The sequence below is a fragment of the Marmota monax genome, unplaced genomic scaffold (genome assembly GCF_021218885.2).
Source record: "Marmota monax isolate L192 unplaced genomic scaffold, Marmota_monax_Labrador192_F-V1.1 WCK01_AAM20220418_F8-fsc00041, whole genome shotgun sequence".
NCBI classification, from domain to species: domain Eukaryota; kingdom Metazoa; phylum Chordata; class Mammalia; order Rodentia; family Sciuridae; genus Marmota; species Marmota monax.
Window position 1 is genome coordinate 15,353,891 of NW_026695238.1, and position 251,600 is coordinate 15,605,490.

At 42.8% G+C, this 251,600-nt stretch overlaps 4 protein-coding genes and 2 pseudogenes across 27 annotated transcripts in view; 5 read left to right on the forward strand and 1 right to left on the reverse strand.

The window, feature by feature from the left end:
* Positions 1-292: 292 nt before the first annotated feature.
* Sag (S-antigen visual arrestin) lies at positions 293-33,865 on the forward strand. 3 transcript variants are annotated; one of them, XM_046439694.2, is made up of 15 exons: positions 293-2,976; positions 7,049-7,109; positions 9,505-9,549; positions 10,993-11,186; positions 13,236-13,295; positions 16,490-16,566; positions 18,192-18,327; positions 19,114-19,198; positions 20,187-20,259; positions 22,953-23,090; positions 26,101-26,178; positions 28,117-28,140; positions 30,203-30,258; positions 33,058-33,067; positions 33,633-33,865. In XM_046439694.2, the coding sequence occupies exons 1-15, from the start codon at positions 2,812-2,814 to the stop codon at positions 33,733-33,735; spliced, it is 1,305 nt and encodes a 434-aa protein (XP_046295650.1). In that variant the 5' UTR covers positions 293-2,811; the 3' UTR covers positions 33,736-33,865. The 3 variants fall into 3 exon arrangements, with proteins under 3 accessions (XP_046295650.1, XP_046295652.1, XP_046295653.1); XM_046439696.2 differs by lacking the exon at positions 33,058-33,067; XM_046439697.2 differs by lacking the exons at positions 28,117-28,140; positions 33,058-33,067.
* A 7,117-nt stretch (positions 33,866-40,982) lies between these two features.
* On the forward strand, positions 40,983-138,768 carry Dgkd (diacylglycerol kinase delta). Of its 6 annotated transcripts, none has more exons than XM_046439691.1 (30): positions 40,983-41,151; positions 68,917-69,027; positions 70,515-70,595; positions 105,016-105,120; positions 105,417-105,549; positions 106,394-106,500; positions 106,863-106,988; positions 107,836-107,938; positions 108,599-108,761; positions 111,727-111,835; positions 116,551-116,690; positions 117,582-117,666; positions 119,010-119,104; positions 119,181-119,280; positions 119,358-119,631; positions 120,203-120,364; positions 121,106-121,234; positions 121,767-121,863; positions 124,368-124,478; positions 125,406-125,502; positions 125,685-125,792; positions 126,628-126,741; positions 127,883-128,017; positions 128,318-128,469; positions 130,024-130,135; positions 130,218-130,310; positions 131,032-131,151; positions 134,431-134,548; positions 135,555-135,685; positions 136,501-138,768. In XM_046439691.1, exons 1-30 carry the CDS (start codon positions 40,996-40,998, stop codon positions 136,588-136,590), a joined length of 3,657 nt encoding a protein of 1,218 aa, XP_046295647.1. In that variant the 5' UTR covers positions 40,983-40,995; the 3' UTR covers positions 136,591-138,768. The 6 variants fall into 6 exon arrangements, with proteins under 6 accessions (XP_046295647.1, XP_058433532.1, XP_058433531.1 ...); XM_058577549.1 differs by lacking the exon at positions 40,983-41,151 and adding an exon at positions 41,667-41,763; XM_058577547.1 differs by lacking the exon at positions 40,983-41,151 and adding an exon at positions 41,838-41,859.
* On the reverse strand, positions 134,065-206,419 carry Usp40 (ubiquitin specific peptidase 40). 17 transcript variants are annotated; one of them, XR_006850786.2, is made up of 33 exons: positions 206,173-206,419; positions 204,977-205,194; positions 202,333-202,400; positions 201,049-201,162; positions 198,884-199,048; positions 196,986-197,132; positions 193,504-193,647; positions 191,250-191,378; positions 185,871-185,966; positions 184,851-184,958; positions 183,051-183,351; positions 180,171-180,252; positions 178,483-178,654; positions 175,505-175,589; positions 174,303-174,373; positions 173,307-173,629; positions 170,808-170,931; positions 169,210-169,267; positions 166,641-166,694; positions 165,647-165,735; positions 162,790-162,876; positions 157,504-157,540; positions 155,641-155,705; positions 153,869-153,943; positions 151,301-151,421; positions 149,149-149,243; positions 147,657-147,775; positions 146,904-146,969; positions 145,688-145,898; positions 145,448-145,543; positions 144,075-144,222; positions 134,785-141,199; positions 134,065-134,478 (listed from the first exon to the last, which is right to left on the reverse strand). XR_006850786.2 is itself a non-coding variant. In XM_046439685.2 (33 exons), the coding sequence occupies exons 1-33, from the start codon at positions 205,362-205,364 to the stop codon at positions 141,170-141,172; spliced, it is 3,888 nt and encodes a 1,295-aa protein (XP_046295641.1). In that variant the 5' UTR covers positions 205,365-205,938; the 3' UTR covers positions 141,023-141,169. The 17 variants fall into 17 exon arrangements, 8 of the variants coding, with proteins under 8 accessions (XP_046295642.1, XP_046295641.1, XP_058433529.1 ...); XR_006850784.2 differs by having other exon boundaries at positions 205,945-206,419; XR_006850787.1 differs by lacking the exon at positions 206,173-206,419 and adding an exon at positions 205,287-205,938.
* An 11,058-nt stretch (positions 206,420-217,477) lies between these two features.
* On the forward strand, positions 217,478-218,545 carry LOC124089750 (UDP-glucuronosyltransferase 1A8-like; annotated as a pseudogene).
* A 13,019-nt stretch (positions 218,546-231,564) lies between these two features.
* LOC124089676 (UDP-glucuronosyltransferase 1A8-like) lies at positions 231,565-232,835 on the forward strand (annotated as a pseudogene).
* A 4,898-nt stretch (positions 232,836-237,733) lies between these two features.
* LOC124089677 (UDP-glucuronosyltransferase 1A7) overlaps positions 237,734-251,600 on the forward strand; it is a 69,510-nt gene continuing 55,643 nt past the window's right edge. The window contains exon 1 of the mRNA XM_058577551.1: positions 237,734-238,370. Within this exon, the coding sequence (XP_058433534.1) occupies positions 237,735-238,370 (636 nt within the window). The 5' untranslated portion in view covers position 237,734. The remainder of the gene's footprint in view (positions 238,371-251,600) is intronic.

A 251,600-nucleotide genomic window follows, 5' to 3' on the forward strand; every position in this document is an offset into this window, starting at 1 on the left:
ATTTCCATTCTTGGGGTTGTACATGATGTGGAGTTTCACTGGTTGTGTATTCATATATGAACATAGGAAAGTTATGTCTGATTCATTCCACTGTCTTTCCTATTTTTAGTATGTATTTATATGTGTGTGTATGTATACTTATACATACACACATATATAAATATATATAAATAAATAAATAAATATATATATAAATAAATATATATTTTAATTTTTTTTTTTTTTACTGGGGATTGAACTCAGGGGTACTTGACCATTGAACCACATACCCAGCCCTGTTTATTATATTTTATTTAGAGACAATGTCTCACTGAGTTGCTTAGCACCTCACTTTTGCTGAAGCTGGCTTTGAACTCACAATCCTTCTGTCTCAGCCTCCTGAGCCTCTGGGATTACAGGTGTGCGCCACTGCGCCCAGCTGTTCAAAGTATATTGAAGTCCCTGTTCTACATGCAGGAGACAGAATGGGTACAAAATAATCAGAAATCTCTCTGCATTCCTGGAACTTACATTCCAGTAAGGAGGGGCAATGAACAATAAGCCAGGTAAACCAGAAAACCACCTTGTATGTTGGATGATAATAAATGCTATCCAGTAGCATAGTAAAGTGTAGTAAAAGAGAAATTTGGGGTGAATTGAGTTGGTTTGCAATGGGATATATAATAAACAGGGCAAAGTGCAAGTAAAGACAAAGGAATGAAGGGAGTAAGTCATGTGCCTGTCTGTGGAAAGAGGAAACTGGAAGTGCAAAGGCCCTGAAGGTTTAAACTTCAGGTTTAAAGAAAAGCAGAGAGGCCAGTGTACTAGAACAAGGGGGAGGAGAGAGTGGTGAGGAATGAGATCAGAGGTGCTGGAGAGGGGTGGGGAATTCATGTAGGATTTAGATGGCATTTAGATTTAAATGGGAAGCCACCAGAGTGTTTGGATTGATGCTAATACTCCAAAGTCACAATAGGCCTCTGCTTATACTTGCTTCATTCCTGGACACCAGGTCACATCTACTACATAAGTATGTGTTTTGGTTTGGATGTGAGGTGTCCCCAAAACCTTCTGTATTAATGCAGGAATGTTTAGAGGTGAATGATTGGACTTTGAGAGCTGGAACCTAATCACTCCATCCTAGTTTGGATGATCTGGGCAGTAACTATTGGCGGGAGGAGGTGTCATGCCCTGGAAGGGGACATCTTCCCTGTGGCCTCTAGCCGAGTCCTGGAGGTCGGGAGGGCTTCCCTGAGTAAGTGATTCCTGGTCAAAATCTGAAGGGTAGAGAAGAGAGAATTGTCTTGGGAAAAAAGGGCAGTGGGCTGGAGCAGTGGGGGGCAACCCTGTTGGACCAGGCGGAGGCTGGGGCTGCTCTAAGAACTTTGCCTGAGAGCAGTGGGACATCCTCAGTGGCAGGTGACAGGTCAGGGCTGGGAAGGCCCCTTGCTCCATGTGGAGAAGGCCTGAATGGTAGGAATGGATGTCATCAGATGGCATAGTCATTAAGGTCCCTGGAAGCCAAAGCGGCAGTGAGGACCCCCTGCAGGTGCTGGGCTGGGAAGATGTGGGCAGAGATGCAGGGGAAGACAAACTGGACCCCTGGTATAATCAGCAGGACCCCGGCTGGAGGAGAGGGCCCTAGTCAGTGTGGCCAGCACAACACCAGGTTCACCTTGACCTTTCCCCTTGACCTTTCCGATTACATAATGCCTGCTGAGTTAATCATATTTGTCATTGCACTTGAAAATCTTGTCTTGATGATGCTAAGGAGCAAAGGGATAAGCAGTCTATTTTCAGAACCCAAAGAGGTTTAGGATAAAAAGTAGCTTTCAGTTTGCTGCTGTTCTTCCCCCATGTGAGCTGGACAGCGATGCAGCCGCAGGACCCCCTGTGAGGAGATGGGGCCTCAGCTAATGCTTAGAATTGCTGATGCTGCGGTTTGCCATCTCAACCTAATCCAATTTCCACTCTGCTCCTTAGATGGGATTTGGCTTTTAGACACTGAGACCTGGGTGCTGGGCATCCTCACCAGATCCCCTACAAATTCCCCACACACATCAGCCAGGGGCTGGCCTGTGACTTGCAGGGTCATCTGGTAGGACAGCACCAGCTGGCTCAAGCAGGGGCTGGCTGCCCATCGTCCCAGGACATAGGGACCCTCTCCTGACTCCTTCAGGCATCCCATCTTGTTGGTGATAAATCGCAAGGTATGTGACCACCACAACCCAAGCCTTCTCAGAACCCCTGGGCAGGCACAGGGAGAAGCAAGGAAGGGCATTTTTACCTAGATTGTCCCAGTGTGGTTTCCATAGGCTTTTGCTTGTGAAGGAGACTTGGAGAGCATTGAACTCCAGACCACTATGATGGCCTCTGGAACAGGTGGCAGACTGTGGGAAGGCAAGCCCTGCCTGCTAGCAACCACTGGGTGGGACTTTGGGGATTTTTTCATATGTCCTTGAAAACTGCTTTTATGAAGTGGTTTTGTGGTGGATTTCAAGAACCTTTTCTATTTATTTGCTATAAGACACAGTCATGATAGAATTTTAGATTCAACCTGGCTAAGTGTAACGACACCAAAGATCAATCCGAAAAGCAAAACTTTCTCACTGGAATCTAGCTGCACTTCCCAGTAAGCTACCAAGAAATGTTTAAGGCTTACCAAGAAAAGTAAAACCCACTTAAAACACACACACACACACACACACACATGCATCCTGCAATGAAATATAAACTAAGCAAAGACCTTATTTTGCCAGGCCTAGGTGTGGGAGCAGGTAGAGGAAATGTCCAGTGGATATGAGCATCTCATGAGTAGGTTGTTCAATCAGGATGTTCCTGAGTGTCTGGTCAGGAGTGTTTTACCTTTTCCCAGCCCTCCAGCACCTGACGCACAGCCCAAGGTGGAAGGAGTTGCCAGCAATATACAACATGGCAGCCAGTGCTAAGACCAGTAAGTCCCATGTCATCTTCAAGAAGGTCTCCCGGGATAAATCGGTAAGTGGCACAGAAGTGAGTGACTTCATGGAAATTACTGTAAAGTAATAATAAATGGAGATTTTCTGAGTGTAGATACGATCAACAGCAAAACTCTGTGCGGTGCGGGGAAGCTCCATGGCTATTTTCCATCTCTGTCCAGGATGGTCAGTCGAGGGGACTCACAGGAAGGAGTGAAGTGCAGAAACACAGCTTCTCTCCAGCCTCACTGGGACTTCAGGCCTGCCACCTCCGTGTTCTAATCTCACTCTCCACAGCATCACCCCAACTTCACTGCTTTTCCTGGCCATCCTTGAACCCATGACTTACCATCTCAAACACTGTTTAGTCGATACCTGTGACTCCCATGGCCCGTGATCAGTCATGTCACCTGCCTGGGAGAGTCCAGACTGTGGATGAATGTGAAGTGTTCCTTATTTGCATCTGTTCCACAACCACGAATCACATCCCAGCTGGATCTTAAGAGCCACTGATGTGGAAAAGGCCCCTTTTGCTCCCATTCCACCATTCTCCACTGTGGCTGACAGCCACCAATAACCTGGCCTACTTAGCAGAGATGATGCCCTTCAGGGACCCATTGGATGGTCTAGGTGTTCCCATGAACTTCCTGTCATGGGGACCTGATGGAGGGCCCCGACCCAGCCTCTGAATGGGCTCCTTCTGGGTCAGCAGCCTAACTCAGCAATGTTCAATGCAAGTAATATATGTAATTATAATACTCTAGTAGCCACATTAAAAAATTAAGAGGAACTGGGTGTGGTGGTACATGCCTGTAATCCCAGCAGCTTGGGAGGCTGAGGCAGGAGGATTGTGACCCTGTGTCAAAATAAAAAATAAAATAAAAAGGACTGGGGATGTGGCTCAGTGGTTAAGCACCCATGGGTTCAATTTTGTGGTACCAAAAAAAAAGGAAGGAAAAGAAAAACCTAAGAGAAATTAAGAATTTAATACTTTTTTTGCAGGGGTGGGGGTGGTACCAGGGATTGAGCTCAGGAGCATTCAATCACTGAACCACATCTGCAGCCCTATTTTGTATTTTATTTAGAAACAGGATCTCACTGAGTTGCTTAGTGCCTCATTTTGCTCAGGCTAGCTTTGAACTCGTGATTCTCCTGCCTCAGCCTCCTGGGCTACTGGGATTACAGGCTTGTACCACTGCGCCCGGCTGAATTTAATACTTTTAATACTCTTCATTTCACCCAATATATCCAAAGAACTATCATTTCAACACATAAACAATATAAAATTACCAACAATGTATTTTATATTCTTTGCTAAGATGTTGAAATGTGTCATGTGTCTTACATTTGCAGCAAAGGTCAATTGCAATGGCTGTATCACAGATGACCAGAAGCCACCTGGATCTACTGGCTGCTGAACTGGACACTGTGAATCTAGCTCCTTCTATCTGATTTCTGCCACCCACACTGGGCTTGACAGAAACTCTTCAGTGCTTATTGTGCCCACAGCCTTGTCCTGCCTTCTCCTCTCCCAGTTCATTGCCTTCATTAAGTACTCCAATTCTTAGGAGTGATCACTTGGGTGCCCTTCAAATTTTGATCCGCCAAACTCTTTCCCTGTTTGTGTCCATCTGTGATCTCAGCTTCTGGCAGGACAGGAAAGAAACCACGTCTCTAGTTTTCCTTGTCATTTTCCCACTTTCCCCTCCTCATACTTACGTAAAATCCTTTGGATCAAGAAATTTATTTTTCTATATTGGTAGCCACAGGGGGAAAAAAGAGAATTGTTAAATTAATATTGCACATGTTAGGATCATTTTATTGAGACCCAGGGGGCAAGTAGCAGTGACCTCAAAAGGAAGCACTGAAGGGAAGGGGAGGGACGAGAGCAGGTAGAGGAGTGGGGTGACATGATGTGAGACTGTAGCAATCTGCTGGGTGCCCACACTATGGTCATGTGCCTCTTCTTCCTGGGTAAAAATTGCCAATGGTCTTCAGGGTCTACCAGACCTTGTGAAGCAGTGGCTAGAGGCGGTCCCAGGGAATGAATCTTGATTATTCTGATCTAATTCTAACCATCTCATTCCTTAGCTCCTTGTTGGTTTAGAGTAGTCAGGTGACTGAGTTTCAACCAATGAAGATGAGAGGGGAGTCTGCTGAAGAGACCCTGGGAAAGATTTCCTGGCTCTTTTTAAGAGACTCCAAGAAGGGCTGGGGACCCAGCTCCCTCCCCTGTGCTCTCCAACCCTCCCTCCTCCCAGCCACAAACAGGCTTCCTCCCCAGCTGCCCTTGATCAATCACTCACTGTCCTGCCAATATGATCTCGGTCTAGGACACCCCCTGTAAGACAGGCTCATTCTCACAGAGTTGCGAGAATGAAACCAAAGAGCACCTTCAGGGTGGACACCTGATTTTTTTTGGGGGGGTGGGTACTGGGAATTGAACCCATAGGGCTTCACCACCGAGTCACATCCCCAGCCGTTTTTATTTATTTATTTGTTTATTTTGAGAAAGGGTCTCACTAGGTTGTTCAGGGTGTGGCTGAGTTGCTGAGGCTGGCTTTGAACTTGTCCTCTTGCCTCAGCCTTCCCAGTTGTTGGGATTACAGGCATGCACTACTGGGCTAGACTCTTTATAGAGTCTTTAGGCTCAGATCTTTTTTTTGAGTTGTAGTTGGACACAATACCTTTATTCAACTTATTTATTTATTTATTTTTTATGTGGTGCTGAGGATCAAACCCAGGGCCTCCCAGGTGCTGGGTGAGCTCTCTACCGCTGAGCCTCAGCCCCAGCCCCAAGGCTCAGATCTCAACAGCCTTTTCTGGCATTACCCCCATTTGGTGGCCATTTACCACAGAGGAAGGCCTGGCAGTTCCAGAAGCAACCTCTCCTCTGGGCCTTGCAATGTTGGTCTATTTTGCCGAGATAGCCACACTCAGCATCACTATCACTGGGCGGTGCTGTCTGTCCTTCAGCGTCCCAGCAGGTAGAGCCTCCTCTGAAAGGAAGAGCTTCACTCTCTTCTTCCCTCCTCTCCCCTCCCCACCCCCTACCTCTGCACTGGCACTTGGCCCAAACAGAAGGACAGGGACCTGGAGGGTCTTTATCTCCAGTGCCAGCAGCACAGGTAGGATTTCCATAACCAAGCATGTGGGAAGAGTGAAAGAAGAGCTCACCTCATTCATGGAGCTTAAAGTGCTTCACACTGGAGCTGGGGGGTTCCTACTGAATCTTCTCTGCAAACAATAGTGCTTTCAACGTCAGTCATGCTAGTAACCTCAAAGGCATAGGGACCCACTTCTGATACACTGCAGAGGAAAAGTACAGCACAAGACTTAATGCCAAGGAAAATGATCTAGATGTTCTTGGAAGTGAAAATTTGCATTGGAGAGGCTCGGGGAGGGGGATGTGCGCTCACTCCCTGATGCGCTGGCATCGCTCACCAGCCCTCTGTGCATCAGAGGCTGAAGTAGGTCTGTTGAGGGAACACAGCCCCTGCTCTCACACAGATCTGTCAAAAAGACCTTGGCTGTCAGGGGCATGCGATGGGCAGGACCAGGGAAGAGACCACGGCTGTCTTCTCCCACCCAGCTCCACCCCTTCCTTCCTCAGAGTGTGGGTTTAGGTTTCCCTGTCCAGAAGTTTTCCTAGTAGGATTTCAGGGACTCCTCTGGAGCTCCTACCTCTCTGCACAGTCCATAAATTCTTTGAACACAGAAGTGAGATGTTTCAGTCCACAGCTAGAAATAGAAGCCTTCCCATGCAAACAGGTGGCAGGAGACCCATTGACATAGGTATAACTTTCTACTAAAGTATGAATTGACAAGTTACCTGGTTGATATCAGACCTGGTTTTGATGGGGAAAAGGAGGTGAGGAAAGGAGTGGGAAGAATTCCCACCATCCAAAAGGGCAAGAAAAATGCTTGGAGCTGGTGCAGGAGACTGGATGGAGCACACCTTGCCTGAAACCCCGTTTTTGCCCACAGCCCAGCCAGTGGTGAAGAAGGCCTTGAGGAGCTGCAGAGCCAAGTGGCTCATCTTTTCAAGACTAATGAAAAGATTTGATGGTTGTCAATTTGCCATTTAGAATGTACACTTGTTCTTCTTGCAGGTGACCATCTACCTGGGAAAGAGAGACTATATAGACCATGTCAGTCAAGTAGAGCCTGTAGGTAAGTGGAAAGGTATTGTGTGTGTGTGTGTGTGTGTGTGGTGCTGGGGATTGGAACCCAGGGCCTTGTTCATGCAAGATAAGCACTCTACCAATTGAGCTATAACCCCAGCAAGTTGGAATAAAATTTAAAATTTGTTTTCCTTTATGTCATCAGATAACTTCCTGTTTTGTATTTTTAATAATCTAAGTAAAGAATTAATAATTAAAATATCAGGGAAGTGCCACTGGCTGACTGGAAACAATGTTTCCAGTGTGCAAGGAGATGAAGGGACTCATTTCTACAATATACAAGGAATGCTCAGAACTCAACAGTAAACAAAAAGCATCCAATTAAAAAATGAGCAGGAGATAGACATTTAAAAAACAAAGATATTGATAGTAAGCATTTGAAAACTCAGCATCATTAGTCATGGGGGAAATACAAATTAAAGCCACACTGAGATGTCATTGCATGCCTATCAAAATGGCTAAGATGGCAACCCATACTTGAAATACCAGCAACTCAGGAGACTGAGACAGAAAGATCCAAGCTTGAGGCCAGCCTGGACAACTTAGTGAGATCCTATCTCAAAAATAAAATAAAAAGGGCTGAGGATGTAGCTCAGAGGTAGAATGCAGAATGCTTTTGGGTTTTATCCCCAGTACCATAAAGAGGAGGGGGGAATACCAAATGCTAATGAGGGCACAGCGAAACCTGATCGCTTCTAGAGGTTGGTGGTGGGAATGTAAAGTAGTCCAGCCTCTCTGGCAGCAGTTGGATAGTTTCTTTAAAAACCAAACATAAAGCTGAGCACGGTGGTACACACCTATAATCCAGTAGCTCAGGAGGCTGAGGCAAGAGGGTCTTGAGTTCAAAAGCCAGCCTCAGCAACTTAGCAAGGCCCTAAGCAACTTAGTGGGAGGCTCTCTCTAAATGAAAAAAAATTAAAAGGGCTGGTGATGTGGCTCAGTGGTTAAGCACGTCTGGGTTCCATCTCCAGTACCAAAAGAAAGCAAAATATAAAAAAATAAACATGTACTTCCCATCTGACCCAACGGTTGCATTCCTAGGCATTTATCCCACAGAAATGAAAACTTAGGGTGCTGGGATTGTGGCTCAGTGGTAGAGCACTCACCTAGCACGTGCAAGGCTCTGGGTTCGATCCTTAGCACCACATAACAATAAATAAAATAAAGGCATTGTGTCCAACTATAACTTAAAAAATATTTAAAAAAAAAGAAATGAAAACTTAGGTTCACATAAAATTTTTTAGGGCATGATTGTTCCTAGCAGGTTTTAAATCTCCAAACTGAAAGAACCAAAATCTCTCAGTAAATGAGGTTCAATAAAGTGAGATCCATTTGTGCCACGGAGTACACAGTAAAAAGAATGAGCTATTGAATAATGGTGGAATGAGTTAAACATCATTACCCTAAGTACATGTATAAGGCACAAATGGTGTGAAAATACTTTGTGTACAATCAGTGTTTTGAAAAATTGTGCTCTATATGTGTAATATGAAATGAATTGCATTCTGCCATCATGTATAACAAATCAGAATTTTTAAAAAAATGAGCTATTGATACCCTTGAAACTCAGAAGCCTTGAGGATGATTCAGTGAGTGGAAGAGGCCAGTCCCAAAGGACCACATGCTGTAGATTCCATTTATACAATGTTCTCAAGATGATAAAATTATAGTGAAGGTAGCTGCCAGGGGCTGAGGATGGTGCGGGTAGGGGATGGTGGGACCACAAGGGTAGCCAAGGGGGTCTTTACGGTGATGGGACAGTTCTCCATTTGGACTCTGTGGTGGTTAGACAAAGCTCCGCAAGTGTTAACATAACATAGATCTATGTACACACCTGGTATCCTGGTGGGCTTCCTGCTACTGTGCTGTAATCATATAAGGTTTAACACCATTGGGGGATGTAGGATAAAGGATACTGGGCATCTCTCTGTGAATCTGTAATTATTTCAACATAAAAAGTTGAAAAAGATGGGCTGGGGATGTGGCTCAAGTGGTAGCGCGCTCACCTGGCATGCGTGCGGCCCGGGTTCGATCCTCAGCACCACATACAAAACAGAGATGTTGTGTCCGCTGATAACTAAAAAATAAATATTAAAAAAATTTAAAAAAAATATATAAAAAAAAAAAAAAGTTGAAAAAGAATCCAGGCACAGTAGTCATGACTGTAATCCAGCAACTCACAAGGCTGAGACAGGAGGATTATAAGTCCAGGCCAGCCTGGGCAATTTAACAAGACCCTACCTCAACAAATAAAAAGGACTTGGGATGTAGCTCAGTGGTAGAGAACCCTGGGTTCAATCCCCAGTACCAAAAAAAAAAAAAAAAAAAAGAAAGTATCTTCTGCTCTCCTCATCTAACCCTTGCTGTTCTCTCTCTTGGTCTAGATGGTGTGATATTGGTAGATCCGGAGCTTGTGAAGGGAAAGAAAGGTGAGCAGAGACCTTGTCCTCTGGGCTGTAAAGGTCAAGGCTCCCAGCTGGCTCTGGGAAAGAGGCATTTGTGTGGGGAAACCACGCCTGCTAGAGGCAGGAATAAAACCCAAAATTTATTTTTATGCGTTCTTGCAATGATTCTGAACCACAGTGTCATGGTGCCCTTGAGATTTCTGTAGTTGAGATGTGTGTGGCAAGCCATTTATTACTAATGACTGTTGCATAAACTGAATCAGAACAGATTCAGCTTATGCTGTGAGAAAGTCGCTGACTCAGTTCCATTCTAAATATGTGGTTGCTACTGGCAAACGCAAGGCCTTATTGTAAACCTGGGATGTGCCCACAAGCATGACAGGTATGGGCCATTAGCAGCGATGGGGATATGGCAAGAATGGAGCAGAAAAATGTCCTGCTCTGCCATCTCTACCTTCCTGCCATGTGGAGCCTTGCCAGCCCATGCCCTTGGCCACAGAAGGTTGCCTTATGTCAAGGAAAGCCACTGCCTGGCGACAGCAGGCATAAAACTAGGTCCTCTGGGCATTTTGCTTGATTACTAACTTTGAAGGTGGACTGGGCAGGTGGTCAGTAGATTCTCTGAGCCAGCAACTAGGGCAGTTGCCCTTATTGCTGACACAGACGAATCCTTAAGCAACAGCTTCTGAGGGCCTAGAGGGGCCACTTCTGTTATGCCTTACACTCAACAACTGTGGGCTTTGTGTCTTTTTCAAAAAATGCCTCCTGAACTTCCACATGATTCTTTTGGTCCACTGGGATCACAACTTTAATCAAATGGAATTTTCTAAAGGGGTGATTTAGAGAATGCTTTATAAGTTTCAGAGCGATGTGCAAAGAAGGCTCTAACTGGAGACTTTTGAGGTTGGTTTCATCTTCCTGCTTGGCCAAAGGCCCCTCCGGCCCCTCCGGTCCCTCCCTCAGCCCTGTCTGGTGGCAGCTCACATCCTTTCACTTTCCCTCTGCCTTTTACCTTCACCCTTAACTCTGTCCAGCATCCTGAACCTCCAGGCCCAAGCAAGTAGCACTGTCTTAAAGTTCCCCAAGTAGCTTGAGCTGGCGGGCACAGTGGCGAGGGGTGGGATGGAGAGACAGCGGGCTCAGGTGGACAGTGCCAGGTCCTTGGTCCACAGATATCTACCATCCTGGCAAAATAATGGGGTTGCCAGAGAGATGTTTCCCAATCCTCTGACAGTCCCCTTAGGGTCATGAAATTTAACTCCCAGGAAGGTACTGATTCTCTCCAAATATGTGCACCAGCTGGGAAGTACATTTTTCTCAGATCCATTCCTTTCCAGACATGAAAGTCTGGGGCCAATGGTGTGGTGTGGTCACCCTGCTGCCCACTTATCCCAGTAAGGATGGCATCAGGCTGTTGGGGGCACGTCCAATGAACCAAGCTCATCCCTATCTGTCTCTTCTTCCTAGTGTTTGTCTCTCTGACCTGCGCCTTCCGCTATGGCCAGGATGACATCGATGTGATAGGCCTGACCTTCCGCAGGGACCTGTACTTCTCTCGGGTCCAGGTGTACCCTCCAGTGGGGGCTGCAAGTGCCCCTACGCAGCTACAGGAGAGCCTGCTCAAGAAGCTGGGGGGCAACACTTACCCCTTCCTGCTCACGGTGAGTGCTCCTGACCCCTGGCTGGCCGCCTTTATCTATGGCTCCTCATAATGGGAATGAGCAACAGGAAGGGAACAAAAGAAGGGCTTTGTGTCTTCAGGCCTGTAAATTGCACCCTTGAAAGAAATTCTAGATTGCATGGTCTTTGATAGTCTTTTTTTTTTTTTTTCCAAATTCTTGAAAATAGCCTCCTGCCTTTGAAGGCACCATTTCAACCTGCCCTTTAGATATTTCCTTTGTCTGACTGCCCAATTAGATGAGTTCATGCTCTTGCTCCGCTTATTCAGCTATAACAACAAATCTGCAGAAGTTTCCCTGGGCTGGCCTGGGGTGTTCTTTGCAGGAAAGTTTCCCAAAGGACAGGTGAGCCTAGTGGAATAAGAAACCATCTTTAGCCTTGCCCATATCTTGGTGGCTTATGTAACTTTAACCTGTCACCTCTCTTGAGGCCCATATCTCACCAGTGACCCTGCCTCTCAGGGTGCCAGTGCCCGGCAATGCAGGCAGTGTGGATGGGAGCTCTGTGAGGGAAAGCTTCTGCCAACCTTCTTCCTTGATGCTTGTCTGTTGTGATCATAGTCTCCTCCAGAGTGATATGGCTCAGCCTGATATGGCCCTGCCTCAAGCTCCAGTGTGGACAGCCTCGAGCCACTCTCAGAAAGAAGCCAGACACGGAAGCTTCTTTCATGTTATCATGTGGTTCCATTTACGTGAGGCAACAGGAATAGTCATTTAGACAGAAAATAGGAGAATGGCCCTGGAGGTGGAGTGGGGGACCAGGGGAGGGGAGAAATGGGCAATTAGTGTCCAGTGAGTAAGGAGCTTCTGGTTGAGATGATGAGAAAGTTCTAGAGAAGGATGGTGGTTGTTATGTGAATGTGTTTAATGCCAGTGAACTGTTACTTTTTTTTTTTTTTTTTTAGTTGTAGTTGGAAATAATACCTTTATTTATTTATCATGTGGTGCTGAGGATCGAACCCAGGGCCTTGCACATGCTAGGCGAGTGCTCTACTGCTGAGCCACAACCCCAGCCTAAACTGTTCATTTAAAATCGTTAAAATGGTAACTTTTATATTCTTCTATTTAACCACAATTGTTTTACAAAATCTCTATTAAGCCAGGCATAATGGCACACACCTGTAATCCCAGTGGCTTCAGAGGCTGAGACAGGAGGATCCTGAGTTCAAAGCCAGCCTTAGCAAAGGCGAGGTGCTAAGCAACTCAGAGAGACCCTGTCTCTAAATAAAATACAAAATAGGGCTGAGGATGTGGCTCAGTGGTCAAGTGCCTCTGAGTTCAATCCTTAGTACAAAAAAAAAAAGTGATTTCAGATTGATACTTCCCTTTCTTACAATGCAACATATGGAATTAATTGGCTCAAATGGTGTTGAAATGTACAAAGAAGAATATTTATTGCAGCATTGTTTATAATGGCAAAAAAGTAAACACCATTTTCCAGGCGCAGTGGTGCATGCCTATAACCCCAGCAGCTCGGGAGGCTGAGGCAGAAGGATCTGGAGTTCAAAGCCAGCCTCAGCAACAAGGAGGCACTAAGCAACTCAATGAGACCTAGTCTCTAAATAAAATACAAAATAGTGATCAGGATGTGGCTCAGTGGTCAGTGTCCCTGAGTTCAATCCCTGGTACCCCCAAACAAAACAGTAGAGACCATTTAGGTATCCAGTGAAGTGGGTTGGCTGCATTAAGTGCACGTTATAGAAACTCTAAAATGGTGGTGCCAGACAGGGTTTCACCACACGGGAATGGTCTGAAAGCTTTCTGATTCCGGGGGTGGTAACGAAGTGAGGGAGCAGAAGCGTGTTCAACATTGCGCCATTTCCACGAACACTTACACCTGAGCACACACTTGCGCATGTGTCTGCCCCAGAGCTTCTGGATCGACGCTAACCTGGATGCCAGGTGTGTGGTGGAACAGGCTCTCTTATTTCTTGCTCATCTTCTTCCTTTTCCCACTTCATGTGATGATTCTGTGTCACACCTTAAATACCCCCTTGGAAAGAAGTGATTTTTTTGTTTGTTTCTTTCCAGTTTCCTGACTCCTTGCCCTGCTCAGTGATGTTGCAGCCAGCTCCACAAGATGCAGGGAAGGTGAGTTAACCAAAACACGCCGTGGGTCCTTCCTTCCCTCAATGCACTGTGTGTGTGTGTGTGTGTGCGCACGCGTGCATGCCCACCTGCGCTTGGATATTTAAACAGTGGAAGTTTGTGTGCTGGACACCCAGAATCAAGGGGTACCCAGGGCCATGCTCCCTCTGAAGCCTGTTGAGGAACCCTTCCCTGTCTCCTCCCGGCTCTGTGGCTAGCTGGCCTTCCCTGGCTGCTGATCATCACTACAGTCCTTGCCTCCATGTGACATTCTCTCTTTGCATCCTTTTCTCTCTGAGTCCCTTCAATAGGCTTTTAAATGTAGCTTTTTATCATGGAAAATTTCAAACATACTCCAAAGAAGAGAGGCCAGGATAAGACCCCTGTGAACCTGTCACTCTCCTCAGCAACTGTTAGCCAGGGACATCCTGGTGAACAGGAGACCTGGCCCTCCTGGATTCACTTGTTAATGCAGAGTAACAGACAACAGTACCCACAGGGCACATCAAGGCCACAGGCACTGTGGGAGCCCCATGCTGGTGAAAGGCGAGGGAGGATGCCATGGGAGGTTTGTTCAGCAGGCTTAGGGAGGTCCTCTGGTAAGGTAAGGAGCAAGCCACACTCCCAGGCAGAGGGGCACCACGTGCTAAGTGAGAAGGGCTGGAGCCGGGAAGAAAGCCAAGATCAGAATGGAAAAAAAAAGTGTGGCCAGATCTCCTCAAAGGGCCTGGTGGATGATCTAGGGACTTGGGACGGCAGGCTCTGGACGGCAGGTCTGGCTTAGGTTTCCAAAGTGTCACTGTGGCTACTACGTTGAGAATGAGGCTGGGCTTGGCATGTGTCATGAAGAGAAAAAGAAGCAAAGCCGGGGTGGTGATGGGGGTGACCAGGGATTACAGGCACAGAGGAGGGGCAAAGACCCCTGGATGCTGAGTTCTCAGTGTCCTAAGATGTGACGGTGACTGCAGGTCTGTACCTGCACAGTGGAGGAGGACACGCTGGACAGTGTTTATCAATATGGGATTCTTATGGTTGATGGTTCCAAAATGGAATCCAGTTTTAAAGAATGGATGGAACAGAACAGAGGAGAATGGAGGAAGGGGAAATCCCAGTGCATCACACAGCAAGACTGAATTATCACATACTAAGAGTTACAAGTCTTGCTTCTGAAACATCTATATGCCATGGCCCAGGAAAATGAGGGGGGAGGATGGCTGAGATTGGGGATGACAAGCCCACTCAAGAAGAGGGGGACCAAGAACTGAAGTCCAGTCTAGTCAGATCTTACGGTGCTCTTTTGAGAGACCTAAAATTCAGATTCTTGGGCAACCTTTCTGGATCTCTGTACAGGCTACATCAGGCCCTGCCTATTTTCTCTGTTCTATGAGATGAAAGAGTGTCAGTGGGTGGGGAGAGCTGCAGGCAAGATGCTGCATTGTACAGAGCCTGGAGATCTGCCTGCAGGCTCCAGGGAGGTCTGGGACACGTAGGAGATTGTCAAATGAAGAAATAAATAGATGTAATAATATATATATATATATGCATTGCATGAATGATAAGTTACATGTTATGACCTTAAAATATTATGCAATATAGGGCTGGGGATATCAGTTGGTAGAGTGCTTGCCTTGCATGCACAAGGCCCTGGGTTCAATCCCCAGCACCACCCACACACACAAAAAAATTATGCAATATATTATATAATATTCTATTATGCTATATAATATTAACATATAACATGTAACATTAATTATATTGATAATATAATAATATACTATTAATATATGATACATTATTATATTAAATGATATATTAATCATTAATATAAAGATGTGTAATATATAAGTTATATAATTATTATGTTATTATTCATATATATATATATATATATATATATATATAGAGAGAGAGAGAGAGAGAGAGAGAGAGTTTTTGCTGGAAGAAGCATGTAGATGGGAGAGGCTGTAGAGGTGCATGCTCTGTTTGTGCAATAGCACAGAGTGGGGCTGTGAGGCAGGGACAGGGTGGCTTCACGATGCCTGGTGTGGCTTGCAGTGATATGTATGTATTTTTAACCTGGAGTTTACAGTGGCCCTGAATGCACCCTGGCAGGACCTGTAAGTCTGAGGCTTGACACAGCAGGTGTCAAATGCCTTTGCTGACACCCACCCCCTCCCCTGGCAGCTGGGGAAGCCTGCAGAGCCAGCTGTGGGTGGGAGCCCAGTGCAGAGGGAGGGTTGGAGCAGGGGCTGAAGGAATCACACCCGGGGCTGAGCACTGAAGGTCACTGGCAGATGCATTTGTCTGACCCACAAATTCTTAAAAGTTTTTTGTATTTAAAAATGAGGTTTTACACCAAATTCCATTTCTACTTTCTGTTTAAAATTTTGAGGTATAGGAAAAGGGACCTGGGCACAGTGGCACACACCTGTAATCCCAGCGACTGGGAGGGCTGAGGCAGGAGGAATGCAAGTTCAAAGCCAGCCTCAGCAACTTCATGAGAACCTTTCTTAAAAAGGGGGTGCAGAGCTGGGAATGTGGCTCAGTGGTTAAGTGCCCCTGGGTTCAATCCCTGGTGCCAAAGGAAAAAAACATTTTAGTTGTAGATGGATGCAAAATGTTTATTCTATTTATTTATTTTCATGTGGTGCTGAGGATCAAACCCAGTACCTCACACATGCTAGGCAAGTGCTCCACCACTGAGCCACAACCCAGCCCCAAGAAGAAAATTTTGATGAGCTGTTGACATCATGGGCCATTGCTGGCTGGCCAACTGGGGTCAGGGTGTTCTCACCTCAGCAGGGCATTCACAGATCTCACCCCCAGCCCCTGTGATCACCTACATCTGTCCCCTGCTATAAGGATCAGGAAGTCATAACACAACACAGCGTCACATGGAAAAGGACAGCTACGAGTGCAGGGACCTGCCAGGCCTTGTGCGATAGTCTCCACACCACCAGAGGGCCTCATCGGGCGGCCCACTTCCCGTCCACTGGGGACTCACTCCTCATGCTAATGTCAGGGTTTTATTATAAGTACACCTCTAAATTGAATCTTCATAGGGCAACACTAAAAGGGATGTGGCTAAGACAAACAGTTATGGCCACAACCTGTACCTGTGGGAGGTGGGACCCTGCATCCCAGCTCTTAGGAGGGAGGGTGCTGGCAGCTGCCCTGTCTCCTCTTGTCTCCAACAGAGCTGTGGGGTCGACTTTGAGGTCAAAGCATTTGCCACAGAGAGCCCAGATGGTGAAGAGGACAAAGTCTCAAAGAAGTAAGAGCCTATTTGGAATAGGTGAGGAGTGGGTGGGGGGTGGCCATAGTACAGCACCCATTTTATCTCTATGTGACAGAACTGTTCCCCTGGGGCTGTGTGGCAGGGGTGATGGCGCCTCCCCAGCTCTGGGCAGCTGAGGATGGAACTATCTACCATCTACCTGTGGGCATTGGTGGGTGGTCATCTCAGGGGACAAAGGGAAGAAAGTGACAGTAGCGCACAACATCAAGTGCCACAGAAGCACCTATGAGCTCTCAGATCCTTCTTTTGTTTTCTTCTCCCCCAGAGTCCCCCACCTGGATATTGAACCTGGGTCCCTGACCTATATCCCTAGCCCTTTCCATTTTTTTTACTTTGAGACCTATCTCCTTAAGTTGCCCAAGATGGCCTCAAATTTGAGATCCTTCTGCCTTAGCCTCTCAAGTCTCTGGGATTACAGGCATGCACCACTGTACCCAGCTCTCCTTTTTTATTTCTATTTATTTACTTATTTTGGTACTGGGGAATGAATCCAGGGGCACATTACCTCTATGCTAGATCTCCAGCTCTTTTTATTTTTGAGACAGAGTTTTGTTAAGTTGCTTAGGGCCTCACTATGTTGCTGAGGCTGGCCTTAAACTTATAATCCTCCTCAGCCTCCCAGTTGCCAGGATTACAGTACCACTATGCCCAACATTCTTCCTCCTTAAACAAATTTTTTATGGTGTTAAAATACACATAATATGACATGTGTCATTTAACCACTTCTCAGTATACAACTCAGTAGCATTAACTCCATTCCCAATGTTGTGTAATCATCACCAACATCTATACCCAGAAGTAAAAATTTCATCCCATCACCCCAAACAGAGCTCTATAACCAATAAGCAGTAACCTCTATTCCTCCCACCCTCCAAAACTCAAGATCATTTTTCTTTTCTTTTTTTTTTTTTTGAAATAATTTCTTTTTTATTTGTAGATGGACTAATACCTTTATTTTATTTGTTTATTTTTTTATGTGGTGCTAAGGATCAAACCCAGCACCTGACACATAGTAGGCGAGCATTGAGCTACAACCCCAGCACCCTCATGCTCATTTTTCTAAGGAGTTGAACCCAAGGATGCTTAACCACTGAGCTATATCCCTATCCCTTTTTAGTTTTTGAGACAGGATTTCACTAAGTTGCTGGAGCTAGCCTCAAACTTGTGGTCCTCTTGCCTCAGCCTCCTGGGCTATTGGGATTATACGCATGTGCATTTCACCCAGCTGGCTCACTTTTCTTGTTATACCCAGCCAGACTTCTCACTGAGCCCTTCCCATTTCCCCACATACTCATGGTACACATCTCTTGGTGTTTACAACAGTTACTAGCTGCAATTTGTTACTGCTCTGGGGCCTGGCCACACGAGGCCCCTGACACCATCACACAGCCTCGCCTAACCAGAGCCTGACAGCATGAAAGAGACCTACAGAGACATTTCTGGCCCTGACACCCAGCCTGTGGAGTGGGAAAGTCCCCGGGGCTGTCCCAGGCACAGGCCTGTCCCATCCCACCTCTGTCAGGACTCTGGGGAGGGGAGAGGAGAGGCCGAGCTGAAGTGGCTGATCTAATCCCAGGGATCCTCTGGCCTTTTCTCCACAGGAGCTCTGTGCGATTGCTCATCCGCAAAGTCCAGCACGCGCCATCTGAGATGGGGCCACAGCCCCAGGCCGAGGCCTCCTGGCAGTTCTTCATGTCTGACAAGCCATTGCACCTTGCAGTCTCCCTCAGCAAAGAGGTAACCCGCGTCCCTCTAGGGTAGTGTCCTGGGGCCCCAGCTATGTGGGTGCCTTGCAAGCCATTCTGCCTCAGGAGTCGTGGAAGGCCAGGGACTGTAAATGGCTCTTTCCATAACTGAGCCTCAGAACAGGGCTAACCAGTGGCACTGCCCTCGCTGGGCCCCACAGACTGGGGAGCCCTTTTTCTCACTGGCCTTTCTCTGCTCAACTCTCTAATGTCATGTCATAGGTGTGCCACCCTAAATTATTTACTCCCAGGAAAGTTAGCCACACAGGGCGGCTGTGTGCGATACCATCCCTCAGGTGTGTCATGGTGGAAAAGGTGAAGCCCTGCTGGCTAAGGCTCTCTCTGATCCTTCTGGGAGATGAGGCAGTTTCACACATGTGTTGGCAAGAGCCCATGCAGAGTGTGCACATGTGTGAGTGTACGTGTGCACACGTGCCCACTGGGGCTGGGTTCCACGTGATTGCTGGGGGAAGAGCTTCATCACCCAGTGTCCCCGTGGCTTCCTTTCACCTCACTCTTCCTGCTCCCAGAACCTCACAGTCCTACTCAGGACCTCCAGCTTCCTCTTATGTGACTCTCAGAGCCCCATTACCCTCCTCAGCCTCCTGTAGACAGGGCAGAACATGTTCCAGACCCTTCTCTGGAGGAAAGCATCATCTTCCTTAAAAGTAGGGAGTTCACCAAGCTTGTTCTAGTTAAAGGAATTGAACCTAGAATGACCTAATAAAGATGTCCCCACACTCAGTTCTCCTTTCTGACTTATCTCTAACTTTTTCAGATATATTTCCATGGGGAACCCATTCCTGTGACTGTGACAGTGACCAATAACACGGAGAAGACAGTGAAGAAGATTAAAGTCTTAGGTAGGACCTTCTTAAAACTAGAAGGCAAAACCTTTGAGAATTTCTCAGCCTTATCCTGTTTCACCAGGATCACTCTCTGGTCCAAGTAAAACCCTCTGGGTCTTGGGAACTACCTGCTTATCTTTGTTGGGCCATAGGCAATGGGTCTTTAGGGGGACAGCAACCTTACAGGTCATCTCATTAGCCCGTATGCCCACTAGGGCTGTCTTTTGTCTTGGTGACATCCCTGACAGATGCTGTTTCCAACCTCCCATGCTGTCCCTTCCCACAGGCCTCACTGTGCCTGAGCTCAGGGAAGCCAAGGAAGGAGTGTTCCTTTTTGGTCAGTGACAATTTTTTGTTGATCAGTGCAGCAAGTATAGTGGGAAGGGCTCTGGATAGAAGACATAGGGTTAAATTGTGGGTTCATGCTAAGTCTCCTGAAGCCCGACCGGCTTCCATAGCAGCAGCTCTTTGTTCATCTTCCCAGGCTGGATTAGGCTGTCAGGAGAGGTCCCCTTGAGAGTGTTCTGTAAAGTGTGAGGTGTGGCTATCTCAGCTTGAGTGGCCACCTTGTGATGGCCATCTCTGGATGCGTACTGCAGGGAGGTGAGACCTTTGGGAGATGATCAGGGCTAGATGAGGTCATGGGGGCAGGACCCCATGATGACATCAGTGGCTTTATAAGAGGAAGAGGAACTTGAACTAGCAATTCATGCTCTGCCTCAATGTGCAACACCCTCCACCATGTTGTGATGCAGAAGAAAGCCCTCACCAGATGCTAGTGTCATCTTAATGGGCGGGAGTTGACATAAAGCAGGTTATCGGTGAAGAGAAATGACTTGAAGACAGAATTGGGAATCACAAGAGTTTTCTGAGAAAGCCAGAAATGGACCAACATGACCCTCAGAGAGAAAAGTCCTGCTGTGTCTCCAGGAAGGCCAGGAGTCACCATGTACATACATGAGGGGCCCAGCGTTGATCACTGCCTCTTATCCTCCCTCTGCAGTGGAGCAAGTGGCCAATGTGGTTCTCTACTCGAGTGATTATTACGTCAAGCCTGTGGCCATGGAGGAAACACAGTAAGTAACAGTTGCATTTCTACTTCCGGGGTGGCCAACCTTCTCTGTCAAGTTCCTTTTTCTTTCATGCTGAGAACTAGAATGCCCAGCCATCCCCCCAGCTTTTTGCTTCCTTCCCCTTTTCTCACTTCAGGGGATGCCAAGAAAGTTAGCATCTTAGCTCTGTTTACCTCGCCCCATGCGCCTTCCATGTCACAGGAGGTTGGAGAGAACAATGCAATGACTTCAAACAAACAAGGGGAGAAATCAAGGTGGACGTGTCACCCACCGGGAACAGCTGGGCGCCTGCCTATTTATCCTTGACATGAGTCCTTGGTAATGTGGACTCTTTCTGCTCACCCCACCCTGCCCCAGCAGATGGCCAAATGAGCTGTCAGACCAGGCTAGGACTTTCTTTTGCTCCTTTATTCAGTTTGAAAATTCCATACCAATGATAACTTGATTAGGAAGATGCATTCATTTTTAGCCTGTCATTGTGAATGACTTTTCTCTCTTTGATAGAATCAAAAACAAATGAGAATCCTGCAGTGGCTCCTTCATTCATGAGAGACAAAGCAGGCTGCACTTTGTGCTAGGAAGTCAGATACATTTTTTTTTAATGTGTGTGTGTGTGTGTGTGTGGTGTGGGAGATTATACTCAAGAGCTCACATGTGCTAGGCAAGGGCTCTACCACTGAGTTACATCTCTAGACCTTTTTATTTTTCATTTTGAGACAGGGCCTCACTAAGTTACCCATGCTGACCTAAATTTGCAATCCTCCTATTTTAGCCTCCCTAGTGGCTAGGATTATAGGTATGCACCATTGAGCCCAGAAACATTTAATACACATGTTGCAGGGGTATTTCTCACCCCAGAAGGTCTTTTCCACTTTATCTAGTTGGCATGTTCTAAACATCACTGAATGTAGAAAACATTACCAGGGTCAAAGGAAGGTTGGGGTGGAGAGGAGGGGTTGTTGGTGAGGAAAGATAAACTGATTCACTAAGATAATATTGCACAATATTTAAAAGGCAACTTTAGGATAAACTATTACTCAAAACAAATTCATCCTTAAGTTTAAATATAGGCCTTCAGTGGAGGGAAGCAGGAAAGAACCACAACTCCTTAGCTGACTTCTTAATGCCAGGCCTAGGGTCTGTCCCACATTTTGGGCATATCCTTGCCATCCTTGGGGTCTGGGGAGTCTTAGCCCCAGCTGGCCTTTTGGCAGATGCTCAGAAAAAAACCAGGCAAATAGTCCTGACTGAGTTTTTAACTATATACCCTGTTATCTAGCCTACTTTTAAGTCTTTTCGTCAAATGAATCTCAGGAGACTGAAAACCATTCTAAGATCCTCCCAAGGGTGGGGGAGGGAGATTGGAAGCTGGGTCAGATCGTGTTAGTGGGTCTTAGGCTAGAGGCCACTCAGAAGGCTGTAGAGCATGAGCCACTGTGCCAGACCCTGGGACTCCAGTGGGAAGGTTTCCTCAAGCCAGGTCGTACCTGATTTTCAATCTGTTGCCTGCCATTGAGTACCAGGTCCTGAAGGCCCTGGAAGTCGCCTTAAGGTCTTGCCACAGTCCTTTGGCAAGCTGTGATTCAGGAAAGGCCATCATGCAGCCCAGTCTCAGGGCCCCCTTTCTATTTCTGTCACTTTTACAATAATGCAAAGTCCATTTTTATCAATGCCACTGCCCAAATCTAATTCATTTGATAGATTGCCCCAAGACCTAGGTGGGAGGACATGGGCCATCCTGGGCTCATACAAAATTCTATGAAGAGCTTCCTATATCCACCAGAGGCAGGATCCATCACAGTTGCTTTAAACTCCCCAGTGAGCTCAAATAGGGGAACCCTTCTGTGGGAGGCATTTCGGGCTCCAGCTGTCTTGGAACACTCTTGGGAAGTAGTCCTGATGCCAGCTCCCAGGCAGTGTTTTCAGGTCACACCCTGCCTTCCTCTGGCTGGTACCAGGATGCAGGGCGTGTTGCTGGCACGCAGGGCTCTGCAGCCTAAGGCTGCGACTGTGTGGCTGTTGAGTACAGGGTTGGCAGAGCACAAGATAAGAGGTGTACAGACAGCCCTCACCAAGGCCTGGTGCCCAGCACGTGAACAGCAGAGTTGGTTCTGCAGCCTCAGATGCTGCTTTGTGATCTTGGTGATGCTGTGTCCCAAGCACAACCCCAGATCGGCCTCTTGGCACAGGGTTCCTGCCATCTGTCAGATGCTGGGGAACTCAGAGCTCAGTTGATGACCCAGAAGACCAAGTAGAGGAAAAGTGTGTGCTGCTTTGGACCTGAATCAGCTTGGTCTGTGTGGCCACTGATGGAGGCCCCTTCCTTACCCTGCTCACCATCCCACCATCAGTCTCCTGGTGACAGATTTTGGCAACAAGGACCTTTCCCACCTGGGCTTATTGACACTGCTCTGATGGCTCTGCTGCATACTGTGGGGTTCATAGAGCCTTAGGAGACTGGCTGGGGTCTCTGACCTGGGACCCGTTTGTCTTATTTAGAAATTCAGCAATTCAGAGCAGGTTGGGAGGTCTGAGGCAATGTCCTGATATTGCTGCCAACCCACTTTGCAATTTCACTAACAATATGCTCCTCTTCCCAGTAAGTGGATAGGGAATTTGGATCCTGGAAATGCTGGATGACAAATAGGGTCTGGTCGGGTTGATGGTGACTCTCCTCTATGTTGTTCTTCTTCCAGAGAAAAAGTGTTACCTAATAACACTTTTACCAAGACCCTGACATTGGTGCCCTTGTTGGCTAACAATCGAGAAAGAAGAGGCATTGCTCTGGATGGGAAGATCAAGCATGAGGACACAAACCTCGCCTCCAGCACCATGTGAGTCCTTGCTACTGCATGAAAGTCGTGTTGGTGCCAGCTGGTGCAGGTCTGTCCCCCGGGCTCAAGGTGTGCATGACAGGCTAGCTGGCATTAATGGTAGAGAGTGCAGGTCTCATAGGCCCAAATGAGGCTCCTTCTCCTATCTGGAACAAGGCGGTGATCATATTGGTGGACCCTGGACACAGCCTTGGGTACCCCCAGCTCCACTGCATACTCTGGGTGGCTCTGGGCAAATGACTTGAGCTCTCTGAGAACCTGTTTTCTTGTCTCTCAGTGGAGGGGGGAGGGTGATAAGAGTCCCAATCTCACAGAGTGGTGATAAGGACTGACACAAGCTGCATGCAGCATGGAGCCCAGCACTCAGAAGGCGCCTGAGCAATGTCAGCTGCTAGTTTCCTAAAGCGTCATTAGCTGGTGCACTGTCCTAAGCATACAACTGAGCCATGCAGCTGGCTGTGCTCATCCACTTATTTCCTCTGGGAAAGGTGAAAAGTGGGATCCCGAGGGCTGCAGAAGTCAATGAGCTTTATAGGAAAATAAGCACTGTTTACAGGCATGGTGGCGCCTGCCCGTAATCCCAGCTGCTCTAAGCCTGAGGCAGGAAGGTCTAAATCTGGGCCAGCCTGGGCAACTTAGCAAGACCTTGTCTCAAAATAAAAAATAAAAAAAGGACTGGTATGTAACTCAATGGTAGAGTGTCCCTGAGTTCATTTCTAGCACTAAAAGAAAGGGGGGAGGGAAGGGAGGAAGGAAGATCCACTCGCTGGATTTAGGCAACAGATCTAGAAAAAACTGTACAGTGAAGGCTCAGAAGTCAACACTGCTGCTCTCCTAGCCACCCTTTTGGGCTTCTGTTTCTGGGAGTCTCTCTGTTGGAGGGCTCTGAGGGCTTGTGGTCAGAGCCATGCGCCAGCTCAAGACCCACTTCCTGCCCTCTCCCTGGGTGATGTGCTGGAGGGTCCCTCCATGGCCCCAGTAGGCTACTGACCAGAGAGTTGGTAAGGAGTGGACTTTGCTCTCCAGTTAACTGAGCTGCTGACCCTGGACAGGTCTCTCATTCTGGCTAATCTTATGGATAATTTCCTTATCCATAAAATGAGAATAAATACACCTTGCTCACAAGGCATGGAGAAATGTACATGTTTTAAATGACTCTGCAAACTATAAAACATGTTTATGATATGGCGTGCCATTGTCCATAACATGACTGTCGTGCCCTTGAGGAAGCAGATCTGTGGTGTCAGTTTCTCTGTTATTCTTGCCTTGTGAACATGCTCCAGAATCTAATTCAGTAATTTGGCAACTCACTCACAGAAAATCCTTTGACAGTGAGAATACTCACTGACCCCACTGTTGGCCTTACAGAATGTGAGTCTACCAAGCCATGGGTTCATGCAAGTCAGATAGGTCAACTTCTGGTCTGTTGGCATCACCTTGGAGGCGGCAGGGCGAGAGCTTGCAGGGTATTCTCGGGCCTGTGACAAAGTACGTTCTCTTCCTTGGGTGTTTGGCCTTATTTAACATGAGGTCAAGAGCCAATCCCAGCAGAAGTGTGGAGTTTCAAGCTTACACCCTCTTTTATACCCTTTGGTGGCAACCCCTCTCTGCTGAGTAGGTGACCCTCTCCACAATTCCAGGTAAAGAGGCTTCTCTGGGGATCAGTGTGGTCGTGGGTGCACATGTTCCTGGGCCAGATTTTGGTCTCTGGGCTAGAACTTTCAGGGCCATATCCCAGATCCCAGAGCTGTCAACGCAATCTCCCCTGCCCTCAATCCCCTGCCTTCAGGGTCCTCCATCATGATCTCTATCATTATTCACATTATTTTAGTTAGTATTTCATGATAAATTTTTTTATACTGGAAATTTAACCCAAGGGCACATAACCTCTTAGCCACATCCTCTGTCGTTTTTAAATATTTTATTTTGAGACAGGTTCTCACTAAATTGCTTAGGGACTTGCTAAATTGCTGAGGCTGGCTTTGAACTCAAGACTTCTGCTGCAGCCTCCTGAGCCGCTGGGATCACAGGTCTGCACCACTGAGTCCAGCTCATGATAATTTGCATGCCTTAATTCCTGTTATTGGACATCCTGAAATACTTAAGTCTTCTTCATTGGGTCGTGTGAGATAAAAACCTGTGATAAAATTTCCACTGTGGTGTGTATCAGATAACAGGAATTCCACGCATGTTAGGAGATTTGGAGTGAAGTTTCTGTCAAGGAAAGTCACACCTCACCCTCTTTGGGGCACATCTCATGCACCTCATTCACTCACTTAAACATTCACTGCTAGGCACATACTGGGTGCCGGTGGGGCAGGGTCCAGATCAGTCACAATTCCTGTGATCAGGGCTACAATAGAGTATCCACGTGTCTTTCCCATGAGCAGAGCACAGAGGAGCGAGTCCCAATGCTCCCTGGCAGTGTCTGGGAAGGCTTCCCAAAGGAGGGGAACTATAACTTGGGGTCTTAGGGGACAAGAGAGGAGAAGGAAGGCATTCTGGGGCAGGCTTGTAGTTGGCAAGGCTGGCGCAAGGCAGGATCAGGCAGTGGGGCAGTGGGTAGGAGACGGCAGAGGCATCTCCCCGAAAAACTGAACCTGAAAGATTTCTCAGGCTACAGAGAAGCTGGAAAGCTCAGTTAAGGAGCCTGGCATGTGGGAGACCATTACAGAGACAGATACCCAGGCAGGGAAAGCCCATGGGAGGACTCTATGCCTGCCCTGCTGAGATGGTGGAGCAGGCTGGGGAGAGGCTGGATGACCAGGGTACAGAGGAGGGGAGGAAGTACGCTCCTCCCTCTGTGGACTGCAGGAGTAGGAGACGCAGGCATCCCTGCACCCCTTCACGTGTATGTGCAGTCCTTGGACTCAGGCTGGCCTGGGCCAGTTCACCAGTTCCCGAGAAGCAGCCTCCAGATGAGTGGCCCTGGTTGGAGGAGCAAGAATCCCCTCACAGGCTGTGCCTCCTGCTGCCTCCTCACCCTCCGCTCTTCCTTTCTATTGGGCAGCCTTAAAGAGGGCATGGACCGCACCATCATGGGCATCCTGGTGTCTTACCAGATCAAGGTGAAGCTCACCGTGTCAGGGTAAGTGCCGGCACTTGGCCTGCTCCCTCTTGGCCTGGGACTGCTCTTTCCTGAAGGACTAACAGGCAGACAGCGGCCGGAGGCAGAGCCTAATGGCTCCTGTGCTGGCCTGGGTTGCATTCTATTTGTCCCTGGAAAAGAAGGTTGTGAAATACTGCACTGTTCGTACCCTGGGCCAAAACAGCTTGCACCTGCACACCACCTAGGTAGAGCGCTGTAGAGTGCTAGAGAGCGGAAAGAGAATCAGTTTCATGTTACATTGTACTTCAGAAAGAACAATGGCTGCCCAGTGGACTCCCAGTGACCTTCATCTGTTTGCATCTTGGGAGGCATCTGCCCACCAAGGAGGGACTGCATCTTCCCTCCCCTAACATGGAATCACAGAATTGGGAGGCTCCTTTTCATACAAGAGTGCTGACATCTCTAAAGAAACTATTCATTCTATTTTAATGAAACTGATTTTTCCTTGTCTTTAATCTCACCAAAAGGAAACAAAAACAAAAACACCTTGGCTTCTCATTTCCCTTTCAAATTCCACAGCCAAAGTCTCTATTCTGATCACAGGCAGATCCTGAATATGTCCCAGGGTCCTGGGTAGGTAAAGAGTTCTCCAAATTTTGCTTGGGGCCACAAAGAACACAGGTCTATTTTAGGTATTTTGTTAGCACAAAGTTTCCATTTGTTGTGTTTTTTTGAAGTGGATAGTGCTTTCTTTTCTTTTTCTTTAATATTTTTTAAGTTGTTGATAGACCTTTATTTATTTATATGTGGTGCTGAGAATTGAACCCAGTGCCTCACACATGCCAGGCAAGTACGCCACTGCTGAGCCCCAGCCCCAGCCCTGGATAGTGCTTTCTTTTCTTTCCTTTGTGAGGATCTAGAACCAGGTGGAGTTTCCCTTAGCAGTCCAGAAAAGCAAATTCAGGTAGTCCTCCTATCCTCAAGTTTCATATTGGTGACTTCAACCATCTGCAGATTGAAAATATTTTTTAAAAACTGCATATGTGGGGGCTAGAGCTGTGGCTCAGCAGTGGAGTGCTTGCCTTGCACGTGCAAGGCCCTGGGTTCGATCCTCAGCACCACATAAAAATAAATAAACAATATAAAGGTATTGTGTTCATCTACAACTAAAAAAGGTACTAAAAAAAAAAAAAGAACTGCACATGTGGGGCTGGGATTGTGGCTTAGAAGTAGAGTGCTTGAATTGTAATGCAAAATAAAAATATATATATTTGTAAATGAAAAAAAAAAAAGAAGTAGAGTGCTTGCCTGGCACGTGCAAGGCCCTGGGTTCGATCCTCAGCACCACATAAAAATAAATAAATAAAATAAAGGTATTGTGTCCAACTACAACTAAAAAATAATTATTAAAAAAAAAAAGAGTTCTTAAAAAAACCCTGCATATGTGCTGACTGTATAGACGTTCCCCTTGTTATCCCCTAAATGATAAAGTCTAATAACTATTTATACAGCATTTACATTGTATTGGTGATTTAAGTCATCTCTAGATGATTTTGAACGTATGGGCGAATGGGTGAAGGTGCTATGCAAACACCACGTCATTTTAAATAAGAGACTTGAACATTGAAGTTTCAGTATCCCCAGTGGGTCCTGAAACCAGTCATGCCCACTATCCCACCTTGCAGATATAAAAGGCTAGAGCAACTCTAAGGTGTTCTCATAGAGACCTCTATGATTCTGTGGCTTATTCTTGACCCTAAGTTATTCTTCTTGACCCTAAATGATCCTCTTGAGAAAAAGAGTCACAGTAGGGAGGAGGACGCTGAATATTAAGGAATGAAAGACCCTGGAAGTGGGGAATGTGGGCAAGGAACCTGAGAACCGAGTCAGGTCTTGCCTCTGAATAATGGGATGTGAAGTCATATTGCCACTGGGGACAGTCACCACAGCCATTTGTTTTTGTTTTGTGTTTCCTAGCTTTCTGGGAGAACTCACCTCCAGGTAAGTCTCTTCTCCTCCCTTTCCACTTGATTCGCAGGACGCCAAGGACAATAAGCCTTTTTTTTTTTTGGTACCAGAGATTGAACCCAGGGGTACTTAACCACTGAACCTCATCCTCAGCCCTTTTTCTATTTTGAGACAGGGTCTCACTGAGTTGCTTAGGGCCTCACTAAGTTGCTGAGGCTGGCTTTGAACTCATGATCCTCCTGCCTCAGTCTCCCAAATTGCTGGGATTACAGGGTACACCACTGTGTCCAGTAAGCCCTTCCTCTTAAGAGGAACTGAAGAAGCTGGTCTCTGGGCAGCTCTACTCATATGTTAGAAGTGATGCTGCTGCCTCTGGAGCATCATGCAGTGCTTAGCTCACTAGTGTGTGTCTGGGGTGACAAGTAGGTCTACACCTCACAAAGAGACTCCTCCAGAAAGTCCACATACTCCGCATAGCTATCTAGCTGTCTTCTGCACCTGTATGCAGTGCAAGACATGAATTATACCATTTTAACCACTTTAAAGTGCACAATTCAGCAGCATTAAGTAGTTTTACAATGTTATAAAACCACCACCACTATCTAGGTCCAGAATATTTTTGCTATCTGAAAGGGAAACCTAGTACAAATTAAGTAATCACTCCTGTTTCCCCTCCCACAGCCTCTGGCAGCTACTAATCTGCTTGCCAGTGTTAACTATCCTGGATATTGCCTATAAATGGCATTGTATAATAAGGAGCCTTTTTGATTGACTTTTATCATTGGCGTAATGTTTTCAAGGATCATCTGTGTTGTAGCATGAACTAATACAGTACTTTATTCCTTTTTATGGCTGAGTAATATTCCACTGTATGGATATACCACATTATGCATATTTTGGGGGGATTGTTTCTACCTTTTGATAATTGTGAATGGTGACAGCTTCCTTTTAAGTCATGCACAAAGAAGGAACAAATTTGAGTCAGGTGTGGTGGTGCACTCCTGTAATCCCAGTGATTTCCTCCCCCTGAGTCAGGAGGTTTGCAGGTTCAAGATCAGCCTCAGCAACTTAGACCCTGTCTTAAAAAAGGCAGTGGGGGTGGGGGGATGGGGAGATGGGGACCTAGCTCATTGGTAAAGCATTCCTGAGTTCAATTCCCAGTACCAAAAAGAAAAAAAATTAGAAATATTTGAGTCAGCATTGACTTGACATGGTTTTTTACCCCAATTCTTATCATCTTCATCTCTTATCTAGAACCCAGGTCACACCCGTTTCTTTTAGATCCTATCTGTACCTGTGTTATTTAAACAAATGTGCTTGGCCCAGAGGTCAGCCCTGGGCAGGAAGCAGGGGGCCCTAGAATGCAAGGAGGAGCCTGTTTTCTCACCTCTCTCCTCATCTTTCTGTTCTCCCTTTCTCTGAATCTCTCTTTCGTCCTCCTTCCTGACTCCTTTCCTTCCTTCTTTTTGGTATAAATTCCAAGTCGCCCCAAAGTCCTCTAACTTTTGGAGTTCAGCAGACTGTTGTGCTCTCTGTGCCCACCCTTGACACACCAGCCTCACACAGGTTTTAACACATTCAGGATGTTGCACCTTGTTGCAAAGACTATTTTAAAATCCATCCTCCCTCAGAATTGCGAGTTCAAGGCCAGCCTCAACAACTTAGCAAGGCCTGAGCAACTTAGTGAGACCTTGTCTCAAAATAAAAATTATAAAGGGTTGGGATGTGGCTCGGTGGTTAAGCACCCCTGGGTTCAGTCCCGACTACCAAAACCCCAAAACAACAACGACAAAATCTACTCTGTCCTTCCTGTCGGATTTTGCCTCTTCTCCTCCCATAACATATGTCACTACATCTAGTAAGCAGCACAGGGAACTTGGAACACTGGTTGCCCAGCCATGCCTGAGTGAAGTTCCTGGACCACATTCCAGGGAATGCATTGCAAAATCTCACTTGACTATATTCTGATTTCTGTTTTGCTTTGAGTTCTGCTAAATTATCTTTCAGCTTGGGCCTGGGGATATTTTATGAAGCCACTAACCTTGTGTGTGTGTGTGTGTGTATCTACTAACCAGCCTACATTCTTTTTTTCTAGCGAAGTGGCCACTGAGGTACCATTCCGTCTCATGCACCCCCAGCCTGAGGACCCAGGTTAGTTGCGCCATTGTCCAGGCTGTCTCGAGCTCTTCTCCCCTGGTAGACTTATTGGTACTCATTCCTTGTCTTTCTTGACTGCACCTCTGAGTAGGGGGGTTACCAGGTGACATCCACAAGGTGACTGGGCTAGCCCAGAAGAAAGCACTCACCTGTTTACCCCCTGGAGCCTGTGTGAAGGATGTAATGGAAAACCCCAGAATCTCTGCTGTCAATAGACCTAGATTTAGATTTTAGGATGATTTAGTTTGAGAGCCCAAGGCTTTTGCATTTCATTTGGAAACAAAAGGCCTAATGTATCATTTGGAAGCATTCATAGGCATCATGATGAGAATACAGAAAAGACTAGAAAAGAGGGTCAGGCTGGGATCCTCACATCTTGGCTCATTTGACTTATAAATCCATTGGCTCTTGATGGATGTCAAGTGAAGGATAGTGTACAACTCTGTGTTTAACATCAGCCTTGTTGAACTGTCACTGTAAAGAGAACTGGATGATATGGAGTTAGATCTCAAGGAAGTTCTTTTAAGAAAAGCTCAATGAGCTGGGCGCAGTGGCACATTCCTGTGATCCTAGTGGCTTGGGAGGCTGAGGCAGGAAGATGGTGAGTTCAGAGCTAGCCTCAGCAACTTTGCAAGATCCTAAGCAAGTCAGCAAGACCCTGTCTCTAATAAAATACAAAAAAGGGCAGGTGATGTGGTTCAGTGGTTAAGTACCCCTGGGTTCAATTCCTGGTACCAAAAAAAAAAAAAAAAGCTCAATGAGGGGTCAGTGGTAGAGCATGTACTTAGCAAGCATGGGGCCCAGGGTTTTGTTCCAAGTGTTGGGAAAAAAAAGTAAATGAGGCAGCAGAATTAATCCAGGTGCATCTTAGAAACTCCAAGGAAAAATTCTCCCCTATATAATTAGGCAGGTTGATAGAAAAATCAACCAGTTTGAGAATTCTCCATAGTTATAATAATAAAGACTTTTAAGTAAAAGTGGTATAAACCAGCAGGGTTTCTTTTCCTCGTATTTGACAAATAGTTTTTCTATGTTGAAAATGAGGGGTATTTACCCATTAAAATGAGTTCTCATATTCATTTTAGGTTTTGGCTCAAAATATTTTGTCTCAAAATATCTTTTCCAAATATTTTAGATTCAAACTCTCTATGCACATTGGCAAAAGCTTCTGGTTAAATAGTTAATCTTACATTTTTGATTCACTTATGCTTGTATCATAAAAATGGTCTTTATTTTTTACATTTATTTGGGAGTAATTAGGACTTTAAGCCGGGAAAACACAGATTCAGTCTTGAAAATGTGGTCCCAATCTTCAATTGTTCTTTTAAGGACATTCAAATGATAACCACCCAAAGAGCTTTAGGCAGACTTTGTGAGTTAATTTTTTGTTAAAGAACTTTTAAGCAAAAAAAACAGGAGCAAATGGCATGGGCCCCTTTTCCATCTTGGGGAAAGCCTTGATCGATTCCTTTGCTGCTGAAGAGTTACTCTTCCTTCCCATGTATCATTTTGATGTTTCTGTTGCTATGGCCCTTACATTGGACATCTCACAGTGTCAGGACAAAACAATAAAATCTTTTGTCCTCTGAGATTTTGGAGGCAAGAATTAGGACAAATCATCCTGTGGTTACAAAACTCTGATTTCCTGAGACCTAAGAGTGACCAAATCTCATGGCTCTCATTTTCTGCCTAGTTCCTGACTCCCTGAGTAGAGGTGGTAGAGTCTAAGCAGAGAAAGCATGATTTATAGATAGGCCTTGCCAGAGCCAGGGGCCAAGCAATTTGTACCTAGCAAGTGCTGAAGAAGTAAAAGTGTTTTTATTGTCTGCTGCCAAGAGCATCCACCAAACCCCAGAGTGTTGATTGGATCCGTCCTGTTGACTGCCTTTTCAGGGATGAGGGTCCCAGTTAGTGGGTTTTACTGCTCAGCACTGTAGGGCTCCAGGGTATTCTTGTCAGGGAAAAGTTTGATGAGTTAAGCTCTCTTTGGGTCTCTGTGCTCAGTGGTTCTCACAGATATTCCCTCCTGTACTGGCTTCTAGGTAGGCCTGAGACACAAAAGCATAAGTTCACCATCAAACCACTGCTTCCCAGTTTCTGAAGCTCTTTAACTGCACCAGAACTTTATTAGGTGACCAGAAAACTAAAAAAGAACAAAGCATACTCAAATGGTTAGCAACTCATCTGGGGATATGAAACACATGGAAACCTAACCTGACCCCAGAAGATCAAACTGAGGCATGAGGGGGTGGTCCTCAGGTGTTAGTGCACACCCTTACCCAGGGTGCTGGTATACATCATCCCCGAGAGCCCGATGGGCTGGTGCCTGGAGCTGCATGGTCAGTCTCCATGTGACTCTGACCTCAATGGGGTCCAAAGGACACTTAAGGAGAAATACTTTGAAAAGAGGAGTGACATACAAAGGGTGGGGACAATCAGGGAAGAGGTCCAAAGGTGAGATTATGGCAGTTTCAGGCACCCTGTAAAAAAAGTGATGGTGGGCTGGGGCGTGGCTTAGAGGAAGAGCTCTTATCTAGCTTGTATGAGGCCCTTGGTTCCATCAGTGCCCTCAAAAATCAAAGGCAAAACCAAAAGAGAGTGATGGCTAAAGATGCAGACAGAAAGGCTAAGAACAGAAGTCACACCCAGCCACCAAGAAAGACGCCTTCAGAACTTACTACCCCTCAAACTGCTCAGCTGAAAGGGGAGACAGTCCAGGCGCTTGATGTGGAATTGATTTTAACCTCTTCTTCTCTCTGCTCTCTCCCTCTCTCCTTCCTTCTGGGCTCACAGCAAAGGAAAGGTAAGCCACCAATCTCTGCTCTGTTTCTCTGACCTGTGACTCCTCCTCCTGCATAGACCCCTCTTGGGGTCTCTGTGCCCTTCCCTTGTGTCCTCTAGCTCCCAAGGGCTATGCTTGTGGGCTCTCTTCTTTTCTCCTTTTTGTTAAAGAACTTTTAAACAGGCTGGGTGCCTTGGCACACGCCTATAATCCCAGCAGCTCAGGAGGCGGAAGCAGGAAGGTCCAGAGTTCAAAGCCAGCCTCAGCAATTTAGCAAGGCGCTAAGTAACTCAGTAAGACCCTGTTACTAATAAAATACAAAATAGGGCTGGGGATGTGGCTCAGTGGTCAAGTATCCCCTGAGTTCAATCCCTGGTACCCCCCACCAAAAAAAAAAAATCTTTTAAACAAACAACAACAACAAAAAAAAAAAATGAGGAAAATGGCATGGGCCCCTGTTCCATCCTGGGGAAAGCCTTGATTCATTCCTTTGCTGCCAAAAGAAGATCAAGGGTCTTGGTTCTCTTAAGATTTCATTCTCAGCTCTGAGAGGGCACTGAACAAGGTGTCTCTGTTTTCTTTTTAGTTTTCAGGATGCAAATTTGGTTTTTGAAGAGTTTGCTCGCCAAAATCTGAAAGATGGGGGAGACACTGAGGAAGGGAAGAAGGAGGCTGTCAATGATGAGTGAAAATATCGGCTCAGACTCCCGCGAGCGGCTGTAGTTCCTGGTGCCAGGAGCAAAGCCCCACAGTCAGCCCTTCAGTTGTGCTAGATAGGAAAGTCCGAGTTTCCTCCTGGAAATAAAGTGTGTCATGTGATCCCTGGTTGCAAGTGGGGTTGATTGACTGGGACTTTGAGCTTCTGACCCTGATGCAGAAGTTGCCGCCTTTAGCGCCCTGGCTCCTGAGGGGAAAGGGGCATCATCTAGAAGAAAGGCCAGCCACCACAGAATGGCTCAGCAGTGGCCACTGAGGGGAGAAGGTGTCTGGAAGTCAGTGTGCCACCCAGTGGGACCTGGGGTGTCCAGGAGGCTTTGGGTCCTGGTCTCTCTAACTTGTTTCTCTGGAAACATATGGTGAGAGATTTCTAATTGACCAATCCTAGCCCCAGGGTTCTTCTTAAAGAGGTTCCTGAAATTAATGGGGCAGAGAACAAGTTGGGCAAAAATACCCTTTGTTGCTGATTCCACTTTGGGGGTCAAGTCCCTGATCGAGCCCTGGATAGTTGGTTAAGTTTCTATTGAGTGTGAGCAACAAAATCAGATTTGTTTAGCTTTAGGGGCAAATGGAATGTAGTAGAAGGACCCTGGAGTGGCCAGGGAACTCAACTGAAGGAAGATCCTGAGCTCCCATTGCTGGGGTGGGCAGAGACCTGCCAAGCTCTGGGCGTTCATCCCAGGAGCTTGGGGACCTGCCATTTGCATGACAATTTATGTGACTCAGCACCACGAATTGAGCTCTGTGGTCCAGGTCCTGCTTTGTAGTTCCTGGGAAGGAGAATCTGATTGGCTCAAGGAGGCTGATCAAATCCCAATGCCAGTGACAGCAGAGCTTGGCCATGAGGATAGCTTTCTCCAGACAAATGGGTCCACTGTGAGCCACGTGGGCTTCCTGGGTGGACTGTGCTTCATTGAGGTGGGGCATAAAGAAGGAGGGGATGCTCTGAGTCAGGGAGGGAGATGGCCCTAAGGAGAGGAACATAATGGGGGTGCTTCTAGGGCACTTTCTGTGAAGGTTTGGCCCATGGCACCCACCAGCCTGGAGCCTAATGTGATGCCAGGGGGGATGAGCAGCTCTCCGGGCAGCCATGGGAAGACTTGGGGATGTGTAGCTCTGGGCTGTGCTTCTAGGGAGCAGGTAAAAGGGTTCTGGAGACTTCTCCACTGCTCAGCCCACTTGCTGAAGGCAAGGGTTGAGGGGAGAGTGTTATGTGTGAGGTGTACCATTGGGTTGGGTTTGGGGATCTAGTGCCACAGCAGAGGGTTGGATAGGGCCTGGGCTCCTGAGTGTGAAGACTTCCAATGCCTGAGGCTGTCCAATGGATTCCTGGCTGCTCTGTGTCTTGGGGCTTGGGATGGAGACGTGGAGGGCCTCTGGGGAACCTTTCATGGGTTCAAAGACAAAGCAAGGTTTGGACCTGCGTGCGACTTTGAGGCATCCTGGTATTGGCAGAGATGAGGATTCGTTTCTGGAACTATGCTACTATTGCTGTAGAAGACGAACGCTGTGGGTCAGGAGATCAGACAGTTTTCTTGTTTTTTTCTCCCAAACCGAGGGAACAGTGCATCATCAGACCAGCCCATGCTGCTCTCTCAGGTAACCAGACAAAGAGGCAATTACGATGGTATGCTCCTGTTCACCCCCCCCACCAAGTCCTCCCTTGCCTTTTGCCGCAAGCACACAGGTCTGTGTGCTTAGCTCCTGCTGGAGTTCTGGGCCAGCCAAGGGCTTTGGACTCCGCCCTGCACTGCCTGGTGAGGACCAGCCTGTTGGTTCCTGCATTGCTTGACCCCAGGACATCCTAAGTCAGGGTGGACGTTAATAGTCCTGACCTTTGGAACTGTGTGGGTGGAAAAGCCAGAGGGAGGGTTGGGTGGCCAATCCCTGGATACCAGAGGTCAGAACAGCCCTTGCCCTCCGAGTTGTTTTGGTGCCAAGATGTCCTGATATAGCCCTCCAGGTGCTGGTTTGCTATGACTCGCAGCTGGCCACCCTGGGGGAGTGGGGCAGGAAGTGAGCAGCTGGCTGACCTAGTAAGCCAGCACTCGGGATGTGGAACATTGGCTCTGCTCAGCCTCCACATTTGTGTTTGTGGAGTTGTCTCCACTGGCATGGAGGTTCCCCTGACTCCACCCCCAAGAGACAGGAAGTCTGTAGGCAGGTTGAGTATGTGGCCCAGGGACTGCAGGGAGGTGCAGTGCCAGAAACATATTCTGAAGGAGTTGAGGGTACTGCACAGAGAAAAGTTGGGGCTGAGAAATTGAGGCAAAAGTCTGGAGAACAGGCATTCCTGAATTTATTGAGTGCCTGGCTCGTGCCAGGCACTTTATGTAGGACATCTGATTGTAAAGCAGAAAAGGGTCATGAGGCCAGGAACCACAGAACAAGAATAAGGCACCAAAAGGAGTTTTATTGAGTGGGGGGGGGGCAGTGGCGCTCCAGACATGCAAAGTTCACCGATCCAGAAAGGGTAAGCAAGGCGAAACAATACCTATACAGGTCACTAGAGGTAGGAGGACCCTATATAGGTCACTAGGGGTAGGAGGCTCAGCGGAGTTTAGGGGCCCGGTTTAAGGGCTGGGTCTCTTTAGCGAGGTGGTGAAAAGTTCTGGCCCTTGGCCACCATGGGATGGGGAGGAGAAAGGGGAAGGGAGGGGAAAGGGAAGGGAAAGCTGCCTGCCAGACACTGATCATTCCAACATGCAGTTGGTCCTGCCACTGCCCCTTGTCAGATGAGGGGAAACTGAATTCAGGAGGTTAAGTACTTTACTCAAGGTTCCACAGTTAGAGAATCCAAGCTAAGACTTGAATTCTATTTCCCTGAGTCTATACCAGACCTTTGCCCACTGGGTGGTACTGAATGGGAGTAGGAGAGTTCAGAGGGTCAGAGAGAGAGAATTAGCATTTATGATTAAGCGATGACTGCCCTTGAATTCTTTGTTATCAACTGAATTTATGTGTGATAACAATTGCACTTTAGCCAGGTAGTGGTGGGGTGTGCCTATAATCCCAACTACTTGGGAGGCTGAGGCAGGAACATCTCAAGTTGAGGTCAGGCTTGGCAAGTTCAAGGCCAACCTGGGCAACTTACCAAAAACCATCTCAAAAAAAAAAAAAAAAAAAATGGCTGGGGAAGTAGCTCAGTGGTAAAGCATCCCTGGATTCAACCTCCAGTACTGAAAAAAAATTGTACATTCATGCAGTTAGGAATAATACAGAGAACTCTCACGAACCCCTATCCAATAGTGACATTTTGTAAAACTGTAGTAGTACAATATCACAACCACGGTTCTGACATTGGTACAACCCCCCTATCTGTTCAGATTGCCCCACATTTTTTTTTTTTTTTTAATGTGTACCGGGGATTGAACCCAGGGCACTTATGCCCCTTAAGCCAAGTCCACAGCCCTTTTATTTTTTGAGACAGGGATTCACAGAGTTGCTTAGGCCCTTGTTCAGTTGCTGAGGGTGGCTCTGAACCTGCAATCCTTTTGCCTCAGCCTCCAAGCCACTGGGATTATAGGCACGTGCTACCCATTTGGTTCAGATCTCCCCAATCTTATACTCCTGAGTGTATCAAGTTTTCTGTGGTTTTATCACATGTAGTTAACTTCTTTTTAGTATGTTTGTTTTCCTATTTCTTTAACATTTTTGGTTGTTTTCATCTTAGTTTAATTTCACAGTTTACTGATTTTAGGAGGCAGAATAGGTGGGAGATAGGTTTGGGCATGTTTGGAAATGGGTGGTGTGGTTTTAGGTTGTCACAATGTCTGGGGTCCCAGAGAAGCTATATGTCACATGCAGTGAAAAAATATTCCCCTGCAAGCATCAACCAGAACACTAACTAGTTCAGGGCAACAAGTTAACTCTTGCCAGGGAAGTATTGGACCTGAGCAGGGTTTGGGACGTTATCCCCACGTTTGCAGGTGGATGTGGGAACATTTTAACGTGAAGTGGTTCTTTCTGACAGGGTTGTACCTCTCTGCCAACATGTCACAAAGAAGGATTAGGCTGGATGTGAAGTGTGTTATTATTGCCACCTTGACATGCCCTCAAGGAAGGGTGAACCCAGGGCGCAGCATAATATTAGACATGATTCACAGCCTGACTCATTCAGTAAAGAGGCACCCAGGGGAGATGTGCTCGTCCCCTCTGGGGGAGGCGATGCAAAGCCCTTCCTGAGATCCCCAAGGGAACTGAACTGTGCATCCACCAGGGGAAACAAAAGGATTCTTCATGTGTCAAAGAAAATTCTCACCTTAGTTGGGTGGTGTGTTTTTAGGTTGTCACAATGTCTGGGGGCTTTTAGAACACAACATACTTCTTACCAAGACCAGTATTCTAAAATACACTTTTTATTTCAAATAGTTTTAGATACACAGAAAAGACAGTACAGAGATGCCACGTCCAGCTTTCCATATCATAACATCTTATATACTTTTGCCACACTGAATGATTCAACATTGATACACTATTAAACTAAAGCCCATACTTTGTTTAGATTTCTTAAGTTTTTACCTAATTTCCGTTTCCTGTTTCAGGATCCGGTCTAGGACCCTGCGTGATGTTTAGTTGTTACATCTTCTTGATCTCCTCTCAGCTGTGCCAATCTCCAACACTTCTTAGTTGCAGATAACTTCCTCCCTCCCTGGTCACTCACACTCACACTCATGCCCATGGCTTTTGCCTCTAAAATCGGAGAATTGTGGAACCCAGATGTCCCGAGCTTATTCTTCCTCATCCTAGGCTACTCTCTTCCAGTGACATTATATCCCCGAGAAAGCCCCACAGGGGAGGCACCCCAATTCCTCCTGCTCCCCCTTTTAACTGGATCAGTTGGTCCCTCCTCTTCTTCTGCTGTGTCTCTCCTGTCAGTTCAATCTCCATGACCACCACCTTGGTCCTGGCCACTCATCACTGACCTTTTAAATGCCCTTCCTGTTTCTAGTCTTTTCTCCTTTGCATCATTCTCTGCCCAGACATCTGTTTTCCAAAGTCCTTTGGTGGCTCCTGGCTCTGGTGCCCATGGGATGACATCCTAGTTACACAGCCTGGCAGAAGATGCAGGGGACCTTGCTGCCTTCGCCTGTCCCTCACCCTTTATCCAAGGTGCAACCCTGCTCAGGTCTGATGCTCCCCTGGCAAGAGTTAACTCTTTCTGTGTACATGTTGCACTTAATCTATATCTACTTTATGGTGCTGGGGATGGAAACCAGGGCTGGGAGAGAGCTCCATCCTTGAGCCCCAACCCTCTCACGATATTGTAGTCAGCTAACACAAAAGACCCAATCTGTGGGGAGGCCGAATTAGATCCAAGGCTACCTTAATATCACAGCCAATGTGGCTTCAGCAGCAGGAATCTGGAAGCTGTGAGGCTGCGCAGTCTAGGGCCTCGGGCCTCTTCCTTGGAGGCCTCTCCCCGTGTTTTTGCATGGTTGTCCTCATCTGTGTCAAAATTTCCTTTCCTTTTTTTTAATTTTTGGAATTGGAAGTCACATTCTGAGGGTCTGGGAGTTAGGACTTTCCCACATAAATTATAGAAGTATAAGACTCAGCCCATACTGTACCCCCTCTCCACTTTCTACCTATGAGATCCTGTAGGCTTCAGCTTCCTGAGGGAGCTACCATGCAGCTCTGTGGGTCTGGAAATCACTTGTTCTGGGTTCAAATCCTGCCTCTCTAGTACACCCTGGGAGAGAGATCTGAGCCTTCCACGTCTGGGTCGTCATCCCCAGAATGAGGCTGTCCCACTGGCTCTGTGGGGAACAGGGGAAGACAAGCAGCACTAGTCATGTCCTGTGTGTACCCAGGACTCAGGACTTGAGTGGTCACTATCCTTTTGAGCACAGAATTTTCTGGTGATAGAAGTGTTTTATATTTGTGCTGTCCTTTGTGATAGATATCACGTCACACATGGCTACTGAGCACTTAAAATGTGGCTAACGTGACTGAAGAACCAAAAGTTTAATTTTAATGAATTCTGACTACACACATGAGGCTGTAGTACAGGGTAGTGCAGCCTGGTGCAGCCTGGAACACCCAGGGTTCCTAGGCCTGTTCAGAGAATTTCTGTATCAAGCCCTGTCCTCGTTTTCTGGCTATGAGATCAATCTTGGCCTCCTCCCTGTGCCAGATGCTACCCTATGGCCTCTGGGATGCTAGGCTTGCTTGCCTCTGGAAGGCACTATCCAGTGACCCTTTGAAATGGTTAAGGGAACTCTTGGCAGACCCCTCTCCAAATGCCCTCTAGCAAGACACACAAATAGACAGCATTTCCTCCCAGGTGGTACCAAGTCCTTTCCACCTGGATGTCCCAATAGGCACCCAAACTTGTATGGTTTCATCTCCAACTGCACTTCCTCCTCTTCTTCCCCACTGAAGGGCAGTCCCAGAGGGCTCTTTCAGGGCTCCTCTGTTCCCTCCAGAGTCTGAGTCCACTTCTCTATTACACAGTCCCTCCCAATAGTCCAGGAGGCCACTTTACCCCCCATCACTACAAAGCCTGGATCTGAGGCCCCAGCTTTGTGATCCAGCCCCGCCCAGGTTTAAATCCCTCAGCGGCTTTCGGCTGCCCTCAGGCCTCAGCAAAAAGGCCAACCCCATTACCTGGTTTATAAAGACTTGTTTGTCCTGCCCACCCCAGGGGCTCTTAATGCCATTTTGTACCTCTAAGCTCAAGTTTTCTTTTTCAGGAAGATTCGTTCTTTCTGGCCTCTGGGCTTTTGCATAGATATGTTCTTTCTTTCTAGAATACGGTTACCTGTTTGGGATTCCTGCTCATTTTCTGTCTCTATCTCCTTAAACTTCTTTTTAACCAGAAAGCCTTCCAGATGGTAGTGAGCGTCCAGGAAGCGCCCTGTCGCAGCATCGCGGAGCCCGTCCGCACCTCTTCTCGGTGCAGGCAGGCGAGCATCCTCTCTCGGAACTGTCTAGCCGACACAGTGCGGGAGATCACTTAGAATTAAGGTGAAAGACGGGAAAGATTAAAAAGGAAGCGAACACAGAAGCAAAGACACACAAATTGTGTCCCTAGAAGAAAACCGACAGCAGCCGGGATGACAGGGGGTCCCAGCAGGGCCACCCAGCCGGGACTGGCAGGGGCCCGGGCGCGCCGCCGTCTGCGGCTGCGCGCGGGGGGGCGGGGCGGGGCTGAGGGCCGCCGGCCCCGCCCCTGCAGACCCCGCCCCGCCCCGCCCCGCCCCCCGCGGCGCGCGCGCTGGCCCGGCAGCATGGCGGCGGCGGCGGGTGCCCCTCCGCTGGGTCCGCCGCAGCCGCCTCCGCCGCCGGCGCCCGAGGAATCGTCAGACAGTGAGCCCGAGGCAGAGCCCGGCTCCCCACAGAAGCTCATCCGCAAGGTGTCCACGTCGGGTCAGATCCGTCAGAAGGTGAGCCCGTGGTGCGGTGACCGGGCGCGCGCCCCTCACGCTGCGGCTCCCCGCCGAGGCCCGGGGCCCTGCGGAGCGGCCGCCCAGGCCCCCGCCGGCCCGGGGTCCCGCGGGCGCCGCTGCTGGACCAAGCGGGGGCCGCTGCGGTAACGGGCCGGCGTCGCGGCCGAGCCCCGTCTCTGGCGGGCTGGGGGTCGGGGGACGCAGTGGGCGCCGCGCTGGGGGGCGCGTGCCGCGGAGGGCCGGGAGCGAGCCCCGTGCGGCGCTGCGAGACCCGAGGAAACTGAGGCCCAGAGGCGGGGGTTGCGCTGGTCTAGCCGCGCGGGCCCGGAGTGGGGGCGCCTGGCTGCGCCCCGCAGGCACGCACGCTCCGCGAGGCCCGGGGCCGCAAGACTCTGGGCGCTGGGCAGGCTCTCTCCCTCAGGGCGTTGTGCACAGTATCTTATGGTACCCCCAGAAGTCCCCTGGGACCCGGTCCTGGGGTCTAACCTTCACCCCTTCCTCCCAAAAAGGGAGGGATGCGCGTCCAGCGACCTGCTCTCCCCACTCGGGAAAGTGCGCATCCGCTGGGCACCGAACTCTCCGTGGAGAAGTCCACACGCTGCGTATGAGGTGTGTAGAAGACGCATGTCCCTTTGCAAGAACAAAGTTGCACCCTTTGTTTACCCGTTGTGGTTCCTGTTGGAAACTGCTTATGGTTTTGCTACGGTGAGCCTTCCCTGTTGGACCAGGGTTTTCTCTGGCAGGTGGCTGGACAGGTGGCTGAGAGAGGTTGAATCCGTGAGGCAGCCCTGGCAGTTCTGGCTGGCACAGGCTTTCTCATCCTGCTGCAGTGCGCTTTCCCTCCAGGGCCAGTTAGTCCCTTTACCGTGGGAGCCATTTCTTGCCTTATTTTTGTCAGCCTCCAATGCCTGGAATTGGGGAACCTTGGGTTCTAACATGTTGAAAACAGGTTTGTTGTGAAGTGCTCCAGTTATTTAACAAGTGGGTTTCAAAGACCTATGCTTCCAGGTATAGCTGTAATAGTTGTAATGATAACAGCGGGAACAATAGCAGATAACAATTTTCGGATCCCAGGCACTCTTCTTGGGTTAGCTTTAGGCACTTTACATGGATTAATTCATTTAATGATAACCCACTGAGTTGGGTGGTATCCATATCATTCTGGTCTTATGCAGTTGGAAATTGCAGAGGTTAAATGACTTTTCCAGGATATCACCTGTAATAAAGATGGATCTGTATTTGAACCATGGTTAGGATCCCCAAGATGAAAGGCATTTTCTCTATTTAAGGGCACCCAGTGTAACAGGGAGATGGACACCTCCACACACAACCTAGTAAGTGCTATGGAATCTCAGAGGACAGACTCCAACTTCCCCAAGAGGTAGGGATAAAGGTGTCCTTCTCAAAGTGGGGTGTTTGAGGAATAGAGTTTGCCAGACTGGGCAGGGAGGGATGAGGTTCCTCACATTAGAATATCATGTGTAAAAGTTTAAGCACACCTAGGAACAGTCAGAAGTTGAATCAGCAGCTGGAAACAGGTCAAGTGGAATTTGGAAGATCAGGGCCTAATTTGAAGGGTTGAATTTTTGGCCTTGGGCAAGAGGGAATCACAGAGTTATTCTAGGCATGGGAGTGGTTATCAGATGGGCTTTCAGGAAGATCTCCAAGAAGTTCTGGTTGGTACTGATAGGAGTTGCTGTCTCTTGTTGCCTGCTTCTTGAAGCAAGGTGCTGTCCAGTGCATGGTAGATCCTGTGACTTTGAAGTATGATTCAGATCAAGATCATGGAGAGGTTTGATTCCTCTGAGATTCCAGTGTGAGTCCCCAATTTTTGTTCATCAGGAGGTATTTTTTTCTTTCTTTCTTTTTTTCCCCCTTAAAACAATAGTTGTCATACCAGCTGTTCTGGTTGAGGGGGAGTGATGGGTACAGTGTTAAAAATACACCCGAGGACTTGCCTTTTGGAATTCAGTCACATCTGCTGTACAGACAGATAGCTTAGGGCTGATTTTTCTTCTGGGTTGTTAGAGATTGTCAGAATGTGGGAAATGTGAAGTATACTGTGTGTGCAGTAGCTCTCTTCTGTAGTAGAGAAACCATTCACAAAATTCCTCTGCTATGTGTGATACATTATAGAATTCTCCAGATGATATGGAGTGTCATTCATTCTGGGTCCAAAAAAGGAACAAACCACTTTAAGTATTTAAACCAGAGGGAATTTAATGCAGGGAATGGTTGCAAAGATCCTAGAGAAATGAGAATGCAATCTGCAGGTAGTGAAGCAACCCAAAGATGAAGCAATCAACAGGAAACCATTGCCACCCATAAGATGAAGGGAGATGAGGGACAAAGAGAGGGGCGCCAGTCAGACTGCAGGGGCAACTGGCTCTGCCAGACAGGGACCACAGAGGTCCTCTGGCAGAGTCTTGGGAAGGCACAGTGGCTGCAGCAGACTTCTCTACCCTTCCTGCTTGGGAACCCTGACCTGCAGAGACCATCCCCCTCTGCAGTGGGATAGAGCAGGAGAGCAAGGAATGGCTCTGAGGCCAAGCTGGGCCAGCACCAGAACTGTATGTATGTCAGGTTTTCAGAGTATTAGTCAAATGAAAACTCAAGTTGTCTTACTTTGGTGGGGGGAAATCTTCTGATAGCGTTCCTCCAATTTTAATGTGGATCCTGGGGATCTTGTTAAAATGCTAATGCTGGGTGGGGTTGAGGAAGTCAGGAATGTACATTTCTAACAATTTTGGAAGAGCTGCCCATGGTCCATGGAACACACTTTGAGAAACACACTTGAGGCATTTTTGTAAAGAGAAGCTTTACCAACCTTCAAATAAATCTTTGCATTATAAAGGCGTCTAAAAAACTTTCCTCCAGGTCTTGAGTGAAAATTCAGTGTGTATTGGTTTGGGATGGCCATTTATTGGTTTAGTATTTCATGCATGTCTGATGTTTTAGTGTTTGAATCTTTAGAGTTGAAGTTGTCCCTGCAAGCACATGGCATTATTTGTATTTTTTAAGAAAATTTTTTTAGTTGTAAATGGACACAATACCTTTATTTTATTTATTTATTTTTATGTGGTGCTGAGGATCAAACCCAGTGCCTCATAGGTATGAGGCAAACGCTCTCAACTGAGCCACAACCTCAGCCCCTTTATTTGTATTTCTTAACCATAATACACAGTAATGATTCTAGGACCACGTAGCTGGAATGGAAAAAAGAAAATGGAGCTAATACACTGACTGGTAAATACATCAGCACATTATATAGTATTTTAAAATTTGAGTAAATGACAGTGTAATTCTGTGAAGCTATCAGTTGAGTTTTTAAAAAAAAGTTTCTAAAACTTTGTTTTTGAATATATGTGGAAGTGCTTGTATTCCTGATTTCAAATTTAAACAAGCATTTTTTTTTCTGTTAAATGAATACTAGTAGCAAATAGGTAAAAGGTTTAAGTTTTAAAAGACTTGAAAACCCCAACTTTATGAGATGCAATTCGCATACCATATAATTCACTTATTTAAACCATACAGTTCAGTGGTTTTTAGTATACTCACAGTTGTGCAACTGTCACCACAAACAATTTTAGAACACTTTTATTTCCATTTCCTCCTGGCTCCCTTAACCCTAATCTATTTTCTGTTTCTATGTATTTGCCTATTCTGGTCATTATACAAATACAGTCATATAGTGTCAGTTCTTTTCTTTGATTTCTTTCAGCATATTTTCAAGGTTCCTTCATGTTTAGCAAGTATTGGTACTTTCTTCTGTTTTTGGTACTGAGGATTGAACTCAGGTGCACTTAATCACTGAAGCAAATCCCCAGCCTTTTTTCGTTTTGTTTGTTTGTATTGGTGGTGCTGGAGATTGAACTCAGAGCCTTATGCATGCTAGATAAACACTCTGCTAACTGATCCATATCCCCAGTCCTGTCTTTTTGTATTTTATTTAGAGACAGAGTCTCACTGAGTTTCTTAGGGCCTCAATAAGTTGTGGAGGCTGGCTTTGAACTCTCGATCCTCCTGCCTCAGCCTCCCAAGCCACTGGGATTACAGGTGTGTGCAACTGCACCTGGCACTTTATTCCTTTTTATTACATTATTCTATTGTAAGGATATACTGCATTTTATTCATTCATCAGTTGATGGATTTTTTTTTTTTTTTTTGCATATTGGCTATTTAGATAATGCTTCTTTGAATGTTCATGTACAAGTTTTCATGTGGACATGTTTTTATTTTTCTTGAGTACACCTAGGAGTAGAAAAACTTTTGAAGAACTGTTGGTCTATTTTATGAACTTGCAGTACCATTTTATTTTCCCACCAGCAGTATATGAGAAGGGCTGCAGTTTCTCCACATCCTGGGCAACACTTGATACTTTTTGATTATAGCCATACTAGTAGGGATAAAGTGGTGTTAAAAAAAAAAAATTTTTTTCCCCCCTGTGTTGGGGATTGAACCCAGGGCCTTGTGCATGTGAGGCAAGCATTTTACCACTGAGCTATACCCCAGTCCTATAAAAGGTCTTAAATGCTTGTTTATTTTAGGATTTCAAAGCCTGAACTTTGTATCAGATGAAGCTTATTTAGACTTGCTCTCCAACTTATGAAGCTTGTGATTGATCATGGACAAATTTCTGAACCTCACTTGAAACTAGGTTTCTTCATCTGTAGACAGAGAAAATATTAGTTCTTTGGTCAGTTATAATGACAGTGTTAGGTGTATGTTCTTGAGCATCAGTTTCTGTACTGTAGAAAAGAAATAATAATCCCAATTCTTACATCCACAGAATAGAAATGGTAATGGAAACTCATAGACTCAAGTGGGACAATCTGTTAAAAATAAACACTTAGCACCTTACTGTTGTATAGTAAGTAATCATCTGGTGGTTGTTTTGATTATTGCTGTTTTTCTGATTGTTCACTTTTTTAAAAAATATTTATTTTTTAGTTATAGGTGGACACAATGTCTTTATTTTACTTTATGTGGTGCTGAGTATCGAACCCAGTGCCTCAAGCGTGCTAGGCGTGCACCCTACCTCTGAGCCACAACCCCAGCCCTGATTATTCACTTTTTAATTTCCCCATAAGTAGTCGTCTTGCCTGACCACCTCCTCCTTCTGCTCAAGTGGGTTCTGGTGAGTCTCCATCTCTGGTAGTCAGAACAGTTAATAAGAGCAAATCTGAAAACTAGCATTGAACATCTTCTTCTTCTTTTTTTTTTTGTACCAGGGATTGAACCCCTGGCACTTAACCTTTGAGCCACATCCCCAGTCCTTTTATTTTTTATTTTGAGATAGGGTCTCACTAAGAGGGCCTTGCTAAGTAGCTGAGGCTAATCTCAGATTTGCAATCCTCCTGCCTCAGACTTCCAAGTTTCTGGGATTACTGGCATGCGCCATCATGCTTGGTCATTGAACATCTTTAAACTGAGTACCAGTGGAAATACCAAGGATGAGGTGTTACTTTCCTTATTTCACGGAGTCAGTTGGTTTCAGCAAGCACTTGACATCTTGACATGATTCAGTGCTATGCCAGGCACTGTGATATCTAATTGAATAGTAGTGACTCCTAGGGCTACAAGCAGGCAGACTTTAATAAGCCAGCTACACAGGGAATGTGAGTGTTGGTGGTGCAGAGTGTTTAGAGAGGACATGGGGTGAATGTGACCTGATCCTTGGGCAGTGGGCGCGCGGGGGGTGGGGGGTGCTTCCAAGGATTTCTTGAGGAAGTGACTGTTAGGCCCAGAGCTGATTATTTTTTTAATTTTATCTTGAGACAGGCTTGCTTGGAAAGAACAGCGGTGGGGCTGTGCTATGGCGCACGCATGCCAGTAATCCCAGAGACTTTGGAGGCTGAGGCAGGAGGATTGCAAGTTTGAGGCCAGCCTCAGCCCCTTAGTGAGATCTGTCTCAGTAAAAACTAAAAAGGACTAAGGATGATGGTGGAGTGATGGACAGGACTATGGGGGGTGGGCAAGGTGTGTGGGGGCAGTGGGATTACAGGTATGCTCCAGTTAAAAAACAGATTATGAGACCTTTGGAGTTGAAGTTAAAGACATTTTCAAATACACAAATACAATGTTTCTGCCAGTAGACCCGTACTAGGGGAGACATTAAAGGTTTTTTTTGTTTGTTTGTTTTGGCTTAAGAGAATGACCTTAGGTGAAAGGTTAAGTTGTTGAAAGGAAGAAGAGCAACTGAAAGGTGATCTACAAGGAGATAAAAAATGGAAAAAATTGAAGAGTGGGTGTTTGTCACAAGAGGAGAGGTGAGAGAAAAATTGAGCAGAAGTGACAGAAGTGAGCCTGGCATATGGGGCTGCATTTGACCTTGGAATCAAGAGTGGGGTCTTTACTGATATAGTGTCTCCCTACTATCCAGTCTACCCAGGTCCTCAAATGTGACCATATACTCTTCTCAGATATAACCAGTGAAGCTTCTTGAGATGAAATTATTCTGAATTCAGGGGAAACTCTGAATGTCTTGGTGTCCTTATAAGAGAGAAAGGGAGGAGATGTGGACGCAGAGAAACAGATCATATGAAAGGAGTGCGAGGAAATTCAGCTGTGCTGCCAGAAACCAAGAAATCCCGAGGACACCAGTGTGCGGAGGCCATGGGCTTAGTCTCCCCTTGAGCCCTTAGAGGGAGTATGGTCCTCTTGATCATGTTTTTTCCTTTTATACAATATTGGGGATTGACCCTAGGGCTTCCCATACACTGGGCAAGTGCCCTATCAATGAGCTATACTCCAGTTAATTTTTTTTTTTTTTTTAATTTTGAGACAGGCTTGCTTTGAGTTTGCAATCCTCCTTGCTCAGTCTCCTGTGTAGCTGGGATTTCAGGTGTGTGCCACTATGTCCGGCCCTGCTGACTGCTTGATTTCAGACTTTAAGCTTCCAGAACTGTGAAACAATCAGTTTCCATTGTTTTATTTTTAAATATTTTTTAGCTGTAGATGGACACAATATCTTTCTTTATACTTGTGTGGTGCTGAGGATCGAACCCAGTGCCTCACACATGTGAGGCAGGCATTCTACCACTGAGCTGCAGCCCCAGCCCCAGTTTCCCTTATTTTAAATCTCCCAATTTGTGGTACCTGGTCAAGGCAGCCCAAGGAAACTAACAGTGCTCACCTGGCCCTGTGCTGATGCTGGAGGAGGAAGCTGCGAGGATGAGCTCGGTGGGACTGTGGGATACCTCTGAGGGCCGAGGGCTCAGGTTCTGAAAAAGAAAAGCAGTTCTGCGTGTGGGGACCCCCCCCCCCCCATTTGGGGTGAAATCCCTAAAAACCACAACCAAGGATGGTGATGAACCAGAGGTAGAACTTTGGGAAGACTGCCATTCTGTTTCAGATCATTTAAGCCCCCTGAAATAAAAGTCATCCCAGAGTGCTAATTAAGCAAACTTCAATTCTCCTTAGAGGGAGAGGAGTTTCCGTCATTTACAATTCACTGTTCTGCACACAATGAAAAATAGTCTCCTGAGTTAAGATGAGAAGAAACAATCTCCTATAAAGCACAGATGGACAAGGGTTGCCAACTTCAGACATAGGCTTTAAAACAGCTGTACTCAACTATGTTCAAGGAGATGATAGACCAGATTGAGAATTTTGGTAGAGAACTAGAAACTATCAAAAAGAACTAACTGAAGATTCTAAAACAGAAAATGTAATATTCAAAATTAAATAATCAAAGGAAGGTCAGATTAGACACAGCTGAAAACGCTTAGTGATTGGGGGGGGGGTAGCTCAAAAGAAAATACCACAAGGAAGCCCAGAGATAAAAAATGGAAAAAATTGAAGAGTGGGTGTTTGTCACAAGAGGAGAGGTGAGAGAAAATTGAGCAGAAGCAGTACTTGAAAAGAAAATGCCTGAGGATTTCCCACAGCTGATAAAAGGCTCCGTCCACAGATGCACTCACACTGTAAACACAAGAAAACCACACGTTGGTCATGTTGTAATGAACTGGGAAAACCAGCAATGAACAGAAAGAGATGCAGGGCAGCCAGAGGCCGGTTCCCCTCCCAGGAACAAGAGTTGGGTTGACAGCTGTGTTCTTAACAGAAACCATGAAAGCCAGAAGTCAGTTGAAGTTGTAAGTGCTCAAAGAAACTGACAGAACCCAGGGTTCTTTCTGCGGTAAAAAGACCTTTGGAGTTGAAGTTAAAGACATTTTCAAATACACAAATACAGTGTTTCTGCCAGTAGACCCGTACTAGGGGAGACATTAAAGGTTTTTTTTTGTTTGTTTGTTTTGGCTTAAGAGAATGACCTTAGGTGAAAGGTTAAGTTGTTGAAAGGAAGAAGAGCAACTGAAAGGTGATCTACAAGGAGAAGACCAAGTGATTTTTTAAAAAATATTTATTTTTTAGTTGTGGATGGACACAGTATCTTTATATCATTTTTATGTGGTGCTGAGGATCGAACCCAGTGCCTCACGTATGCTAGGCAAGCGCTCTACCACTGAGCCACCACTCCAGCCCCAAAACCAAGTGATTTCTGTGTTTGGATTTAATCTATGTGTAGAGTTAAAATATATCTGTAACAGCAACATTATATGAGTCAGAAAGGAGGAGATGGGGTAAACTGTTCTAGGGTCCTTGCATTTCCAGGAGGAAGAAAATAGAACCAGTTACTGTGAGACAAATGGGGGATGTGTGCTATGATCTCTGTGGTGGCCACTAAAGTGATAGACTATTCGATAACTAAGCCAAACTGGGAAAATCAGACTAGTAGTACTGAATCTGAAAGAAGGCAGGAGAGGAACACTGAACAAGTGGGCCAAATAGAGAGGAAACAGTAAGTCAGTAGACTCGAATCCCAGCATGTTAGAAATCATGTTGCATGTAAGTGGACTTTTTTATTAATTTATTTTGGTTCTGGGGATTGAACCCAGGGGTGCCTTACCACTGAGTTTATCCCCAGTCCTTTTTTTGTTTTTTATTTTGAGACAGGATCTTGCTAAGTTGCCTAGGCTGACCCTGATTTTACAATCCTCCTGTCTCATTCTCCCAAATTACTGGGATTACAGGTATGCTCCAGTTAAAAAACAGATTATGAGAAGCAACATGAAAATGAAACCTGATTGGATTATTTATTTATTTATTTATTGCCCTTTTCAATGCTTTATTCACTCAAATCACTCAATACAATTTTACTCTATAGGTTCTTAATTAAGAAAATGACAATCCTTAATGCTGGGCACTGCAACAGACATCATCAATTCACAGCAAACAATTCTAGTTTAATTCTAAGCACTGCAAGCACACTTAATCATGACAGGCTCATGACAGACATTCCCTCTGCAGGCTAAGTTCAGGTGTCAGATCAAAAGTTTCAAGCCTTAGGCTCTGAGTCCAGCAGATGCCCACTCACTCAGACAGGGTGACCAGGTCAGGAACCAAGGCAGGCTTCTCCTGGGGTGGAGCTGATGGCTGGTTGAGGAGAGTGTGGTAGGGAGAAGTCGTGGCTCTCACCAGAGTCAAGATGTGGCTGTAGAGTTTGAGAGAGGTGAGGAAGATGCAGAGGATCAGGCAAATGATAAGAAGAGTTGGAATGTCAGTCCAGGTCCTCATCAGGCTCTCCAGCATGAGGGCTCAGTGTCAGCTGGCTCTGATGGGACTATTTAAAAGAGACACATTGCTGAGTGAGGTGGCACATGCCTGTAACCCCAGTGACAGGGGTGGGGTAAGGGTGGGACTAAATCAGGAGAGTTGCAAGTTTGAGGCCAGCCTGGGAAATTTAGTGAAACCTTGCCTCAAAATAAAAAAATAAAAAAGAGTTGGGGTATAATTCGGTGCTAGATGGCTCCTGGATTCAATTCCAGAAGGGAAAAAAAAAATGTAGAAGAATATAACAACGTTAGGTACTGAATTTTACCTGATGGACATACTTAGAACACTGTCCCTGATGAGTGTAGAATTTAATTCTTTTCTGATGCAGAAGTATATTTATCAAAATTCACTATGTGCTAAGCCACAAGGCAAGTCTCAGCAACTTTCACAGGATTGAAATAGCATATGTTCTCTGATAACAATTGAATTAAGCCAGAAATTAAAAAAAAAGAAAATCCCAATGCATTTGCAAATTTAGACAACTATTTCTAAATAACTTATGAGTCAGAAAAAAGATAAGGTTAGAAAATATTTTGAGTTGAATAATAGCAAAAAGATATGACTGATGGGATATAGATGAAGTCATGTCTAGAGGGAAATTTAAATGCATATAATAGAAAAGATGTGCAGAAAATCAAGTGGTTAGAAGAAAAGCAACACATTAAGCTGAAAAAAGATAGAATGGGGGAAATATTTAAAATTTTTTTTTAGATGAACACATACCTTTTATTTTATTTATTTTATGCAGTGCTAAGGCTAGAACCCAGTGCCTCACATGTGCTAGGCAAGTGCTCTACCACTGAGCTACAACCCCAGCTCTCCCCTTTTAAAAAATTTTTGTTTTTATGGTACTTGGGATTGAACCCAGGGCCTTTACCCAGAGCTGCATCTCCATCCCTTTTTGTTTTTTATTTTGAGACAGGGTCTTGGTAAGTTGCCCGGATTGTCCTCCAACTTGTGATCCTCCTGCCTCAGCTTCCCAAGTTGTTGGCATTATAGGCATGTGCCACTACACCCAGTGGGAAATATCTTTTTTTAAATGTTAGTAAAAGAACTGAGGAGGAGCAGCAGGAGGAGTGGGTAGCTGATCAAAGGGGTTATGCAGAGGCCCTGTGGCAGGAGAAAGCCTGGGGGAATGAAGGGGCTGAAAGGAAGCGGGTGTGATTAAAGCTGGGAAGGGTCAAGGAGCCCCCTCATGGTGACACACGTCTGGAGAGCTGGGTTGGAGGCTATGCTAATGGAATACTGTTGCTTTAAGATTTCAGGAAAGAGCCTGATGATAGGATATGGGTTGAAAAGATGGCTCTGGCTGTGTCTGGGTTGCCTGAGTGGATGCTGCTGACCCTGGCTGGCTAGGAGAGATGGTGGCAGGCTGGGCCAAGGTTGTGACAGGAATTCTGGCAGAATTAGTTGGACTTGAGGGAGAACTAGAGGGGACATTGTGTGAACTCTGTCATGGTTTGGTGTGGGCACTGGGGAAGAGAAGCTTTGTGGTCAGGGCTGGTCAGATGGGCTGTGGGCTTTGGGAAGTGGATACAGGAGGAAGGACTGGGAGGTGAGGAAAGGGCGGAGGGGAAGAAGGCCAGTCCCCAGAGAGAGATCAGCAGCATATTTACCCCTGATTACCTCAGCATGTATCTCATAATTTTCCTATATAGCAGTACCATTATTATTTTTTTTTTCAAATATTTATTTATTTATTTTTCGGTGGACACAACATCTTTGTTTGTATGTGGTGCTGAGGATCGAACCTGGGCTGCACGCATGCCAGGCGAGCGCGCTACCACTTGAGCCACATCCCCAGCCCGCAGTACCATTATTATACCTAAAAAATAATTGTAATTTCCAAGCCCCTAATATCTAAAAACATTTTCAAATTTCCCCAGTTGAACCAAAGTGTCTTTTATGGGCTTCCTTTTGGGAACCAGGTACTTGTCAAATTTGTGCATTGAATTTGGTTGTCCTAGATCTTTATTTTCTTTCTTCACTGAGCCACATCCCCAGCCCTTTTTATGTTTTATTTTGAGACTGGGTCTTGCTGAGTTGCTTAGGGCCCTGCTAAGTTGCTGAGGCTGGCTTTAAACTTGTGATCCTCCTGCCTCAGCCTCCTGAGCTGCTGGGATTACAGATGAGCACCACTGTGCCCTGGTACTCTTTACTTTCTTAACTGAGAATGGCTTCCTCAGCAGTCTTCTCCCCCATGACATCAACTTTGTAAAGAGACGAGGGCAATTGTCTTGTAAAATCTCTAGATTTGCCTGATGGTTTCCTCTGGTTCCTTTTACATTGTTCTTTTATCTTTCATATTTCCTATAAACTGGATGTGAGAGGTCTCAGAGACTCTTAGTCACGCCAACCTTCTGGGCAGTCTGAATATAGGGTACTCTGTGCTCTGTCTTGCATCCTGCAGGAAGTGTGTCCTGTCGGCTTGTCCCTCTGCACATCATCTCCTGACTTATGTGAGATGATTGATCTTTTCATGCAGATGAGGATTCTTCCTTTGCAGTTAGGAAGTAATATGTGAGGTGATTCTTTAAATCAAACAACAACAACAACAATACACACACACACATACATACACACACACACATGTTGTAGATGGACACATACCTTTATTTATTTTTATGTGGTGCTGAGGATTGAACCTAGTTCCTCACACATGCTAGGCAAGTGCCGCACCACTGAGCCACAACCCCAGCCCCATGAGGTGATTCTTTGACACTGTGCAAATACTATATATATATATATATATATATATATATATATATATTAAGTTGTTCATATTTCTTTCTTTATTTGTGGTGCTAAGGATCGAACCCAGGGCCTCACATGTGTGAGGCGAGTGTTCTACCACAATCCCAGTTCCACAAATACCATTTTTTACCAATTTTTTTAAAGCTTTTCTACATAGTATTTGCCTGAATCAATTTTTTGCCTCTCTCTCTTTTTTTTTCAGTACTTGGGATTGAACCCAAGGTCTTGTGCATGCCAGGTAAGCATTGTACCACTGAGCCACATTTCCAGGCCTTTTTTACTTTTATTTTTTTGAGATACAGTCTCACTCAGTTGCTGAGGTTGGCCTCAATCTTGTTATTCTCCTGCCGTAGCCTCTTTATAGGTAGGATTACAGGTATGCTCCATTGCACCTGGACTGAATCGTTTTATTATAAGTGTTTGCAAAATAGAGATCCCTCCCCTTTTCTATAATTTATTCCATATTTATCTGTTGGTATTTTTTTCTTTCTTTTTCTTTTTTAATAGTGCTGCGATCAAGTCCCAGGCCTTTTGCTTGCTAGTTGATGATCTGCTGCAGAGCTGTACCTCCAGCCCTCTGCTAGTATTTTTTTTAAGAAGAAAGTGGTTGATACATTTTTTTTAAGAGAGAGAGAGAGAGAGAGAGAGAGAGAGAGAGAGAGAGAGAGAATTTTTTAATATTTATTTTTTAGTTTTCGGCAGACACAACATCTTTGTTTATATGTGATGCTGATAAATACTGCACTCATGCCAGGCGAGTGTGCTACCGCTTGAGCCACATCCCCAGCCCGGTTAGTATTTTTCTGTAAAGATGTTTTCCCACTTGGTCTGGGGGAGGGCTACAGTTCCTCCTAAAAAAGGCAGGATGATTGTGGGATTCTCTCTTTAATTGTCTTTCATCAGAGTAAGGATTTGGCTCAGGGATGTTACCTCCAAAGGAGGTGAATGTTTCCTCCTTTTCTTTATTTTGAGTATTATTGTGGACTCATGACTTCTTTCCTTTAGTGTTTTACAGTCAGGGGCAGTAATTCTTTCTGATGCTCACATTATCCCTATTTTCCCAGAAGAGCCCCTTTGTCCTGGCTTTCTGGTATTTAAGGACTTGTTTGCTGTGTTGCCATCTGTCTTCGCCTTTGAGCTGGGGCTGTGGGGCAGATGGGCAGGTGCATCCTGTGACTGAAGTGGCCATTCCCTCCTACGTCTCCTGTGTTGCCTTCTCCCTCCTGTGCTTGGCACAGGAGTGCCCAGTGATTTCAGTGCATCAGGCTGGCAGGTCTTTGCTTTCACTCTTTGGACTGGATTAGGTTTAGGGTTGTACCGGCCCCTTAAATGAGTTGGTAGCATTCTGTGTATTGGGAAAGCTTGGGTCTCCTCTGCCTCTCATTTTCATCTGATAATTTTGTTTTGGGAAGTTCTTGCTGTTTGCAGGTTGGAAGATCTGTCCTCTCACCACTTTGCCCATGAGCTTTCTCTTGGTCATTTCTCTTCATCCATTTCATCCTACGGTATTCTGGAACCTTTCTATTTTTTTCTTTTTCTTTTTTGCTTCCAATGATGCTTTCTGTATTCTAGATTTCCCCCATTAGTTCTTTGTAGTTGGCTTTTAATTTGGCTGTTGGATGATGACTTTTGTTTCTTTTTCTAATCTTGGTCTGAATCTTAGTTGTCATCTTCTAATTTCATCCTGTTCTCATTTGGTGCTCCATGTCCTTTAGAAAATGTTTAAATTTTTAAATTTAAAAGGAAGTGTCTTCTTGGATTTCATTAATGACAGGAAGTATACATTTTCTAAAATGGTCTTCCATTTTCTGTAGTCCATTTTGAATGTATGCACATGTTTTATGGATAGTTTGTCTTTAGTCTCCCACCATCTCTTTTTTGTTTTTATTTATTGGTCCTTCAGAGGTTTTTGCAAGTCAGTGGGTCTGAACGGCTGTCAGTCTGTGCATGGCTGCTGGAAAAAGCACCCAGTTCCCTTGGAATGGGCCACTGTGTTTGGCTACAGGCCTGTGGCCTCTCACCGGTTTGCCTCCTGTGCAGTGGGGATGGGGGGTGGTGCAGTAGTCTTATTTTCCTGTGTCCTTCCATGTAGGCTGTGTCCTTGAGTAGCGGGCATTTCGAGGTCATGTGCCACCCACTTTTGTCTGGCTGTGCTCCTCTGCTCCTGAGAGTTGAGGGTATCTGGGATGTCACGATGGTGAGTTGTCTCCTTCCCCTAGTTTTGGCTTGACTCTTGTTCCCTGATAAACAGTGCTTTGTACTTATGGAGAGAAGGAAGAAAGCTACTCTTTCTTTTTTGGTACTAGGGGTTTGAACCCAGGGGTGCTCTACCACTAAGCTATATTCTTAGCCCTTTTTAAAGTTTTTTATTTTGAGACAGGGTCTGCTAAGTTGCTTACAGCCTTGCTAAGTTGCTGAGACTGGCTTTGAACTTGTAATCCTTCTGCCTCAGCCTCCTGAGCTGCTGGGATTACAGCATATATTCGCCCAGCTGGTGACTGACTGACTTCTTAGTATTATAAATGTTTGCAAGGTTCATCCATGTTGTACTTTTTTTAGGACTTTGTTCTTTTTTTATGGCTGAATAATATCAACCACACACATACACACACACACACACACACACACACACCACATTTTGTTTATCAGTTCATCTGTGGATGGACATTTGATTTGCTTCTACCTTTTGATTATCATGAGTAGAGCTGCTTTAAGTGTGCATGTACGAATAATTGAATACCTCTTTTCAGTTCTTTGGGGTATAGACCATGAGTGGAATTGCTAGGTACTTCTGCGTTTGCCAGAGTGAGGAAATGCCAGATTATTTCCCACGATGGGTGCCTTATTTTATATTCCCACAAGCAGCTAGGAGGGTTACAGTTATTCCACATTTGCCAATACTTGTTACTTTCCATTTGTTTTGATTATGGCCATCTTGTGGAAATGTGCATTTGCTTAATGACTAGTGATGTTGAGCATCTTTTCATGGACTCAACCATTTGTATATCTTATGTAGACAAATGTCTATTCAGTTCTATCACCCATTGTAAGATGGATTGTCTTTTTGTTGTTGAGTTGTAAGAATTCTTCATATATTCCAGATATTAGACCTTTATCAGATATATGATTTGCAAATATTTTCTCTGGGTTGTTGTCTTTTCACTCTCTTGATAATGTTCCTTGAGGTACAAAAGTTTTTAATTTTAACGAAGTTCAACTTACCTGTTTTTTTTTTGATTGCTTGTGATTTGGGTGCCATATTTAAGAAATCATTGCCAAATCTAACCCAAGGTCGGAAAGATTACTCTTATGTTCTTGTAAGAGTTTTATATTTTTAGCTCTTTTATGTAGTCTCATCTGTTTTGGGTCATTTTTGTATGTGGTGCGAGGTAAAGGGCCAACTTAATTCTCCCATACGTGGTAGTGGTGTCACAGCAGTGTGAGGAGGGCCATCTTTTCAGGTGGAGTTGCCTCTCCAGGATACAGATGGCACTGCAGTATGTAGAGCCAGAAGTGTCTCTCAGGAGTAGCTGCTCATCTTGACCATTTTGGATGGGTTTCAGAGGAGAGTTTTTTTTTTTTTTTTTTTGTACTAGGGATTGAACGCAGGGGCATTCAACCCCTAAGCCACTTCCCCAGCCCTATTTTGTGTTCTATTTAGAGACAGGGTCTCTCTAAATTGCTTAGCATCTTGCCATTGCTGAGACTGGCTTTGAACTCTCAATCCTCCTGTCAGCCTCCAAAGCCACTAGGATTATAGGTGTGCGCCATTGCGCCCTGCTCATTGGAGTTTTCTCAGTAGAAGACATTTATGCATTTAAATCATTTAGAAGGAAATCTACACTTCAGAGCACCCCCCCCCACCACCACCACTGAGCTGCATCCCCAACCCTTTTATTTTATTTTTTAAAATTTTGAGGCAGGATCTTGTTAAGTTGTTCTGTCTGGCCTTAAACTTGGAATCTTCCCTCCTGAGTCATTGGGATTACAGTTGTGTGCCACCACTCACTGCTGCATTTTAGAATTTTTGTCATAAAACTGTTCTACGTTTCATGTTTAAGCATGGAAACTTGCTTCAGTTCTTTTTACAGTTTGGTAAAATTTGAAATAACACAGATCTCATTAGATACAGTCCCATTTGCTTGGGTCTCTGAGCATTTTGATAAAGGTGAACTGCAGTACTGAGAGTCTGGTTGATGGAAGTCTGGGAAGTGTCTTCTGTCTCCTTTTTCTCTGTATGGCTGAAAGTTGTTTTTTTTTTTTTGGGGGGGGGGTACCAGGGATTGAACTCGGAGGAACTCGACCACTGAGCCATATCCCCAGCCCTATTTTGTAGTTTATTTATATAGAGACAGGGTCTCACTTAGTTGCTTACTGCCTTGCAGTTGCTGAGGCTGGCTTTGACCTCTGTCCATTCTCCTATCTCGGCTTCCTAAGCTACTGGGATTACAGGCATGCGCCACGTCGCCCAGCTAGATTTAAAAAAAAAAACCCAAAACCATACATATATGTGTGTGTGTGTGTGTGTGTGTGTATGTGTATTTAATTGTAGTTGGACACAATACCTTTATTTTATTTATTTATTTGTATGTGGTGCTGAGGATTGAACCCAGGGCCTTGCATGTGCTAGGCAGGCGCTGTACTGCTGAGCCACAATCCCAGCCTGGCTGAAAGTGTTTGTGTGCTTCCTTAGGGCAAGTAAAACGCAGGGTTGTCAGGACTGTGAGGTGTGTGTGTGTCTGATTGAGTGTATATTTTTATGTTTAGCAGTCAGAATTGCCTAAGTATATTTTTTTTCCTAACTAGTATTTTGTATGAACTAGATTTATTTATTTATTTTTGGTACTGGGGATTGAACTCAGTGGTGCTTTACCAGTGAGCTACATTTCCACCCCTTTTTATTTTTGAGGCAAGGTCTTGCTAAGTTATTAAAGCTGGCTTTGAACGTGTGATCATACTGCCTCAGCCTCCTGAGTCTCTGCACCCAGCTGCTCAGCCACTGCATCTGGCTGTTGTGTATAGAAACTCCTTAGTGTATGAATAACTCCAAGAATAACTCCCTTTGGTAGGACCCTGTCCTCAGAAATAGTCCTAAAGACATCATGCACAACATGTATATTGTACTATTACATATGAAATGTTGCAAATGGGGGTTGGGATGTAGTTCAGTGGTAGAGCTTAGTGTGGTTCTAGCCCCAGGACCAGAAAACAAGACAAGATAAAAGTTACCAACAACTTCCTTGTCCAAGCCCAGGTGAAGAAACTGCACCAGACCTCTCCATGAACTGAGTCCGGGGTCTTATGGTAACAACAGCTGGTTGGTGCCAAGTGCTGGCCTGTGCTGTACACGTGCATGGGTTATCACATTTCACCTTCACAACTGTCTGAAGGTTGCTGTGAGGAGACCACAGTCCCTGGGCCTCAGGTCACACAGCTGGAAAGTGGTAGGGTGTGCTGACAGGGAGCACAAGTCACCTGGTGCAGCCGCCCACCCTGATGGTTGAGGAAGGCAGCATGTGGACAGTGCCGACAGTGCTTCATGCTGTTGGGGAAACAAAGAGGCAAAACTGTTTACAGGAGTCATTCAGCTGTGTGCAAACACCACATGGAGGAAAGATGAAGTTTCCAAAATGATACCAGGAGTCATGTTGGGTGGTGGGTTTGGATTATTATTTTGCATTTACTTTCCTACATTTTCTAAAATAAGCTTGTATTGTTTTATATTAAAGATGACAGAAGCACAAGCATAACACTGTCCCCATCAGTGAGGATTCCGTAGAGAGAGTGCTGTGTCTGTACATGGATGCCTAGGATGCTGTGCTCCAGTGTGAAAGGTGAAGTCTGTGCTCAGCCTCTTCTCTGGAACATTGTGAAGCACAGCTGGAGCTGTCAGGACTGTTGGATCAAACAGATTGAATTTAAGTAGGCAAATATACACAAGAACATGATTTATTAAAACATAGGGTTTAAATTTCCCAGTAAATATGTACATTGTATGGGGCAACTTATTTATGTTGCCCTTTGTTTAAACTTTTAACTTCTGTGTTGAAAATAAATTTAAACTTATCTAAGCAGAGAGTTGAAAGTCTTGATATAAATAGGACATATTTTAACCAGCTATTCAAACCATTTGATGTGTGAGCACTTCAGTTTTCTCTTGGGTAAGTTCATAGTTTATGTGACACCTTTGGCATCTGAGTGAGTGTCGTAGCATCTGTGATAGAACTGAGTGAAGCACAAGGAAAAGTAGGTTATTAAATAATTTGTATATTATATATGCTCATTTTCCTGTCTTATGTACACACTTGAAGACAGACTGGAAGGATGTTACTTGCGAATGAGATTAGTAGGTGTCAGCAGTAGTTGGACCTGGGTGTTGGTGAGGAAATGAGAAGCAATGTCTCTGACAGGCCTGTGGTAAGAACTGAGCACAGGACTTCTTTCCAGATACAGCCTGCGCGGGCTGGGAAGCTGGCAACTTGTGAAGACCTCTTTCTTTCTTTCTTTTTTTTTAGGTGTAGATGGACGCAATACAATGCCTTTATTTTTATGTGGTGCTGAGGATGGAACCCGGGTCCTGCCCATGCTAGGCGAGCGCTCTATCCCCTGAGCCACAATCCCAGCCCAAGACCTCTTTCTTGATGCTTTTGTAGTTGTGCACTACCTCATCTTAGGAATGCACCATGGTTTTTTCAACCCCTACCTGTTGGTGGACCTAAGGGTTATTTTCAGTGTTTTGCTGTAGTAATTTGCAGCAGATAGCCTTGTGCAAATCTTGTTTTTTATTTTGCCAGGACATCTTTGAGGGTAGCTTGCTGGATGGAAGGGTAGGCATGTTTGTGGCATTTCCAGGTGCTCTGCTCAGGGCAAGTTGTGTTGTAGTCCTGGCAGCATGTCGAGAACCACTTTGCTCACATCTTATCAACACCTAATCAACAGAGTGCTGCCTTCTCAAAGGACTGAGTGAGTAGCTCAGTGGTAGACCTTCACTGGGTTCAACTCCCAGTATTCAAACAAAACAAAACAAAACAACAAAAACAAAGAAAGCCAGGGCAGGTCTGTGAATGGGTGGTGTGGGTTCTTGGGCCTGATGCTCATTTGGAACTACAGGGGAGGGTTAAACATTATATTATGACTCCTTGTCTGTTTCTCCCCCATCAGTGCCCACTTCACTGGTGGTGTGGGGCCTGGAGTCAGTGTTTCCCAGAGATGGCCAGGTGATTTAGTTGGAGGCAGTTGGAGTTCAGAGCCACCAATTGGAAGGAAGAGAACTGTTGTAGAAGGATGGTAGGAGGATGGGTAGGGCTCATAAGAACAGGATCCTTAAATGTCAAGTGCAAAGGAACCACCTGGGTACTTATCAGAATTGCGTATTCCCAGGATTTTGGCTGTTGGGAAGTGGAGTAGTGATGTGCATTTTTAACATGTGCTCTTGGGTTCTGATACAGGTGGTCTGGGTCACAACCGGGCTCAGAGACGAGACAGTGGTTTAAGCCTAAAGTGGGAATTTGAAGTCAGGAAGAGAATCTTGAATATTTTAACAAGGAATATCTATAATCCTGGGTAGCCAGTTAAAATGGGGAATGGAGAAAAGAGTTGAGAGTGCCTGATGGTTCTTTTAAATTTGATGATGCTGTTAGTATTAACTAAAGAGGAAATACTGGGTGATGAAAACTGGATTGTGGGGTCAGTAAGAGAGGTTTGAGATGGGTTATGGGTGTGCAAACTTGGACTCTGGAGACACCAGCTTTCAGTGCTAGATGACAGTGACCTATCAGACAGGAATGCGCTGGGCTGCTCCTCGATGTCATCAGGATCCAGGCTTTCTTTCTCCTGGCCTCAGTATGGCTGTTGCAGAATGAGGCATAACTTGTTCTAGGTAGAAAGGAAAAAAGGGGAGTTGAAGCTGTCAGTATTGCCTTACACTAGTAAAGCAACTTGCCCACCTCCCCACCCCCAGCAGGACTTCTGCTTCGGTCTTTTTGACCAGGACTGAGAAAGTGGTGGTTAGGACTGTAGACTCCACTGCCTTGTTCAGAGTAGAGGTCCTGTTAGTGTGGGGAAGGAGTCCTTGTGTGGCGGCTGTGGCTGTTGCAATGTCTGGCCCTACCACTGGAGAAATGCCCCTGAATTTAGGGAATGTGGCTGTGATCTCCAGATGAAGCCAGATCTAGGATCTCCTCTTGGGGATTTGGACATTATGTTTTGGAGCCACTCTTTGCCTTTTCTAGTTCAGACTTTCCTGAAGCACTTCCCCTCCTCTTAGTGGAATCTTGAATAGTATACAGGCTTTTAATTTTGGTGGCATTGGAGGAGAAAAATGCATAGTGGTAAAGGGGAAATTGGGTTCTACTGGCTGGTAAGAATGGCTGTCCTGCCAGCTGTCTTGGTACACTCCTGTAGTTGGGAGGTAAGGCAGGAAGATGACTTGAGCTCCGGAATTCGAGACCAGCCTGAGCAACAAAGTGAGATCCCATCTCAAAGTGGAGAGAGCGGGGAGAATGGCCATCTTTCCTTGGACTTTTGGGGGTCTTTAGAAAAAAGTGCATATAGAGTTGCTCTCTGATTGGCAGTGCCAAATGTGGGGTCTGGCTCTGCAGAGTTGAGAAGAGTTCTCCAGCATAGCAGTTGCCTGGGTGTGCCCTCCACAGAGATGCTCATGTGTAGAATGTTTCACGTGGCTTACTTGTATACGCTTGCTCAGCTTGTATAAATGGAGGAATGCTTGTATCCACCACACATGGGAGTCTTTCATTCTGCAGGTCTCACACCAGCTTTGGAAGCAGGTACGTGTTCAAAATCACTAACCTAAAAACCCAAGATCTGAGATGCTCCCAGATCCCCAACTTTTTGCACATTGACATGATGCCCCAAAAGTTTTGAATTTTGGAGCATGTTGGATTTCATATTTTCAGATTAAGTATGCTCAACTAGGGAAGTCTAGGCAAATGTTCCAAAATCTGAAAAACTTGAAAACCTGAAACATTTCTGGTCCCATTTATTTTGGAAAAGGGATACACAACCTTTAGCAATACTACATTTTACAGATTAGGAAACTGAAGGGCAGAAAGATTAAGTAACTCACTGAAAGCCATGTGGCTAGTAAATGGCAGAACTAAGATGCCAATCTGGCCCTAAATTCAGGCCAAAAATATTCGTAGGCAAAAATTAAACTTCAGCACACATCTATTGACAACTCTCGATTTAGATCAAACAGACAAAGGTAAATTCCTTCATTTATACAAGCTGAGCATTTTAGAATAATGCCTTTTTAAATGAACATGTTATTTTGTTTCCTGTTCATGAATTAGTGTATTCATGAATTATGAACCCTAGAAGTTTTGAGGTAGGAATAAGGAGGTTTCCTTTGTGAACTGTTAATAGCTGTTTAACCTTGACACGTTGTTCAGTCTCTCTATTGACCAGTTTTGCTATTTGTTAATTGGATATAGTGTTAGTGTCAGACTCACAGACCATATGTATTTGTCATAAAAAATGCTCATGAAATTTTAAGGTGATGTGCTTGTTTATAGCACTAGGTTTTACTACCTTCTTTTCACTGAAGCATTGCTGTAGTCCTTTTATGTATTAATTTCTTATGCTAATATTCTCACTCTTTCTGGACTTTGTGAATTCGGATGCTGTTGCCTAACACAGTTAGGTTTATGTAATTTTTTTGTTGAAGGGCAACACAAGTTTTGGGACAAATTGATAGTTAAAATGAATATTTGTGGGGCTTTGGTGTTATCTCAGTGCTAGAAGACTTGCCTGGCATGTATGAGGCACAGGGTTTGATTCTCAACACCACATAAAAGTAAATAAATAAAATAAAGGTATTGTGCCCATCTACAACTACAAAAAAAAAAAAAGAACATTTGTCTTTTTTTTTTCACTCCTTTCTCCCCCCATCCCCATTTCCTGGCTTTCAAGGGTAAACCTTGGAAGGGTACCTTGATTCTCTTACTGGTTGACTACTTTGCAGCTGTTTTTTCTCTTTCCTTTACTAGGTAAAATGGAATTTTAAACATACCCATGAGACACGGTTAGCCTGAGATTATACTTCTAGCCCTTTTTTGATTAGCGCTGTTTCTCCCTTTCCATTTTTCACACAGAACACTGCCTGCACACCTGTGAAGGCTGTGGCAGGCGAGTGGCCCCACCCCACCAGAGCCCCGGTGCGCAGGCTGCTTGCTTCTTATGTGGTTGAGTTCCAGCCTGGGCTTGGCCCCCCCCATCATGTGCAGTCAGCAGTACACTTACTCTTGTGGGGAATGCCTGTTTCTTTTTGTTTTTTTTTTGTTGTTTTGTGGGAGTTCCTTGTGTATTCTGTTTTTTGGCAGTTTTTCTTTCTTTTTGAGATGTCTTTGGTGAACAGAAGTTTTCAGTTGCAATTTAATTGAGTTGAGCAACCTATCTTTGGTTTAGGATGTTCATATTTGAGAATCTTTTCCTAGTTTCACAGTATATTGTCTGTTGAAAGTTTAAAAATTTTGCCTTTTATATCATATCTAGAATCTGCCTGGGACTCACTGTGACTGCGGGGGCAAGGGGAGGAGCCTGTTGTCTTATCCCCTGTTTCTGAGTAGTGTGTCTTCCCTGTCTGTAGTGCCACCTCTGTTCCAAAGCTGGCTTTAGTCTTCAGAGGCCTGTTTCTGGGGGATCTTTGATCCCCAAACTCCACCTCTAGCAATTTGCTATAAGGAGTAGTTGAGGACATATGTAGATATTTAGCAATGGAAATCTGCACTGAAACCTTTTGTTGTTGTTTTGTGGTGCTGGGGTGGAACTCAGGGCTTTGGTCTTGACAAACAAGAACTCTACCATAGCCAGGTGCTTTGATGCATGCCTATAATTCCAGTGATTTGGGAGGCTGAGGCAGAAGGATTGTGAGTTTGAGGCCAGCTGTGGCAATTTAGCAAGAATCGGTAGATCAGATAGATAGGGCTGGGGATATAGCTCAGTGGTAGAACACCCCTGGGTTCAATCCCCAGTATTGGGGAGAGGTGGGGAAAGAGCTCTGCCACTGATTTTGCCCCATTGAAGCTTTGTTGATAGTATTGAGTGAGCGGGAGCATTCTGAGTGTTGTAGCTATGGGAATTAGTTATGGCTTAGAGCATGTTGGGACAGGGAAACCCTCTGTGACCAATAGAAATGTATCATATCACAACAATAGTGAGTCAGAGTAAAAAGTCAAGAAACAAGCAAGTTTAAAAAACCCGTCCTCCTGGCTTCTTTTGCTTTCAGGTACCTTTTGGAGTAGCTTTGCCCTCTGGCTGGCCACCGGTCTGCTTTACCTGGTGACTTTCCCCCAGGCCTTTACCACTGTGCTGTTGGGCTCGCATCACTGATGCTGACTTCTCAATGAACTCCTGATTTCTGACCACTTTGTCACTGTCCTTTTGATCTCCCCTCCTCCTTTCTATCCCCTGAATCATTGGGCCCCCTGATCCTGTTTCCCTGGGCCTCCTGAAATCTCATACCTTCTCCCTGGGGACCTCATAGACTGTGAGAGCTGGCTGCCAGCTTCACACCAAACTCCCTGGCTGTTTTGGGGCCATTTACTCCACATGTCCAAAATGAAACCTGCACCCTTCCCCACAGCTGGATGCTTTGGAGTCATCTGAGATTTCTGTCCTGTCTCCTCATCTTTTTTAAAGTGGGCTTCTGAGCCACCACTCCCTCATTCAGGGCTTGATGACCTATAAAAAACAGTCAGGCAGTGATCTGGGGGCTGTCTAGCCTTCCTGCCCTGTTGGTCTTTGTCCTCTAGCCTGAGGAGCAGCATGGTGGCCTCTGAGGCCCCAGGCCCTGCTCTCCTACCTATTCAGGTACTTGCTAAGGTTTGTGGTGTGTAGCCTTTCCTTGGAGGGCATTATATATGTCCCCTGTCCCTGAGCACCCACCTTATGCAGCTGTCTGTCCTCCTCTGGTCTGAACTTCTGTTCACAGCACTGCTCTGTGTTTGAGAAAGGGAGGCAGGAAAGGAGATATCCTCACCCTGTGATGGAACCCTCATGGTGCCTTTCAGAGGATACCTGGCAGTGTGTATTTGACCAGGGCTTGTGGAGCCTACTGTGGACCTTCTCTGCTCACTGTTTTGACTCTCTTTTCAGAGTTATTCCCAGAGCTGTCTCTGGGAGGAGAAACCACTAGAGACTTCTGCTCCCCTGTCCCCCACAGAAGGGCCTTGTGGTCTTGGACCTGGGGGTGGATGTGTCTGTGTGGTCTGTGGGTGGCTTTGGCTCTCAGGGCCACACTTAGGCTCAGGCTTCCTACTCTGTTGGCTTTATCACTCTGGTTCTGCCTTGGGGTCCCACTGCTTACTCTTGGTTGGAGGTGGATGGAGTACTGGCTTGTCCACTTGCCGTTCTTTATCTGACTGGTGACTGAACATTTTCTTGGTATGTGTTGTATATTTGTCTCTGATTATGATAAGGCTACCCTGGAATGACAGAGCTGTCCCTTCTGTTTGTGCACTGATTGAGAACTGAGCTAGCACGTAGGTCTGACGCTGACTTCTGCTTCTCTCTGGGGTAGGGAGGGTTGCCAGCACAGCAATGTTTCCTGTGGGAGCCTCTCATAGGCTGCCCACTGCAAAGCACATTTCTGGGGTGTGATTTTCTTGACTGCTTTTAGTTCATTGCTTTTGACTGAGTGTTTAAAAATATTCTGCAGCATATCTATAGTATTCAGGAGCAGCGAATCAGGAGAAGAAATGCAGTTTCTGAGAAAGCTTCAAAGAAATACTGGTCTTTATCTTTTCCCCAGCCTTTTCCGCTGAAACCCACCAGAGTCTTTTTCTGAGCATGCTTGTTCTATAAATAGAACGGCAGGTCTCCTTGGGCTGCCCGAGATCGCAGGCTCTCATCCGCTTTCTGAAAGACGCGTGTGTGTGTGTGTGTGTGTGTGTGTGTGTGTATGGGATTTTAATTTTGCTTTTCTTTTCTGTATGAGATGGGTGGTGAAAGATGTAAGAAAAATGACCTGAGCATCTGTCCTTTAACGATAATTTATACATTTTTTGGGTTTTGGCTTGTTGGTTTTGTTAACTTTTTCTTTTTTAAAAAACTGCATTTATGAAAGAGATGGAAGTGATTTCTTCTTTCCCTGCAGAGGTAAGGAAGATGAATGAGGGGTGAGAAGGCATCTTCAGAGTGAGTCCTTTGAAGTCCACAAAGAGAGGATCTCACGGAGTATGCCCCATGGTCTGAGGACTGGTGTTGTGTACAGTTGTATTTAACATGAACTTTACGATCTGTAAAGGATGCTGGGAAGGAAACTCCAGCTACCAGAACTTCCATACTGTAGACTGGTTTATGTCCTGGCTTCTGGGTGGTTCTGTTTTGGCACATGATCTGCATGATAGTGACTGTAGCTGATGTGTCTTTTCTGGCTCATGGGGTAATGTTGGGCTCCTCTTTTCTTTCTTCTTGGCAATCGATAGTTAACTGAAAGGAGGTGAAGGTAGAAACCGCTGTATAAGTAAATTTGTCAGCACTTCTCCCCCTGGGCACTGGAGCACAGACTCCATCTATGGGGTTCATGGGGGTGAATGGGGAGCGTGGTGGAAGTGGTGGTGAATGCTGACATGTGTGGCCCACCCTGCCCAGAAGTGGCCCAGGGAGGATGTCCTGCAGTCAATGAGGAGAGGAGACCCCAGGTGCTGTGCACTGGCTCTTGAGTGCTCAGCCAAGGGCCTGGGGCCTGGCCCTATGTGTTTGGTTGGTGGGGTTGGGCTCCATGTCCTGCTCCCTCTCCTGTGATGAGCAGGCTGATGGACTCTTGCCATTCTTTTGCCTTTCTGTAACTCAAACTTCTTTGGAAGTTTTTTTTTGTTGTTGTTGTTGTTGTTGTTGTTGCTAGGGGTTCAGGGGTTGAACACTGAACCAGTGAGCCATATCTCCAGCCCCCCCCACTTTTTTTCTTTGGATTTTAGTGAGAGACAGGGTCTCATTGAGTTGCTTAGGCCCTCACTGAATTGCTGAGGCTGGCTTTGAACTTGAGAGCCTCCTGACCTCAGCCTACCGAGCCGAGCCGCTGGGATTACAAGCATGCGTCACCATACCCAGCTTGTTTTAGGAAGTTTTTTTTTTTTTTTTTAAAGAGAGAGTGATAGAGACAGGGAGAGAGAGAGAATTTTTTAATATTTATTTTTTTAGTTCTTGGTGGACACAACATCTTTGTTTGTATGTGGTGCTGAGAACCGAACCCGGGCCGCACGCATGCCAGGCGAGCGTGCTACCGCTTGAGCCACATCCCCAGCCCCCGTTTTAGGAAGTTTTAAGTGGGCTTAGATGCCTAGATATTTCCTACATACATTGCTTTTAAAAGTTACTTTAAGTATGCATGTCCTTAACAGAATTTTTGTAGATTCTCTCACTGTCTGCAGGTTAGACTCATTGTGGAATGGAGATTTCTGTTAGGTGTGGTATAAGAAAGTATCAAATGCTGAGAGCCTGTTTCTTGTTTTCCTGTGTGGTGTGTTTATTAGTTTTTTCCCCCCTGTGGTGCTGGGGATTGAACTCAGAGTTCCACATATGTGAGGCTAGCACCCTGCCACTGATTTTCACCTCTAGCTCCTGTTCATTGGTGTTGACTGTGTTCAGCTCTGAGTGGCTTGAGACATCTTTCAACTGTGTAGGTCCTTGAACATTTAATTCTCAAGTGGGGTGCAGGGTCAGTCCATTAGGAGTCTAACTCATGGGATGCATAGGGGAAGACAGCTCCAGAGAAGCTGTATCCCTCTGTTCTTGCTTTTCCTGAGCCTGGGTATATTACAGATTCTCTGAGACATGAACTCTGTGTGGTAGGCTCTTCAGGGCCCTGGGATGGGATGGGTGCAGGGCCTCTAGTTGTGGCACTTATCTCTTATTGTGCACGAATGCCTGTGCTGAGGGTGAGTAGAGCACAGGCCTGGAGCTATGCTGAACCCCAGAGAAATGGACATAGGCAGAATTGGCAGCAGGATCCTGAGAAATGGCAGGAGGCCAGAGAACACAGAGATAGGGCCAAGAATAGCTGAAATGTACCAAATGCTAAAGCTAGAGAATGTGCTGGCCTTGTGTTCCATTTGTCCTCCCAGCTGTTGCTTACTGCAGTCTGCAAGCCTCAGTTTCCCCTCTGCTAGTCTGCTGGGCATATCTAGGGCACAACTGGGCCTCTGACACTCTGCCTGACACAGGCATGCCATTGCCCCTTAGAGAATGGATGTGCCAGGGCCTCCCCAGCAGCACACTGCTGTGTTCAGGGCATGGTCTGAGAGTGTGAGGAGCACTTCTTTGGTAGGCTGCTTGGCCCCACAGAGACACAAATGCACATCAGCCACCCTGGGGTGTGTGTCAGCTGGATGCCCCTTAGAAATGCAAGTTCATGAATATGTTTTTGTCTTTCAGACTGTCATCAAGGAGGGGATGCTGACGAAGCAGAACAATTCATTCCAGCGATCAAAAAGGAGATACTTTAAGCTTCGTGGGCGAACACTGTACTATGCCAAAACTGCAAAGGTGAGGCGCAGTGACAGGAACACTCAGGGAGCTCAGCTTGGAGGGGACTGAGTTCTTGTGGGATGATGGGGAGCTCCAATTCGCAGACCTGTTCTTTCCAGCTAGTTTCTTACCCTCTAGAGGCATACACAGAGGTTTACTTAGGAAAGTAGATATGTATTCAAGGGAGAATGAGAGCCATCTCAAGAAACCCCTGTGGGGTAAAACAAGGAGCTTGCACTCAGGGCAGAGTGCAGGCCCTTTTTAGAGGGAGAGACACTCCAGCTGGCTTTGCAGCAATCTGGTGTGTCAGGTTTTGTTTGTCTCAAGGCATATTTTATTTCTTACAAAATTTATTCATTTTTCTTTTTCTTTGATGTCACTCATCACTAATGGGAAAAGCAGAAGAGGGTCACAGAGTTACCACAATGGAACATTGTCCCTTCAGGAAGATGGGGACCACAGGCTTACCCATTTCTTATTATGAGCTAAGAGTGGTTTTGAAGCATACTGGGCTTCTTGGGGTGTGACCAGAAATGTGAAATTCTTTATTTGTATGCTTTCCAGCAATTAGCTTTATTTGTGGGTGCTCCTTAGAGTTGAGGGAACAGTAAACAGGAGGTAGAGTCTATGGTGGATGGCTTAGGAGAGAGAAGAAAAAAGGGAATCTTCAGGCCTCATCCCTAGCCCTTGCTTAGAGACTGACAGTTGCTTTCCAGGACTCAATTCCTTTTTGCTTGGCTCCCTGGTTTTCTTTATAGTCAGATCCCTGCTATTAGGGTCTGTTTCTTTCCCTGGATTAGTTTATTGCAACTAGGACCTTTCTCCTAAATGTGCTGGATGGAAAAACAAACCAGAAGGATGGAGGATGTTCAGTACAACACAGGCTTTCTGTCAGGTGGACCATTGCATGAGGACATACTTCACATTTCAAAGTGAAACCCTGGCTGGGCGTGGTGGTGCCTACCTGTAATCCCAGCGACTTAGAAGGCTGAGGCAGGAGGATTGCGAGTTCAAAGCTAGCCTCAGCAATTTAGCAAGACCCTGTCTCTAAATAAAATATAAAAAAAGGCTGGGGGATGTGGTTCAATGGTAAAGCACCCCTAGGTTCAGTTCCTGGTTCCCTCTCTCCCCTAAAAAAGTGAAACCTTCATATTAATAGTAGTGTTTGATTTAAAAAAATAAATATAGAAGTATTGGTATTGTTTTTGTAATTTTAAAATTTTTTTTATCTATTTATTTATTTATTTGTAAATTTTTGTTTCCACTAATGCAATCACTGATGAGCTGTCTGGATTAAAAACAAAAATCACAGCACTATCCCTGTGAGTTCCATGCATGCTCTTTGTTAGAAGCGGTCAGGGTGGCTGCATTAATTTGTCAGCTTATTGATCATGTGCCATTTTCAAACAACCTGGTTTGTGGGGGTCGGGAAAATGGTGGGTATGCTAGTGCTTCAGACACACTTGTCTTGGCATGTCTGAATCCTGGTGTTTGTTTCTTTCCAGTCAATCATATTTGACGAGGTTGACCTGACGGATGCCAGTGTAGCTGAATCCAGCACCAAAAATGTCAACAATAGTTTTACGGTAAGACTCAGTCATACCTTTCTGATTCTTTACTACATTTGGCTTTCCTTTTTAATTTAAACAAATGCATGCAGACTCTTCAGCCTCTTGCATGCTTTTCTTCCTGATTGGAATGATTTATGGTAAATTTTGAATCTAATGCTGGAAATAATACTACGGTTGGAGAGTAATTGAGAATTTGGCACATATAAGCACAAAAGAAATTTTTAAGGAAAGTGTAGTTTACATTTAACAATTTGGTTGAAAGGTTTTTTTAAAAAAATGTTTTTGTGAATTTGTGGGAAATTTGGAAAATGGAAAAAAAATGTGTTAAAGCAATTGAAAAGCAGCCATAATTCAGCCACATAAGAATGTTAATGTTTTGGTGTATTTCTCTTCTTTATTACATTTAAACTGTTTCCCTTCCAAATTTGTGAAAGTTATGTGGTGCTTTCTGCAGAAGTTCTGAATGCACAAGCTCAAGTGCTCCTCTCACTCTTCAGAGATAAACAGCTTCTTACTGCGAAGCATTTGCCACTATTTCTTTCTTTCTTTCTTTCTTTTTTTTGAGAGAGCGAGAATTTTTTAATATTTATTTTTTAGTTTTCGGCGGACACAACATCTTCGTTTGTATGTGGTGCTGAGGATCGAACCCGGGCCGCACGCATGCCAGGCGAGCGCGCTACCGCTTGAGCCACATCCCCAGCCTTTGCCACTATTTCTGTACATCTGTATTTTTACTTACATGTGCTCTGAGATAGACTGATTTTTTTTTTTTTTGGTGCCCTTTTTTTCCCTCTTGACGTTTTTGATGGCTATTTTCCCATGTCAGTTGATCAAAATGTGTAACATATTATTGTTTTTTTAAAATAAAAATTTTTAAATACCTGTATTTTATTTATTTTTATGTGGTGCTGAGGATCAAACCAGTGCCTTGCATGTGCTAGGTAAGCAGTCTACCTCTGAGCCACAACCCCAGCCCCAAAATGTGTATCATATTATTAATGGCTATATAGTTTCCCCTTCCCTGCCCTCTTTTCTTTCACTGGGGATTGAACCCAGGGCCTTGTATTTGCCAGCCAAGCACTTTAACACTAAGCCAAAGCATTCTTTCTTCTCCTTTCCTTTGCTTTCACCTTCAAAGTGAACCCCGAGGTGCTTTACTACTGAACTACACCCTGAGACCTTTTCATTTTTTATCTTGAGACAGGGTCTTGCTCAGTTGCTTGAGGTCTTGCTAAGTTGCCCAGACTGGCTTTGAACTTGTGATCTTCCTGCCTCGGTTGCTGGAATTATAGGCATGTATACGTTGACCAGCCATAGCATTTTCTTGTATGGCTTGATAATCTTGGCTTCATAAGCTGACTTTTGTCATCCTGTGTAAGGGATGACTCTGATTTCAGCATTAGAACTCTAAAATATTTTTATTAAGCTCTCTCATCTAGACATAAAGTGTCCCCTAATTTCCTAATTTGAAAGTTTTTTTTTTTTTTTTTTTAATAACAATCAAGGTGGGTAATTTCTCTCCTGTTTAGGATCTGACATTTTGGATTAATGTATTTTCAGGTAATTTTAGGTTATGCTTTATCTATTCTTTTGTAAATTGATTACGGACATTGCTGATAGGAATGGAGTTCTCCCTCCTCCACTTAAACTTCTTCTCATTTCATGTTGATGTAGCTGCTCTCTGGGTTTTACTTTGTGGCTTATCAAGTTGGTCAAGCTTTCTGTTTATTCCTTATTTTACTTGGAGTATTTGTACTTTTTCTCTGTTAATTTTATCATTTACTTACTGGTTGGGGAGAGGCAATTTAAGCCATGTAAAATGGATTATTCTTTGATTTGTGTTTTTCAGAGTTTTTAATAGGAACAGGTGTTGCATTTCATTGTAGTCTGCAGGGCATTAATTTAGATGTTAATTTAGTTTTAGCCATTTGAACATTTTCTAATAATAAATTGTTCTTGGTAATGTTAAATGTTAACTTCCTAATTTTGTAGAATATTCCCATCAGTACATATGCTATCCTTTGAGGTAGGAGATGGGTTTTGTTGAGTTTTGATTTAAACTTGCCCCACAAAATTGATGGGGCAAGTTTAAATCAAAATTTACGTGCATTTATGTGTTCTGGAACATTTTAATAGCTTTGGGATTGGTTGTTTCTTGAAAGTGAGAGGGAAGTCAGGAAGACTTGTCAAGGAGGTAAGGCTGTGACTTGATTACTTTATCTATGTCTTTGGTTAGATCCTTTTTTCATTATGAATTTTATTTGGTTAGCTTGCTTTTCTTGTCAGATTTCTTAAAATCTAGCATTTTTGTTTTATTTTTAAACAATTCAGTTCTTGAATTATTGATCAATTTCATTTTTCTATTTTCTCATTTGGTTTCTGCATTTACGAGTTGGTTTTTCAGCTTAATTTTCTTTTTTGCAATTTATTGATTGGCTTATTTTCATTTTTTTATCACATGAATACATACATAAATGAAAACCTGAAGGGCTCTCAATTTAACTGAGTGCCTTTCTATTCACATTCCAGAAATTGTATTTTTCTCTCAATTATTAAGGGCAAATAATTTTTCTGATAATTTTAAAGTATATAATTATAAAATGTAAAATCACCTCTTATTATCCAAAGATAATCAGCAATATATTTGGGTTTATAGCATTTCCACAAAAGACATTTTATGAAATATAGTTTTTAGTTTTCTTTCTTCACTTCGATTAGTTTATTATTATATCCTTCAAAATTCTATTCATATTGAATATTATTTTATCAGAAATCTATGCTTATTTTTTAAAATATATCTTTTTAATTGTAGTTGGACACAATATCTTTTATTTTATTTTTATGTGGTGCTGAGGATTGAACCCAGGGCCTGGCACATGCTAGGTGAGCGCTCTACTTCTGAGCCACAACCCCAGCCCCTATATGCTTATTTTTACCTCTTTATTATTGGAATATTCCTGTTTTTCCCATCATACACTGTACTGTGTTCCACACTTGGACACAGTTTCTTTTATGCCTTTCCGATAATTTCTATAGTAAGCTTTCTTAGAATAGAATTCCATTTAAGGTAAGCATGAACTAAGGGAATTCATGATAACTAGACCAGCATTTCAGAAGACACTTAAAGGGAATCCTAGACCCAGAAGAGAAACAACTATAAGAGCATATGAAAGAAGAAATTCCACTAGAAGAGTAGTAATGCAAATGACAAATAATAAACAATCAATATTATTATCAATAGAGTAAACCATCAAACTTCTAAGATTAATGACAGGAAGAAATGAATATATAATATTCAGAACAATCAGTAGAAAAACAACAAAATGACAGGAATGAGTACATACCTTTCAATAATAACCTTTCCATAATAACATACCTTTTATTTCACCCACCTCCTTTTCTTTTTGTGGTACTGGGGATTGAACCCAGTGTAGGGAAGTGTTCTACCGCTGAGCATATCCCAGCCCTAATAACATAACTTTTAATAATAAGTAAATGATATTGGGTTGGAGATATAGTTCAGTTGGTAGAGTGCTTGCCTCGCATGCACAAGACTCTGGGTTTAGTCCTCAGCATCCTAAAAATAAATAAGTAAATAAATAAATGAAGGAATTTTTCTATATTCTGCTGGAGTGACACATAAATAGTCCTTTTTTTTTTTAAAGAGAGAGAGAGAGAGAGAGAGAAAGAGAATTTTTAATATTTATTTTGAGTTTTTCGGTGGACACAACATCTTTTATTTTATTTTTATGTGGTGCTGAGGATCGAACCCAGGGCCCCGCGTATGCCAGGCGAGCGCCTTACCTCTTGAGCACATCCCCAGCCCAGTGGTCTTAATTCTCTAATGAAAAGATGTGGACTGGTTGAATGGATTAAAAAACAAGACCCAATAACATTCCGCTTGTAAGAAGCTCACTTCACCTACAAAAGTGAAGGATGGAAAATGATATTGTAAGCAGTTAGAATCCAGAAGCAAGCAGAAGTAGCTATACATAAACAGAATAGACTTTAAAACAAAATCAGAAGAGACAAAGAAGGTAACTGTGTGGATCAAAGGAATAGTCATAAACATGTACGCACCAAACATCAGAGCATGTAATTTTATGGAAGAAACACTACTAGACATAAAGGGAGAGGTAGGCTCCAAACAATATTAGTGATTTCATTTCCCCATTCTCTGTAGATAGTTGTTTTTGTTAGCTTTTCATTGCTGGGACAAAACACCTGGGAAAAACACCTTAAAGGAGGAAGGATTTATTTTGGCTCAACTGTTTCAGAGGTTTCAGTCCATTGTTGTCTGGCTCCATTTCTTTGGACCTGAGGTGAGGCAGAGAATCATGACAGAGGAAAGCTGCTTAGTTAATGATAGCTGGGAAGCAGAGAGGCAAGAAGGGGCTGGGGATAAGATATAGTCCCCAAGGGCGTATCTTTAGTGATTTATTTCCTCCAACCTGGTCCTACTTCCCAAAGCTTTTACCATCTTCAAGTAGTTCATTCTGTTATCAATGGATTAATCCACTGATAAGGTTAGAGACCTGGTAATCCAATTCCTTCCCCCAAAGCCCCACTTCTGCATCGGAGACCAAACCCTCAACACATTAGACTTTGAGGGACGTTTCAGATTCAAACCACAACAGTGGGTCATTCAGACCCCCCCCCCCAAAAAAAAAATTAATCAAGATACATCAGAGTTAAGTTACACTATTGATCAAATGGACGTAACAGATATCTACAGAATATTCCATCTAACAGGTGGAGAATACACATTCTTTTCATCAGTATGTGGATTTTTTTTCGGAATAGGCCACATATTAATTTAAAAGCATGACTTAAATAATTTAAAACAATTGAAATAATTTCTTGCATCTTACTTAATCACAGAGAAATTGCAGAGTAAAAACATGGAGATTGAATGACGCTATTGAATGAATAGAGGGTCACTGAAGAAATAAGAAGAGAAGTTAAAAAATTCCTGAGTCAAATCAAAATAGAAACACAACAGCAGATTCTGTGAAATACAGAGAAAGTAGTGCCAAGAGAGCATTTTATAGCTATGGGTATGCACATCAAAAAAATAGATCTTAAGTAAGTAACTTAATGATGCCTCTCATGGTCTTGGAAAGATAAGAGCAAACCAGTCTCAAAATCAGTAGAAGAAAAAAATAAATCAACATCAGAGCAGAAATAAGTGAAATAGAGACTAAAAGATTAATACAAATACAAAGCAATAATGAAAGGATTCAATGTTTGAAAAGATAAATAAAATTGATAAATTTGCTAAACTAACCAAAAGAAAGGAAAGTTCTAATGAATAAAATAAGAGATGAAAGAGGAGGTATGACCACAGAAATTCAAAGGATCATTAGAGTATATTTTGAAAAATTCTATGCCAGTAAACTGGAAAACCTGTGAAAATGGACAAATTTCTAGACACATATGACCTTCCAAAATTGAACCAACAGGGCTGGGGATGTGGCATGCGTGCGGCCCGGGTTCGATCCTCAGCACCACATACAAACAAAGATGTTGTGTCTGCTGAAAGCTAAAATAAATAAATAAATATTTTAAAAAAATAACTGATAAAAAATATGAGTATATTAAAAAAAATGGAACCAACAAAATATAAAAACCCTTCAGTAAAAAACTAATGAGTAAAATCTAATGAGGTTGAAGTAGTAATAAGAAGTCTCCAGTCAAAGAAGAACTCAGGAATGGATGGATTCACTGCTGAATTTTGACAGAATTATAAAGATCTAATTCCAGTGATTCTCACTCAAACTATCCCATAAAATAGAAGGGGAAGGAACTCTTTAAAATTCTACCAAGCCAATATTACCCTGCTATCAAAACCTGAAGGACACTTACACAAAAAGGAGAATTATGAAGCTATACCCTGATGAAATAGATGCAAAATTTCCTAATAAAATAACTTGCACATCAAATTTAGCAGCATATTAGAAAGATCACAGAGGGCTGGATTGTGACTCAGTTGTAGATTGCTTGCCTGGCATCCACAAGACCATGGGTTCAGTTCCTAGCACTGTGACAGGGATCTCATTTTTTGCTGAGTGTGATGGCATATGCCTGTAATCCCAGTAACTCATGAGGCTGAGGCAGGAGGACTGCAAATTATAGGTTAACCTCAGCAACTTTAGCAATACCTGTCTCAAAATATAAAAATCAAACAAAATAAACAAAATACTCCAAAGGTCTGGGGGTATGACTCAGTGGTAGAGTGTCCCTGGTACAAAAAAAAAGTACACCACAATCAAGTTGGTTTCATTCCAGAGTTGCAAGGATTGTTTGCATAAGCAAATCAATAAACTTTTAATACAACACATACATAAATCAAGGATAAACATCACTTGATCATCTCGATAGGTATAGACAAAAAGCCTTTGATAAAATTCAACATGCCCTCATGACAAAAGGTGTGAAAAAAAACTGTTGCTCACCTGCAACCCCAGCTACTTGAGAGACTGGTGGACTTGCTTCTCTTCCTGTTTGTCAAGAATGAAGTGCAGCTGTGATGAAGCTGGATGCCGATGTCACCTTCAAGCTCTAAGCTGGGTGGCGGGGGTGAGGGTGGGAGGGAGTGTGGTGTGGGAGCTTGTCTGCATTCTCTTCTTCAAGTGCAGCTGTACCTCACAAGGCCAACAACACAGTAGATGAGGGCGTTTGTGAGCTTTGTGCCTCAGCCTCTGCAATAACATGACACAGCCCATTGCCCTGATCAATGAAAAGAAGGCTGGTATGTAATTGCTGGGTTGGACTTAGAATGTACACTAGTTCATATTCCTAAAGGAAAGCACATTGTCCTCTAAACCTTAGAAACATTGTGCATTACAGTTTTAGAATGTATCTGTCACTTTGATAGTATCAAAATGGTAATTTGTTTTAGTTCAGAACATAAGAGTAGCTGGGGTTACAGGTTTGTGCCACTGCACCTGGCTAAACCTAAGTATTGAGTTTTATTTATTTATTAAAAATATTTTTTTCCTGAATATTGAGTTTCAAATTTAAGTTATTTTATCTTTTCATTTCAGGATTTTCTTTTCTCTATCTTTTTTAAGGTTTCAAGTTCCTTTCCAAAGTCCTCAGGCTTGTTATTTTCTTGAATTTATTTAGTGTATTTATTTTAAAATCTGTCTGAAAACTCAAATATATTATACAGCTCTTTGTGTTGTTTTTTTTTTTTTTTGTGGCTTTTTTTCCTTTGGTCTTTATTCCTGATATGCCTGGTATTGTTGGTGGACAGAAATAAATATATGTGTGTGTGTGTGTGTGTGTGTATGTATATATATGTGTGTGTGTGTGTGTGTGTGTATATATATATATATATATTTTTTTTTTTTTTTTGTAGTACAGGGGATTGAACCCAGGGCATTGTGCATGCAAGGCAAGCACTCTACCAAACTGAGCTATGTCCCCGGCCCCAGAATTTTTTTATGAAAAATTGTTTGGATGATTTTAGGCTCAGATTGATGGTATCTTCCCTCAGAGATTTCCTCTTGTATCTGGGAAGACAGGGTAACATAGCAGCAGGTTACCTTAAGTCCACTCTGAAGTAGAGGTAATTTGAAGTCACTTTTTTCAGCTGACTTCAAGTTCCTCTGCTTCTGTGGTACACTCCCTCTGGGCTTGCTTTCTGTTGGGCTTCAAGTTCCGGTGCTGTGATATTACACAAGCTCTGCCTAGCTTCTTAGCCTCTTTGGTTTCTACTTAAGAATCATGATTGTCCTAGTTTAATTTTCTCTGTGTCTTGTCACTCCATGGTATTTAAGCACCTGACATTTAAGGTTAGTCATGAAATGTGAGAAATGTTAGCTCCCATTTACTTGAATGGTGATGTTTTTACAATAGAGAATGGCACTTGGCTTTCATCTGTCATAACTCCTAAGATTTACTGCTTAGTCCTCTGAAGGTCTTATTTTTTTGTTGACTTAGTCACGGGCTTTGTCTTGTTGTTTGGGAACTCTCCTTGGTTTTCATTCATTGATTCAGCAAGTAAATTTTGAGGGCCTTTCTGGGCTAACACACTGTGCCCCATGCTCAAGGTCCAGAGGTGAGCAGATGTGGAGTGGAGTTCTTTTCCTCAAACTTGTGTCCTTTTAGGGGATCAGAGAGGCAAAAGTAGGTAGTAGAGGGACCAAAGACTCTTTCTTTGAATATCCAGAGTCTGTATTTCCTTTTCTAGATACAAGTTCCTAGAGAGCAGGACTAGTGTTTGTGTATATATATGTGTGTGTGTGTGTGTGTGTGTATATATATATTTTAAATATATAATTATATGTATATACACACCATTGATATAAGAAATATATATATATATAACACCCTGGAAGTACAGAACCTTGCAAGGTAACAGGGCTTAATGGCAAAGACTCTGAAAGACAGGGTGACTCCCAACGCCTCTTACTAGCTGATGATGTTGGGCAAGTTGCCCAAGGAGTCTGAACCTCAGTTTCCTCATCTGAGAAATGGGGTAAATAATAGCACCTGCCTTTAGGATTGTTTTAAGTATTCATTTGAATCATGATAGTGTTTGCTATTACCATGTGATGATAGGCACTCTGATGTTCAATACCAAAATAATAAGCCAAATTAATTTTATGACATTTGTTATTAGTTGGAAAAATTACTTTTAGTTTGGTATTCCTACATTGTACAACTTTGTGTTTGTTGCATAATACTTTCTCACTGGACAAAATCACTACAATTGCTTCAGATTTTTCTGGACCTAAAGCAGTTGGCTGTATTATTACCCCATGGAGCTCAGAAGCAATTGCAGTTTAGTTAAACCTTAAAGACAAGTTTTATTGGAATGTGCTTGAAGCGTAAAATCATTTCAAAGAGTCTCATTCTGCCCACTTCAAATAGGGCCATAGAGATTGAGTGGCTCCTCCTTTCTTCCTTGATCAAGGGTGTCTGGTTTTCATGTGCCCCCAGCATTGCCCACCCTGACCCAGGCCTGCTGGAGCCCAGCCTCTTTCTTTCTGGAGAATGCCTTGTGTGCATATGCCTCGTTCTTTGTCGGGCTCTCTCCCCAGTATCTCCCTGAGGACCCTGCCCATTCCTCAGCAGTAGTGAGACCACCCACATAGACCTCTGTCCCGTGTCATCAGGAAGTGGTTGCTTGCCCCTGCATGGCAGTGCTTCTCAGATCTGGCTGTGCCTGAGCATGCTCTGGAACCCAGGGAGGTTTCTGAATTTCCCCCACTGACTCTGAAGATTTGTAAATTATAAGTCTTTCAAAGCTTTTTGGGATTTGGGGTGCTTCCAGATTGGGGCCCCTCTGAGGGTACTTGAAACCAGTGATGGGATGTTCAGTTAGCATAAGCTCTTGGTGACTTATGCTCTTGGCCACATCTTCTCCTGATGTCTTGAACTGGAGGCCAGGGATTCTCTTTGCAGCTTGGAGTCCCCAGTGCTCTGCCATTTGGAATGACTATATGCCTCAGTGAGGCTAGCTGTAGGTCCTGTTGCCCCTTTCTGTTCAGTGTTGTGGAGAGAATGTGGGATTGCCCTTTCCGTGGGGAGCCCCACTGAAGAGATGCTTGTTTATCCCTCAGGAATTTAGGAACCATTTACTGACTGGGCTACCTCATTTCTGAAATGAAACAAATCAATTGGAAAAGGTGAAAGTTCTAGAAACATTTGTTTTCTGTTTTTCTACAATCCTGTGTTATGGCAGATTCTGTACTGGGTACCTGAAGGGTATACAGGGTGGAGAAATGTGCCCTATGCTCTGGGAGACTTCTTAGATGGGAAAGAAATAGTTGTAGTGGCTCTAAGGAGCAGGACAGCAGGAGGTGCAAACAAGCAGGAGAGGTGAGAAGGAAGCTTCTGGAGGCCGAGCGAGGCTTCCGACAATAGGGGCCCAGAGCACTCCTTCACTCGGGAACCCACAATGCTGGCTTTCCCAACCTGTGTGTGTCAAATTATGACTTTAAAGGAAATTTAAAATGGGAGGAGATGTGCCCCATCTCCTCTGTAGCTCAGTGGAGGTTTTATGTTCTCTTCTTCAGATTTTTTCATTGGGAAACATTACATTACATTTTGTGTTGTATTCACATTGGTGTATGTATGCTTTTGCATTCTTTATTTGCTGTTTATTATAAGCTTTACTATTATGAGTCTCTGTGAATCATTATAGCAAGAGATGCTTCACTGGGTGAAGTGTCGTACTTTACCAGTTCAATTGTATTGACTCTGTTTAGTTGAAGATATGTCTGAAAAGCATCTTGGATCAAGGGAGGGATACTTGGGCTGCAAGTGTGGCCTCCCTACCAAGGAGGGGCTTGGCCCTCTGCCCAAGTAGGGGCAGCTGGCCCTATGAGCAGCCTCCACTTGTACTGTGCTCTTCATTCCGTCACCTGTCCTGCAGGCTGGGGAGATGAACTTCTTACTGCTTCAGGTAGTACTGGTGTGTACCTCCATTTCCAGGAAGGAATACTTTCGTATTCAGCATCTGCTTACTTTACATTATTTTAGATCATCATAAATAGAACTTTCTTGTGTCCTAACTCTGGGAATCTCTGGTTAGTATGTTACAGGCCTTTAAAAAAGGAGTTGAAGGATCAGACTGGGTTTAGTGATGGGCATGGACAGACCAGGGGGTGGTGGAACACGAGAGTGGAAAATTGGGTGGAACTTCTGTCATTAGGTGGCTTGGCCTGGAGAAGGTAGAGGGCAGTCCTCAGGTGAAAGGGCAAAGGAGGCCTGAGTGCACGCACATGTGAGTTGAGCGGCTGGATTGAGGGAACAAGAGGCTGTCGAAAGAGGACAGAAAATGAGGTTTCAAGCTGGGCGCAGTGGTGCACGCCTGTAATCCCAGTGGCTCAGGAGTCTGACAGGAGGATTGCAAGTTCAAAGCCAGCCTCAGCAAAAGCGAGGCACTAAGCAACTTAATGAGAACCTGTCTCTAAATAAAATACAAAATAGGGCTAGGGAATGTGGCTCAGTGTCCAAGTACCCCTGAGTTTAATTCCCAGGACACCCTACCGCACCCCCCCCAAAAAAAGAAAAAAGAAAGAAAATGATGTTTCAGTTCTTGTTGGTGTTGTATAATAACAAAAAGAATGAAAGGACCTGTCCTTGGTTTGCTTTTAATTCTAGGAAAATGAACTGGACAAAAGATGTTGTCTGAAAATGAGGGTGTTTACACTCTGAGTTTAATGAAAATTAAGTTTAGGATGTATATGTCTAGAGGGTGTGGTGCAAGTGGGTTCTTGTGTCTGGGTTAGGACTCCTTCTCCCCAGGTAACACCGTTGACATTGTGCATGGCACTCCGACGCTTTCATGTGGTCTGTTGTGAAGAATGTCTTCCTTGTCAGTGCTGTGACTTCATCTAAGTCCTGGTTTCCTCATCTGTGCAGTGGGGTAAAGACAGGGTCTGACTCAGGCTTTGGGCTTGCACAGCAGTGCCTGCTGTATGTTCCTAGTTTTCATCTCCGCTGCTCCTTGTCTCTGCTGGCAGGAAAGCAACAGGGTTTAACTTGTTGACACTTAGTACTTATTCTGATTTATAGGTATTTCAAAGAATTTCAAATGAGACCAACTAGTAGGTAGTATTAAAATGTAGCATCTGTGGCTGAAGAGTGGTTATCATTAGTTATTCTCCTTAAGAGTTGTATTGGCAGGGTCCTCCAAAGGGACAGCACCAATAGAGTGTATGTAATCATGAGAGGGGATTTATTAGATTGGCTCTCATGATTGGCGGCTGTCCACAATGGCTGTCTGCAGACTGGAGAGCTGGAAACTGGTAGCTGCTCAGTTCAAGAAGCTGGAAGCCTCGAACAAGAGGGGCTAATGATGCAGCCCCAGTCCCAGACTAAAGGCCTGGAAGCCCCTGGAGTGACACCAGAGCAAGTTTGCATTCAAAGACTGAAGAATCTGGTGCCTGATGTCCTGGGCAATGGGAGCAGCAAAAACACAATCACTCAAGAAGAATCCAGCTTGTGCATGTGTGGGCTTCCCTCTTTTTCTGCTTTTCATTCTACCTGGGCCCCCAGCCTGCTGAATGATCTTCTCCACATTCAGACCAGGCCTTCCCCCTCAGCTCACTGATCCACACGCCAGATCCTCTCTGCAAGCACCCTTGTAGACACACCCAGAATTGTGCTTTACTAATTTTCTAGGCATCTCTCAATTCAGTTAAGTTGACAGCCAAGATTAGCCATCACAAGTTACTAGGCTTTAACCAATAAAAACAGTAAAAATAAAATTTAAAGGAAACCAAATGTAATTGAGCCTAGAAGATGCCTTTGTTTAATTGCTAGCTGAATAGCAAGCTCTCTAATGGATTGTTTTTAGTTGTTTTAAATCATATCAATTTGGCTTCCATACTTGTGGAATGAATGAGAGTTCTCTGGTTGGGCAAGTCTGTGGCCCTGAGTTTCTCAGCTGTTTCCCGCAGACGTCAGCCTGTTGTATGATCAGGGGTGCTCTGTTGGTGAGGAACTGTGACCTTTATCCAGATTTTATTGTTGGTTTTCCTTCTCAGCTTGTTTGGCTCTCACGTATTTCCTTAGCAAAACCCCTAAGCAGTCACTTTGGCTTGAAGAGAGGAAAAACTATAATTGGCAGATTTCCCTGCACAAAAGACTCCCCAGTTCCTGTGACTCCAGCCTTGGTCTGGGATGGAGAGAGCTGCATTTGTGGGTGCCCAGAGTCCTCTTGAGTGCAGAGCATTTTGGCTCTGCTGGTCTGCAAGGCCCCCTACCCACTAGGATAGCAGCTCTGTCTCTTGGCTCTTTGTTACAAGTGAGCCCTCCCTGTTCTACCTAGTACAGGATTCCAGGGGACCTGACATCATGTCCAGTGTGTCAGCTCTCAGCTGTGGGATCATGGGCACCTTCTTTTTATGTCTTTATCTTCTCGCCTATGCACTGGAACAACACCACCCAGCACAGTGGTGAGGCAAGTAGAATGTGCCAGCAAGTACCTGGCACAAGGTAGATGCAGAGCGAATGAAATGCTATGAATGTACTGACCTGCTATGGACAGTGGCAGGAGCCTGGTAGAGCCCCGCAGTAGGACTTTACTCAGCGCATTCCATGCTTTATAATCGGCTCTGTGCTTGCCCTTTCAAGAAGCAAGAAGAAATGGGAACTGGGCCAGATTGGTGCCGTGTGTTTATTAAGTGTGGGGTTTAGTGGAAGGCAGCACTACTATCTGTGGAATAGCTAGTTGGAAAGCCAGGTCCTCCACGTGGAGTGAGGGTCTTTCTTAAAGTCATTTCAGACAAAGAAGATGCTGGCCTGTCCAGGCATCAGGACTGGTAAGCGGTAGAGCCCACTGTGGTGATCTTGAGTCTGGGGTGAGACTACCTGTTTGGACTGTGTGTTTAAATTAATTATTGGTGGGGGTTGGCATTGGTGAAAGCTAAGCTGTTTCACGAAACTGTTGTGTGTGCATGTGTGTGCAAATTGTGTGTGGGTGTGTTTAACACTTGTTATACTTATTTATTTATCAATGGCAAAGAAAACAAGAAGTGGACAGTTGAAATCATCATTTGATTCTAGAACTTCTATAAATAAAAGAGTTTTTTTGAGAGAAGACATGGTGGAGAAGGTTCATGGATCTGAATTAATGCCTAGGGAATTAATAATCATAGTCACTTTTTACCAGTGTTCTTTGATAAGTGTGTCAGTGGTGACTGAGCCAACTCCTGTCTTTTTTACCTTGGAAGTTAGAAATATGGCATCATTCTTTAGAAAATGATGTGAAAAAATTCCCTACATTTCCTGTCCCAGAATAAACTGAGATTTCAGAGTAGATACAGTGTTAGATCTTTTTATTTTCTTGAAACAACTTGTTAACAAATTCTGATACTTCATTGCTCTGTGGTAGGGGGTGGTGCTGTTTATTGACTCAGCATTTTTCCCCTCCACAACTGAAGGACTGGTTTGAAATACAAACTAAAAAGTGAAACATGTGACCATCCTTGCCCCCCCCCCCTTTTTTTTTTGTAGATAGGCTAGGACTGTGGTCACTAGATCTCTGTGTGATGTGGGGGTTTGCCCTTCAGATAGCATGGGGCAAAATGTGCTTGGTGCAGGGCCACTCCCATGGCTGGGCTGGTCTACCTCCAACCCTGCTGGACTTTGTCTTAGTTGGCACCACTTTCTCTGAGGGTAATTGTTCATTGGCCACAAAGATCTGAAGAGGTTGGGTCACAATAACCAGATGTTTGGAAAATAGGAATGGGGATGTCCCACACTCTGTCCTTCGGTTTCTTTTGTCAAAAAGAGAGGGCTGAAGGGACGCTGACCTTGGGGGTAGGGCTTTGGTGTTTGTGCTGTACCTGGAACTCACTGGGTGCTGGACTGCTTCCTGTGTGTAAAGCAAGGGCCCAGGTGCAGCTGATCACTCAGGCTGCTGCCAGCTGGACTCTGACTGTTCAAGGAGTGAACTTTATGGCTTGCTTTATTTGTAGAAGTGTCTAATCTCATAAGAATAGACTGTGTATTTGTTGTACCCAAGGCCTACGTGCTGATTTGTCCAGGGCAGTGCCAGCTCATACAGATGCTTTAGCACTTAACTGATTTTTAGTTCCCACTTTCACTTGCATACATTTCCTGGCTTGGATGGTGAACTATATGGTCATGTTGGTCATTAAGAGAAAAGGTTTATACTGTTCGTTAACAAATGTTCCTGTGCACTACATCATATTGACACTAATAATATTTTTGCAGCTTAATTGAGGTTTAAATGCTATACAATAAACTGCAATATTTGAGGTATCTGATTTGATAGGTTTTCTCACATACACATACTGTCAGCACAATCAGGATAACAAACATTTTCTTCATTCTGAAACTTTCCTTGTAATCTGTCTTTTCTACATTCTTCCTGTGCAGATATGGATTGGTTTTCTGTCATTGTAGGTAATTTGACTTTTTAAAGAATACTAAATAAGTTGAATAATACAGTATGTATTTTTCTTCTTCATTGTTTTTTATTTTTTGGTCCCTGGGGATTGAACCCAGGAACACTTAACTACTGAACCACAGTCCCAGTCCTTTTTTTTTTTTTTTTTTTTTTAATACTTTTATTTAGAGACAGGGTTTTCTGGAGTTGCTTAGGGCCTCACTAAGTTGCTGAGGCTGACTTTTGAACTCACGATCCTCCTGCCTCAGCCTTTCGAGCTGTTGGGATTAGAGGCATATGCCGCTGTGCCTGGCTCTGTCTGATTTCTTTGGCTCAATATAATGGTTTTAAAGGTTTTCACATTGGGTATATCAATAATTTGTTCCTTTTTATTACTGAGTGGTAGTCCTTTGTATGACTACTCCAGTTCATTTACCCTGTTCATGGGCCTTTGGGTAGTTTCCAGTTTTAAGCCATTATAAATAAATCTTCCTTTTATATATTTGTATACAGCTCTTTTTTTTGAAATTTTTTAATATTTATTTTTCAGTTTTTGGTGGACACCACATCTTTATTTTATTTTTTTATGTGGTGCTGAGGATTGAACCCAGCACCCCGCGCATGCCAGGCGAGCGCGTTACCGCTTGAGTCACATCCCAGCCCCTGTATACAGCTCTTTATGTGCACATATGTTTTAATTTTTCTTGGGTAAAATACCTAGTAGCAGAATTCCTGTGATATATAGTAGGTGTGTGGTTAGCTATTTAAGAGACTACCAAACTGTGGTTGTTCCATTTCCTCCAGCAGTGTGTGAGAGTTCCAGTTGTTCTATGTCCTTGTCAACACTTGGCATAATCAGTATTTTTAATTTTAGATATCCTAATAAATATGTGGTGGTATCTCACTGTAGTTTTAATTTCCATTTTCTTGACTAATAACATCATATGCTTTTTGGCCATTTGTTTATCTTCTCTTATGAAATGTATGCTTGAATTATTTGTCAGTTTTTATATTGGATTTGCTTTTTTTACATATTCTGAATGTAATTTTTTGTTTGCTATCTGTGTCATGAATGTTCTCCCTAGTCTGTGGCTCGACCTCTCTTGTTTTCTTTTTTTTACAGTACTGGAGATTGAACGCAGGGCCTTGTGTCTGCTAAGAGAGCTTTTTCCCAGTGAGCTACATGCCCAGCCTTTGACTTTTCTTAATGACATTTTTAGGTGAATAGGTGTCTTTTGATGAAATTGAATTTGTCAGTTTTTCTTTATGGTTAGTTCTTGTGTTTTAGGAAACTTTGTTTAACTTGACATTGCAAAAATTTTCTTTTAGAAGTCTTGTAGTTTTAGGTTTTACAGTTAGGATTATGATTGATGCACAGTTAATTTTTGTGTGTGGTGTGAGTGAGGCATTGGTGTTCATGTTTCCACATGGATGTTCAGTTTTTCTAGTAGCACTTATTGAAGAGACATTTCATTCTCCATTGACTTACCTTGTCTCTTTGGTCAAAAGTCATTGGATCTTATATTTGCAAGTCTATAGACTTGCTATCCTGCTCCACTGATTCTTACTTTAACTGTACTTTCTTTAATATATTTTTTTTAATTGTCAGCGGACCTTTATTTTATTTACTTATTTAACTACACACACACACACACACACACATTAGTTGTAGGTGGACACAGTACCTTTATTTTTTATTTTTATGTGGTGCTGATGCATGCTAGTGCCTCATGCATGGTAGGTGAGCCCTCTATCACTGAGCCAGAACCCCAGCCCCTATTTTATTTATTTATATGTGGTGCTGATAATGGAATCCAGTACCTCACACGTGCTAGGCAAGTGCTCTACCACTGAGCCACAACCCTAGCCCCACACTTTCTTGATTATTATAGTTTATAGATGAAATTATTGTTTAAATCAGATAGGATAAGCCTTAGTTTTGTTGTTCTTTCTTAAATTGCTTTGGTTATTCTAAATCCTTGGCATTTTCATATGAAATTTAAAATTAGCTTATCAGTTTCTATAAATCAGAACTGGTGCAGTTTTTTTTTAATATTATTTTTTTTAGTTGTATTTGGACGTAATACTTTCATTTATTCATTTTTATGTGGTGCTGAGGATCGAACCCAGGGCCCTGCACTTTCTAGGCAAGAGCTCTACCACTGAGCCACAACCTCAGCCCAAGCCACAACCCCAGCCCCTGGTGCAATTTTGATTGAGATTACATTGAATCTATAGACCAATATGGGGAAAATTGATATTAATAATTGAGTTCTCCAGTCTATGAATATATTTTTCTATTTAGATCTTCTTTAATTTCTCTCAGCAGTGTTTTATAGTCTTTCATTGTAGATGTCCTTTGTTATATTTGTTCCTATGTAGTGTATGTTTTGTGCTCCTGTGAGCTAAATGGAATTTATAACAATTTTATTTCTAATTGCTGCTAATATGTAAGAATAAAATGGATTTTATGACCTTGTAAAATAATCTTTATTAGTTGTAGTGGTTGTGTAGATTCCTCAGAAATTTCTATATGAATAGTTATATCATCTGCAATTAGGGACCATTTTACTTCTTTCTTTCTTTTTAAATATCTTTTATTTCTTTTTCTTGCCATATTGCAAAGGAGAGGACTGCCAGTGCAATGTAGAACAGAAATGGTGAAAGCAGTAATCCTTTCATTTTTTTTTAAAAAACATGGGTGTTTTTTTTTTAAAATTTATTTTTTAGTTTTTTAGGTGGACACAATATCTTTACTTTTTATTTTTATGTGTTGTTGAGGATTGAACACAGGGCCCCGTGCATGCCAAGCGAGCGTGCTACCTCTTGAGCCACATCCCCAGCCCTTTTTTTAAAATCTTAACAGAAAACCGTTCAATCTCTCAATTTCAAATATGTTAATTGTAGATTTTTTTTGTATATATCTTTTATCAACTGTGAATGTTCTTTTTGTTAAGAATTTTTATTATGAATGGGTGTTGAATTTTGTCAAGTGCTTTTTTTGTCAAAATTCAAATTTTGAAGCGATTGGTCTTTCTCCTTTATTTTATTAAAATTGCAAATTAAATGGGTTGATTTTCAAATTTAAGCTAACCTTGTATTCCTTGGGTAAACCCTTTTTACTCTTGATGCTATATCTTTTTATTTATTGATTGATTCAATTTGCTATTATTTTGTTAAAATTTTTGCATGTAGGGCTGGGGTTGTGGCTCAGTGGTAGAGGACTTGCTTAGTATATGTGAGGCACTGGGTTTGATCCTCAGCACCACATACAATGAATGAATGGATGGATGGATGGATGGATGGATGGTATTGTAGTGGGGCGCGGTGGTGCACGCCCATAATCCCAGCAGCTCAGGAGGCTGAGGCAGGGGGATCGCAAGTTCACAGCCAGCCTCAGCAATGGCACGACACTAAGCAACTCAGTGAGACTCTGTCTCTAAATAAAATAAAAAATTGGGCTGGGGATGTGGTTCAGTGGTTAAGTGCCCTGAGTTCAATCCCTGGTACCAAATTTTTTTTTTTTTTGCATCTATAGCCATGAGGGATAATGATTTGTAATTCCTCTCCCCCACCTTTTTTTTTTTTTCTTTCTGTCTCCTCTCTTTTTGTCTTTTCACCTTTTCAGGTTTTCGTACTTATTTTAAGCTGGCTTCACAAAATACGTAAAAATTGAGGGTAAGCGTTCACCCTGCTCTTTTCTGACAAAGTTTGTATAAGTTTGGTGTTATTTCCTTCTTAAATGTTTGCTAGAACTTACTAGTGAAACTATACTTACGGAGTTCTCTTTTGGGGAAAGTTTTTGATAATACCTTTGGATGTTTTTGATAATTAATATCTTAAGCGGGTCTAGTCTGTTGATGTTTCCTGTCTACACTGACACTTTCTGCACCCTCTTCCTCTTCCCATTGTCTTGTGCTTGTTAGAGGTGTGAACTTTATGAGAGCAAGGATGTCCTGGGACTTGGTCTGTTTTTATCCTAGCACCCCGGGGCGATACCTAGTGCAGAGAAGCCATTCTGTAAATGTTTGTTGAGTTAATTGGTTTGTTGTTGCTGTGTATCTGTTCCTTGGCATCTCTGGGAAGATGTTCTCTCTTCTCCACCCACAGGGAACTGTGCTGTAGCTGTATCATGTCAAAGAGAGATAGTTCCAGAGTCAGGCTGGACACTCTCAGCTGCCTGCAGGCCAGGCCCTCCCATTATGGCTCTTTAGACTCCTGTTTATGTGTCCATAGCCCTGGTAGGCAGGCCTTTGCCAATGGGAAAAAATATTTTAAAATATTTTTTTCTTTCTTTTTAAAATGTTAAGTTTTATCGTTGACGAGGCTGGGGTTTTGGCTTAGCGGTATAGTGCTTGCCTAGCAAGTGCAAGGCCGTGGGTTCAATCCTCAGCACCACATAAAAATAAATAAATAAAATAAAGGTATTGTATCCAACTACAACTAAAAAAAAATATAAAAAAGTTTTATAGTTGGAATGACTCTTTATCTTTTTACAAAGTTGTTGAAATACCAGGGAAGCTGGGAAGCCAGGATCCATGGCGCATGCTGGGATCCTTGGCGCATACCTATAATCCTAGAGGTTCTGGAGGCTGAAGCAGGACGATTTTAAGTTCAAAGCCAGCCTCAGCAAGTTAGTGAGGCCCTAAGCAACTTAGTGAGAACCTGCCTTACCATGAAAAATAAAAATAAAAAGGGCAGGGCAGCCAAGTGTGGTGGCACACACCTATAATCCCACGGGCTCAGGAGGTTGAGACAGGTGGATTGCGAGTTCAAAGCCAGCCTCAGCAATGGTGAGGCACTAAGCAATTCAGTGAGACCCTGTCTCTAAATAAAATATAAAATAGGCTGGGGATGTGGCTCAGTGGTTTAGCACCCCTGGGTTCAATCCCAGGAAGCCCCCCAACCTCCCTGCAAACAAAGAAGAATAAAGAAAGAAATACCAGAGGAATAAGGAAGCCACTGTAAGCTTGGTTAGAAGAGAAGGATAAACTGTCTCTGATCATCTAACTAGCAGGAGAAAGGTGGGTGGTTATAGATGAGGGAAGATTTTCCTGTAGGCACTTGACCTTGTGTATGGTTACCTGCCTTCCTGGGAATATGGTCTGAAATGCCCCTTTCTGGATAGTTTAAAAATGATAGTGGCTGGGGCTTGGGCAAGTGGTAGAGCACTTGCGTGGCATGTGGGAGGCACTGGGTTTGGTCCTCAGCGCCACATAAAAGTAAACAAAATAAAGGCATTGTGTCCATCTATAACAAACAAACAAATAAATAAATGGAAAATGACAGTCCCTGAACTGAGTGCATGAATTAATTAGGGAGTTAAAGAGGACAGGGTGGTTTGGGTTCCATCTCTCTCTCCAAGTATACTGTTGTAGGTATGTATTCTACCTAGGTCCCTAGATCTAGAAGGGGTCTCTCTACCTACTTACCTTTCTACCTCTTAACTGGGGGCTGGATCTGTGTGCACCTATAGCAGCTGCAGAGAGGCCCAGGAATTGGGATCTTCCTCATCAGAGGCTAGGAGGGACAACTCTGCTTCTCACATACCTGTTCCCTTCCTGGTCGAGTCAAAAGGACAGTCTCTGTGTTAGTTTGAGTGCTGAGTTTATGTGCCAGCACACATAGTTCCTTGACCATATGGTCATCAGGCAGTTGGCACAGCCAGCCATAGTATGCTCTGGACAAGACCACTTGACCAACTGTATTCTGGTCTAGTTTTGCCTCCTACAGGCAGTAACCTTGACAAGTCACCTGTTGTTTCAATCAGGTTTTTGTGGCCATGACCAAAAGACCTGAGAAGAACAATGTAAAAGAGGAAAAGTTCATTTTGGCTTATGGTTTCAGAGGCTTGGTCCATGGTCATCCAAGTCCATAGCTTTGGGTCCAGCTCAGGATGTGGCATCCAGAAAGGAGAGAAAGAGAGGGAAGGAGGGAGGGAGGAATTGAGGGATCTCTACTTATCAGGGACAAAATGTAAGCCCCAAAGGCATGCCCACCACTGACCTATGTCCTCTAGCCACCCTGTCTGCCTAGAGTTACCACCCAGTTAATACACATTAGTGGATTAATCCACTGCTTAGGCTGAAGCTCTCATAATTTAATCATTTCACCATTGTCTTACACATGAACTTTTGGGCGATACCTTATACCTAAACTGTAACACTTGTTCTTTCTGGGGCATCCATATTCCTCATGTGAAAGGAGGTTAGAACAGATGGACTTCAGTGACTGGCACTTGCCATGATTCTGTGACCCTTAGACGGATCTTGAGCAGGACCATCAGATGACTGTGAAATTTTGAAGATCAGTGCCTTGCTTAGATGGTCCCTGCCTTTTATTTTCAGTCCTTTAGCTTGGCCTTGAAACTTTTATGTTTTAATATGTTTTTCAAAGAAGACATTAGCAGTATGTTTGAAGATTCTTTCTTTAGAAGTGGTTGAGGGTTGGGATGAGGCACCTCACTGCAGCATGTCTCTACGCTGACCTGGGGCTGCCCAGCACCCTGGCTCTCCTGGCTAGGGAGGTGGTGAGGGGCTGGAAGGACTCCCACTTTGGATTCTGCCCCTGCCGTTCTAATAGTTTTTCAGGAGCACCGAGAGCACCTCACCTGGGTAGTAGCATGATCTCAGAGACATGGTTGGTTTCCTAGGTAGTTGGACTTCCAGAATGGAACACAGTGAGGTTGGGGAACATGGCAGTCCTCAGTTGGCAGTATAGATTGTTGTAGCTTTGCATGTGGAAAAGGGTTAGGGTGTGTTAGGGAAGTTGTGTTGAAGTATATATTATTGTATTTTTAATATTTGTAAGGTTTTTCATCTTAAATTACTTATTAAACATGCATACACACTCAGTTTTGAGGTGTGACCCTTTGAGGTAATAGGAAGGTTACATTTTGTGTTTATGGAGAATGTGCTAACTCTGTACAAGGCATTAAAGGGTTTATCTGGGAGCAGAACAGAGACTCACCTTTACAGAGCCAGAAGGAGAGAAGGGACAAGGTGGACATTTCTTCTTTATTTAACTTCTCCAGATCAAATTCTCTGTATACCCTTCCCAAGATGTGTACTAACAATAATCTAAATAAGAGGTTAGCAGCAGGTTTTTTTTTCTAAAAGGGTCAGATGTTTTAGGCTTGTGGATTGTGGGGTCTCTGTAGAGAGCTCTTTTGCTCTGCATTTGTAGTACAGCTGTATGTAGTGGCATGGACAGGATTTAAATGAGCAGTGTGACTGTGTTCCAGTGAAACCTTGTTTGAAAAGCAGGTGGCAGCCTGTGATTTGCCATTGCTGACTGCTGTCCTCAGCTAGCTCTTCTCAGTGTTGTAATCTTGGTTGTCCTGCTACTCTGTTAAATCAGAGTCTCTGGTGTTGCTGCCTGTGTGAGTTTAGAGATTTCCATGCTGGCCTAAGGAATTAAATTTAGTCATTTTACTCTGGACACTTGGGGGATTAAGACTCCATTTCTGTGCCTTGGTTTTCTGTATGATGAGGAGAATGGTGCCTCAACTCAAGATTATGTTTGGGGTGTTTAGCAGAAAACCCAAGTATCAGTGGCTTAAATAAAGTAGAGGTTTATTTTATTTTTTTCCACAGAAGAGATCATAGGCCAGCAGGCTGGGGCGGGGCTGGTGTGGCAGTCATGGTGGGCCAAGACCCAGGCTCCTGCCTTCTTTCTGCTCAGCTGTTCTTAGGAGTGAAGGTCCCCTCTCAAGGTCACCAGGTGGCTACTGTAGGAGCCAGGCAAAGATCAGTCAGGGCTGTGCTGAGTTGCCCTTTGGAGAACTCTCTTGGAAGCCCCTAGCCTGGCCACATCAGCTTCTGACCGCCTCTGTGGTGGCCATGCCTGGCGAAGGGCAATTGAGAGCAAGATCAGCTGGTGAAGAGGGCGGGTAGGCACAGGGAGTAGTTCTCCCAGATGTTGATATTTTCTGGGGAAAAGAAAAAGGCATAGATACATTTGAAAATACCTTTTACTCTAGGCAATTTGGAAAATACAGAAAATCAGAAGAAAATCTTGCAGTCCCATCACATGGGATGTGAACTAGCAGTCGTCTAGATTATGTGTGTTCTGCCTTAAAAAAAGTGTTTTTAGACACAATTATGTAATATAAATATGCCCCCTCCATTTCCCCCCATTTTTTTTGTTGTGGTAAAATATGTATAACATAAATGTTACCATCTTGGCCATTTTTAAGAGTACAGTATAAATATGCCCTTTCATAAATTCTTAATAAACCTTGTTTGGTAGCTATTCCATGGTTTACTGAATCACTGAAAGTATTGAGTCTAAAAATAGCCTATTTTCCCAAGGGTGGACAGTCAGCAGATGCAGTTGTTCTTCCCGCTGTGCTCTGGGAAATGCCATTGCTTATAGATTGACCTCTAGTGGCCAGAAAAGTGGGTGGTGGGCCCTGGGCTGCAGAAGTTGCCTAGGGGACCCCCCCATTTGTTAATTATAAGTAACCGTTGATGCACTCAAGGTATGAAAATTCACCATCAGATAATCCAAGGAAGAATGGATGAAATGTGAAAGTATGGTGGCTGTCACACTTAAGGCCAGAGCACCCCTCTCCGTCAGGGCCCTTCAAGCCCCACTGTAGGGAACTTTGCTTACAGTTCATTATCACTGGCTGTTAATAATTTAGCTATGAGGTGTCTCTCCAAAGCTCATGTGTGAGACAATTCAAGAAAGCTTAAAGGCCTTAACTAAGGCCAAGAAAGTTATGAAAGCCTAACAGAAGCAGTACATCAATCTTCTGATAGGGATTAACTGGGTGGTATTTGTAGGCAGGTAGGTTGTGACTGGAGGAGATGGGTCATTGAGGGCATGCTTTTGAGACATATATTTTGTCCTTGGTGAGAGAGCTCACTCTCTCTCTCTCTCTTTGCATCCTGATGCCATGTCCTAAACTGCCTTCTATCACACATCTCCACCATGATGCCTCATTTTGGGGCCAGAACAATGCAGTTGGCCATCTGTGGATTGAGATCTCTGAAACCACGAGTCCCTAATAAACTTTTCCTCCTTTAAAATTGTTCTTGTCAGGTCTGGTTACAGCAGCAAAAAAGCTGACTGAAACAGTGGCACTCCTAGGTGTTTCAGCTTCTTGGTCCTCTGTGTAGTGAATACATGACTTTCTGCTACTGTTTTTCTTTTCTCTTTTGAGTGCTGGGGATTGAACCCAGGGGTGCTTTACCCATGAGCTGTATCTCCAGCCCTTTTTATTTTTTATTTTAAGACAGGGTCTCACTAAGTTGTCTAGGGCCTCACTAAGTTACTGAGGCTGGCCTTGAACTTGCTGTCCTCCTGTCTCAGCCTCCCCAGTCACTGGGATTACAGGTGCGTGCCATTATACCTGGCTGCTGTGTGTTTTTCTTCTGGGGAGGACACTGCCTACCTGCTGAAAACTGAGGCCACTAGCCACAGGATGGGGCCAGTCAGGTTCAGAAACTCACCCTTGGATTTGAGACCTTCCATCTCACTTTTTCCTCCTCCCAGCTCAATGTTTCTGCAAGCTCTGCCTTGGAATTGCTTATTCTGTCTTTACTATTCATGCACTTTGCCCCTTATCTTTACAACTCAGTGGCAGGGATTTCCATCCATCAAACTCCTTTACTTTGTGTGTGTGGGTGGGGGGAGGGTATTGGGGATGAACCCAGGGTACTCTATTGCTGAGCTATATCCCTGGTCCTTTTCATATTTTATTTTGAGGTAGGGTCTCAATAGGTTGACAGGTTGCCCTTAAACTTGATCCTTTTGCCTCAGCTTCTGGAATAGCTGGGATTCTAGGTGTGCACCATGGCGCCTGATTGCTTCTACACTTTTTTAAGCAGCAGAGTTCTGAATTACTGTAGTATTTCCTTATATAGTCTTAAGAATTTTACTTTTTAAGCCAGGTGCAGTGGTGCATGCCTGTAATCCCAGCAACTCGGGAGACTGAGGCAGGAGGATCACAAATTAAAAGCCAGCCTCAGCAATTTAGGGGAGGCTCTAAGCAACTTAGCGAGACCCTGTCTCAAAACATTAAAAGGGCTAGGGATGTGGCTCAGTGGTTAAGCACCCCTGGGTTCAATCTCTGCTCCCACCCACCTCCACAAAAAAGAATTTTACTTTTTTTTTTAAATTAGGATTGCCGTTGTTTTCTTAGTGCTTGATTATGGTATAGGGGTTTGACTGGCTGCTCCACTTCTTGTTATTTTTATTGAATTCTTTTGTAAAATGTAAGGGTTTTCAAGCATTTAGATATTGTTATACAAAAACACTTGTAATGTTTTACTGATGCTAAGCTTCTTTTAAATTCCCTTTTTTATACAAATAACATGCTTACTACAAATAGTTAAGTGCATATAACCCAAACAAACAAAAATTATTAGCAAGTCTTACCACTGATATTTTGGAAATAAGCCCTGATATATAGACCTGTAGGGCTGAGAGGTGGGGAAGGTGAGACAGGGCTGAGGAGGACATTTGGAGGCACATTGGTTTGCCAGGGGCAGGGGTGGGGCACATGCTGCTGGTTGTGTGTGGTGGAGTTCAGGATGCGGCCTCCCCTCTTAGTCCCCCGGGGTCCTGGGGTACCCCACGATGTAACAGTGCCAAGCTTGAGCAACCCTGATATAAACGAATTGTTTCCTAGGTCTTCTCCTGTGCTTATCAATAAATACGCTGTAGTTTTATAAAACATATCAATTATACACATTCATTTGTGACTGATTTTTACATTTACTATGTCATCAATTTCTTTCTGTACCCATAAATATGCCTCCTGCTCGCCCTTCTTAAGCCCGGCTTGCCTTGTTCTGTGGCGTGGACCTGTCCTCAGCTCTTTGACTGGTTTTCGTTTTTGGAGATCTCTGCCATTCCTCCTGTCTCGCTCGTGAGGCTGTGTCTTGCCTTTTGTGGGCTGGTCTGCTGCCACCAGCACCCTGGCAGGGATGTCACCTTCCGCGGGGGTGACTGTCCTCACAGAGGCTCTCCCCATGCCCTTGCACAGCAAAGCCATCTGCTGTTTTCCCTCAGGAACGTTTCAGAACTGGGCCATGAAGTCCTGAGTTTTCACTTCTCGTACGGATTTCATTGAGTTGACCTAGGTGCATCAAAATAGGTTGAGGGCTGGGGCTGGGGCTGGGGCTCCGTGGTAGAGCGTTCTTCGCCTAGCACATAGGAGGCCCTGGGTTCCATCCTCAGCACCACATAACAAACAAGCAAATAAATAAATAAAGGTATTGTGTCCAACTACAGCTAAAAAATAAATATTTTTAAAAAGGATGAAATCATAATTGCGCGTATGTTATTTTGAACTTATATGATTATAATATCACAGTTATATTCTTATTGTATAATTATATATTATATGGTTGTTATATACAATGTTTTTAGTTTTATACATGTTCTACATCTGGAATGATGAGACAAAATGGGTTAAGGAAGCAGAGTTGAAATATGGCATAGAGGCTAGGCGCGGTGTCGCATGCCTGTAATCCCAGTAGCTCGGGAGGCTGAGGCAGGGGGATCATGAGGTCAAAGCCAGTCTCAGCAAAAGAAAGACACTAAGTAACTCAGGGAGACCCTGTCTCTAAAAAATACGAAAAATAGAGCTGTGGATGTGGCTCAGTGGTTAAATGCCCCTGAGTTCAATCCCTGGTTACGCATCCCCCAAAATGGAATAGATAAGTAACACTGAATATTTTTGTCATGTTTCATTTTTAGGTAAAACTTTCACTATTTGCTTCATGTTACTTTTTGTTCCTTTTTTTAAAAAAAAATTTTCTGGTAGGGTACATACAGCTTTACATTCTCGCCAGGCAGGCGTTGCTCCCTGCCTGACCTTCCTGAGCTCTGGGGAGGCGGAGTGGTGGGCCAGCCAGGTGTGCTACTCTAGCTGTGCGGTGGGAGACGCCTGTTGGCTGCAAGGGTGGCCTGCTTTGCCCAGGCTATCCTGAGTATGGAGGAAGTGTGTGATAGCCATGGGGCCTGGGTTCCCTTTTGGGGACATGGGCACAGGCACAGACAGAGTCTGGGACTGAAAGAGGGCCTAGGACACACCCCTGGGGCTCCTTCCACTCAGCCACTTCCAGGAATGTGTTGGCATAGTGGTATCTGTGTCTGCATTTTGCGGTGTTCTGTGAAGAAGTTGCTGTCTGCACCTGTCCTAGCTGATGTGAATAGCCAGTCTCAGTGTCTTCCAGGTAGGGAGCAATGTACTGGGGACCCAGGGGCTGGAGCTACACTGGAACAGCAGGATGTGAGTAACAGGAAGTGACAGGAATCACCAAGGGCGCCAGACCTTTTCTTGGCCACCTTCCTGAGCCAGGAGCTATATTTAGCAGAGAGCTTCCCAGCCCTGTCTTGTCTGGATGCTGCCCTCTGCCTCTTCGTGTCAATTGCGTGGTGCTTGTTTGTTACTCTGTCTCTGGTCTACTGGGTGACCACTGGTTGCTGTCTGCTGATGTAAAAACTTGCTTTTTTGTTTTTGCTGAGTCACTTCGATTCTGATACACTTGGAGCAGCTGGAAAGTGGGGAGAGTAGCTGTGGACCTTGGGAGGCTTGGGGTCCAAGTTGAAGGGTAAGGCTCTGAAGTGAAGTAAGCTAAGAGGGAGGTACAGCCAGTTCTTGGCTGGTTTTCTTAGAGTGAAGACTAAGTATAAAGCCATGAGCTTGGTGGTGTGACTTCACCCAATGCTGGAAATACTGTCTGGCTTCACCTGGTCAGTCTCCTTGGGAGAAGTCCTACGGCTCCCATCAGGCACTGAAGAGCCTGGACCTCACCTGCCCTGTTGCCTCCTGTTCCAGTTCTGTCCACAGCCCGTCAGTACATGTGTACCATGATCCTTGGAGAGGATCTGTCCAGGGTGGCATGCTAGTTTGTGGTGGTGGATCCTCATGATCTGGACTGGGGTGTTGGGAGAAAGTCTTTTGTTAGTCTCTGAAAGCTTCCTCCAGAGAGGTCTCCACTGCCCCCCTGCCCGCAGTAAAGCGTTAGCCTTGTTTCCCTGCATTCAGTCCCTACTTAGAGTTCAGGAACCCATGAAGGGAAATGCAAATTAAAACCACAATAACTTGCCACCTCATGCCCACTAAGATGGCAGTAACCAAAAGGAGAGAGAAAAACAAATGCTGGTGTCTGAGGATGCAAGCATGCTTGAGGAGCGCCAGGTAGAGGGGCAGAGGCAGTATGTGAGTGAGCTCTGAGGCCAGGCCTCAGAACACCCCTGTCCATTTGGTCACTGGAATCTGCCCACTGGTATGGCTGCAGGCTGACCTGGTAGCTTCTCTGTGCCTGAGCTTACAAGTCAGGCACAATTATATCTTGTGTCTGGACTTCTGGCGAGGATGTTGTATACTGAAAATTCATTCCCACAGTGAACCACTAGGTACTTCCCAGCTTGAGAAATAAACACCGTGGGTGTGGTCAGAGCCTTGGTATCCTTTTTCCCTCCTGCCCTTCCTCCCTGTGCTACCACCATTCTGAGTTTGGTGCTTAGCTTTTGTCTGTGTGCAGCCACGCTTTCTACTCTTGTGTGCCAGTTTTAACATTTGAATACATGGTCTCATACTGGACGTGTCCTATAGCCTTATGTGTCTGAGATTTATCCTTCTACTTTGGTTAAGTGGTTGAGCGTAAAATGACTGCTTCCTGACTCTTGGAGTTCAGTCACAATTTCTGGGGAGTAGGGTGTGAACTTGAGGAGGAACAGTGTTAACATAACATTTCTCTAGTGTCTACTTTTTTTAGGGTACCAAACTGATGACAAGATGAGGGCCTTGTGGGTGAAATAAGATGTTGAATATGAATATGACTGAGATTTTAATAGAAACCTCCACTTAAGCATGTCCAGAATGGAACTACTGATTCCCATCCCCCAGCTTCAAGCCTGCTTCATCCACAATGGCTGGGTCTCAGCATGACAAACTGCCTCTCACCACTGTCTGAGGTGCCCTGTTGATTGTATACCCTGTTATGGTTTAGATCTAGAATGTCTCCCAAGACCTGTGTGTTAAAGGCTTGTTCCTCAGTGCAGTTCAGAGGTGGGGATTTGGGGCAGTGACTGGATCATGAGGGCTCCGACCTCATCAGTGGATAGATCCATTGAGGGACTCACAGCTGACTAGATTTTTGGGAAGTGGCAACTGTTGCAGGTAGAACCTAGTAGGAGGAAGTGAGTCCTTGGGGGCGTCCTCTTAGGGACTATATCTTGTCCCCATCCCCTTTTTCTCTGACTGCCACCAGGTGAGCAGCTTTCCTCACCCATGCCTTTCTGCTGTGATTGTCCGCCTTGCCTCAGGCCTAAGGCAATGGAGCTGGCCAACCATGAAGTGAAACCCCTAAAACCATGAACCAAAATAAATCTTTCTTCTCTTAAGTAATTTTCTTAGGTATTTGGTCCCAGCAACAAAAAACTGACAGATACACATCCTATCTCAGCTGTTGGCAGCTCCTATGAACCTCAGAACACACTGGAGTCCAGCTCTCTCCTTGCCTGAATTTTATGACGGTTCACTGAGGCTCCCTCCAAAAGGCTTCCTGACTTCTACCCTGCTCCACTGTCAGTTTTCAGTGCAGCCACTAGAGTGGTGCTTTTTAGACCTGAGTCAGATGTCATCCTTTTGTGCAGAAACTGACAAGATCCCTTATTCCACCTAGAGTAGAAGCCAAAGCTCTCACAGTTTGGTGGCCCTTGGTGGCCCAGCCTCTGCCCGCTTCCCTCGACCCACCCACCAGCTTCCCTCATTGCCGTGTCTTTGGCTGCAGGCAGACTGCTGGATGCTCCGACCCACTGCTTTGCGGGTCTCCTTTCCCATCACCCGCAGCAACAGCTGCAGCAGCAGCAGCTCCCCTCCACGCTGTAAGACTCACTTCTGTACTGCAGTGTTCGTTTGCAGTCCCATCGCATGTAACCTCTGTGGGAGCAGACATCATTATTAACCTATTTGTTCAAATGAGTACTGCCTGAATTTATTTTGAAGAAGAAAGGATGGATGAATTTGGACCTCAGATTAAGGAAGAGCATGGGAGAGGAGGTGTTCCTCACTTGGGAAATTGGGAGGTTACTGGCAGTCACTGGCCTGCGAGACAGAAGGACCTTAAGGCTCCCTGGGTATATAAGTAGGTTTGGGGCTGGGGAGGCAGCCCCTGTAAGAGCCCTTGTCCTGTTTGTGTGTGGCCACTCCCAGTGTGCACTGGTATTGAAGTAGGTGGGCCTGGGCTAGCATCAGTGTGAGGCTCGGAGCATACACTCTGACTTCCGCCTCTCGTTCCTGGCTGACCCCCTGAGTTTCATAGCTCCACTGATTCTTCAGCTCTGTGTATTTAGAAAGGAGCCTACCCTTTCCCAGTCTCTGCTTGTGCAGGCTGAATTTCCTGGCCGCATGTCACAACCTGATAGCAAAGGTGGCACCCCAGCCGGAGGGCACAGGTCCTGCTGTGCTCTCCTCCCATGCTTACCACAGAGCTGCCTGGCCTGGTCCATAGAGGACCCACCTGTGCGTGAGGTTGTGTACTAAAGGCGTGTCCACTCACTGCTTTCTTGGCAAGTCAGAAGTCCCCTGGATTGGCATTGCTTACAAATATAGGACTTCATTCCTCTAACCTGAGCTCAGTGAGGCCACACATGTCTTTAAGAAGCATGGCTTGTTCTGCAGTTGCTCTCTGGTGTTCCCAGTTCAAACTTAAATATTGTTGATGGTGGTGATGTACTTTTTTTTTTTTTTAAATACCTTTATTTTATTTATTTTTATGTGGTGCTGAGGATCAAACTCAGTGCCTCACACATGCTAGGCAAGTGCTCTACCTCTGAGCCACAACCCCAGCCCCGGTGACGAACTTTAAATGAACTTTTTTATTTTGAGTTCCTGTGTACTCTTCGCCATTTTCCCGGTGGTGAGCTTGGGCACAGCCTCAGCATGGTATCTCACCCAGGATGCTGGCACTGTTCCTAATCAGTGTCACAGCATTGCTGGCTCTGGTGTCTTTGTGGATCACGCCGATTCCTCTGTGACCCTTGTAGTTACCACCATTCTGTTCTCCATGTCTACATCGGCCTCATTTCAAGAATGTTAATAAATGGAATCAATGGAAGCCCTTTCCTTTGGGAAGGGCTTTTTCCACACAGCATAGTTTCCTGGAGGTTGAAACTATGGTTTAGATCTAGAATGTCTCCCAAGACCTGTGTGTTAAAGGCTTGTTGTGTGTGTCAGAAGTTGTTTCTGGTTATTGCATCCTGGTGTGGGTGTGCCATAGCATTAGTCCTTTACCCATGGATGGCATCTGAGTTGTTTCCTCTGTAAACGTCATGGACAGGTGTTTGTATGAACATAACTCTTAATTCCTCTGGAATAAAAGCTGGAGAGTGACTGTTAGGTGATATGGTTATTGTCTATTTTCTTTTCTTTTTTTTAAGAGAGAGTGTGTGTGTGAGAGAGAGAATTTTTTAATGTTTATTTTTTAGTTTTCGGCGGACACAACATCTTTGTTTTGTATGTGGTGCTGAGGATCGAACCCGGGCCATACGCATGCCAGGCGAGCGTGCTACCACTTGAGCCACATCCCCAGCCCCTGTGTATTTTCTTAAGAGACTGACAAACTCTTCTTCAGTGTGATTGTCATTTTAAACATGACAGCCAACAACATGGTCCAACTTCTCCCTACCTCTTAATGATCTCCCATGGATAGTACGTAGCCTCAGAGGACCCCAGGCCTACACAGTGCTGACAGAGGCCTGGGGAGGCTTGTGTGTGAGGTGCTCTTCCAGGACCTGCGAGTCGCTGACCTGCGCCTCACAGTGATGCCACTGTGTGACTACGCTGTTCGTAGGCTCAGTTTTCAGATGAGGAAATGGAGGCGCAAGACAGAGAAGCACCTGCTGCAAGTTTAGCAGCCAGTGAGGGCTTCAGACCAGGGACCTGAATGTGGTGCTGCCATTCCCTTGCTAGGTGGCTTTTTTCATCCCCTTTTTAGAAGAGGAACGAACAGTCTTCCCATGTGTCAGCCAGCGAACAGGTGGGATTCAGATCATGGTCTGGCTCAGGCTTCTTCGGTACAGGACAGGCACAACCGAGAGTGAGGGAATGGCAGCAGCTACCATCTGTTTCATTAAGCCATGGCCTTTAAACATAACGGTGTCTGCAGTCTGTTGCCCAGGCCTGCCCAGGAAGCTGCTCTAGCAATGATCTCCTTCAGCACATGGAGAACAGTGGGCCAAAGATCCATTTCTCCTTCCAGGTGCTGAGCTTGGAGTGATGCAAGAGGGATGAAAGCTGTCACTGGGCAGTGGTAGATGTAGATCTGACGTACAAGGGGATACAGATCTCATTCTTCTCCTGTTGCATAACTCCTAATATAATCTGAGTTATGCAAAATGAAGTCTTTTTTTTCTTTCTTTTACTGTATTAATTTTGCTGATACAAATGTCCAAATGTTCAACTTGCCTGGGAGTGAATCAGTAAAGAGGTGTTTTCTCACCTTTATGGTCAGTTAGGATGCAGGACTTCAGTACTGGCTCAGAACCTTTGGTTCTCAGTTCTCCTTGGCTTTCCCCAGCAAGGTCTGAAGCACCAACACCACTTCGGTGCTCAGCCTTGCTTGCTGTCCTCATAGCCCAATAGGTGTCTGAGACAGTTGTCTTTTTCTCCCAGCATAAATTCTGTCTGGGTAGAAACTTGTCTGTCCTGTCCTTTGAACCCCAAGCTTAGAGTAGATACTCACCAGGTAGTTGCAGAGCCCATAGTGTTAGTAGTGGTGGGATTGAGGCTGCCACTTCTCCCCACCCCTGACAGCCTCAGGAAAGCAGTGCCCCTCAGCTTGCTTCCTGTCTTCCCTTCCCACACTCCTGACTCTTCCACTATCTGCTCAGTCTGGCCTCCAGGTTTCCTTTCTTGGGGAATCCTGCATATGCGAGAGTAAGCTAACTGCATTGGAGATCCAGTTATGTTTATCCCCCTGTAATGAAGTTTAATTGGTGGAGCAAGAATCAGCTACAAAGCATTGCTTCCACATGATCTGAGCCTGAAACTTATCTAATAATTTAAATTGGGTCTTCTTAATATAAGTTTGAGTTATAAGATGGCAGAAATCCAAAAATTTGATAATGTTTTATTGGTGAATCCCTAGGGAAGGAGGTGTTCTCCTGACACTGCTGGTGAGAATGCACAATGGTAAACCCCTGTGGAGGGGGTTTTGGTGATGGCTAGCTTTGTCAGAGAAGTTCTAGAAATATATCCCAAAGATGCAATGGTAAAAATAGGAAAAGATCCATTCACTGGGACACTATTTGAAATAGCAAAGGATTCAAAACAATGCAGATAAGTAGGGCACTGGTTGCATGGCTGGTACAGTGCTACTGCAGGAAGGGTCAAGGGGACTTCTGCAAGAAGTGATGGCCAGGATGTATAATTAAGTGAAGGGTGAAGATGGGGAGCAGTGTCTGTGGTGTGCTGCTGTTTAAAAAGGGGGAGTGTGGATATACACTGAAGGGTAAACTGCTTTTTTCCCCCAAAGCTACCCATGGGAACTGAGGGGGTGGGTGGGGAAGAGCCAGAATTCTGACCAGACCAGACCTTATTTTGTTGGATTGACTTAGAACCCTTTAGATATTTTATATCATCAAAAGACAGAATTAAGTAAGAGATTATGTATGACCTCTGAAAATTTTCATAAACTGTCAAAAGGTTTTTTCTGAAGTAGTTTGTACCTTATTTAGCTCTGTAACTTTTTCCTTCTGTACCTTTGCCAACCAGCATTAAGATCTGAGAACTGTGCCAGCCTGAGAGGTGAAAAGTAGGCTGCTGTTTCTACTCCATTTTGTGTTTTCTGTGAAATTCAAGTTCGTCACATTGTTTTTCTGTCAGGGTTTTTTTGTTGGTTTATAAAAACTTTATATTTTGTGGGTTTCATTTTTATTCTTTTTTTGGTGGTACTGGGGATTGAACCCAGGGGTGCTCCACCACTGAGCTGTGTCCCCATCCCCTTTTATTTTTTGAGACAGGATCTCACTAATTGCCCAAGCTGGCCTTGAACTTTCGTCCTCCTGCCTCAACCGCCCAATCACTGAGATTACAACATTTTTTATTACCATGTTTTTGACCTCATTTCCAGTTAAGTTGTTCAGGACCTGATTGTACTGGTGGCAGTTAGTTTATCAAGTTATATGTGCTGCCTGCTTATGTTATCCTAGAGTCAGAGGATCAGACTTCCCTATACCACTCAAGTGCTAGGCATCAATTTGTTTGCTTCCCTAACCCCCCGCTTTTTTTTTAATTTAAGGAAAAAAAGAAGAGTTTCCTAGGGTTTATTATGTATGTCTAAATAGTTGATTTCTGGTGAATATATAACCTAGATCTGATTGTCTTTTTGGTTTGAAATTGTTCTTCATTTTTAGTGACCTGTGATAACTATAATTGTGTTCAATGTGGATACCTGAATGAAATAGTTATTTTTCATTTTATATGTTATCTATCTATACACACACATATATGTACATCATGTTTGTGTATTTGCAGGTAGATTTCTGCAGCCCTTGTGCTTGTTCGTGGGATTATTGAACATGTTCTCTCTCTAGGTCATCACTCCCTGTAGGAAGCTCATCTTGTGTGCTGATAACAGAAAAGAAATGGAAGACTGGATTGCGGCGCTCAAGACTGTCCAGAACAGGGAGCATTTCGAGGTTAAAAGAGAAAAACATCCTTCCCTGTGGGCCTCTTGATGACTCTGCCCTACCTTAATTTCCTGCCCTCCACCTGTCTCTTACACATGACTGGCAGTTCTGGAATTTCCAGACTCAGCTCAGGCCTTGAAATTAAGACCTTTGCTTGTCTTTGGGCAGACCTGTTAGATTATGACCCTGTCCTTTACAGACCTCCCTCCTCCTCTCTTAGATATTTGACTTAATTACACTTAAGTTGCTGAACTAAAGAGTTTCAGAGGGCTGTCTTACCTGCCATCTTTATTTTGCTCTTGCAGCCTACCCAGTATAGCATGGACCATTTCTCAGGGATGCACAACTGGTATGCATGTTCCCACGCGCGGCCAACCTACTGCAACGTGTGTCGTGAGGCGCTGTCTGGGGTCACGTCCCATGGGCTGTCTTGTGAAGGTACAGAACTGCATTTGCCAGTCAGTTGCAGAAGGTGACTGAGGTTTTGTTTGATAAAGTTTTGGAAATCCAAACACAGTCACCATTCAGTAAGCCATCACTTCCCACTGCAGCCAGTTGAGAGTAAAATTATTTCTGCCACTCCATTTCTCTTTATTTTACCTATGAGGAGTCCTTGATAAGTCTTTTTTTTTTTTTTTTTTAAATAGTACTCAAACAAAGCGAAAGGAAGGGAAGTGGTAGTGAGGAGAAGCAAGGAAGGAGCATTGGGTCTGCAGGGCCCTGTTGCCCAGGGTCGCTGATCTTCTCTTGGGTCGCTGTGTTGTGGATGTAGGGGTTGGAAACATCTCAGAGCTGGAGCCTGGGGCTGAATGTTGAGCCAGGGCGTCAGGCCAACTGTTCGTCAGGCAGTGGCTGAGCAGGGAGCAGGTGTTGCTGCTCATCACCAGGTCTTGCCTGCTGCCTGTTTTTTGCAGCTCACAAGCTTGACTAGTTTTTGCATTTCAAAAAAGTTGAAAATTAAAAAGATTAATATTTTGTGATACATGAAAGTTATGTGAAATTTGATTTTGGTGTCTTTAGAGTGCCTGTGCTGGCTGCTTGCCATCGTACTCTGATGGCAGAGCCGAGCAGTTGTGATGTTGGTACACAACTGAAACCTCAGCTGCTTGCTCTGGCTCTCCCTGCTGTCTGTTTCTTCCCCCTTCTGGGCTCTGAGGTATCTCAGTGGTGCTGTGGCAACATGGGAAAATTTCCTGTTTTCTTTTCCATGTTTCCTAATCAGTCCACCCCATGTAGAAGGCACCTGTCATGGATGAAGCCTGTGGGTTCTTTTCTCTCATAGTGTGCAAATTTAAAGCCCACAAACGGTGTGCTGTGCGTGCAACCAATAATTGCAAGTGGACCACACTGGCCTCGATTGGGAAGGACATCATTGAGGACGAGGATGGGGTATGCCTGAGGGGATCTTGCCCCGGTTGCCAACTTTGCACAGTCCCCTCACTCCCTCCCCTCTCCTTCATCTGAGATGGTCACTCTGGGGTCAAGTGTCCCAGCTGACAGTATCCAGGGCTCTGTGGGGTTGCTGCACATCCAGTTTTGTCCTGAACCCTCTGAGTCTTAGTGCGCCCTCACTGGTAGTACAGTGGTGTGGATGGCACTGTATGCCCTTGACCCCTCACTGGCTGCCAGGAAAAGTCGTATGTGGGGAGCAGTGTCTTGGCTGAGCTCACCAAAAGCATTCCTTCCCCAAGGCTCCTGGCATTGGGGTAGAGCTCTGGGATGTCCCTATCCTGTCTTTGCTTGGTCCACAGATTGCCATGCCTCACCAGTGGCTGGAAGGTAACTTACCCGTGAGCGCCAAGTGCACAGTATGCGACAAGACCTGCGGCAGTGTGCTGCGCCTACAGGACTGGCGCTGCCTCTGGTGCAAGGCCATGGTGAGTGGGGCTGATGATGTGGCCCGCCCTTCTGCCAGGCTTGCAGGTTGTGGAGACAGGTCTGGGGCAGTGGCTTCCTCTTTCTCTTCTGAATCTGAGAATCCATCCTGGAGGCCCCCAACTCTGAGAGCCTGTGTTTTGGCCTATTGAGTGACTTTTCCCTTTTGGGTTATTATTCTTGATATTTTTAAGTGTTTTTCTCCCTTGACTTTAGTCCTGTCTTTTAGACACAAAATGTGATACCCACCTCAAGTAGCACCTCAGGCAGGTTGTAGAGAGGTCATTTGGGACAGGCTTGCTGCTGTTTTCCTGGGATGAGCCTAGGGAAGCTGTCAAAGGCCTTCTGAGAGAGGTTTGCTCTGGGATGATAGTGGTAGGAAGAGGGAGGAGGAGCCATGATGTGGCCATGTGGCTTCTTGTGGGTCCTGGAAACAGTTGTTGCCTTGTGGGGTGATGCCTTTCAGGGAGAGGTGAGGGGAGCCTTGTGTTCACTGTGGGCTGGGTTGCTCATTAAAGGTCTTTATGTAGTTACTTGATCAGAGCCCTGGCTGGCTTGTACAGGTTGGCACATAAAGGCTTTTCCCCAGGAGCCTGGCATCTGATTCCTGGATTTAAAATGAGCTGTGGGAAAGCGGCCAGGACGTTAGTCTACATGTTGTGAACATGATAGGCTCCCACTGCGAGCTCTGCATCACAGCTCCTTGGGGCAGAGCAGGGACATAGAGTGCCCTCCCTGAAGTGCCTGTCTGCCCACTGCTGGTTCATCAGATGTGGGGCCAGGCAGTATTCCTGTGTGTGTGTGTGAAGGATGCTGGGGACCCTGATGATATGTGAGTTCTTGTTTCAGGTTCATACTTCGTGTAAAGAATCCTTGCTGACCAAATGCCCGCTCGGTCTATGTAAGGTGTCAGTCATCCCTCCCACGGCGCTCAACAGCATTGACTCTGACGGTGGGTGCCCATGTGTGGTCCTTACCTGTTGGCACATGTCCTTTCTCCATGCCCACCAAGATGGGCATCTTGGCAATTGTGATGTGGTCAGTAGCAGGCAAGACACAGCCCCAGGGTTGGGAGCAGGTGTGTGGAGTTGACAAATGGCATCCTGGTTGTTGCTGTTAGACTCACTAAAGATTTGTTACCAGCACTTTCCTTGAAGGTGATGGATCCAGGGAGCTTTTGAGCGGATCTGGGTCTCCAGGCCTCCTCCATCTGCCACAAGCTGCAGGGACTGTCTGTCCCTGTCCCTGAATGTGACAGATGCTGGCATGCTGGCTCAGAGCCTCTCCCGTAGGTCCAGCTGGTATATGGTGACACTTGTTGACAAGTCCCACTGAGGGAGGTCATTGAGGTACATGGCTCGGAGGAAATAGTTCAGATGGGGGCAAAGACAGTGAGGTAAAGACAGTGCAGCAAGGTGAACTTTGGAAGTCTCAAATGTGAAGTCAAGACTGGGTGGGCTTACCTCATGCCAGGCAGCAAGGTCTCTCGAAGGCTTGCTGGTGCTGCATGTGAGTTCTGTCCCCTGCACTGTCTGCTGAGGCTTGTTGGTCAATGGTGCCTCAGTGCCTTCGAGACTTATAAAGGTTCTTCCTGTTCCACTCTTTCATTCAGGGTTCTGGAAGGCCACCTGTCCTCCGTCTTGCACAAGTCCCCTGCTGGTCTTCGTCAATTCCAAGAGTGGGGACAACCAGGGTGTGAAATTCCTCAGAAGGTTCAAGCAGCTGCTGAACCCTGCCCAGGTCTTTGACCTCATGAATGGAGGACCACACCTCGGGTAGGAAGCTTGAGAAATCTTTCTTTCCTGGACCTTTTAATATTTTTAGATAAGGACTTTTAAATATGTTTATCTAAAATAGATAAATAGATCAAAGATACAGTAAATTTTAAATGGGAAAGAAATTGTCATTTTTGAATCACTCGTCCCCAAACTCCACTTGCAAAGGTTTCTGCTCTTAATAGTTGATGGGGGCTTGGCCCTTCCAGATTCCAGTGCACATATATGCATGCACACAGGCACCGTCTAAACCAAACGGCACCCCGTGCCAGCTGTCGGTGCACAGCATGCTGTCTATGCGCATCAGCTGTAGATTGGGGGCCTGTTTCTGTGTCAATGCTTACAGACCTGCTGGCTCAATCCCCAGGAAGAAGCTTTACTCCAGTGAGGCCAAGGGGTTCCTTCATCTTGGGAGCACAGGAAGTATCGAGAAGTATCACAGGAAGTATTGCACAGGTGCAACGAGGCATGAACTGTGCAGGGGCCCAGGGAGTTGTGCAGAATAATTATGCATTTCATCTTTTAGCTAGAGTCAAGTCACGTTCCTTTTGGTTTTGTGCTTTGCACTGTTGTAGAAACATTTGCTTCTGTCAGTTTTGCCATATGAACTAATTCCTTCTTCATTTGGAAGCACTGGTTCAAGGTAAGGCTCTAAGAGGACGTGCTAGCATTTCAGGAAGATTGTGCAGGATAAGTGGAGTGTGAGGTGCCTGCTCACCCTGCTGTCTGGTGTATGTTCTCCTGGGAAGGCAGTGTTTTTGGAATCAGGTGTTGCTGTAACGTGAGCCTGGGCTGACTCACTGTGTGTCCCTGGCTGACCCGTTGCAGTGTGGGGTGGGGGCACATGCTGCTTGCCGTTCCTCGAACACAGTCCTTTGGGTGTCCTCAGTGTTGTTCTTCCCCATGCTCAGCAGTGCCACAGATGGTGACATTGCAGCTTGTTTTCTCCAAGGCACAACTTCTTTTGAATGATGCAGGATCCCATTCACCTGACGTTGATAAAGACATGATTTCAGTTAAGCAGGGAAAGTGGAGGTATCATATATCCCTTGTCACTTAACACTGAGCAGATTCAATGGTTGTTAAATGTGCTGCCAGGGATGTTGAATGAATGCTTGGTAGTATCTCTGGGCACGACTGCACATTGAATTTGAGGATGAAATATTCATTTTGGCATACACGTAGAACTCTGATTTATAGTTAGTTAAGTATGAGATGACTAGGGGACTCCCCCCACCCCCCACCAGTGGCATGAGTTCGCTCTTTTCTTGTTTCTGGGAATTGGAAAACATCTTACTTCACCCAGCTTCTTGTAGGACCAAGTCCTGGCCTTGGTTTATCCCCCCTTCTCTAGAAAGCAGGGCCTCATAGGAGTGAATGCTCTCCAAGGATACACATGGTTACTTCTGGTTCCCACCGTCAGGTGCAGCTTAGTGGCTTAGAGTTTGGCTCTGTTCAGGCCTGAGTCTAGTTGCTGTTCCAACATCCCTGTTTGTTTTTGAGCACTTCCTCTGAGACTGGCTCTGCTAGAGGCAGGGTCCACAACGTCCCCCAGTGGGGAGGGAGCACATGTGGACAGTCAGGGTCACTTCAGTGGGGCAGTGCAACCCAGGAAGGGAGCACAGAAGTCAAGCCAGTGTCTCTGCTGTGCTAGTGTTTGAGGAGGGCTGGTGTGCCCACAGTGTGCTCTTGACTTTGTCTCCTCCCGCAGGCACAGTGTGGGGACTGGGACAATTCCTGGGGAGCAGTGGGCACCAAGGCCGAAAAGCAGGAAGCTGCTGGTCATTAAGGGCTATAGGTGCTGGCTGAGAAGTTTGACCCTTTCCTGAAAATGAGGGGCATCCTCTTAAAATGAGACTTCATTACTGTGTTTTAGAAAGATCTTGCTGTGAACACCTGGGAGGCCCCTGGAGAGCTCAGAGCAGAATGGTGGCTGAGCCATGTGGGCTTCGTGGGAGTGGAGGGAGGTGTAAGGCAGGCTGACCTGATGGTGGTGCTGGTCCTTGTTGAGGGACGTGTCCTGCCAGATGTGCTGTAGAAAACCAAGTTGGTGCCTCCTGGTGGACAGGTACAAACACATGGCCGGGGGTGTCATTCAGGGTCATCAGCACCTGTATGTCTTTTGAAGCCAAACATGGATGAGATCATTCAGGAAGAGGATTGGGAGTGAGGAGAACATGTCCATGAAGCCCGAAGTGGGAACCCTGCATGGGGGTGGGGGCATGGTGACCAGCAGGAGCCCAGGAAGAATACTGAGAAGAAGTTAAAAGGGAAGGAAGTGGGCTGGGGTTGTGGCTCAGAGGTAGAGCACTTGCCTGGCATGTGTGAGGCACTGGGTTTGATTCTCAGCATCTCATATAAATAAATGAATAAAATAAAGGTCCATCAACAACTAAAAATATATATTAAAAAAAGAGAAAAAAAAGGAAGCCTGGGCCACTTCTCCCAAGGACCAAAGGCCTGAGGCCTAAGTGCTGTGGGGAGACAGGCCAGAGCTGGGCAGAGATCTGACTGCAGTGCCTGGGGATGAGTGGTGTCGAGACTTGGCGGCCAAGAGGGCATGATGGAGAGGGTTGACAGTGACAGCATCTGGATGGGGCAGGTGAGAGACAGTGCTGAAGGGTGGGGACCATTGGCCCCAGCGTTTGTTTGGGGCTGAGGCAGTCTGTGCTCATGAATCCTGCAAGAAACCCGTGCCTGAGCAAGATGAGGTGGCGTGCATCCACCAGCCGTCCATGGTCTCATGCCTGGCTGGTCCCTGTCCCTGGCTGGAAGGTCTGTCAAGGCCCCAGTCCCACTGTCATTCATTCTGAAACAGCAGAGCCTGAGTGAGGGGCCATGCAGATAGTCTTGTCACCACAGGGTCAGCTGGGAGGAATGGGCAGCTCCCCTCAGCTGGGACAGACAAGCCCATTGTTTGTCCTTTGGAACGCATGGCATTTCATTGCCTTTCTTTTCTCCACAGCTTACGGTTATTCCAGAAGTTTGACACCTTCCGGATTCTGGTTTGTGGTGGGGATGGCAGTGTTGGCTGGGTCCTCTCTGAAATTGACAGCCTCAACCTTCACAAACAGGTACCTGGACTCTAGGGAGCTCAGCTCCAGCAGAGGGCTGCCAAGGTCAGAGTGGCCTGCTGTTTCAGCTCTGTGCATTAGAGGCACCTGCTCTCTGGCAGGGAATAGCAGAGGTTTGGAAGGTCATGCAGATTGTGGCCAGAGAGAGGAGAAGGGAGAGCAAGTCAGAGCCTGGGGCATGAAGAACTGTCCCAGTTGGGGGAGGGTCTGGAGGCTGTTGTCCCCTGTCCCCCCAGGCTCTTCACTGGGTGCTGGTATGATTTGATGCCTCTGGCTCTGGAGGTGGGGAGGAAGTATACATTCAACCTCTCAACTGAACTTAGGTTTTTGTATAGAGATGAAAATACACTTTTCTGATTGCACATTAAGAAAATGGTGACTGTGTTGTTGGATTTTCACTCCCAGCCACGCCTCTCCCCTGGTAGTTAGTCACTGCTAACATTGCTGTCACTGCCTTTTTGACTTGTATCAATACGTAGAGCAAGATGTGAACACAGTTGCAGTTGTAAATGGATGCTGCTATTTTCCCACTAGCTTCTCACTGCACGCCTAGAGTCATTGTAGCAGGCATTTCAGGCTCAGCTCTAGCCAGCAGCTCTGTGTAGCTTCCCCTGGATGGAGCTGGAGCCCGAGCTTAGCTCATGGCTTGCATCAGTGGAGCTGAGATTTCTTAGCAACAAGGCTGGCGAAGCCGTGTGTGCTTCCCAAGTGCTTCCTCTGAGTTTAAAAATTGGTATGTACTAACTGACTCCACTCCACTAGGACTGTGCCTGCTCACCTTCCTGGTATGGCATGAGTCTGTACTTTCTCATGGTGTGCCCAAATGGCTTCTTTTCAAGTTTTGCCCATCAGAGTAAAATAAGAATCTTATTTTTATTTCTTCGAGTCAAGCCTTGTCTCAATTGACTGTGAAGTTTTAAATGAATCACCTGTTTGTGATTCAAATTATGCTTTTCCTCATTTTCTCTTGAGGTGTTCATTTTATTTTTTAAAATTGATGTCTAAGGGTAATTGTTTTATTAACTCTTATGTCTGTCTTTGTAGATTCCCCCCCCCCCCATTGGTCATTTGTAATTTTATTAAAATATTGTTTTGGTCTTCATGATTTTTGTCATTTGTCATATTGAGACACTTGTCCATACTCCAAGGTTATGCAAACAGTCATTGATATTGTCTTATACCATGTTTATATTGCCCTTTAAAATCGGCATGGTGGTGCGAAAATCCCAAGAGACTTGTGAGGCTGAGGCAGTAGGATTGCAAGTTCAAGGCCAGCCCCAGAAACTTAGCAAGAAACCTGTCTCAAAATTATAAATAAAAATAAACTTAAAATTTTTAAATCTTCCATGTGAGTTTATTGCATTTTCTAGTGATTTTTGCATTCTCCACCCAGCTCCACTGGCTCAGTGGTACTTATGGGTGGGTGTTGTTAGTACTTAACTCCACGATGGAGTGAGTAGGGTCTTTTTTTGTCTTTAATTTTTATTGGTGCATTATAGATGTACATAATTGTGATATTTGTTACTACATATTCATATATGCACACAATGTAATAATATGATTTGGCTAATATTATTCCTCGGCACTTCCCTCCTTCTTCCCCTCCTCCTACCCATGGTCCCTTTCCTCTTCTGTACTGATCTCCCTTGCCCTCACCTTTCTTTCCTCCTTCCTTTCTAGCTTTTACATGAGAGAGAAAAACGTGACCCTTGTCCTTCTGAGTTTGACTTATTTTGCTTAACACAATGTTCCCAAATCCATTTTCCTGCAAACGACATAATTTCATTTTTCTTTATGGCTGAATAAAACTCCATTGTGTATATTTACCACATTTTCTTTATCCATTTTTATCTGTTGGTGGACACTTAGACTGGTTCCATAGTTTGGCCATTGTGAGCTGTGCTGCTGTAAACATGGATATGCATGTGTCACTCTTGTAAGATGACTTTAATTCTTTAGGATAAATACTGCAGAGTGACATGGCTGGATCATATGGTGGTTCCCTGATTCGTCTTTTGAGGAACCTCCATACTGATTTCCATAGCAGTTGTACTGATTTATTTTTTATTATTTTTTTTAAATTTTAATATTTATTTTTCAGTTTTCGGTGGACACAACATCTTTATTTTATTTTTATGTGGTGCTGAGGGTCGAACCCAGCGCCCCACGCATGCCAGGCAAGCGCGTTACCACTTGAGCCACATCCCCAGCCCCTGTACTGATTTATTGTCTCAGTGTAAAGTGTTTCTTTTTCTCCATGTCCTCTCCAGCATTTATTATTATTTGAATTCTTGATGACTGCCATTGTGACTGGTATGACATGAAATCTTAGCATAATTTTGATTTGCACTTTCCTAATTGCTGATGATGTTGAACAGTTTTTTCATACATTTGTTGGTCATTTTATTTTTTCTTTTGAAAAGTATTGGAGTTCATTTGTCTATTTATTAGTTGCATTTTCTTTCTTTTTTTTTTTTAAGTTCTTTATATATTCTGGACATTAATACTCTGTCAGAAGAGTAGTTAGCAGTGATTTTCTCCTCTGGGCTCTCTCTTTACTTCCTAATTGTTTCCTTTGCTGTGCAGAGGCTTTAACTTGATACCATGTCACTTATTAACTCTGCGCATAATTTGTTGAGCTTTAGGGGTCCTGTTGAGAAAGTCATTGCATGTGTCCATATGCTGGAGTGTTGACCCTACGATTTCTTCTAGAAGTGCAGTTTCTGTTCTAATTCTGAGGACTTGGAACCATTTTGAGTTGTTTTTGTGCAGGGTGAGAAATAAGGGTCAAGTGTCATTCTTTTACACAAGGATGACAAGTTTTCCCAGCACCACTTGTTAAGAGAGGCTGTCTTTGCCTGTATGTTTTTGGCAGTGATGAGGGTCTTAACCATGCAGTGCACCACCAAGCAGGACTGTTGCTCAGGAAAGAGACACAGCTCCTCCTAGTGGCAAGACTGGAGTAGTCCACTTAGTTTTGTGGATTTGTGGATTATGGATGAATTTTCTGTTGCTAGTTAGGAAGAGTGAAACCTTGAGGGTTATTTTCATCTCTTCAGCCCAGTTCTGTGAACACTCACTTCCTCTGATTTCTCTGTGGCCTTTGATGTTCTCTTGCTGTGGTTTCTTTGGACCCCACACCCTGGCTTTCTTCACACCCTTTCTTCTCCTCCTGGCACCCTTTATATGCTGTGTCTCCAGAGCCCTGTGGGACTTCTCCTTATTCTCCACAGTCTTCTTCAGAGAAAGACTCAGTCGCTTGAAGGAGTTTTGTCTACCCTTGAGATGCTCTGGGCCCCTCTGGATGTCTTGGTGCTGTAGGTTTCCAGTCCCAAGTTATTGCTTGGCCCCCACCCTACCCATGTACCTTTCCTTGGAGTCTGAAAACACTGTCCATCTGGGTGTTCAAGCAGAAGTTTGAGAGTCTTTCCTTATTCTTTGGTCCCTTTCCCTCCCTGTTTTCTAGACACCCGATGGGTGTAGTCCTGCCACCTCACCATTCCCAGCCCTGCTGTCTTCCCCCTGGTCTAGGCCACTTGTATATGCAGCTGGGTCCCTGCTGAGCCCTTGCCTCCATCTGGGGATAGCTCATCTGGGCCACCCTCTCTGGGTGGTTGTATGCATGTGTCCCTCATCAGCTTCGGTGATGGGCAGGGTCCAGCACAATAGCAGAGTTCACCCAGGCCCTTGATTGGATCTGCCTAGCTTTTCTACCCCTCTTCCCTCACCATCTTCTCTGTGTTGTGCTCTGACTTGCACTTCTCAGGAGTGTCACCTCATCTCCTGGAACACTGCCTGTGTTCCTGCTGCCTGTCTTTTCCTGTGGGGCTCCAGGAGGCCTCACTGAGGCACCAGCCCCTCTTAGACTCCTTCAGCACCCAGTTCTTTCCACCTGTGTGTCCTCACGTGTTCTTTCCCACCTCCTGCATATCCACACTGTGCTCTTGGTGCTCTTTTCTGCTGCTGTCCCTGCATGCCAGCAGGGCCCCATGCACAGACACTGGGTGTCAGGAGAACAGGGACTGTGCAGTGCTTTGGGGAGCAGGCTGTGTTCCTGGCTTTAGGATTTGTACCCCAGGCTCTGATGACTCTGGCTGGTCACTGTGTTGACAGAGAAGTGTGGGGCAGCCAGCATTTTGGGGGCCTTTTAAGTACTGACTTGGCACAGAGGGGCTTTGGTGAGGCTCTGGGAGGGGAATGCCAGGTGTGGGCCAGAGCTTTGGGGGATGGCATGTACAGTCTTAGGCTGGGTCCGGAGTGTCCACTTTGGGTGGTTCTGGACTTAAAAGCCACTGGAGATGGTTTTAGGGCTGAGGGAATGATATTAGCGATGTTTTAGAAAGTAAGTTTGGTGAGTAAAGTGCTGTAGTAGTTGGAGTGACTGGTGGGGACCTACCAGCCCCTGGGATGCAGTCCCAGCAGTGCAACTGGGAATGAAGGGACTGTGCAAACTGAGGCCTTGTAGGGTTTATTGTCAAGATATGGCAATGGCCAGAGTCGACACTGGCACCTGCTCTTGGATCCTAATGACCATCTGTCTTCTCCAAGTGGCCTCTGCTGAGAAGGTGCAGGCCTCACGCTTCAGTCAGATCTTTCCCATACTTCATGTGGCCAAAACTGTAGGGCTCAGGGAGGGCAGTAGATTTTGTTGAGAGGAGATGCATGAGAGGAAGATGGATTTTGTTAATAAGTTTCTCTCTTCTGTTTCCGGTCAGTGTCAGCTGGGAGTGTTACCCCTGGGGACAGGAAATGATCTGGCCCGAGTGCTTGGTTGGGGCTCAGCCTGTGACGATGATACCCAGCTTCCGCAGATCTTGGCGAAGCTGGAGAGGGCCAGCACTAAGATGTTGGACAGGTGAGTGGAGTGCACCAGTGCTGTGTGGGCTGAAGCTATTCTGAGAAGCAGGCACTTGAGCATGAATCCTGTCCTGGGGTCTGTGCACCTCTGATGTTATTTGTATGTTTGACTTGAGCATATATTCTTTTCCTGATAGTTTTGGTTAGATATTATTCAAAGGATAGAAACAAACAACACAGGTTAAGAAGCACGTCCCAAATGGTGAGTTCTCCTTAAGAGGCCATATTTAGGTCTGTCATGGTGTCCGAGAAGCTGCCTCTAGTCTTCAGCTGTCTTGGCTGAGGGTCTGTGACCACTGGCAAAGTACTGCTAGGCGTGTATTTGAGCAGTTCCATTTTCCTATGTTCGTTTCCCAGAAGAGCACATTTTGGGCAAGTGTCCTGTAGGGCTTAAAAGATATTCTGGCTTCTTTGGGTGGGTTGCTTCTAGTTAGATGGATGGTACCCCACTGCCCACATGCCGTGGTCTTTGGTGTCAATGAAAATGTTCCAGGACCCTAGAGATCTGGACGGCCTTCCTGGTAGGAAGTACTCATCCTCATTGGGCAGGCTGGCTGCTAGCTGAGCAGTTTGTAGCTATCTGAAGGAGGGAAAGTCCATTTCTCCCAGCAGCAGCACCTTATCTCAAGGGCGGCTTTTATGGAAGACCTTTCATTTCTTTCTGTGGAGCTGTAGTGCCCTGTTGGTTGGGGAGAGGAGATGTTTGTTCTCAGGCAGATGAAGTTACAGATGTGGAGTCAAGATAGAGGGCTTAAAAGTGAGGTCAGAAATAGGACGGAGATCAAGGGACAGGCTGTGGAATTGGGGGGAGCACAGGGTCTGTCATGGGCAGTTGCATGTCTCTGGGTGCTGGCAGGTGCCTGGTTGAGCTGAACTTGTGCCTGTACAGGTGGAGCGTCATGGCGCACGAGACCAAACTCCCTCGGCAGGCCTCTTCCTCCACTGTCACCGAAGACTTCAGTGAGGATTCCGAGGTATTGCCACCAGCTCTTTTTTGGGGGGCAGGGTAGGGATAGAACCTAGGTCCCCATACATGCTAGGTAAGTGCTTTACCGTTGAGCTCCACCCAGCCTGCCATCACTCTTTAAACCCCACCTCACGGTCTTAACATACGGTCAGCATTTTGAAATGTCTCCTTTGCCCCTCTCATGCTGGGTCTGTCACAGCTGAACAGCAGGCTGGCTGGGTTCTAACTCTTGGGCTTCATGACTGTGTAAAGGTTTCCTGGGTTATCCCAGTGACCTTGTCCTGTGCCTTCCTGCTCTCTGGTGCATTCTGTCAGCTCCTTAGCACCCCATGCACCATCTATACTGGTTCCCTCTCTTGTCACAGCTGTCCCCCAGCCTGGACTGCCCAGTTCCCTTTGCTGCCTTGTTCCTAGCAGCCACGGGGCCTCTGCCCCTGTCCCACTCCTCCTCTCTCTGGGTGTCTGTAGCCGCCCTTAGTTTGTCTACCTTGGTTCAGCACGGAGTTCTTTTTGCTCGGTGGATGTTATAGTTGTGATTTAGCTTTAAGTTGCCTGAGGACATAGACTTTGACTTCTTTGGTTTATGTCCTGCACTGATGCAGTGCTGGGCACACAGCTGTGCTTATCCCACAGGGCAAGCTCTGCCAGCTGAGTGTGAGAAGGACTCTGCCTGGTAGTGTGCCAGCCGAGAGTGCCAAGGGCTGTAGAAAGAGATGATCTCCAGGCGGTCAGGGCACAGTTGACGAACAGTGCTGCCGGCCAGAGTATCCGGGCCTGCTTGGCACGTCTTCACACTCACAGAGTGATTTTGATTTGCCTGGCTAGCAGTGAAGCTTGCTGGCTCGGGGGCAGGGCCAGGGGAGCAGCCACAATACAGGGTGGCATTCCTGTGTCACTGGCAAACGCTAGTGGTGAAGAGGATGGAATTCACACCACATAGAAAACATGGCATCTGCTCTGAATGGAACCCAAACCAGGGGCCACTATCAGTGGGGTCACCGCAGACAGAGCGGGTGACAGACGAAGGACCCTGCACAGGCCAGGTTTAGATTTCAGACTAAAGTAGCAGGAGAGCCTGCCTATTTGGGCAGATTCGTTTTTGTTTGGAACTGGATTTCAGTCTGTCTACTGCTTGATGAATTTTCTGAAGTCTCTTACAGAATACTGGTCAGCTCAGACTAGCATTTGAAGTGAGTTGAGGCTGTAGCAGGCTGAGGCAGGTAGAGGGCATCTCCTTTCCAGACTTTGCTACCGGGGAAGTAGAAGATCCCTGTGACCCAGAGTCATAGATAGAGTGCCCAGTCAGTCGATCATGGAGACTGACAGATCCCTGTTTTGGGGTGATTGCAGGTACAGCAGATTCTCTTCTATGAAGACTCAGTTGCAGCCCATCTTTCTAAAATCCTGACCTCAGATCAGCACTCGGTGGTCATCTCATCAGCCAAGTGAGTACTTGGCCTTGGGGAGGCAGGGCCTCAACCAAGGTGGCACCCAGAGTTTCAACCTCCCCTTGTCCCCCAGAGTGCTTTGCGAGACAGTGAAGGACTTTGTGGCCCGGGTGGGCAGGGCCTACGAGAAGACAACTGAGAGCTCAGAGGAGTCAGAGGTCATGGCCAAGAAGGTCTGTTCCTGGGTGCAGGGTGGGAGGGGCATCCAGACATGAGGAGCATGCATTCCATGCCAGTCCATCCTGTCTAGTGCTCTGTCCTGAAGGAGAAGTTGGACTCTCTCCTGAAGACCTTGGATGATGAGTCCCAGGCCTCGTCCTCTTTGCCCAACCCACCCCCTACCATTGCTGAGGAGGCTGAAGATGGGGATGGATCGGGCAGTGTCTGTGGCTCCACTGGGGACCGCCTGGTGGGCTCGGCATGTCCTGCCCGGCCACAGATCTTCCGGCCTCGAGAGCAGCTCATGCTGAGAGCCAACAGCCTGAAGAAAGCGATTCGCCAGATCATAGAACACACAGAGAAAGGTATTGGGCCTCTTGGTGGCCGGATGGCTGTCTTCAGACACACACTGGGTGTACCTGAGTTCCTTGAGTGGGTGATGACCAGGATGGACACATTGGGATAAACACTGGCCCATACACTCGTCTACCCTCATCTACACCAACGCCCCTTCAGCAGGCTAGCTTGCCCTTGCCTGCCTCAGCACTCTCAGAAGCCAGTCCACACTGTCGCCCCTCGCTTCACCCCCCTTCCTGGCCCTCCCCGTGTCCATTCTGAGCAGACCATAGTCATGGATTGGTGTGCCTATGCCTGCCTGCCCTCCTGGATGACATCCAGGGGGTTCCTCTGCTAGGTCACTTTCCCCTCTGTGGTCTCCAGCCTCAGGGTCCTTCTCCCCAGCCAGTCAGCACAATGTCCAGGTGCCGCTGAACTGACTGTGCTTGGGACCAGGCAAAAGGTGAGGTGTGGTGGGGTGCCAGGGTCTGACTGTCAGAGGACATCTGAGAGGGGAAGCTTGGACCCTGCACCTGGAGCTATCTTGGCACAGCTGCTGCTGTCATATGTGCTCAGTGGCAGTGCTGTCTCCCTGCCTAGCTGTTGATGAACAGAATGCCCAGACCCAGGAGCAGGAGGGCTTCATGCTGGGCCTCCCGGAGGCAGAAGAGAAGAAGGACTCAAGGACAGATGGCAGAGTATGCCCACCGCTATCCCACAGTGAGAGCTGCGGGGTCCTCAAAGGGAGAAGCCACCGCAAAGGTATGTCTCTGCTGCAGGCAGGCTTTGGTTTTGGTTGCATTCACAAGCTTGCTGAAGGGAGCTCTAGGGGCCTTTCTCCTAATTGCTTTAGCCATTTGACTCTCATGACCATGGCCCATGTGTGCACCGTCTGTGTGTGTGATCCTGACATGTGGCTTTTCTGGAGGATACTGGTAGAACCTGCAGGGCCTGGGGAGGTTCCCTACACAAGGAAAGGCCCTGCCCTCCTTGGGAGTGGCTGGTATCTGCCCAGCCTTCCTGACACTTCCTGACAGTGTCCCACAGCGATACTCAGACAGGACTGTGTCTGGCAAGGATGGATCCTTGCCCCTCGTGGAACAGACCCTGGCACAGGCTCCTCCTGTTGGGGAGCCCCTCTGCCCCTCAGCTGGCCAGGCACTGAGGGGCCTGCCCAGAGTCAGTGCCGAGAGCATTGGTCGTTAATACTCCACTCTGCCTGGGTGCGGACTGTGCCTTCAGACCATGGCTGGGCCAGCCCATCCCTGCGTTGCCATCCACCACCTCTGCTGCCTTCAAGACAACCCAGGCCCTTGGCATGCTGTGCGAGTCTTCACTCAGGGACTTCTTTCTTTGTCTTGTACTTTTCCTGCTGGCCCAACTGGTGATTTGTAGCTCTCTTTCCTCCCACAGCCCTCACACCGGTCCTTCCACCCATGCCCCCTAGGATTTCAGCTGCATTCCATTTCGGACAGTCTGAGGGTGTTCTGTATTATTTTACAGCATCCAGATCCCCATGTGAGAAGCTAATGAGCAAAGGAGGTCTGTCCTTGGGCAACTCTGCCTCTCTTCCTCCCCAGGCAGGAAGCCGAGATGGCCTGCCTGCACTGAACACCAAGATCCTGTTCCCAAGTGAGTGCTGTCACCTCCACCTACCTGGGCTGGTGTGCTGGGGGCAACTAGCTAGGAGGTGTTTGCTACCAATGGCTTGGACTCGTCACTTTGCTGGGTACTGGGTCTGTCAGAAGGAATAAGATGGCATCACTGGCCACAGAGAGCTTGTAGGTCCATGAAAAGATAGGCACAGAACTTTAAAATTTATATGACTATGAAAAATGCCCTTTTTAATAAAGGGCAGGCTGAACCCAAATAACTGCCCAAGTAGCTCCTACTACTGAGCTGCCTCCAACCCCCAGGAAGACATTCTTTAGGGGTCTCATAGATGTTGGTGTCTGTGGCCCTACAGGTCCATTTTTGCATGATAAACATTGGATGATGATGGTGATTTTTGACCTGTGAATTGTCAAGGTTTGGATGTCCTTTCATTGTTTCGACTTGTTTAATTATATTAATGTTCTGCAGAACTTGTATCTGCGATGCAGCAAAGACCTACGTTGCTCTTGTCTGCAGCTTCTGGCCAGCACTCTTTCTCTCTCCCTTGTAGGTGTTCGGGCTGGGATGTCTGGTTCCTTGCCTGGGGGCTCTGTCATCAGTCGCTTATTAATTAACGCTGACCCCTTTAATGCTGAACCTGAAAACCTGTGAGTATGAGGTGCACCACAGCATCTTGTTAACGCGTTGGAACATGATTTCAGAATTAACTAGAGAAATTAATAGTTGACTGGCTGGGCCTTCGGTTGCTGTAGCTAATGAGGATAACCTAGAAACTGATAGCTGAGGGTGGCGGAGGGCAGGGCCTCCCCTGGTTCTTTCTCAGCCCTTTGATAGAAGGGACCAGGCACTCCACTACTCGCTGGTGGCCTTCCAGGGCTTTTGCTGGCCCACCCAGTCCTGCTGGAGGCTGACTCAGTGCTCGTCCCCCTGGTTGCCTCAGTTGTCACGCTTGGGTATCTACTGCCCCACTGTCACGTCTTTTCTCCCACATGCTTCTCCCTCCTGTCCTGCTGCCCCACCTGCCTGCTTTCCTGCTCAGTGACACAGACTGAGGAGACGAATATTGAAGAATATTGGGCTGCTGCCCTGTGGGGACGTGGCCTTCTTGCTGTGCCCAGGTTCTGAGGCAGAGAGCACATCTGCAGAGCAGCAGAATGGAGCCTTTTGTTCAGTAGAGACCAGTGAAGAGATGGATGGTGTTTTACAAACTGATGAAGACTTCCAGCTTATCTTTCTTGTTGCTGATGGCAGGCTCTGGGTGGCTGGGTGCTGGTGATGTTTGGTCACAGGTTGTCAACTGATAGTGTCTGGCATGTTTTAGAAGCTCTGTGGGTTTGGGAGGGCAGCCTTTAGACTCCAGGCATTAGCGGTAGCCTTGTGCTCCATTCCTGCTGCTGCTCTGTGCCTTCAGGCCGCCACTGAAGGCTCAGACTACATTTCCTCTGGGAGCCGTGCCCTCAGTGCCTTGAACCTCGTCTGGTATCATGGAATCCTGGCTCTGTGTATAAGGGTGCTTTCTTCTTCACCTGGGGACACACAGCTGTGCTGTCTGCCTTCCCCCCACCCCAAACTGTGGAGGCCACCAGCTTGGCCACCACAGTTCTGCCTACAACAGGAGCCCATCATCTCCCTTTATCGGCAGCTGCCAACTGGGACCCTCCTTCTCTTGTCCACATGCCTTTTTTCTGGATTAGTTCTCTTTTTTTCCCAGGACCTATGGATACTGTTAGCCACGTGGTCTTCAACTTAGAAGATGGTTTTGTTCCTGAGCTTTGCTCTCAGCCAGCTGTTAGGCACTTGAATTAGATGTATCCTCAAAATACTTATAGGTCGTGACTAGTTTTCAGATCAGGCTACAAAAAGTGTTAAGCTAAACTATCAGAATTTTGGTCCACGCAGTGTTCCCAGGTGTCCTCTCCACAGTGAGTTATGTGGGGTCTCCTGCCATGCTCCCCGCACTGCGTCCTCCATGCTGTCTTTTCATTGTGGAGGGACAGGTGTTCCTCTTTTCACCTCCTGTCCTGGAGGGGAACCCTAGGTGACCACGGCTGTAGAGGAGCTCAGCCATGCCAGCAGTCGGGTGAGCACAGACCAGGGTCTCCGGCTGGTTGGGTGAGAGGCTAAAGGAGATGAGTCTCACAGCAGGACTCTGGGAGGAGGCTTTATGGCTCTGGGCTGGCACAGACATTTTGAAGTTGAGTTCCTTTTTGATTTGGAAACTGCTTTAACAGGTCTAAGGGTGTTGGGAAAGCATTTTGAGCCTGGGATTCAGAGGTGTGAGTTTAGGTGCCATGGAAGATCTCCGTGATGCCTCCATCACGGAGGCAGAGAGCCTTATAGTAGAAAAGGTGGGCAGCTCCTCAGAAGGGTGAACTGAGTCGCCAGATGACTAGCAGCTCTGCCGTTGAGCATATACCCAGGGAACTGGCATATGCCCATGCCTAGCTCGTATACAAATATCCACAAATAATAACCAGAAAGTGGAATGACTCAGATGTGCATCAGCTAATGAAGAAGTAAACTAGAATATCCACACAGTGGAATATTATTTTTCAGTAGATGTTTTGTTTTGGGTGCTGGGGATTGAACTCACTGAACCACTGAGCCACACCCCCGGCCTTATTTTGTATTTAGAGACAGGGCCTCACTGAGTTGCTTAGCGCCTCACTGTTGCTGAGGCTGGCTTTGAACTCACGATCCTCCTGCCTCAGCCTCGTGTGCCACCGCACCTGGTGGGCCACATGTTTTAGGATTTCATTTGTATAGAGTTGTTAGGATAGGCACAACCATCTAGACAGCAGATGAGTGGCTTTGAGGGGCTGAGGAGGATGGGGAGTTGGGAGCTGTTAGTTTAGGATGTGACCTTTCTATTGAGGTGATGACATGTTCTAAAATTGTAGAAATGGTTTTAAAATTCTGTAGTTTTAAAATTTAAAATATATTAAAAATCCCTGAATTATATACTTTTAAATAGGTAAGTACATGACAGGTGAATTATATCTCAGTAAAGCTCTTACAGTGGTGGTTGTGGGGGAGCAAACCTGGTTTGGGTTCATTTTGCTCTAAGGAAGAAATGTGTGGAGCTCGGTAGTCTGTCTGATAAGCCAGCCACACCAGGCCGTTGTAGCTGACTCAGCGCTCACCTCTGCAGGGAGTGCTACACAGAGAAGTGTGTCATGAACAACTATTTTGGCATTGGCCTGGATGCGAAGATCTCCCTGGACTTTAACAATAAGCGTGACGAGCACCCGGAGAAGTGCAGGTGGGTGCAGCCTCATGAGCCGCCTGTCGTCTACACCCTTCTGGCCTCTCCTTTCAGATAGCAGGTGATCTCTTTCTGGAGTCAGCGGGGTCTAAATGGTTCAGAATGCTAAGGAGAAGGTGGGAGACTGGATGCCTCATTGTCAGAAGCAAAGGTGTAGGACGCAGTCAGCAGTCCAGGGCTGGCCAGGTCAGGCAGGCTGGACGTGAGAACACTAGTGGCCATGGGGGGGTGTGTGTGTGTGGCGGGGATTGAATAAGCCCGTGACACTGCAATAGAGGCAGGTAGCACAAGTTTGCTGGGAGCTGTGTTCCCCCGCAGGCCTCCTGCCACCTCCTTCATGCATTCACAGGGAGGGCGCAGGGGTGTGGGATGTGAAGATTACTTTCTCCTTTGTGCTCTTCCTCATTTTCCACATTTTCTACGGCAAGCATAATTTCAAAGACAGAAGAAAGTCATGGTCTATAAAATTTGGGGGAGTTTTGTTCATTTACTTTCTCGACAAATTGTCATTATTTAGCACAATTCCCTGTTGGTAATTATATTTCTTTTTTTTTTTTTTTTAATACTGGGGATTGAACTCGGGTGCTTAAACACACTGAGCCACGTCCCCCTTTTTATATTTCATTTAGAGACAGGGTCTTGTTGAGTTTCTTAGGGCCTCACTAAGTTGCTGAGGTTAGCTTTGAACTCATGAGCCTTTTGCCTCATCCACCTGAGCCACTGGGATCACAGACGTGTGCCACATGCCTGGCTGGTAACTATATTTCTTCAGGCACTTTTGTCTTGTCTTCAGGTGTTTTTGCTGCAGACAGTTTTTGAGACTGACTGGTTTGTGACCAGATGCATTCCCCCAGGCTTTATAGCAGAGGCTGTTACCTGTGAAGGAAGCCCTGACCCACCTCAAGACTTGGCTTCCATTCCTAGGAGTCGGACCAAGAACATGATGTGGTATGGAGTCCTGGGCACCAAGGAGCTGCTGCACAGAACCTACAGGAACCTGGAGCAGAAGGTCTTGCTGGAGGTGAGTGGGAAGGGTCCTCTGCACCCCCACCCCAGCTCTTGGCCTTGTCTGCACTGTGCTGAGCTCCCCAGGGGAGCCCATCCAGGCCGCGCCGCCTCGGCACCTGGTGCAAGTGCTGCTGAAGGAAGGCCAGCTCATGCCAAGTGTTTCTCTTTCTCCCTGCCTATGTTTCTGCTGCTCAGTGTGATGGTCGACCAATCCCCCTCCCTAGTCTTCAGGGAATCGCTGTCCTCAACATTCCCAGCTATGCTGGAGGGACCAACTTCTGGGGGGGCACCAAGGAAGATGATGTACGTACTGGGTAAAGGGTGGGGGGGCCAGCCTCAGGGAGGAGTGGGACAGCCAGAGGGCAGTAAGGTGCTCTCGTGATCTGGTGGTGCTGGGGGTAGGTGTGGTGGAGGACCAGACAGGGCCCCTTGCCCACAGGCTTACTGTCTAGAGGGCAGACTGAGTACGTAGGATTGGTGAGCGGAGGCCGAGACCTGGGGGACGAGGAGATGGCCAACTTGGGTGGGCCACAGGGAAGAGGAGGGCTGTGCCAGGCAGAGGGAGTGTTGTATGTGGAGGCTCAGAGGCAAGAGGAGACAGGTACATGGAGGTTGTGGAGAAAGGTCCCATGGCTGCAGCGTGCAGCAAGTATGTGGAAGGAGACTGGGATCTGCAAGGGCCTGGTCTGCACAGGGCTGTGAGCCAGGGAAGAAATCTGAATGAGGGAAGGTATTGATCAGTTTTAGCCAGAGGAAATGTCTTCTTTGTACATAATAACAAAGCAGCCAGCACTTACTGCAAACCTAACACATGTGGACCTGTGTTCTCAAGTTACCTTGTTCAGTCTTGTAACAGCCCCTTGAGGAGTATGCAAGTATGACCTCACTTGACAGATGAGGAAACTGAGGAAGAGAGGAGTTATATAACTTGCCCAAGGTCTCATGCTAGTAAGCGGCAGCTAGTAAGGGGACCCAGGCGGCTGGCTACCAGCTGGGTAGCAGAAACCTCGTGCATGTTCAGGCTTGCCTGCCTCTCACTGGCACAGCAGCTGATGAGAGGGGCTTCCCCAGAGTTGGGTGTGTGTGTGTGTGGAGGGGGGGGGGGGGGGCTGAGGTCAGCTCTCACACGGCCTTTCAGACTTTTGCAGCTCCGTCGTTTGATGATAAGATTCTGGAGGTGGTCGCTGTGTTTGGCAGCATGCAGATGGCTGTGTCTCGTGTAATTAAGCTGCAGCATCACCGAATCGCACAGGTACTGGCCAGGGTCCTCAAGGCTGGGCATATCTCCCTCCTGCGGTTCACATCTGTTTGCAGAGGCAGGGCTTGGCATAGAACTCAACTGGGTTTGCTTCCAGTGGGTGGAGCCCACAAGAAGAGGGTGCTTTCCCAGGACCTTGTGGCAGCCTTTTCGCTGGGCTCTAGACAGTACTGCTTCCTGGGCCAAAATCCTTCCCACCAGCTATATTTGACAGTTAAATTCTCAAAACGAAAAACCCCAAAGCATGTATCCTACCTGAGCACTCTGCCTATTCAGGTAGACACTGAGGTAGAACAGACTCTCTGCCCTACCCCTGCAGCTGTAATGCAGAGCATGGGAACAGCCCAAGTCTCTGTGGTGCCCTGGGGAGTATTTCCATCTGAGGCCTGGTCTGGGACAGGAGACAGGCTGGGGCTCCCACGACTCCATCCTGACAGTGGTCATGGGCTGGGAAGGCCTGTCTCCCTGTGGTATTGGGGGCTGCTCTTGTTCTGCAGAGGTGTTGCAGGAGCTGCTTATAAAATCCACTGGCCCGCCTGGCATGTGTCTCAGTGGTGGAGAGCTTGCCTAGCATGCACAAGGCCCTGTGCTCAATCCCCAGCACCACAAAATAGAAAAACAAAACAAATCTCACTGGCCTGAACCCCATGCTGGGGTCGGCCAGTATCTTTTGTGTTACATCTGCCCCCAATCCTAGTCTGCTTAAAAGTTCACATTTTGAAGTTTTTGCAGCATTTTTCTTGAAAGAGGAAAAGGGCATCATCATATACTCAGTGACTTTTCTCTGGGGGTTTTGGCATCTGGCAGGGCCCATGACTTCCCTGCTCCCCACCTACCTGCTCCTGATGCCCATGTCAGCAGACCAGGGTCTCCTACACTGACTGATCCCCAAAGCTCATCAGTCTCTGGGAGAGGACTGTAGGGGTGGGTAGGGCAGCAGAGCTGAGGAGAGCAGCCTCTTGGGTCCTGACAGCAAAGCAATTGGCTGTTGGAGCTATGTCCCTGGTGGTGGTGGTGGGTGGGAATCCTGAGGGGAAGGGGTACAGGCATATGGATCAGGAAGGCCCCAGTGGTGCCTTGAGGCCTCTGGAGGTCATGGCTTAGCACACAACTGACGCCTGTGGTATTGGCCCAGTGTCGCACCGTGAAGATTTCCATCCTGGGGGATGAGGGTGTACCTGTGCAGGTGGATGGAGAGGCCTGGATCCAGCCCCCTGGATACATTCGGATTATCCACAAGAACCGGGCACAGACGCTGACCAGAGATAGGGTAAGAATGACTGCCTGCAGGGCCCTCTGGCAGGGGTACCAGGCTCACCTGTGGGCTTACCTGTGCACTCTTAAGGAGCCAGAGAGCTTCATGTTTTGTGCTAGGATTTTTGTTTAAGACACGAAAATGAACCTAACAGAGTAATTTCTAGGACATTGCCTCCCTTGCAATGTAAAAAAAAAAAAATTGCCTCTTTCTTTCCTAGTTACCGTTGACATCTAGTAGTATTCATCTTGGTTAGATGTGTGCTCCCCACTTGAGAGCGTGGTGGAGAGCGTAAGTCTGCCTCTTGTGTCCTAGGCCTTTGAGAACACCCTGAAGTCCTGGGAAGACAAACAGAAGTGTGAGCTGCCCCGCCCACCATCTTTTTCACTGCACCCAGAGATCCTATCTGAGGAGGAGGCCATCCACATGGACCAGTTTGGGCAGGCGGCCGGGGTCCTCATCCACAGGTGGGCTCTGCCCGGCGCTGCAGGGAGCCCCCTCACTGGTGTGCAGGCTGTGGAGCTTCTGCTGGCTTTGCGTTGGATCTGCATCGGCTACGAGGGCCCAGCCTGTTTCTCTTGCCTTGGCTTTGGTTATTTCTCTTAGCCCCCTCTCAGACACTGCCTGGTTTGCATAGATGGAAACCTGAAACCCATAGGGATTTTCAGAGCCAGCCACAGACATTAAATCTGACCTGGATTTCTAAGAACATTCCTTGACTGCCTCCTTTATTTCGGAGAGCAGATTTGCACTTTGCTCTTAAATTTGTTTTTTTTTTTTTTTAAAGATACCTGTACAAGGCACTTTCTCTTCTTTGACAAGTGGCTTCTGGAGCAGCTGCGGCCCTTGTGACACAGTGCTCAGCACTGTCCACGGGGTCCATTGCCGTGGTGTGGGCTCCAGCAGGTCGCACTCGGCCTGCTCACCTGGGGCCCTCTCCGCCATCCCCAATTCTTTCCGTTGCTCAGTGGCACTCTCCCTGCCAGAGCTGCATGCTGCTTGGTGCTCCTTGGTGTCCCTGTTGTGCTTCTCTTGGGCTTTCCCTTCCTCTGCTCTATCTTGTGTGCTGGGTCCCTTGGGTCTGCCCTTCCCAGGTAGCCCTGATGTGAGGGGTGGCCGCGGGCCAGGCTCCCCACTCTAGGCTCTTGTCCTATAGGTTAGTTGCTATCTGGTCCCTCCCACAGAGACGTTTCTAGTCCATACTGGCCACATGTCCTTGTCCTGTACCGCCTTCTCTCCTTGGTGGGTAGCAACTGCTGCTGTTCCCACCTCCCACTGGGGGGCCACCCTTCTTTCCCCCTTCTCTGCCTCTGGTCGGCCATGGGGCTGGGGGCGTACTTGGCCTTACATATTCGTTCAGCTGCTTGCTGGGCAACGGGCTCCCTTACAGGCTGTGGTGGCCCAGGGGCCTGCTGGGAGTAGTGCTTTCTACAGTGCTGCATTTTTCCCTGGTCGGTCAGGGTGGGGTGCTCCCCTGGCCTCTCCCTGCACTGCCATGTCCCCCTTTGTCCCACCTCAGCTTCCCAGAGGTGCCCTGGCTGTGCCTTCACTGTCTCCCCTTGGAGGGCTCCACTCTGGGTTTACAAGCTCAGCCAGTCATCAGGCCAGGATTGGGCCTTCGAGGAGCTCTGGTTCCTGCAGCGTCTGCACCTCTGGCCCATTTGTGGCCCTGCTGGGGTCTTCCTATGTGGCTTTGCATGCTGGCCTGCTGTCTGCTTGCTGTTTTCAAGGTCTGAGCCTCATTTTGTGCGTTTTCCTCACTGGAAAAGCTGGGCTCTGGATGTCAGGTGTCCTTTTTAAACTGTCCGCTGTCGGCTGTTGATCAGGAGGCAGCTGGCAAGGTCTTCCTGGGCCAGTGGCTGTACCTGTGTGTGGTAGCATAGCTGAGCCGCAGTCCCCACTGGCCTGCTGCACTGGGCCTGCATTCTGCTGTCTTGGTGTCCTGGACTATGTTCATACCAGTGTGCAAAGGGCCGTCCTGCCCTTGGCCTGAAGCAAGCTGTGTTTCTCTTCCTCTCTAGCATCCGGGAAGTAGCCCAGTGCCACCGGGATGTGGAGCAGGAGCTCGCTCATGCCGTCAACGCTAGCTCCAAGGCCATGGACCGAGTGTATGGCAAGCCTAGGGCTGCGGAGGTACTGGTCTCCCCAGGTCTGGCCTTTGTGACTTCCATAGCCCGTGGCCTTCTACATGGATGTGCATTCTGGTTCCTCTCAGGGGCTGAACTGCAGCTTTGTCCTGGAGATGGTGAATAACATCAGGGCTCTGCGCAGCGAGACGGAGCTGCTGCTGTCTGGGAAGATGGCCCTGGTGAGCTGACACGGGGGGCAGCAGGGCTCTAGCTCTATGGGAGGTAACTGTTATCTCCAGGGCATTGGGCACTGAGGGCTCTCAGCCTTAAGGAAGGGGCCTCTGAGGTCAGCACCTGGACCCTGGCAGCACCTCAACCAGGTCATCTTCAGCATGGCAGAGGGCCTGTGGCAGCGCCTGGTGGTAGGTAATGTGCTTCTCCCTTAGGCCCTGTGGGCACTGAACCCTCCCTTCTCAAGGAGCAGACCTGCTGGGCTGTCGCCTGCCCCAACCAGCCCTGGGGGAGCCCCATGCAGAAGCTAGAATGGGGGCCGGCCAGCCTCCTTGGAGTAAAAGGAGGATGTGGGAAGGACTTGCTGGGACTCCCAGGCTAGTGTCACAGTCCACTCTGTACCTGGACCTTGTGCTGCCCCTGTGTGTCATGCTGCTGTCTAGTTGCTCCCAGCATTTCTGCAGTTGGCATAGGTGGAAAGGAGACAGGGAGCCTGAACAGGTCAGATGCCAGCCCACGTAGGGCATGTGGCTTCCTATCACCAGAGCAGAGTCCGCCTCTCACCTCCACAGACACTGCTTAGGAAGGGGGTCCTGGGGTTGTCCCCACGCCTGGGGCTTCATTTCTGGAAAGCGTAAGCAGTCTGAGCGCCTCGGCTGCCTGGGCTTTGCTGGCCCTGGTGTCTCGCTGTGGCCAGCAGCTGTGTTTCTCTTTCTCCTACTGGAGCAGCAATTGGACCCTCCTCAGAAGGAGCGGCTGGGTGCTGCTCTCGCCGAGATGGACCGGCAGCTTAGGAAGCTGGCAGATACGCCCTGGCTCTGCCAGCCCACAGAGCCTGGTGATGAAGAGGTATGTGGTCTGAGGCTTTGGTGTGGTGCCCCTTGGACATGTAGCACTTGCCAGCATTCAATGGACCCTTCAGCTTTGGGATTGGGATTGCCTGGATCTCCAGCCACTGGTAGCATCCTCGAGACTTCTTTTTAAGACGTCTTTCCTGGCAGGGAGAGATTGTGTGCCTAGGAATGGGCTGGGGCTGGGGTTGAGAGACCCCTTGACCACTGGGCACACACTGTTCTCTAAAACAGCTGCAGGACTGATTGGGCGGTAAGTAGGAAGAAGGCAGAGCCCAGCCCCAGTTTGCTCGTGTGGAGACACATCCATTGGATAAATGGCAGCTTTGGCTGGTGATGTGGCCCAGTGTTGAGCACTTGTCTGGCATGTGTAAGGTCCTGGGTTCTTTCCCCAGCACTGGGGGTGGGGGGTGGGGAGGAAGAAAGAAAAACTATGGCAGCTTCATGGAATTTCACTGTTGATAGGGACACGTTGATATCTTCACTCCCCACTCACACTTTTCTTCTGTGCACACCCAGCTGGCTGCAGGTTTAATAGCTGGGGTAGATGGGACCCTAACTAGTAGGCTCGCACTCAGACCCCTGTGTCAGATGCTTCTGTTGGGGCCTGTTGGCAGCAGTGGCAGGGGCGGGCAGCAGCGGTCAGCACTCCTCTCAGACCCTCAGGTGTTGGTCAGCACATGCAGACCTTTTGTGGGACACGGAGGCAGTCAGGCAATTTGCAAAACCCAGCAACTTAAGACTGGAGATATTTTGGTATAAAAGGAAAAAACAAGCTCATCAAAATTGATTAAATAGTTCATTGTAAATGTGATACAGATTTTCACTTAAAATTACTAAGATGATTATGTAGAATATTCAACAGTGGTCCTATAAATGATCAAAGCCAACAAAGTGGATGGTGAGGAGGGGCCGGGAAAGGATATGGATAGGGTCTGGAAGCACATTAAATTCCTCTTCCTAAGATGGAAAAAAGTCAAAAACAATATTCATGCCTTTGGTAATAGAGAAATGTAGTCAGTCATGTTTTAAAAAACTTAAAGGTAGTTTTAATAGAATAATAATAGATTAAATTAATAGATTTATGTCTTATTGGATAAACACAAGACAGAAGCTGGGCACAGTGGTGTATGCCTGTAATCCCAGTGGCTCAGGAGGCTGAGGCAGGAGGATCATAAGTTCAAAGCCAGTCTCAGCAACTAAGTGAGGTTCTGAACAATTTAGCAAGACCCTGTCTCAAAATAAAGTATAAGAAGGGCTGAGGATGTGGCTTAGTGGTTAAGCACCCCTGAGTTCAATCCCTGGTTCCAACAAAACACAAGACAGAAATAGATTACACTCTTAAATTGTACAAGAAAATAAGGGACTAGCAAGGATGTAGCTAATAGCACAGAAATAAGAAGAGAAAAATGATAGGTCTTTCTCCTCAAAGCAGATTATCCTCAGATTGTGTTCAAAAGAAACCTGGCCATATATTGTTGTTCATGGCCCTGTTTTCTTTCCTGTACCCCCAATCTAAAAAAACAAAACAAAACAAAAAAAACAACTTATGACAGATGAAAATGAAACAATTTCAAGAAGGCATAGTAAAAACATCCAGAATAACAGTACACATGTTCCTGATCTACAGGGGGTTATGTTCTCAATAAACTCATTGTTGAAAAGATGGTAGGTTGAAAATGCATTGAATACACCTGCCCTGTCAGACATTGGAGCTCAGCTTCACCTGCCGTAAATATGCTCAGAAAATTGCAGTTGGTGAAATTGCTTCCCATGAAGTCTGTTTTATGGTTCAGTATGCTATCTCATGAAATCATTCCCGAATGTGAGAATGGAATGGTGGTGGGGTACCTCTGTGCACCATTGTAAGTCTCATGATTTTAAGTTGGGGACTGTGTGTATCAATGCTAAAATAGAATTATGTATCTAAGACAACAGACGAGGGCCACTTTATACTGGAAAATAACTATGTAGTTATGGACTTAATGCTACTTATGGTTATAGTAGTCATAAAATGTGCTAAATAAGCATCTAAATGAGTTCTTTAGAAGTATGTTTTCTATTTTCCAGTGTATGGGATTTTTCTAATTGTGTTCTTGTTGTCAATTCCTAGTGTAATTTCACTGTGCTTGGAGACACATTCTGTTGAAATTTACTGCGACTTGCTCAGTGGTCCAGAAGGTGTTTGGTTTTGTAAATGAGCCTTGTGTGCCGTTGTGTTGTTTACATTGTCAAGTCCCTTCTGACAGTTTTTCTACACACACACATACCCTACACACACACATACATTTTGGTACTGGAGGTTGAATCCAGGGGTGCTCTACTTTGAGCTTACATCCCAGCCCTTTTTATTTTTAATTTTGAGACAAGGTCTTGCTAAGTTGCTGAGGCTAGCCTTGAACTTGCGAGCCTCTTGCCTTGGTCTCCTGAGTTACTGGGATTACAGTTGTGTGCCACTGCGCCTGGCTGTAATTTTTTTCTTGATTTATCAATTACTATATAACTGTGACCAGAATTACAGATGTCTCTCAAATTTTCTGATTCTGTACATGTTTACAGTATTTATTTTGAGCCTATGGTATTAGGTACACATAGGTTTTGTCATTATGTAACGAGCCTTTTAATCTTCAAGTCTACTTGCTTGGTATATTCTCTCCCATGCTTATACTTTCAAGCTTTATTTATGGCGTCTCTCTTATAAACAGCATGTCACAGAACGAGTACCTTTGCCTCCTTGTGTCCCTGGGGACATCCTGTGGAGGAGTGGCTGTTGCTGACTGCAAGACAAGGACCCCATTTCTTTGTGGCTCTGTCCCCCATCCCCAGCTGTTCCAGCGTAGGTAGTGCATCCCCAGGAAAGGAGGCAGGACGCAGGAAAAGCCTCATCTAGAAAGGCAGCGTACAACACTGGTCATCAAACCTCGTGATCCAACACGAGAAGACTGGCTGAACGGTCTGTTTTAATCATCTTCATATAGTGGCATGTAGGGGTAGTTAATATTTACAAAAATGCTTTCAGTCACGAGAAGAATGCCAATGTTATAAAAGTTAAAAAAAGTAGAATGTAAAAATAGATGATATGACAATGACCACTTAAAACGTTTAAAAGACATGAAGATCAGTAGTACATACAAGGACAAGTTAGGGAATAAAACCAAAAGAAAGGAGGAGGTGTCTCTTCCTACCCCTCCCTCCCTCCACCCCGCCTCTGTAGGGCATGACCGAGGCCTCGATAAGGTAGGGTCTGACGCCCAGTGTTTCTCCTTCTCCCCAACAGAATGTGATGTTGGATCTTTCCAAACGCAGCCGCAGTGGTAAATTCCGCCTGGTGACCAAATTTAAAAAGGAGAAAAACAACAAGAACAAAGAAGCTTACAGTAGCCTGGGAGCCCCGGGTACCTGCCTTTCTCCTGCGTGTTTCTGTCTGTCCATGCCAGCGGTCCTGGCCTCTGCTTTTCTCCCCCGGCTGCGAGGCCGTTCCCTGTGGTCCCTTTGCTGTGACTTCCAGTCACGTGACTGCACAGGTCTGTCTCAGCTGCAGCACCTCCCCCTGCTTGCTTTCCCTGTCTAGGCTGGGTACTTTTGTCATGCCCTGCTCCCCCATGGAGACCCAGGGTGATGAGACACTGACCTGTATGCCTTGAGTTGGGGCTTTGAGGTAGGGAGGACAGCAGAGGTGACAAGACAGACTTGGAGACATAAAACTCTGGACTCAGACTGTGCTGGGGTCCTCTGCCTGCTCCTTGTGAAAAGCTGCTGATTCCTGTTTGATTGATTCGTTGATCAAGGTCTTTAAGCCAGGAACCCCAGGCCACCAGTGATCGTGGGTGATGAAATCAATAGAAAATGATCCAAAAGGACATTTTTCCTCAGGGTCAGTAAATTGGGGTTTACAATCTCTGTCCGAAGGGCTGGCTGAGCACTGAGCTGTGTGTAGCCCTCTGGGTGCTGTGCGGGCCCCGACCTGGACTCTGTTGGGCGCGTTTGCCACCATTCAGGGCAGCTCTTTTGATTGTTGTTCTTTGCATGTTTGACCAGAAATTGGGTTTCTGTTCATGATGGCGGCTGAGTCTGGAAAGTCTAACTGCCTCTCTCCCTTCCTGCTATGGTCCAGCCGTGAGAGCCAACACTGGCTTTTGGCCACACAAAGGTGTTCCCCCCAGGACTGGGTGGTGTCTGATCTCTCCTGGGACATGGGAGTGGCCACCTGGCAGGAACAGACGCCAGCACTCCTGCTGCTCACACCCGAGCGAGTGGCTCCTGTCTCTTCTGCACTGCACTACGGGAGGGTGCTTGCCTGTGGCTGGGTGGTGGGCGCCACTGCCGGGGCATCTCGGGCGCTGGCTGTCCGTGCGCTGGGCTCTGGGCACTCACTGCACTCGTGCTTTTCCGTCTCGACAGTTCACCTCTGGGGGACAGAGGAGGTGGCTGCCTGGCTGGAGCACCTCAGTCTCTGTGAGTATAAGGACATCTTCACGCGGCACGACATCCGGGGCTCTGAGCTCCTGCACCTGGAGCGGAGGGACCTCAAGGTACTTTCACAGGCTTTTTCTTGGAACCTGCATGGGGCTTCCTGGTAGCCCCTCTCAGCTCCGTCCTCTACCCGCTCCTGGCCAGGTCCTAGCATCCTGAAGTTTTGCACGGTTCTTGGCAGTGATGGCTGCACCTGCCACAGCCAGGAGAAGCTAGGAGCAGACACTGGGGGGAGTCTTGATTTGCTTGGCCATATTGACAAGGGGCTGTGTGACCTCAGAAGCCCCAGAGGGTCCAGCCCCAGGCTCCCACACTTAGCAGAAGAGCTCCGGTGCCTAGTGGTGTGTGGGGTCCTCTGTGGTTAAGTTGTGAGTGGAAGGATTTCTGGAGCCCTGTCACATAATGTGACTTCTTTGTGCTGCTCCTGGGCAGGTGCTGAGGCAGCTCGCCTCGTGCATGTGCCCCTGGGTCTGCACCCACTGCCCTTGACTTGTAGAGTCAGCCCGTGTAGCCTGTCTTCTGGGCATTGTTACTGGCCAAGTCCTGAGAAGGCAAAAGGCCACCGCCCCTCTTAGCAGTGCCTCTCCTGAGGCCACCTGCCATCCACTTGCTCCTAGGCCTGTGTTTTGTTTTTTTGTCTTGTTGGATCCTTCTTGACGGCGTCAGTGACTTGGAGGACACAGGAACGGTGTGCTAGGTGTCCCTGCGATCGTGATTTGTGCCATTTCTGTCTGTTCCACTGTTGTTGTCTCTCTTACCCTCATCTGTGCTCAAGAAGCAGAGTGGGAAGGGTCCGCTGTGCAGACCCATCTGTAGAGCCCTTTGGTCTGGGCCCCCTTCCTGGCATCCATGGTGGCTGTCCTCTCTGTTGCAGGACCTTGGCGTAACCAAAGTGGGACACATGAAGAGGATCCTGTGTGGAATCAAGGAACTGAGCCGGGGCTCCCCTGCCACCGAGGCCTAGCCTCTGTCTTCTCGGCCTGCATCCTCCGCTCCTCCCGCGACTGAGGCCCAGGGAGGACTGCCCCTGGCCTCTCATGGTGCTACTCCCTTTGTTAGTGACAGGAAGCCGCTCTTGACTCCCGTCCATAACAGCTCCAGGAGTCCTGAACATACCAACACAGCTACCTTTGAAACACCACCTTTCCCAGCTCAGAGTCCTGCCCAGTCTCGGCTCTCACTGACCTGTCGTGGGCCACAGGGACTCTGGGTACCAGACGCTTCTGCAGAAACTTGCCTAGGCCCTGAGCCTGGGTTACCCTGTGGGCCCCTCTGCGTGTGCTTTGTTGGCCACATTGGTGGCACCATCTCTGCCCCTGCTGGCTCTCAGAAGCATGGTTTGGGCTCAGTGCGTGGTGGGCCCCTGCCAGAACATTCTTTGTGCCTGACAGCCACCCTGTGGCTCTTCCCAGCAGCCCCACGAGGCAGCCCACTGCTACTGCCCTGTTCATTCAGAAGGTTTTTGTTTCTAACAAAGGCTGTGTACTCTGCTGGTCTTGAAAGTGAACGGACTTGTTTTGAGTTCTGTTTGCTTTAACCTGCTCTAAAGAGGAGGGGAGCAAAGTTCTCGTCCAGCCAAGGCAGCGCGTGGTTCTGTTCCTCAGCTCTCAGGCCTTCCTCATTCACTGCAGGCCTGCGGTCCTCCTCTGCATCCTCTCTTAGGCTGTGGGCGTGGACATCCCTCCTTTCTACAGGATACCATGGACCTCAGGAGTCCTGCTTGGAGCCACAAGGGTGTGTGGGTTGGGGTTAGCTCAGTACTTCTGGGGAGGAGAAGCTTCCCAGGTCTGGGGAAGCTGTCTGTTCTGTGGGAGAGTGTATGGGTTTCCAGGAGCACGTCCCTGGGTGGGCTGGGTCCTTCTTCCTATCAGGAGGCCCAGATTCTCGGGCCATGGGCTAGCATCTAGTCTCCTGCTACCAGACCTGGTGTCCCTGAAGGTTGTCTGCAGACTCTGGGCCAAATCAAGTGGTTCCCTGGGCTGGATGACTCTGGCCCAGGACTCCTGCCCTGCCTCTGTTCAGGGATCTAGCTCCAGCCCCAGGGCAGGGCTGAGTCCTTTGCCCTTGGTCCTCACTGCCACCGACTCAGCCCTTTCTTTCCTTTTTGAAGTTGGTTGTTAGGAAGCTGCCCTGGGGGCTTGTAATGCCACCCGGAAAGGTCTTGTAACATTGTAACAGCCCCCTCCTGAGGAAGGTGCCAGGCTGCAGCTGTACACCTGAGAGAAGGCAGTGTATGAGTGTCTCCATGCACCGCCCGGCCCTTTAGTGGGGTCACCCCATCTAATGTGGGGAGGCTGGGTGGGGAGCTGCTCGGGGCACTTCAGAGGTACCTGCTGAGCGGTGTGTGGACTGTCCAGGGTCTGCAGGGTCTTGTGTGCTCTGCCCTGCGAACACTCCCCACAGTGGTCCTGCTGGGGGCCGGGCTCCAGTCGAGTGTGGAGTCAGCGTGTCTACCATTGGGCCTTTCTCAGGCCCAATTCCAGTGGCGTGGGTGCCTGGGTGGAGACCGAGCATGGACTTTGCCGCCTGCCTGAGGTAGTGTTGGTGGAGACAGTAGTCATCCAGCCCTGGGAGACACTTGATTTCCAAGTGGGAAAGGATAGCCGTGGAGGTGACAATCCTGTGCCCGTGGTACTACAAGCCCTGGGTCAGACTGGACCTTAAGCTAGAAGGGGACACAAGAAGCAGCCGACAGTTGCACTGGGGCCATCTCAAGTCCTCAGTCTTCCTCTGGGGGAAGCACTGGGTTTGGGCTGGGGGTGTTACAGTTGGTGTTGTCAGTGACTACAACACTGGTCACACAGAAATGCACCATAGTTCTCAGAGTCGGCAGAGAAGGGCCTATGAGGAGCACTGATGGCCTGTGCCACACGCCTGGGGCCGAGGCCATGGTCCTCCTGTTCTGCCTTTCTTGGGTCAGCTGCTCAGAGTCCCAGGGCAAAGAATGTAGGGAAGGGAGGGGCTGCTTAGGTCTTGGGGAAGAGGCCTTGTGCCCGGTTGGGGCTCACCCTTCTATTTATAATCTTAATTTATATAGTGGCCACCAGAAAGCAGCCGCCTCTTGTATTGTTATGTACATAGCCCAGCAGAGCTGTAAATACTTTGTTCTGTGTATAAATAAACCAGCCTGTTTTGATCGTCATGGCCCGAGTCCTTATCAACTTTCCTGTGCATTGACTAAAATACTGGTTGCCAAACTGAATTCAGATTTTTTTCAGCTGCTCTAAATATGGGCTGAATGAATTTTGGGTGCTGAAAAGCAAAACGGAAAGCCACCGTGGGGTCCGGTCTCCGGGTTAAAAAACTGAGCCTGGGGGGTGGGAAGTTGGGTTGGGCCAAGGCGCTCAGCCCTGTGGTGCCTCCCTAAAGAGGACAGGCGCAGTGCCACATGCTGTGTTTTAAACCCCACCAGGGCCATGCTTCAAATGTGGGAGGAGTTAGTTGAGGGGCTGCTAGTGCCCTGTCCAGATAGGTGAAGGTGCCGTCATCACGGGTCCCTTGCTGTCGAGTCTGTTCCCAAGGGAAACCAGTGTCAGTGAAACCACAATTTTGGATTATTAGTAACTTTTGCCCCTGCCCTGCCCCATTCCTGTTGCCAGAACGTCGCAGTTGAACAAACACGTTTCCTGCGGCTCCACTCCTCCGCCAGCCCTACCCTGACAAAGAGGAGGACCAGAAGACATCCAGTTTCTTCCACTACAGTTTTCCCATGAATCTGGATTCATTTAAAACCCAAACATACTTGTTTGATTTCCAAAGCCGCACTGGCACGCTACTTCTAAATGCAAGCCATGTTTATTTAGCATTTGACGTGGACCTGGGAAAGAAGGCCTTTACAGCCTATCTCAAGCAAGTAGAACACGAAGCAGATGTGTATAAAGGAAATGGAAGACTACAACTTTAAAAATGGCTTATTTTTTTCCTTAAAATCTTAGCTTTCTCCCCATGCCCAGTTGGAAAACAAAAACAAAACCCAGCAAGCACCCAGGTGGGCGCCCCCTGCTGGCCAGCACTGAGAATATTTCAGAGGTTTGGGAAGGCCTCTGGCTCCTCAAAGCAGAATGTTTCAGCTATTACATTAATATTAAGATGGGATGAAGGCACGCTGGGAAAATGCCCTCAGTAGCCGACACAGCAGCTGACAGCAGGCCTGGGCAGGAGCCACAGGACTGAGGCCTAGTTCACACACATCATCGCACCCCTCGGGGCGTGTCTAGAGGACTGGGCCTTGACTTCCATGTTGCACAACCCCCTGGCTTGTTGGTCTGAGCCCAAGTGCTTCTACAAAGACTGAAGACACCTGGTGTTGGGGGGATTGGGAAGGGGGAAGCAGGGCTACCTGCGGAGTATCCAGGGCTGAGAAGGTAGCAGCCACAGCAGGACAGCCTTCAGCCAGGGCTGCAGCCTAAGTGCCAAGCTGCATGGTCAGCGCCTCCCCATCTCGGCCCTCAGCTCTGTGTTAGTGTTAGGCAGTGAGGGCTGATGGGGAACTGAAATACAAGTGACCACTAGGGGGAGCATGTACATGACAACTCAGGAATGTGCTGGAGATGTTGCCAGTCCAGCACCCTAGATCGGTCAACTCTAATGCAGTGCTAGCTCTCAAATGCTATTTAAATTTAATTTAAATTGAATAGTTACCTGTGTTGAATTAAGGGGAAAAATTTTACATTTTCCCCCCGTCTGCTTTAATCAACTGAGGCTACTCAGTGTCAACTGAGCCTGCCCAAGACATCTGGGAACCCACAACTGTGGGGCCTTGTCCCCTGGTCCTGCCTCATACCAGCCTTCCAGAGGGAGAGGCCAAGGAGCTGCGGGCAGCAGCAAGAGTATTCTGACCTCAGACCCCAAGGTGGGCCTTACCTGAGGCTTTCTTCTCTGTGGCGGTGTGCTTTGTGTGTCAGAGCCACAGCTCTGACAAGAAACGTGTCACCTGAGAGAACCGTGTGGGGGGCGGAGATTGGGAGGCACAGGTTACCCTTTCCTTCTGATATAAACAAGCACAGCGCCCCCTGCAGCATGGGACAGACCATCAGAACCCACTTCAATGCAGGTTAAAGTGGAAGCAACTATACAGGTGTGGATCTTACACAAGTTTATCTTGAGTTGAGCAATAAGCCACCTGTCCATACCTGTGGTTAATGCACAAGTGGTAAGCTTCCTGGAAAAATGGCCACTGGGGTCAGGTGTGGCGTGAGGTCAACACCTGCGTGGCTCCTGCACAGTACCTGGGTCTGTGCTGGCTCCCATGGGCCAAGGTATGTTGCGGAGCTGAGCTATGGAGTACGTTTGCCCAGCCTGAGAAAAGCTGTCCCTCTGTTGGCAGGTGAAGACGAGGATCTGAGATCCAAGGATGCAGCCAACTCGTTGCCCACAAACCACTCTCCTGCTTCTAAGGCACTGATGGTTAGCTGGCCTTGTGCAGAGCCTGGGCACTGTGCTGGGACACATCCTGTTGCAAGCGCTATCTGAAGCTCCCAACGTGAATAGACAGAGAAGCTTCTGGTCCTCGGGGCCGGGCAGGTGTCCCTGCACTGGAGACATCACTGCTCTGTGCACAAAGGACTTCTTGGCTGTGGGAGACAGAAGCCATCATGACTCGGTTGTGGTCCTCGTGCAGAAGGGTCTAGGGTGACGCCAACATACCTCCCAATATCAAGGGTCAGGTTAGATCAGGCCGACAGGGACATGTCTGCAGCATGGACTGGTATTTCCAGATTGCCCCCCAGAGGACTCCAGTTTACCTTCCCGCCAACCCCATGAAGGGGACAACGGTTGCCGTACCCTGGCCACCCAGCCTGCCAGACTCTGGGTCTCTTCCAGCCTACTAGCAGCACCTACTTTTTTTCACATTAAACTCAACTCTAACATGCATGGTGCACGCACTTCACACACAGCTCCACCTGTCCTCACAAACGCTCACACCTGTGGGATGTGAGGCAGCTTCTGCCAGCCCTGAGAGCGCTGCCACTCTGACTCCCAGATTAGTTCTTGCTGTGACCTCCCACCCCCAGGAGTAACCTGGGTGCTCTGTGTCTGGCTTCTTTTGCTCAATCTGATGTCTGTGTGGCTTGTGTGCGCACGCATGTGTTTGTGGACACTCATGACTCAGATCTGTCCCCTGCTGTGCATCTGGACCATGCCTGGGACCTGGCCATAGTGAATCAAGCTGCCGTGTATCCTGGGTCCATGTCTGGTGGGCCTGTGCTTCAACAGTGTAGGAGCTGCCTTGTTTCCCAGGGTCCTTCTGAACCCATACCCGCAAGCAGGGGACACTGTCCCAGGCACTGCATGCCTGCTAGGCCGCCAGCCCTGCGCTTCCCTCTGCAGCAGTGCTGGGGTGTGTGGCAACCTGAGTGGTCTCTCATCAGTGAGTGAGTGTACCGCGCTGGCAGGCGGCTACGCTTCCTTTCTGCGAACTGTCTGCTCAGACCTCCCGGGCGCTGGCCTATCAGCTCTTCATGTATTTGCAAGTATGTTTCCAAGATTGTCAACAGCCTTACCCTTTGACCCAGTCCCTCTACTCACAGAACAAGCCCTAGATGGGCCCACATCTGCAGTCTGCGAGTTGGGTGTCATTTCCTAAATGAGGGTCCACTTGCACACTGCAGCAGCATGCCACACTCCCAGCGTGTGCCAGGGGCAGCAAGTGCACCAGGAAATTCCCATGTCAAGGAAGAAGGAAGAGCATGTGCTCTCAAAGGCTGTGCATGTGACTGGTCCCTGGGGGGGGGGGGGACTGTCTGGGGAGACAGGTGCAGGCACTTCATTGTGTTTGCATTTGGCAGCATGTGACTATTAACTCTCCAAAAATAAAATGAAAATAATAATCAGCGTGGTCACCACATACCCAACAATGCTGGGATGGAGGAGGGCATGAGTGGTGGCTCTGAGGACACAACTGTTCTGATACCATGTGACTAGGACAGGTTAGGCTCAGCAGGTTAGACTCTTGGTGACAGCTACACAAACTTTTGTTTGCAAAAAGTGCTGCCAGGAACCGTCTGCAAGAGGAAGAGCAGGAAGGATGGTGCCCGCGGTTCAAGGAGACATGGATGACTTCCCTGGAGGCAGCCGATGCTGGAAGGACTGGGGAAGGGAAGCAGAGCACCGTGTCCTGGCACACTGCAGCACAGACAGCTCTCTGGGCCTGGAAGTTCACACCCACCTGCAGAACAAACTTCTTGCAACGCTCTGACCACTGTTCTAGGTACTGGGGATACAGCAGAGAATGAGAAGGAAACGTCCTGCTTAGAGAGCTCGAATTCTAGATCCTTCCATCCTCACTGCCCGACACGTGACCGTCATATGTCGAGTGTGACAGTTGCCTCAAGAGTTCTCCTGCTTCTTTCCCCCATGACTCATCCAACACAGAGCAGCCCAGCAGCTGCTCAGAACTATGGACTCCCTGCTTCAGTCCCTCCAGCCACACCGATATCTAGACTCTGAGCCACATGGACCTGCCTGGCCTGAGCCTCTGCCCCCTCCAGCCTGATGTCCCACAGCAGAGGGCAAAGCACGCTCACTGCAGGCATGTGTCAGGCATGCTGCTGCCCAAGGTGTGGAGGGTGGGAAGAGGTGAAAATTAGGAGATGAGCAGGGGCCAGACTGGGCAGGTAGATCTGAGGCAGAAGCAGTGGAGAGTGTGGACAGAGTGAGCCTCACTGAGACAGGAAGCAGGAAGCTGGGAATGCAGGATCGTGCAGAGTGAACCTAGCTTCAGGAATTCAGTTGCAGGCCTGTGAAGTGCTCCAGTAGATTCTGGTGGGTATGTGTGGCCTGGAGGACAGAAGGGGGCTGGACTCTGGGAAGACTCAGAGTGTGGCAGAGCAAGCACCCAAGGTGGAAGTGAGTCCAGCAGGCCATGTGGGGAAAGGACATGCAGGAAGCCAGTGTGCATGGGACAGGTGGAGGGAAGGAGGCCCTGGCGGTGGGAAGGGGCACTGCACACTAGGGGAGGGTACAGGCACTGAGCAGTGCAGAGAAGTAAGATGAGGACGTAGAGTAGCCACTGCAGAGCAGCCAGGCTTTTGGGAACCTTTAAGAGAGTTGGAGAAGATGGTGAGGCTGAGGTAGCCAGGAGCAGCAGGGTGGAGGTGGCAGGGTGGGACTTGGCACACCAGCTCAGGAGTCTTGGAATTTTAGGTGGTGGGGACCTGAGGGTATATATGAGCAAAAAGACCCAGGAAACGGGGCAAGGTGGCAGGAGAGGAGAGGAGGGAAGAGAGTGCAAACTGGGCGCAGGTGGGAGGCCTCCCCATGACTCCTGCTATCCAGGGACTTCACACGCTCCACAAGAAGCGCCATAAGGAAGCCATCTGCAGGAGGCATGAAAAGGTGGGTGGCAGAGTGGTTTGTGTCACAGCACAAGTCCTCACCAGACTTTCCAAACAGAAGTAAGAAGCCAGGGGCCTGGGGAGGCCGTGGTGAGTGTGAGGCCCCAGTTACCTGTCCCTCTTCCCCCGAGGTAGCAGCTCCTGCTTCTCTTTCTCAGCATCGTCTCTGGCTGTGCTGAAGTCGTCACTGTCATCGACCAGAAGGTTCTACATTTCAAGAGTAAAACAGCTAGTGAGCAACGTCTCCACATCCGTTTAGCCTATATTTTAAAGAGATATGTTTAAAAAAATCACCTAAAATGACAAAAGGAAATATTCAGATTAATATAAACCAGATTATTAGGGATGTAAAATGTTCTAGTGTTTTATGAGAGCAAGTTGTGGGGGCTTCACAAGGGAAATTAATTCTAGCCATTGACCTTTGCCTTCCACTACGAATGCTCCCACTGGGACTGAGCCAAACAAAAGGGGCTTTATGGGGACCCAGGTGGAAACCATGCACGTTGACCAGCAGGTCTCCAATCTGCTGTGCTGGGAACAGCTGTTTGTTTTATAAATTCTGTTACTTTTTTAAATCAATGTGTTTCTATAGCTGAAGTGTGAGCTTCGACCTTGGCATTTCCCTCAGGGCTCCTTTGCTGCAGGATGAGTGACAGAGCTTCCTTCTCCTGTTCCCTCCACTCAGCCTCAGTTTTACCTGTGAATCCTTTTTGTGGTAAACCCTGACCTCCTGCTACCTGCCTCGGAGTTCAACCACAATGCAGGCCTCCAGGCCACAGGGCAGGAAAGGGCAGTTCCTTGGCCTGGCCCTAGTCTGGTGTTAAGGGCTTCCCCACCTGAGTGGTCACATTTCAAAGCGTGACTCTTGGGGTGTTAGCCTCAGTGACTTTGGGAAGGGATGGCTGCTGCTTGGTGCACCTCCTTGGGAGACAACCACATCATAACCAGGATCGTCTCTTTCAATAAACTGGCATGATTACAATTCCTATTCCAAAGTTGTATATATTTTAAAAAATGGTGAATCCCTATAAAACAAAGGCACAAACAAACAAAAAACCACCTCAGTCAATGGGATAGACAGCCCCGCTCTCAGGTAGAGGAGAGAAGGCTACTATATATATGTATATCCCATGGTATATTCTCGACACTGCCATGCTTGCATTCTTTGGATAAATATATTTTGTTATCACATAGCAATATCTTTAAAACACGCTTGCCAGGCTTGTTTGCTAGTGTTTTATTATTAGAATTTTTACATCTATGGTCACAGGTGGAATTGGTCTAAATTTCCTTCCACTGTCCCTTACAGTTCTCAGGTCAAGGTTCCACTATTCTTACCAGACATCTGCCTCTCTCTTTCTTACCCATTACCTGAAATGATCTCAATGGGGATCATTGTGTCTCAACGATCTGATAAACTTTTCTATGGTGTTATTTGATTCTTGTGTCTTGTCAGAGTGGTCAATTTGCTTTTAACCAACCCACCTTAACACCAATAATGTCTCCATCTTTCAAGTAATAGGGTGCCCCTTGCAAAGTATCTTGCTTTTTCTTCTTTTTCCTCTTGGTAATTTGCTGGTTCTATAGGAAAATCAAACATCTTAAATAAAAATAAAATTCAACCTCAGATTCTTACTAAATAGCCCATCACTGTGAGAAACTGCAGTTGCCCTAACTGCTAGGCCAGGAAGCCCCAAGTCCTCTGGGAAAGCCCCACAGCATTACCCAGCTAGATATAGGAAGCCACTCAAATTTTTCAGGGAAGTATTTGGCAATTTCAATTTTCTCCACAGGAAGAGAATAGAAATCAGCCACTCTCTGCCTCAGGGAGCCGGTGGTCCAGCCTCGGGCGGTGTCCCACACCAAGTCCACAGCAGGGGCGTAGGCCCTCTCCTCAGGGATGCGCATCTGCGTCCTCAGCAGTACGTCCTGGGGGCTGCACAGAGAACAGGATGCCAGGTTCAGAACCAACCAGGCACACAATACTTGCTAGGGTGTGGGGTGGGCACGGGGGCAAAGCATCCCAGAACTCTTCTGGGTTTTATTTCAGACTCCCCTACACCCTCAACGCTGGCAGGAAACTTTTGTTCTCCCCAGGATTTCCTTCAATCCTGACGAAGAACAGAAGCAAAGACACCGCCCTGCATCCAACACAGATCCTGGAGAGGCAGCAGCAGCGGGGAAAGGGGCAGCTGAGGTAGAGCTGAGGCCTGGGCAGGACCTGCACTCCTGCGGGGAAGGGAACAGGAGCCAGCCTGACAGGTTCAAGCCATGGAGCCCCCCAGGAAATGCTGGTTCAGAGACAGAAGTGGGAAGCTACAAAAAAAAAGACAGTTTGAGGCACACAATTATGTACTTGATATTAGGAACTATAAATGTGGATGCTGAGGGGCAGCCAGGGAGCACAAATGCAGGGCTCAGAGTTGGGGAAAGGGAACCAGATAGAGAAAGCTCAGCAGGAAAAGGTCCCTGGGCAGGGGGAGGAGAAAGAGTATATTTAAAGGGAGGGATAAAAACCTAGACACACAGACATCGTTACAGGATACGAGGTAAAAGCCACAGGTGAGAACTGGATGGGAAAAAGGGGAGAGAGACGTGTTCTAGGAGGAGAGACGAGGCGTGATCTCAACACTGCAGTCCCGTTACATGGTGTTTTAACCCAGAGCAGGGCAGCACACTGGGTGGCGTGGGTGACAGGAACAGAAGTGGGCCTGGCTGGTCAGGAGCTGGGAGCAAGGGGGGCTCTGTTTTTATGGTGGCTGAGTTTCAATTCCAGACGCCAGAACTCCTAACACATTTCCAGAATACACTCTGATTTAAGTTGCTAGACTACTTAGAGGTAGTGGGGAAATACCACTCGGATGTCAAGGTTGAGGAGTTTTGAGAGGCCAGCAGCGGTGAGAAGACGGGCACAGGGCTCCACCTGGGCAGGAGGACTCACCCCAGCTGCTCCTCCTCCTGAAGGGGCTCCAGGCAGATCTCGGGTCTCCGTCCTAGTTTATATTCCCTGGTAATAAGTGGAACAAAACAACACTGGGGGGAATATCATTTGATTTTTCAAGACAATGATTTTTTTTTTTTTTTTTTTTTGCTAGTTTTAAGCTTTTTCCTTAAGCAAAAGGCTGTTTTCTTATGTAAGAATGCTCAAACTTCTGGAAAAGGGGAAAACTCAGAATACTTGCTGTGGGGATTATTTAGAGACCTGGGTCATTCCCGACTAAACAGGGAGATCGTGCTCTGTGAAGATGCCAGAGAAATGGTCCACTGTTTGGCCAAGATTGAGATTCTCACACCCTTGCTATTTGGCTCGCAATCAGAACTGATGTAAAAGAATCCCACAGGAATGCTTTTTCTAAGGCAAATGACAGTTACTGTCCATGCCCCCAACCTGCTCATTCAAGGTTCCAGAAGGCTGAGCAAACACTTCTTGAGTGAGAGACAGCTTGCTCCTAACTTCCACTTCAAATTTTTTTATGTTACAGTCTCTGGAGCACAGGAGAAACACACAAAGCTACATTTATACTTAATGAGGAAAGATGAAGTTATCCCAGAGTTAAATAACAGTGAGAGGTGTCATCTGCCTCCCAGATGCTGTCACCTGACTCAAAGGAAGAGTCTCCTCATGGGGGCTCCTTGGCCACCCAGTCCTGAGGGGTAGCAGAGAGACACAGCAAACTTCCTGCAAGACACCTACTTGAGCCGCTGCCGGTCAGTGCGTAAGAGCCTGCCAGGGCGCCTGCTCTCCACTGTCCAGGCTCTGAGGAGGGCTGGGGCAGGGACAGCAAGCTCTGAGGAAGGGGTTAAGGCTCTGGCCTAGACAAAGAAAAAAGACATTTCTTCACTGGTTTAAAAACACTCATTAAAACAAACGGAATGAAGCAGTACACAATGACACCGGAGGGAAAGCACACCTTAAGTAATGAGAAAGTCTATTTAAGAACTCACAGGAGCCATGTGCAGTGGTGCACACCTGTAATCCCAGGGACTCGGGAGGCTGAGGCAGGAGGACAGCAAGTTTGAGGTCAGCCTCAGCAATAAAGTGAGAACCTTGCCTCAAAATGAAATTAAAAACAAAACGAAAACAAAATCCCCCGAAGGACTGGGGATGTCACTGTAGTGCCAGTGATAGAGTGAGGCCTTGGGTTCAATCCCCAGTACCAGGAAAAATAACAGGAATAGCTAACTCTTAAGTTAATCCTAAAAAATTTTCATATTTCTCACTGCTGAATTGGCTGGAGAAATAGGTAAGTTGCCTGTTTCTACATATGAGCCAAAAGCTGCATTTTAATCATGTTTTCAAACTCCACAGGGAGTTCTACGTGTGATTCACAAGAGCAGAGCCGCTCTGAGTGCTGCACAGTTCCCGGCTATGTGCACTCCCAGCCAGGTTACTTCTCATCCTGAAATACTTCAAAATCCTTGCCTCCAGTAAGTAGGCCCAAACACTCATTAACCTAATGCAAGAAAACAAGCATCTTCCCAATTGTCCTCACCGGCGTAGTGACTGGCTTTCTGGAAGAATGTTATCTCATACACTGAGGACACACATGAGCCACACACCAACCACTGCTAGGCATACAGAGGCCCTGTGTACTTTCCTTTAAGTAAAAAGAAAGTTCATATCTGTCCATGACAGCAAGATGCTTCTTCAGCTCTCTGGGTTATGCTCCACTTGGCCTTTCCATTTGGACACAACTCGCCTTCTCTGTGCTCATTAAAGCACAAGAAAACATCATGACATCCAGTTTAGCATCCTAACACAGAAGCTGGTACCTGCCCCATGGGAGACTGATAACACAACTTGTATCTAACGACATTTAACATATGGCTCACGACGGTACAAAACAATGTCAAGTGAATGCTTTATGGATGTTTCAATAAACCACGTTTCCCTAAAAAATAAAAATGAACATAAGCCACGAGTTGCTAAGGGTAGATTCAAACACAAGCACAGCATGCCTGTCAGCGTCAATAAGTGAAAGCCACGAGGGCAAAGGCGGAAACAGAGTCGGGGCTGTCTGGCCGCGGTGTCCGCTGCCTGCTGGTACTTACCCCTGAACATGGCACAGAGCAAGTGCCATATCAGAACAGACTGCAATTGAGGGAAAGGAAATAGAAGAACATATTAATATCTCACTGGAAGAAGCCATATCACCACTAAGGCCCACTACAGGAAGAAGTCTGACCTGAGATTTCAGGTCCACCAAAGCAGCATCTTCTGAGATATCCACATCTCCCAAGTAGACGAGAGAAACTTCCGCAGGCACATGGCCAGGGGCACCTTAAAAGGACAGAGGTGGATGTTTGGCAGGAATTTAAAACTTATTTCATATTTCTGAAAGACACTGCCATATTTTGACATTGTAATGGGTTTATTTGATATTGTAAAGGATTTTGATATTGTAAACAGGTTTACTAAAAAGTCACTCAAGAACCTCTAAATCTGAATCCCTTTAATCAGAGCTCCCTCAGAATTCACTGCCTGGTGAATTAACAATCAGGGAGCACGCTGATGGCAGAATGTTCTGGGGAGCTTACCCTGGTAATATCTATCTATAATGTTCTTTTCCAAATTCTTTCTTTCCTCAAAGAAGACATTGCTGGTAGGCCACCCTGCCTGTGTTCTTGACATGGCTTCCTTCTTTCTTATGACTCTGATCTCAGCTGGAGCCTCTTTTGTGTGCACATATAGTTTCCTCTGCATTGTCAAAACAGAACAGGAATTTCAAGGGGTGCAGCCCACCTGTCTTGTGTGTCTCCCCAATGCCTGATATGGTGGGTGTCACATACTAAAGGCCCAATAACTGTTTGTGGAATGAAGAAAATCTAAATAATAAGAAGGCCTTTCTGAGTATTTTCCAAAAATGGGAAAACTAAAATGCTCTCTGGATATAAAAGCTGCTAATTTTTTTAAAAATATTTTTTTTTAGTTGTAGATGGACACAATATCTTTATTTTTATTTGTTTATTTTTATGTGGTGCTGAGGATTGAGCCCAGGGTCTCACGCGTGTGAGGCAAGCACTTTACCACTGAGTTACAACCCCAGTCCAAAAGCTGCTAAATTTTAAATTCAGAATATTGTCTGTAATTTTTGCCTTAATGAAATGTTTTGTTTACTGCTGGCTATACTGCTAATACATAATAAGAAATTACAAATGAATTATAAGTAGATAAAGCGAAAAAGCCCTGTTTGTGAGTGGTCTTGTGTCTCAAGGAAACTGCAAGGCTGATGCTACTGAAAGGATGAAACATTTCCCTCTAGTTATAACAAAGAGGCATTATCAAAAATGAATCTTCTTAATTTCATGGAGAAACATACTGATTATGCATGCTTTTAAAAAATCTATAATTCAACTCTGCATGTAATTACTATTTTATTACCCAAGCATTTTTAGGATTCGTTAACAAAAACAAATGCAACCCAAATAAAAATAACTTTGTCGATTTCACAGCTATTTTAACATATTTTATTACTCTACATATATAGACCTAACTTCAAACAATAAGTAGAGAATCTGACTCATTTATATTAAGTTCATTCTGAAGAGGTTCAAAAAAATAGAATTATAATACATAATACCTTAAGGCACAAAAAAAGCTAAATAATTAAGCAAAGCACAATAAAAAGAAAAATATACCTGAAAACTCGGCCCTATTAAAAGAACATTTTCTTGGGCTTCAGGGTGTGGCTCTGTGTCTACAGCACTTGCCTTGTATGTGTGAGGCTCTGCGCTCCATCCCCAGCCCAGCACCAGCAAAGTCTCTTTACCTTCAGAAGAGATTAAAAGGTGTGGACAGAGGAAGTGGAAGCCCACACTAAGGCAGTCTGGTCACTGCCAGGGACTCTGCCCACTGCAGCGTGTTCACTGCACCCAAGAACGAGACAACACTGTACTCCTGCATTTCTTCTCCAAGGAGTGAAATGCCAGGTGCCCTAGAAGCAGTTCTTGGGGACAGTTGGGGGGGAAGACGACGAAACACACAGGATGTGAACCCCAGCTCTGGCCTCTGCCCAGTGGACAACGGAACAGGCTGAAGCCCCAACATTCTGCTACATGGCGACAAGGGGGCTTCTGTTGCTCTGAGGATCTTGAGAGCTGATATTTAAAAGATCTTTGAAAAAGTATCATATATTGATATAATATTAAGATATAGTGCTTTACAGAGTTGCAAAGCACTGCATGAGATCAGGTGGTGCTGTTATTATTAAAAAGGAATAAACAGGCTTTGGTTTTCAACCTTGCATTTTTCAAATAAATGTCTGTTAACTCCAGAGCAGAAGCGGCATTTCACTTCTCCATGACAGGCTGGCTGTGGAAATTTAATTCTGTCCTCACCTTGGGTGCTAGCAGCTCTCCAGCCGTTGCCTTGAGAAGAGGTACAAGGCTGGTCTTGACTCTCCCAGTGTCCTGAGTGACCACGAGGCTGGTACCACCAGATGGGCACCTTCAGAAAACCCTGAAAAACAGAATGTGTGTGTGTATCTATATATCTATAAGAATGTGTGTGTGTATAAATTTTTTTTTTTTTTAATACTGTGAACTGAACCTAGTGGTGCTCTACCACTGAGCTACTTCCCAGATCTTTTTTAAAATTTGAGACAGGTTCTCACTAAGTTGTTCAGACTGGCTTTAAACTCATAATTATCCTGCCTCAGCCTCCATGTCACTAGGGTTACAGCATGCACCACCATTTCCAGCTAGAACTAAACATTTTTAATTGCTGTGATGTACAAAAATTAAAGAGAATCTTCACTTACACTTCCACACAGAGAAAAAAAATTATGGATGGCATAAAATGCACTTAAAGTTGTTATTTTTCCTTCTCAATTTACCAACTGCCATGAGTTATACTTACTGTTTTTGCCTAGAGATGCCACACCACTGCTTCCAGGCACTGGAAGCACCCCTGGCACAATGCATTTGTTAAATGAAGCAAACCACATGAACAAATCCATTGTCTTCATACATGCCCCATATTGTTAGTTTTACTAATTTAGTTCTTCCCACTTTTTTTTTTTTTGCTACTGGGAATTGAACCCAGGGATGCTTAACCACTGAGCCACATCCCCAGCCCTTTTTTGTATTTTATTTAGAAACAGGGTCCCGCTGAGTTGCTTAGGGCCTTGCTAAGTTGCAGAGGCTGTATCTGAATTCACAATCCTCCAGCCTCAGCCTCTAGGATTATGGGTGTGCGTCACTACACCTGGCCCCACCTCTTTTTTTTTTTTAAAGTACAGAAGAAATTAGATTCATTAAGAGAGAGAGTAGGTTGTAGTTACAGAGCTCATTCCTGTAAAATATTTAAAATATATATATTAAAAAATGCATAGTACAATCTCTTAATTAAGTTGATGAAGATTAACAAATATTCAACCTAAATTAAATACATGTAAGTCAAAACACCCAATTTCCATTTTTTTTTTCACCTAGCAGACTGTCAAAACCCAGAAAATCGAATAATATGCTATGTTGGTGAAAATATGAATAAACTTAAAGCTCATGACCTGTGGTTTTTGGACAGGAATTTAGTCATATCTGTTAAAATTTAAAATCCAAGTCCTTTGAGTAAGCCATTCCACACTTAGCAATTTACTTTCTGATACATGTGCATGCATAAGAAGCCATGTATACAGGGGTACCCAGTGCAAATTTTTTATGGGAGCAAAAACTATGACCCATGGTCCATCTTTAGAAGATGTTCACATTATTGTAGGCCATAATTTTGGTGGGACAATTTCTGTTCTAGGAATTTATCATACATATGCAAAATAGCACCTATATATTTTTTATAGTGTTTTTCAAAAAAAGAGATTCGTTAAATAAATTATGGGATTAGGGGCATAGTTCAGTGGCAAGAGTGCTTGCCTACTATGCAGAAGGCCCTGAGAATATCTCCACCTTTGAAAAATAATCCCAGTGACTCAGGAGGCTGAGGCATGAGGATCACAAGTTCAAGGCCAGCCTCAGTAACTTAGTGAGACCCTGTCTCAAAATAAAAAAAATAAAATGACTGGGCATTTAGCTCAGTGGTAGAGCCCCTGGGTTCAATCCCCAGTGCCCCCCCGCCCCCACCCCCCGCCAAAAAAAAGTAGTGACATGCAATGTTTATAAAAGAGCAATAAAATAAGTCCTCACATACTTTGCCAACAAGGTTATTAATTTAGTAGGACTTGTTAGGAAAACAATTTGGCAATATGTAGCATCAAATCTTTAAAGAGCTCATGCCTTTTGAGTTAGTAATTCCACCTTTGTTTTGTGTGTATATATGGTATTGCGAATTAAACCCAGGGTTGCTCTACCACTGAGCTTCATTCCCAAGTTCCTGAAGTACGAGACTAACCTGAAGGAGGGAAAGGTAGGTATGGTAAGCGATATTTTAGTCTGAAAAGATTAGGATGGAGATGTTGGGTTTATTTGGAGATGATCTTGCTAAATTACAGGTTGGCCTCAAACTTGAGATCCTCCTGCTTCAGCTTCCTGAGTTGCTGGGAATACAGTGTATGCCACCACTCCCAGATAGAAGGTTTTATATTTAAGTACTAACTGTAAGAACAAAAAAATTTTAAATAAGCTAAATTTCCAATACTGGGAATATAGGTGAATTAAACAGCAGTTAATCATCACCTTGGATATAACTACTTCTGGGTTTTATAATCAGGTTAAAATGTTAACTATAAAAAGGATGAAATAAAATTTTTACATATAATTGATTTTAATTTTATTTAGAAATATTTATAGGAAGAAATATCTACCTATAAAATATTTATAGGTAGGATTCTGGGAAAGTTCTCTATTCTTTTTATGACTATATTTCCCCAATTTCCCACAATGAGAATATAACACCTTTGTATTCAGAACGATAACTGTTATTATAAAATGTCTATTTAGAGGCAAAAATCTTACCGGAAGAGGAAGTTTTCCTTCAATTAGAAGCAATGTGTCTCCAGAACATATCCTAAGCTCTTGCAGTGTTGCATCCTGGGAACACAGAAATTCTTTTTTGTCACTTAAGACTTCTGAGAGGAATAAACACACCATAGGCTCTTTTTTTTTTTTAAACCTCTATTACATTTTCAAGAAATAAATAAGTGAATAACAAAGTAGATACTGAAGACAAAGGAAGTAAGCTAGGACTACAAAAGCAGAATGGCATTACATATTAAATTGTGGCATGTAAACCCTTAAGTATCTTCAAAGGGTTGAGGATAGGGAGACAACCGAGATGGGTGAGGACAGACTTGACTTGTGCCCCATGAGATTTTAATCATACCTAAAATTGTGTGGGGGATTTGGAAAGCTAGAGGGCTCCAGAGAAGAGGATTTCTTATGAAGAAAAGAACAAGGGCAGAGTCAAAACTGACAATAACCATGGTTTGTTTCCGCAAAGAGCTGAGAAACTGACCTCTGAGTGGGAAGTACCAGTTGAAGAAAAAATGGGAAAGAAATTAGTTTGGAAAAGTGGGCACCAACCGAAGGGATGTGGAATAAAAATAAAGGCGGCACTCAAGACCAAGGTGGTTGAAATGCCTGGGCCCAGGGAAGCCGTGTAGAGAACAGGCAAAGGGTGGCTTGAAATGGGAGCCAGCAGGAAAATGGCCAAGGAAGGGCTGGAAAGGCTGGCAGGTTCCTGAAGTATGAGACTAACCTGAAGGAGGGAAAGGTAGGTATGCTAAGCGATAGTTTAGTCTGAAAAGGTTAGGATGGGAAATAAAGGGCAAATCTAGGAGAAGACAGTTTTGAGGGAAATGACTTTAATATTAGATGAATTGTTTGATACCCACTGGGAAATAATTATTCAGATAGTGAATAATTCACTATCTGAATCAATATTCTGATATCCAAACCAAGACTCAAAGGAGGCTTCTCTTGATCTTGTCTTATCAACTGTTTGGGCAGAGTATTCCAGAGGAAGCCCCAGCACCCCTGCCCTTGACTGTTCAATGCAGCTATTAGTGAACAGCAGGCAGGTGAAGGCTGGAAAGGGGCAGCTGACCACAGTGTTTCTGGGAAGAAGCTTCACTTGGCCTCCTTCCAAGGCCCTGGGTTTGGACTGGGAGGTTTGGTGCTATTTGGGCGAACGATAAGAAGCTTAACAAGATTCAAACTATCCTGTGATAAAACTATTCCTAAACTTACCCTAAGAGTTTGGCTGCACCCAAAGTTTGGACCACTACCAAGTGATTGTCTGGTAAGATGAATTCTACCATCATTTACTTACAGAGAAACACTGAGATTAAAATATGAAGGGGTCAAAAATTCAGTGTGGGCTGGGAATGTGGCTCAGTGATAAGAGTGCATACTTTGCATGTGTGAGGCCTTGGGTTCAAACTCCAGTACTGCCCCCGCACCCAGAGTGTGCTTTAGATGCTTTCATGAGCTCCAGTGTCCTCTGCTCTCTGAAGTGCTCTGTTTCCTGGTGGAGCACTGGTCTAGGACATGCTCTCTCACCAGCAGGGCCGATCACGGATGTCAGAAACACCTCCACCTAGTCCAGACTTGCTCTGTATCAGAAAAACTAGTCAAAGAAAGGGAAAATAGATCTTGCTTAGCTTTTTGTTTCCTAAAAAAGAGTGAAAGTTTTCTCTAGAAATTTTTTTATATGAGTCGGGCGGGAAGGAGAAATCCTGTATGAAACGCAATCATCTTCAGAGCAGAAGGTATGGAAATCCTCTTACTTCTCCACATAATGGCTCCCCAGCTTCATAGCACCAGTCCATTTTTCTTAAATGCCACGCATCTCCTATGAAGAAATCAATATTAGGATGAAAAACCCCAGAGAGTATGTTTTAAGAATTCAGTAGGAATAACCATTCTGGATAAATGAATGTCAAATGGGGCTTAATCTGCTAATAATCATTAGTTTTTAAAATGATCTCTTCAAGAGCATAAAAAGTTGTGTTTTCCTGCTCAATTTGGTTAATTTGCTTTCTTTTTCACCAAGAACCTGTGAATAAAAACAACATATTCATATATGTATTTGTGACTAAAAACACTTGCTTCTATTATACAATATTTACTTTGTACCCTTACTCTTTTCATGTATACATATATACAGATCATATATCACTATACATATAGACATACATATATATAAGTATCAAATCTCTTGTAAAAACAATTTTTTAATTGTCAATGGACTTTTATTTTTATTTATTTATATGTGGTGCTGAGAATTGAACCCAGTACCTCACACATGCTAGGCAAGTGCTCCACCACTGAGCCACAACCCCAGCACTAAAGATGATTTTTGTCATAGCTGAAGTATATGCTAAAATTGCTCAGCAACTGCAATTGTACAAGAAAATTCCTCCTCTTAGCAGTTAATCAAACAACACAGCACTAGAACTTTCTGAAGAGTATCTGAATGAAACTGATGTGAAAGAAAATGTATAAATGTTAAATAGACTTAAATCAGATCTCTCTCTTTTTCAGTGCACTTGTTTGCTGCTCACTCCCCAAACGAGAACTTTTTTTGAATGGGGAAAAAGTTGAATGGGGCAAAAATTAGAAACCCTGGTTATTACAAACAAACAAAAACCCCAGCTATTATTTGATGAGCAAGATGCTGTAGCACCAAAACCATCTAATGGGCAAAGGAATAAACACAAAGTTCTTACTCATCTCCACCAGCCAGTCTCTGAACCCCTGCAGCACACTTTTTTGTAGATCCTTTTTAACCATTAGTTTTAAATTCAGAAAGATTTGTATCAATTTCAAATTAACTTAAGTACCTTATAAAATTACTAGTCAGTTAAAAGTGAGCACTATTAGTCTACAACATAGCAGGTGGGAAGAACCTGGACCTTGAGAGCAGAGGCCTAGCTATTGGCTGGGGAACTCTGGCAAGCCATTTAAGCCTTCACAGCCTGTTTCCTTGTCTGTGAAATGGGAATGGGTGACCATCCCCCACCTGGGAGGCTACTGCTGAGATTCAGTGAGATTCAATGAGACACTGCCTGTGTACTTCTATAGGACAGCCCTATATCCAGAGCACGTGAACATCCCTTCCAGATAACACACTGGTGCCAACTTCAATGGTGTCTGAGGGACAAACTGTTCTAATAAAAGCAGCATGATTCCTCATCAAGCTCAGTGACATGACTGCACCCAGGAAGCTGCTGTAAGTTACTCTGGATTAATTTTTTCCATTCACATTCCATTCCCTAGTCTATTATACACATATATTGACATGAAATAGATGCACTGAAATTCTGAATCAATAAGACTAAAAATGTTTCAGTGGAACTAGATGTGGATAACTCCAGGTGGTATAAATCTTAGCTTGCTTTCTTTTACATCCTTGCTGGATTCTATCTAGGCTAACCCTAAAACTACTTTTCTTTTAGTTTGTAAATAGAACCAGGAGAATTCATTATGAACACACAGAAATTTAAAATTTTTTTTTTCTGCAGTCTATAAAACTTTTTTTCCACAATCTTTATGAAAAAGAAAGTTTGAAAAGTTTTTATTAGGCTTATAGATAATTGTTTGAAGTAAAGAATGTGGATAAGATTATGTCATCATGATAAATAACTTACCTGGCAGACTAGATTTCTCAAGCATTATCTTTAAACACTAAAAAAAAAAAAAAAAAAAAAGTTAGTTTTTGTTTCTGAATTATAGTATAAGAAGAAACACCCTTTTTGAACCCTGGGCCTTAAGTCTGATTATATTCATTATTCTTGGATAGACAAAGGCACATAGAATTAAGATGATCGACAAGCCAACTCTCTTTCCTAGGAGCTGGGAGGGGGTCAGTTCAGGGAGGAGAAACATTTCCTGGTGTTTCCAACCAGGACTCAGCTCCAAGTTTCATTTACTGCCTTCAGTGTCTCTGCCACGACTTCCTTCCCATGAGGATTAATAGTGTGATTTGATCAAATTATTGATAAGGCTGATTTCACAGATACATAATAACCTCTGAATCCTATAAAAGGAGATTGACCTTTATTTAGAAGCCATTAAACACAAATGATCACACATAAACTCACAAGGAAAGAATTGTGTAAGTTGTGCCCTCATGGTACAATGCAAAAATGTGAAAATATGAACAAAAGTTTTAATAGAACAACTTTCTAACTTTTTGAGGGAAAAACATTCCAAAGTAAATCTTGGGTCAAAGAGTAAATAAAATTGTGTTTATACTACCCTAGAGCAAAAAGAAATAAAAATAAGGATGGTCACTCTTGTACTGCTCAGAATAAGAAAACAGTGGCCATTAATCAAAATATCTATTAATGGGTGAACATTTAAAAAATGAAGATACATCTTAGCAGTTCAAAGAATAAAACAGATTCATATGTCGTATTAGATGTTTAAAATATTTTAAGTGAACTTCAAAAGGTCTAGTATGTGCATGAGGCATGATACACACAAAGTGAGTTCTTCATTCCTTTATGTACCCTGGCATGTGCTCTGGGAGGACACCTCTATTGATAAGCACATGTCAGGTCATCTCAGTGCCTTCTATATAAGGGAGGTGGTGATCAGCAGAGACTTTTAACCCCCTGAAGTTCAAAAACTGGGAATAAATTTATAGTTAGTTGTATAAGTATGTGTTTACAGGTTATTTAGAAAACAATGCCAATGATATAACACAATAGTTAAAGCATGGGTGACGGGGACAAAGCTATATTCAAAGAAAACTGCAGCCTTAAAGGCTTTCCTTAAGGGATGAAAACAAAAGAACATTCATCTTAACTGTGTTCCAGGCAGGGGACCCAAACTTAAGGGCTTTGGAGGAAAGCAAGGAGGCCAGCAGTGGGGTAGGGGCTAGAGTTTTGAAAGCAAAACAGTAAATCACTCAATTTCCTTATAAAAATGGACCCTGGGAGGTTCAAGGCTAGAAGCAAGGAGATCAGTTAAGAACCTGTGGAACAGTGCAGATGAGTGACAGTGGTGTGCTCGACAGGGACACAGCGGTAGAGGGAGCGAGATGTGGCCAGATCCTAGCAGCATTCTGATGGCAGAACCAACAGAAGGTCCTGAAAAACTGGATGTGAAGTAAGACAAGGAGAATCAAGGGGGTATAAAGGTTTTGGCCAGAGCAAATAGGAAATTGGAGCTGCCATTAGCTGAAGAAGAGAAAAACATGTGTGGAAGACATTTCAGGAGGCCAGGAGTCCTGCTGGGGATGTGCTCTAGTTTGGATTTCAGACAGCCTAGGTGGCAGTTGGATTCTCTGGGGCTAGAGGGGCCCAGTCCAAGTATATCTGTAGCTGAATGCTCAAAAGGCAAGGGGGAGAGGGGGAAAGAACAAGCTGAGAAAGGTGGGCTGGTGGACTGGAAGGAAAACCTGAAGAGCTTTAACTTCTCAGTTCCTTAACTTCCCAGAAGACAGACAAAAACTCCTAGTAGAGCCAGCAACAGCGTGGAGTGCTGGGAGCAGACAGGATGCACACAGCAGGGTGAGAACAGACTGGATGCTCATGGATGGGCGCAGCAGTGAGGGGGCCCCCTGAAGCCTGAGGAAGAGCTACATGGAACCCCAGTGGGGCTGAGAGAGCACAGGAAGAAAAGGATGTGTGTCACTCTTCAGAACAGTTTTGTGGTTTCTTTGAAATGAAAAAATACATGTTAATAAAGGCCAATAAAAGCTGGATGTGGTGGCACATGCCTGTAATCCCAGTCACTCCGGAGGCTGAGGCAGGAGGATCCCAAGTTCAAAACAGCCTCAGCAACAGAGACTTTGTCTCAAAATAAAAAAATAAAAAGGGCTGGGAATGTGGCTCAGTGATTAAGCACCCTGGGTTCAATCCCCAGTACGTACATACAGACACACAAAAGGCCAACGAAAAATTTGGAACATATTTACAGTCTAGAATAAGGGTAAAAAATGTTTTATCATGGAAAATTTCAACTGCATGCAGAGACTAGTAAAATGACCCTCCTCAAGTACTCATGATTTCAATTATTGCCATGTCCAGTCTTGTTTACATCCACCTCCTGTCCTTCCCCCAGATTCTTCTTCTTCTTCTTCTTTTTTTTTTTTTTTTTGTACTAGGGACTGAAGCCTAGGGTGCTTAACCACTGAGCCATATCCCCATTCCTTTTTTAAAAAAATATTTATTTTTTAGTTGTAGGTGGACACAATATCTTTATTTCATTTTTATGTGGTGCTAAGGATCGAACTTAGTGCCTCACGCATGCTAGACGAGCGCTCTACCACTGAGCCACAACCGCAGCCCTCCATTCCTTTTTATTTTTTGAGATAGGGTCTCACTAAGTTGCCCAGGCTGGCCTTGAACTTGTGATCCTCCCGTCTCAGCCTTTTGAGCTGATGGGATTACAGGTGTGTGCAACTGAATACAGCTTGCACACACCTAGATTCTTTAAAAGTAAATGCCACTGTCATTATGTACAATTATAATGCACCAATAAAAAAATGGGGAAAAAATAAAACCAAATGCCTGATAACATATTATTTCATCTATAGCTAGCATGCATTTCTGAAAGATAAGGATTCTTTTAAAAATATAAACCTTAAGTGATTAACGTCTTCAGAACTTAAAAGTTTTTCAAATTAAGGATTTGTAAATAACAACAAATACCCAGTTCAAATTTCCCTACTTTCTCTTTAGTTATTATAAAGGGTTTTCTTTTGTTTTTTGTTGTTTTTGTTTGAACCAAGGTCCAAATAAAATCCACACATTTGCAATGGGGTGCTATTTGTCTGAACCTCCTTTAGCCTATAGGTACCCTCAGACCCTGCAATTTATTTGTTGAGAAGAGTTTTCCAATCTGGATTCTGCTGGCTGCAGGCCTGTGGTGCATTAAACCTCTCCTATTCCTTATAAATTGGTAGTCAGGCTGGGCATGGTGGTGCACGCATATTGAGACTAGAGGACTACAAGTTCAAGTATAACTTAGCAAGGCCCTAAGCGACTTAGTGAGACCCTGTCTCAAAACAAAAATAAAAAGGGCTGGGGATGTGACTCAGTGGTTAAATGCCCCTGGGTTCAATCCCCAGTACATAAATAAATAAATATGTGGGGGCTGGGGTTGTGGCTCAGTGGTAAAGCGCTCGCCTAGCACATGCAAGGCCCTGGGTTCGATCCTCAGCACCACATAAAAATAAATAAAATAAAGGTATTGTGTCCAATTACAACTAAAAAAAAAATATATTAAAAACAATATAAAAATAAAAAAAATTGGTGGTCAGATCCAGTAGCTCAATAAGACGCATAGGTTGTTTTTTTTTTTTTAATATATTTTTTTTGTAGTTGCAGATGGACAAAATGCCTTTATTTAATTTGTTTATTTGTAATGTGGTGCTGAGGATTAAACCCAGTGCCTCACGCATGCTAGGTAAGCACTCTGCCACTGAGCTACAGCCTCAGCCCTTTTTTTGTTTTTGTAAGGGTATCCTAGAGCTTCTAGAGTGTCTAAGAGCTGCACTTCTTTGGGTTATTCTCAGTGTTTAAAGATCATTGTCTTGATCTATTAATTAGAAATTGAAAAACTGATGCTCTAAAATTCCTTCTTCTTTATTAGCTGGAATATGTTCTATATAGAAAAATATTATATAGTGAGCCACCTTGAGGTATAATTTACAGAGGAAAAATGAGATAAATGCTTATTTCTCTCCTCTTTTACCCATGGTAGGTACCAATGAATATTTCCTGTTATGGTCATTATGAGCCTGCCCATAGATTTTATGTGTGTGGTATCAAGATTTTACATATGTAGATAGGGAATATATATGAATTTTACATTCATACACAGATAAGGGATGAGGGGTTTTAATTTTTTTAAAAAATCCATTTCTACATATTCCAAATTTCTATAATAATTTTACCTAGTATACACTTTAATTATTATTCTCCCTAATGTTCAAACTGTCTCATCTTAAATGACTAGACTCCTAAGTCTCTTTGATAATTCCAATAAATCTTTATTAGTAGCTTCATTGCTTTCTGTGATGACAACATGTTCCAGGTTTAGCTCACACATTTTGTGACTAGGGCTACAGAACCAGCCCTTAATTCAAGGTGCCTGGTTCCTTTTAGTATGAAATGGTACTTTGCAATCATAATCTGGGTGCTAGGGCTGTTTTGTTTCTAAGCTATGTCAGGGCACAGAGCCAGAAAGAAAACAAAACAAACAAACAATTTTTAAAAAGTAAAAATAGGTGAAGTTTATTCAGACTCTTTTAATTCAAATTTAGGAGTAGAGGTTTTTATTTAACCACACTTATTTTTATCTGTGTCTTTGTTTTACAATACCAAAAGTCCCAGTTCTCGATGATACCAATACAATTATTCATGTTCTATCATACTCATTCATATATATAATTCACATCTGTGTATGTGTCATTATGTGTGTATATAAAGTAAAAACACCAGGGGCTGGGGCTGTAGCTCAGTGGTAGAGCGCTTGCCTTGCATGTGTGAGACACTGGGTTCGATCCTCAGCACCACATAAAAATAAATAAATAAAGCGATTGTGTCTGTCTACAACTAAAAAAGAAAGGAAAAAAAAAAAAAAGTGAAAACACCAGAAGAAAATATACTGAAATGTTAGTATTAGTGGGATAAGAAATATGAGGAATTTTGTTTTAATCAATTTCTGCATTCCCCAAATTTCTATAATAAGTATTACTGATATTTAGATAAGGAAAAAAAAAAAAAAACAGTAGAAACAATCTAACTTAAACATCCCAGCTGGCTTGCCAATTAATTTTCAAGCTCTCTGAACCACCCCTCTAGTGAACACACATAATTCTTACAAGTACATTATGTAAACCTCATCTTAGGACCTAGCGCAGGATACCACTCCCCATACCAAATACTGAGTGTCCCAAACCAAAAAGTAAAATTACTTACATCTTTCACAGACAATGTTTCTTCTACTATGACCTCCATCTCTGTCCCAGGTTGAATATTAGTCCCCCAAGCAAAAAACAGGAACAGCTAAGAGCAAGCCAGAAGTATAGATGCAATTTAACCTGAACTTAAAAATCGTATGATTGCATTATTCACTTCTCCCAAAAGCCCAGGGCCCATGAAACATTAATAAAAACTCAGTTCTGTGGATGTAGCTCAGTGGTAAAGCACTGCCTAGCATGCATGAGTTCATCCCCAGTACTGTAAAGACAAACAAATCAAAATGAAAACCCTCAAGTTATGTAAAACGAGACTGTGCTGAGACATTTAATGTCATAGGCTGCCTTGATACAGGATATTAACCATAAGGATATCATTATGACTTCTGGGCTATAATAAAAGTTTATTAACTAGGTAGGGCTTCTGGCAACATTACCTGATAGCATTTTACACAGAAAATGAACACTGATAAAGATGAGGGGGAAGGGAGGCTACTATAACTGTTACATTATTGCAGAGAGTAATTTTAAATCCAAAATCAATATACTGTATTCCATTAAATAAAAGATGCTGACTGCTAAGACTCATCATTTTCTGTTCCGATAAAAACAACAACAACAAAACACACCACAACAATGCCAGCAGAACTGCAGAATGCCACTGACACAGGAGCCTCCTAATTTCATAGATGTTAACATGCGGGGGAAAGTGCATCTTAAACAATAACTCACCTAGCGATATAAAATGCTTCATCATTAATGTTTTTACTCCTCATAAACATCTATCACAGGTACTATTTCTTTCTTTCTTTTCTTTTCTTTTTTTTTTTTTTTTGTACTAAGGATATAACCCAGGGATGTTTTACTACTGGGCTACATCCTCAGACCTTTTTATTTTTTGAGACAGGGTCTCACTAAATTGCTGAGGCTGGCCTGCAAGTGTTATCCTCCTACTTCAGCCTCCCAAGTGGCTGTGATCATAGGTGTGTGCCACCATGCCCAGACAGGCACTATTTCTTCTACTAAGATATCTAGTTCTGGAGCTGGGATTGTGGCTCAGTGGCAAGGTACTGGCCTCGCACATGTGAGGAACTGAGTTAGTTTCTTAGCACCACATAAAATATAAATAAAATATAGATATTATGTCCATGTATAACTAAAAAAAAAAAAAAGTCCAGCTCTGACCCAAGTCACTCCCAGAGAAATCTGCAGTTACTACACACAATAAACATTAATTGTTTCTTCTGCGAACCACTGGTTGTGGTTTGATTTTCTGACTAAGGATTCCACATATAATAATTCCCAAGATCCCATAGGAAAACTATAAACATACCTCTTGTCAATCCAGGTTCTGACAGCCCTACCCCGCCTTTCTAATTCAACCTTGCCTGTCATGTTTGTCCTCCTGTCAGCTTATCAGGTCCTGCTATTTGCTAGTGTTTAAGGGGGAAGAAAATTAAAGGGGTTGTGATTGGTGGTAAGGTTTTTGAGTTCTTTATATTTTGCATTATTAGGGAGAATGTTATGCTAAGTGAAATAAATCAGAATCAGAAAGTGAAGGATTGAGTATTTTCTCTTATATGCAGAAGCTAGAGAGAGAAAGAACAAAAGAAAGAAAAAAAAGGGCTGGGGATATAGCTCAGTTGGTAGCTTGCCTTGCATGCATAAGGCCCTGGGTTCGATTCCTAGCACCAAAAAAAAAAAGAAAGAAAAAAAGGAATTAAAAAGAAACCAAAACAAAAAGGGGAATCGTATACAAATAGAAGGAAGACCAATACAGTAGAAAAGGATGGAGAGAAAGGGAGGAGGGGAGAGCCTGGGGAAGCATAGAGGAAGGAAATCTACCTAATTATTATATGTCTATGTATGAACATACCACATGAATCCTGTATGCATGTGTGTGTCTATATTTATAAATAGTTATATATGTATAAATATTCATAATGCACTAATTAAAATAATAACAATAATAGAATAATTAGTAGAGTGCAGCGAGCAGATGGTGAAGGGAAGGGGAGAGGGAAAGGGCAGGTAGGTAATAAGACTGACCAAATTATATTATATGCGTGTACAAATATGGTGTAGTGATTTCTGTTATTATGTATAATTATAATGCACCAATTAAAAAAAAAAAAAAAACAACACAAGGGAAACTAACAAAGTGGACTCAGGAGCCCTGGGGGAACCTGACATGAGTCCAGACTGCCTTGATACAGGATATTATCAATAAGGATATCATTATGACTTCTGGGCTATAATAAAAGTTTATTAACTAGGTAGGGCTTCTGGCAACATTACCTGATAGCATTTTACACAGAAAATGAACACTGATAAAGATGAGGGGGAAGGGAGGCTACTATAACTATTACATTATTGCAGAGAGTAATTTTAAATCCAAAATCAATATATTGTATTCCATTAAATAAAAAAACGCTGACTGCTAAGACTCATCATTTTCTGTTCCGATAAAAACAAAAACAAAAAACCACACCACAACAATGCCAGCAGAACTGCAGAATGCCACTGACACAGGAGCCTCCTAATTTTATAGGTGTTAACATGCGGGGGAAAGTGCATCTCAGAATTTATGAAACAAAGTGGCTGGAACTGGTGGCCATTCAACCTTAAACATCCCCTTTAAACATAAAATTTTTACAGAGAAAGAACCTTATAAATATACTTTCACATAACATTTTTTATTTAAACACAGGAAACTATATGGATATACTCCTAAAGCAGTAAGAACAATAACAACAAAAAACTTTTAGGTAACACCAGTATTACTGGAGTAGGTTACTAGTTATAAATCCAGACATTCTGATGAGGGAAGGGGGATACCTAAAGGTATCTTACTGTACCTGAGAGGAAGTTGGTGCTTTTCCAAGACACAGTCCCAAAGAACTCCCCATCTTCACTTCTGCTTCCTTCAAAGTGGAACCATCTGGCACTATAAAGAATTTTGAGAAAATGATGATGTTCTGAATTCCCATGTCTCAGCAAAATATTACATCAAAGTAGATAGTCTTTGAAAATTAAGAAGGTCAAGAAAGAGGCTAGGGTGTAGCTCGGTGGTAGAGTACATGCTTAGCATTAGTGAGGCCCTGGGTTTAATCCTCAGCATCACCACACCAGTAATGAATTTTCACATTACCCCCACCACTCAAGAATATTAAAAAAGAAGTAAAAAGTTGCACTTCATGCAAAAAAATTATACAGATAATGGCTATGTTTAATTTTCAATTTTCATACTTTATTATTATCTGTATAATACTAAGAAGTTGAAAGGCAGCTATGAGTATTTAAAACTTATACTTAATGGACTAACTTCTTCCATGTTTCAAGTGGCAGTGAGAACCAAATAATGATAGGCTCATCCATAACTAAATCACCAATCTAATGAAAGGTGTTAGGTGAGAACCAAAGACTCTGTTCCATACAGTATAACAATAAAAGCAGGAATGACCCACCGAAAACTGAAAAAAATAAGACTAGAAAGAGATAATGAGATCCAAACCATGACTAAAACAAGAACCAGAGCATCAGAAAGTGTTTCATTTCAGAGAACAAAAATGTTAAGGTTTTCTTAACACATGGATAAGATGCCTCGATGAAAGTAATTTAAGAGTAGCAGGGGGTTAGGTGTGAGGCTCAGTGGTAGACTGCTTGCCTAGCATGTGCAAGGCTCTGGGTTGAATGCCCACACCACCCTCCACCAGAACAAAAGAAAAAAGAAATAAGCAAAAAAGAGAGCATTAGGTATTGGAAGCCATTGCTTAGGGGAAGACAGAGACAAGGATGGAATGAGTTGATGTCAGCTACCAACAGTGGATGAAAGCTACCAACAAGACTAACCTGGACAAAGGAGCTTCCCGTTTCTATCAATAGGTCTCAAACAGCTGTTCTCTGCTATAAATAAAAATAAGCATGTTATTCACCAAAGAGAGATGCTCTTTGCTAGTGTTAATTAGCAGAAATCTAAAATAGAATAAAAAACCCAAATTAAAAAAAAAAAAAAAAGAACAAAAGACCCCCACATTTGGGCAGCCTTCACTCTGCACAGCAGTTTGGACTATAGAAACACACAATAGAATTGTGCATCCATTTTAATAATCAGTGGAAATGTTCCGATGGGTCTACGACTTAAAAATCTGCCAAAACTTTTAAAACTCTTTGTTGGTTATACATGTAGAGAAAAGAAAAATAGCAAAGCTAACACTTATACATTTATTTACAATATCAGAAACTTTCGAGGACTGAAACGCTTTGTCTCTGCAGCAGTGCCAGCAGGGCTGGTTCCTCACTGGAGAGCACAGAGAAACCCCAAGAAGGCAGCCTGCTGGGTGTGTGATAAGAAAGCAGAAGAGTGGATTGCAGTGAGGTCGAGGTTGAGCAGCGGTCAGGTTATGCAGGTTCCCGTGGGCTGCGTTAAGGAATTGACCCATGTGCAAGGGAAGCACGACAGGGCCCTGAGCACAGGAGTGACAAGGTCTAGCTCACAGGTTTAAGAGAATCACTTGCTACATGAGCAAGAGTAGAAGGGGGAGACCAGCTACAGGACAAGGTAACGAAGCATTCATTTTAATAAAATGTATACTTTTTATGAACTTTACCAAGGTATTATAATTTACCTACAATAAAACATCCATTTTAAGTGTAGAGTTCATAGAGTTTGATAAATATATAAACATTCAGCAAAACCAGCAAACCGAGATAAAATCTGTATCACCCCCAAAATTCCACTGTGTCACACTTCAGTCAATCCCTTGTCTGCCTTCTGTGGCTATGACTTAAATTTTCTTTTTCTAAAATTTCACATTCCTGGAATCATACAGAATGTACTTTTCTACGTTTACTTTCTTTCATATAATGACTGGAGATTCACACATATTTTGCATGTGGCAGAACTTGGAGTTTGCCGCTTTTCAGACATGAATAGCACCCCACAAACTGGCAATACCACAATTTGTCTATCTAGACACCTGCTCATGCACATCTGGATTGTGGCCAGTTTTTGGTTATGGACATTTGTCTTTGTAAAAATGTCTAATTTTTCTTCCCATTCACTAGAATGGCTATAATAAAAAGATAACTACAAATATTGGCAAGGGTATGAAGAAACTGCAATACTGACACGCTGCTATTGGGAACGCACAGGTTCAGGCACTTGGGAAAATCATTTGGCAGTTTTCGTAAAAAGTTAAACATAAATTTCCCAGGCGTTCTAATCCTGTGCATCTACCTGAGAGAACTGAAAATAAATAGCCAAAGACTTACATGCAAATGTTTACAGCAGTATTCCAAATGTCCATCAACTGGTGAATAAACAAATAAAATGTGGTATGTCCATACAGTTGACCACTAGCCGGCAATAAAAAGAAATAAACTATTTATAAATGCTAAATAATGGGCAAACTTCAAAAATAGTATGGTAAGTAAGAGAAGTCACACACAAAGATTGTATGGTTCTATTTGTATGAAATGTCAAGAAAATCAAGTCTGAAGAGATGGAAAGTGGATTAGTCACTGGATACAGTCTCAGAATACAAATGGGCATAAGAGATCTTTTTGGGGTGACAGAAATGTTTTAAAATGGAATTGGTAGGGCTGGAGTTGTGACTCAGTGGTAGAGTGCTTGCTTAGCACGTGCGAGGTCCTGGGTTCGATCTTTAGCACCACATAAAAATAAATAAATAAAATGAAGGTATTGTGCCCAACAACTAAAAAATAAATATTAAAAAAACTGAATTGGTGTACAACTCTATACATTTACTGATAATTACTGAATTACACATGAGTGAATTTTAGCCAGGCACAATGGTGTATACCTCTAATCCCAGCAACTTTGTAGGCTAAGGCAGAAGAATCATGAGTTTAAGGCTAGCCTCAGCAACTTAGTAATACCCTATCTCAAAATAAAAAATAAAAAGGCTGGGGTAAATAGAGTGCTTCTGGATTCAATTCCTAGCACCAAAAAAAAAAAAAAAAAAAAGAAAAAGAAAAAGAAAAGTGAATATTTTGTATATAAATTATATCTCAATAAAGTTGTTAAACATGATGTGGAGTGAATAGTAAGGTTGCAGAATGTTGTATTCAGTATGACAAATCTGTCTACATATATGTATACACACATATGTATTTATAATATATGGTACAATATGTATAAATGTCTATATACACACCCAAATCAAAAATACTGGTTGTATCTAGGGAGCGAAGGAGAATAGGTCTGAGAAGGAGAACACGAAGGACTTTATAATGTTTCAAACAAAAACAAACATATGACAAAATGTTAACATTTGTCCATTTTGGGTGGTAGGTGCATGAGATTTTCCTAAATTATTTTTGTACTTTCCCATATATTTTTCAACAAAAAATCCAAACTAAATTAAACCAAAAACCAAAAGCAAATGTAAATGATTACCTAGTTCCTTCATTAATTTTAATTCCTTTATGGCTTTAATTCGAATATCAAACACCACCTAAAATAGAGAAATAAACTAATGAATATGTATAAGTTGAACAGGAGGAGATGACAATGAAGACCAGCAGCATGTGCACACCTACATCAGCTGAGACATGAACCACCTGGCACGTATTTTTCCAACTTGAAAAAAGCTTTTTCCCCATCTCTGAAATTCTACAAGATCAATAGCAAAAGCTCAGAATAAATCTTTTTTTAAAAATTTTAAATGTTTAAAATTAGTTCCTTTTAGTCAGAATAGATCTTAGTAATTTTTACTAAAATGGTGCTAACTGGGACAAAAAGGACTAAAGAAACATAGCTGAAAAGCAGGAAGCCACTCACCTTTCTGATCAAAGCCAAAAAAAACAAAAACAAAAACAAACGAACAAAAAAAAAAACAAAACAAAACAAAACAAAAAAAAAAACTGGAGGCAATCATCACATTCCAGGTCCCAAAAGCATAAATGACGTAAAAATGCACAATACCTAGTTTAGGCTAATTTCCTGTAGGCCATAAAATGTTGGACATTTAGTGGTAAAACTGATGTTACACACCATCTCCTCTAACCTTCCACCAGTATCTAATATGGGGTCAAGAAGAAACAGTCTGAAGTAATAAAGGACTTCACCAAAGTCTCCAACTTAGGGTCAGGAACTAGTCTGCTGAGTGTTAGTACCCTGGTCTTGTATGCTCTCTTCTATTGTATCAGCACTGAACCTTAAGAAATTATAAAACTGATGTAAAAGGAAACACCATTCTAGTAAGTTTCTTTTAACTTGTTATAGGAAAAAACCCCCAAAAAAACAAAAAACAAAAAACAAAACTATATTGGGACTACATAAATATAAAAAAATAATGTTTAAAGAAATCAGTATCATCTTCTTCAAATAGAAAACTGGAGGGAATTCCTTTTAAGAGTAGTTGGCTTTACATAAAGCAGAGTATAAGGTAGAGCAATTTGAGATAAAAACAAAACCCACAACACAAAAACAAAACACATATACACATTTACACACATATCTACCTGATTTTAAAAAATACAGAAAAGACCCTTGAAAAAGCATTTTGTACTCATCAAAACTAGAGGATTTCATGAACTAACTAAGTAGGCAATTCCCACATTCTAATTTTAGGCTCTGGAGTTGGGAAGGAAAAAATGGGAGTGGGGGCGGGGGCATGGATGGGGGACGGGGAACAGGACATATTTCCTTGGAATAGACCCATGGCTAGTACAGGGAGGCAATAATTGTTAAGGGGCTGGGGATGTGGCTCAAGCGGTAGCACGCTCGCCTGGCATGCGTGCGGCCCGGATTCGATCCTCAGCACCACATACAAACAAAGATGTTGTGTCTGCCAAAAACCAAAAAAAATAAATATTAAAAAATTCTCTCTCTCTTTAAAAAAAAAAATTAAGTGTTAAATATGAAAAAATTGATTTTTCTTAAGATTTAGAAGTCTACTGAGAGAACTGTTCTGAAATTTAAACAGTGCTGTCTAAATAAAAATTCTGTTAACTGAAAAACTATCAGTCAAATTTTAATGATGATCTACTCACTGTGTGAACAGTTGCTGATATTTTAACTTGCTTTTGTTCAGATTCTAGCTGGCATAAATTTTTAACCTGGATCCAGTCGATCTCATTCATACCATTCATCCACTTCCCTTCTTTGGGCAACACACTGTAGGTAAAGGTAAAAAGACATTAAAAATGTGTCTTTTTGTGGCGCTTTATAAATCAGAAAATTAATGGTTTTCTTTAGGCACACTTCCAAAACTCTGCATGTATGCCTTAAAGAGACTAGTGAAAGATGATTATATTTTACTGAGCTGTCTCTATAAAAGTTAGCTCTTTTTAGGGTAATGTTAGGCAACGATCCATTCAGTCCATAATCTTATAGCTTTCAAATACTCTTTGACTTAAAATTGTACAAATATTCTGTGCCACAGTTTTCAAGGGGAAATGTTGGAAAGTGAACATTCAGTTGTTCACTCTTGACTATACACTGAAAACCCTAGGGAACCTTTGAAAGACTGCCAAGGTCCATACCCTGGGATTCAGATATAACAGGGCAGCCAATACAAGTGAGCAAACTGTCACTGCACAACAGTGCCACATCAGCCACATCACAGGAGTGCTACACGCATTGTATATACTATATATTTGTATTTTCATTTTTTAAGAGTTTTGTTTTTTTTATTATGTTAGCAGTTGGCAGTAGAATATTATGTTCTAACAAATCTTCCTTCAGCCATAAGAAAAAATGAGCCATCAGAAGTCCTTTTTGGGAATTTTATCAGCGCCCTAAAACACAATTCTATCCTTTATTTCAATTATTCCACCCTGGGACTCCACCTCAAGTTAGCGATCCTAAACACAACAAAGTTTGAAGTGCAAGATATTCCCTAGAAGATTACCTTGAAAGCAGAAAATTGGATGCAGTTGTTGCTCCTGCTGCTGCTGAAGATGTTAACTAAAAACATTTAGCACTGTGTGCAAATGCTCTGAGGATTTAGTTCTTTATGACTAAAAAGCTCTCACTAATTATCACCTCTGTTTTACATTAGAAACTGAACAGAGAGAGAGAGATGAAACTACTTGTCCAAGGTCACTGTGGCAATAAGTAGAAAAACTGGGAAGAAACCCAGGCAGCTGGCTCCCAAGTGTTCACCCTCCCGCCCCCCGCATCTTGCTGTCCTATCAGGCACGGAGAGGCAAAGTGTGCTGTCTGCCAGGCACACAAAGATTATTATTAGGTAACCATCAAATGAGGTTTACAAAACATCTACAAACATCGGAAAGAGGAGAAAGCAGGGAAAAAACTACAAAACAATCATTATGCTGAAAAAGATAAAAAACCCTTCAAAACAGTGTTTGAGTTCAGAAGAAAAGGAAAGCTACTGGAGGCCATAGTGACTGACGCTGCATTGGGGCTGCTACCTCAGGTCTCCTCTGTGTTCCCTTCCTTACTCTCTAAGTCCTAGTAAATGCAGATCACCTTTATAAATGATTATATAATAAACTTTCTTGTAAACAAGACGGGGAAACACATGTCTGCAAGGCACCTGTTCAAAAGAGTATCAGTGATAAATGTCATATAAAACAAACTCAGTCCACAGGGCTATGCTTGTAGGACACACTGGCCATAGAAATGTATTGGCCCACATGTGGGTAACAAAAGTGGCACAGTGCAAACATGACCACAGGGCTTCAGGGGTGATTCTGCAGCTAACTTCTCTAACTGGGCAGCCAGGAGGTTCTTCAGTATCATAAAGAGATGATAAGAAAAAACTGAACTGCCTTACAGGTCTCTGTGAAAAAAATATCCAGGGCTAGGAGTGCAGCTTAGTGGTTGATTGCATGCTTGCCTATCGTATGGGTGCGGCCCTGGCTTCTAGATGCAGCACCAAAAAACAAAACAACAAAAACAATATAAGACAAAAACCAAAATATCCAAACATAGGGCTGGGGCTGGGGCTCAGTGATAAAGTGCCTGCTCAGCATGTGTGAGGCACTGGGTTCGATTCTCAGCATCACATATAAATGAATAAATTAAATAAAGATTGTCAATTAATATATTTTAAAAAAATATCCGAACATAATTTAGCCATACTCTTAATACCTTTTTCATGTAGAATTTCAGGAATTTTCTGTGAGAATATGCCTTTATTTTTTTATAACTTACGCTAATCAGAATTCATTTAATAAGATTTTGCTGAATAGCCAACTAATTTAGATCACATATAGGCTATAAAACCAGGAATATCTATATTATTTTTGTTACCATATTTATCAGAAAATCACTTTTCAACATTTTTACCCCTTTAAGTTGCATAAGACATCCCTATATACAATATTTAGAATATGTCTATTTTTTTTTCTTTCTTTTTTTTTTAATTGGTTGTTCAAAACATTACAAAGCTCTTGACATCATATTTCATACATATGTCTAGAAATAAACATTTAATTCTTATTATTAAAATAAAGCTTTAGAGTTCTATTGGATGATACTATCATTAAAATAACTTAGAAAAATTCTCCCTTTTCATCTTTTACCTCCTATCCTCACTATTAGGAGGCTGAACTAGAATGGAGCTTCCGTTTCTGAGCCCCTGCTCTCTGAACGTCTTCTTCATGTCTTCCTCGGGCACAGTGGTCCAGCTCTCTTCATCTGCAGACCTGGTGCTGTTCACAAGGATGATGCCTGCTGGGATGGCCGCAGCTGTGAACACAGTACCCACTTCCGCATTAGCAGGAAAGACATGTGGCGATTCTATCAGTCGCCCACGCTTCTTGCCTTCACCACTTGACTCCAGATGAAGAATGTTTAACAGCAGAGGCTCACAGTCAATCCCAGTCTCAATTTGGACTCCTCCAACCTGCAACAGTATGGAAAAACCTGGCATAGTTCGTATTTGTGAAATCAACATCATCACTAGTAATGATATACTACTCTTGTAATAAACAAAACCCCAAACCTCATCTTTTCCCAAGTGAAATAAAATTTTCAATTTTCAAATTTTTTTTTTTAAGTATCAGAGGAACAACTTAAAAATTTTGTTTAAGAGCTTCTCATATCCATATTTTCTTTCTTAGGAGAGAAATCTGGACTGGAGGTGGAGGTTAATGAGTTATCAGTGGGTGTGAGAAGAAGGCCCAAGGATGCATCTTCTGAGACAGGAAACTCACTCTCCTCCTCCAAGGCTCCACCTTCCCTAACTCAACACAGCTGGCCAAGCCCTCTGATACCAGTAGGTGCTATGCCTGCCCTACTACAGCACTTGTGGTGCTGTTCGCACTGTGAGTGCCTGAAGGAAGCTGACTGACCTCCGCATCCAGCATGTGACACACAGCCTGGCACAAGGAAAGTCTCAATAAGTCTCTCTTTGATATGCAACTACCACTGACTGGACTAAAATGTAGGGATATTTCAGGAGTTTTCTAATGTCCAATTGCCTTCACATGTAGTGGACAAAATTTCATTACAATGACTTTTAAAAATCCAAAATTATCATTTTTTTTCAGTGATTTTTTTTTTTTTTTTTTTTTTACCTCCATTCCATTCCATACAAAGATGTCTTCCCCATCAGCAATGTCAACTTCACACAGCGACAGTTCATCTCCTAGAAAGGGTAGTGATACCATTAATCATGATCATCAGAAATGATCTAGCTGAGGAAAGAGCTGGGTCATGTAAATATTTTATCATACTATCATTTTTATTTTTACTTAAAAATGCTGTTACATCACTTTGCAAGCATGGTGGCAGGACTAGCCAGGACAAAGGCTGACTGTGCGGCAGTGCACAGCGCTGCAATAGTTGCTGAACAGGAATTAGGTGCAGGCAGCAGCAGGCCCGGCTCTACCACCAACCAGCTATAAGTGTGTGCCTCAAGCCTCTCAGCTTCAGTGTTTTCATTTATGAAATGGGGGTAAAAGAAGTTCGTGAAAATCAAAGAAAAATGAACATGAAACTATTATCACAAGATTTGGTATAGTGAGAAGTCCAAAATGAATAAATGTTACTATTACTACTGTTGTTATCATTGTTTATGTTATTTAAAGGAAATACATACTTTTAAACTCTCAGAACACTTTTGTTTTGCTATAAAATCTTAGGCTGAGAGTTGCACAGAAGAAAATCAAGCCACATAAATAAGATTCAAATTATTTTAAACCATTTTGTGCAAAAGTTCATGGTAATATTGTAAAAATACTAAGGCATTTAAAAAACATTTTTAAGAAATTTGCCTTACTTGCTGTGGCTGTAGCTCAGTGGTGGAGCACTTGCCCAGCACATGTGAGGCACTGGGTTCCATTTTCAGCACAACATAAATTAATAAAATAAAGATCCATCAACAATTAAAAAAAAAAAAAAGAAAGAAAGAAAGGAAGCAAGGAAGGAAGGTGCCTTACTTCTGTTAGGAAGATTTCACACACATAAATTTGGTATATTATAAATTAGATTATTTCTTTTTGAAAGCTTACAGTGTGATGGTAGCTATATAGTTACGAAAATAGTAGGTGGGGGAAATACTAGCAAAGAGGAAATCACAGGTGAATCCCACAAAAGTAAATACATAAAATTAGTTGTTGTGGGGCTGGGGTTGAAGCTCAATGATAGCACGCTTGCCTGGCATGTGGGAGACACTGGGTTCAATGCTCAGCACCACATTAAAAAAATACATAAAAAAAAGGTATTGTGTCCATCTACAACTTACACAAAATTAGTTGTGTTTTCATAATTATCTTACCATCGAGTGTCTGATAAATGTGAAGTCCTGCTGGTACATGCTTTGCTACACTAAGAACCATGTCTCCTTCCCAAAATTCTAGTAGCTGAGGAAGAGAAAAATGAAAAGTAACATATGAATACATTTCCAGATTTAATAAGAACAACACTGTGCCGACTTACATAGAAAGCAAGAAGAGGAACATCCCATCCCTACCCAACACCAAAAATTTGGAAATAAGACAATATTCTCATTATATTAGTCAAATCTAAAGATGGCTAACCTCTTCCATTCTTGATCTCTTCCACATCTGAATGACTGTATTTACATGAAAATGATTTTTATCAGAAAGCAAACTGCTCAGCAGGCCAGCTTACAAATTTCTGCCCGAGAGCCACACTTTTTTATATCATTGGCACTGATTCTAGACCACACTAATTTTTTTTTTTTTTTTTTTTTTTTTTTTGAGAGAGAGAGAGAGAGAGAGAGAGAAAGAATTTTAATATTTATTTTTTAGTTTTTGGCGGACACAACATCTTTGTTTGTAAGTTGAGGATCGAACCCAGGCCACACGCATGCCAGGCGAGCGTGCTACCGCTTGAGCCACATCCCCAACCCGCTAATTCTTATTCTCTAGCTGCACAAAAAGGAAGGCCCAGCTTGGTGGTATACAACTGGGATCTCAGATATTGGGAGGCTGAGACAGGAAATCCTAAGTTCAGGGCCAGCCTCAGCAACTTAGTAAGACCCTGTCTCAAAATAAAAATAAAACTATGCTGGTTTGGGATCTGGCTTCCTTAAAAAGACTCCTAAAGTGCAAGAAGTAAAATCAAGAATTGATAAATGGGATGGATTCAAACTAAAAAGCTGCTTCTCGGCAAAGGAAACAATTAGTAATGTGAAGAGAGAGCCTACAGAGTGGGAGAAAATCTTTACCAATGAACCTCAGACAGAGCATTAATCTCCAGGAAATATAAAAAACTCAAAAAACTTCACACACACACACACCAAATAATCAATCAATAAATGGGCTAAGGAACAGAACAGACACTTCAGAGAAGAAAAAATGTTATCAATCAACAAATATATTAAAAAATGTTCAAAACTCTAGCAATTAGAAAAATGCAAATCAAAACTACTCTAAGATTTCATCTCACTCCAGACAGAATTACAATTATCAAGAATATAAGCAACAATAAAAGTTGGCAAGATATGGGGGAAAAGGCACACTCATACACTGCTGGTGGAACTGCAAATTGGTGCAACCACTATGGAAAGTGGTATGAAGATTCCTCAGCTACCCAACTCCTCAGTTTATACCCAAAGGAAAAAAAATCAGCATATCGTAGTGATGCAGCCACATCAATGGCTCAACTCACAATAGCTAAACTATGGAACCAACCTAGGTGCCCTTCAACAGATAAATAAATATAGAAAAGGTGATATATATACACAATGGAATACTACTCAGCCTTAAAGAAGAATGAAATTATGGCATTTGCCAGTAAATGAATGGAGTTGGAGAATATCATGCCAAGCGAAATAAGCCAATCCCCCAAAACCAAAGGCCAAATGTTTTCTCTGATATGCAGATCTAATTCACAATAAGGCGGGGGCTAGGGAAGAACAGGGTTACTTTGGATTAGGCAGAAGGGAGTGAAGGGTAGGAAGGATAGTAGAATGAATCGGACATTATTATCTTATTGTATGTATCACTACACGACTGGTTTGATTCTACAGCATATAGAATGAGAAGTTATACTCCATTTATGTATGAAGTATCAAAGTGTATTCCACTGTCATGCATAACTAATTAGAACAAAAAAGGACTGGGCATATGCCTACAATCCCAGCAGCTCAGGACGCCGAGGCAGGATTGAAAGTTCAAACCCATAGTCAGGCCCCAAGCAACTAAGTGAGCTCTATCTCAAAAAAAAAAAAAAAAAAAAAAGGCTGAGGTAAAGTACCCCCTGGATCCAATCCTCAGCACCACACACATACATACACAAAAATCAATTATTTAAAAAAGAAAATTGGTTTGCTTTTCTTAGTAGAAAAAAAAATCAAAAGAAAGCTGATAATTTGTGGGGGATATCATTGTTTTGCAAATTCATTTATTTTGGGGACAAAACCCAAAATGCTTACATTTTCTATTTCCCTTTTTCTTGGTCAAGAAATAGTGTGGGGTGAAGAATCCCGACCATGGAAAAGAACAAGAGATGAAGAGACCAGAACCGCACCACCGTCCTGCAAGGCTGAGCAATGACAATATAGGTTTCTGTAAATTACAACTTCTTTCATCCTCAAAATGAATAGCTTGCCCTCAGAAGGTTAAAGAACCAAATTGTAAAATTCATATGAAAGCACTGTAAGTAAAATATAGAGCACTACTGTTGCTGTTATTATTATCATCATCATTAAAACATAGATGGATAAACAATTAAGACAATGATTATGATGGTATTTTTAACTAGAGACTAATAGATATTTTTCTTCATTAGTAGATACTAGTTTTAGGACTAGGGGGTGCAGTTTACTGTTAAGAGTGTCTGCCTAGCATGCACAAAGCTCTGGATTCCATTCCTAGCACCAAACAAAAGAAAAAAAAATCTTATTAATAAATGCTATTATATACCCAAAGGCACAAAATTAGTTGCTCTTATTTGTTTAGTGGTTCTTGGTCTTAATCAATATGCTCACCATCTCATTCCCTCTGAAAAATAATTCTCTTTCATTTATTTCTCCCAAAAAGAAACTATATACTTTTTGGGCCCCCAAATAAAAGGTGCCAGTCCAATGCTCTATTTGAAAAGCTGCTGATGGGAAGTGCACAGGAATAGGGGAGAACTGCTGGTTCACCTTTCTATGAACTGGAAGATGTAGGATTTTCCTAAGCAGCTTTGAAAAACAGCTGTTAACCTACATAAGATGAAATGTAGAAGCCAGCTCAAGATGGATTTTAAAACCTCCATTTTAATACCTTCATTAAGCTAATTTACCTGAAATATTGACTGTCGGAGATCTCCTAAAGTTTTTCTTTTGTCAAAGGTCAAATCCCACACACTTTCTGCCTGAGAGGTTACTGGGTGCAGAGCCCCATTGAAGAAACGATAATGAGGGCCCAGGTGAAGATGCAATTCAAAATCATTGTTTGCAGAATCACAATCTGCCCTTCAAAGAAGCATACAAAATATATCAACACTATGCTTTTATAATGACACTGTGTTTTATCTCAAACCAAAATATTTGCTTTACAATACAAGTAAATTCTCCATTCTGCTTAAGTACCATCCTTTTTTTCTACCTGCCAAAATGATACATCTTAGATTTTCTTTCTTTTTTTTTTTTTTAATGACACATTTTGGATTTTCAATCATCAGCAACGTTCCCAGGAATTCCAAGGGAAAATTGTTTCCTTGCACTGTTAATCACATTTCTTTGAACAAATGCTGACACCTGAAACCTTCCAATCCTGAGATTATATTATAGTTGTAGACAAATGCTAGACACTTGCTCATGTAACTGACTTCTGCTTCATCCCAACTTTACTAGACTCCTTGGGCTCTTGCATAAGATACGTGCAGTTGCTGGCACAAACATCCTGAGCTATGCAGGAGGCTGAGGCAGGAGGATTACAAATTTAAGGCTAGCCTGGGGACATAGCTCAGTGGTAAAGTACCCCTGGGTTCAATCCTCAGCACCACAAAAACAACCAACCAAACCAAACCAAACCAAACCAAAAACCCCAACTCGCACTCCATTTATATTATTTAGTGTCTTCATTTGTTTTTTTTTAAGGTTTGGATAGATTTTATTGATTTATTTTTAATATTTTTAAAGTTGCAGATGGATACAATACCTTTATTTTGTTTATTTTTTTATATGGTTCCGGGGAGTGAACCCGGTGCCTCACACATGCCAGGCAAGTGCTGAGCCCAACCCCAGCCCTCTTCATTTCTTTTGAGAGTTTCTTTGGTTTTGGTGTATCATTCAATGTGCCTGCTATTTTTTTTCTCCCAGATCCAAGTCCATGATTAAAATGATGAACGCATTCCCACTACATAATTGGCCCCATGAATTCACAAGGAGATGAGTAAACTTCCATTTCCCTACCTGATACCTACGGCCCTGTCAGTGAGCAAATAAGACCCAGTTCTTCAGGATTCAAGCCCTAAGAGAATGCTGACATGCAGATTCTTATAAGCCATAGCTTCAAGAATCCATTATGGGTTTTTGTCCAAGACAGACACTAAACCTAACAGTTCACAGAATCCATATTTCCTTCCTTTTGAAAATCTTCCCATCTCTGATCTCCTGTCACTTTATGTTCAGTTCTCCACAGCTACTTAAAAATGAGGGTGGTTTTAAGGACAAGCTTTCTTTATACCCAAGGTATAACCTGGCCAGGACAAGGTGTAATTCACTTTGCCCAAATGTGTGCTTGCCTATTTCCCAAGTCTTCTTAGGCTTTGGTCCCTACTTGGCAATAGCCATTTTATGTTCAGTTTTACAGATAAGGGTCAGTTCAAAGCAAATGATACCTCCACTATAAAAATTCAACAGCCAAACAGGTGTTTTTTAACTAGTTGAGTACTCTTTTAAATTTTCATTACTGAATGAATAAGGCCTAAATTAGATCTGCATTCTCCAGAAAAATTACTCAAACTCTAAAAGTAACTTAAATTACCTTTTCACTTTCAGTTCAATGTTGGCTGCATCCATTTCTTTCAGCAGGTGACAGGGGACCCTGTATCTTGGGTTAGCTAGAGCTGTGAACAAAACTTATCATTAATTGTGCTGAATAAGTGAAATCTGGGTGTTGGAAAGGCAATGTGAGAACTTAGGGAGCTGCACAGGGGCAGAGAAAGTGCTGCCAACCAGCTATGTAGATGCTGACTTTCCCAGACCTTGGCTTTCCAACCTAAGAAAGGAAGGAGAACAAATGAAAGGCAGCTGGCTTTTGAGCCAAACTAGAAGGATTCTACTCCTTCACCCCTCTTTAAGTAAAAAAAAAAAAAAAAAAAAAAAAAACCACTATTTTCATTCCAATTACACATGTAATAATTGGTTATTGTAAAAATTCTGGAAATTATTTTTTAAAGTATTATATGTAATCTCATTCCTAAAACACACATGTACGCACACCACACAAACATGCACAACACATGTATTTTTTAAAAAAATAACTGGAATTATAGCTGATGTATTTGTAACTTGCTTTCTGATTTCATAAATTGTATTTTTCCACAGCCTTAAATAAATAATTGCATAGAAGCCTATTCTATGTAAGTAGCATAATTAATCTAACCCATCTTTCTCTATTAGACATTGCGGTAGTTTTTCAACTAGTCCCTGCTGTAAAAAATAAGGCAGCAAACATCTTTGAACATAATATTCATACACAGCTCTGATGACTTCATGACAAACTTGTGAGAGTTACTGGTTTAAAGGATGAGGTAGTTTTAAGGCTCTTAATTTTTTTTTTTTAATACAGCTGTAGATGGACAGCATGCCTTTATTTATTTTTTTATGTGGTGCTGAGGATGGAACTCAGTGCCGCACACATGCTAGGCAAGTGCTCTGTCACTGAGCTACACCCCAGCCCTAAGGCTTTTAAAAATATACACATTTGATTGTTTGTATCTGTTTACATACATACCAGCTGCAGAGGAAGTGTTGGCTGCTGGGAACCAGATTCACAAAAAATGTGTGACATGGTAGGAAACTAGCAGCATCTCCTTCCTATTTTAAGTTTTTCTGATTATGGGCTGGGTTGGAAATATTTTTGAAGAATAAGAATTTCTTCTTTTGTACATTGCTTTTTAATAAACTTTTCCCAATTTACTAGGGAGCATCATAGAATATACGGAAGAGCACTTTACAGATAGGGAAAATAAATCTGTCATGTATTTTATTGTTTTCTATTACCTTGTCATTTGAAGTTTCTGTCACTTTTTCTTAGTCTTTTAGTTTAGAAAGGTCCTTTCTATCTTAAAATCAAATAAATTTACATATTTTTTTTAAAGAGAGAGAGAATTTTTTTAATATTTATTTTTAGTTTTTGGTGGACACAACATCTTTATTTTATTTTTTTTTTGTGGTGCTGAGGATCAAACCCAGTGCCCTGCACATGCCCAGCAAGCGCGCTGCCCCTTGAGCCATATCCTCAGCCCAAGTTTTCATATTTTAAGATTCCATTTTTATATAAAGGAGCTATCATCTCATTTGAGTGATTGGCAGAATAGAGGAAAATGTCTTAGTTAATTCCCTAGCAACAAAACAACTTCCCAGTTGTATTTATTAAGTAATTCACTTTCCCATTTATCCAAGGAGTTTCTTCCCTTGGATTAAAGCCTCTGACATGCCGAGATTGATTCCTGGGCTCACTGGGGTTTCAGTGATTTTGGCGTTAGCATTGCTCTGTCTTCACTGCTAAACAGTTTTATAGACATGTTTTTACTTATACTATAAACAGCCCCAGTAGTCCCTTCTTCAATTTTTATTTCTCTAAGTAAATTTTAGAATTGTTTTGTGAAGTTCTGTCCCTTTATTCCCCAAAGTCCATCAAGACTTTGACTGGACCTTTATTCAATTTCTCAGCTACCCGGAAGCTGTTGTTTGGTACAAAGTCCAAGTATGCTCACACTCACTGTCAATCTGGTAAGAGACTAATACTCCATCCAAAGACACTCCCTTTCTGTTTCTATAATCATGAATTCTGATCCACAGTATTTCTATCAGAACCATTACCATGCCTTTTTTCTCTCAGAAAAATACAAAGCAGTTTTGGTTAACAGAAGTCATATAATTGTTTCAGATCTAGAAAGATAATTTCCTTTGATTCTAATGCAAATTTGTAACTGCTTTACTCTTATTTTTTATAAAAAATGATCACTATTCTCATTGAGAACATTCTCTTCATCTCTAATCATAGCTATGTTTCAATCTAAAAAAGATTTCCTACTTAGCGTTTTTTATGTTTAGGAAATGATCAAAAAGTCTTCCTGATTTATTCATGTTAACAGCTTCAATTAAAAAAATACCCTTTACTGTTAAACGTCGCAAATGGTTATTAACCTCCATGGTTTAAGTTCTCTTGGCTCAATAATGAGAGCTTCAAAGAAATTTCCACTGATCAGAGGACATTACTTTGAGGCAAAAGCAAAAATAAATGGGACAATTAAGGGGAGATGAGAAAATAAGACCAAGGCTAACACAAAGGCTGCCGAGTGGCAGTTGCGTCTGAACTAGTGTGATCACACTCAGACTGCCAACATGGGAAAAGATCATGTGACCCAAGGAAATCCAATTTCAAACAACTTATAACCGTGACCTCATATTATTATGAGGATAAATTTAAATAGAAATATATAATCTTTATAAAAAGATACATTTTTAGATTTTATTTGGCATAACATATTTCTTCTTTAAAATATGAAATATTATTTTGCTTTAAAATATTTTTAAATGTTTCCAGAGTAAGCCTTCTATCAAAAGAGCAAAAACTCAACAGTATTCCATGTTTACCTTCTAAAATTATTAAACAGGAAAACTTTTCTTTCCATACCTTCAGGGGGTCTCTGCAACTGGGATTTCCGATAAAACAACATGTAGGCGCTTTCTTTGCCCTGAAATTGCTGTTCGATATCTTTCTCCTGGATTGGTTGAACTTTAGAGTCATTTATATCAAACCAGTGGGAACAGGCAGTGCTATCACTTAATCCTGGGGCTTCTAAAGCCAGTGAGTGGAAACTCTGTTGATCAGTACTTTGGAAGTCAGACTTAGACTGGACAGGATCTTTCTTCAGTAGACTAACTGTGCTTCCATCTGAACTTAGAAGGAACATCTGAGAATGCAGCTGCAAGAACTATGCAGAATCAGACAAAAAAAAAAAAAAAAAAAAAGCTGGATTAATTAAAAAAATTTTAAATTAGACCTTAAAAAATGTTTTCTTCCTTTCTGTGGTTTAGATTTTTTTTTTTTTTTTCAAAACTTCATCTTTATTTTTGGCCCAGTCCACGAAGGGGAAAACATCCATTTAGGTGTAAGAAGCCATTTAGCAAAAATGAAGAGAATTCTGTGAAACTGTTTAATAGTTATATCAAGGGAGAAAGCTGCCATGCTACAATCTAAAAAGCATTCTAATTAATGCTGTTTTTAAAAAAGTACTTAAATGAAATGGATTAGGTAGAACAAAAACTTTTGAAATATTTAAGGGCTACCTAAACAAAGCACAAAACAATGGCAATTGCACAGTGCACCACTATCAGAGATAATCTGAAACTACTGATCCAGACAGATCTGTTGGGATAAAGAGGTAGGATCACAAGTTTGAGACTAGCCTTAGCAATTTAGTGAGACCCTAATTAACTCAGTGAGACCCTGTCTCAAAATAAAGAAAATTTTAAAAAGGGCTGGGGATGTGGCTCAGTGGTTAAGTACCCCTGGGTTTGATCTCCTGTACCACAAAGAAATGAAATGAAACAGAATTTAAAAAAAATTACTTCATTAAGGACTAAAATCAATGAAATAGAAACAGACAAGCAGTAGAGAAAAATCAATACAATTATATCCTATTGTATCAAAGGCTGTTGATTTTTAAAAAATATTCTTCTTAGTTGTAGACAGACATTATACCTTTATTTAATTTATTTATTTATTTATTTTTATGTGGTGCTGAGGATTGAAGCCAGTGCCCCACACACACTAGGCAAAGTGCTTCACCACTGAGCTACAACCCCAGCCCTGGCTGTTGATTTTTTAAAAATAAACTTGATAAACCCTAGCAAGAAAAGAAAACACTAATTAATATGAGAATATTTTAAGTATTTGACACCATACATAAAAAGGCAAATTCCCTAAACAACACAATTTTCCAAAATAATACAGGTAACAGAAAATCGATTTTTGGTGGTCTAATTAAAAGATGCTCTTAAACAATTATTGCAGTGGGTAAGTGCTTTGCTTTTACACAAAACAGTTCCTAAATGTTCATTAAATGTTCTGTTGCTTTGTTTGGTTATTTTCAGTCAAGTTTTTATCTTTTGTTTCTGGTAATATCAGTTTCTGCAATGAGTCTTTAGCCTAGGAAATGAGATAAGTAAGTTTCTAGAAGTTAGAGCTTTGGGATAATTTGTTTTTGCTACTGTGATAAGGGCGACTTCCTTGTTTTTTTTTTTTTTTTTTGCTTGTTGATAAATAACTTAATAACTGATACTTTATAAGTAATAGCTGAATTACAGCTATTTTTGAACAAAAATGCTGATTTTATTTTTATCTACTTAAAATATCTTAGAAATTCAAGTTGTTAGGAACATAACAAAATATCCTAGGACTAGGATTTCCTATGTTGATGCCATGTATTACCTTTCTCAGTGGCCCATGCTGTTTTCTGTACTTCTTGTTCCAAGACATTCCCATTTTTTTCAACAGTTTCTGGCCCAGTTGATCAACAGATATTAGATTATTCTCCTCCTTATGAAATAAACACAAAGTCATTTAAACAAGTCTGATGAGAAATAATTGCAACACAAATTCTGAGGGATCAACAGGATTTTATGTAATTACACGTGCCTAGAACAAAATCACGTAAGTGGATTAATCATTATTATTGCCATAATATGACAGCATACACCTATAATACTGGCTATTGAGGAGGCTGAGGCATGAGAATATTAAGTTGGAGGCCAGCCTGGGCAACTTAGTGACACTGTCTCAACAACAAAAAATAAAAGGTCTGGAGATATAGCTCAGTGGTAAAATATCCCCGGATTTGAGCTCCTGTACTGCAAAGAAAAGAAATGAAATGAAATAAAATAAATCGTAATTATTCATTATAATTTTTTTTTGGAAAAGTAGCTTAAACCTAGGTTCAGAAAAATCTTATTTTTTTAAAGTCTATTTGTATTTGAAAGTTCCAGCAAATTTTGTATCTGCAGGACTCACCACTTTATAGATGGTACCTTCCTACTATGTGCCACATTTTAACTATATCCAAAGGGTATCCTGATGTTTGATAAATTCCTGATATTATATATGATTTTTAGAAGAAATATTTAAGTAAAAAATATTATTAACATCATCTGAATATTTCAAAGTATACAAGTTCTGGAAAGGGACAAGATGTGACTATTATAGGTTGAACTGTGTCTCCCCCAAATTCATAGGTTGAATCCTTAGCCTGCAATACTTAATGATGTGATTGTATTTGAAGTTAGGGCATTTAAAGGGGTGGTTAAAGGCATTTAATGGGGTGGTTAAGTTAAAGTGAGTCCATTTTCCTTTTTGGAGTTGTCCCTAAATAATGTGACTGATGTCCTCATATAAATAAGCCCACCCACTTGTGATAGCTATATAAGCACAAATACACAAACAGACACAACCTACCTGTAATATGACTGCTTGTAGTATCACCAATGGATCATCAATCTCCTCTTCATTTTGAAGAGTTTTCAAATTCACATCTGGCTTACTTTCTTCCTGCTAAGAAGGAAAGCAATAAGATTTTCTATCACAAATCTCTTAGAGGAATTAATAAAATAGGAGTGTCTATGCCACTGGAGAAATGATGGTAGAAAACAATAATCTGCAATATGCATTGGAATCAGGCCAACCTGGTTTCAAAATACAGGTTTTGTTGAACAATTCTGAGCAAATTACTTGATAGCTCTGGCTTCACCTTACAAACTGGATAAAGATTAGAATCTGGTATACACTGGCACCAATGTCTTCTAGCCAAACACTGCTTTGGCTGAGTCATGTGTAATTTGATATGTTGAACTATCATCATCATCACTCAGTTCCAAATATCTTCTGGTTTCATCTGCCATGTTCTCACTCACTCGTATTGGCCTAAAAACTCCAATCCATTTTTATGGGCTCAATTTAAACACTTCTTTTCATTTCCTGATTGATATTCAAAAAGTTTATACCCCATTTGATAATGGCATTGGGGAATGTGTCAAAATTCCCCTGGTGAGCAATTTTTATTGACTCTTTTTTCATATGTAAGAGCTTGCAAAAGTATTTTAAATTGGCTTAAAACTATAAATACAAGGAGACTTTAAAAATTAACACAAGGGAAAAAAAAATCAAGAAATAACAGAAGAATGTGGCACCAGATCTAACCATCTAGCTGCAAAATTACTAAAAATGGTAAAGTAAAAGCAAAACATAACAAAAACATATTTTTAAACATACACATTAGGAATACCCTCTGAGGTTGAGAAGTGAAATGGAAATCCAGGTAGGAAATACAGAGTAAAGGCTTCTAGAATCCCAACTGCTGCACTCTGAATGTTTTTGTTTCCTAAACGTGTATGTTGAAACCTAACCCTAATGCAATAGTATCAAGAGATGACATCTTCAGGAAACAATTAAGTCATAAGGGTGGGCCCTCGTGATGGGATTAGTGCCTTTATAAAAGAGATTCAAGGGAGCTTGTATGCCACTTCTGCTGTTTGAGGACACAGCAAGAAGGCACCATCTATAGCTGGGCACAGTGGTGGTGGCTCATTCCTGGAATCCCAGCAACTTAGAGGCTGAGCCAGGAGGACTTTAAATTCAAAGCCAGCCTCAGCAACTTAGAGAGGCTCTAAGCAATTTAGTGAGACCCTGTCTCAAAATTAAATTAAAAAAATAAAAAGGGTAGGGGATGTGATTGAGTGGTTAAGCACTCCTGGGTTTAATCCCCAATATCAACAAAAAACAAAACAAAACAAAACAGGAAGGTACCATCTATAAAGTGGTAAATCCTGCAGATATAAAATATTTGCTGGCACCTTTATGTTGGACTTTCTAAGGAAGGTTCCAGAGCTGTGAGTAATACATTTTTATTGTTTATAAAAAGTATTGTTGTAGCAGCCTGAATGGACTAAGACACCAACCTTGTTGATACTGAGCTTCCACTCTGATGCTCAAATAGTACAGGGTTTGGGAGAGGAAACCTAAGGCTTACCCAAAGCACAGAGTTGAGTGATTGGTTTTCAAAAAAGTACCAATTCTCTAAATCCTCTGACACCAAATGTCCCACAATTCTGTTCAATTCTGGCACTAACTATCTGTACCCAAACAGATTATACAGGTTGAGCCTTAGTCCTATAAGACTGACTCCCACTTGGTACCCTAACCATAAATGGGGTTTCCAGGTTATTTACACTTCCACCTGATCAGTTGCAAATTCTAGGGTAAACACAACCCTTATTCCAGGTTCATAATTTAGTGGAGCAATTCACAGATATCAGGAACCTATGCTACAGTTTATTATAAAGGATTCCAATGAGCATCTAGATAAAGAGGTTGTAGGGTGAGGTCCAGAAAGGTCGCGAGTAGAGAAGCCTGTCCCCAACAGAGTCCAGGGGGCCACATTCCCGGTACACAGATATGTCACCAACATGGAAACTCCCCAAACCTCATTACTCAAGGGTTATTTATTTTTTAGTTGTAATTGGACACAATATCTTTATTTATTCTTATGTGGTGCTAAGGATTAAACCCAGGGCCTCACATGTGCTAGGCGAGCACTCTTATCACTGAGCCAAAACCCCAGCCCTACTCAAGCACTGAAGTTCACTGTGGAGGCAGCGCTGATTAAATCATTGGCCATTGGTGAACTCAATCCTCTTGTCTTTTCCCACTCTCCAAGGTCAGGAGATGGAATGTAAATTCCACCCCTCTCATCAGTGGGCAATCTGGCCCCATCTTAAGGCACAGATCAAAACCAAGAACTTTGAACACTGGCATACTACTATTGTCTAGTGTATGATTATATTCAAATTCTACCATTGTCTAATCTATGTCTTTTATGAAAATGTTTTCCCCACTCTAGTGTCAAATCCAAGATCATGTGTAAGGTCTCTTTTAGCCTAAAACCATCTCTTAGTTTTACAGTTCCTCTGTTATGATAAACTATGGAATTTTTCCAGCAAGTAAAATGAGCATTGATTCAGATAAAACACAGTATGGATTCTGCATCTCATATGGCAACCAGGCCCCATCTTAAGGCATCTAAGAATGGACTCTTTAGCATGAACACCATAAGGTGGAAAGGGGCTTATCATGAATAAAATAACTTCCATCAAGGAATTCTAAAGACCTATATACCAGGAATTGGAATTGGAGACAACAAATACATCAGATGCTCTGTATCTACAGGATCTATACCTGTGAACTCAACCAACTGTGCATCAAAATATTAGGAAAACAAGAATGTTTGTACTGAACATGTAGAGACTTTTTTTCTTTTTATTAGTCCCAAAACAATACAGGATAGTGACTACTTGCTAGGTATTTTACATTATATATTATAAATAGCCTGGAGATTAAGTATACATGTATATAGGCATATGTGTGTATAGGTAATATGCAAATATTATTGCCATTTTTTCCAGGAGAAAGAATAGAACGGAATAGAAAACTGAAAAACAGACTCCTACAAGGGACTTAAGCATCCATGGATTTTGGTATGGGGAGTTCTGGAACCAATTCCCCAAGGACACTGAGGGATGACTGTATATAGTTTTTACATACCACAATGATAGACTGCAGCAAAATGTTGGAAATCCTAAAGGGCTACACCTTCACTAGAAGCATGATATGGAAAAAAAATTATTCCACAATAAAGGGCAATAAACTGGACTGCCTTGACCTTAGTACTGAATGAAGGGAAAAATTTCCTCTAATAATCACCAAGGATAAAAGGTGCTTCATTTTATCTGATCGGGAAGGTGTCCAAAATGGTGGTGTCTTGGCAAACGTGGCATAGCATTTGACAGCAATGTCTGCACAGCTTTCTGAATCCAGAACTGGAGAGCTAGATACTGCAGTAAGGTCAAAGAAATGGAAGAATGTGATTGACTTAGCTTCATTTTAGAAACTGGTGAAGAGCATAGGGTTGATGTGAAATGTATTCTAATGTCACAATAGACTCTAGTGAGCACTTTCCCAGACCTTCTACAATTCACTGAGAAAATTATGAAACTTTTAAAAAGACTCCAAAGGAGCTTTAAAGAGATATATCTTGTTCATATATGAAGACTCAAAACCCCTGTGTATGCACGCATGCAGGGGCATGTGCATATGTGAAAATATGGGAAAGTGATTCTAGGAAGACACACAGAAGCATAAACAAGATAGGTAAGACAATCCTGAAGAGCAGCATGTAGGGAGACTTGTCCCACCAGATGGCATGATTTAAAATTAACCTATGGCAATTAAGTGTGTATTTGCCCAGGAGGAGAATGAATAGAACAGAATAGAGATCTAAAAAACAAGACTCCTGCATTAATGAACAATAGATCTAATGAAACTGACACAGTAAGTTGGTGGAGAAAAGCAATTATTCAATAGGTGGTAATGGGTAATGTTTTGGGGAAAAATTCTCATACCGTTCACAGAAAACCATCTAGAAGGACTTATATTTTTTGTTGTGTTTTATGGTCCTGGGGAAGGACCAGTGTTTCAAATGTCATTAAGTGATGGTCAATGAGTGCTGTTTTAAAGAGCAACCACATGACACTGCAGCCATATTACATTAAATAGGATAAAATTTGCCCTGGCTTTAAATCCTACTGTGAAAGCTTTGTACATTTTCACTTACAATCTGCGGGATGCAAAATCCATACTGTGTGTTATCTAAATCAATGCTCATTTTATTTGCTGGAAAAATTCCATAGTTTGTCATAACAGAGGAACTGTAAAGCTGAGAGATGGTTTCAGAGTAAAAGAGACCTAAAAAAAAAAAAAAAAAAAGATAACTAAATCTAACACATGATCTTGGATTTGACACTAGAGTGGGAAAAACATTTTCATAAAAGATATAGATTAGACAACTGGTAGAACCTGAATATAATTATACACTAGACAATAGCAATAGTAATATACCAGTATTAAAAGTTCTTGGTTTTTTTATCTATGCTTATGTAAGAGAATATCTTTGTTTTTGGTGGATAAACACCTAGTATTTAGAGGTAAAGGAGTCTAATGTCTTCCATTTACTTGGTTCAACACTAACAATGATGTTAATAATGTATACATGTCTGTGTGTGCACATGTACAAATGTGGGGTTATGGTTTAGATATGAGGTATTTCCCATTGTGAGACAATGAAAGAAAGTTTAGAGACAAATGATTGGGTTATGAGAGCCTTGACTTAATCATTGTGCATTAATACACTGATATGGATCAACTGGATGGTAACTGTGGGCAGATAGGGTAGAGCTGGAGAAACTGGGTCACCAGAGGTGTGCTTTGGGGCTTATGTTTTGTACTTGTTGAGAAGAGTCTCTCTCTCTCTCTCTCTCTCTCTGCTTCCTGGTACCATATTCTAAGCTGCTTTCTCCCTCCACGCCCTTCTGCCATGATGTTCTGCCTTGCCTCAGGCCCAGAACAATGGAGTTGGCCATCTATGGACTGAGACCTCTGAAACTGTGAGCCCCCAAATAAACTTTTCGTCCTCTAACTGTTCTTGTCAGGTCTTTCAGTCACAGTGATGAAATAGCTAACTAAAACATGTGGCAATATGTTAACAACTAGAGAATCTAGGTAAAGAGTGCATAGGAAGTATTTGTACTACTGTGGTATTTTCTGTACATGTAAAATTATTTAGAAATAAAAATTTAAAACATATCTGAATTAACTTAATGCCTATCAAAGTTTTCTACAGGGTGCGTATACAATAAATGGCAAAAGATCATCAACAAAATATTGTAAAAGGAACTGAGAAACCAAGACATCGCAAGATATTTCTAAATGAGTTTGTACACTTACTTTAAATTGCCAGTTTCCCAGATGATCAACATCTTTAATATATACATGATAATGTCCTCCGTAGCAGCCACCTTTGTGTATAATGACTGAGAAGAGGTCATATATATATTCTAAATCATCTAATTCACTCTAAAGGAAAAAAGGAAAATAAACATGGATAGTTTAACATAAGATGCTAAAATATATGTAAGTAGAATGGAAAAAGAATTCCAAGTATTGAAATTAATTAGAAATTACAGTGAATATCACTGTCATTTAAAAGTAAGATAAATTTAAAAGACTGGCTTTAAATTAAAAAATTTTAAATTCATTGGTCAACTACTAAACACACTATATTGATCTATTTTGGCCCCTCACTTAAACGTGAACACATGTATCTGAAAAAGCTGTTAGTTTGGGCTGAGACATGTAAGCTAGAGGTTTTTAGCAAGAGAAAACCATCTTTGTACATATCTATCATGATGTTAAACACACATGTTCTATACTTGACGAAACTGTCCTATGTTCCAACCAGGCTGCCCCACAGAGTCAGAGTCAGATCAACTATTAACCCTCCAGACATTTCAGTCATCTGAACAGAATAGAAATTTAGCAATTGTGAACAATAGTTGTTCTTGTTTAGAGGCAATATGTAGAATGAAGAAGTTCTTTCCTGCTTTATTAATTCTATGATCAAACTTTTCTATAATTAATTAATTAATGCACTTTATATTTACATGTAACTCAAGAGATAAACTTCTACACTGGCAATTAAAAACAAAACAAATGGAAACAACTACAGTAGATTAAGAGACACTTTAAATTTCTGATGCAGAAGAACAAGAAAGCCTTAGTTTTCACTTTCCAGGGGTCTGAAGCACTTGACATAAGCTCCCTTCTGATTGTGCCATCTAAACTAGACCAGTGTAACTTGTGATGTAAATGCATACATGGGTGTCTGCTGAGGGATGCTAGTTACCGGAGGAATGTATTTGATTAAAATATTATAGTTTTTGAGTGGACAGTAATTGAAAATGTCTGATTTAGGCAAAAGACAGGAGAGAGATACACAAAGATGCAAGGTGTTTCTACACTAATAGAAATTCAAAAGCAAGATTGATGTGGATGTCCTAGATAAGTGGTCAATTATATTACTTATTTCAGATCTGTTATACTGAAGTATGTTAAATCACATGATGAAATACTTTTTATAAAAAGAGTAGTGAGTATATTAACTAACCCTGGGAAAATCATTGATTTTGAGTATGCCAGTAATAGGCTAAGCATCCACAGAATACTAGAATCTCTGAAAATTCAAACATTCAAAAAAAAAAAAAAAAAAAACCCAAAAAGCTGAGCAATTAGGCCCACCTGTGAAGAGTTTGAATTAAATAATGTTAACAAAAGGATTACTTTTTTTTTTCACAGAAATTGAATATCTAGCTAATAAATATTCTGTTCCTAATAAAATAAGAATGATTTATAATAAGAAATATACCAGTCTCATCATTCTGATTTTAGCATGTATAATAATGATATAAAAACTATAAGTGGGTCATAAAGTAGTTTGTTTTTATAATTAACTTGCTTTCAACACATTTTCTTTCCTGTGTCTTAAGGATTACAAATTCTAGACTAGAAAAATTCTATTTGTCTGTTCACTTTCTAGACATGTAATTCATTATCACATCTAAAATAAATCCAAATAGCAAAGTACCAATTAATGGTAATCTTTCTAAAAGCAGGATCATTTTAAATTTTGTTTTAAAATTTTCATCTCAAAGATTTTTCAAGAAGAGTTTAATAGAGAACAGAGAACTTGTACACTTTAGATTCAAAAGGACTGTAAACAAATCAGAAGTTCTCAGCTCAGGGCAATTTTGCAACCCCATCTCCAGGACATATGGACTTTTGACCACTTTTGAAGACATTCTCATTGCCAAAGTGGGAGAGGAGTGGGGATGCTACTGTCATCTATTAAGTAGGCCAGGTGATTTTTTTTTTTTTTTTTTTTTGTGGTGCTGGGGATCAAAGCTAGGACCTTGGGCCTGCTAAGCAACTGCTCTATCACTGAGCCACATCCCAGTCTAAAGAGGCCAGGAATGCTAGTAGACATCCCACAATGTACAGCACAGTCCTCCACATCTAAGAATGACTAAATTCAAAATGTTAACAAGGCTAAGGTTCAGGAATTCTGTAATAAACTTCCATCAGGTCAATAAGATTCAAATATAGAAGGGGAAAAGAAAGAATTTAAAAATAAAATAATTCAAACCTGCTCACAAAAAGGCTTGAGATTGATCCGGAGAGGGAATGTGTAACTGCTAGTTTCCTTGTAGCGTTCACACTTCACAAAATCAAAATTAAATCTTAGTAATGAGACAGTAAGAAAAGGAGGCAACTTGCGCAATTTGGCCGACTGTTAAAAGAAAAATTCACAAAGTTTTTAAAAAGCAGTTATGTGAAAGGATAATGTTACTTAAAGTATGAAAAAAAACACCTGTAAGCTTTAGGAGAAACAGGTCCTTAACTCACATACAGTCATTAACAATGGGTTCAATAATATAACTTGAGGAATCTCATCTATTTTATGGGACTACGGGTGATTGATATCACTCATTTATGCTCACAAAAGTTTCACAAGCTACTTTTGTTTTCAGAGCTGCCATTCTAAAATCCTACTTGATGAACATGTTGTAACTGCTCATTATCCCTCTCCATCTGCTCCTATTTTCTGCCCAATTCCTGGCCTTTTCCTTTGCTCCTTCATAATCTTATTTTACCTGAGCTCTGAACACATGAATTAGGAAAAGTTTAAGTGTATACGTTTTCTCTAGGGAGAAGATCCACAGTTTAATTAGACTTTTAAAAGGACTGTAATCCCAATGGTTAAGATCTATTGATCAGAGTTTTATAGTTGCTACTTTAAAACTCAAAAGCAGATTAAGGTATTTTTGTTGTTTTAATTCCTTAGTTTAAAACTAAATAGTACATTAAGATGATTTTTATTTAAGAGTCATCACTTAGCTGGGTGCAGTGGTGGATGCCTGTAATTCCAGTGACTCAGGAAGCTGAGGAAAGAGGATTTCAAGTTTGAGGCTGGCCTCAGCCACTTTAGGAGGTCCTAAGCAACTTAATGAGAACAGGTCTTGAAATAAAAATTTAAAAGGGCTGGGGATGTGGCTCAGAGCCCTTGGGTTCAACCCTTAGTACCAAAAAAAAAAAAAAAAAAAAAAAAAAGTCATCACTTGTCCCCAGACCTCTTAGTAATGGCCATAATCATATAAACCCAACACTGTTAAACATATATTTAAAATAATAATTTCACAAATCTAGTGGGTAAAAAAAGTTAAATAAAAAAGTCCCAGCCATAAAATAACTTGGCAGATTTTCAGACAAGCTCTATGGATGCATCCAAAATAACACAGAAACTCTGCTATTATATGATTAGAAAAGATTGCTAAGGACAGGAAAATCTACATTTACTCAAAGAGCACACCAAACCTAAATTCAGAATGCAATAAATACATGGCAACTAGAAAAATACTCCACAATAGAGAAGTTCCACCGAAAAAGAATTAAACCAACAATATTAGGTATATAAAAAAACTGTATTTGTTTAGCAGAAGGTTAGGGTTAGCAAAGGGTTCCTGTTTTATTAAAATGCAAATTAAGTTCAACAAAAAATGTTTAAGTAAGTATCTAAGACTTTTCCAAACGCTGAGATTTATACTTATCAGATAGTAGTTCTAACACCACAGGTGAAGTACAAAATGAGTAAACAAATGGTAATTCTCTCTCTAGGTTTAATAATGAGTACAATATATGAAAACATATATTAAACAGTGTAAACTTCATCCTGGTTTCAAAGACTGTTGTGAAAGCTATAGCCACAGGGTTTACTTTTTTATTACATTTACTTCTATCATTTCCAGGATACAAAATCAGTATTGTGTATTAAATTAATATTCATTTTATTTGTTGGAAAAGTTCAGTTAACTGTCAGCCATAGGAATAGTGCTACATGTCTTTGGCATTATGGATCCACTACACAGGTATGTTTTTTGTGGTAGCTGTTTACGATAATGCTCAATAACCATTGACCGCACTGAGCTCAAGTTTACAATGTTTATGAATAGTCTATCACATCATCTAGTAACAGTGGGACAGTTAACTACCTAGGTAAAAATTACAGCAGCAGGGTTGATGCTTCATTGCTCATAGGAACAGGTGCTGAGAGGAGAGCCAGAGAAGTGCAGAAATGGCACATTCAAGCCAGAGGAATGGGAAATGGCATTAAGAATTTATACACACACAGACATATCAGACATTTAGAAATAATCTGTAATAAGCACCTTTTATATTAATATTAGTGAATTACTAATACCTAGCAATTTATTAGCATTGATGATGTTTTTGGTGGAAATTGTATAAAAATGTTTAAAAAAAAACAAAACAATTCTACTGGGCATGGTGGTGCACACCTGTAATCCCAGTTATTTGGGAGACTGAGACTGGAGGATCAGAAGTTCAAGGTCAGCCTGGGCAACTTAGTAAGGCCCTATCTCAAAATAAGAAGGGGTTGGGGGTATAGCTCAGGTATGTCCCTTAGTTCAATCCTCACTACTGAAAAAAAACAAAACAAAAGTTCCATATTGAGAAATCACATACAATTGTGAAAGAATGGTGAAAAGGAAATACATATGGTTGCTAGAAGGTAAAATGGAGAAATAAAAAACCAACTCAAATGTTAAAAAAACAAAAAAATGTTTTTCTAAAATCTGTCCTGTGAAAGACACCCTGGACTCAAAGGACTCAGCTAGTGAAGCACAGAGAACTTACATCAAAACTGGGACAAAATGTCAACATGTGGTCGATTTTCAGCAATGCCAAAGTGCTGATATAATAAATCACAGCCACATCATAAAGAAGCTGGAATGGGCAAAATTTAAGATGTATGAAAATAACACTGGGGAGGTGTTCCATTAAGCTAAATGGGAGTTGACTCTCATTTCACTTGTCAAAGCGGTTCTTCCTTCCTGGAAGCTAGGATAACTATGAATTATATCTACAAATGACTCTAAGTAGGAACATGACAAATTTGAGAAATATCAGAAGTCTACGCTGACTTATTTTACTTTTCTCTCTTAGCTCACACTATAAAAGAAATCAGTTGCTTTCATCTTGTCTCTCCATCTTCTATTTTGCTTTGCTATCCTGAAAGAAATCCAGAAGTACTGTGCTGAAGACCATGACTAACAAGGTCAAGACCCACAAGTGGGAAAGTGCATATGGAATGTGCTCAAGCGAAAGAGGACGTATGTCAGGGTTAGAAAATAATTGCATATTGAGAAATTAAAGAGAGCCACCTATTTTAGTAGCAGGAAACAGAAAGGAATGCTCGGCAAGCTTCTTGATGGTGGGAAAAAAACAGAAATACTACTATCTCCTTCATAACAGCGATTTGCTAAAAGCAAGGAATTTATCCAAAAAAAGCAGCTTAAGAAAAATTGAGGAATAAAAAACATTTTTCTTGGGAGAAAAAGAAGTTCAGACAGCTGTTAGGATGAAAGATTTAAAAAATTCTTCACTGTAAAAAAATGAAAAGACAAGATAGTAAATAAAATGTCTTTTTTATTCTTGAGCCAAGAGCTTCAAGTGTATCCTTCAGTCTTTATCATACAGGTGGCTTCCGGTGACTTGGCTGCCACCAAGTTCTCTGTGGGCACCCTGGAAAAAGGAAGGCATTGTTGTTACCTTTGCTGCTTTAACCAGCCGGTCACAAGTTCCACAATGGTACAAGTTGTCATAGTCAAAAACTTCCTCTTCTACATACATGTTCCAGAGTGCATCTTCCAAACCAGATACGTTTTTGACTGCTACTGTTAGATCTAAGAAGTCTTCCTGAAGTATACAAGAATGCAATATTGAAAAAACAATTTCACAGATGTTTACAAACACACTGCCAACTCAAACATACACTGGGAATAATCAGGTGTATCTTTCCTAAAACAGTGTACATAGGAAGATGTCTTCATTACTATGACATTCATAACACAAAATTTTCCTTTCTAAATCAAGCTATCATTTAGTATAAAATGTATCAAGAAAACATTGATAAAGGAAGATATTTGTAAGTTTAAATGCAATAAAACATATAGTTGACTTAAATACAAAACACCCGCACAAAGTTCATTAGCACTGTTTCAGTCTTTAGACTAGAATTAATAACAGCAAAGGCAGGGTTGAATTTTATCTCACATAAATTCTATTTCTTCAATTTCTTTTGCTAAGGTTGGTTTAAGATACACTGAAGAAGTTACATAAGAAAATAATTATGTACAGCCACGATAAACAAGTTTTTCTATGAAAATAAGGAGGGTGGTATTTTGCAAATAGGAAGTCTATCTATTCTAATATAAGAATATTTGAATTATAATATGTTTTTAGTAATAAGTGCTATTATAATTTGGCAAGTATAAATCATTTATGGTTCTCTGTGTGTATGCAACAGCATTATTTAAGGGACTATGAGGTCTGATAAAGGAGAAAGCACTATTTAGTTCATGGTAAAACTCTCGAGTATTAAAACTAACACTTTAGGTTTAAAATATATGTGTGAAAAATTAAAGTCCACAATTTATAATGTGCTTTCTATACATTGTATTTCACAAGTACTTTGTGTGAATTATTACATTAGCACTAAGTCAATCATACAGTAATTCAAAGAAATATGATCTATTAATTATTTTCAAACCAGGCTGACCAAAAGAGCGTCTATTAGCACAGGCAATAAGGGCCAAGTAGCACTGTTTTTATTGTTCCCCAACTACTTCTTAGAAAATAAAAAGAGAAATATATATATATATATATAAAAATGTGCAGGTGTATGTGTACACATATACCTACACATACAAAAACACAAGTAACATATTTATATTTCCAAAAGTGCAACAAACACATTTAGAAAATAGCATTTCTCTCTCATACAAATACAGAAACTTTCTTTACTCTTGCCATAACAAAAGAAGATTTTTATTAGAGTTCAGTGATGAAATAATTAGCTGTATAAGACTTGTAAAGCACAGAGATTATTATATTTACATGAGCAAACTTCTAATATCTAGTTTCCAATCATATTAAATGAACAATCAGTATTATTAAAAGAACTGAAGGTTACATTAGTAAAGAGAATTATAAAAGCTTTATATGTAATGAAATTTATATTTAATACATAAACATAAGCACATATGAGATAAACTTTCTGAAGGATATTAATAAACTAACTCTAATATTTAATTACAGATGCTTGTCAATTTAAATATTCTCAGTATTTTTTTTTACCTAATTAATTTTATTTACAATAGTCTAACCATGATGATACTGGATTCTCCAAAGAGACCAATTTTTGTATTTTCAAACTTCCCCCTAAAACTCTTTTTTAAATAGTAGAGTATTGAGTAAAATATTGTTTTAAGATATTTGCTTCTTTCAGTTCACATGGGGAACTGTATTATTAACTGATGATTCAGGTGTAGTCAGAGTAAACAGAAAAAACTGATAAATTATTTCTAATAATAAACATTTTTATCAGACTTAATTACATGAACTGTAATTTACAATATAATTTATTACTAACACTCTTGTGAATTCACCTGCTTCTCACTGATGTTCTTACATTCGTTACAAACAACCTGGTTAACAATGGTTCCATGATACAGACGATTGATGAGGTCATGGCCAGAGGTCCCAACCAAAGAAGTTTCCAAAGCACTGAAGAGAATTCGATTCAGTTCCTGCACATCATGTTGTCTCATTTCCTACAAAACAGGTAATTTTTAAAAAGTAATTTTGTTCTTCAAGTTTTTAAAAACAGATTTTAAGAATACAGTACTAGTTTACAAAAACCCAAGATCTATAAAGCAATTCAAAGATAAGCATTGATCAGATATAAGGATGACTAAGCAAAATAAGCCAAGAGCAGGTTAAGAGATCACTACCTGCTTTTACTTCTACTACAGAAATAAACGTGTAGGTCGTGTGGGTTGTAAACTTACAACTCCACTAAAAAGGAAAGTGCCCACATCACATGGGGAACTGCACACATGGCTGTGCCACAGGGAGACAAGACAGAAGCACAACAGGTTTTGACCATGTTTCAGAGCTGGCAGCGAGTGCATAGGTGGAGCTCACTTAAGTCACAGTGGCTGGTGAATATGAGTAACTGTCAACATTAGAGAAGGTATAGAATTTATTGCTTTGAAGTATAAAACAACAAAAAATAAAACTAACATAATACTCAGAAAAATTCCACATGGAATGTGCTTAAATCTGAGCTAAGTGTTAGCATTCCTTAAGAACAATTTATGAACCAAGCCAAGGGTGTGTACTGCCATTTAAAGAAGCAGAGATGAGGAGAAAGATCTGCCAAGGAAGAAACAGGAGGGTGGGTCCTGGGAACTGAGAGGAGCTGGGGACAGAGAAGTGACTTCTGATCTTGGTATGTGGATATCATTGTTGACTTTGATAGGAAAAGCAGAAAGGAGGTACAGGAACATATGCAGAGTGCAGAGGAAGCAGTGAGGGAAGACAATAGAAAAACAAGTTTCACATGACCAGCAGCAGATGAAGGGGATGAAAGCTGGAGTAAGGGGTAAGGCTGCGATTGTTTTTTGTCTTTTCAAGTACAAGATACCCAAAGATATAAACCTGCCCTCTATCACTGGCTCAAAGGGAACAGAAAACTTGTAGCAGTTAAACTTCATTCTTTAAAATTTTACTTAGAAAAAATAAAATAGAAAAAGTCCTCCTAATTTTAAGAATTATAAAACCAGTAACTTAGTAGATGCTCACTATCAAAAACAAAGGGAAGCCGGGCTGGTGGCACACGGCTATAATCCCAGGGGCTTGGGAGGCTGAGGCAGGAGAATCACAAGTTCAAAGCCAGCCTCACAAAAGCGAGGTGCTAAGCAACTCATTGAGAACCTGTCTCTAAATAAAATATAAAATAGGGCTGGGGATGTGGCTCAGTGGTTGAGTACCTCTGAGTTCAATCCCCAGTACCAAAAAACAAACAAATAAATAGGAAAAGCCATCAACAAAGGACTACATCATAAAACACCATGTGTAGTATCCACCGACAGAATATCATTTGACAGTAAGAAGGAATGAACACAAACTCTAGATGAATACACTGGAGAACATTATCTTCAGTGAAACAAGCCAATTACAAAAGGTCCCATATTGCACAATTCCATTCCCATGAAATGTCCTGAACAGTCAAATCCACAAGACCAAAAAACAGACTAGTGGCTGCCAGGGGCTAGGGGAAGAGGATGATGGGGGAGTGACTGCAAATGGATATGGGATCTCTTTTTTGGCTGGTGAAAAGGTTTTTAAAAACTGATGGTAGTGATGGTTGCACAACTCTGTAAAAATACTAAAAAACAATGAATTGTACCCTTTGAAAGAGTGAATTTTATGGCATGTATAGCTCAATTAAATGGTTAATTTTTTAAAGGGAAGGAAAAGGGAATTAATTTGAGGTGGCAGCCCCATACCTCAAATTTAACACACTTATTTAGGGACTATCACGCCACTTCCCTTCAAAGTCCATGTCCTACCTCTTTGATGACAATGTGGTGTCACCTACACTGTGAGTATCCAAAAATACACTTGTGATTATAATTACTTACTGTGAGAAGGAAACATTCAAGCATGTTGAGACTCTAAGACAAAACTAAAGGAAGTCAGATAACATGACATACCAGCATTGACTTTTTTTCTCTACCGCTGGCAACTTACTCAGGGCCCTTCATACCTCATCGCTAGTCCACCCGAAGCTGTTGGTGAGCTCCACTGTGGATGCAGCTTCCTGGTCTAACAGCAAAAGCTGAGCAAACAAGCGCTGCAACTGCAAAGGTATGATTCGAACCTGGGGTGAGAAACGAATGCACTTCAAAATGAACTCTTTCAAGGGCCAAGTGAGGGTTCTTCAAAGAAATGCATACTAGTTTTCTCTTATTTCCTAGTTCATTTAGAACAAAGTTCATAAATTATTCATCTTAAAGAGAGAACTAATTAGAATTCAGTTATTTGAAAATTCTAATTCAAACCTAAAAGTTATGTTATCTGGAGTTCTCTACCTTGGCACAGTTCAGGTAAATATTTAAATTCACATAGGCCCTAATAACCACCCAAATGATCATAGATTGACAGCACTTAGAATTTCTAATAGTTCATTTTTTCTGTAAGATATCTTTGGAACAGATATATTCCAAAAGATGAATGTAGGAACTTTCTAGGCACACATCTCTCACTCATGGGACAAATCACACCCTGCCTCCTTCTCTGCTGGCTCCATGCCTATTCCTGTCTTATTCAAGATAAGGAGGGCCCAGCAGACTGAGCAATGAATGATTCTCAGGGACCAGTGTGCAGGTCAGACTTTAAGGGCTAAAAGGGAGAATATGCATTTAGAAAGCTGTACAGCAATTTTACATGTCCATGACATTTAAAAAATATACTAGGAAAATATTGATTTGCAACAAACTGGGGGAAAAAAACCACAAAAAAATGGTCCTTTGCCACATGGTTGGAGAAGTACTGGGCTGCATCATGAAATACTACGGTTAAGAAGTATAAATCTGAGCCTGAAAGTGATGAGAGACTTCTGTTTGAATGAAGTTTAAGCAGGAAGAACATCATTAGATCTGCACTAAACATGATTTTACTACAGAATATATAAAATAATAAGCAAATTCCTTATTTAATGTATTTTCAGAGTACCAAATTGAAATAATACTGGTCTTAGTTGTTTTCACTGTTGCAAGTAAATATTTTAAATAGATGTTTGGATGAGCTAGTGTGAGTAATTTGTAAATATCAGAAGTAAGAATAAACAACATAAATATAGCACTGTGAAGTATGTTTATAAAGCAATAGCAGCATTATATTTGGAAAAGTAGTTCTTTTTTGGAAGGAAAATGTCATTGCTAATTAAATATAGGCCACCTTATAAAAATAAAGACATACTTGGCAATAAATAAAATTAAGAAACATTTCCTCAATACTCCAAAATGCCCCAGTAAATCAAATTTATTACCTTTGCATCTGGTTTATCCTTATCCTCTAAAAAACCAAGTTCTTCTGGGCCAAGAGAAAATAAAGCTTCTAAAAAAAAAAAGTAGAATCAAATTTCATTTTAGAAAAATGTTTAGAAAGCCAAGACTACCATAAAATAAAAGGTTCAGAAATATGATTGTTATGATATTTACACCCTTAATCTATACATTTTGTTTTCTTGTAATGTTTTAAAATCACTGACTTTAAGAAAATAAAGTGGTACGCTAAGGCTTCAGTATGGAAGATCCATTAAAAAAAAAGAAAAAAAAATCACTCATTTCTGCACATAGAACCATTACCAATCACACTGACTCTTTGTTTCCCATTGCCTATGGCAGTAGGACTGACAGCCAGGAGGAACCTTGAGAAAGTACAAATGTTGCAAGTCTGTATTTTCACATCACAGGAGTCTCCCAATGGGCCTTTCACTGGCAGGACCATCTTTTACCTGGAGATTGCTCCCTTCCTTTTATTGGTATAAAAACATCTTTTCCATGTTGAGGGTAATAACAGATGGTAGTAGTGATCCTATCTGGAAAAAGAAGCTGGCAGCCCCAGGCCAGGCTCCAGAATTTTTTATAATCCAACATGTAAGTTTATGAACCAATGGGGAAATATCTGAATTTTTTAAAAGTCTGTATACAAACTGGCAGAAATTCCTTCAGAGACTTGGCAACATTCCAGGGAGATTAGAGAGGGGAGAGTGTGTCTCTACTAAAAATCCCTGCTGCTCTAGCAATTACTGTGGTGAAAGTTAAATTCCTTACTAGTGATGGGACAAGGAAAACATTAACAACAAATCTACAGGTTAAAGCACAAAACCATACAAGGACTTTTATAATCATCTTTCACTACTCTATTGTGGGAGAGTGTACCAGGAGGACAATGGAACCTAACCTAGCCTTACTCCTTAAACTACTCTTCCAAAAGTTCCGTTTTCTCCTCAGTGCTCCGTAGTTCTTATTGTTTCTAAATCGCATCCCCCTTCAATCTGTATCAGAACCATACTAAGCCATATAAGAGTACATTTTACACTATGATATCAAAGCATGTGCTTGGCCAGCCAAGTAGAAGCTGACCTGGGGCTTTCTGCCCTACTCCTACCTCCAGGCACTCTCCATGACCTGTTCCATCCCTTCACTTTCCTCCTCAGTCTCTCCTTGATGTTACTTTTCTACTTCAAGTTAACCTTTAAGTTCAACCACATAAAAACATGAAAAAGTTTTATCCCTTTTAGGAATCTGTTGGTTTTTTTTTTTTTTTTTGCTACTGGGAATTGAACTCAGGGGCACTTGACCACTGAGCCACATCCCAGGCCCTGTTTTGTATTTTATTTAGAGACAGGGTCTCACTGAGTTGCTTAACACCTCACTTTTGCTGAGGCTGGCTTTGAACTCCCTATCCTCTTGCCTCAGCCTAAGCTGCTGAGATTTATAGGTGTGTGCCACCGCGTCCGGTAGGAATCTGGTTATTAATACTGAAAATTTCTAAGAGGATTCACTGACTTCAGCAAGGAGATATTTTTACAGAAATGGGGTCAAGGACAAGAGGTACCACTTTTAAATCCTATAATGCAGTTCAATCCATTAAAACAGTCCTGGGAAGGGGTCAAAATTTCTGGAGGAGAAAGTCTTTCTAAGCTTAGAAGCAGAAGACATCATGAAGATTTGATAAATTTTGTAGTGGTAGGAAGAGGATCATATACTCAGATATAGGATGATTCGGATTGTCTATCCTCAGAATCTGGAGACCCTGTAGAGATCTGAACTACAAAGTCGTGTGACAGTTGGGAGTGTCCCAATTAGGGCCTTGTGAAGGTAAAATAATGCTCATACTGGAATCAAAGAAACACAGATGTTAAGAGTCATGTGGAGAAAGCTGCAAACATGTAGACACAGGCAAGAAATCGAGGGTCCAGTGAATTCAGAGTTGATTTCTGGGAGAGTTCTTTTATCTTCACAATAAATTACCTTTTAACATAGCTAATCCCATACAGTAAGACTTTGGATTTTCGGAATTCAGAATTTCCAAACTTTAAGAATATGAAGGAAGTGTTATATTCACCCAAATAAGATAACTAAAGACTCTGAATAGCTTCACACTGGTTATGGTTCTGAGGTTAAACAAATTCAAGTCAGATCACATCAGGGTCAGAGCTTTCCGGAATTCAGAAAAGAAGACAAACAACTGTGAATGTGTATAAATAATGTGACAATCCTACCCACTTTAAAAGTTAGAATATAATTGTTTAGGTAAAATTGGATTAAGTGTTTGTTACTTTGGAGAAAGTTTTCAACTCAAAAATAGAAACAACAATGATAAATTCTACTACTAGTGACAGAATTGTCTTTATTTTGCATTTTAAACTGTGGGAATTAGGAAATATATTATCTTATTTTTAATTTTGTGATTAAACACTATAATCACACAGAATACATTTACAATAATTTAAGCCTCACATTTCTCTGTAGAGAGAACCACCAATTTGCCTTATATTTGCAATAATAAACACATAGCATGGAACACAGCTTTAAGATCCTTTGTCTATTTGTGATTTTGTATAATTAATTACATGTAAAGAGGATGGTACATATTACTATTCAAATGTATGTAATACAGCATACCTCTGAATTCAGGTGTGAAATGAAGAGTCTGAAGAAGGGAATTGAGGTAACAGGTTCCACCCTGATTTCTGATTCCACTTAAATTGGTGAATTCTCTGGGAGCAGGTGGCTCCAAAGCTTTAGTCTTTAATTTCTTCCCTTTTCCATACTGATTATTTGACACATTGGAACAATCCTCTTCAAATAGGTCCCCAAACATTGTGAAACTAAATACTATCCTTTAGAAAGAAATGATATGTTATGTAAATGCTTTAAAAAAAAAAAACAAAAAAAACAACACTTCCCCCAAATCTCCCTACCTTACACTTACAGTTGTCCATTTTGTTATGGTTCTTTTGAAAATATGTAATTTGTGTTTTGGAAACAGCAAAATCTGAATTTTTTTCATCCCTGCCAGTATCCTAACTAACTTGTGTAACCCTTGGCAAGTTATTTAGCCTGTTTTCTCATAGGTAAAATGGGATACCATATGTCCTGTAGGGGTCATTTAAACAAATGACATAATAAAAAAGAGCACTTAATATGCAGAGTTTGGCCCACAAAAAATGAAGGCCGTTTTTAAAAAGGCATATTTGCATCATCATTGAAAGAAAGAAAACCCATCACCAAACCTAATCCACCCTCAGCGGTGGCAACGCCTAGGTTCTGAGAATTGGCAGAGGCCTTGGGACCATCATTCATTTACTAAAATCTCTGCCTCAGGACTTTGTACCCGAGTATATCTTAATGATAAAATGCATCAAATTAATCGTCTTTATAGCAGTTTAGGATACTGTCCTCAAACTAGAGAGCAGGGAAGAGGTCTCGGGGTAAGGAAGACTGCCATTGAAACGATGCAGTCTGAAGGTCTCCCGTGCACATTGGTGCACATCGGCGACAGCAATGTCAGCCCCGGGGACCAAGTGACTTGCGCCTAACTCTACATCGAGTGTGGCGGAGAGTCCTTGGAGAAGAGAAATACAAAGCACCTAGCCGTTTCCAAGAAACAGGAAACCCGGAGGACAATTATCCTTTTCAACTCATTCCTCAGAAGAAAAGTACAAGAAGTGGAACTCGAGGGTCTGGCCTCGAGGTCAAAGTCTGGATTCCCGACTCCCTCAATCCACGACCGAGGTTCGGGCGTTCCTGCCCTCCAGCCCTGCACGGGACGCAGGCCCACAACCGGGCGCAAGTCCCCGCGGCCCGCAATCACCGACCCGATTCAGGAGCGCGACTCGACCCCGGGCAGGCCCGGGCCGCTCTTCGCTCGCCTTAGTCAGGCAGCGCCACACCACCGTCCCTAGTTTCCCACGTCCCTCTCGGGACCCGGGCGCTGGTCCCACTTGCTGCCTAAAGCCCAGACCCCGACCCCAGCCAAAACTTGAAGCAATCTGACGTGCCCCAACTGGGCGCGGCCATGTTGGCGAGGGCGGGTCTCCGGAAGCGCTGGGATGAACACACACCGCGCCTCCCAGGGTGCCCCGCGCGCCGAGACTCCCAGGTTGCCCCGTGTGCCGCACCTCCCAGTGTGCCTCGCGCGCCGCCCCTCCCAGGGTGCCCCTGAAACTTTGTGCCTTCCTCAGCGTCTGTTTCATCTTCACGAATTGTAAGTAATGTACGTAAGAAGGCAGTAAAAGCAAAAACAAACAAACGAAAACTCTCAAAATGATCTCCTTTTCCCCCCTGAGGACTTTCTGTGGGCTCTTTCAAAGTTCGAGTAGGCTCCACTTCCGGGACTTTCCTTATCTAATACAGCTTCCGTTCAGAGGTGAACGTGGGAGACAGGAAGAGGATAATTTTGGCCTCAACTAAAGCTCTGAGAGACTGAGAACAGGAAGTTGTAGCGGAAGCTGGAAGGGGAAAATCCAAGCGAGACTACCCAAGGAATTTCTTTTTGTAACATTGGCGGGAGATTGGTGTGACTGGGAAGTCCAGGGAGCTTTGGCTGGAAGGAAGTGGAGGCACAGGGCTGGCAGGAAGAGCCTGCCCTCAACTTTCACAAAGCCTGGCTACCTGGCCCCCCCAGGACCCCCTCCTCGTGACTCTACGCCTGGTCCTTGCTGTTCTATCCTCACTTCTGTTTTGCTTGCTCTGCTTCGTCTCCCTCTTCCCAATAGATATTCTGCAGACTTCCATGCCCTGATCAGGAATGACCGCGGTAATTAAAGCTCCATGAGGACACAGGCTTTGCCTTGTAAACAGCCGAACCTCCTCAGTGCCAGGCACATTACCAGATATTAACAAGTTTTTATTGAGTGAATGAGTGGCCTCTTAATACCACATCCTTCCCCTCATCCAGGATACAAGTCTTGGGTATGTAAAACTTTGACTTGTCCATGAATCCCATACTCAAAAAAAGAGTATTGCCTGGATAATGTTTGCTCCATTTCCATGGCTCCTCTTCTCCCACAGAAGCCATACATTAAGATCAGATCGCTCAGCTCCATATATAACTTCACCCAAACCTGTCTTTCACAATAATGGGGTCAAGTATGTTTTCTTTCATTACTGTGAGTGTGGTGATAGAACAACAGAGTCTCTGGGCAGTTACCCCTCTAGCCTATCCATTGTGTATAACACCAGGAAGTGCATATAGACAAACTAATCAATAATAAGAAAAGCTGAGGACAAAAATAAACTTTTTTTTTTTTCCTTGAGATTTGAAGAACTGAAAAACATCTTGTGACTAGGTAATTGAGACCAGATGTGTAGCCAGGCATGGTGGTGCATGTCTGTAATCCCAGAAGCTGGGGACGTTTGGGCAGGATCGTGAGTTCAAAGCCAGCCTCAGCAATTTAGCAAGGCCCTAAGCAACTGAGACTCTGTCTCTAAACAAAATATAAAAAAAGACTGGGGCGGGGCTGGGGTTGTGGCTCAGTGGTAAAGTGCTCACCTAGCATGCATGAGGCACTAAGTTCGATCCTCAGCACCACATAAATATAAAAATAAAGATATTGTGTCCACCCAAAACTAAAAAATAAATATTAAAAAAATTTAAAAAGGACTGGGGATGTGGCTCAGTTGTTAAGTCCCCATAGGTTCAGTCCCTGCCCCCCACAAAACAACAAAAATCCCAGATATATGTCATCTTACTACCGACCTCCACCTGTGAGAATGTACCCACCAGTCTGCATCTCCTATATAGTTGTTCCTGAATCAGCTTTCTGGCAAGATGGTCCTTTAGGATGATCATTTGCCATCTTCCAATCAGCTGGTTCTTCATAATAAAGTTCTTTCTCTTCCACTCCCTTGCCTCTGCACTGTCCCACTGACTCACCTGAGCATTAGGATGACAGTCCTTTAAATGGACTCCCATTTTATCCATCCCGTCCTGCACATCACAAGGAGATCCATTTGATGTGCCCTCTGAGCTCAAACTTCCCTGCTAAAGAATCACCAATGATTCTCCACGGTCTACTGTAGCCTCTTCATTTTGATGTTAGTCCAGCTGTGGTCCCAACACTACTATTTATTTTACAACCCATTCTTCTCCAGTTCAAAACATTTCCAGGTATGCCACAGGCTTTCCTGTGTCTCTGGTCTCATCCTCGCAGGGTCTCCCTTCAACCCTGTTCAGCACAAAACCCATCTTGCAAGCTAAAAATTCAAAGAGGACATGTTTGTGTTTGAGAACTTTGGTTTGTTTGAATGTCACCAATTGGAGTATCAAAACCTCGTGGAGAGATGAAGTATTTAAACTAAGAAGACTGAGTTGTACTGGACTGTTTTAGGTCCCTTTAACAGCCATTGACCATCAGCTTTTGTGTCTGACCTAGCATTTTTGTGTCTACAGGATTAGCATATGCCACACTTGAGGGACCTCTGTCCTCTATTAAATCTTCAGGCTGGGAAGGAGATAGCACCTGACTTCTGTAGGAAATTTCCGTTTTTTTTTTTTTTTTTTTTTTAATTGAAAGCATCTGAATCTGGAAGATTCCCCCTTTTTTATGTAACTTGATTACCTGATGACCCTACCTACTTTGGGGGGATTATGAAAGACTTGCATGATTTCATCATGGAAGAACCATGTCCTTGAGGGAATCATGTCCTTGGGGAGCTTGTATTGTTAACTTGACTTTATGTTCCCAAAGCATGGTCATTGGGCTCAAAATAAACCAGTTTTTTTTAAAATTCAAAGTTGTTATTTTTTTGTTGACAATCTGAATTTAACTCATCCATGAAAACTTTCCAGATCTCAGTAAACTATATATGATCTATTTCTTTGAAGCTTTTTGCCTATGTCTTTGGAGTCTCATCACAGTATCTCCGTGTTATTGGGCTTTATCTATCCTGTAGCCCTCAGAGCATTTAACACTAAAAACTATTCCTTTGTCACTAATAATAGTGGCATATGACTTTGTAGTTTATAATGAAAGTTTTAATTCTTTATTTAATCTGGTCCACAGACAACTAGAGTCAAATCTCCAAAGCTGTTGACTAGACTGGATCCATGAAAGTTTTACCCAAGTATTCCTATCACATGAGGGACTATCAAGAAAGATTAGTACTGCTGTTTAAAAGGTGTGAGAATTTACTCTGTGGCAGGCAGATGCATAGGTTTTCCAAGCACTATTTCACTGAATTGTCATAATAACCCTGTAGAGTGGGAACTGATATTATTTCCATTTTACAGATGAGGAGGCTAAGGCATTGGGAGATAATTTTTACAAGGTTATATATCAATTAAGTCATAGAAGCAAGATATGAATCCAGGGTTGTACTCTTAACCACTGATTGTGTTCTCTCTAAAGCCAAGTAGTTGCTTGCCTGCCACCCTTCCTGTCTGGCTGTACATATACATTTGTATACGTGAGTGTGTTTGAACACTTTCCATGTATCTGGCACTGGAGATATTACAAAGAGTTAGAGATGGTGGCCATCACAGCTACCTGCCCACCCAGTATGCATCGCTTCTACTAACAGACCCCTATTTTATAGGATACACAACTTCCCTTTCAGCTCAGGTCATGTGCGGACTGGGCGAGGTTCAAATTTGTTTCCCAGCATTGCATTCTCTGGATGCTTCTGGTTAGGGTGAGTCACATGGGTATTTTGGTCTAAAAATTTGATCATAAACCAAAGCAGGTGGAAGTTCAGGACAGGTGTGTTTGTAGCTCACATGCGTTGTCACTCGTCCATGGGCTTTCCTCATGGGCACGAAACAGCAGCTGGACCAACATTCCTCTACTTTTCCCTGGCTCCTCCCATACCTGGGACAGGTGTATGATTAACCTGTGAGGAAGGCTGCCGAATTCTTCCATGGGACACCCATACTGTCAAGGTTGCAGGCACTGAGAACACCTCATGGTTCTGGTCTCTTCTGGTGGGCCTCATCTTGTCCGATTCTCCCCCAGTTTGCACCCATCAGCCTCCCTGGAGACCATCCTACAGTCCCTATCAAGACTGTGGGCAGATCTGGCTCTCAAAATCCCTCTCTCAATTCTTAACCATCTGTGTCCACAGTGGCCCTGCTTCTCTGATAGCACTCTGACTGATAGAAGTGGATTCTGGGTTATGGGAAAATGGTGCCTTGTTCACACTTTGGCTTGAAATACCCAGGGCAGAAAGGCAGGAATGCAGAAAGGGCCTAGGCCATGGCCTTATTGGAGGTTCTGCAAGATAGAATGGGGTAAAAGGTTTAGGATTAACTATTTTAAGTAATTTCAAAGTGGCTCTTAATTATAAAGAGTTGGCTCTTTGCTGTCTCTAACAATGGCTCACTTGGGAAGGGGTGTTCTGCTGCTAGCCAGAAAGTATTTTTATGATGTGGAAATATCACAATGTACAGAAAAACTTAAAAATTGTTTAAGCAATATACTAAGTATGCTTTCTTTTCTCGTGGATGAATACCCAGAAGTGGAATAGCTGGGTTATAAGGCAGGTGGATGTTTACCTTTTTAAGAAACTGCCAAAAAGTATCCCCAAGTGGCAGTACCACTGTGTAGTTCTGCCTGCAGAATCTGAGAGGTGCAGCCCTTCTGCAGGATGACACTTGATATGGTGACACTTGGACCTTAGCCATTCTAATGGGTGCAAAAATTAAATTGAAGTTTGATTTGATTTCCCTGATCATGAATGATGTTGAGTGTCTTCATGTGTCTATTTGCCTCTTCCTTGGGAGATACCTGTGCAAATCTTTGCTCATTGAAAAATTGTTTTTTCCTCATTATTGAATTTAAAAGTTCTTTATATATTCTGGGTACAAGTTCTTTATCACAATATGCTTGGCAAATATTTTCTTCCAGTTTGTGTTTTATCTTTTTTTCCAATAAACTTTTTTAAGAATATATTTACATTTACAGCAAGGTTGCAAAAAAATAGTAGAGATTTCCTGTATGCCCTGTACCTAGTTTCCCCCATTGTTATATATTATGTAATTATGGCACATTTATCATAATTCATGAACCAGTATTGATACATTATGTGAAGTTAAAGTATATATTTATTCAGACTTTATTGGTTTTTACCTAATGTCCTTTTTCTTTTGTAAGATCCCTTCCAGGACATGACATTGCATTTAGTCATAATGGCTTCTTAAGACTCCTCCAAACCATGATAATTTCTCAGAATTCCTTTGTTTTTTATGACCTTGACTGTTTTGAGGAGTACTGGTCAGGTACTCTGTAGAATGTCCCATGGTTTGAGTTTGTCTTGTTTTTTTAAAATCATGGACATACTAGGCTTATAGATTTTTGAAAGGAAGATCACAGAGATAATATCTTTTCTTATTTTCTTGCTCATAGATATCTGCTGAAAGGACTATCCTTTTCTTCACTGAATTATCTTTGCATTTTTGTTTAAAAAATATATATATACATATAATATCTGTGTGTTTGTTTCTGAACTTTCTATTCTGTTCCATCAATATGTTAGTAAAATATTTGATTACTGTAGCTTTTAATAAGTCTTTAAGTGAAGTAGTGTTATATCTCTAACTGTATTTTTTTCCAAGTTGCTTTGGTTATTCTAGATCCTTTTACATTTCCATATGAATTTTAGAATTGGTTTGCCAATTTCTTTTTTAAAATATTTATTCTTTAGTTGTAGGTGGACACAATACCTTTATTTAATTTTTATGTGGTGCTGAGGATCGAACTCAGTGCCTCACACATGGTAGGCAAGCGCTTTTCCTCTGAGCCACAACCCCAGCCCCTGGTTTGCCAATTTCTATTAAAAAATGTTTGCTGGAATTTTGACTGGGGCTATATGGGATCTATATAGATCAATTTGGGAAAATTGACATTTTAACAGCTTTAGGTTTTCCAGTTCATGAACACATTATTATGTCCCTTTGCTTATTTATCATTAAGTTGCCCAAGTGGCCTTAAATTTGCTATCCCTGTTTCAGCCTCTCAAGTAACTGGGATTACAGATATGCACCACCATGCTCTGAAATGATACCTAATAGTTTTGCTTATCACAATCATATACAACTAGAAATAAAAAACAGAAGGAATTTCAGATCATTTACAACATCATGAAGATTAAACAATATGATCCTGAACAAACAATGTTCAGTGAAGAAAATTTTTAAATATTGGGGCAAAAATGGAAGTACAACATAACAAACTTAAAGTTCTAAGAGGAAAGCAAATAGCCATAAATAAATACCTACATCAAAATAGAATACAGATCTGAAATAACAGATTTAACATTTTGTTAAATAGTAAATTTAACATTTTGCCTGAAAATATTAGAAGAAAAACAAAAAGGCCCAGAATTAACAGGAAAAAACAATGATAACAATTAGAACAGAAAGAAAAGAAATGGAAACCAGAAAATCAGTACAAAACCATTTGTTTTTATGAAACAAGCAAAATTGAAAAACTTAGCTAGAAAAACTAAGAAAAAGAGAATTCAAAATAATAAAATCAGAAAGAGGAAATATTGCAACTGATACCACAGAAATGCAGGCATCATAATAGACTATTATGAACAACTATTCAGCACATTAGATAATCTACAAGAAATGGATCAATTCCTATACATATATAATCTACCAAGACTGAGCCACGAAAAGATAGAAAATCCGAATAGATCAATAACAAGGGAGGATATCGAATCAGTAATTAAAAAACAAAACAAAAAAACTTCCCAGCAAAGAAAATCCCAGGATCTCATGGCTTTGTAGCTGAATTCTAGCTAACATTAAAGAATGACTTACTAATCCTTAAATTCTTAAAAATATCAAAGAGAGTGAATGCTTCCAAACTCTTTTTAATGAGACCAGTACTTCCCAGCCCAGAAAAGGCCATCAAAAGAAAAGAAATTATAGAGCAATATCCTTGATGAACATAGATACTAACTTCCACAATGACATACTGCCAAAACAAATTCAATGACACTTGAAAAAAATCATCCACCATGATTGATTCCTGAGATTTAAGCATGGTTCAACATATGCAACTCAATAAACAGCATGTATAACATTAGGTAAAGAACAAAATCCATATGGTCATCTCAGTAGATGCAGAAAAGGCACTTGACTGAATTTGACATCTTTTCATCATAAAAAATTCTTACCAAGTTAGCTAGAGAAGGAGTGTACCTCAACACAGTAAAGGCCACTTTGGAGAAGCCCACAGCTGACATTATGCTCAATGGGGAAAAAATGAAATCCTCATCTCGAATGAGACAAGGAAAGGGAAGAATATGATCAAAGAGTACAAAAATCTTCGATACCAGGGATATATATGGTTTTTTAAATATCTATAGCACAGTTTAGTGAATATAGATAATAACAGTGGAGTGTACATTTTTAAAATATTGAGAGTAAATTTCAAATGTCTTCACCTCAATAAATATTAGTTATTTGATGTGACAAATATGTTAACTAGGTTGATTTCACCACATTGTATTCATCATAACATCATTTTGAACCCTATAAATTCATACCATTATGAATTGTCAACTTGCAACTAAAAAGTAAATAAAAAAGGAAAAATAAAAGGAAATGCGGTTGTAAGTGATACATTTTCACAAGAGACTTACTTCAGAGTAGAAATCAAGAAGTACAAAATACAAAAACAATAAAGGAAAGCCAATGAAACCAAAAACTGATTCTTGGAATAAGATCAATTAACTAACCAGCCATATCAGGAAAAAAATGAAAGAAAGGAAATAAACTACTATTATAAAGAATGAAAGAGGTAATATCACTACAGATTCTGCCCATATTAAAATTATAAAGATACTCTCATAAATTTATGCCAATAATTCTACAACTGGGATGAAACAGCAAACTTTTCAAGTGACACTAGCTACCAGAGTTACAAGAACTGAGAAATAACTGGTATGGAAATAAGCTTTGTATCTTATAAATTGAAAATAAATTTTGAATTCAAATTTTCCCATAAATAAAACTTTAAGCCCACATGATTTCATTATTTATTCTATCAAACATGAAGGCAGAAAATAATATTGATTCCCTACAATCTATTAAAGAATATAGAAGCATAAGGAACTTCATGATTCATTCTTTTTAAAAAATATTTATTTTTTTTAGTTGTAGCTGGACAAAATACCTTTATTCCATTCATTTATTTTTATGTGGTGCTGAGGATCAAACCCAGGGCGTCCCACACATGCTAGGCGAGCGCTCTACCACTGAGCCACAATCCCAGCTCCGTGATTCATTCTTTAAGACCAAAACCAGGTAAAGACATTACAAGAAAGGAAAATTAAAGACCTAGGATCATAGATGTACGCACTCTAAGCAAAAGCATATCAAATTCAATAAACATAAAGATACATAACATTAAAAAGATAATACATAAAACAAAGTGGGGTTTGTCCTAGGGATGCAAGGCTGGTTTAACATTAAAAAAATTAATCGACGTTGTATAGCCATGTTCGTAGCAGCACTAGAAGCAAACCAAGAGTCCATTCATAGATGATTGTAAAAGCAAAATGCAGAATATAAATATAATAGGATATTGTTCAGCCTTAAAAAGAAAGGAAATTCTGTCTAGCCAGAGAGATTAGGCAAGAAATGGAAATAAAAGGGATAACAATTAAAAAGGAAGAAGTCAAATTATCACTATATGCAGATGATATGACCCGGTATCTAGAAGATCCAAAAATTTCATCAAAAGACTGTTAGAGCTAATAAACAAATATGGTGAAGCAGCAGGTTACAAAATCAACATTCAAAAATCAATAGCTTTCCTATATACCAATAACGAATCTGCTGAAAAAGAAATCAGGAAAATAATTCCATTCACAATAATCTCAAAGAAAAAAATCTAGGAATAAATCTAACCAAGGAGGTGAAAGACCTCTATAGTAAAATCTATAGAATAATGAAGAAAGAAATTGAAGATCTCAAAAGATGGAAAGAACTCTATGTTCATGGATAAGCAAAATCAATATTGTTAAAATGGTCATACTATAAAAACAAATGTACAAATTCAATGCAATCACCATCAAAATACCAATGAAATACTTCACATTCATAGATAAATAATCCTAAAATCCAGAATAAAAGACCCAGAATAGCCAAAGCAATTTTAAGCCAAAAGAGCAAAGCTGGAGACAGCATACTACCTGATTTCAAATACAGAGCTATAGTAACAAAAACTGCATGTATGGGCATAAAAACTGACACATAGACCAATGATACAGAATAGAAGACACAGAGACAAATCCACACAGATAGAGTTATCGAGTCATTGACAAAGATGCCAAAAACATACATTAGAGAAAAGATAGCCTTTTATACAAATGGTGCCAGACAACTGGTTTTCCATATGTGGAAGAATGAAACTAGATTTTCATCTCTCACCTTGCCCAAAAAATCAACTCAAAATGAATCAAAGACCTCAGAATTAGACCAGAAACTATGCAACTCCTAGAAGAAAATATAGGGTCAACACTCCAGCATATAGGCACAGGCAATGACTTTCTCAATAAGAATGCCTAAAACTCAGCAAGTAATGCCAGGAGTTAATGAGATAGCATCAAATTAAAAAGCTTCTGCACAGCAAAGGAAACAATTAGGAATGTGAAGACAGAACCCACAGAATAAGATAAAATCTTTGCTGGCTACTCTTCTGACAGAGGATTAACACCTAGAATATATAAAGAGCTCAAAAAAACTTTACACCAAAAAATCAAATAACCCAATAGATAAATGGGCAAATGAGCTAAACAGACACTTCTCAAAGGAATGAATACAAAGGACCAACAAATACATGGAAAAATGTTCAACATTATTAGCAATTATGGAAATGCAAATAAAAATAACACTGAGATTTCATCGCACACAATTTAGAATGGCAGTCATTAAGAATACAAATAACAATAAATGCTGAAGAGGATGTGGAGAAAAAGGAACACATTTACACTGTTGGTGGGACTGTAAATTCCAACTGCTATGGAAATCTGTATGGAGGCTCCTCAAAAGATAGGCATGGAACCACCGAACGATCCAGCTATACCACTTCTCTCTTCAATTCCTGAAGAATTAAAGTCATCATACTACAGTGATACGTGCATACCCATGTTTATAATAGCACAATTCATGACAGCCAAACTCTTGAACCAGCCTTGGTGTCCATCAACAGATGAATGGATAAAGAAAATGTACTATATATATGCACAATGGAGTTTTATTCAACCCTAAAGAAAAATGGAATTCTGGCATTTTCAGGAAAATGGATGGAAATAGAGACCATCATGTTAAGTGAAATAAGTCAAACTCAGAAGGTTAAGGGCTGTAATATTTTCTGTCATGTGGAAGCTAGAGAGGAAAAAGGAAAAGAAAGGTGGGTAGAATCTCATGAAAAGGGAGGTAAGTAGAATAGAGAAAAGGAACCAGAGGGAGATAGGAGGGGAGGGAATGGGAAATACTTGTTACCGCTGTTTACTGGTTATCAAATTGCAATAATTTATAGTAAAACAGAAATTAACTTTTCATAACTTTGTGATGAGATGACTCCCAAACTTAAGATGGAATTAGACTGGGTTCATCAGTTATATAGGACCAAATCCCTGGAATCATTCATTTTGTGGGTTATCAATATTTTTCAGCATTTCAGAGGCTCAGAGCATATGGAAATGGACATGAATCCTGCTACCAAGAGAGCAAGGCAAGCAAGAATACCTAGGTATGGCAGAGTTAGTTGGGAACAACAATTCCACTATTTGCTTGGAAACTGGGTGGCCAATTTCTAAGCAAAGAGCCTTTTGTAGTCTAAAGATGATGTCCAAATTTTGCTTCTGGAAAAAAAACCAAAAAAGCATTCTTTATTCAAATTTACTTTCCTTTATAGTTTTGCTGAGTTACAAAGTCCAAAATCACAGCTTTAAATTCTGTTCTACACTTATGTTGCTTTAGAGTACATGATTTTTCTCCTGTGAAAATATGATAAGCTATTCTTATTTGGAAAGAAAACAAAAGGGTAATTCAGAAAATGTGACTAATAAATCATTGTTCTTCTGCTTAAATTGTTGGCACTAGGTATAATATTTTTAAAGTGAGTTTATGAATACATGCCTGTTCTTGTTGTATGTTTTGTGCCTGTACTTCTTCTGCCTACTGTATCCCTTGAGCTTTGTGTCCAAGCAGCTGGATTGCTGGGGGCTCAGCTATCCCATGGCTCCTGGTCTTCTGCCTGCCGCCCTTCCTCTGTGTGTGTGTCTACTGCTGGCATCTGGCTCTGCCCAGGCAGGCAAGCTGCTGGTGGTGCCCATGGATGGCAGCCACTGGTTTACCATGCGGTCAGTTGTGGAGAAACTCGTCCACAGAGGGAATGAGGTGGTTGCTGTCATGCCAGAGGTGAGTTGGCAACTGGGACAGTCACTGAATTTTACGGTGAAGACTTATTCAACTTCTTACACTCTGGAGGACTTGGACCGAGGATTCAACTTTTTTGTTGACACTCAATGGAAAACTCCAGAACAAAGTATGTATAGTGTAGCAATGGGTTCATCCAAAGCATTTTTTGACATCACTTTTTCACGGTGTAGGAGTTTGTTTAATGACAAGAAGCTAGTGGAATACTTAAAGGAGATCTCTTTTGATGCAGTGTTTTTGGATCCTTTTGATGTGTGTGGCTTAGTTGTTGCCAAATACTTTTCACTTCCATCCGTGGTCTTCACCAGGGTGGTGTTTTGCAGTTTTCTTGAAGATGGTACACAGTGCCCCAGTCCTCTGTCTTATGTTCCCAGATTTTTCTCGATGTCCTCAGATGCTTTGAGTTTCATGGAGAGAGTAAGGAACCACCTGAACTACTTGGAAGAGCATTTATTTTGCCCTTATTTTTTCCAAACTGCCTTGGAAGTCGCCTCTGAAATTCTCCCAACACCTGTCACAATAGGTGATCTCTTCAGCCAAATATCTATTTGGTTGTTAAGAACTGACTTTGTTTTGGACTATCCCAGACCTGTGATGCCCAACATGATCTTCATTGGTGGAATCAACTGCCACCAGAGGAAGCCACTACCCAAGGTATGTTGTGTCTCTTTTAGCACACTGCGGAAAACCTGGCTTTGGGCATTAAGAAAGAACCCTTACTGAGTTGTGATTCTTTATTAACATCCATTATATCTGGCATTTCTTTCTGGGTTAACAATTGTTTTGGTGCCTATTCATTAAGTGTGGGTTAGCAAATTGTATAAAGCTGGCCTCATTGATATTTATGTGCATGTCATTTCTAAGTTTCATTTCTATTACTGCTTCAGAAAACCTCTGAGAATAACATTAGTATATTAATGATTTTTTTTGCCAATACTATAGGAAAGTGTTCTGAGCAGTTTTGTATGCATGTTTTTCTTTTGTTGAAATTATTGTATATGTATTCATATATGTAATGCAAACTTTACACCTACTTTATTAAATATTATCTAATAATAAAGTGTACTTGCTGGTTTCACTTGGTAATGTATTGTAGACATGTTCACTGTCCAATACTTATAAAGGTAACATTTTCATTTAGTTAATTGCATTGAAAGCTTTAAATACCTTTTTCTTTTGAATAAACCAATAGTGGTAGATATTTTAATTTTTTCCTGCTTTTTGCCTCTTTGAACAAGACTATAGTAACCATTCTAGAATGTTTTATGCCCACTCATATGTTCCATATTCTTGCTGTTTTCTTTGTATCCTAGGGGCATCCTAGGAGTAGAGCTGCTGGTTAGGTGCTGTGCTCATGTTATGTTTAAATAACCTTCAGAGTCTTAAGCAACCCCCCTCTTTGATCAGTAGTATATGAGAACTCTCTTATATACCCACTGCAGCTCCAGCTGTTGTGACTTTTGTCAATTTTTGGACAGACTGTTGAGTGTAAATGCTTCAGTTTTTGCTTTCTGTTTCCATAGATATGTTAGGCATTTGAATTTCTTTTCTTGTGAATTTCATACTCACAATCTTTTTTTTTGCTGTGGGGGGGGATGCACACTGGGGATTAAACTCAGGGCCACTCTACCACTGAGACACGTCCCCATACCTATTTTGTATTTTATTTAGAGACTGGGTCTCACTGAGTTGCTTAGTGCCTTGCTTTTGTAGAGTCTGGCTTTGAACTCGAAATCTCTGCCTCAGCAGCCTGAGCCACTGGGATTACAGGCGTGCGTCACTGGCCAGACTCATATTCACATGTGTTAAGTCATTTTCAATATGGTTATCTGTCTTTTTATAACTAGTTTCTTTAATCCTCTATTTGGGTATTATTAACACAGCTTTTAAATATGTGCAGTAAATAAATTTTCTGGAGCTGTTCTTCATCTTTTGATTTTCGATTTTGAGGAGTTAAATTGTAAAGGTTTTCTTCAAGCGTTCTGGATCCCAACTTGTTTGTGTCTTTCCTGACCTGAGATGTAGAAAATTTTTTTCACATCATTTTATTTTTTTCAACTCCTCCAGTGTTGCTAACTTTTTTCTTTTTGCAACTAGACCTTTAACTACACAGTGCAAACATCTAATTTTATTTGTTTCTCAAAGGATAGTCTGATGTCTCAACTTCTTGTGATCCTAATTCCATTCTTCATCCATTGCACTGAGCTGCATATATATTTATTTTTAACTTTCTATGGTCTTTGCATCTGTGTTGGCACTCTCAGTTTTTTCCCCACTGAATTATCTACTTATGTGTCACTACTGTGTTCTAAGTTGCTCTGTGGTAAACTTAAATATGTGTGTCTCACTATCTGTATTTCTAAATTTTCCTGGGGATTGTCATTATGAATGCTGCTTCATAAAATTTTAAATTGTTTTTGTCAAGGTCCAAAAAATAAAAAAAACAAACCATTTGTGTTAATATTAAATCTTTTCATAAATTTGAGAAAGATTGGCACTTTTTTTCTTTTTTCTTGCTTTTCAGGAAGATGTATTCCTTTTTACTCATTCAGAGTGTTTTTTGATACACAATTAGGTGTTTACATTATTTTTAATAATAGCATGGTTCAAACATCTGGAAGAATATATATCTGTTTATACATATGTTTCATTGATTTGGCCCACATTGAATTTATTTTTGAGGTGAAGTTTTACTGGTGTATTAAAACTGTATATAATTGTGGCTTTATTGTTACATAATCACTCTTGCTCATAACATAATTTGGTCAGTTTCACTCCCCAGTTCAGTTCCTTTCCTTCTCTACCTTCCTACCCTGGTTCCTTTGCATTACTCTATTGATATTTTAAATGTCCATGAGCAAAAAGTTTCATTTTATTTGTATAATCATTTTATCTCCCTCTTAAAATATATTTCTAGGCATTTTATTATTTCTGCACAGAGCAGTTTTTTTTGAACTGGTGGTTATTGGTAATGGATAGCTTTTGTGCATTCATTTAATATCTAGTTACATTCCTATGTTTTTCTTAGTTTGTGAGATTGATTTGGTATGTAATAGCATCTGCAAGTCATTCCCTCTGCTAGTATTTTCACCAACTATTTTGCTTTATTGAAACTCATGAGTGTATTTCTCCAGGCACATTAAATTGGTATTCAGTCAACTGCAATTGAAAAAATCTTGACAAATACAAAACTATTCTTCTTGGAAAATGTATTGTGATAATTTCTGGTGGAACACTTCATATATTATCTCAGCATATTATTAAGGATGAACTATGCATTTTTATCCATGGTTCTAGCTTCTGGCCTGAACTTTGTAACACAGTCCTGTTTTCTCTACAGGTATCTGCAAGGAGATACAAGTTACAGGATTTTAATAAGCTGAGTCATTCAACAGGCTTTTATCTCTTTTACCCTCTATCAGCACTGTGCCAGTCACCAGGAGGCACTGCCTGTGCTCCTGCCCTCTACCCTGGGGTGGGGCCCTGCACCTTCCTGAACCCACAGTGAAGTCAGGATGGCTCATGGTATCACCTATAGGGTTTTAGGAAGACAGAATTTGTATATGATTTTATATCACCATTGTTTAGAAATGCCAGTGTTTATAAAACACTGAACCATATAGAGTTTCAAATATGTTTGGTTTTATATATCGCACTCATATTAAAAAATAAAACATTTGGTTTTCTAATGTATTAAAGGATATGTGTGGATGCAAACTTTTATACATTGGGAGACTGTATACATTTATAAATATAAAGTAAGTATGATTCTCAAAGAGAAATTAAGATCTCATAGGGCCTTATGACTCAGAGCCTGGATGTAGCACAACTATAGATATTGATTTTCATCTAAAGAACAATGAACCATCTGTATTTCTTCATCTTTGATTCAGGCAGGCAGGCTTTCTCTTGTAAATCAGTGTTTGGGTTGCTGGAGAACAGGAGTCATAGTCTGAGTTGCATCTATTTGTTGAGAAGAACACTCAGTGTGTGTTATTGTTTATGTATGTGTGCATGTGCTTCAAAGACACGTGTTTGTGTGTCTAAGGTCCTACATAGGGCATTTTAATAATGGTGTCCTGTAACAAAATTCCATGAGTCTATCCAGAGGAATTATAACCAAGGATTTCATTGACTTCTTTAACAAGGTACAGATCATCATTTGGGAGAATGTTAAAATTGTTTTAATGGGGAAAAAGCAATTACTCCCAGTCTTTTGGAATTATTGGTGAGTTCCAGTGCAATGCAGTCCCATTGGGAGGAAATCAGTTTCAGTCTATGTAATTCAGGGTAGTTCTAGCTCTGGAAAATTGGGGCTTGGATGCAGTTACACAGTAGTAAGAGAGTGCTCATCCCATTTCTTCCATATTTTAGTTCCATGCCAAAATCCAATTTCAAATCTAGCTATTTGTGTGTTAGCCCAGGGCCTCTTACCAAGATTATTTTTTTTAACATTTGGTAAACTTTTTAAACATACACAAAGGAGCTATAAGTGTCATGAACATCTACATATCCAACTTTAGATAAAATAATTTTTAATACTGTGCTATATCAACCAGTTCATCTGTTTACTTTCCTCTCTCTAAAATTTTTTTTTGCTGTCTTTCTTGTAAAGAAAATTTATAAAATACTAAATTATTTCTTAAATGGAAAAAAACATAACCTACATAACCACAATATCCTTATTACATTTAGCAAAATCAATAATTCTCAAATATTATCTATATTCCATTGTATAACCAAATTGCCTCAAGGACCCCAAAATTGTCTGCTTGACATTGATGAATGGATACTACTGAGAATCCAGAAGTAAATCCACACATATTTGACTAATTTTTTTTAACAAGAGTGCCAAGACCTCTGAATTGGGAAAGAGTAGTCTCTTCAACAGATGTTGTCAGAATCACTGAGTATGAACATGAAAAGGAATGAAATTGGGTCCTTACTTCACTCCATATTAAAAAATTAGCTTAAAATGAATCTAAGCCTTCAACAGGAAAGGTAAAACTTTACTCTTAGAAGAGAACATTAGTGTTACATCCTCATGACCTTGATGATGTTTTCTCAGGCATGTCACAAAAAGTGCAAGGAAAAACATCAAAACATAATTTCCACTTCAGTCAAAATAAAAACTATAGCGCATTAAGTGCCACACACAGGACAGTGAAAAGGTAGCTCACCGAAGGAAAGAAAGTACTTACAAATCAAGTATCTGATAAGTTTTAGTATCTAAACCAGAGAGCTGAAATGACCCAATTTAAAAAATGGGTAAAGGGCCAGCATTTATCCAAATATGTTATAGAACTAAATAATAAGAAAAGTTGCTCAAGAACATTAGTAATTAGTGAAATGTAAGTAGAAGCCGTAAGGTATCATTTACCCACAAGGGTGAGAACACTAAAAAAAAAAAAAAAAAAGAGTAAAATAAGTGTTGAGGATGTGGAGAAATGAGAACCCTCATGCATTGCTGGCAGGCATGTAATACAGCCACTGTGGAAGTGAAGTGGCAACTCCTGTTTCATTTCTGTTGATAGCTGGGACCTGCTCCTTTCTGCTTTGTAATCATGCTTGCTAGGCAGCTGCGAGAGGAACCAGAGCTACCTGGAGAAAGAGGGCGGGATCAAGGCTACTTGCATGAAAAAGTATTGAAACGCAGAAGTCTGTAGTATATAAAAGGTACAGAGAACAAAAGGCTGCACTCAGCTTTTGGAGAAGACTCCACTGAGTCCATACCAGTGCTGAATAAACCTGACTCTTCTGTATCTCCAAGTGCTGCTTGTCTTTTCCATTGCCATAATTTTCTGTAACAGAAGTAGTTTGTGGTTCCCTAGAAGGTGAAACATGGAAATACCCTAAGACCCAGGAAGTCCACTCCCAAGTATATGCCCCCAAATTAAAAGCAAGTACTGAAATACATACTTGTACATGAATGTTCATGGAAGTGCTATTCTTGGTGGTGAAAAGGCAAAACAACCCACAAACATCTCAGAGGATGAACAGATTAAAAACATGATACATTCAAACAAGAGAACAGCATTCACCTGCAAATAGAAATGAAGTACGGATACATGCTACAAAGTATGAGTCTTACAAACACCAAAGGCCACACATGTATTATTCTATTTATGAAATACCCAGAATAGGCAAGTCCAGAGAGACAGCAGAGACTGAGGGGGCAGGGAATGGGGAGTTACCACTTCATGGGCAAGGATTTCCTTTGGGTGACGAAAATCCAAAACTAGAGAGTGGTGGTTGCACAGATTATGACTGTTCTGAATGCCACAGAATTCTTCACTTTGAAACTGTAAAGACAATGAATGTTTTGCCAAGTGTATTTTACTCCATTTTAAGAAAAAAGAGGAAATAGTGCCTTGTAACAGTTCATTTGTTTGAATTAGGATGCAAACAATTTTTTCACATTACCTCATTTCTTCTCTTTTAATATATCACAGCATTATAATTATACATATATAATTGGAATTAATTGTGGCATGTTTATACATTATAAATATATATATAATTGAAATTCATTGTGGTATGCTTATACATGGACAAAGCATAATTTGGAAGATTTTATTCTTTAGTACTTCTCTGCCCCCTCTCCTTCCCTCTTGATCCCCTTCTGCTACTCTATGGGGGACCTTCTATTTTCTTGACATCCACTTTTTAAGAGAATTCCTTTTAAGTTTTTCTTTCTAGCTTCCACATATGAGAGAATAATAATAATAATGGAAGGAAGATCAGTAGAGTAGAGCAAGTGGACCAAGGAGATGGAGGAGTGGGAGGGAAAAGGAAGGTACTGGAGAATGAGATTGATAAATTCTGTTATGTGCTTGCTAGAAAGTGGCAAAGTAATCCTAGTATTATGTATAATTATAATGCCCCAATAAAAAATTTAAAAAAATGTTTCATGGCATCTATCCTTTTAAAAAGTGGGAGTTGAGATCTCTCCCCACTCCCCACTGTAGGACCCTATTGCAGTGGTCCCTGACCTATCACCATGTTCTCTTTGAATAATGTGTGCCTGATCACCTTAAAAAATGAGTTAAATTTTAAAAATGCTGTGACTTTTCACTTTCTCCTGGGTTGGTGTCCTATGTGATCCTCACTCTAGTGCCTGCTTCTCTAGCTCATCAGTGCCCCTCCTTATGCTCCAGCTACACTGCCTCCTTCTGGTCTCTCAGATCACCATATTCCACTCTGCTTTGCAGCTGCCATACCTGCTGCTCACTCTCTGAGTTCCCTTTCCCCATTCACAGCTGACCTAAATTCACTTATTATTTTGACTCTGGTTCCAACACTATGTCTTTTGGAAACTTTCCACAATCCCCAGAGAGGGCTATACATTCTAGTGGCAGATTCTCATGGTGCCTTGTGCACATTTTCATACTACTTATCACAATGAAAACCAATAAATTCTTTCACACCTCTCTGCAGAATGTCTTTACCGGTTCTAGTGCTCTAACTCCATGAGGGCCAGACCCCCACTTGGCTTTATATGGCAATAAGTACCTGCGTGGTGCTGATACCCTGTTTGCTGGATGATTGTAAACATGGTTTGAGAAAAGGGCTGTGCCAAATGACTTGGTTGCAAAAAGTTGTTTGGAGAGGAAGAAAGGCACTTGCTTCATGTCAAAATCTTGGACCAGCAGATTGGAGCACTTCCATGAAGAATCCAAAGAAACCTGCAGACAGTGTTGGTAGAAATCATTGCCAATGGCCTGTCTTTTAACCAGTTGATTTTCCAAAGCTCAAATCTACCCTCTGAGACCCTCAGTGTCAGGAAAGGGAGCAGTAGGGTTCCCATGATTTGTGTGGGATTAGATTTTACGGAGTGAGAGGGTTGACCTGTTTCTAGTCTCTGGAGATAATAGAACACTTCATTGAGCATCAGGATCAAATTCTATCTCCTGAGTGGGGCTGAGCAGAATCTGTGATGCTTTACTTAACAACAACAAGAACAGAAAATGCCTGTGGGCATAATTCTAGGTTCTCCTTTTCTTCATGATGAAAGGATTAATTGAAAATTAAAAAAAAATATGAGCCTAGGGTTGGGGTTGTAGCTCAGTGGTAGAGCACTTACCTAGCATGTGCGAGGCACTGCGTTTGATTCTCAGCACCACATATAAATAAATTTTAAAAAGGTCCATCAACAACTAAAAAAATTTTAAAATATGAGCATAATCTTGGCCAGGAAGATAAAGCCCAGTTACTAGTAGAGAGAGGAACTTATATATTTAATCAATGCTTGAAGAAGTAGGAAAGGAAACAGATCTGACAAATGAACTTTGAGTTTTTTTCTCCCAGGAAGGAGGTAGTAAAGGGAATCTTGTACATCTTTTCCAAAGCTATACTGGTCTGCCTGATAAACTGCACAGTGGAACCTCAGGGATTACCCTGAAGGAATAACTGTCCAGTTCATATTTCAGTTCTTAGGGTTGGGATGGAAGGATAGAAACTACTGGGATTGTGCTGGAGCCCAGGTGTAGGATGACAGGTTAGGATCTGCAGTGGTGGGGTAGGCAGGCACCTTCCCCCACTAGATTGACTGGCTTTGTTGGTGGTGGGGAATGGTGGTGAGACAGGAGCAGCTAGGAGGAGGTAGTTACCATTGGGCAACATAGAAGAGGATTTGGGATATATGACCCTAGCATCTTGTCTGATAATATGTTCTGTACAAAGGTAAGAAGATACATACATTCCTCGTGGAATCACACACTTCACAGCAGTTTGTCTCAATATATCTATTGTGAAGAAACAGCAGGAAAAATTCCAATTCATTATGGATACATAATTTCATTAAAGGAAATAGAAATCCTAGAAGTTGGAATAGTTTATGTCCAGTGCTCTCCCACAGCCATTTAACTCTACAATTATATACCTGTTGCTTTGTTTCTATCCTTATAGGAGCAAATTAATGCTGGTGTCTCTATTCTGCCATCTTCAGCCTCTGCAATTATCCACTTAAATTCAATTTTGTGGGATAGACATAAAGCTACCCCTGATTTTGCTTAGTTTTCATTGTGTAGAATTCTTTTTGCATCCTCTTACTTTCAGCCACTGTGTGTTCTTAAAAGTGAGGCGATTCTCCTATATAAAGCATATTGTTAGGTCTTTCCTGTACCTGTGTAGATAATCAAACTGGAGCAGATTCCAGCCAATGTTCCTTTTTTAAAATTTTTTTAGTTGTAGTTAGACACAATATCTTTATTTATATGTTTATTTATTTATTTATTCATTTATTTTTATGTGGTGCTAGGCAAGCGCTCTATAGCTGAGCCACAAACCCAGCCCCCAGCCAAAGAAAACCATTCAGTCACTTAGTGTTTTTATTGGAGAATTTAATTCATTTACGTTCAAGGTATTTATTGATAAGTAAAGATGTACAAATGCCATTTTGTAAGGTTTTTTTAAGATGTTGATGGACCTTTATTTTATTCATTTATTTATATGTTGTTCTGAGAATCAAACCTAGTGCCTCACACGTGTCAGGCAAGCACTCTACCACTCAGCCACAACCCCAGCCCCTCTTGTAAGATTTTTTTTCTGGTTGTTTTATAGATTATTTGTTTCTTCCTCTGTCATTTGTCTGACTTTGTGGTTTGATGGTTGGAATGGAGTGGTATGCTTTGAATCCTCTCTGTTTCTGTTTTGGGCTTCTACTAAAGATTTTTGCCTTGTTCTTACCATGAACTTTGCTTGGAATATCTTATACTTATAAAATCCATACCAAACAGATATCAAATTTACTTTCCTTTGATGCCACAAGTCTGCCTTTTTGTGTTTTAGATGCTATAATCTGCATCATTTTGTTATATGCATGCCTTGACAATTTATTTTTGCTATCTTGCCTTTATTAACTGTATGTCAGGATAATATGGCTCTATTTTACTTGCACTGTGTTGTGTTTTGTGCTTTTGTATTTGCCACACTATTAATTATCAGCTCTTGGTTATAGTCTGAGAACTCCCATTAGCAGTTCCTGAAAGGCAAGTCTAGTGGTGATAAACACCCTAAAAACTTTTGTTTGTATGGTCAATTTGTTACTTGTTCCTCATTTCTGAGGGGCAGCTTTGTTGAATAAAGTATTCTTGGTTGGTATTGTTTTATTTCAATTTTTTGAATACATGATCCTATTCTCTCCTAGTATGCAACATTTCTGCTGGGAAATCTGCTGAATGGCCTAGTGGTCATCCTTTGTATGTGATGTGTTTTCTATTTATTTTGCTATCAGAATATGTTCTTTGGTGGGATTTGAGTGGGTGTGTGTGTGTGTGGGGGGTACTGCAGATTAAGTACAGGACCTCATGCTTGGTAGGCATGCCCTCTACCACAGAACTCCATCCCCAGCCCTTGTCTTGATTTCAGATACTTTTATCATTCAGTGTGTTGATATTCTCCCCTTGTATTTCAATTTTATTAGATAATTCAGTGCTTCCTGTACCTGCGTGGATAATCTGTCCTCAAACTGGAGCAGATTCCAGCCAATGTTCCTTTTTTAAAATATTTTTTTCTTAGTTGTAGTTAGACACAATACCTTTATTTATTTATTTTTATGTGGTGCTAGGCAAGTGCTCTACCTCTGAGCCACAAACCTAGCCCCCAGCCAATATTTCTTTATCAATCCTTTATGACCAGTAATCTTTTTTTCTCCTTCAGCAAGTAGTATAACAAAAAGATTTTTATGATGTCCTAAGATCTATAGGATTTCCATGGTGTCCCAAGACCAGTAAGATTTCTTCATTCTTCTTTTCTTTTTGTCCCCTCATTAGATCATTTCAATGTTCGGTTTTCCAGATCACTTATTCTTCTTCTGGAACAATTTTGCTACTGAAGCTCCCTTTTGCATTTTTACTTTAGTCTTGGTGTCATTCCTATTGAGGAATTCTAGCTGGTTCTCTTTCATTTACTTTCTTTCTTTTGCAACTTTTTGCTATTTTAATGTGTTTTCAAATTGCATGAAAATTTCAGCCGTATAACTTGTAGTTCACTGACATCTCTAAAAATCATTTTGATTTTTTCAGATATTTTGTAGATCTTCATTTCTATAATATCAATAATTTGAACTCTATTAGTTTTCTTGGGAGTGTTCATGATTCACTTATTCAAAAAAATATTTTTTTGGTTTAACTTTGCTATGTGTGCATTTCAGGGTACAGCTAACTTTCTGTTCTGAACTTCAATAGGGTTCTCACACAGGCATAGTTCTTCATTTACCTATTAGTCTATCCTGGGTATTCGAGGATTATCCAACATAAAGAAATATCAGCCATAAGCAGAAGACGTCAAGAGACCAACAAGTTTCATAGAAAATCAGAATTGAAGATTTGGGGAATAATGGGAATTGTGGACAGATTCTTGGTCAAGGGAAGCAGTAGACCAGTAAATCCCTACAACTTCATTCCCAGGGAGTGGACTTATATAGTAGTCAAAACCAAGGTGGCCTTCACTCAAGCAAGAATGCATTAGGTTTTATTGAACTAGAATGAAAGATGCCAGGCACGTTCCTGGCACTGGCAATGTTATGGTCTTGCATGACCCACTCCAGTGACACCATAGTGGTTTTGTTTTTCTGTGGTATGCAGTGTAACTGTGCAGGGACTGGCTAGGTTTATTCATCAGGCCAGGTTATGAATGAAGATGGCTGTGGTCATGTTATTCTGGCTCTCTATGCTGTGACTCTAGAGGATGAGCTAGTTACCACAATAGGAGGGCAGGCCTGTTGATCACTCTTCAGTCATGTGAGCCACATGCCTTTGTTCTGACACCAGGAGTGGTAGCTGCTGATCTCCACTCTCTCTCAAGCAATTATCTGGATTGTGCTACCAAGTGGGGCTCCTGGCTGAGTACTGCAGTGGCTTCTGGTGAGGATGATTGTATGATAACCTGGGTGGGCCATTCTAGTCTTTGGGGTCTGCTGTTGGGCAGAGGGTACAGGCTGGGTTCTGAGGTTATTCAGAGTCCTTTCTTAGAAAAGGTATGGCCTGAGGCTATGTTCATGGTAAATTCAGGACTTCTTCTTTTTCAGAGCCTTGGGTACCTTGTGGCTGGATGTATTGGAGGTGTAGCAGGCCTAACTCCACATTTGTCTTAAATGCACAGAGATGGGAATCTCTCTGTCATTGGCCCTGATTTTTTGCTGATTAGGGATACTGTTTGACTTTCTAATTGAAGGCATTGTAATCCCTTTGACAATTTGGAATCCAGAAAGTGGGACCTTCCCTGTGTTGGTGAGGCGAATGTTGTGGGCATTGAGCTGGGCAGGAAAGAAACCATCTAGGACTGAAGCTAGGTTGAACTTCCCATTGGGCTTTTTATGGCAACCAGCTCTGCTGGTCTGAGGTTCGCCTGTATCTGTGTTGAAGCATCTTAGCTGACAGCAACACTGAAGGTCCAGCAAGGTGCACACGCTGGTCACCATGATCCCCGCCTCCTCACTGCCATTTCCACCAGGGTTGCCTTTGAGGTGATAGTGGAGTGGGGTCCTGGAGGGATCATGGAATGCTAGGGTGGCTGGATGATGGCCGCATATCTCCTTTCCTTCTGTGGAGCCATGTTCCAGGGAAAGCATCCTGTGTGGTGGTGTGGATGTCTGGGGAAGGAGGAGGGTTGGCATTGTCAGAGTGAGACCTTCTTCATCCCCTTCCAAGCCAAGTGTGACTCAGTTCTGCAGACTGGTTGGGTGGTCTCAGGCTTATGCCCAAGTGTTGGAGTGTCAAAAGGTGTCCTGGTCTGAGGATGATTGTTCACTGAGCTTTCTGTGTGGAGGTGGATTCTGAGACTCCAGATCACACGTATTGTTGTCACTCTCCTCCTTCCGATTTTCTAAAGACAATGATGTAACATGACAGTTGCCAAAGCAGTGATACAGCCAGTATCTGGTAACATTCAGGTCTTGAAGGAACCACTGTGTGTTCCTAACAAGGGTGATGCCCCTAGTTTGTCTGTGGAATCGCTCTCTTGACTCTCCCTGTGGTATTACTGGAGAAGTGCCACTGTGCTCACCTGTGAAAGTATGTAAAACTGCCTAATGCAGTTGAGTCCAGTGGAACAAACTGTTGCTGTGTACTTTTCTCTGGCTGGACATAGTGTGGGTCCTGTGGAAGGAGGGTGAGAACATGGAGACTTTGTGTCCACAAAGAATGCTCACTAGAGTGTGGGAGAGAAGCACTTACATCCCTCAGGGAGGGCTCATGGGTCATGGATCCACAACAGATCTTTAAATCTCTGATTGGGACATGAAATCATACGGGAAGTCAGAGGCATTCTCCATAATGCTGAGGCAAGCATTGACTAGGTGATGACCTGTTGCTCTGGAGGAGTCAAGAGAAAGCAAGTTACTAGAGATGGTGGCCACATAGGGTCAAATGTAGCGGGCTCTCAATCCTGTTGTGGCATTTCAGAGGTCTCAGAGGGTTTGGGAATGGAGCATGACTCCTGTTGAAAGTTGGAGAGACAGCAGCAGTGTGTGTCCATGACACATTCAGTGATGAACCACCATTCACTGGCCGGGAGCAGGTCAGGACTGAGGCCCTTCCAGGAGTTCCTTTGAAGCTGGATCTCCCATTTCATTCTGAGCAAAGAGTCTCTGGTGCTCTGAAGATAAAGTCTGGGTTGTATTTTGAACAAATTCTAAAATGTAATGTTTATTGTGGTTTGCCTTTTAATCCTTCCAGATGACAAAGTCCCAATCCATTGCCAAGTAATTCTGTTATTAAAGTCACATTGTGATACAGGGCATATGTTTCTAGGAGGCAAAGATTATAAGCTATTCTAAACCTGTCACGTAGGTCAGCAGATATTATTCATTAATCAAGGCTCCTCTGAGTAAATGATTGACAGCGGGCATAATACATTTTCACAAATTGATGAGCACACCCACATGAATTGTTCTGGTATCTAAGTTCCTGGACTTCTTCTGCTTACTGTATCCCTTGAGCTTTTTGTCCAAGCAGCTGGATTGCTGGGGGCTCAGCTATCCCATGGCTCCTGGTCTTCTGCCTGCCGCCCTTCCTCTGTGTGTGTGTCTACTGCTGGCATCTGGCTCTGCCCAGGCAGGCAAGCTGCTGGTGGTGCCCATGGATGGCAGCCACTGGTTTACCATGCGGTCAGTTGTGGAGAAACTCGTCCACAGAGGGAATGAGGTGGTTGCTGTCATGCCAGAGGTGAGTTGGCAACTGGGACAGTCACTGAATTTTACGGTGAAGACTTATTCAACTTCTTACACTCTGGAGGACTTGGACCGAGGATTCAACTTTTTTGTTGACACTCAATGGAAAACTCCAGAACAAAGTATGTATAGTGCAGCAATGGGTTCATCCAAAGCATTTTTTGACATCACTTTTTCACGGTGTAGGAGTTTGTTTAATGACAAGAAGCTAGTGGAATACTTAAAGGAGACCTCTTTTGATGCAGTGTTTTTGGATCCTTTTGATGTGTGTGGCCTAGTTGTTGCCAAATACTTTTCACTTCCATCTGTGGTCTTCACCAGGGTGGTGTTTTGCCATCACCTTGAAGATGGTGCACAGTGTCCCAGTCCTCTGTCTTATGTTCCCAGAGTTTTCTTGATGTCCTCAGATGCTTTGAGTTTCATGGAGAGAATAAGAAACCACCTGAACTACTTGGAAGAGTATTTATTTTGTCCTTATTTTTTCCAAACTGCTCTGGAAGTTGCTTCTGAAATTCTCCCAACACCTGTCACAATAGGTGATCTCTTCAGCCAAATATCTATTTGGTTGTTACGAACTGACTTTGTTTTGGAGTATCCCAGACCTGTGATGCCCAACATGATCTTCATTGGTGGAATCAACTGCCACCAGAGGAAGCCACTACCCAAGGTATGTTGTGTCTCCTTTAGCACACTGTGGAAAACCTGGCTTTGGGCGTTAAGAAAGAACCCTTACTGAGCTGTGATTCCTTTAATATCCATTGTATCTGGCATTTCTTCCTGGGTTAACAATTGTTTGGTGCCTATTCATTAAGTGTGGGTTAGCAAATTCTACAAAGCTGTCCTCATTGATATTTATGTGCATATCAGTGATGGGATTTGTGTCATTTCTCAGCTTAATCTCTAAATCTTCCACAGAAAAACCCCAAGAAACACCTGCAAGATATTCCTTTTTGCCAATTGTATAGGAAAGTGTTCTGAGCAGTTTTGTATGCATACTTTTCTTTTTTTGAAATTATTTTATATGTATTCATGTATGTAAAGCAAACCTTACACATATTTTATTAAGTAATATCTAATAATGGAGCTGCGGTTGTGGCTCAGCAGTAGAGTGCTCTCCTAGCATGTGCAAGATGCTGTGTTAGATCCTAAGTAGAGTGCTCGCCTAGCAAGTGTGAGGTGCTGTGTTCAATCCTAAGCATAAAATGGATAAATAAAAATAAAGGTTTTAAAATATAAATAAGTAATATCTAATAATAAAGTGTACTTGAGTTCTTTACCTTGTATTTCACTTGGAATGTATTGTAGTCATGCCCACAATCTAATACTTATAATGTGTTCATTTAGTAATTGCATTGAAAGCTTTAAACTGTTTTTCTTTTGAATCAACCAATAGTGATAGATATTTAAACTTTTTCCACATCTTTGAACAAGACTATAAACCACATTGTAAATGTGTAAAACACATTCCTTTATTTTTTCTTCCACATCATGTTTTATTTTTTCAACTCTTCTTAGAATATTTTCTGCCAGCTCTTGTGTTTCCCTATTCTTGCTGTTTTCCTTGTATCCTAAGAACATCCTAGGAGTAGAGCTGCTGGTTAGATGCTATCTCATGTTATGTTTAAATAACTTTTGAGTCCTAAGGAACTCCCCTCTTTGATCAGCAGTGTATGAGAGCTGTTGCTTTTACATGCCCTCTCCAGCTCCAGATATTTAACTTTTAAGTTTTGTCAAATTTCTGGGCATAACATTGAGTGTAACTGCTTTGGTTTTTGCTTCCTCTTTCCACAGAGATTTGCATTGAGCATTTGCATTTCTTCATAATTTCTTGTTCACATTTGTTGGTCATTTTTAATGTGGCTATCTGTCATTTTACAACTAGTTTTTTAAATCTTCTATTTGGATATTAATCCCACTTTAAAATATGTGCTATGAATAAATTTTCAGGAGCTGTTCATCTTTTGCCATGGAGGATTTTCAATTTTGGGAAGTTAAATTGTAAAAGTTTTTTTTAAGAGTTCTGGATCCCAACTCGTTTATGTCTTTCCTGACCTGAAATGTAGAACCATTTTTTCACATCATGTTTTATTTTCTCAGCTCTTCCAGTGTTGCTATTTTTTTTCCTTTCTGCAAAGAGGCCTTTAAATACACAGTGCAAAAATCTAATTTTATTAGTTTTCTCAACTGATAGTCTGATGTCCCAACTCCTTTTGATCCTAATTCCATTCTTCATCCATTGCACTGAACTGCATATATATATGTTTTTATTTTCTATGCTTTTTGCATTTGTATCGGCACTCTCAGTTTTTTTCCCACTGACTTATCTGCTTATTCGGCACTACTGTGTTCTCAGTAAGTTGCTCTGTGGTAAGCTCAAATATGTGTGGCTCACTATCTGTGTTTCTAAATTTCCTAGGTGATTGTTCTTATGTATGCTGCTTCATAAAAGGTTAAATTGTTTTGGAGAGGTCCAAAAAATAAAAACAAACTATTTGTGTTAAGGCTACATTAAATGTTTTCATTAATTTGAGAATTTCGGCACTTTTTTTTTCTTGCTTTTCAGGAAGATATATCCTTTTTACTCATTCAGAGGTTTTTTGTTTTGAGATACAATTAGGTGTTAATATTTAATTACTTTCACTAATCAGCATTGTCCAATCATCTGGAAGAATATGTATCTGGTAGCACAAAATTGTTTCATTGGATTGGCTTAAATTAGAATCTGCCTACTTTGAATTTATTTTTGAGGTGACTTTTTAAAATGTTATAACTATATAGAACAGTGGGCTTTCTTGTTACATAGTCACGCATGCTCAAAACATAATTTGTTCATTTAATTCCCCAGTTCCTGTTTCCTCTCCCTCTCAGCCATAAGCAGAAGATGTCAAGAGACCAACAAGTTTCATAGAAAATAAGAATTGAAGCTTTGAGGAATAGTGGGAATTTTGGACAAATTCTTGGTCAAGGGAAGCAATGACCAGTAGATCCCTGCAACTTCATTCCCAGGGAGTGGACTTATATAGTAGTCAAAACCAAGGTGGCCTTCACCCAAGCAAGAATGCATTAGGTTTTATTGATCTAGAATGAAAGATGCCAGGCACGCTCCTGGCACTGGCAATGTTATGGTCTTCCATGACCCACACCAGTGTCACCACAGTGGTTTTGTTTTTCTGTGGTATGCAGTGTAACTATGCAGGGACTGGCTAGGTTTATTCATCAGGCCAGGGTATGAATGAAAATGGCTGTGGTCATGTTAATCTGGCTCCCTACACTGTGACTCTAGAGGATGAGCTAGTTACCACAATAGGAGGGCAGGCCTGTTGATCACTCTTCAGTCATGTGAGCCACATGCCTTTGTTCTGACACCAGGGGTGGTAGTTGCTAAGTTCCACTCTCTCTTGAAGCAATTATCCTGACTGTGCTATGAAGTGGGCCTCCTGGCTGAGAATTGTAGTGGGTTCTGGTGAGGATGATTATATGATATATAACCTGGGTGGCCATTCTAGTCTTTGGGGTCTGCTGTTGTGCAGAGGGTGCAGGCTGGGTTCTGAGGTTATTCAGAGTTCTTTCTTAGGAAAGGTATGGCCTGAGGCTATGCTCATGCACAATTCAGGAATGCTTGTGTTTCAGAGTGGAGCCTTGGGTACCTTGTGGCTGGATGAATTGGAGGTGTAGCAGGCCTAACTCCACATTTGTCTTAAATGCACAGACATGGGAATGTCTCTAGGAGAGGACTGTCATTGGCCCTGATTTTTTGCTGATTAGGGATACTGTTTGACTTTCTAATTGAAGGCATTGTAATCCCTTTGACAATTTGGAATCCAGAAAGTGGGACCTTCCCTGTGTTGGTGAGGCGAATGTTGTGGGCATTGAGCTGGGCAGGAAAGAAACCATCTAGGACTGAAGCTAGGTTGAACTTCCCATTGGGCTTTTTATGGCAACCAGCTCTGCTGGTCTGAGGTTCGCCTGTATCTGTGTTGAAGCATCTTAGCTGACAGCAACACTGAAGGTCCAGCAAGGTGCACACGCTGGTCACCATGATCCCCGCCTCCTCACTGCCATTTCCACCAGGGTTGCCTTTGAGGTGATAGTGGAGTGGGGTCCTGGAGGGATCATGGAATGCTAGGGTGGCTGGATGATGGCCGCATGTCTCCTCTCCTTCTGTGGAGCCATGTTCCAGGGAAAGCATCCTGTGTGGTGGTGTGGATGTCTGGGGAAGGAGGAAGGTTGGCGTTGTCAGAGTGAGACCTACTTCCTCCCCTTCCAAGCCAAGTGTGACTCAGTTCTGCAGACTGGTTGGGTGGCCTCAGGCTTATGCCCAAGTGTTGGAGTGTCAAAAGGTGTCCTGGTCTGAGGATGATTGCTCACTGAGCTTTCTGTGTGGAGGTGAATTCTGAGACTCCAGATCACACGTATTGCTGTTGTCACTCTCCTCCTTCTGATTCTCTAAAGACAATGATGTTAACATGACAGTTGCCAAAGCAGTGATACAGCCAGTATCTGGTAACATTCAGGTCTTGAAGGAACCACTGTGTGTTCCTAACAAGGGTGATGACCCTAGTTTGGCTGCGGAATCACTCTCTTGACTCTCCCTGTGGTATTATTGGAGAAATGCCACTGTGCTCACCTGTGAAGGTATGTAAAACTGCCTAATGCAGTTGAGTCCCGTAGAAAAAACTGTTGCTGTGTACTTTTCTCTGGATGGACATAGTGTGGGTCCTGTGGAAGGAGGGTGAGAACATGGAGACTTTGTGTCCACAAAGAATGCTCACTAGAGTGTGGGAGAGAAGCACTTACATCCCTCAGGGAGGGCTCATGGGTCATGGATCCACAACAGATCTCTAAATCTCTGGTTGGGACATGAAATCATATGGAAAGTCAGAGGCATTCTCCATAATGCTGAGGCAAGCATTGACTAGGTGATGACCTGCTGCTCTGGAGGAGTCAAGAGAAAGCGAGTTACTAGAGATGGTGGCCACATAGGGTCAAATGTAGCGGGCTCTCAATCCTGTTGTGGCATTTCAGAGGCCTCAGAGGGTTTGGGAATGAAGCATGACTCCTGTTGAAACTAGAAGAGACAGCAGCAGTGTGTGTCCATGACACATTCAGTGATGAACCACCATTCACTGGCCGGGAGCAGGTCAGGACTGAGGCCCTTCCAGGAGTTCCTTTGAAGCTGGATCTCCCATTTCATTCTGAGCAAAGAGTCTCTGGTGCTCTGAAGATAAAGTCTGGGTTGTATTTTGAACAAATTCTAAAATGTAATGTTTATTGTGGTTTGCCTTTTAATCCTTCCAGATGACAAAGTCCCAATCCATTGCCAAGTAATTCTGTTATTAAATTCACATTGTGGTACAGGGCATGATGCTCCTAGGAGGCAAAGATCATAAACCTGGAGAACACGTAAGCCGGATAGGTCAACAGATGTTATTCATTAATCAAGTCTCCTCTGAGTAAATGATTGACAGCGGGCATAATACATTTTCACTAATTGATGAGCACACCCACATGAACTGTACCTGGACTTCTTCTGCCTTCTGTATCCCTTGAGCTTTGTGTCCAAGCAGCTGGATTGTTGGGGGCTCAGATATCCCATGGCTCCTGGTCTTTTGCCTGCCGCCCTTCCTCTGTGTGTGTGTCTGCTGCTGGCATCTGGCTCTGCCCAGGCAGGCAAGCTGCTGGTGGTGCCCATGGATGGCAGCCACTGGTTTACCATGCGGTCAGTTGTGGAGAAACTCGTCCACAGAGGGAATGAGGTGGTTGCTGTCATGCCAGAGGTGAGTTGGCAACTGGGACAGTCACTGAATTTTACGATGAAGACTTATTCAACTTCTTACACTGTGGAGGACTTGAACAGAGAATTCAAGATTTTTGCTGACACTCAATGGAAAACTCCAGAACAAAGTATGTATGGTCTAGCAATGGGTTCATCCAAAGCATTTTTTGACATCACTTTTTCACGGTGTAGGAGTTTGTTTAATGACAAGAAGCTAGTGGAATACTTAAAGGAGATCTCTTTTGATGCAGTGTTTTTGGATCCTTTTGATGTGTGTGGCCTAGTTGTTGCCAAATACTTTTCACTTCCATCCGTGGTCTTTACCAGGGGAGTGTTTTGCCATCACCTTGATGATGGTGCACAGTGTCCCAGTCCTCTGTCTTATGTTCCCAGAGTTTTCTCGATGTCCTCATATGCTTTGAGTTTCATGGAGAGAATAAGGAACCATCTAATCTACTTGGAAGAGCATTTATTTTGCTCTTATTTTTTCCAAACTGCCTTGGAAGTTGCCTGTGAAATTCTCCCAACACCTGTCACAATAGGTGATCTCTTCAGCCAAATATCTATTTGGTTGTTACGAACTGACTTTGTTTTGGACTATCCCAGACCTGTGATGCCCAACATGATCTTCATTGGTGGAATCAACTGCCACCAGAGGAAGCCACTACCCAAGGTATGTTGTGTCTCCTTTAGCACACTGTGGAAAACCTAGCTTTGGGAGTTAAGAAAGATCTCTTACTGAGCTGTGATTCCTTTAATATCCATTGTATCTGGCATTTCTTCCTGGGTTAACAATTGTTTGGTGCCTATTCATTAAGTGTGAGTTAGCAAATGCTATAAAGCTGGCCTCATTGATATTTATGTGCATATCAGTGATGGAATTCATATCATTTCTTTTTTTATCTGTTTGCTTGTTTGTGTTTGGTGTTGCTGGGGATTGAACTCAGTGCCTTGTGTATGTTCAGCAAGCACTCTACCAACTGAGCTGTATCCCCAGGCCCCATTCATGTCATTTTTATGCTCTCTTTCTATTACTGCTTCAGAAAAACCCCGAGAAACATATTAGGATGTGAACCATTTTATTATTAATTTTTTGCCAATCCTACAGGCAAGTATTCTTAGCAGTTTTGTATGCATGTTTTCTTTTTATTGAAGTTATTGAATATGTATGCATTTATCTTATGCAAACTTTATACCTATTTTATTCAATAATATCTAATAGTGAAGTGTACATGAGTTCTTTTTTTAATTTATTTTTTTTTTTGTACATGAGTTCTTTACCTTGCATTTTCACTTGGCAATGTGTTGTAGTCATGTTCACCATTCAGTACTTAGGAAGTTAACTTCTTCATTTAGTAATTGCATTGAAAGCTTTAAGGACCTTTTTCTTTTGAACCCACCAATGGTGATAGATATTTAAAGGTTTTTTCTGCTTTTTGCCTCTTTGAACAAGACTGCAGTAACCATTCTGAAGTATTCTCTTTCCACTCTTGTGTTTCCCTACTTTTGCTGTTTTCTTTGTTTCCTAGGAGCGTCTTAGGAGTAGAGCTGTTGGTTAGTTGCTATGCTCATGTTATGCTTAACTAACCTTCAGAGTCTTGAGCAACCCCTCCTCTATGATCAGCAGTGTATGGGAGCTGTAGCTTTTAATACCTTCTCCAGCTCCAGATGTTATAAATTTTAAGTTTTGTTAATTTTATGAATGAAAAATCAAGCTTTGGTTTTTGCTTTCTGTTTCCATAATATGTGGGCATTTGCATTTCATGGGATTTTACTATTCACATTTGTTAGCCATTTTTAATATGGCTATCTGTCTTTTTAGAACTAGTTTCTTTAATTCTCTATTTGGATATTAATCCAGCTTTTTAGTATGTGGTATGAATAAATGTTTTGGAGCTGTTCTTTATGTTTGGCATGTAGGATTTTTGATTTCACGAGTCAAACTGGTAAAGGTTTTCTTTAAGAGTTCAGGATCCCAATTTGTTTGTGTCTTTCCTTTCCTGAGATGTAGAAACATTTTTGCACATCATTTTATTTTTTTCAACTCTTCCAGTGTTGCTGTTTTCTTTTTGCAAAAAGACCTTTAAGTACACTTTGGAAACATCTAATTGTATTAGTTTTCTCCAAGGATAGTCCTGTGTCCCAACTTCTTTTGGTCCTAATTCTGTTCTTCATTCATTGCACTGAACTCTGTGTGTGTGTGTGTGTGTGTGTGTGTGTGTGTCTATTTATGTGGCACGAATGAGGCCCTGTGTTATTAGGAACATAGCACAGCTCCTCTATATGTGCTATGAATATTTTTCCAATTGGTTAACTCTTCCGTATAATTTTCTCTACTTCAACCTTTTAGGTTTTTCCAAACCTGACTCATGGACACATTATTTGCAGATTATATTTTGTTGCTTCTTGTTCCTCCAGTGTTAAGAGCATTTTTTATTTTCTCAAATAATAGTCTACTATCAGAACTCAGTTTAATACTAATTCCATTATCTGTCACTTTAATTACACTATATACATATTATTGTAATTTTCTATGTGCTGGTCTGTGCTCAGAACTGCTTTATTCCACTGCCTTATTTTTCTGTTTATGCTGCAGAATGTGTTTTGATTAAGAAGATTTGAATACTTGGGAGGACAAGGCCTATAGTCCCTATTCATATTTCTAATTTATCATGTGATCCTCATAATGTGTTCTTTTTCATAAAATTTAAAGTTATTTTGTTGAGGTCAGAAATTTAAAAGTAATTATGACGTTTCAGTGAATATTACATTACTTATTTTTACTCATGTGAGAAAGATTGAAAAGTTTATTTTTTCTTTTTTCACCCAAGAGTATGTATTTCTTTTTACTTGTGCATATGGCTTTTAAAATATCTATCAGGTGCTTCATTTACATAACATCTTTTTTCTTACAATTGTTTAGACATTTTTTGAGCAAAGGCAATTTTCATTTTCTGAAGTTTAAAGAACAAGTTTTGCAACTTTATGTCCAGCTTATTCCTATTTTTCTTTTTCAGTTCCAATATTTATTATCTGTGTAATACCATGTATATTTATTGGACCCAATACCTGAAAAACACTGTGATTTAGGCAGTTTAAAGTAGGATTCAATTCTTTGCAACTGAAAAGGTCTTGATGAATACAAAAGTACTGTAACTAGATTATAGTGGAGCAGGCTGTGTTATCTCAGTGTGTGATTTTATTAGGGATGGACTGTGGGTGTTTCATCTGTTGCATGTTCAGTAGAGTTTGTAACAGTTCCATTCTCTTATATATTCACAGGTATTTAGTAAAAGTATCCTTTTAGCCAACTGGTGGGATAGTGAAAGATTTCTCATTCTAAAGGCTGGGAGACTACAGTGTTAGGGGTGTGAAAACCATACACAGCTTTGTGCATTTGGCAGGGTATTTTTTAAGAGTCTGTTTGACCAGCTGGTAGAAACACAATATAATGCTCCTTGAAAACACTGGGAGGCAACAGTTGTAGGTGAGTCAAAGCCAGGCATGGTTTCCTGTTCTTGCTAAGACCACGCAAGGAGATGCATGTGGAAGGACCATAAAAAGCGGATCCATTTAAAAGCTCTCTCCCCTTTGTCCTAGATCAGTATGGTGCCAAGCAGCACCCAGGCCCTATGCATGCCCTGCCCTCCACCCTAGATTTCCTGAATGAACACTGAGATTGACATGGCTCATGGTGTCACAAGAGTGGCTTAGAGATCCAGAGCTGCATAGGATTTTATATCACCATCAAATAGAAATGTCTATAACATATGGAACATATGGAACTTCACAGATTTTTTAATATGCTTGGTTTATATAATACACTTATAGTTTTAAAGAGTAAATAAAATATTTGGTTTTATATGTGCATAGAAGATGTGTGTGTGCATGAGTTTTCACATATTGGAAGATTATGTATTTATGTATAATTTATGAATATAAACATAAAGCAAAATTTTCAGAGGGCTCTTTGATTAAGATCCTGGGGACAGCACATGTACAAGTGTAAATTTTCATCCAAAGATCTATGAAATGTGTGTGTTTCTGCATCCTTATTTCAGAGGAGTAGGTGTCTCTCAGGAAAGCATTCAGTGTTTGTATTGCTGGAGGAGAGGTGTCATAGTCTGAACTGCATCTGTCTAGTGAAAAGGAAGCATTGGTGAAACTGTTGTGTTAATGTTTTTCCCCTTATATATTTGTATTGTTCTTGTATAGCTCCAACATCCCTCTTTTGCGGAGAAAGACAATGTTAACAGTTCCCAATATCAACAGTACATTATCTAAGCACAAGTTTTCATTATTAATACATTTATAGTTAGGTTCTAAGTCTATAGATATTGGTTTTAATTATTACTTAAGAATACATTCATTAGTTTCATAAAAGGCATACCATATCTGGTGGCATATAGAAAACAATTTCAGATGAAGGATGTTATACTTAGAGGGAAAGGAGTGAGGATATGAGGTTAAACTAACTTAGCACCTTTGGAGAACTCTAACCAATAGACTGGTAATTTATGGAAGAATGTATAGACTCAACCTCCTATCTGTATTTAGATAGTTACCCTATGTTTAGATAGCAAATGTTAGGAGATTGAAAGTTGGATAGAGAGAATACGAATGAAGAAAAAGAAAAAAAACAAGGAAGAAAAGAGAAATAATAGAGAAGGAAAAGGAAAGTAAGATAGAAATAAAGAAAAAAATGGGGGGAAGGTGGGGTATATGCAGTTCCTCTATATTATATTACTTTGGTAATTCGGTTGTTCATGCACAGTTCTTGGTTTCACATATGTTGAAGTTGTGGAAGAGAGAGAAGAAAAGAGAGAAAGAAAGAGAAAAAAAAAGTCTCTCAGAACACTGTTTTCCTTGCTTCCAGTAGGTGGCGTTGTCTATTCCTAGCTTGAGCCTCTGTATTCAGGGTGGTGGGTATAGCCAGTGTGAAAGGACATGAGCTTCCATCTGTATCTTCCCTAATCTAGTCTCTGAGGTGGAAACCAGGTGCCTGTACAGTTGTTGTTTTGCGTTGATAGCTACAACCCCCAAAAGCTTGTGGGAAATATTTTGAGTTATGGCAGCTAAGGGTGGGGGAGTTGGAAACCGGGTACCTGGATCAGCCGCAGAACCTTGCTGGTAGCCACACCCCCTTTGATGGGTTTTAAGGGTTGATGGGCTTCCTCTGGACTAGCACAGGGGGCGGGGCCAGGTTCCTCCTCCAGTCTGGCTTGGCGCAGGGCAGCTTCCTCCTGCTGTCTGGCTTGGCTGGTGCCCAAGCATTGGTGATTGAATGTGTGATTGTATACATGTTTGTGTGTGTGTCAAGGACATGGGTTTGTGTGCCTTGTTCAAGTGCCACGTAGGGAATTTTAACGATGGCATCTTATAACCCCAAATCCAAGAGTCTCTTCAGAGGAATTGCAGTGGTGTGATAGAACACTTGAGAGCTCATAGATCATCATTCAGGAGAACTAAAAGTAGTTTCAATGGGAAAAAGTAATCACTTCTAGTCTTTTGCATTTATTGGTGAGTTTCATTAGAATTGATGACTGGGGTCCTTCTCTTTACTTTCAGGGCATTTTTAGCTCTGTTGAACTGGGGCTGGGATACAGTTACACCACAAAATACGTTTGTGCTTCCCTGATTTCTCTCATATTCTGGCTCTATTCCCAAAATCCAGTTTTAAATATAGCTATTCATGTGTAAGTCCCTAGCTTCTTGCTGAGATGATATTTTTCAAATTTTTACTGAAGTTTTCAAGCATACACAACGAAGAGACTGTATTGTGATGAACTCTCTTATCCATCCTTAAGTAAAATAATTTTCAATATTTTTGCAATAATCATTTGCTCTGATAATCATTTGTATGCTTTTCTTCTTTCTTTAAAAACCACTTAGTCTGTCATTTTTGTAAAGGAAATTCATGACAACGTAAAACTCATGTAGTAGAAAAAAACTGAAATTTATTATTAAAATATCATTATTGCACAGCAACATCAATAGTTCTTGCATATTTTCTAATTTCCAGAACACAAATAAATTTCCTCAGGAATCTCAAAAATTGTCTCTTGCACACAAACAGGATACTATTGAGAATCCTGATATAAATCCACACATATTCAGCTGTTTTTTTATTGATTTTTTAAAAAATATATGACAGTGAAATGCCATTGGGATTTTGATGAGAATTGCATTAAATCTGTATAGTGCTTTTGGTAGTATGGTCATTTTGATAATATTAATTCTGCCTACCCAAGAGCAAGGTAGATCTTTCCATCTTCTAAGGTCTTCTTTGATGTCTCTCTTTAGGGTTCTGTAGTTTTCGTTGTATAGATCTTTTACCTCTTTCGTTAAGTTGATTCCCAGGTATCTTAATTTTTTTGAAGTTATTGTAAATGGGGTCGTTTTCTTCATTTTCCTTTCTGAGGATTTGTCACTGATATACAGAAATGCCTTTGATTGATGGGTGTTGATTTTATATCCTGCTACTTTGCTGAATTCATTTACTAGTTCTAGAAGTTTTATGGTGGAGTTAATTGGGTCTTCAAGGTATAGAATCATATCATCAGCAAATAGTGGTAATTTAAGTTCTTATTTTCCTATACATATCTCTTTAATTTCTTTCATCTGTCTAATTGCTCTAGCCAGCATTTCAAGAACTATGTTGAATAGAAGTGGCGAAAGAGGGCAACCCTGTCTGTTCCAGTCTTTAGAGGGAATGCCTTTAATTTTTCTTCATTTAGAATGATGCTGGCCTGAAGCTTAGCGTAGATAGCCTTTATGATGTTGAGATATGTTCCTGTTATCCCTAATTTTTCTAGTGTTTTGAACATGAAAGGGTGCTGTATTTTGTCAAATGCTTTTTCTGCATCTATTGAGATAATCATATGATTCTTATCTTTGAGTCTATTGAAGTGATGAAATACATTTAATGATTTTTGTATGTAGAACCAACCTTGCATCCCTGGGATGAATCCCACTTGATCATGTGCACAACGTTTTTTGATATGTTATTGTTTTCAATCTGCCAGAATTTTACTGAGAATTTTTGCATCTATTTTTATAAGAGATATTAGTCTGAAGTTTTCTTTCTTTGATGTATCTTTGCCTGGTTTTGGGATCAGGGTAATATTGGCCTCATAGAATGAATTTGGAAGTACTGCCTCTTTCTGTGTTTCCTGAAATAAATTGTGGAGAAAGCAATCATGAAAGTTATCTGGAAAAATAAGAGACCCAGAATAGCTAAAGCAATCCTCAGCAGGAAGAGTGAAGCAGGTGTCATCACTATACCAGACTTTAAACTATATTACAGAACCATAGTAACAAAAACAGCATGGTATTCACACCAAACCAGACTGGTAGACCAATGGTGCAGAATAGAGGACACAGAGACTACCCCACAAAACTATAATTATCTTATATTAGACAAAGTTGCCAAGAACATGCATTGGAGAAAAGGTAGCCTCTTCAACAAATGGTACTGGGAAAACTGGAAATCCATATGCAACAAAATGAAATTAAACCCCTATCTCTCCTGATGCACAAAATTCAACTCAAAGTGGATCAAGGACCTAGGAATTAAACCAGAGACTCTGTATCAAATAGAAGAAAAAGTAGGCCCTAATATTCATCATGTGGAATTAGGCTCTAACTTTCTAAATAGGCTCCCTATAGTGCAAGAATTAAAACAAAGAATCAATAAATGGGATGAAATCAAGCTAGAAAGTTTCTTCCCAGCAAAAGAAACAATCTGTGAGGTGAACAGAGAGCCTACACCCTGGGAACAAATTTTTACCCATCACACATGAGATAGATCATTAACCTCTAGAGTATATAAAGAACTCAAAAAGCTAAGCACCAAAAATCCAAATAACCCAATCAACAATGGGCCAAGGACCTGAACAGACACTTCTCAATCAACAAATACATGAAAAATTTTCATCATCTCTAGCAATTAGAGAAATGTAAATCAAAACTACTCTAAGATATCATCTGACTCCAGTCAGAATGGCAGCTATTATGAAGACAAACAACAATAAGTGTTGGCAAGGATGTGGGAAAAAAGGTACATTCCTACATTGCTGGTGGGACTGAAAGTCAATATAGCCAATATGGAAAGCAGTATGGAGATTCCTTGGAAAACCGGGAATGGAACCACTATTTGACCCAGCTATCCCTCTCTTCGGTTTATACTCCAAAGACATAAAAACAGCACACTACAGGGACACAGCCACATCAATGTCTATAGCAGCACAATTCACAATAGCTAAACTGTGGAGCCAAACTAGATGTCCTTCAGTGGATGAATGGATTAAAAAATGTGGCATATATACACAAAGGAAATTTACTCAGTAATAAAAGAGAATAAAGTCATGGCATTTGCAGGTAAATGGATGGCATTGGAGAAGATAATGCTAAGTGAAGTTAGCCAATCCCCAAAAAGCAAATGCTGAATGTTTTCTCTGATATAAGGAGGCTGACTCAGTGGGGTAGTGGGGGAGCATAGGAGGAATTGATGAATTCTAGATAGGGCAGAGGAGTGGGAGGGAAAAGGAGGGGCAGGGGATTAGTAAAGATGATGGAATATGATGGACATCATCATCCAAAATACATGTATGAAGACACAAATTGGTGTCAAAATACTTTATATAAAACCAGAGATATGAAAAACCGTGCTTCATACATGTAATAAGAATTGAAATGCATTCTGCTGTCACTTATTTAAAAAAACAAAAAATCAATAATTAAAGAAAAAATGACAGCGGAATGCATTACAATTCTTATCACACATATACAGCATGATTTTTCATATCTCTGGTTGTATATAAAGTATGTTGACTCCAATTCAGTGCTAGACCCCTGAAGAGGAAGAAAGGGTTTCTTCAACAGATTCTGCTGAGACAGGAATGATCTTGGACCCTTAGGCAACACCATGTATACAAATTAACTTAAAGTGTATCATAGTACATTAACAGGAAAACTATAACCATGAAAGTCCTAGAAGAAAGCACTGGATTTGGTGATGGTTTCTCAGACATGACACCAAAAGCAAAAGTAAGAGCAACAATAAATATGGATACTTTGCAGTTTGCAAAAATGAAAAACTTTTGAGAATCAAACATCATACCCTAGAGAGTAGAATGGAGACCCACAGAAGAGCAGAAAATACAAATCGTGTGTATTGATAATGTTCTAGTCTCTAAAACAAATAAAGAATCAAATAGTTTAATTAAGAAAAGACCAAAGACCTTGAGTAGACATTTCTCCAAATAGATTATAGAACTGTATAACAATATAAGGAAAGTTTCTCAGGAACAGAGAAATGCAAGAAGAAACTATGTTGCCACTTAAAAATCCTATTATGATGACAACACTATAAAAACCAAAATATCAAAACAGAATCGAAACCAAGTTAAAGTAAATGTTGAGGATTTGGAGAAATTAGAACCCTCCTGCATTGGTAGAGCCACTGTGGAAGAAGTTGGTGGTTCCCTAGTTGGTGAGACACAGAAATACCATATGACCCAGAAAGTTCGCTCCCAAGATTATGCCCCCAGATTCAAAGCAGGTACCAAAATACATACTGGCATGGATGTTCATGGAGGCATCATTCACAGCAGTGAAAAGAAAAACAACCCCCAAATATCTCGGTGGATGAACAGATTAAAAAACATGATGCATTCAAACAAGAGAACCACATTCACCTGCATTCACCTGCAAACAGAAAAGAAATATGGTACAAGCTACAAAATATACAAACCTTGCAAACACCTGAAGTGAGGGGTCAAACACCAAAGGCCACAAATGTATCATCCATCTCATTTATACAATACCCAGAATAGGCAAGTCCAGAGAGACAGCAGAGACTGAGGGGGCAGGGAATGGGGAGTCACTGCTTCAAAGGATTTTTTTTGGTTGATGAGAATCTAGAACTGGGGAGTGGTGGTTCACAGCATCATGACTGTCCAGAAAGCCACAGAATTCTTCACTTTAAAATCCCTAAGACAGGGCTGGAGATGTGGCTCAAGTGGTAGCGTGCTTGCCTAGCATGCGTGAGGCACTGGGTTCTATTCTCAGCACCACATAAATGTAAAATAAAGATATTGTGTCCACCTAAAACAAAAAATAAATACTTAAAATAAAATAAAATAAAATCATGAAAACAGTGAATGTTTTGCCAAGGGTATTTTACCCCAGTGTGTTGTGAGGACCTGCAGGGTGTGTTGGCCCCTTCTCCTGTAGACTTTGCTAGATATTTTGGTGGTGGGGCAGGTGGCGAGGCAAGGGCGGTTGGGAAGAGGTTGTTGCCACTGGGTAATTTAGATGATGATTTGGACGTTTGACCCTTGAAGGGACTGTAGCTATGTACAGCATCTTGTCTGTTAGCACGTCCTATACAAAGAGCTTCATGAAATTAAATTGTTAGCATCAGTGCTTCTCAAGATTTGAAATGAAGGAACAGTAGGAAAAAATGCAAGAAATTTGGATGCTTAATTTTATGAAAGGTAAGAGGAATTCTAGAAATTGGAATATAGCAAAGACATAAAAAATAAAAAGCAAGACCCCTTAGGAGGGGCTTGGGTGGCAAGGCAGCAGCAATTTTTGTGAGAGTGTCTAGTGTTGCAGTGTTTGCCCTGGTACCTGTGGGTGGGCAGAGAACACTGAGCCAGCACTGTGAGATGGACAGCTGGCTTGGAGTGGCACCATTTTAGACCCAAGCAGAGGGTTTGCATGACCAAGGTCTAGTGAGGAATAAACATGACGAGAGTCCCTGGTGAAATTCGTGGATACCTTGTCACATGTCCTGAATGACTAGCAGACATCAGGACTAAGTCCAGCATCAGCTGTGTGTTTTCCTTGTTACTCTGTTTCGGAACATGGTGTCGAGTCTCTTCTGCACATATGTGACAACTCACAGTGGTTGTCCTGAAATGTTCCCAGATTTCCACAGACATTAGAAGTCCTGAGTCACAGGGGACCCTTTAGTTCCCAGCAAGTGGGACACCTGGTCATTGTTACAGGAGCCACTGAAGCTGGCCATCATCATCAGGAAGGTCAGTGACAAGAAGCCTTCAGGGAATCATCACTCTTCTACCTTTTGCTCTAAGTGGTGACAAGTTCCTTCCAAGCAGACACCAGCCTAGGAAATAGAGTCATCTTGTCCTGGAGATATTGCCAGAAGGTAGAGAAACGGACCCCAGGTGGCCCAACAGTGTGGGTTTCACCACTTCTTCCCTCATCAGGAGGGGGGCAGGTCATCACACTAATGGTGTCCCTGAGGCAGAGTGCTTCTGTCACCTCAGTGGGCCTGCAGCCAAGTCTCCTGTACTCCCAGCTCTGTGGAGGCCTCCAGCCTGCAAAAGCAGGGCAGAGGGGAGTTGTCTCCCAGGCCAGACTTTCCTTGCTAGACTTCCATTAATGTAGCAGGAACCTGAGAAGATCAACGTGGGAAAGGTCAGATGTGGACACCCGAGTCCCGATTGGTTGGCTCCGTTGCCTCTGGGCCTGTGGTGAGGAAGCACATTATGTGGGGGGCATGTGGTGGTACAGAGCTGTTCACCTGGTGGCCACTGGGCCATGAAAGAAAGGCAGGGAAGGCTGGGCCCAACTGTCCTGTCAAGGGCATATCCTCCAAGACACAAAGACCTCCCAGTAGGCCCCACTCTTGCAGTTTCCCCCACCTCAAGTGGTGCCACACTAGGGACCAGTCCTCAAACACATGGGCCTTTGGGGGCATTCCAGCTCTAGCCAGAGCACCTTCTGTATGCAGTCTGTTTAGGGAGAGACCAGCTCTTCCACATCCCTCTGTGGAACCTGCTTTACCTCTTACTCATAATAAACATCGTCACTTTGGCCGTTTCGAGTCCTCGACCCACGCAAACTGGGTTTAAGTGGGTGGCTGCAACATTAAGCTGAGAAGGCAACAGCAAAAACCACACAACACAGAGATGATTTTCACATCAGGGGTGGGGAGGGTTTTTGACCTTAAGGGTCAGCTTCATGCTGGAAAAAGCGCTGGAAAGAGAGCCTGAGCCACTCCCTTTATTTTATAGTGGGGACATCAGAGGCAGGAATAAGGTTTCCAGGATGGAGTCTTTCTTTGTGATGTCTTGTGGTCAGCAGACTGATTGCCATCTTGGCAAGTCACACCCATCTCAGGTGCTGTTCAGGGTCTTAGGTGGAGCTAGAGGAGGAGGCTCACCTGCATCATGTGATCAGTCCCTGACAGGGAGTTCCCAGTGCCAGACCTATCCCCTCATTTGGCTACTATGCACAATATTCCACACACACATCCCATGGATGGCTCGTGACAGCCGTCCAGTATCTAAGATGGGTGAAGAAACATGCGGTAGGCCTTGAGGATCCTTCCAGGGAGCACCTCAATTGTTTTCTTTCCTGTGACACTTTGGTAACAGGTAGCCCAGGTGGAGTCTCCACTTGCCTTAGTGCTTACCTGTCTGCAACTCTCTGAATCCTGGCATCAGAGGCTTATGTGCAGATTGCTGGTGTTTCTGCTCATGAGCTTCTCTCATCTTCAGTGTATGGTGAAACATGACACAGACTTCCAAGAAGCACATTACATTAAAGAAAAGCATGCATAAACTTGAAGTAAGGAGTGCAATATCAAATAGTGAGGGAGTGGTATCAAATCAAAACAGATGATAATACTGGTGAAATGAGAAAAAACTAGCATTAAGGAATCTGAAGTTAGTCTTTTTTAAGGTATTTGAGATGGAGGGATTTCTTGCTGGGCCTTCTATCTCTGGATTACGCAGGTATTGGGAGGCATAGTGGATACTCAAACCTCAGCTGTGTTACCTGTGTGTCTCTGGGCACAGAGCAGCAACAGCATCAAACCTTTCAGCTGTATATTTAGTTCTTCCCTGCCCACGTGCTGCGCCGGTGGTGGTAATGGGGTTCCCCTCGGTGGAATGGGCTGGCCGAGTACTATATGCTAAGAAAAATAGAGTGATGAAAAAAACCAATAGAATACAGGATATATTTTTTAAAATTGGGGCAGGATGGGCTAGCCCATCACATGGATCGAGCTTCCACACTAAAAAGAAGAAAATGGAGCCTGCCCTTGCTTTCTTTATATTGGAGGACATCAAAGGCCTTCCATAGAATGTTCTTTACCCAATGCAGCTGAGTCCAGTACAACTAACTGTGCTTGTGTTCTTTCTCTGTGCAGGGCATGGTGTGGGTCCTGTGGGAGGAGGGTGAGAACATGAAGAATGTCTGTCCTGTGCGACAGGAGTGCTCAGTGGAGTGTGGGACACAAGCACACTGATCCCTGAGAGAGAACCATGGGTGGTGGGCGCATAGCAAAGGTCTGAATCTCTGGCTATACATGAAATCATTCAGAAAGCCAGAGGCATTCAGCATAATGGTGAGGCCAGCACTGAGTAGGTGATGACCTACTGCTGTGGAGGTGTCAAGGGAAAGTGAGCTACCATAGATGGTAGCCACATAGGATCAAATCTCTGGAATGGGGACGGGAATGGGAATCGAAAAGACAGTAGAATGAATCAGAAGTAACTTTCCTACGTTCATATATGAATACATGACCAGTGTACTCCACATCATGTACAACCACAAGAATGAAGTATTAGTCCATGTATGTATGATTGTCAAAATATGTTCTACTGTCACCTATAATTAAACAAAACAAATAAGAAAAAAGCTATTCTAATTCTAACCGAAACCCTAAACCTAACCCTATATATTGGCAAATATATACGTGTGTGTTGTGTGTGTGTGTGTGTGTGTGTGTGTATATTCATTTACACAAATATATGTATCCAAACTCAAAGGGTATACCTAATGTTAGTTGTATACTTACACCTGAGCATACCATAAAACAAATTCCTGACATGGTCCACGGTGCTCTCAATTCTACTGTACCATT

Coding starts and splice junctions, on each gene's coding strand:
- Usp40 (XM_058577545.1), bottom strand. CDS start 205,364: ATGAAAAAAATTCAGATTTTGCTGTTTCCAAAACACAAATTACATATT. Junction 162,877..165,646: donor AAGCACCAACTTCCTCTCAG/GTACAGTAAGAT, acceptor GCTTGCTCTTAG/CTGTTCCTGTTTTTTGCTTG. Junction 142,840..144,074: donor CCTCGGGGGAAGAGGGACAG/GTAACTGGGGCC, acceptor CTGTATCCCCAG/TACCTAGAACAGTGGTCAGA.
- Sag (XM_046439694.2), top strand. CDS start 2,812: ATGTTCCTGAGTGTCTGGTCAGGAGTGTTTTACCTTTTCCCAGCCCTC. Junction 7,110..9,504: donor CAGTCAAGTAGAGCCTGTAG/GTAAGTGGAAAG, acceptor CTCTTGGTCTAG/ATGGTGTGATATTGGTAGAT. Junction 9,550..10,992: donor GCTTGTGAAGGGAAAGAAAG/GTGAGCAGAGAC, acceptor TCTTCTTCCTAG/TGTTTGTCTCTCTGACCTGC.
- Dgkd (XM_046439691.1), top strand. CDS start 40,996: ATGGCGGCGGCGGCGGGTGCCCCTCCGCTGGGTCCGCCGCAGCCGCCT. Junction 106,501..106,862: donor TCATTGAGGACGAGGATGGG/GTATGCCTGAGG, acceptor CTTGGTCCACAG/ATTGCCATGCCTCACCAGTG. Junction 117,667..119,009: donor ACTTCAGTGAGGATTCCGAG/GTATTGCCACCA, acceptor GGGTGATTGCAG/GTACAGCAGATTCTCTTCTA.